Source organism: Mya arenaria, chromosome 3 (assembly GCF_026914265.1).
Source record: "Mya arenaria isolate MELC-2E11 chromosome 3, ASM2691426v1".
Classification (NCBI taxonomy): Eukaryota; Metazoa; Mollusca; class Bivalvia; order Myida; family Myidae; genus Mya; species Mya arenaria.
The window spans coordinates 8,414,527-8,648,304 of record NC_069124.1 but is presented as its reverse complement, the minus strand read 5'-3'; the positions used below and the strand labels follow the sequence as shown (position 1 = coordinate 8,648,304).

The 233,778-nt window shown below is 37.0% G+C and overlaps 6 protein-coding genes across 9 annotated transcripts; 2 read left to right on the top strand and 4 right to left on the bottom strand.

The window, feature by feature from the left end:
• Positions 1-29,031: 29,031 nt before the first annotated feature.
• Positions 29,032-30,882, bottom strand: LOC128228840 (uncharacterized). Its single transcript, XM_052940355.1, has 3 exons — positions 30,280-30,882; positions 29,922-30,052; positions 29,032-29,736 (listed from the first exon to the last, which is right to left on the bottom strand). Exons 1-3 carry the CDS (start codon positions 30,812-30,814, stop codon positions 29,032-29,034), a joined length of 1,371 nt encoding a protein of 456 aa, XP_052796315.1. The 5' UTR covers positions 30,815-30,882.
• Positions 30,883-33,262: 2,380 nt separating this feature from the next.
• On the bottom strand, positions 33,263-102,239 carry LOC128228119 (inverted formin-2-like). 3 transcript variants are annotated; one of them, XM_052939238.1, is made up of 16 exons: positions 83,264-83,528; positions 82,800-82,986; positions 78,433-79,625; positions 63,602-63,717; positions 61,263-61,422; positions 58,695-58,873; positions 51,110-51,189; positions 49,114-49,862; positions 48,324-48,463; positions 42,515-42,679; positions 39,726-39,983; positions 37,521-37,702; positions 36,385-36,505; positions 35,911-36,075; positions 35,443-35,524; positions 33,263-34,904 (listed from the first exon to the last, which is right to left on the bottom strand). In XM_052939238.1, exons 3-16 carry the CDS (start codon positions 79,622-79,624, stop codon positions 34,783-34,785), a joined length of 3,711 nt encoding a protein of 1,236 aa, XP_052795198.1. In that variant the 5' UTR covers position 79,625; positions 82,800-82,986; positions 83,264-83,528; the 3' UTR covers positions 33,263-34,782. The 3 variants fall into 3 exon arrangements, with proteins under 3 accessions (XP_052795198.1, XP_052795199.1, XP_052795195.1); XM_052939239.1 differs by lacking the exons at positions 82,800-82,986; positions 83,264-83,528 and adding an exon at positions 102,092-102,239; XM_052939235.1 differs by having other exon boundaries at positions 82,800-83,528.
• Positions 102,240-103,041: 802 nt separating this feature from the next.
• LOC128228835 (uncharacterized) lies at positions 103,042-104,826 on the top strand. The gene has a single exon (XM_052940345.1). It carries the CDS (start codon positions 103,042-103,044, stop codon positions 104,824-104,826), a length of 1,785 nt encoding a protein of 594 aa, XP_052796305.1.
• Positions 104,827-115,218: 10,392 nt separating this feature from the next.
• LOC128228787 (ectonucleoside triphosphate diphosphohydrolase 3-like) lies at positions 115,219-139,159 on the bottom strand. The gene is made up of 7 exons (XM_052940288.1): positions 138,403-139,159; positions 135,592-135,778; positions 127,606-127,847; positions 126,309-126,449; positions 125,318-125,466; positions 120,298-120,457; positions 115,219-117,700 (listed from the first exon to the last, which is right to left on the bottom strand). Exons 1-7 carry the CDS (start codon positions 138,722-138,724, stop codon positions 117,606-117,608), a joined length of 1,296 nt encoding a protein of 431 aa, XP_052796248.1. The 5' UTR covers positions 138,725-139,159; the 3' UTR covers positions 115,219-117,605.
• A 7,023-nt stretch (positions 139,160-146,182) lies between these two features.
• LOC128228336 (lon protease homolog, mitochondrial-like) lies at positions 146,183-184,138 on the bottom strand. 2 transcript variants are annotated; one of them, XM_052939595.1, is made up of 24 exons: positions 183,785-184,138; positions 179,804-180,021; positions 179,483-179,571; positions 167,415-167,534; positions 166,907-166,980; positions 165,179-165,343; positions 161,389-161,504; positions 160,884-160,945; positions 160,508-160,578; positions 160,243-160,301; positions 159,751-159,834; positions 157,887-158,018; positions 156,965-157,053; positions 156,299-156,437; positions 155,889-156,011; positions 155,495-155,638; positions 155,084-155,206; positions 153,706-153,822; positions 152,799-152,939; positions 152,284-152,449; positions 151,381-151,463; positions 150,785-150,919; positions 149,592-149,756; positions 146,183-147,387 (listed from the first exon to the last, which is right to left on the bottom strand). In XM_052939595.1, exons 1-24 carry the CDS (start codon positions 184,131-184,133, stop codon positions 147,217-147,219), a joined length of 3,135 nt encoding a protein of 1,044 aa, XP_052795555.1. In that variant the 5' UTR covers positions 184,134-184,138; the 3' UTR covers positions 146,183-147,216. The 2 variants fall into 2 exon arrangements, with proteins under 2 accessions (XP_052795555.1, XP_052795556.1); XM_052939596.1 differs by lacking the exon at positions 165,179-165,343.
• A 12,245-nt stretch (positions 184,139-196,383) lies between these two features.
• LOC128227750 (myosin-IIIb-like) lies at positions 196,384-223,664 on the top strand. Its single transcript, XM_052938559.1, has 25 exons — positions 196,384-196,577; positions 198,783-198,848; positions 201,715-201,845; positions 203,551-203,653; positions 204,400-204,502; positions 204,829-204,985; positions 205,299-205,524; positions 205,804-205,912; positions 206,254-206,474; positions 206,983-207,135; positions 207,511-207,739; positions 207,958-208,022; positions 208,260-208,325; positions 208,547-208,666; positions 209,019-209,104; positions 209,288-209,471; positions 209,771-209,939; positions 210,312-210,475; positions 211,368-211,546; positions 211,900-211,989; positions 212,313-212,430; positions 213,069-213,116; positions 216,935-217,012; positions 218,673-218,779; positions 221,841-223,664. Exons 1-25 carry the CDS (start codon positions 196,467-196,469, stop codon positions 221,968-221,970), a joined length of 3,213 nt encoding a protein of 1,070 aa, XP_052794519.1. The 5' UTR covers positions 196,384-196,466; the 3' UTR covers positions 221,971-223,664.
• The last annotated feature ends 10,114 nt before the right edge of the window (positions 223,665-233,778 follow it).

The window sequence follows — 233,778 nt, the reverse complement described above, 5'->3', positions numbered from 1 at the left end:
ACAGCACATTTCTGTGTTCATACAGGGTGTTATGAACTATATGTCAGCGTACTTAATACGACTAGAAGTAACTTAGAAAAAGGTTGCATACAATAAGGCACTTCTGTAATAAAAAAGAAGCTTTATTACGTTTCCATATACCAGTGATATGATAGATTTAAAATATGTGAACATTTATCCTCTTAAATATTGAACGGCTTAAATCTTATGTAGCGATTTTTAAATGTAAGTCTTTAGTTTGCCAATCTTTTGGATACTGTCAATGTCTAACCTCATCTCTAAGTAGTATTTGTATGTGTCTAATTGTTCTGAGAATCCCGAATTTATTCAAAGCAGTCGTCTAAATGTTTGACTCACTCTTTGAGCCGACTCCTTCAGACTTAAACGTGTTATGTTTAATATTTTCCTCATTCGCCTATGGGCAATTCAACAAATTCAGACAAACAAAAGGTCGTTGAGGAAAACATGTAGTTTTTAAAAATACATTGAGAAAAATTTCACATGTATGAACAGGGAAGGCATCGAATGCCCTAAAATGAAAGTCAGGTAATGTAACTGGTTTAAGACTGCCAACGTCTTGGGTATGAAACAACAAAAGCTGAACAGATGATTTTTTGATGGTGTTGACATTCGATGTCCGGTGCCCGTATCAAAGGATAGCAATGGTATACACTATAAAGGAATCTGCATTCATTAGAGATATTTGTAAATTAACACGGAATTATTTCGTCGTAGTTGTATACCTTTGTTTTTGACCTAGTTTTTACCAGTAATATGTTTAACGAATTATTTGAACAATTCCAAGAATGTTTTCTTTGTAAAATGATGTCAACAGAAATTATAATTAAATTATTATTAAGGCATGAATTGTACGTTCGATTATCAAAACATTATTTCGAAACAGTTCTGACTTATATTTCGAAAATATCACTTTAAAACAAAGTTTATATGCTTTAATATACCTAATGCTAAACATTTGCATGGTTGTTTTTGGCATCTTGTACCATGTTCAAGAGCTTTCGTTGTTTTCGTTTTTACATTAACTCAAAGACGGAATGGTAAATAGAAGTATATGCGTAAACTTTCTGCCGTGAGAATAAATAGCAAAGCTATTCACTTAATGCACCGTTCTTTACTGAATGATGTCGTTAACAATTAAAAAGAATCAACTGCGTCACACGCAAACCTCGTGGTTGAAATTAAACATACCCACAAAGGCGCCCGAATATAATCTCAACTCCTAGGATAATGGTTGCCTTAACTATCTACCCAGCAAATGAGTTTCAGCGTTTAAACTGATAACTCTGTTTAGATCAGAATAGGACAGATTAAGTTCAGTTAATATAAATAGAACACATATTATTATTCCTGAGTCGTTATAACTCCTTTGGAATTCATTTTTAAATTTGTTGTTAATAAACTATCACCCAAATAATATGAAGTAAGGCGCGGCCTCTACGGGCTTGAAGTGTTATTGCCGGAAATTTTAGTTAATGACTAAGTTAAACATACCAGCAGTAAAAGGGAAACGTTTTTCGTTAATGACACTTTTTAAATATTATAACAAGCAGTTCTGTTGCTGTTAGCATTTTATTTAGTATATACACAGCCATCTACAATTATACTGTATACATTATATATAATGCATTACTATATGTTTTATATTGAAGTTTGGAGTTGTTCTTCTTATTTAACTTAAAAAAATCTACTATGCATTTGAGATCAAGTTCACAAAATGGCACAATGTTATTTGAAGAATATGTTACAAACAGAAAATAAATATGTCACAAACAGAAAATAAATAAAAATGATCACATACCAATAATGTTGCACTGAAGTATATTACAATCAGGGGTAATAATATAATAATAAATAATTTAACTAGAATTGAATGGGCAAAAATCCATTTAAATATGATGGTAAAAATGGCAAAACATTTGCTCAATTACTACTAATAATAATTAACTCCCTAACCAAAAACAATGAAGAAATTATTGATTGTACATGAACAATTTGTAGCCAAGCAGCTCTGGCAAATTATCTGCAAAACATCTCAGTGAGAATACAGAATATATTCTTATTTGTTTGTTACAAAAACATAACCCCCACAAAAAGTTGCAAAATGTTAATTATAAAAAAATGTGTTGTTTAGATTTTAAGGGCAAATACAAATACTGCTTTCATTACAGAATTATCTAAATGATGCTTTCAATAAACTTAAAATAATTTGTGTTTGAAATGACAAATGAATCTGAGAAACATGATGTCAAATGATCAAAATTATCTAAATTTCAATTAATTGATATTTTAAACTGCTTTGCTTAAATCAGGTATACACAGAGTTCTGTTTTAGACCTTTGACAATTAAATATGCATGTACACATGTATTCTTTACAAATTTAGATCACCAACAGTCACATTTTTGTCTTGCTTTTAGACTTTTAAAGGCCGAATATGTTATGACCTCTCTTAACATTTTTGACATGAAGTATATTCTGAATTAAGCATGGAAATAGTCCAAACCAAATTTCCATATCAAGTTTAAACTATAGGAAAGTTTAAACTTATCAAAGCGTAATTAGTAATTACCCACAGAGTGATCTAAAAAGAAATGATAAATTGCAATTACAATCAACATTCAACAGAGCTGAAAATATATTCTAAATTCATCGCCTCTATAGCATATACAAACAAGAGGGCCATGATGGCCCTAAATCGCTCACCTGAGTAAAAGAGTTAAGCCTTTGTTATCAATATAGCTTGATACTTGTTCTCAAAGAATATTGAAAAACATACTGGTCAAACAATCACTGACAGGACTTACACAGTTTCCTGCACACTGACAGGACTTGGTGATTGACTGCACACTGACAGGATCTTGTTCAGTTGCCTGCACACTGACAGGACTTGATGATTGACTGCACACTGACATCATTTGATTCTCATACCTACACACTGACAGGACTTTGTTCAGTTGAATGCACACTGACCGGACTTGATAATTGACTGCACACTGACAGCAATTGGTACAGATACCTGCACACTGACAGGACTTTTTCAATTGCCTGCACATTGACAGGACTTTGCTCAATTGCCTGCACACGGACAGAACTTTGTGCAATTGTCTGCACACTGACAAAACTATGTTAAATTGCTTGCACACTGAAAGAACTTTCGGTATAGATACATAAACAACAAACAGTGCACCATCCAATAAAATGAACTGCCTTAAGCTCTAAAAATCAAATATCAGAACACATTCAGCACCTTCAACTAATAGTATCGCTTTTTCCATCTAGGACAACATCACATTCCTTCTAATGTTAATAATAATTGTTTTCTTTATAAAAATATAAGTGAATAACACTATCCACACAGACGGTAAGATTGTAGCTTAGAATAATCTACATGAAGGTTACAATAATATACATGAAGTTCAATGGAAAAGTCTGAAGTATTTAAATTATCTGTGAAATTAAATTTCTTCTAAAGTGTATAATAATTATTTGCGGTTTAGGAGAAGAAGATGATTATAACCAATTGTTGACGCCGAACAACGGAAGACGGACGGTCTATGCCGGACATAGACCGATCACAATAGCTCACCTTGAGCACTTTGTATCATATATGTCACAGAATAATTGTTAAGCAAACGGAATGTGTATCCATCTCTCGTGTTTGCAATACTGTTTTCATACACGCTGTGATCCATACACATTATATATAATTCTCATCCATCAATTACATCCATCAATCTATCAAGCATCAACCTTTGGATAAAATATATTTATTTATAAGTGTTTGAAATGGTTTATTAGTCTTTATGCTTTCTTAATAGTATGATATATCACGTTCGTCTCTATTAGCATGTGCATGTGTTGAAACAAAACTTGATGACTAGCAATTATCATGTCTGTATTCATCAAAACTGTACGACTTAGTATGGTTCATTTCAATGGTGTTAATGGCTTTCTAGAGTAAGTATTGCCATACAGTCTAGGACTTTAATGGAATGAAAAAGTAATCTCACTTCCATTCAAAAACTACAATCCGGTAACCGTCTGGTTAGTTTTATTTTGTGAAAAACGCAGAGTGCCGTTCTTATTTTGAAATAAATCTAACGAAACTTTAAAACGAGCTGCCGTAAGACAGCGCGCTCGACTACGCCGCTTTGACTTAGAAGTGAAAACAACAAGAGATGTTTGTCAAACATTATGCCCCCCCGCCCCCCCCCCCCCCCCCCCCTGAGCGCCATGTTGTCAGGATTATATGGACAATTGAATGAATATGCATGGACCGAAATGACAGCTGATTTGTCACTGACATTGGATGCCGTTGAGGCAGTTTTAAGATTATGACAATTCAAAGTTTGAGATGTGTGTTATGACCATGACCTTTGACTCTATGACCTCAAAATCCAAGTCATCAGCTGGTCACCAAAAATCTAAATGTCAAGTTTGAGGGCCACTGGTGCAGGCATTGACAAGTTATCACACAGACAAGCTTTTTTCATTCAAGGTCACTGTAACCTCGCCCTTTGACTCGATGGCCCCTAAAATCATAAGGGGTCGTCTACAGGTCAGACACAACTCCAAGTCAAGTTTGAGGGCAATGGGTGCAGGCATTGTCGAATTATCATTTGAAACATTTTCGCATTCAAGGTCACTGTCAACTTTACCTTTGACCCAATGACTCCTACAATTAATAAAGATCATCTATTGGTCAGGCACAACATCCATGTCAAGTTTAATGATCATAGGTTCAGGCATTGTTGAGATATCACTGCAAGAAGATTTGTTATTTTTTTACATTAAAGGTTACTGTGACCTTGACCTTGGCCCGATGACCCCGAACATCAAGAGGGGTCATCTACTGGTCAGGCCCAACCTTCATGTCAGGTTTATGACCATAGGTCCAGGAATTGTCGAGTTTGCTTTCAAGGTCACTGTGACCTTGACCGTAGACCCCTAAAATCAATAGGGGTCATGTACTGGTCAGGCCCAACCTCCAAGTTAAGTTTGAGGGTCATGGGTGCAGGCATTGTTGAGTTATCACTTGGACATCCTTTAATCGTTCAAAGTCACTGTGACCTTGACCTTTGGCCCAATGACCCCTAACATCAAAAGGGGCCATCTACTGGTCAGGCCCTACCTCCAAGACAAATTTGATGGCCCTTGGTGTAGGCATTGTCGAGTTATCACTCGGACAACATTTTACTATTCAAGGTCACTGTGACCTTGATCTTTGACCCGATGAGCCCCAAAAACAAAAGGAGTCATCTACTGGTCAGGCCTAACCTCCAAGTCAAGTTTGAGGGCCATAGGTGCAGGTATTGTCGAGTTATCACACAGACAACCTTTTACTATTCAAGGTCACTATGACCTTGATCTTTAACCCGATGAGCACCAAAAACAATAGGGGTCATCTACTGGTCAGGCCTAACCTCCAAGTCAAGTTTGAGGGCCATTGGTGCAGGCATTGTCGAGTTATCACACAGACAACCTTTTACTATTCAAGGTCACTGTGACCTTGACCTTTGGTCAATGACCCCTAAAATCAATAGGGATCATCTACTGGCAGGCCCAACCTCCAAGTCAAGTTTGAGGGCCATGGGTGCAGGCATTGTCGAGTTATCACTCGGACAACCTTTTACTATTCAAGGTCACTGTGACATTATGTATAATCAGTACCATTGAAGAAGGTTTAATACAAATGTAGAAAAAAACACAACTTTATTGCAAAATTACAAATTGAATGCAATAGATAAAAGCTAATACATTTCATACACAAACAACACCAACATTAGTCCACACAACTACATGTACATTTTTGAGTTCAATTTTTAAAGTAATCAGTCATTTTCATTTCCCTAACTTCCGTCTATAATCTAAAGTGCAATAACATTGAGCCGACATTATCATGTCACTCTGTGAGTCAAAAACAATAAATTCACAAGTTCATTGAGTCCTCGTTTTCCTGTAATTTTCCACTGTCGTTTAGTGTTTGGATTTAAATTGTTAGCATAAGCAAGAAATTGAGTCCGTTCACAGTTCTTCTTGCACTACGGCCGTTTTCTAAAAATTAAATACACTCAACACGTTATTTCAGTGTCAAACTATTCGTATTTGTTTTATTGTCAGCCATAACCAAAATTAAAAAGAATATCATGAACAATGCTATGTAAAAGAAGTATAAAGCTGTGCACTTTGAGAATTAATACGGAAATGAATACACATCGTAACTCGGTTCACGCCACCAAGCAAACTGTAAATTATTAACTATTGTAACAGGCTTTCTTTTTCGGTATTTGACAATTCACTTCTTAATTATTAAAATATCTTCATTAAGTGTGTCAATTCTGATCGAAACATTCGCCGACGTGATATACACATAATTTCTCGATAAGAAAACACGTATGGTAATCGTGTGATGTTAAAGGCATTTTCATTGGACAACGGAAGTATCTGAGGCTGTTGTTCTTTTCCGTCAACTTCGGAAGTGTCAGTGACAAAGGATTAGTGGCCGCTAATTAGTGTTTTTATGGCTTCACGGGGACAAATATTAGTGGCCGCGGCCGCGTTAGACAGTTGGCCGTACTTTATACGTAAATGCACGTTCTTTATCTAGTAAAAACGTACGGGGGGATTTGGAATGGCCCGATAAGGCAGGTGGTCATTTAAAGCAGGTGACCGTTCAACCAGGTTTGACTGTATATAACTTTATTTATTTAGTAGGTTGTTAGTTCTAAGATATATAGGAACACATATCTGAAGTTTCAGTGCAAAACATGATGCATTCGCTGAAATAATCACTTTAAGGTGTTTACATGCACAATCTTAAGCAAAGTGTGACGCTGACACAGACGTCGACGCTAGGGCTAGTTTCATAGCTCTAATTATTCTTGGAATCGTCAAACTAAAGATAAAACTCTTTAAACATGATAGACTATTTACTCATTTCCATTCTCTGCTTTCTTCAGTTGTTCTCCAGCTTCTTCCTCTCTGTTTCTCTCTCCTCTTGTTCCACTCGTCTTGTCGCATCTGATGGTAAAAACAAGAGCGGGTTTTTACAAGTTAGAACATCAAGTCTGTACACTGTTTCCTTATAAAAAGGGCGTCATCTACATGCACAGCCAACAGTAGTGATGGGTGTTGACCTTGGGTTTGAATCAAGTTTAAGGCCAATATAAATCAATTGTTAAATTTTCATCTTGTTTTTCCCAGCGGTATTGGCGATGTTTTACTTTTATATACTTTTTTATGTATTTTTTAGATGACTGTTTTTTTTTGACTATCTGTTCATGCTCTTTGTTTTTGCACAATGGACCGTAAATGGCGTATAAATGTGTTTCTAGAGAACCACGAGCGCGGATCGTATCTCATTAATTACATCTGAATGTTTTATATCGAAATCGTAGGTATGAAAAAATGCCATTTCCGGACAGTTCAGGACTGATGAAAATCTAGCAATTAATTTATAGTTGTCTTAGTGAGAAGACATCTGTGAGGATTTGTCCATGGTTCAAGCTTTTGATTGTGGTTTTAACAAACTTTATTTCACCTTTTTTCATGCAATACAATTCTTATAAGAATATTTAACATGCGCATATCAAATGCATGAAAAATGTGATTCATTAGCATTTTGATTTAAGTCTTTAATATAGACAGACAAAATTTGTAAAATGCATCTTTTTTCAATTTTTATTTAAAAAAATTAAGATTGAATTAGATTGACAAATCATTTTGAGTGTCAATTTTGAACTAAGATACTGACAGCTAGAACCCTCAAACAAAATATATCGCTCATATATTGTCTTTGAACAGTATAGTTAGTCATGCAATTCAGCAAATTATTATAGCATGATGGTTGATAGATTTTATCACGAAATGTGTCCAATGTATTCCAGGTAAAAATATGCATCAGCTATTGTAGAAGTCCTTTGGGCTGAGTGGTGAAGGCATCCGTTTTCTCTTCTTTCTTGACTGTTCTGGTGTGGGTTTGCTCCCCACCACAGCCATGCTATTTTTTCATACTTAAATTGTTGTTGTTTTCTGCAATTTTGGTAACAAAGAGTCAAATAATGATAAAATAAGTCTTCAGATGCATAAGTTGTTTGTAGAGCATGAGTAAGGTCCCTTTAAGTACTTCATTAACATTTTATAATGAGTTTAAAATATCAAAAGTAACAAAATATAATCAAATGTTTTTAATTAAATCGAAATTTTGGACAAAACTTCAATAAATACAATTTGAAATATTGCTAACATATTGAAGTTTTTTTTTGTTTTATTCTATTTTGCTACCAAAAGGCTGAGCTTAAACCCAGTAATAACTAGCTTTAACTATCAAGCTAATTATTCTGCAGGTTGTCCAGTTTCCCCTCAACTACAGACTTTCGCACAACAACATGCCAAGATAGCCAGTATTTGTTTTTTGGTGCAATTTACTGCCTTCTTAAGGCTGTTTCCCCTTGCGAAAAACTGTCCATTTTCCCAAAATTTTATAATATTTTTCCAATTTGATAAATTTCCTTTACGTAAATGAATAAAAAAGAAATGAATTTCTTGAAATATAAACAAAATCTTGATAATACTTACTCTTTTACAGCATGATGTATGCATAAGTTATATTATGTATATTTGCCATTATATTTGCTATTTTGGCCTGATTTTGTATTTTCCCAAAGGCGACATTTTTTTTCCCAATTTGCAAGGCACAGGCGGTAAAAATAATTCCAAAAAAATCACTGATAGCGATTTTAGCGAAGTTAATAAAACGTCCTTCACAGTTGTTGTAAAATAAATAAGGTTTAAATTATGCATGCTCAGTTTTTAACGTTGTGCTCAAAAAAGTAACTTCACCGAAAACCTTTGTTATTTAAATAATTCTTCAGTGCAGCACTTAATTTCAATAGCTCAGAGACAGGTTACAAACAGTGACAAAAACACCCCAATAAGACTTTATGTACACATGAATGTACCTTGTTGTGTTTTGTCACCTTGGTCTTGTCTGCTGGTCTTAATCCCAGTAGAAGGTTTGTGAAATTCAAGTAGGCCACTGCCCTCATAATTCCATTTTAATTGGCCGTAGCTGTAGCTCTAGTCTGTAATACATTTTAAAACAAATTAATTTAATCCTAAAACAAATATCAATGAAGATGCATTAAACCTAAAGTGAAGTGATGAAGGAGCTTGAGTTAAAAAACACTCATATTTAAAGCTGCACTCTCACAGGTTGACAACGTTTTTTCACTTTTTGAATTGGAATGAGCCAGTTTTTGTACATTTTCTGGAAACCAGTCATACAGAACTGCATACAAAAAATCGGATCAGAGTTTTTAATATTTATGTTCAAAAAATGATATTTTATTGCTGAAAGCGTTACATAATACTCTTTAAGAAAAACAATTTGTTCGACAGTTTGCCAAACAATTCAGATCTGCTCTATTGTGTCTTATGTTATATGACTATATTGAGTGAATTAATATACCAGCTGATTCTGAGACAAAATTTCAAAAAATTGTTAAAACTGTCAATTTGTGAGAGTGCAGCTTTAAAGAACTCCCAGAAGTTATAAGGTCAGCCGTTAACTTCTGATAAGACATTAATTTTATTCAAGTTAATAACTTGCAGAAAACATGAAAAAAAGTTTCAGTTTCCGAAGAACTTAAGAAACCTTTTTCGAGGTCTTATTTAATAAGATAATATCATAAACTGAAGTTCTTCTGAGTATATCTCACGGTACCTCACCGACTCATAACGCCCGTGTACATGTTTCGTAGTGCTAGTATCGTGTTCCCGTCGACGGTCGGTTCTGAAATTGTTTCGTAATGGTTTAACATCAGCAGTTTAAAAAAGAGGCCGTCATGCCACACCCTGTCGAAGGCCTGACGGGCGACAAGGAAACAAAGATAAACGGGGATGAGAACTCTCTGGTTAAATGTAAACAATCTCTTAATGAGAAACTTGTCATAATACATCCTAGCTGCTTTTGAAAAACGCCTTGAAGTCTGTTCAGTTTTACAATAATTGTTTCTTCACACTGCTCCAGTAAAACGCATTCATATATCTTTAGTATACTGGATGACAGAGTTATTGTCCTGTAGTTATTTGGGTCATCTTTTCGTTTATTTCCACCTTGAATGAAATAGGACTGTTTATTTCACGCCAATATGTTCAGATATGTAAATCCTGTCAATTGTTGACTGATAATATGTGTGTTCATCTCCTTCTGTTTTGTCACGAAAAAAAAATATAGTCAATTTTTTTGGGATACGATATACGACCATTGTGGTCTCGAGACTTATAAGGCGATTATGACAATGGCTTGTTCTGACCTATGTGCTCACTTGTTTGCTATCAGTACAGAAAATGAAAACGGCTGCTTAGTTAATTATCCAATTACGATCGATGTACTTAAAATGTTGCGCAACACTTAAATGCACTTGTTTGTTGTTGTTGTTGTTTAAAAATTATGTAAAGCTGTTTGCTATATTCTGGTTTAACATCTTTTACCTGTTTAAAACTCTCGCAGAGCTTAGAATGTTATTTGTGTTGTCAGTGTGTTAACTGTATGATAATATACTGATAGTTTCCTATTTTCGGTTTGTTTAACTTGCTGAATGATATGATATGTATTCATCAATGTGTATTTACTGCCTATAATGTTGTATATAATTGTATACAAGTTCGGCTCTTCAATTTTGGAGGAATAAAATAATCTATCTATCTATCCATCTATTAGTTATAATATTAAAACAAGAACAAAGCCGAGCAAAACTAAAGCTAGTTTTTTTAAAGGAAACTATAGCTGACACAGAAGTGAAGAAAACTCCCAGATGCCACCTGGACACTGTTTCTTTCCTTAAAATGAGGCTTTTAAACTCTGAGGTTATTGTACACTGCAGTTGAACTCTTCCTGTTAAACCAATGTTTGTTGTTTGATTTAAATCAATAGAGTAATCAGAAGTTACACAACTATGAAGTTAGCTGAAATATATTTATTGTTCTTGAACACAGCATTTTCTCACTTTGTGCTTTACCATTGTATGAAGTATAATTAAATTCCATCCAGAAGTTTTTATAATTTTATGCTTCGAGCAAGAAAATGTTACAAAGAACACTATCTATCCTCAGGTCTTACATGTTTCAAATGCCCAAATTGGGATATGTTCTGCATGGTGTTCCAAAAAAGAAAAAAGTGTAAAGAGTCTTGAAATGGAGAAGCCTGTAGCATAGCATAATATCCATGTATAATAAACAAATGTATCAATTGGCAAGCAAGTGTGCAAAGATACATATACCTAATCAAGCTTATTAAGAAATTAAAGCATTATGCAGGAGGTATGTTGGTACAGTGTATGTATTATGTATGAGGTATGTCATAACAGTGTTAGTATTATGAACGAGGTGTGTAGGTATAGTGTAAATATTATATACAAGGTATGTCGGTACAGTGTAAGTATTATGTACGAGGTATGTTGGTACAGTGTAAGTAGTATGTACGAGGTATGTAGGAACAGTGTTAGTATTATGTACGAGGAATGTCTGTACAGTGTAAGTATTATGTACGAGGTTTGTCGGTTAACTTTGGTAACAATTTAGATACTTAAAGCTGCACACTCTCAGTTAGACTGTTTTGACAACTTTGATTTTTTTTATCATTAACATACATTGGGACATATCATTATTTTCTAAGTTAAATATTGTTTAGTTTTGTTCAATACAAAGAAAATGATAGCTTACAATGAGCAGACTCATGTGAGTGGGGCAGGTCATATCATTCATGCATCTCAAGAGGATGACCTGTTTAAATTTGGCAATTAAAGTGTCCGCTATTTGCTAAAAGCTAAAATGACATCCCTCAAATAACATCCAAGACATGTGGTCAAAATTGCACAAACACATAAGCCTTGCACTGATGAATTGTTTTCTTGGCTTTATCAAATTCTAGATTTTATATAGACAGACTTGTTAAAATATTTTAATGCCGAGCACAAGTGTATCAATTTGGTATTTGTTCATGCATTCATGAAAAAAACAGCTTGTGGCATAAATCATTACCTGCATGTTTTGGAGAGTGTTATCTTCAATCACAGGAGGGAGTGATAAGGGCCATGCATGTCAGAAAGCAAAGAAGAATATAAAAATATTGGAAAGTGGGTGCTATTTACTTGGCACTTATCACTATATTCAATTCTAGCTTATCTACATAATCAAAATAAGCGTTACATAATGTTGGAAATCGGGTTCTCTGCATTTGTATTCGAATAGGAAGGCAACGTCACTTTCCTCCTCCATCAGTACCTGGAAATGGTCCTGTCAAAAAGAACAAACATAATTATATATCAAATGGACTGAATAAAGTTGACTTAAACAAGCACATCACACAGGAGCTTGTTAAGTTATAGGCTTTCATTCTTAGTCAGGAATAAACAACCAATGATTTTTGTTACAAAACCAAACTACTTTTATTGTGGTTTTTGCTCTCGACACGTATACAAGACAACTAGATTAAGCCACTCGGGTATATTGTTTTACATTTAGCGAACATTTTCAGTACTTTTTTTCAAATGTAAAGCATGTTGGAAGTGTAAAGATCAAGAAATATCGAAATTTCAAGTTGTAATGAAATATGCTGGCACAGGAAAACAGGCAGTATATTATCAGACAACACATTTTAATACAGGGCTGACATGGCAAAATTTGTACTAAAGTCTTAAATTTTGATGTTAACATATCCCTGTTGATGGGGCATATATTGCCTTAAGATTCAATGTTAATACAAATACAATAAGGGATTTTAATTCAGTTACCCGAAGTCCAATCCAGTCCTAGAGCAGGGGCGGAGACAGGATTTGACATTAGATGGGGTGTTGAGGAACGTTTGTTTAGAATTCCCATATCAATGTTTTTCTTTGACGTCTCAAATCTATACAAACATCAACGAACATGATTTCCATTCTCAGAACATGTTTTGAAGTCTACAGAAACATTAATACCATCGCCATGACAAACATTTCAGCCCATACAAATGCAAATCACATTCAACAGAACATTTTCATAGAATTTACATGTCAAGGTTTTTTTGTACAGTATAGTGACGTCTCAAAGGTATACAAACAACAACAAATGGAATGACAATAATTTCAGTCTATACCATAATGAATTACATTTAAAAGACAATTAATGATTGAAGATGTTTTTCTTTTAAAAATGGCTAAAACACAGCTTTGTCAGAAAGTTAGCCATCAGTGAAAAACTCCACCACTGCTGTAGATGAGGGGATGACCACACAGTAGTAAATCAGCTTGTATGTTCATGGAAAGCAGCAGTCCCTTAGTACTGGATCCCTAGCGAACTCTTCATAAAGAGACTGCAGAGTGGTTTTACCATTTCGCCTGTTCAAATCATCTCACAAAATTTACACATGTAGCCTTCTGATACTACCGAAAAGTACAACCAAGTAAAATCTTTTTCTAATTGGTGCATACTTTCTGTTGTCTGGCACAATACTTTCAGCCTCAAATTATGCAGATGATTTGACAGTGACGGATGGTGATTCTTCTGGTGTACATTTGTCAACAACAATGGAAGATGGACTTTCTTGAACAGGTTCAGATAGACTTACTGGTAAATGATCTTGCTCAACTACAATTGAATCATTGCTCGCAGAGCTAGTTGACGGTCCTACATTAGGACCTTTTTGTTGTGCAATGCACTTCAAGAAAGTTGTAATTTTTGGCAATGACTTGACATCACTTTTGTTGAATCTTTTAATGTAGTATTTGCTATTATGTGACATATTTATGAATATTTACACCTCAACTTTCATTCCTTAAATGAACTGCTTTTCGGCAATTGCGTTCATCAATCGATGAACGCAACATATATTCTGATATGTTCGGATCGTAATTCATTGCATAACAATATACATGAAAGCTATTGATCTTGTTATTGGTTGTATTGTGTCTGCAGGTCCCGTAAAATATAAGGCAACATTTTTAAAAGTGTTAGTTTATTATATTTTAAATATATTGGTACCAGAAGTGTTTAAATTTTACGTTTTAAAGTGATTTCAAGTGGTTGATCTTTTCCCGCGCTATTGTGACGTCATTTGAAAAAAAATGTTTCCGGTTATAGTCGTGTCGTTCTATTTACAGAATGGGTAAGAACGGATTACTGAAATGTTTTCTTAAATGAAATCAAGTATTTTCTTAACAATTCTTGAATTAAATAATGAACTTTTTGTGTAAATATAAGGAATGAATTGCGGGGTTGATGTCATTATCGGGGATATGAACGCAATTGGGTTGGTCAAAGTACGCGTGGAGTCCTTCGGACTCCACACACATTGACCAACCCAGTTGCGTTCATACCCCGATAATGACATGAACCCCGCAATTCATTCCTTAATTAAACTTTTAAGTTTAATGTTACATTTTGCTATAAGGTAATGCTTTCACTTGTTATTTGTTATTGTTTGCCGGCAAGTTGAAGTCGCATCGTCGAAAAACGTAAACAAATTGATCAGTGTCATTAGACGAATACCCTTCGTCTCGGTGATGATGACGAAACGGTGTACTTCCCGGGCCCTATCCCGGATCGAACCGATTCCTGCTATTGTTGCGCGTTCGCATCGTGTTTAAAATGCATTGTTTTACGAAATAAAATAAAAAAGGACCACTTATATTTGTATTTTTATTCATTTATGAGGGGAATTGATTACCTTTTTTGGGGAAAATATGCCTATTTATTGGGAAATTTGGACTATTTTCGGCGAGGGGAAACAGCCGTTATAAGGCGGTAAATTTCACGAAAAAAATCACAGTGTCACAGGACCTCCTTTCGTTTTCATAAGTACATACAATTAAGTTTGCGAGGGGGTTTGTAGTTTATACGCCCGGATTTAATACTTCATTGTGTTCGTGGGTTGTATGCCGTAGTTGTTGGTAGTTGGAGAGGAGTGCGGAAGTCGGAGGAGGTGTGGGGTGGTGGCTTAAACCTGGAAACCCCTTTCATTTTCATAAGTACATGAAATAGCGTATGCGGGATGGTTTGTAGGCCGTGGTTTAATACTGGATTGTGTTTTAGTGGGATGTATTGCTCCCGCTTGATACCAATACATCAGCCTTTGATGCACAACTAGTCCACACTACACAATTTCCCAAGCCCGTGTATAGCACCCAAACTTCTATGTATTGCTCTTAATCTTTATTATCGGCTGCTGTCTTTTCAGATCTCAGATCTGAGTGTCTTGCTGTGCAGTGCAGTGCTCCTGTCCAATACAGTACAAGTTTCGTTAAAGAAATTGAATGAACAAAGCATGTTATCATAGTTCCTTTATTTTGATCACGTTTTCAAACAATAATAAAAATAGTGTTAAGTGCTTAAAGCTGCACTCTCACAGATTTCCCTTTTTCACTACTTTTTTTATTTCTTTTTTATCTGGGAAAGAGCAATTATTTTCTTAAATATATGAAAACCAATAATAAAAGATTGCTGACAAAAGATCAGAGCGCAGATTTACATATTTCTGTTCGAAAATTATTCTTTTATAAAAGACTGCGATCTAATCTTTTGTCAGCAGTCTTATATCACTGGTTTCCATGGATTGTCGCAAAAATTAGCTCGTTCCAAGACAAAAATAAAATAAGTTGTCAAAATGTTCAATCTGTGAGAGTGCAGCTTTAAGGCAAAGAATAAAGACAATGTAGTATATGTACATGTAACTGGCCAGTAAAATGAAATGATTAATGAAAAATACTACGATAACTCACTGTATCATTTAAGATGTTAAACCATTTAAATTAGCCACAAACCTACCCTTTCGACCCCCTGCCCTTTGACACTCACAACCTCACATCATCCCACCCCTCCTTCGACTTCCCCACCCTCACCAACCAACCTCAACCACGACATACAACCCACAAAACAGTATTAAACTCCGGCGTACAATTTTCAGGGTTTTCGGGTTTTCGGTAATTCCACCGACCGATTTAGTCTTATAACATTGCGACATAGAATAAGTGAAGAAAATGATGTTTAACGACATAATTTTAAAGTTTGCCTCACAGTAGCCCGTGCCTGTACAAAATACTACAATACAACCATTCCCTCACAGTAACCCGTGCCTGTACAGTATACTACAATACAACCATTCACTCACAGTAGCCCGTGCCTGTACAGTATACTACAATACAATCATTCCCTCAGAGAAGCCCGTGCCAATACAGTATCCTACAATACAACCATTCTCTAACAGTAGCCCATGCCTGTACAGTATACTACAATACAACCATTCCCTTACAGTAACCCGGGCATGTACAGTATCCTACAATACAACCATTCCCTCACAGTAGCCCCTGCCTGAACAGTATTCTACAATACAACCATTCCCTCACAGTAGCCCGTGCCTGTACAGTATTCTACAATACAACCATTCCCTCACAGTAACCCGTGCCTGTACAGTATACTACAATACAACCATTCCCTCACAGTAGCCCGTGCCTGTACAGTATCCTACAATACAACCATTCACTCACAGTAGCCCGTGCCTGTACAGTATACTACAATACAACCATTCCCTCACAGTGGCCTGTGCCTGTACAGTATACTACAATACAGCCATTCCCTCACAGTAGCCCGTGCCTGTACAGTATACTACAATACAATCATTCACTCACAGTAGACCGTGCCTATACAGTATACTACAATACAATCATTCCCTCACAGTAGCCCGTGCCTGTACAGTATCCTACAACCAACCATTCCCTCATAGTAGCCCGTGCCTGCACAGTTTACTACAATACAACCATTCCCTCACAGTAGCCCTTGCCTGTACAGTATCCTACAATCAACCATTCCCTCACAGTGGCCTGTGCCTGTACAGTACCATACAATACAGCCATTCCCTCACAGTAACCCGTGCCTGTACAGTATCCTACAATACAACCTTTCCCTCACAGTAGCCCGTGCCTGTACAGTATCCTACAATACAACCATTCACTCACAGTAGCCCGAGCCTGTACAGTATACTACAATACAATCATTCCCTCACAGTAGCCCGTGCCTGTACAGTATCCTACAATCAACCATTCCCTCACAGTAGCCCGTGCCTGTACAGTATCCTACAATACAGCCATTCCCTCACAGTAGCCCGTGCCTGTACAGTACCATACAATACAGCCATTCCCTCACAGTAGCCCGTGCCTTTACAGTACCCTACCATACAACCATTCCCTCACAGTAGCCCGTGCCTGTTCAGTATCCTACAATACAACAATTCCCTCACAGCAGCCCCTGCCTGTACAGTATCCTACAATACAATCATTCCCTCACAGTAGCCCGTGCCTGTACAGTATCCTACAATACAACCATTCCCTCACAGTAGCCCGTACCTGTACAGTATACTACAATATAGCCATTCCCTCACAGAAGCCCGTGCCTGTACAGTACCATACAATACAGCCAATCCCTCACAGTAGCCCGTGCCTGTACAGTATCCTACAATGCAACCATTCCCTCACAGTAGCCCGTGTCTGTCAGTAGCCCATGCCTGTACAGTATCCTACACTACAACCATTCCCTCACAGTGACCCGTGCCTGTACAGTAAACTACAATACAACCATTCCCTAACAGTAACCCGTGCCTGTACAGTATACTACAATACAACCATTCACTCACAGTAACCCGTGCCAGTACAGTATACTACACTACAACCATTCCCTCACAGTAGCCCGTGCCTGTACAGTATACTACATTACAACCATTTACTCACAGTAACCCATGCCTGTACAGTATACTACAATACAACCATTCACTCACAGTAACCCGTGCCTGTACAGTATATTACACTACAACCATTCCCTCACAGTAGCCCGTGCCTGTACAGTATCCTACACTACAACCATTCCCTTACAGTAACCCGTGCCTGTACAGTAAACTACAAAACAACCATTCACTCACAATAGCCCGTGCCTGTACAGTAAACAACAATACAACCATTCACTCACAATAGCCCGTGCCTGTACAGTATACTATACTACAACCATTCCCTCACAGTAACCCGTGCCTGTACAGTAAATTACAATACAACCATTCAGTCAAAGTAGCCCGTGCCTGTACAGTATACTACACTACAACCATTCACTCACAGTAGCCCGTGCCTGTACAGTATCCTTCAATACAACCATTCCCTCACAGTAGCCCGTGCCTATACAGTATCCTACACTACAACCATTCCCTCACAGTAGCCCGTGCCTGTACAGTATCCTACAATACAGACATTCCCTCACAGTAGCCCGTGCCTGTACAGTATCCTACAATACAGCCATTCCCTCACAGTAACCCGTGCCTCTACAGTATCCTACAATACAGCCATTCCCTCACAGTAGCCCTTGCCTGTACAGTATCCTACAATACAACCATTCCCTCACAGTAGCCCGTGCCTGTACAGTAAACTACAATACAACCATTCCCTCACAGTAGCCCGTGTCTGTACAGTATCCTACAATACAACCATTCCCTCACAGTAACCCGTGCCCGTACAGTATCCTACACTACAACCATTCCCTCACAGTAACCCGTGCCTGTACAGTATCCTACAATACAACCATTCCCTCACAGTAGCCCGTGTCTGTCAGTAGCCCGTGCCTGTACAGTATACTACAATACAACCATTCCCTCACAGTGGCCCGTGCCTGTACAGTATACTACAATACAACCATTCCCTCACAGTAGCCCGTACCTGTGCAGCATCCTACAATACAACCCCTCCCCCACAGTAGCCCGTGTCTGTACAGTATCCTACAATACAGACATTCCCTCACAGTAGCCCGTGCCTGTACAGTATCCTACAATACAGCCATTCCCTCACAGTAACCCGTGCCTGTACAGTACCAAACAATACAGCCATTCCCTCACAGAAGCCCGTGCCTGTACAGTATCCTACAATACAACCATTCCCTCACAGTAGCCATGCCTGTGCAGTATACTACAATACAACCATTCCCTCACAGTAACACGTGCCTGTATAGTACCATACAATACAGCCATTCCCTCACAGTAGCCCGTACCTGTACAGTATCCTACAATACAACAATTCCCTCACAGTAACCCGTGCCTGTACAGTATCCTACACTACATTTATTCCCTCACAGTAGCCCGTGCCTGTACAGTATACTACAATCAACCATTCCCTCACAGTAGCCCGTGCCTGTACAGTATACTACAATACAACCATTCCCTCACAGTAACCCGTGCCTGTACAGTATACTACAATACAACCATTCCCTCACAGTAGCCCGTACCTGTGCAGCATCCTACAATACAACCACTCCCCCACAGTAGCCCGTGCATGTAAAGTATCCTACAATACAGCCATTCCCTCACAGTAGCCCGTGCCTGTACAGTATCCTACAATACAGCCATTCCCTCACAGTAACCCGTGCCTGTACAGTACCATACAATACAACCATTCTCTCACAGTAGCCCGTGCCTGTACAGTATCCTACAATACAACCATTCCCTCACAGTAGTCATGCCTGTACAGTATACTACAATACAACCATTCCCTCACAGTAACACGTGCCTGTATAGTACCATACAATACAGCCATTCCCTCACAGTAACCCGTGCCTGTACAGTAAACTACAATACAACCATTCACTCACAGTAGCCCGTGTCTGTCAGTAGCCCATGCCTGTACAGTATCCTACACTACAACCATTCCCTCACAGTGACCCGTGCCTGTACAGTAAACTACAATACAACCATTCCCTAACAGTAACCCGTGCCTGTACAGTATACTACAATACAACCATTCACTCACAGTAACCCGTGCCAGTACAGTATACTACACTACAACCATTCCCTCACAGTAGCCCGTGCCTGTACAGTATACTACATTACAACCATTTACTCACAGTAACCCATGCCTGTACAGTATACTACAATACAACCATTCACTCACAGTAACCCGTGCCTGTACAGTATATTACACTACAACCATTCCCTCACAGTAGCCCGTGCCTGTACAGTATCCTACACTACAACCATTCCCTTACAGTAACCCGTGCCTGTACAGTAAACTACAAAACAACCATTCACTCACAATAGCCCGTGCCTGTACAGTAAACAACAATACAACCATTCACTCACAATAGCCCGTGCCTGTACAGTATACTATACTACAACCATTCCCTCACAGTAACCCGTGCCTGTACAGTAAATTACAATACAACCATTCAGTCAAAGTAGCCCGTGCCTGTACAGTATACTACACTACAACCATTCACTCACAGTAGCCCGTGCCTGTACAGTATCCTTCAATACAACCATTCCCTCACAGTAGCCCGTGCCTATACAGTATCCTACACTACAACCATTCCCTCACAGTAGCCCGTGCCTGTACAGTATCCTACAATACAGACATTCCCTCACAGTAACCCGTGCCTGTACAGTATCCTACAATACAGCCATTCCCTCACAGTAACCCGTGCCTGTACAGTATCCTACAATACAGCCATTCCCTCACAGTTGCCCTTCCCTGTACAGTATCCTACAATACAACCATTCCCTCACAGTAGCCCGTGCCTGTACAGTAAACTACAATATTAAAAACAACTTTTCAAGGAGTAATTCCAACGCGTCTTGAGCTGTTTCCATATTTTTCAATGAGACTTCCATGTCTTCTTCGTTTTTTACCTTACGACATACTCACCAACACTTATCTGTGGCTGACATTTCCTCTCAAGCAATGTAGAACGATTTTCATTTAATACTTCATTTGATATTTTTCGGAGATGACCATTAAGGCACTCTTTTCCTTTTGAAAGACATTCCGAATGTAATGAAATGGTAACATCTCCAAATTCTAATGGTACAAACGTATCTTTAGGATACAGTCTGCGTAAAAAGAAGGTAGCTTTTCCATCAAGCTCTGTAGCATATTTAGCTATGTATTTGTACCTCGGGATGTATTCCATGCTCAAAATGAAAGAGTTCAACGCCATATTGAAATATACCGGACAAATGCTTGATGTTTAACTATGTGCCTATAAATCAACTTTGTATCTGATTTCGACAATACACTTGGTATTTATATGGCTGTTTTATCAGTTGAGTAGTAGCCCTCACGTGAATTACAAAAAAACTATTTAGATACCGAAGTATTCAAATGCTACGTCATTCTAGTATAATCACAATTAAAAAAGAAATAACATCAGCTGCTATATTTAATTTTAAGCTTATTGATCCGGAGTCCAAAAAAATAAAATGTTTTTTCATGTCATTTGTTGGGAAGAAATAAGTTTTGTAAACCTCACAGTTGATGCGATCTTTGTAGAACTTGAGGCTTCTCCTCGACTTGATATTGCATTTCTATGGCATTCTCTGTTGATATCCATATACTTTTGTATATACGGAAGAGCAGTGTGCCGCAACTATTTCCTGCGCTATCGTATCGAACTCCTACCCAGAGCTCCCAGAATATGAATCAGATTGCCTGCGGTTGTAGATCAGTAGGGCTCTTTCACAAGAGAGCGGTATCTGTTCAAGAGCACATATCTAAGCCTTTTGTGAGGCTGCATATTCCAGTCCTGACTTCATTAGCCTTGTGTTACTAGTTACCCGTAGTTTCTGGAAACAACTATTCTGATGATGTCCAGTTTCCTATTGCTTTTGGAGGTGACACCGTCAACTTGGAAAATAAGAGGCCATTTGAAATGATATTAAATGTGTTCAGCAGCAGCAAGGAACTGGCCATGTATTTCATAGGAAGTCTGAGGGGGAAACATTAATGACCTTACATTTTCTAGGGTTTTAGCTCAGTAACCAGTCACTTTTCCAGGATCATGATATCGTGGCTGATCCTTTTTTTCTTTTCTGTTGTGTTTTGGGTTCTATATTATGTTGCATTTGTTTCTTGGAAACTATCCGCATGCATAAAAAAATATTTTTAAAACCTGCGTATTGATCTGTAACGGATTGCAGTCATTTCAATAATGATTTTAAGGAAGTTAACTCTCATTGTGATTCCTTCATTCGTGCGTTTGATTACATTAATAAAAGTTACTTTCCGGTGAATAGACATTCCAAATCTTACTCTTTGTACCAAAATGCTCGCCCACGAGGACTCTTTCATAACTTGAGGGATGATTTATCCTTTAAGCCTTTTGTTGAAAGAGTTGCTGGCGCTATTCAAAATTGTTGACTTAAAAGACAATATTCGAGCATATATCAACATTTGTTGAAGGGTTCGAGCCATCAGTATCTCAGTTTGCACAATCGTAATTAATTGCCATACCTTATTTCGTCAAAAAAGATGCATTTTTCCAAACATGGGCGAGTCTCTTTAAATTTTATTTAAATTGTCTGTTTTCGACCTCTGCTACAACTACACCAACATATGTAATATTTGCTTCTTCCGTTTCCTCGATGAGCCAATCCAAGCGTTGTTTTGTTACCACTTCGATCAAATACATATACTGGAGTTTTTCCGTTGTCCTCTTCGGAATCTATCTCGCAAAGTGGGCTTTCACTTTTTAAATAATCTCCAATTTTCACCCTGAAAAATGGGCGTTTTCGTAATCTCCAAATATAACAAAATTGTCGGTCTTATTCTGCAAAACATTTGTCATTTCGCTGTTATTCGCTGCCTTTCGCGTTGCAAACTAGGCATATATACATGTATTTGTAGTTTTCCATCCCTGAATCCACAACCCTTAAAGAAGCACTCCTACTCCCAAATATGATTTACCACAGTTAATACAATTGTTTTAATTTACCAAAAAGGATGAATAAGTGTCAAAAACAATGGTTTTTATGAAGAATACCGAGTTCATTTTGAAGGACAAGTGCAGGAAACACGGTATTTCTACCCGAGACGATAGTAGATCGCACTTATGAACCCACCAATCATTTGATATTTTTTGCGTTTTCAGCTAATAAGTACACGGTTACAATATTTTTATCAGTAATCAATATTTTCCATAAATGCATTATTTGATAATAAGTTATTGGTTTATCACTCAAAGTATGTTTGTTATACATGTGTACGTATTGATTTTGAATAAGAGTGTCACTTAAAAAATTTCGTCTATCTGATGGTTATTGAAACTCATTCTGATGAAATAAAACTAACTTACATAATATATTAAATATATTACAGGTACTATTAGACAACATTTCTATTTTATTATTGTATCAACTATGAGTAGCATAAGTGTTAAAGTAAAGCTTAAATACTTTATCGTTATTCGGGGAGGGCATACTATTGGTTAATAGTGGTTGTCCTTCACACATGGTGTCTAAGAGGTCCTCGCTGTCAGTAGGACGCAGTTTGTTCATTTCTAAACAAACCAATCCTCGAAATGTTATGACGAGAACAATTTTGGAACACCGTATTTTTGTAATAAATATTTAAACTTTATCAACTCATTTCAACACTTCTACTTTTTACATTCATATCTTGGTTTACTACAATACATAGTTCAATACAAATGATGATTATATGTGTATCATTCTAAACGAGTTAACTCGTTTGCTTTTGAAATGATTTGGGATGTAATGGAATGATAACAGTTCCGAAACCTAATGGCACAAACGTATCTTCAAGATACAGATTGAGTAAAAAGAACGGAGCTTTTCCATCCAGCTCTGTAGTATACTTAGTATTGAGCAATGTATTTGTACATCGAGATGTATTCCATGCTCACAAAGAAATCCGGCAATGCCATATTGAAATAGGCAAGTTCTTTATGTATAATTGATTGCCTGCAACAAATACAAGTTTACCATATATGATTTAGGTTTAAATATAGGTTTTATATCGCTATCTATCAGTTAAACAGTAATCATCAATTTCGCATTTCAATTAAGTTATGTCATGCTTTTATCTGAAATTTCTTTTATCCGCAATTTAGATAAACAATGATAACAGCTAATATACTGAACTGCTAATAAGTCCTAGGTCAAAAAATGTTAAACTGTTTAAAACCTTCATAATCTTTCGCGTTTCTTTGAATTGTTGAATAAAAAAAAGGAAATTCGGCGAACTATTTAATCTCATTCCAGTTTCTGACCGTTCTAGGGAAGAAGAGTAGTTTTGAATACCTCACAGTTGATGTGATATTTGTAGAAGCTGGTCCTCATCCAACTGTCGCATTTATTTCTGTAGCCTTCAATGCTGATATTCATAATACCTTTGTATTTACGAAAGGGCATAGTGAGCCGCAACTATTTCCTGCACTGTTGTTTCGGATTCCTACCAGGAGCTCATAGCATATTTATATATAAAATATATAAGACTTATTGTGGTTCTGTATCTGTAGGGCCCTTTCACACAGAGTGCGGAACGGCTCTGTTTCTATCTAAGCCGTTTGTGAGTCTTCATATTCCAGTCCTGACTTCATTAGACTAGTGTTAGTAGCTACTCACTATTTATGGTATCAATTGTTTAGGTTCCTTGTGATGATGTCCAGTTTCATATTGCCCTTGAAGGTGACACCACCAATGAACTTGGACCACTAGAGGCCATTTGAGACGGTTATCCTTATTATTTAATGTGTTCAAAAGCAGCAAGTATCTGGCCATGTATTTTATAGATAGTCTGAAGGGAAAACATGGACGATTTGAACTCAATTGCCTTTATCTTTTTATTTATCAGTTAATCAGTATTTATTATCTTTTACCACAGTTCAAGTGTTTACAAAGAATGCGTACCGCCACTTCATAGCTTTGACATATCAATTTGTTTTTTGTACATTTGATGATCTCAGCTGCTATATTTATGTGTATGCGCAATACTCGGGGATGTTTAAGTGTTGTGTTTTATTTACAACTTGCTTGTGTTTTTTAAAGCTGGTTGAATGAAAGGAGTTTCGTCTTATTCTTTTATCTAATTCCAGTTTCTAGCAGTACTTTTAAATATATCACAGTAGATGCGACCTTTGTAGAACTTGAGGCTACTTTTGCCCTACTTCTGTAACATTTCACTGCTGATATCCATATGACCTTTGTATTTACAGAAGAGCTTATTAAGCATACGAAGTTCTAGATATGTAGTTCCTTGTAACAAAGAGAGTGGCACGCCTCCATGTCTGTACCAGTGAACCATTTAAGTCTTTTTAGAGGCTGCCTTTTCAGTCCCGACCTCACTAAAAGGTCTACTGTAACTAGCTACCTAAACCTTCTAGACTCAATATGTCATGTTCCTTCTGATAAAGCCCAGTTTCCTTATACCTGTGGAGGTGTCAGCTTCAATGAGTTTGGGACACTAGATGATCATTGGAGACACATATATAAGACTTTGAGTAGTAAAAGATTAATAAACAATAACACTTTTATGTTTCTGACTACTTTATATATTTATTGAAAACAAATATGGACTAAATGAACCAATTTGCGATAACGCCATTACACGCATAGACCGATGGACAGTTATTAGGCTCCTATTACGAAACAACCTTATCCGGTGTAACATTAAGTTTTGACCCACTTCAATAATAAATCTTAATGATCAGTATTAAATTTTGATCATTAATCAGGTCTATTTTAAGTTAGTAAAATTTTAAAATAAACGTCACACATCGTAAGTACGTAGTAGAAACACTTCCTAGACCGATATTTAATGACGGATTTTAGATGCATAGAAAACCGTCGACCCTAGTTTACAAAATGCATCTCGGTTTCAGAGACTCCATTGGTTCTTTTTTACGTGCTAGTTAGAGAGCGAGAGTTGAAATCAACGAGATCTAAAATTACAGTTCTACCCCGTATCCATCGACCAAGGATTCTACAACGTAACCAACGACCAAGGATTCTATCGCGTAATCAACGACCAAGGATTCTACCGCGTAACCATCAACCAAGGATTCTACCGCGTAACCATAGACCAAGGATTCTACCGCGTAACCAACGAACAAGGATTCTACCGCATAACCATCTCCCAAGGAATCTATCGCGTAACCATCGACCAAGTATTCTACCCGTAACCAACGACCAAGGATTCTATCGCGTAACCATCGACCAATGATTCTACCGCGTTACCATAGACCAAGGATTCTATCGCGTAACCAACGACCAAGGATTATATCGCATAACCATCTCCCAAGGATTCTATCGCGTAACCATCGACCAAGTATTCTACCGCGTAACCAACGACCAGGGGTTCTACCGCGTAACCAACGACCAAGGATTCTACCGCATAACCATCTCCCAAGGATTCTATCGCGTAACCATCGGCCAAGTATTCTACCGCATAATCAACGACCGAGGATTCTACTGCGTAACAAACGACCAAGGATTCTACCGCATTACCATCTCCCAAGGATTCTATCGCGTAACCATCGACCAAGTATTCTACCGCGTAACCAACGACCAAGGATTCTATCGCGTAACCATTAACCAAGGATTTACCGCGTTACCATAGACCAAGGATTCTACCGCGTAACCAACGACCAAGGATTCTACCGCGTAACCATCGACCAAAGATTTTATCGCGTAACCATCAGCCAAGGATTCTACCGCGTAACCATTGACCAAGGATACTACCGCGTAACCATCGACCAAGGATTCTACCGCGACCAAGGATTCTACCGCGTAACCAACGACCAAGGATTCTACCGCGTAACCAACGACCAAGGATTCTACCGCGTAACCATCGACCAAGGATTCCACCACGTAACCATCAACCAAGGATTCTACCGCGTAACCAACGACCAAGGATTCCACCACGTAACCATCAACCAAGGATTCTACCGCGTAACCATCAACCAAGGATTCCATCACGTAACCATCTCCCAAGGAATCTACCGCGTAACCATCAACCAAGGATTCCACCACGTAACCATCAACCAAGGATTCTACCGCGTAACCAACGACCAAGGATTCCACCGCGTAACCATCTCCCAAGGATTCTACCGCGTAACCATCAACCAAGGATTCCACCGCGTAACCATCGACCAAGGATTCTATCGCGTAATCATTGGCCAAGTATTCTACCGCGTAATCAACGACCGAGGATTCTATCGCGTAATCATCGGCCAAGTATTCTACCGCGTAATCAACGACCGAGGATTCTACCGCATAACCAACGACCAAGGATTCTACCGCGTAACCATCGACCAAGGATTCTACCGCGTAACCAACGACCAAGTATTATACCGCGTAACCAACGACCAAAGATTCTACCACGTAACCAACGATCAAGGATTCTAACGCGTAGCATACGATCAAGGATTCTACCGCACCAAGGATTTGCCCTGAAGGTCAAATTGCATACAATTGGGAAGTGCAAACCCATTGTAACATGCCTTATTACATTTGATTGATACACCACAGTGAATTAATGCATACTTATTAACCATCTCAGACAATTTGCTTTATTCAATATTTAAAGGTTTTGAATTCGAATGGTTTGTGATTTCAAATCCAGGATGAACCTGCTGCATCTACTTGATCTACTCTTTTGTTTTCATCTTTACCGCATTGTTTGTACACTTACAACGGATTTGGTCACATTATGAATACAAATTGTTTACGTTCAACTGTTTTATTGTTCTTATGAGTAACTCCGTTCTACCGTTGTTTAAAGTGGCACTCGTATTTATAACAAGACATTCACATGTACATGTATAACAAACATACATTTTGAGTGATAAACCTCAAACTACTTACTAAATAATATCAATTACTGACTACTAGATTGTAACCGTGTATTTCATTGCTGAAAACGAATAAACGTTAAATGACTGGTGGGTCCTTAAAGGTTACAGTGATTAAACAACGCTTGTTATTAAAGCGACTTTCGCGCAGTTATTAAAGCGACTTTCGCGCAGAAAGGCATTAATTATTTTTGCTTCACTTTTTTATTATTAAGTCGGAAAATAGAAGGGCTTATGCAAATTAAATGATTCAGTGACGCAAAACTAAACAAAACATCTTAGTTTCTGACACAAAAATGTTTATCTTCGGTCTGGCTAGCAACTCAACTCGTCGTCACTTTCTTTATTCGATCAAGTATTTTCCACAAAGTGATTTCTTTTCAATTATATGCTGTCCGCCATGATACCTTTTGTTATTAGATTTTTTTGCTACCTATAAACACATCATTCCAAACACACGCATCTTCAGCTGAATACAACTACTATTTTCAAAAGAGCCCAAATGAGTGTGTGATACACCAACATTGTCGCAGTGTGAGTAAATATGGCCCACCTTTTGGTTCAAATGAGTGTAATAGACTGCATAAATGAAACAGACTGCATGAGTTGTTATGTGCATATATTGGGGATCGAAACCACGACCTCTTGCTCTGCAGGAGGACACCCTATCGCGTCGATATAGAGCTAGCTCTATAACGAGACCGTAGAAGTACCGCTATATACGGATCGAAAACTCGGTTACACGCAGTCTGGCTTATAATTCACCGAATACATAAATATACGAAATCCCGTCGGGAGCTAATTAGAAGTAAGTGGTGTATTGACAAATGGACACACATCTGGTGTATCGTATATTCATTAATCCAGTGGATTAATAAGCCAGACTGCGTGACAGTATTATATAGCAGAGACGAAAGTTCATTTAAGAACTTAAGCCACGATAGCTTGTCTAAATCTTGGTGAACAAGTAATACAAATCTAAACCTTGCAGATCGAGTGCTAGGTACAGAATGTCTATTAGTAACCATAAATTATACATCACACCAAACATACATACATACATAGATGTATATTGACATGGACAAAACATGTGATTATACAAAACATGAAAGTTGGGGTGGAGTTACACTTGTCTTCATAGGTAACGACTAACAAAGCTTGATATCGGCGCCAAGTTTATTGCCCAAATCCTCCAACCCTTTGCAGACGGCAAACGACATGTAAATGCCTTTGTGAGAGGCATCTTTTTCCACTTCTTTGTAGTTCCACATACCTTCAAGCATTGAATAAACAGTGACAAATTTTCTGTTCGGATCGTCGGAACAGAAAATAGCCCCGCTATGACCAGATTCACACAGTCTCTTTCTCACAAGCGCGTTGGTTTCTCTATCCCACTCACAAATGTCTCAATCAACACGTAATGACCATCGATTGAACTAAGGCGATAGTACGGAATTGCGATCTTTCCTCGTCGTGGAGTCGCCTCTCCATTTGCCCAAATGTAGACTTGTAGTTCCTCAAGATTTGCCAGTTGATCATGTTCGTAAAGGCATAGTTGGCTGGGTGAATATAGGCCCTCAGAAGTTTTGAATTTGTTGTTTTCGACCTCAGATACAACTGCTACAGCAGAAATATCATATTTGCTTCTTTCATTTCCTCGATGAACCACTCCAAGCTTTGTTTTGTTACCACTTTGATGAAATATTTGTACTGGAGGTTCTTCGTTGTCTTCATCGGGATCTGCAAAATGTCTCGCAAAGAGAGCACAAAGTTTGCTTTCACTTTGAGGAAGATGACCTTCTATTTGAGCAAAACCACCAAGCGTTCCTGTTTTACCCAAAATGTTCTCAGCTTTATCTCCAACTTGGGATCCCGAAAAAGGGGTGATGTCGTAATCGCCAAAAACAACCACGCTGTTGATTTTTAAATTCTGCAGAACGTTTGTCAGTTCACTTTTTATTCTTTGCCTTTCGCTTGGTATACTAGGTTTATGCACATGTATTTGGAGTTGTCCGTCCCTGAATCCACAGCCCTTGACATTCCCGTCTACGCCGAATACTGCGTCTAAAATCTGAAAAGTAGACTTGTCATGTTACTGGAACGTAGCAATACACAACAACTATAAGGTCATTATAATTTTTCTTGATGTTCATTGTGATTGAAATAATATATTAAGATTCACCTGTCACAAGTGCTCATAGAACATCAATATATCAGTTTAATATCAAATATATTGTAAAAGGAAAGCCGAAATACTTTTTCATCCGTCGATGAGGGACTACTGTTGATTTGTGCTTCGTAGTGGCCAAACCTCCTTAAAAGCGCTTGTCCCTCACGTATTGTGTCCACTAGGCTCTCTCGTTCGAATGCATTCAGTTTATTCATCTCTAAATACAAGAATATGATCAGTAAATAACTAGTATTGAATTTCTTTTTTTTTTCAAAGCTATATATTTTATTTCAGTTGTGTCTCAATTATTTGTTTATAACTCGCTTTTTAGATGGTTAAACTATTCCTTCTTACTTCAACATGTATAACTAAACCTCATTTTTTAAAATGAAGATGATAATTTTATGCAATACTGAAATCTGAACACCATGAGAACTATCTTACCTATCGAATAACTGTTCTTGTCGGCAAGTCCTTGCCCTAGTTGTTTCTCATTAACCGTTTGCTTTATTCTGCTGAATTTGACCACGAATTGCTTTAACACAATTTTTTCAAGGATTGAACCCAATGCCTCTTGAATTTTTTTCTCACTCACTACTCTGACTCTCATGTTGTCTTCATTTTCGGCTTTTACGACATACCCATCATCTCCGGTGTTTTTGTCTTGGGAATACGTAACACTTATTTTCGGCTGAAATTCGTTTGTTTCCTGCGGCGCAGTATCATATTCAGTTAATAGTTCATCCGGTCGTTTTTGAAGAGGGCCAAATAAACTCTCTATTTCCTTCAAAATAAATTTTGGTTGGAACACCATCGTGACATCTCCAAATTCTATTGGCACAGACGTTTCCCCAATATACAGTTTACGCAAAAAGAATGTTGATTTTTCATCAATCCATGTAGCACACTTGGCTATGTGGTTGTACCTTGGAATGTGTTCTTTACCCAAACTGTATTCTAACTCTCTTTCTAACGACATGTTGAATTGTTTTTTGATATACGCATTTGATATTCACTTAAATAGCTGTGTCGGTCGAATTATGTACGAATAAATCGTTTAATAATTATAAAATAAAATATTGAGAACCTGTCAGTATTGGGTGACAAGTAAAGGCTTTGGAACCATATACAATGTACAGCAATTAAGTCAATAAGCAAAGCTTAACCTATCCCGTACGTGACGAACCTTCAGAATATGTTTTTGACAAGTGTGACAAGTGATTTTAACTTTAATATTTGGACTTAATTTCTCTTATCAATCATTTTTCATTTATGCAATTAAAGAAATGGACCGATGTTTGTCACTGGCGCATGATACGGAACATAACCCGCCGTGATTGAGTCAATTGTAAATGTTAATTTAAATTTTGTTATGATTATTAAGAAGTCTATATTATAATCTGGTTTTACCCCGTCGTGGATGTGTTTTTTTTTATCATAACATATATTTTCTTTTGACGACTTCGTAATAGTGTTCATGTTCTTTAAAATCAAGCAAGCGGTTATTTCCCGGACTTTTCTTTCATGCAGCATTAGAAAAATGTTAAATGAACCTTCATGTAAATACGATTTAGTTTAAAAGAGATAATCAGACTTAAATTAAACATTGCTATATACTTTTTTATATTTCACCCCTGAAACAGATATTAAACATTACAGAAAGGAGTATCGTTCGCGACATAAGCTGTTCATGGTGCTTGTTGTATTAAATTTCTTTATCTTGAGCTTCCTGAACCCCGTCTGTCGAAAATATTTTCACTCAATCTAATAAACGACGTAACACCTCGTCATGGTTCGAAATACCTAAAAGAAATTACTCCATTACAAGCACGTTCTAGTATTAATTACGTTGATATATCAGTCTGGTCGATATTTTTAAGATTTACATTTTTACAGAGAGTACTCAATATCAGTTGGATCCAAATGCTTTAAACATAAATCATAGATTTTCCGATAGAAAGCAAAATTTTAGTTCTTAAGTAATGATTAATGGTTATAAGTTTTGCCAACATAAATGAGCACATCGTGACACAATCACTCGTTCCATGTATTTGGTAAATGCATGTGGCAAGTTATTTAAGAATATGTCGACACGTGTGAAAGAGGTCGGGCACGTAACGCGTCAACTTGGAATGTTGAACACATATGGCATGTTGTTTTTTATTAAAATAAGTGTGATGTTGCCCTTAGAGGTAGGGAAACCTGTCTTGCATGCTACACGTCGTCTTGGTATGTTAAACACATGTGGCAAGTTATTGTAAAGTCTGCCCATACAAGAAAAGGTTACAACCCAGATATGACCACCTTTAGTCTGTGTCCTTATATGTAGTTTTTCATAGTAATTGTGATTAGGAACACGGGTCGTGCACGTGACACATCGTTTTGATATGCCTTATTTGCGGCATTCCATAGTGAACACACCCTAAGTGTTACCTTTACCTTAGAGGAAGAGACAAGGGTCTTGCACGCGACAAGTTGTCTTGATATGTCGAACGCATGTTTCAAATTATTTTAAAATCCGTCCACACAAGAGGAAGTTACAGCCCGGACACGACCACCTATACTCTATGTTCTTATATGTAGCATTCTAAAGTAAACAAGAGTGGTTAAGGACAAGAGTCGTTCATGCGAAACGTCGTCTTGATATGTCGAACACATGTTGCAATTTTTTTTTAAATATGTCGATGCAAGAGAAAGTTACAGCCTGGACACGTACACTTAAAACTCTTGGTTCTTATATTCAGAATTACATAGTAATCACTTAGTCAGGCTTTGACCTCAGAGATAAGGACACATGTCGTGCACGCGACACGTCGTCTTGGTATGGCAAACACATGTGACAAGTTATTTTAAAATATGTCGATACAATAGAAAGTTTCAGCCCGGACACGACCACCTACATTCTATGTCCTTATATGCAACATTCAATAGTAGTAAACAACACTAAATATGTCCTTGACCTTAGAGATAGGGACAGGGGCCATGCACGCCGTCCCACGTACACGTCGTCTTGGTATGTAAAAAACATGTGACAAGTAATTTTAAAATCTGTCCATACAATAGATAGTCCGAACACGAGGAAATAAGCCAGATGCCCATCTTTAAAATATTAAAATACTTCCATTTAAATGTACACAATCTACGTTCGGACACTTATCATTAATGGGGGGGGGGGGGGGGGGGATGGGAGATAAATCACAATTTAAGATAAACAAGAATAAATACTTGAGAATTTTCGGGGCACCTGGACAGTTTGAATTTGTTGTGAAAGTCTTAGGAAGTGGTACCGATTTACTACTTCTATAGCTTCATAGTGCCATGTTTTATTGTCACACACTGGTTTTGCAATTCCATGGGACTATATGTCACGAAATTCTTTGGTGAGAGGAACTTGCATTGGTAGGTAGCATGAGCTAAAGACATACCATAAAGCTCGTCATTAATTTATTCAAGCCAAGCGATCCAGACTGATACATGCCAAATGATTAAGTTTTTGTTTATTAAAATATTTAACATAGAAAACACAATCAACAAACAAATTCATGTAAATAGTAATTGTTCATATGATACAACCTTCTTTTAAACATCTTATAAACTTATCTTTATGATAACAATAATGGAAAACACACCAAAACATTGCCAGTTATAAAAGTACATGATACATTCCAAAAAACCCACACAATATATAGTACATGAATGTTACTGGTTGAGAAGCAGTTTCCGACAGTTTTTAAACGTTTTTATTGAATTATTTAAACGTGTTTAAATATTTACTAAAACTGTTCACATTTTATATAACTACAGCTCAAGCTGCTATTGCCGATATATTTCTTACATGTGTGACGTCACATAAAGTGTATCTAATAGGGGCGCAAAGAGGGTACTTACACTGTTCTGATTAGCTTATGATGAGAAGCAGTTTTCGACAATTTGAATGCGGGGCATATTTAAGGTGCCTGTTGTGTGTTTTTATTATCCGTTTATTTAATAAAGTAAATATAAGACTGTAATAAGAGAAATGTTATTTAATTTTTCAGCATTTACGATAAATTTAAACCTTAAAATTTACGACATTCAATTCATACTCGAAAATCAGGCAGAGACTGAATATCAATGATTTTTTTATTCATTTCTGATCGAAACTTGTGTTTGTTTACATTTAAGTGAATGTGGATGCGAAACAAGCATGACACCAGTGTTCACAAATATGTACACAATGATCATCGTTTGTATAAGTTAATTAAGGAAAACCTTGTAGCTATTCATAGATATGCAAATTAGGTTCACACGCATGCGCAATACGCTGCGCGTGCATATCCCCCACGTGCAAGTTTGTGTACAAAATGAAAAATAAACATTAAACATTTCATAATTATAAAAGTTTCTTACGTGTCTCGGTAAGAATTTCAACTTTAGATTGCCTAGTTACCATATAGTTGAATTGCAGTACCTTCTTTATGAAGATCTAAGGAAGGTACGCGAAAAAGCGATTTGTCGGAAACTGCTTTCCGTCGGAAACTGCTTCTCAACCAGTATACACACTGAGTTCACACTGATATGTACACATGTTAGGTGTGAAGTTTACTTGCAACATCTATATTAAGCCAGTTCGAGGGCTAACGTTATAGAAAATGATTAACATACTATTTTGATTCATCACAGAATATACAATCACTTAAAACATACATGTATATCAGTTGTTGTTCCAGTAGCTCAAGATGATATCACAATTAGCAATAATGCAATACGAGCATTGTGCAGATTTCAAGTAGCTTCATATATTGCATTATTAAATGTTTTTTCTCTTCTAAGTCACAGTCAATTGGAGCATTGTTTGATTATATTTCTCTATACAGAGGAAAAACGTTTCAACACGTTCAATTATCTCATAAAAAACATAATATTCAGAACAATATAAACAAAACAAAGTCATGGCAAAAACTTTTTTTAGCATTTTGATTCGTTCACTTTCTTTGGCGACTTTCTCAGGCTGTAACCCTTTTTAATTTCCAACAGCAACTTGTCAATGATACATCCGTCGTCTTCTTGGCTGGGCATTTTTCTAGGTTCTGGAAAGGAATTGATCGGGTAAATAGTACAGAGATCAATTAAATAAAACGAAAAAGGGAGTAGTATTCGTCCAAAATTGTCTTAAAAGTACATGTACTACTAAATTATCGCTTGGATTCATTTAAACATATGACTTTTGTGTTTTTCTCCATGTTTTCCATATGTGTGACTCAATTGTTGCAATGTTTACCACAGTGTTAATTTGCGTCGTCTTATTTGTCATTGGAATTCACACATACATTTTTGTCTGTCTATTTTATACCTTGCAAAAACTCTCCGATTATCTTGCCGTTTTATTTATATATCGCTAAAGAATATGTTTCATAAGCTTTTACAGTTGATGGTGTTTTTATATTCGTATTTTACCTTATATGATACAAGAAAATGTACATATGAACTTTCCACCAAATTCAAACATCTTAACTTTCGTGATACAGATTCATTTTCGTCTTGTGACTTCCAAACACTTAATTTCATTTCTTAATTCCATACCTTTCATACTTAAACTACGGCTTAAACTGCTAAACAATGGCTTACCTTTTGGTTTGTGTTTTATTTCTGCCTGAGCCTTCCGTCTCCTCTCCATCTTTTCTTCCTGTAACCGCTTCTGTTCGTTTTCCTGTAACAAAAACGGTTTTTAAGATCAAGTTTTATCATTGCCCTTTCCTTCGTTTAGCTTATATTAAGGTCCGTCTAAAATGTTAACAAAAGACCCGTGGATGCACAGCTGCCTCGTTGTCTCATCCTTTTAGTCATTTACTGTTTGATGTCAATAAAAGATCGGGAATTACATAATGTACTGTTATCAACTAGCTGCCAAAAAGTAAGAACGTTGTAAACTTTGTCCCGTTAGCAATAACTTATCAATATAATAGAGGATTCGAAAATAATAGTTATAAGTCGAGATGAAAGTGGACGGGCTCTTCCTGCTTATATTTTCAACGTCACTCTGACCGTTTTGACGTTCATTCCACGATCAAGTTTAATGATAAAAGAGGTCCCAACCTTCTGGCATTGGCGGACTTTCTCACAGAACACCGTCATGATGCTGATAAATTCCTCGAGTTTGAAGCTGGATTCACTCTCGCAAAAATGACCTGCTAGGTTTTTGGAAAGCTGTGTTATCTCTGCCAAGCTTTCTTTGATTTCGGCAAGCTCTTTCTTTACGTTCTAAACCAAGAAATTACACTTTGATAACACAGAAATAACAACAAATGCTATATTCAGAAACTTTATTTTCTAACAAATATGATTATATATACTGAAGATTTTATTAGTAATGTTATATTTTCTCCTGCAATTTCATTCATTTCATTCCCATTTCAATTTCATAACTGCAAATGACCCTTTGCGTTTTTGAAACATTTTGTCTAGCTCTATCATATACAATGCAATGGTGTTTTCCACATCAATTGATTTTCTCAGGCAATTAAACCGAGACAAACCTAATTTATTTCCATCTTCTTGAACAATGCCTACCTTGATGAACTCCATGAATTGCTTGTGTATGTCCTCTGATGCATTTCCCATCATTTTGTCAAGTTTTGTTACGTCTGCGGTGATCTCGGCAACCTCTGCCATTAGGTTGTCGAGTGTGTATCTGGGAAAACAAGAAGAAGGTTAATATTAACATCATGAGAAATTAGTATACAATGGAGGATACGCGTGGAATATGGGACAATTTTGCATAAAAATATCCACCTAAATCAATTCGATTGGAAAATAGTTTTAACTTTAATAAAGTCATGTCACCCGGGTGTCAACGACTGTAAAGTTTTTCTCAGCTGAGGATGTGGCTTAGCTCTAGCATTTTAGCAATAGGGCGTGTAATTCATGATCTTATTGACATGTTTAGTATGTATATCAAGTTTCGTGTTAAAATCTTTGACAAAATGCCTTTTTCGAGATTAGGTACCTTACGGAAAATGATGACTTATGATATAAATGAAAGTAGAATTAACAAAATAACATTTACATGATGTACCCCGCTCCATGTACATGTACAATCATTCTTTTGAAATTACCTTTTGTATAAAGCTTAATGGTTCCAGTTATTAAATTGAAACGTTATTTATTCTGTTTTGCTGCTTTGGCAACAAAAGGTTCTTACAAAGAATCATTCCAATTTTGAGTCACACAGTGTTTATTTAACATGACATTTTAGAGGTTGCTTTGAAAAAGTACATAAAAAATATTTGGGCAACGAAACACTAGGTTTGAAAATATACACGTATGGTGAATTATTGGCATGAAATTAAAAATACTTAGTTGTGGTGTTTAAAAGCATGTGTGGGTGGAAGGGTTGGTGTGCGTGTGCGCATGTTTGTGTGCGTGTGTGTGTGTGTGTGTGTGTGTGTGTGCGTGCGTTTGCGCGCGTGCACATGTGCGCTAGTTTGTGTGCACGTGCGCGTGTGTGTGCGTGTGCGTTTTCGCGCGTGCGCATGTGTGTGTGTCAGGAACAGTTAATCAATTGAAAGCTGCAATACAAGGTATTGTAATGTTTCTTGAATTTCAGTAAGCATATGTGACATAGTGGCTTATGGGTTTGAGCACGGACTTAAATTGTTACACAATACATAAACGTTTTATTGGAACTCAAGTATCTAGAGATAAACCTGTTAATGTAACTGAGATCGGGAAACAACTCGTCAACAAAAGCGATGGCGTTGCTGTGTTCCTTCTCCGCCTCGTTCACCAGATAATGGAGCAGCGTGACCCGGGGTTTATTCGCCCGTGTATCCGCTAGTTTGATCAGGGAACTGATCTTGAAGCCCACCGCGTTCCCGCTATACTTCCCCTGAAACATACGGAAAACGGGATGAATTTAGAATCGTGACGTTCCGGGGCGGTATTCATAAAACTTTTTAAGTCATTTCCTAACTTAAGTCACTTTCCTAATTTGATAATCTCTCTAGTCATATAAATTAAAAAATAAAGAATTTCCAAAATAAATTATTTGTATTGACCTTCTTGAAAGAAAACTTAATGTTAAAACAATTATACATTTCTTTTCATTTGACTTTAACCTACCAAGGACCTGTCATAAGAAAGTGACTTAAGTTAGGAATGACTTAACAAGTTGTATGAATACCGCCCAGGTTTATTTTACTGTAACCTAAGATCTGATTTTCTCCCACCTCAGATAAGTAGATCCAATAATTTAACCATGCTAGAAATTCTTATCTTGCCCACGGGCGAAGATAAAATGCCCATATGGAACTCCTTTTTAATGGTCACCACATTGTAATTACCTCCCATGTTGAAGACTGTAGCATCATAGAATCCTTGTCTTGTGGCAATATTTAAAACGCTTATATTATTACTCGCTTTAAATGTCACAATAAAACAGATTTCAGGCACCTTTCAAGAAATAATGCTTCACTCTCCTTAGAATCTGAATCACTGCGCGCATATCCATGACAACCACGAACTATCGCATATCCATACGCAATTATTTTCACTAAGCACAAAAGAGTACCAGCAAAAAATACATTTTTACTTAATTTTGTTTAACTGAGGTGGGAGAAAAGCATCTACCATAGCCGCTCGTGTAAGATAGGTCCATCCCGACCCTTGCGCAGGTTGTTTTGCGGTAAACCTCGTTTGAAAGATTATAAGTATCTTCCATGGCCGAGAGTGTAAGATAGGTTCATTCCGACCCGAGCGTAGAGTGTTTTGCGGAAACGGGCCATGGAAGATACTTATAATCTTTCAAAGCGACGATCATAATTATATGCATTGTTATTCAAATCTGCTAGAAAGTCGTTAACCGTTTAGCTGACAACCAGAACACTTATCATTGATGAACATGGGTACCTTTAATCTAGAGTCAGTTACGCTCACCACTTGGCCATCGCCACTGATTTGACGTCGTAAAAACGTTTCAGGATAAATGATTTTGATTGTTTGTTTGTTTGAAAATAGTTTTTAGAAAACCAAAATGTATGTCTATTCAAAGCTATGACTATTTTAGAACATTCAAACATTGTACCTCCAATGTGTATCTGAGTCCTTTAAGTTTGGGCCAAATCTAATGCAACATTGATATCAATGTGCACATTTCGTTTTGTTTTTGAATTGATATTCTATTCCAGTAAAACCAACCAAATGTTATCAATAAAGCATAAAATAATAGTAAATACAAAGTCAACTTAGATGACATCGAGCGAACGACGTGGAATGTTAAAGGAGTGGCTGGCGATGAATTAGGAGATAAGTGTTTTCAGCAGCCGTCCATTAGGCATGAACAATCGCGGCCTTGAGAGACCGTCGTAAAAAGCAATTACTTTAAAAGCAATTTTGTTCAGTCTCAATTTGCTAGGCAATGAATATGACAATAACGTTTTATGTAAAAAAAACATCCAAAAAACACGGTTATCAGCGTTTCCGAGCATTTCGAGTTTTGCGTGATACAAACTTTATATGGAAATCATCTTAAATATTATCTTAGTATGTGCAAGAACAGACAGAGTGAGTGTTGACGTCTCCAATTGCCTTATCTTTAAATGCCTTATCTTGGTTTGTAATGTGTCTAATAATAGAACAGGTTCATAACCTATCATTTCAAGGAAACGGAACGTTCAAAAAATAAATCGTACAACCTGATACGAGATACCATTGCCAGGTTAGACGTTCCATAAATACTGATTAATTGCGGGGAAGAACCAACCACTCATTTCATTGCGGGAGAGTGATTATCGTTATCTCATGTAGCTCGACAATCCATAGAGACACCTTCACTTATCGTATAAAATGGATAGTTCGCAATGTAAATGTAAAACGTTAATTAAACCTCAATTTATGCATTGAATAGCTATTACCGCATTTATGAAGTTTCCTGTGTGGAGAACAAATCTCAGGAAGACTTTCAATGAGTCGTTTTCCATCAAAGCATCACACGTCTTAATGTACGTCTTTATGAGTGGCTTCACTTTATCCAAAAAAGCTCCGAAATCAAGCCGCAAAACCATAGCATCAATGCGCTGTTTGTAACCATCTAGGTTATGAAGTTCGAGATAAAACTGTTCCGCCCCGCCTAGCATTTCCTTTTCACCGGTGTAGTCTAAAATTGGCTTCATCTGAAACATATTGAAAACAATTCTTTGTATATGAACAGAAAGTGAATTCAAATATAAGGTGTCGAATTCATACAGGTGTTTGCCTCTCACAAAATTAAGCATGGCGTATAAATATTATATTATGTAGCTCATTGGCAATTCACTGTTCACTGCACCAACATTGGTACAAAGACAACACAGATGTATTGTATCACACTGGTCAACCACTGCTTCCTGCACTACAGTTGGTGAGAAGTCAACACAGATGTATTATATCTCACTGGTCAACCACTGCTTCCTGCACTACAGTTTGTGAGAAGTCAACACAGATGTATTGTATCTCACTGGTCAACCACTGCTTCCTGCACTACAGTTGGTGAGAAGTCAACACAAATGTATTGTATCTCACTGGTCAACCACTGCTTCCTGCACTACAGTTGGTGAGAAGTCAACACAGATGTTTTGTATCTCACTGGTCAACAGCTATTTCATGCACTACCGTTGATACACATTTTTAATATGTTATGAAATAATGCACACACGAGCGAATCAACCGCTGTTAGAGCGGTGGTGACCAACGACTGTGTCGCATCAAACCATTTATTTGTGTAAGTACATATTAACAACCTTAAACCATTACTTAATGCATACAATACACTTTTAAAATAAAATCAAAGCGCTTAAAGCGTTGGCAGGCTTTTGGTCTGCTACGATTTGTGCGTATAGTCATGTAATGCCGAATGGAACGGAAGTGTGTTAAGTCTTTTCAGTTTGTCTCAGTAATTTCAGTCCAGAGTCTTGGCCATTTTGCATATGCATATTTTTAAACCACTGAAATAAATCGGTTTATTTGTACACTATAGGCATAGGTTGATGGCATTAATAAGAGACATAAATACATACAGGGAATAAATAGTATGTTATCGACCCAGAAGGATTTTGTGCGAGGATCCTGACATTGTCGAAAGATACCTTAAACATCAACTTAATTAACATTTCCAATGCATTTTGTTGGATACATTTGGTATAGCGGACACACACTGGTAATTTATTCAAATACGACTAAGGCATGTTTTGATCAAGTGTAAAGTAGGTTTTACTAAAATTGCCTGAATTCATTTCAGTACATTTGTTTATTAAACCAACGTTCCAGATAAGGTTTCGTATACAGCTGAATATTGTTCCATACTTTCTTAATTATTTGGGTATTCCACATATTAAATATATGTATTTCAAGTGACTGATACTCCATGGTTTTGATTTTATTGAGTATCAGCATTTGCGAAGGAATTTATAAGCATGCATGAACTATCTTTAGTTTAGGTAAATTTGTTTTACAATTACATGACTATACTCACAAAACTTAGCTCACCGAAAGCCTTTCAGCGCTGTAGGCGCTTTGATTTAAATCCAGACGACATCTCATCATTTTGTGTCAGTATAGATTGGTTTTATATAATTTCTCCTAGGAGTGAAATTTGACCATCATTCCAGTCTGGTATTTCCTCATCATAATTAAATGTAAAGGTTATATTTTGTCTTGTATTTCTTCCAATAATTCAAGAAGCGAGTGAGTTTCGTAACACAGTTATACAAAGGTAAGTATATTCTAATGGTTTGTTTATATTGTAATGTTTCATTCTTTACAATCCTAAAAAAAGTTTAATGTTTAACAAAAAAACCTTGAGGTTAAGTTATCGCCCATTTAACGTTTTTCAATAGTTTTCGTTGTTTCAATATTAACTTAATATGATTTTTGAAATATTACTGAAATCTACTTCAGTTATACGGACGCATTTAAAAAATGTTGCTATGTCTGGCAAGCACTTGACTTAAAATGGATATAATGATAATTTAACCGACCTCTGAACAAGATTTAGATGCACCATCGAACAATTGTTGGCATAAACTGTAAAACATAATCTACATCAACCGGAGAAACGGTATACGTTCATTTTTGGTATGAGTGTCACAATGAAGGCGATTACGAATTCGTCTGAGGCCGTTCATTACACTAGACAATTGAGCTTATGTCGTTAATATTCAGCAGAGTTACAAGAACCTCCACAAACGCTCGTTTCCTTTTATTTTAGGCGTCATTCAGCGTATACTGAAAGGACTTCGTCCGCACAATAGTTTTATTCTATGTGTAATATGTAATACCCATTCGTTGGCGAAGTGACAACGCCGAACTATTGCATGGACATCATACTATGACAGTGTAGGTACAGCGACGGTATTGGACATACTGTTTTTAAGACCTCGTCTCTGGCGATATCGTTGGCGATATTGGTAACGTTAAATCTATTGCTTTAACTCGTATATGCGTGTTGCCAAATCCTGGCATCATCAAATAGAAAACGCATTTAAGAGAATTATTTACATGCCAAATTACTAACCTTGTACAAATCGGACAACATTATACTGAACACCTCGTATCCGTTCTGTCCTCGTCGAACAAGCAAATATACGAGGACCTTGTGTATACTGGTGTCCCATCCCATCGTGTTCTCTTACCCGAACTACTTACACCGTAAATAAAAAAATCTTACGTCTTCAGTATCGGGCAAAATCTTCTGAAGACCTCGTATTCGCTCGTTGCCGATCTTGGTGACGTCCCCCTGGCGGATCATGGCGACGATCTCCTTGTTGCCCTCCTTGAACTGTTTCAGGAAGATGTTTACGCTCATGCTCTTCTTGTTGTCCAGTAACAAAACCTGCTCAGAAGGATGGATTTAATGTATATATATCTTAAACACATCACCTGCATGATAGGAGTATATCAATCATAACTTCGTGTATAACACTGCGAATTAGGAGAATTAATGAACGAACGTACACTACAATATCTATAGATATAAAAACAAGAGGCACATCAGTGCCTGTGCTCCACTGGCCAAAAGGTTCAAGCAAAGACCACCTAACGAACATTTTCGTCAAGTTTCATAGAAATACAATCATCAATTTTTGAGGAGAAGTTATTTAAAAAAAAAAAATACTTTAATAGCTCTGGCTGCCATGTTGTGCAGTGGACCGAAATGATTTGGGCAATTTGAGTAAAGGAGCACCAAACAAACATTTCTGTCAAGTTTTATCGAAAAAAGGTCATCGGTTTCGACGACAAGTCGTATAAAGTTTTTTTTATTTTTTAGCTCTGGCAGCCATGGTGTGCAGTGGACTGGAACCATTTAACAAATTTTGGTTAATGACTACCCAAGTAACATTTCTGTCAAGTTTCATTGCAATACGATCATCGGTTTCTGAGGAGAAGTCGTTTAAAGGTTTTTCTATTTTTACCTCTGGGGGCCATCTTGTGCAGTGGACCGAAACCATTGAAGCAAATTTGATAAAGGACCATCCAAGGAACATTTCTGTTAAGTTTCATTAAAATCTGATCATCGGTTTCTGAGAAGATGTTCTTTAAAGGTTGTTCTATTTTTTTGCCCTGGCAGCCATGTTGTGCAGCGGACCGGAACCATTTGAGCAATTTTGGTTAAGGACCACCCAAGGAACAATTCTGTCAAGTTTCATCAAAATCTGCCTATCCGTTTCAGAGGAGATGTCGTTTAAAGATTTTGCTATTTTTAGCTGTGGCGGCCATATTGTGCAATGGACCAGAACCATTTGAACAATTTTAATAAAGGACCACCCAAGGAACATTACTGTCAAGTTTCATCAAAATCTGCCGAACCGTTTCAGAGGAGATGTCGTTTAAAGATTTTGCTATTTTTAGCTCTGGCGGCCATATTGTGCAATGGACCGGAACCATTTGAGCAATTTTGGTAAAGGACCACCAAAGGAACATTCCTGTGAAGTTTTGTCAAAATCCGCTTATCAGTTTCAGAGGAGATGTCGTTTAAAGTAAAAGTTTACGCACGCACGCACGCACGCACGCACTCACGACGGACAATCTGTGACGACATAAGCTCCATGGCCTTCGGCCAGTGGAGCTAAAAAACAACTACAAAAGCAAGTAGTCAAAAGTTTAACACGAATCCAGTTTAATGGCACAGGATCAACGCCAAAGACATAGAACACAAAAAAAAAACACAGAAACATGGAACAGCAGCACAAAACTCCACAAACAACACACTACATATATAAAAAGTGGGGGTATTTATCAAGGATGGATAGGTACAAAACCTGTAAATATCAGCATATACACATTGGATGTATATGTAAAACAACGTCAATTAGGAAACACTTTTTCTGACATTTTTATAAACACATTTTTTTTTATATTCGACTTAGCATGCCCAATAAAATCGAAATGCTTGTAATCAGTGTCAAAATAATTCAACTGTGACCTTAAACATAAATATCTCTAATGAAAACTGAGTAGAGATGTTTTCAGAGAGAAAATCAAATATAGAATTAATTTGTTTTTTTTTTACAAACTCTATGTGTCGTAATATCACTCCAATATTAAAGGAGCAGGTGTTTTCAAAGAGGCTGAAAGCCATTTTGACGGTATTTCCAAACCAAGATTTATTGTAATCGGGTTGTATCACATTCCCGGGCACATGGAGCATAAAAATTAAAGCAGAACCGCTAAAATGCTGAGTAGTTTCAATTTAAATTTAAATCTATATCGAATGAACCATCACATGCAGTAAGCAGTTCTCTGATAAAACAACTACTTCAATCATGGTTTGTTTGACAAACAAGTAGGACTTCAAAGTAAAGCGATCTATGGTCACCCTCTCAGGGGATAAAGGCAATGGATATCAATATTCGAGTTGAAACTTCGTTTACTTAGTGGCGGCAGAGTAAAAGGCAAGAATCGAGTCGTTATGTCATGGTTGATGTAAATGTTTTAAACAACTATACGTCTGGTATACGTATTAAATTTAGCACTATCAATTCATTTAAAACATGTGAAGAAAAAAACAAACTTTAAATTAACCAAGAAATGTCAACGCTGAAAAAAAAACTCGACAGTTTAGATTACTTGCTATAATCACTGAGCATAAAAGAGAAAGCGACCGACGAGAACATAAAGGATATAAATATACATTGACATTGGACCAGCCAAAAATAAACCCAAAGCAATTTATATTATTAAAAAGAATTCAAAGGATGAGAGTGGTCTAGTGGTGTATGTATTGATTCCCACCATGGGAGAACCCTTGTGGGTTCTCAAAATTTAGTAATGGTTTCTACGAGCAAACGAAATTGAGCGTGATTCTATAAGCTATAAGCTTTCGCCACAATCAGGCCAAAGGAAATACGTAGAAAACTAAACTAAAACAAATAATTCTGAAGAATTTTATCAGGGTATTCGATACACCATATGACAAACAAGAGCTGTCACAGTATGTGACGAATGCCCCCGAATGTGACATTGACCTACGAACAAGGTCAGTACATGAAAAGTTGATCTTGCCTTTACGTGTCAAATACATACGGCAAGTTATTTTAAATTGCCTCTGAACATAAAAAAATACCACCCATACTTGACAACCTACACTGTTATGTCCTTATATTCAGAATTTCCTTGTGAATAAACACTTAGTGTATCTTTCACCTTAGAGGTAGGGACATGGGTCTTGCACACGACACGTCGTCTTCGTATGTGGAACACATGTGGCAAGTGATTTTAAAATCTGTCCATACAAGGGAAAGTAACAGCCCTGACACGACAACCTATACTCTATGTCCTTATATGCAGCAATCCATTGGGAAAAAACACTAAGTGTGACCTTGACCTTTGAGGTAGGGACATGGGTCTTGCACGCGACACGTCGTCTTGGTATGCCGAACACATGTGGCAAGTTATTTTCAAATCAGTCCATACAAGGGAAAGTAACAGTCTGGACACGACAACCTATACTCTATGTCCTTATATGCAGCATTCCATTGTGAATAAACACTACGTGTGACCTTGACCTTTGAGGCAGGGACACGGGTCTTGCACGTGACACGTCGTCTTGGTATGTGGAGCACATGTGGCAAGTTATTTTAAAATCTGTCCATACAAGAGAAAGTTACAGCCCGGACACGACAACCTATACTCTATGTCCTTATATGTAGCACTCCATTGTGAATAACCACTAAGTGTGACCTTGAACTTTGAGGTAGGGACACGGGTCTTGCACGCGACATGTCGTCTTGGTATGTGGAACACATGTGGCAAATTATTTTAAAATCTGTCCATACAAGGGAAAGTTACAGCTCGGACATGACAACCTATACTCTATGTCCTTATATGCAGCACTCCATTGTGAATAAACACTATGTATGACCTTGACCTTTGAGGCAGGGACACGGGACTTGCACGCCACACGACGTCTTTGTATGTGGAACACATGTGGCAAGTTATTTTAAAATCTGTCCATACAACAGAAAGTTACAGCCCGGACACGACAACCTATACTCTATGTCCTTATATGCAGCACTCCATTGTGAATAAACACTATGTGTGACCTTGACCTTTTAGGCAGGGACACGGGACTTGCACGCCACACGTCGTCTTGGTATGTGGAACACATGTGGCAAGTTATTTTAAAATCTGTCCATACAAGAGAAAGTTACAGCCCGGACACGACAACCTATACTCTATGTCCTTATATGCAGCACTCCATTGTGAATAAACACTAAGTGTGACCTTGACCTTTGAGGCAGGGACACGGGTCTTGCACGTGACACGTCGTCTTGGTATGTGGAACACATGTGGCAAGTTATTTTCAAATCAGTCCATACAAGGGAAAGTTACAGCTCGGACATGACAACCTATACTCTATGTCCTTATATGCAGCACTCCATTGTGAATAAACACTATGTGTGACCTTGACCTTTGAGGCAGGGACACGGGACTTGCACGCGACACGTCGTCTTGGTATGGGGAACACATTTGGCAAGTTATTTTAAAATCTGTCCATACAAGAGAAAGTTACAGCCCGGACACGACAACCTATACTCTCTGTCCTTATATGCAGCACTCCATTGTGAATAAACACTAAGTGTGACCTTGACCTTTGAGGTAGGGACACGGGTCTTGCACGCGACACGTCGTATTGGTATGTGGAACACATGTGGCAAGTTATTTTAAAATCTTTCCATACAAGAGAAAGTTACAGCCCGGACACGACAACCTATACTCTATGTCCTTATATGCAGCACTCCATTGTGAATAAACACTAAGTGTGACCTTGACCTTTGAGGTAGGGACACGGGTTTTGCACGCAACACGTCGTCTGGGTATGTGTAACACATTTGACAAGTTATTTTAAAATCTGACCATACAAGGGAAAGTTACAGCCCGGACACGACAACCTATACTCTATGTCCTTATATGCAGCACTCCATTGTGAATAAACACTAAGTGTGACCTTGACCTTTGAGGTAGGGACACGGGTCTTGCAGGCGACACGTCGTCTTGGTATGTGGAACACATGTGGCAAGTTATTTTAAAATCTGTCCCTACAAGAGAAAGTTACAGCCCGGACACGACAACCTATACTCTTATGTCCTTATATGCAGCACTCCATTGTGAATAAACCCTAAATGTGACCTTGACCTTTGAGGTAGGGACACGGGTCTTGCACGCGACACGTCGTCTTGGTATGTGGAACACATGTGGCAAGTAATTTTAAAATCTGTCCATACAAGGGAAAGTTACAGCCCGGACACGACAACCTATACTCTATGTCCTTATATGCAGCACTCCATTGTGAATTAACACTAAGTGTGACCTTGACCTTTGAGGTAGGGACACGGGTCTTGCACGCGACACGTCGTCTTGTCATGTGGTACACATGTGGCAAGTTATTTTAAAATCTGTCCATACAAGATAAAGTTACAGCCCGGACACGACAACCTATACTCTATGTCCTTATATGCAGCACTCCATTGTGAATAAACACTAAGTGTGACCTTGACCTTTGAGGTAGGGACACGAGTCTTGCACGCCACACGTCGTCTTGGTATGTGGAACACATGTGGCAAGTTATTTTAAAATCTGTCCATACAAGGGAAAGTTACAGAGCCGGACGGACTGACGGACGGTGCAATTTTAATATGCCCACCTTCGGGGGCATAAAAAACAACTGCAGACGAGAACATTGAATGCATCATCAGACACTTAGATCTAAAGAAGGTTTGCAGTCTAGAATATCGCATGCCCAAGTATTATTACCGTGAACGAGACATGGTGAAAAGGCCATCAAACTAAAACGAATTCACCAAACGTAAGGAAATGTGTTTAATGTACTGGTATTTGATGAAAGAACAAGCAATACAAAGAAGGAAAATAGTAAGTGGGCCACTATCAAACGGGAGTTGACAAAAACATACATGCCAAACCCTAACTATTAAAGGGAGGGGGGTAGAGAAAACAGTAAATTGTCATAGAAAACTAACCTTTGAGGGCACATGCTGTTTGACGGGTCCTTTAGCCTCGTGCTCGATGGTTTTGAGACAGAAGAGCTGCTCGATTGTGTCGTAGTTGACGGGAATCTGGTCGTCCATAGAGATCACTTCCTTCCACACGTTACCTTCAACTGGAGGGGCGATACAGTAAAAAAGTACATTTACATAACATTGACGGTCCTAGAAGCCATTCACTTTTCTTAATTGTTTGATAACACAACGATTGAAAGACGAAGCTTAAGACAAACGAACAAGAACTACAAAAATATATATCAATATTGGGAATACCGAATTTGACCAGTCAGTGAATCCATAGTGCATGTACCCTCAATTCAGCCGATCGCTATTTGCAATGGATATGAGGTATGTGAAAGTGGATAAGTATATGATAAATGTATACAATACGTTGGTATCACATGAAAGACGGGATCGTCGGACATGTGGTATCATTGTGGTGTGGGGTAAATACAAGTTACAATAACCAAATACAGAAGTTGAGGGTGCTCTTGTTGTGTAGCTCACGTAATAGCTTAATCAATATAAACAAAAACAAAAGTTTCGCGAAAGATACCTCGGCTAGATTGGAATGTTTTAAACTTTGATATTTTAATGTCATATCCTACATGCATCGCATGGCTTTCCTATGGAATATTGTGGGCGCTGTACTCCTGGAGATAAAACGGAGGTTAAAGGACATCATCGTTTGAAATACAACACGAATAGACTTGTATTTCAAGTTTCATTAATTATATGCAGCTATAAATGTAATTAAGCAACAAACCTGTAACGGAATTCGGAGGAATTTTCGACCAGTTGAATGTTTTCATCTTATGTTTTGGTGTAGGCGTGCTTATATGTGGCAAATATTCAGGTTGAGATCTTAATGGAAACGTTGACGCCCTTTGAAGGCCACCTGGTGGGAGCGGTGGAGAAGGAATAGCACCTCCGGTTCCTGGTGGTGGTGGCGGCGGTGGCGGTATACCACTTCCCGGTGGCAGCGGTGGTGGTGGAGGAGGTTGTGGGAACCCCGGGAGTCCTGGGGGAGGCGGAGGTGGAGGTGGAGCAGGGGCGCCTCCCGGAAAAGGCGGCGGCGGTGGTGGTGGTGGGATCCCAGCTCCTGGTGGTGGTGGTGGTGGTGGTGGAGGAGAAGGAACGCCCGCTCCGGGCATAGGAGGTGGGGGTGGCGGAACCGGAACAACTAAAGAAGGCTCAGCAGATGCCGAGTTACTGGCATTCGCAGCTGTTTGAGCTATTTGCTGAGAAAAGTTTTTCGAATTCAGTTCCGATATGGCATTTGCGAAAGAAGATTTTGTGTCAACATTAATCACAGCAGAGGAAGAGCTTTGAATGGGTGCAAGGTTTGTTTGAGCACTGAAGTCCTGACATTGTTTATTGAAGAAGCCGCAATGATCACAGAAGAGCTGCTTTGATGACTTGGCCACCATAAGAGTGGAAGAGGCTTGAGCCTTTGGGAGTGGCATGTAGATTGCCTGGCGGACAGCCGTCTCTGCACAATCCCACCGTACATCTCTGGGATTGAAAAACAACAAAAGTTTAATTGCTTATTGCGTTGATTAATTAAAACATGTTCGATTTTTGTTTTACTGCGCGTAGTTGAAAGGGCGTAATTGTCGATAGTGAGTCGTAAAGGTTTTTCAGTTTATTGCGTGTTTCATATACTTCGAACCAAAGCTTTTAGTGATAATTGTAATAGTTACAAAAAATGCTGAAATTGTCAAACCCCATCTATCTTAATATTGCAAAACTGTTTTGGGTTTAATTATACGGTTTTAATCATCTCCATTTTAAACAGAAATACGAAAAATCTTAAATACCCAAAACAGTCCCTAAACAAGTTCGGATTTGTTAGAAATAGATTAGTTAGATTCATTAACAAGACAATCCGTTTTTATTGCAATAAAATATTTTTTCAAACTTTCTAGAATTTTGCCTACAACAAAAGCCAAAACAAAAATGCCCGATACCCAAAGTGCATGCTTATTTCGAATTTCAATGAAAAATACGCCATAATGAATATTTAGTAAGAGAAAACAACAATAACATAAGGCTTGACTTCAGAATTTAAAATGTTGTAAGAAACCACTAAATAAACATTTGAATCGCTTCCTGTTCAAATTAACTGCGATTTAAGACACAAAACGTCTTCCTAGAACTACTGCAATACTTAATAAATAAAAGGAAGTCTACAAATAGGTTTGTATAATGATTGCGCTCAGGGAAAACAAAGACATATGTAAAATATATATTTAATTTGGCCGAAATAATAGGCTGTTCTATTGGAAATGAAATCAACAAAGATTTTAAGCTTATATAAAAAGCAACCATAAAACAAACGTCCAAACCGGATAAAAACTTAACCGTATTGGCACTAAAAAAATATTTTTCAGTAACGAATCTCATGACAATTATTTAATAAAATGTTTTACTATTTGATATCATAATTGGAAAAAAATACCAAAATGTAAAAAAACAAGAAAAAAACTATGAAAAATAAATTAATTGTAAACTATGTGGTACTTCAGTTAGTTAGTTTCAATGCATTGCACACATGCAAGTTAATGTCAGTTTTTGCCAAAAAAAATTTTTTTCGCTATTTCATCATACGGTGTACAGCCCCTTTAAGAACAAGCAAGAAAGGCGCCAAATGTAGATGGGCGGATACATGAATCTACGGCAATGAGAAGGAATTCCCTCCACTTAAAAGTATTAAATTTCATCAAAATGTGTTGCAATACAGAGTTAAAAAGGGGTCTCACCCATCCCCCGCTTCTGTGTCTATGCGGAGCAAAGTCTGAAGGATGTTGAGAAGTTCGTCTGAATGTGGAGTGTTGTACACCTGAAAAACAACAGTAATGAAGTTGGCGTGCGTTTTTGAGGGGTTTAACGATATGCCATTATCGTTAACTTACAATCAGAACAACGACAACTTTAAGATAATCAATAAGCCATTTCAGAAAAGTATGATAAACTGTCCGGTCGTTTGTAAAAAAAATATCGATCAAGTTTAGCTTTAAAACAAGTGATACTCAAGAAAGACCGCTAGCGGATACAAGCGTTTGTTCATCTCTGTCGAGCAAGTCGAGAGTGCGGTGCTTACTACGTGTATGTGTACATGTTTTAGCCTTATTAAAGATGCACTCCTACTACCAAATAAGATTTACCATAATTCATTATATTGTTTTAATATTTCAAAAACGATAAACAAATGTCGAAAACAATGATTTATATGAAGAATACAGACTTTAATTTGAAAGAAATGAGCATAAAACACGGTGTTTCTACCATATGAGACTAAAGTAGACCACAGTAAATCTTTTAGCATTCACAAATCATTTAATATTTTTGCGCTTTCTGCTAATAAATACACGGTAACAATTTTGTTATCAGTAATTAATATTTTTCATAAATGCATTATTAAGTAAGTAGTTAAAGGTTTATCAGTCAAAATTGATGTTTGTTATACATGAGTATGTATTGATTTTGAATATGAGTGCCACTAACGTAATTGTGAAAAAGTGTTTTCTGAATATATGAAAGTTTTTAGCCATAGCAGACGGGAAGGTTTTGAATAATTCAGCCGGCGACAACGCAAAAGGACTCGAAAGATATGACTATTGTAGGAATGTTTTCTTCGAAAGGCTAGTCGTAACGAGTGCTAAATATGGCAATTTACAAGTAGCGTTGTTCGCACGAGAGGGTTTCGAACAAAAACACATTTGAAGTCCCAAACGTCTCGTAAACCGTTTACCGACGTGATAATTCGGTATTTATTTCGTTATAAGCTACTGCCAGATGCTGTCCTGATAAACTCTTTACTTTGTAATAAATCATGTAAAAACTTTCAGTAATCATTTTTCTGTTTCTTGTACGATCAAGTATGTCTATAAATTGACTATACTTAAAACACAGAGCAGCGAAATCGATCGGTAGTAAGACGTCAGAACTACGGATTCGCTATATGGCAACGTGTCAAGAAGAGATGTATGAGAAGAACGTTTTATGTATCTTAATTGATATATATCAAGCAAAACTACAAAATCTTACCGTCCACAAAGTACCCCAAAACAACGACGTATCAGAAAGGTACATGAAAAGCTACTGGAAATGCATCCTCGGCACCCCAGCGTATCATAACCTATCTGTTATAATACGCTGGGGTGCCGAGGGTGCTGGAAATGTAGGTAAAAGGCAATATGAACGAAGTGTGGCTGTGCAGATGTCTGATAGATGTGGGTAAACATTATTTATTTGATTAAATCATTCATGAACACACTCATACGAGACATTTCTTGAGCATAGGTATAATTGCTTCATAGAAACGTCTTGCTTCATTTTTTAATATGACAAAATAAGTTTATATTGTTGACGTAAAATAACGTGCACGCATATTAGCTACAACCTGGTACACCAAAACAAAAAGATTTCGGGGAAAAAAAACACACCTAGAGACGTTTGCAAGGACGTTTAAGGCATCGGCATGTCAAGTAGCAATGTGAAATGAGAGGTTTCTAGCTAATATTGAGCGTCATCTGTCCTTAAGTGCCCTCGAACAGCGTTTGCGACGTGTAAGGCATCAATAAGGTAGCGAATTTAGGGAGAATGTTGGCAGAATAATGACAGACGTTTCCCGATAATTCTTGGAAAGTTGAGCATTAACGTCAAAGTTCTTATCTCATGTCAAAGATTTAGACATGGATGAGAAACAACTATACCAAATGACACCGATAAAAGTTTCTGCCCTTTTACATCATTTGTTATCTACAAACGCAAAAATGATGAGATGCATACCCCATATGGGGAGGTTCAAGTTAAATAAGCTTTCGTTCGTCAGAAAAAAAAATGAACTTCTCACGTTTGAATGTGAAAGTAGGATTAACGATACATAACACGTATTAACAAGAGAGCAGCAAGATATCTAACAATAGAACGTCCAAGACTACCACAACTTTTCTACTTTTGTATTATCATTAATTTGAAAATTTCTTGAGAAACATCACAAAATGCAAGCAATCATGTCCAATGAACAAAACTGTTTAAAGAATTGTTAAGTTTATGTCATTGCCTGTTTTCCTGTACTAACACATACTATATATATAGATAAACGTTTTCTGTATTGGATACAAATATATTAATATCATTCACGTATCTTTTCACAGCAAGGAAAAAAGTGAAATAAAATCGCGGATTTCTATGCCTACACACTCAAAGTGTTCCGAACAGTGTGCAAAGTGTGAAGTTCCAGAAAAACACATTCGCGTGGAAACTTGGCGCTAATAAACAATAAAAGTTAGGTTTATTTACGGACGCGAACTTTATTACAACTATCTGTATCAAGATTGTTTCTGTATTTTTGTACAGAACAGCTCAAAACTATGTCATTTATTTCGTAGGAATTTTTATTGTACGTAATTTCGAAAAAAGGGAGCAAAATCAAAAGTACATGCTATCATCTTGTTCATTCTTATAAGATGTATCCTTCTTTTATTTACCATTTAAAGTAAAATTCACATCACGTTATATTGACATGACCAAGTTGAATTACAAAATCAAACCCACATCCGTTTTGACACGTGGGTGATAGCTTGGGATATCTGAGGAGAATAAAAAATCCCACACAGACTATCATTTTTCACCAAGGTTTTTATAAATAGATCATTGCAAAACCATTCACGGCTGTATAAGGCAGTACCGATGATTGGTTCCGCCCTTCACGTTTCACATTTAAAGTTAGAGGAGCATGTTTTTGGCATTAAGAACAAAATAATCTTAACTTTTGAGGGTTCATCTTAAATTTTGACGACATGGCTTGTCCCTGTAGTTTACATTGTAGCATTTTCTTTTCATTTAATGAACTTATGAACTATATATTCAGCCCCTCGATAATTTCCAAAAGATTTCGTAAGAAAGACGTACGGTTAGTCTTTATTCGCCCTGTCTTCTCATTCATTAATACGACCTAATGTTTTCGGAATAGTTTAAGAGTTGTGAAACGGAATTTTGATTTTGCGATGGCATGTGTGTTTGAATATTTTTTTAAGACGTTAGTTTAGTCTTCTTTAGTTTGAACATATTTATTTTACAACGATTGTGAAACAAGTTATTACAACATTATATGTATCACTCTCGTTGGCACGGTTTTACGCGAGAGTGTGGTCTTGTGTTGTCAAGACGTTAACGTGTTAGAATATCATTAACATACTTCTTGAACAATTCTTATTGTGAAGCTCGCATCATTACTCCACTCTACAACACATTGGGCAATCAACTAACTATAGACCAACTTCTATTGTGTTTTCAGGAATAACCATTTGGGAATTCTAAAGCAGGACAGAGGAACAAGAGCTGGTCGCCTTAGGACCAAAGTTTGTTACAACAACAGTAGAAGTAAACGTAAGTAGACGTAAACCAGTGAGATTTTAGTTTAAATTTTAACAATTTCACATCCCAGGAAATGTTATTTCCGAAATCGACAAAGTGAAATGGTCACATGTCTGACACTGAATTGTCGTTCTGCAGTAAATTAAGATGTTGGTCAATTATTTTGTGAACAAAAGATGACTTATCAAAAAACTATTTTTTTACAACGATTGTGATACAAGTTATTACAACATTATATTAATCGCTCGAGTTGGCACGATTTTACGCGAGAGTGTGGTCTTGTGTTGCGGTGAAAAATGGAATACCCGGATAAAACCCACTTGTCCGGCTTGGTGACCACAACCAAACTCACGTGCGACCAGGCCGGGAACCGAACCCGGGTCGCCTAGGTGAGAAGCAAATGCGCTAACCGGACAACCTGATAAGTGTTTTCATTGATTTTCAAGAACATCACTTTACATGTAGTTTTGATAAACAGACCTCTTTGTCCTTTTGTTCCCAATTTGTCACAGATTTCTGTCAATATTTTTTGAGGAACGATATCACAATATTAAAATCATGGGATACTTTAACCTACACTTCCATGAAGACAACAAATGCAATAATTGAATTGAACAATTCCTTGTATGCTTTGGGTTTACACCAGCATGTACAGTTCAGTACTTACACAGGTGGTAACATTCTGGATCTGATGCTAACAAAAGTAGTGAACGGTGTTGGAGTGATTACATGTAAACAAGGTCCGTATATTTCAGATAACTGTGCTGTGCAAACTGTTCCAAACATAAGAAAGAAAACATAATTAACCAGTCAGCCTGTGGGTTAAAAAACACCCAAAACATGGAAGTGAGTGCATTGTCTTAAATACAGTGTAAATCAGCGTTGGGAGTGACAGTGTTGACTTTTTCGTTGACCAGTTTGAAACAGCAGTTGAACAAATTTTAAATTCACATGCATCCATTACTGAAAAAACAGCGATTTGTCGTCCTCCAAAACTCTGCTTTACAAAAATGTGCTGCAACTGAAAAGAGCGTCGCGCATTGCTGAACGTGTGATGAAGAAACATAAACAGCCATATCTTTATGCAGTATTCAAATAGCTAAAAAAATTACGAACAATAACTCAAAGTGAGAAAAGATCATCTCTCAGTGAGATAGTTCTAAATGCTAAATGTGATTGCTCTATAAGCTTGTATCTGAGATAACGAGCACAAAGTGTAAATGCAGAGAGTTTTGCTGACCATTTCATGATCAAAATTGGAATTATTCAAGAATCAAAATGCAGTTATGATTAGACAAGTGATCATGTAAGTGAAAAACACATTAATCTGCATATAGACACAATCATTAGTGTGAAATCAGCTTTGTTACGGCTTGTGCATATATAGACACCACCATTCGTGTCAAACGGGTTTGTTGCGGCTTCTGAATGACTTGTTGGATGCTATAGAGAAATAGGAAGTAAAGGCACTCATTGTAATCGATCTTAGCGCCGCCATTGATACTGTGGACCTTGACACTTTGCTAAAGGAGTTAATACGAGCAGTGTGGTGTTTATGGGACAGCACTGGACTTGCTTGACTCTTATTAACGACCTTGTCGTGCTAGTGTAAAATAAAAACTGTTTTTTCATCACTTCAGCTACTTGTGGTGTTCATTCCACAAGGCAGCTGTTTTGGGCTACGGTCCTACCAAACTTATGCTGGGACACTGTTACTACATGTAATACCACCATGTATTTCACTCTATGGCTTTGCACTAAGAGCATGTGAAACGAGAAAGTCGAACAGCCATGTTAAATTACTTCGGAATCAAAGTTTTTGAAAAATGTCTCACTAAAGAAGCTGCAGAAACTCTTATGTTGTCACTAGTAATTTTCTATCTTGACAATTGTAATGTAATTCTCTACGGAATCCCACAGAATGTGATTATCAAAATTCAGCGTGTGTCAAACTAGTTCTTAATCGCAATAAATTTGACAGCTCAGCAAGCTCTGTGTGGAACGCATAGGCTTCCTATAAAAGCCAGAGTTACATTCAAAGTGTTAACCTTTATGTACCACTGCTTAGTCGGTAATTCTTCTGACAACCTTGCAGAGATTTTTACAAAACAGACCCAAATACGGACCTTACGATCGTCCAATCCTGTTAGTGAGTGTTATGTTGTGCCATTTAATCTAGTGACAGAGGTTTTTGTACTGTGGGACCACAACTGTGGAATGAGTTGCCTCTCAGCATCAGGAGCTCAGAAACTGTCGAAACGTTCAAAAAGGAATTGAAAACACATTACTTTCGAGACGTGTATGCAGTATTTTAGAGACTGAAGTCACTGTTGTAGTAACGAGTGTGTATTAAAAGACTGATTTTATTTTTACCTTGTAAATACTATACGCGCATCATTTGTCTTAAAAGCACTGGCGTTTTATTATATTCTTAAGTTATGAATGCAATATTTTATTAAGTTTTAGATGAGTTTTAAATTGATTTCAGGACTTTGTAATGTATTAGTATTATTTCAGATTGCTTCTTACTTTTTAATTAATGACATTTCAGTAATATAATGTAAATTTCTTTTATCAATATGTAGTGTATTTATTTGATTTATCTCTGTGTACAAAGCCATTAAATATGTATTAATGTAAAATTAAGCGTTTTATCTAATTGAAAAAGTTCCTAGTATATACCTGACTGTGATATTATTAACGTTTAAAAGATACCTCAAATATATCAAACCCAAGCCTTAGTAAAAGTGAATCATCGTCAACTAATTAAACTGAATTGATTTATGAAAATATCTATTGATTGACAGTCATCCACAGAACAGTACCCAAATAGAATATGTACATTTCATTTTATCATTTTATCGTTGCCTGGTGATCTTATATCATTATATTATCATTTGAAAGCGTACTGCTTGATTATACTCAACATAAGCGACATAAAGCTGAAAATAAGCGACGGAACATAAGCGACATATGCGACTGAACATAAGCGACATAAGCGATTGAACATAAGCGATTGAACATTAGCGACATAAGCTGAACATAAGCGACTGAACATACAGTACTGTCAAAATTGCAGTTTGAAATTCTACTGACAATGAACAAGAAATACGCTTGCTTATATACAATATTTCAACTCTATTCATATCAGTTTATATTTTTGGTATAAAATTTGAATACTTTTCATATTCACAACTCAATAAAGCCTTTTAAATGATACCAGAATATCATGTGGTCACACGGTATACAAACATCACATGGTCATGTCGTACATGTCAGATAACATAACAGGAATATAAGAATCTATTTCGGTACCATGGCAGCTGTGATATCTATCTTGCTCATTTCTTAGAAATATCTTCATGTGTCATTGGTAAAAACTCATATTTAGTTTGAATGATGTATAGTTAAGCGAAAACAAGCGGCCTTAAATTTATAAGAACATTTTCGCAATTAAGTCGAAATTATTCCATGTAACACAAATAATTTATTTATGCATACCATTACTTCCATTGAACGGTTAATGAAATTGATGAAAGAAATATAAATGTTTATTTGTAAAGAAACGCTTATTGATTGTAATAAAACGCACATAAAAAGCAAAACATTTCTGTCCCGTTTTATACAAATGATATTTAAATTTATTATTCATACTATCGTTAATACAGCCTAGTGATATGTTTCATTTCATTACCGTTTGAACGTTGCAGAAATGCATTGACAGTTTGAAAGTAGTTTATGTTAACTGATCCTTTGCATGTGTTTTGCTTTATTAATCTTGGGTTTTTCGTTGATACTTTGAAAACATATATATATAAAGTACTGACTCTTTCATAGCACATACTACAGTATATTTTTATCCTTGGAAACTGTCTAACCGGTTGAACAATGGTTGAGGTGTTGCTTATTAAACATGTAACCTTTGCATGTGTTGCAACGATACAGTTTTACCACTCAACCTACCTTCTCATAAAGTGCGTTAAAGATGGCGTTATGGTCGTTGACGTCAACGCCTGCGGGGTTAAGGGCATTCAACGCTTCGTCATCTTCCTGTTTCTCGTCATCAAATACGTTACACTGGATCACAAGGTCTTCGTCATCTTCGTTACGTAGCTCGTCGATAATGTCCAGGAGGTTTAGACCTATATAAGAGTTATTAAAAACATGACTATATTGAATACGTATAAAACGTAGGTCAATCATTCGTATCATGTAACAGCATACAAACTGCCATTCATATTGTATGAAGTTGTCACCGATTTCTTTCATTCATTGTTTGAGTTCCATTAATATCAAGGCTAGAAGCGATACATGTAGACGCAGTTACAACTATTAAGTAAGGACAAAGACTATAATGTGTTACTAAATCTGAACAACATAAAGAGACTCAACGTCCTTTGGGGATGAGTTTATACCAACAAAGTCAAAGTATTGATTATCTCACTTATAATGCATGCTATTTAAAGGGACACGATCATGGTTTGTAAATTGCACCTTTTATTACGAAATAAAGTGTTGCAAATCATTAGGAGTATTAAAACTAAGATACTGACACCTGGAAAAAGTATATATCGTCTTTGAAGACCACAATTTTCAACTGCGTTACTAACGGCTTTCAGCAGTTTCAGCGTGATTGGTTGATTGACATTATCACGTTATATTATCAATGTATTGTTGTATGGTCAAACTATTCAACTCTTTTGAATACATCCTTGTGGCCTAGTGGTTAAGGTATCGAAATTTTTATTTTTTCTTTGCTGACATAAGTTTGCAACCCGCTTAAACCAAATTATTTTTTAAACCTTTATTGCATTTTTTTTTGCAATTGCGATATCAAAGAGTAAAATAATGATACAAATATTGTTTTCATATGCTTTACCGGAAAAACCTATTTTGGGTCTCAAACACGAGCGAATCCCTTTATATATATATATATATATATGAGAAGTCAACAGCTGATCCCAGCAACTGGACACCCACCATGTTAGGTTATATCCATACCTCCAGTATTCTTTTTTCTACATTTAGATCGAAATGAAACTACATTGTAAGTAATTTCCATTGCTGCTGACTTTTATTGGTGACTAGAGAATTAATATCTTTCGAAGACCATAAAATAAGTAATCTTATGTTACAATTCCCCCGATACTTTGTTTAGCATTTACAAGTCTAATATAACACCAAGTAATGATGTTTTATAAGGATTAAAAGGTTGCGGAATTTTTCATCCTATACATTAGATAAGTTTATTTTAAGAACATCACAAGAAATCGTTACGATCTAACAGTAAATAACAATTATTAACAGTGTTACTATATATATATATATAGTTTGAACAAGACTTTTTCATTTGAATTGTCATTTGGTGACATTAATCTGTGTAAGTAACGCAGTTATACTTTAATAGACGACCCTTCTGACGCGGTCACCCCATCATTTATTAATAACGATAACTTGATATATATATGCTATCTGTGTCTACTGATTTATGACAACGTGTGTGTCTTTCATTCCTCATATATTTGAAGTTTACCCCCACCACATCCCCCACAACCAGGGGTTAGCTAGCCCTCTATTCATGTGGATTCATAATTGTTCGAGGGGGGTCCGGGGCATGTCCCCTCCTAAAATTTGGAAAACCATGGTGCCTTCTGGGCGTTCTCAGGTGCTTTATTCAGTACTGGAAACTGGACAGTTTTAGGATCATGTAGTAAAGTACGCATACTGCAACTTTGGCTGATTTCTTTTGCCAGAACCATATGGTTTTAGCCGCGTTCTCGCGAATAGGCAGCTGCGCGCCTGCCCCACCCCGTTTCTTTAAAGAAGCAAACGTGAAAAATTTGGCTGCTGGGCTCGTCCGTCTAGTTTCCCTTGTATTTTTGTTTTAAAGTAAGTAACATAATACAAGGTATTATTGCTGTGTCTTGTACTACATACTGCATACTACTGTTCGCAATTAAACAAGCTCGTCAATCTGTTCTGTGACTATTGAAGGATGTGTTCATTATTAATGCCACGGTAAACTATTTTTTTATTACGTAAAACATGGTTTAAGTTAGTAATTTGGCGAAGCGTTAAGTTAGAGTTTTGGAGAAACTGGGGCCGCGGTCTCCTTGTTGAGCGGTTAAGAATACGTTCCCCTATAGTGTACAGATTGCACTAGAATGCAGTTGGTGAAGTAAACAGGATCGTCTCCTAACAACGCTTTAAATTTGCTGCTTCCTATCGAATGAACTTTTCGAAAGGCCAGTCCTCTCCACTAAATATTTAATTACAAACAAACTACATAAGCTCAAGGCGATCAGACTCCTCCTACACGTTTTTACAATTAGCGCACCAGATTCGTCTGAGAAAACGGGGGAATAATTAAACACATAACTTACGAAACTACACTGGTTTAGAGGCAGAGTCTTTGGAGCAATACATTCTTAAATTCCACCATTTCGACCAGTATTCTGTTAATAAAGGCAATCCTGTCGTGTACGAAATCTCAACCATTTTTTCTACGAATACCAGAGGAGAATAACTCACCAATGAACTGATTGCGAAGACGAGTCCTTTCCTCCAGGTCCTCAGTTGCGACCAGAATACAGTTGATGAAGGCAATGAGGGCTGTCTTGTACGGCACGATCTCAGCTGTCCGTATCTCGTGCACGATCACGCTGAACTTGTACCGGTGCTTCTTGGCAACCTGTCAGATTAAAAAGTTGTCAACAGAATGTACAAATATCTTATAAAAAATCGCATCCATTGTTAAGTTTTACATGACTTAGGTAAAACATAACGCTTATAATGAGCCACTTATGATCTCCTGTGTGTCTATACATGCCCTAGTATGGCATCATCGGTCAACGTTTAGTAACGTCAAATTATTCAGGATGTTCCTGATTAGTCTACACAATCAGTTTGAATCACCCATGTAAGACGACGAAATCATAATTTTAAAAACCAAAAAAATATGAAGCGATAGACGAAGAAGAGCACCATAAAATCCCATTAGATGAAGCGTGCACCGATTAAATCATTATTAGGAAGTTATTTTCAACACTAGCAGTAGATTCAAGTCTAAGAAAAACACTATAATGTGTATTTATGCTTTCAAAATAGAAGACAGGCCATTTCTGATTTTAACTAACTGATCAAATAAGAAAATAAAATAATGTATTGATACGTATTGGTTGAATATGCAGCCTTCGTATTTCTTGATCCATTTGGCGCAAAACCACATGACAAAACATATCTACATGACAGCATTCATAGTAATTTTGTACATGAACGCCTTAACGTTGCCTTCTACGCTTAAAATGTGTTGTTTTGTTTCTTTAACTCAAGACAGAGTAGCGAAGTATTTAAAAGGTTCCTCATTATATTCTGTTGCGCTATCATGGGTGCCCCACCCCAGTACATGTTCCATTCACACTACATCTGACGTGTCAACCATTGTTTATGGCCTAGATTGCATACCATCCATATCACACAGGGTTACATCCCATATGTGTTACAACTGCATGAGGCCATATGAAGGTAACATCATTTACATCCGTAAAACACAATTAAGCCCCATAAATGCAGTCTGAGTGGTCGACATCCAGAAACCTGAAAAAACAAACCTCATTAGATGCAGTCTGAGTGGTCGACATCCATTAACCTGCAAAACAAACCTCATTAGATGCAGTCTGAGTGGTCGACATCCATCAACCTGCAAAATAAACCTGATTAGATGCAGTCTGAGTGGTCGAAATCCATCAACCTGCAAAACAAACCTAATTAGACGCAGTCTGAGTGGTCGAAATCAAGCAACCTGCAAAACGAACCTAATTAGACGCAGTCTGAGTAGTCGACATCCATCAACCTGCAAAACAAACCTAATTAGACGCAGTCTGAGTTGTCGACATCCATCAACCTGTAAAACAAACCTAATTAGACGCAGTCTGAGTGGTCGAAATCCAAGAACCTGTCAAAACAAACCTCATTAAATGCAGCTAAGGACAAAATTATTGGATTCAAACAAGGTTTTAATCGTTTTCCTTGATAAGCGTGTATACGCTCGATTGACATTGCATGTATGAACTAAACAGCGGAATTTGAATCTTGTGTACATGCACTACGGCTTAAAAACCATCATCATCATTAACAACAACAACAACAACAAAACACCTACATTTTAATGCAGCAGCGACAAAAATAAGGTCATATTTTACTCTTTTGAAGACATACAAAAATAATAAATACTTGTTCCCAATCGCAGCTTTAAATAATAAGTAATGCTGTATTTTCTTGGGTTCGTTTGCAAGGTTTCCTTCGACTATTCCCAATGAATCTATCTAGTGAGAGTGGTGTTATGTTGATTTGACAGAAAGAAGCCCTCGATAACTTCAGGAAATTAAAAACGCTACCATATCTTGATAAATGGGTCATCTGTTAAAGCCTTAGCTACTGAGACTATAGCTTTTGGCTAAATGACAAAGTAACGACACTCGCGCTTATGGCTCAGACATGATAACCTCTTAATACTGAACGGAGAAATTCTAAAATATGTTGCAGATATTGATTACAGCATCAGTCTCATATGAAGTTGTCTTCTTAGTCATTTTCAACGCAGTTGGCACAACATTTGTCGAAACGTCGTACAAATGTAACAACGACATATGCTTAAATTACATATCGAGATAGCCTGCGTGACATTAGATAACGCAGTGTCGTATGCCAGAAAATATTTGGGAACTAGTGATTATCATGCCCTAAATCTTCCTAGTTCTACGAATATATGCATGTAGCCGTCGGTGTAATAAACATATTTGGTGCCGACAGAAGGTCAATTATACCGGCTAGATTGATCCCATATATGTATTTTATGAAATAGTGCATACCTTAAAACTGTCGAGGGCTGAAAGGGTAAGCTTGTAGCCGTCGGCGGAGTAGACACACAGTGCCGACAGAAGCTCAAACACCTGTTTCTTCACCATCACGTTATTTGTGTCCAGGGCTGTGGGAAGAAGTAAAAGCAATAATTAATTACAACACCTAGAGCTTCGTTAGTTCATCGTTCATAGTTTTAAAAATGTGATAAAATAAAATGAAATACTGACTACTGTGTAGAAAATCATCGAGACAAAAATATGATTTTGGATATATATGCAACATATTATTTCAATTTATTGTAATTATGTGACGTCGTCTGCGAAAATGAGTCCTACTGAGATATGCACGCTTCCAACAGATTTGATTATGTTGAAATAAAGAACTTTTTCGAATTGCTGGCTTATGGGGCACGACAAAACGCAATGAAAAGTTCCAAGAAAGGACTCAATTTCGCCGACGAAATCCAATTATATACTGTAGAATGCGACGTATTAAGTGGATGCACTTATGCCGTCTACAACAACATAATTATAAAAAGAACTTTGTATTATAATGTTTTATATGGCATCAACTTGTTTTAAAGGTACAGGTCGAAGATCAGCCTCACCCGAACGGGACACCGAATTCGGTTCAAAGAAAGGTTGAAAGGTTTAGATTTCCAGGTGAAACTACTTCAGCAAGGTATACGTACAATGTACGAGTTCAGTACACTTAGCGGCTAGCATGTGCATGTTTTAAATGTTCATTGACGTCACACTTGACCTTTAATAAATTCTCATTTTCTCAAAAACGATTCAGATGGAACAAGCCAGTAAGAAAGAGCATGAACACAAATTTAACGGTGAATCAGTCATCTAAGAAAAAAATAAAAATAAAAATGTCGCCTTCGCCACAATTTAAAAATACATTGGATGAAAGTCTAGCAAATTATTCATGTTGGCCTAATCCAAAATTATACCAGCGGAGAGTGACAAGCGAAGAGTGACATTGTGTCCAAAGACGGAGTGAACAGACAAGAAAACTAACAGTTGCCTGAATACTTGTAAGTTTCGTCACCAATTGCGTTACAAGAATTAAATTATTTACCATTTATATAGGTTAGCTTTGATGATATTAAAACAAACTTGGAGTGTTGTAATTTTGCATTCTTCTCGTGTATGCCGGTAACTGTGTGTATGTATTGTGACAGTTTTACTGATAGTAGAGGAGCAAAGTGCTGGCTCAAGTTCGGTTGTTTGGTGGAACGTGAATAATTAATGGAAAGTTTAAACAAAACACTCATTTCGCATTTTCAGTGATTCTCGACATTGTTTTTCCAGCCGATTGGGAATTTTGGCAATGTAAAATTATTCCAAATCATTCTGATTTACGGTTTATGTTAAATCCAATCTAAGTCTAAACAATGAAAAGAAACAACTTGCAAACTACTTTCATATTTAACACCAATCAAAATAAGAAATAGCACAATGTTTATGCTACAGAACATCAGGCTTAAATAAGTTAGTTTCATTTATTACAGGTCCGTTCAATTCATGTTTGTTTGGAGATGTTTTGTTTTTGTTTTGTTATTATCGTGGAGGCATTTAAATTCAATCAGGGTAAAAGCTCGATAATGTTACGAGACGATTTTTCTAGAAATGTTCAGGTTTTGGGTATACCGACATCATCTGCATGACCGGGGCTAAGTGACGTCATAGTAGCCAGGGTTTTGAGGACGTTTAAGAGATGGGCCACGTTTGTTGGATCGGCAATGGTACATAAGTATATTCTTTCTCCATTCCTGATATCACATGAAGAAATTAAAGTCAGTGATTGACTAAATACTCGATTCATTGATTGATTGATTGATTGATTGATTGATTGGTTGGTTGATTGATTGACTGATTGATTGATTGATTGATTGATTGATTGATTAATTGATTGATTGATTGATTGATTGAATAACTGATCAATAAATAAACATATCAAACTATTGCCTTAACAATAATAAAAATAAACATAAATAATTAGCTATAAAGGTCGTTCCAAAAATCAATTAATGATTTAGTAAAATATTTAGCTGTAAATTGGTTGGTTTGATTCTAAGATTGTCTTTGTTTTATCAATTTTCAAAAAAGTACATCTCGCAATAAGGAACATCTTGTTTACAACAAAACTGTCTTGCTCAACATTTCCGCAAAAAAATAGAACGCGGTTTGCAGTGAAGCTGTCAACTGCTGTTTACGTTACCATAGTAACCGCACATAATAGCTGTTATTTGAGTTCATTATTTGTAGGATTATGTCAAAAGAAAGGAACCTAGTGAGATGAGCTCATGAATAAGTCAGGAACAATAACGCATGAGGTTTCCAGATAATAACAACGCTCTTGCCTTGAATTTTAAAGCCACGGTGAAATTGGATTTATGAAAAGCTTAATATGCTGGCTCGTCAATAACTGGGAGAAGAATACGGAGTGCGTCATTTATAAAACAATATGTTTATATATTTGAATATATTTAAAGTTAATACCATATTTCTGAGAGCCGACGTATTTCAGATGAAATCAGTAATCCCGTAATCCCATGTGACTTCTTGATTACTTCACAAAGGATAGTTGGTAGGGTGCTTTATATCATGGAGTGTCTGCACTTATTTCCAGGAATAACAGTTCCAGAAGGGGGCGGTCCAGGGGGGAGGGGCAAGAATTACAGTTGCAGGAAGGGTGGGTCCAGTCCCATGTGACTACTTAATTCATTCACAAAGGATAGTTGGTAGGGTGCTTTATATCATGGAGTGTCTGCACTTTTTTCCAGGAATAACAGTTCCAGGAGGGGGCAGTCCAAGGGGGTGGGGGTGCAAGATACAGTAACAGGAAGGGGTGGGGGTGTCCAAGAATTACAGTTCAGGAAGTCAGGGTGAGGGTCCAAGAATTATAGTTACATGAAGGGTGGTTCCAGTTATATAGTTACAGGAAGGTAGAGGTGGGAGTCCCGGAATGATAGTTACAGGGAGGGATGGTCCAGGAATTACGGTTACGGGAAGGTAGGGGTGAGGGTCCAAGAATTATAGTTACAGGAAGGGTTGGTACAGGAATTACGTTTACAGGAATGGTGGGTCCAGGAATTACCGTTACAGGAAGGCTGGGTCCAGGAATTACGGTTACAGAAGGGGTTTGTCCAGGAATTACGGTTACTGAAAGGGTAAGTCCAGAAATTACTGTTACAGGAAGGGTGAGTCCAGGAATTACGGTTACAGGAAGGGTTGGTTTAGGAATTATGGTTACAGAAATGGTTGGTCCAGGAATTACAGTTACAGGAAGGGTGGGTCCAGGAGTTACAGTTACAGGAAGGGTTGGTCCAAGAATTACAGTACATGAAGGTAGAGGTGGGGGGTCCAAGAATTATAGTTACAGGAAGGGTGGTTCCAGTATTATAGTAACAGGAAGGTAGAGGTGGGGGTCCAGGAATTACAGTTACATGAAGGGTTTTTCTAGTTATATAGCAACAGGAAGGTAGAGGTGGGGTCCAGGAATTACAGTTACAGGAAGGGTGGGTCCAGGAGTTACAGTTACAGGAAGGGTTGGTCCAAGAATTACAGTACATGAAGGTAGAGGTGGGGGGGGGGGGGGTCCAAGAATTATAGTTACAGGAAGGGTGGTTCCAGTATTATAGTAACAGGAAGGTAGAGGTGGGGGTCCAGGAATTACAGTTACATGAAGGGTTTTTCTAGTTATATAGTAACAGGAAGGTAGAGGTTGGGTCCAGGAATTATAGTTACAGGAAGGGTGGTTCCAGTTATAAAGTAACAGGAAGGCAGAGGTGGGTGGGTCCAGGAATTATAGTTACAGGAAGAGTGGTTCAAGGAATTACAGTTCATGAAGGTAGGGGTGAGGGTCCAAGAATTTTAGTTACATGAAGGGTGGCTCATGTTATATAGTAACAGGAAAGTAGAGGTGGGGGATCCAGTAACAGGGAGGGTTTGTCCAGGAATTACGGTTACGGGAAGGATGGGTCCAGGAATTACAGTTACAGGTAGGGTTGGTCCAGGAATTACAGTAACAGGAAGGGGGGTCCAGGAATTACAGTAACAGGAGAGGGGGGCATGAAATTACTGTTACTGGAAGGGTGTCCAGGAATTACAGTAACAGAAATGGGGGTCCAGGAATTACAGTTACAGGAAGTGGGTCAAGGAATTACAGTTACAGGAAGTGGGTCAAGGAATTAAAGTACCAGGAAGGGGGTCAAGGAATAACAGTAACAGGAAGGGTGGGTCCAGGAATTACAGTAACAGGGAGGGGGTCAAGGAAATACAGTAACAAGAAGGGTGGGTCCAGAAATTACAGTTACAGGAATGGGGTCAAGGAATTACAGTAACAGGAAGTGGGTCAAGGAATTACAGTTACAGCAAGAGGGTCCAGGAATTACGGTAACAGGAAGGGTGGGTCCAGGAATTACAGTTAAAGGAAAGGGGAGTCAAGGAAGTACAGTTACATGAAAGGGGAGTCAAGGAATTACAGTTACATGAATGGGGGTCCAAGAATTACAGTTACAGGAAGTGGCGTCCAGGAATTACAGTTTAAGTAAAGGGGGAGTCAAGGAATTACAGTTACAAGAATGGGGGTCCAGGATTTACCGTTACAGGAAGGCTGGGTCCAAGAATTACGGTTACAGAAGGGGTTGGTCCAGGAATTACAGTAACAGGAAGGGGGGTCCAGGAATTACAGTAACAGGAGAGGGGGGCATGAAATTACTGTTACTGGAAGGGTGTCCAGGAATTACAGTAACAGAAATGGGGGTCCAGGAATTACAGTTACAGGAAGTGGGTCAAGGAATTACAGTTACAGGAAGTGGGTCAAGGAATTAAAGTACCAGGAAGGGGGTCAAGGAATTACAGTAACAGGAAGGGTGGGTCCAGGAATTACAGTAACAGGAAGGGTGGGTCCAGGAATTACAGTAACAAGAAGGGTGGGTCCAGGAATTACAGTAACAGGGAGGGGGTCAATGAATTACAGTAACAAGAAGGGTGGGTCCAGAAATTACAGTTACAGGAATGGGGTCAAGGAATTACAGTAACAGGAAGGAGGTCCAGGAATTACAGATACAGGAAGAGGGTCCAGGAATTACGGTAACAGGAAGGGTGGGTCCAGGAATTACAGTTAAAGGAAAGGGGAGTCAAGGAAATACAGTTACATGAAAGGGGAGTCAAGGAATTACAGTTACATGAATGGGGGTCCAGGAATTACAGTTACAGGAAGTGGGGTCCAGGAATTACAGTTTAAGTAAAGGGGGAGTCAAGGAATTACAGTTACAAGAATGGGGGTCCAGAATTACAGTTACAGGAAGTGGGGGTCCAGGAATTACAGTTACATGAAGGGGGGGTCCAGGAATTACAGTTACATGAAGAGGGGTCAAGGAATTACAATTTTATGAAGGGGGGACCAGGAATTACAGTTACAGGAAGGTTGGGTCTAGGAATTAAAGTTAAATGAAGGGGGTTCAGGAATTACACTTACAGGAAGGAGGGTCCAGAACAAAAGGGGAAGGGGCCTGGCATTACAGTTACAAGGGGGATTACAATTACAGTAGGTACTCCAGGAATTTCAGTTACGTGGGGTCCGTGAATAGCAGTTGCGCGGTGGGATACAGAAATAACAGTTACGGAGGGTTTCAGCAATTATGTTACAGAGGGGGGATTTGAGGCGCAACTTCAGATGTTATATATAATTTTATAGTTTCAATGTGGTATCGGGAGTTTGGAGGTACTTCTCCAAGGAGATGTTGGTCTGAAATGGTGCATTCGTATGTATAATACTCATATTTAACTCCGATATTTATATAAAAAGTTCATTTTTGTTGTTGTTGTTGTTGTTTTAGTTGTTGTTGTTTGATAATGTTGTTGAGTCAATAGGTCATTAGGTCAAATTAGAGGAGAAAAAACACACGCTTTAAACACCTACAGGCCAAAGTTTGTGCACAAACCTACTCAATCATAAAGTCACATTTTAAAAAATCAGTGTTTACACTCTAGGCAATCATTTTTTTTGCACAATCCTAAGGTAATTCGATGTAAACAGTTTTAATATTAATCATTACTTAATCAGTTCAACTAATCAAGTAATGCCAGACTCACTCAGTCAAATATGTACCGATAACGGATAAGTAATGAGTTCAGTTTTAGCTTAAGTTGCACTGTGGCAATAGTAGATTGGTAATATGATAATCCTGTCCAAGGACATAATAAAAAAATTCAGAAAAAACGCTGATTATTGTTTACTCTCTAGAGGCAACATTTTATGTACAATCGTCACGAAACTTGGTCACGTCACAGAATATGTTTATATTCAACTTTAAGACACCTTGTACTATGGGTCAAAAAGTAGGTCACTATAACATTGTTAACACTCTACACCAAATTCTTAAAAATGGAACTTGGTAATATATATATATATATATATATATATATATATATATATATATATATATATATATATATATATATATATATATATATATATATATATATTCTATGTCTGGATGTCTGGCTTCCGATGAAGGCAAACTCAAGAGGTAACAGCATAATTCAAATCGTCATAAAACTTGGTAATCTTATTTTTGAAACAAAGACATTATATCGATTTATTTAACTCTGAAATATTAGAAAAATAACACTTAAGATAAGATTACCTCTTCTCTATTAAAAAGTAAACCCGTCGCAGAATGAATATGGGTAAGTGAACTCAAAATCAGGGTTAAAGACTTAAAGACCGGTTGCATTATTTTTATGCTCCAGGGACCAATATCCTAATTAAGATAGGAATCTTCAAAATGGTCAGAATTGGTGGCTAGCACGTTTACTGAAGCAAAAGAATATTCTATTCAACAGCTTTAGGCTCATTGTATGTGTCTAAAATGAGGGATTATGTATCATGTATGGAACATGTTATGGGACAATCAACATAAAAAGAAGATGCTTATAAAGTAATAAGAATAAACGTCTTTATACGTGGTAAACAGACAAAGTGATTGATATGCATTTGGTTATCAGACAAATTATGGATACATAATTGACCTCCAGACTTAGGTGTAATATTTGTTTATGTTAGCGTACCGGTACTCTGTATATTTTTGAGAAACACATTTATAAAAAAGCAAGGAGTAGGGCTACCCATTTGTCTATTTCTTGTCAACTGCGCTGGCAGTGAGTTCAATACACACACCACTTGGTCATAATGTTTATTTAATAGGGCCGCACAATATAGGGGTTTTATGGTCCTCTTGTTTTAATAATGACCGACAAAACTGGTACAAATTGTAAAGTTGCATAATGATTTGGAAGACATGATTGTGGACGTTATTGCGTTGTACAGATCTAGGCCTGGTCATCTCGAATCTGGGGTTACCTTTTATATCCGTATGCAACTGACAAAATTGAGTATAATTCTGATGATAAAACTGATAAAACAATCCGATAATTGCTAACTGATTAAAATGTGTTGGGGTCGATGCATGTGTTAATTGATGATGATGATGATGATGATGATGATGGTGATGATGATGATGATGATGATGATGATGAGGAGGAGGAGGAGGAGGAGGAGGAGGAGGAGGAGGAGGAGGAGGAGTAGGATGAGGATGAGGAGGAGGAGGAGGAGGAGGACGACGACGACGACCACGACCACGTTGATGAAGACAAGCATTTCGGTGATTGTGGAGATGAAGGTGGGGGTGACATTCGTCGTAATGTCATTGGTGACGATGCTAATACTGTTGATAATACATGTACCATAAATAATAGTTCATATATATACTTAACTCACCATTCGCAAACTTTTCCCCAAACTTCCCAGACGAAGTGATTGTCTGCATCCCTATTTGGGAATTCATGACTGTCTTGATACACATAACGCATTCAAGCCTTTGTATGAGGTTGGAAAAGCTTCCAGAGTAACTTCCAAATGATCTCAAACCCTCAAACAGCATCTCAAGGCCTCCTAATTTTAGAAAACCGCTCATCCACCGACGGTCGTCAGATTTCAGTTTCTGTCGGAGTCTGGTAAAGTTAAATACCGTTGGGTCTCGAAGGAGTTGTACAAGGGATTGTGAGAACGCTATGTCACTCACGAGGGCTGCCAACCGCCCCTCGGACCGCTGCCCCCGAAGTTGTTTCTTTGGGTGAACACTTTCACCACTGGTGGTACGTTTTGGTGTCACTTCTTCGATTGGATCTTTCTCTTTGTCTAGATTACCAGTAGTATCCGGATTATCAGTGTAATTTGCTTCATCATCACCAACCGTGTCAAGTGCCTTGTCTACATCTGCACTCTGTTGAGATTCAATAGTTCGCAGTATTTCCTTAACTTTCTCAAAATCAGTCTTTTGAAGTTCAACGTCATTGAATTCACCTCTTACTCCGTCAGAATTACTAGTCACTTTACTTCCGTCACCTTTCTCTGAATCTGTAACCTTGTTAAGAAATACCGTCTCTTTAGTATCTTCATGTTCTACTCCGACCTTTCCCAGATCATGCACACTGGATGGGAGCGGCGAGACCTCTTGAGCTATGGGTGAAATACTTGGAACAAATCCGTTGTTTTCTTTCGGTAGAATTATTGTTAAGTTACTAAGAGCACGTAAATTCCTTTTAGTTGAAGCCATGTTATGTCTACAAGATTCACAATTTCGAGATGTATTTCTAGATCATGAAACACGAAGAAACATCGTCTGTCCTCACCTCTTTACGCTCCTAAATGAAAACATCCCGGAAATTGTCTCTCAATGGGTAAATTTAATGTCCAAGGTAGAACATTTCCGTTCGAAAGATTAGGAAATACTTCCATTTTGTAATTATTTCAAGAATAATTATTTCTGCATGGTTTGCCCTGCGCATTTGTCCGGCTATCTTCTTAAGATTACTAGCTTATCGTTATTTTATCAATAATACTTCAACAACAAAAAAACTAAAATTAGATTTCGCGGATGGAAAACTACAAATAAATTCTCACTAATTTGCTGTGGAAATAGAAAATAGTAAAAATATCAGCTGTTATACTATTTTTCATAACAACGCAAGAAAAGCAAATTTGTATTTTTTAAAGAAAAATAATCGCAGTTAAACAAAACACTGATAACATCGTTGCATGAATGTCACTGCCATAGAAATCAATGTTTTGCCTTAGAAAACAAGCCGTCCTTCCAGCAGACTGCTATGTCGCATTTACGACGCAAGCCAATAGCAACCATGTTCATATCCGCTCTTTACAAGTTCCATCTCATGTGCAAAGTGATAGCGTCCATTGCAATTTAATTATCACTCTTTCAAACTGTTCTGTACGTGTTTGTTACCATTTTAATGCTATAGTTAACGGTCGTATACACAACATCAAGGACTGGATTCTCTAGAATAATTAAGAAGGCAATTTATGCGCACTGAGGGCAACCGTATCAGTAAACTTGCAAACAAAGATTCAAAGTCATTTTGGAAAAATATTAAAAAGCAATATAAACAAAAGGATAGTGACCCAACTGGAGTCACACTAGATAATATGTTTGATCATTTTGATACTTTATATGGGGTACATTGAACCAATAATACTAATTATACGACGCCTACAAATACAACTATTTACGATGATGATTTAGATATTGAGTTTACAGAATCAAAAGTAAAGCACTCTGTCTTTGCACAGAGTAATTCAAAAAGTCCCGGAAGTGATTTACTTATTGCCGAAATATTTAAAAACTCTTTTGACATAATTTCGCTATTTTTAGTAAGTTTCTATAATAAATTATTCAATGATGGTGTATTCCCAGGAAATTGGGCAGAAGGTATTATAATCCCAATATTTAAAGGCGGGGCTCATGAGGCTAAGAATTTTCGAGGTATTACGCTCAATTACATATTATCGAAAATATACTCAAAATTACTTGTAAATCGACTAATAAAATGGTCGGATAAACATAATACACTTAATGACAACCAGTTCGGTTTCCAAAAAAATAAATTGACAATTGACGGCATATTTGTATTACACGCCCTTATCAAAAAATCTCTTGCGAATAAGAATAAATTATATGTTGCATTTTTAGACTGGGAGAAAATGTTTGACCGGATTGATAAGGTGTTATTGTGGAGAAAACTCTTGTCTTCGAATATAAGTACAACATTTGTAAAAAGCCTACAATCTATGTATTCTGTTGTCAAATCATACATAAGATACAGAAATGAAAGGTCTCCTCCAATTAATTCTAACATAGGCGTCAAACAAGGGGACCCGGCTAGTAGCATTTTGTGTCTCTTCTTTCTAAACGATATCTTAGAAAGTATAAATAGCAACTTAAATGGCATATTAGAAATTGATGACCTGAAATATTCATGTTATTATTCGCTGATGACGCGGTAGCTTTTGTAAACGATCCTAAAACCTTACAATCAATGTTAGATGACATCGAAAGATACTGTAACACGTGGGGTTTGCGTCTTAATGTTAATAAAACAAAAGTTATGATTTTTGAAAATGGTCGCCATACGTTATATGACTTTTATTTATATAACTCTAAGATCGATGTTGTCTCTTCATTCAAATATTTGGGTGTACATCTTTTTTAAAAATGGAAAGTGGAATCGCACTCAACAAAGAGTCGCCCAGCATGCATCGTTTTCACTCCATAATTTATTCGTCGTTTACAATAATCTGGACCTTCCAGTTAGTAATAGGGTTGAATTGTTCGACTCGCTTGTTTTACCAACACTAAATTATGGGGCAGAAGTATGGGGCTACCATGAGGGACCGGATGTAGAAATTTTGCACTTGAAATTTGTCGGAAAATATTAGGTGTGAGACGCTCTACCAATCGCGAAGCTCTGTATGATGAACTTGGTCGAATACCAATGTCAATACACAGAAGAACACTACTAATAAAGTACTGGATAAGATTAATTACTTTAAACGAGAACTTCTTAATATATAAAACATATAATATGCTAAAAAACGATACTAGTAATGAACTTAACTATAAGGGATGTAACTGGGCATTCTGAGTTAAACAGATTCTCTATGAACACGGGCTTGGCTATTTCTGGGAGAACCAGTTTAATATTTTTATCGATTTTAGTGTTATAAAACAGCGTATACTAGATAATTATCATCATAGCTGGTTTTCATCTATAAATAACTCAGCACGTCTTGAAACATATTGTCTTTTTAAACATACATTTCGGATAGAAAATTACCTTTATGATGTAAAAGATTCAAAACTTAGAAAAGCAATGTCAAAATTTAGAGTTTCATCACATGATCTACAAATTGAACGTGGTAGATACGTTAATACACCTAGATCTCAAAGATTATGCATCTACTGCAACCAAAGAATGATTGAAAATGAATATCACTTTTTACTAATATGTCCGAAATACGCAGACTTAAGAGCCAAATATATTAAAAGATATTACTACACGTGGCCAAAAAAGCAAAAGTTTATTAATTTGTTATCTAACAATTCAAATAAATCTCTAGTTAATCTATCAAAATTTATACACTATGCAAACATCTTAAGAAACTAATAAGTATGTTGTTGTTTGTATCCATAAACAAATGTTTTGCTCTTCTGTTAAAACAATTTGTGTCTAAATCCATGCCTTGCACATGTATGTATTTTGTATTTGCTATAAACATGTCTGATATGTTTAATGCACTTAAATGTTGAATTGAATTGAATTAAAAACACGCCAAACGTTTTTTAAAACTAGGCAAAAAAATGACGTAGAAAAAAGCCAGAACTACTCTAATTAAGCGCATTTTTTTGCAAAAATATCAACAACAAGAAATAATCGGAAGGTTATCCGATTTTTATTTACACTTAAACTACTATTAATAACATTTATTCCAATAGACACTTCATATCGTTTTCCACTGTAGTCCCTCCAAACAATATTCCGAACTGTTTCTTGGTAATTGGCTCGTCCTATATAACCTGTTTTGGGGCATTTTTTGCCAAATTATATCATGTTAAATAATATTTAACCCAAATTCAAAACGTTCAGCAGTCCCTTAGTGCGGACAAAAACTATGACCTCGAGGAAACAGTGCTTCACCACACCAGCGTGTGTTCTAATTTTTTTTTTTAAAAAGACACATTTTCGGATGCTAAACACACATGCTTTTGCCAAAATTCTGTTCCAAAAGCAGTTTAGTTATTCATTGTTGTTTTATCACATAGTCGGATGGTTTTATAGCGAAAATTGCATAACATCCACGCACTGCGACGTTAAATTCTTGGAGTTTCGCACCTGCTCCAAAAACACTTCATTCAGCTGCTTGAAATTGATTTAATCCGAAACAACACATTAGTGCTGGTCAACCTGGTTAAGGATTTGTGTGCTTTATTATTCGTTTACAAAGTATTTCAATAGTTGATGGTCAGTATACAAAACTCGTAACTAAATTGCCTGTGGTGATGGCAAATTCTTATTAATGGATACTTTGAAGGATCTTTATGCGTAAGTGTGTATCTGAGAAAGGCATAAGGTCTGTTTTCGTGTATGTGCTAATTGCGATAACATTATATGAAAGATGATGTCGCATTATTATTGCAGAATTATAAACATTTACTTATTAACTGTTTGAGGTTGAATTACGCAACAAACAATTACAGTTTACTATGTATCTTATACCCTTAGCTTCGGGTAAAGATACAAGATATTCATTTTAGCTTTAGTTTCGAAGGTCCCCGTTAAGCTTTTTTATGCTGACCTAAAATAAAATATGAAATGTACTCTTTAAAATGAAGTTATGTCAAGTACATTGTATTTCAGAAAAGAAATCAATCAAAGAGATGCTGTGCCTCCAGTTCAAGTTATGTTTTAAAAGAACCTACTCAGCACAACGTCTATTATTAGCGCAGTGTTAAATCGCCCACTTTGTAATTTTATTTCTCTATTGGTATCATTAGATATTATCGCTGTCTACAACAGATGCCCACTCAGAAAAAAGTATGTCTCTTTGTGCGAATCGATGTAGGGACAATTCTGTAATGTTTGACCGTTGACTGTCATTATCAGCGATTAAGAGTAGGCGGCACTTTCCTCTAATGGATGCTAAATTCCCGGCCGCCATACAAGACACATTACAAAACAGTGTCCTTATAATTACAGGAAGACATTATGGCATTGTTACGTCGTGGCCTTGCAATTATTTATTTTCTTCATGTAAACATCATTAGAGACTGCAAGAATGACAAAGTAGGCTGTTATTATCTTAGCTTCATGTAAATAACATAAGGTGACGACAGTCACCGGGAGGTTGCTTTTCTCGTTGTAGAAACATGATGATGTACCCACTTATATGCTAGTGCTGATGGTGTTATTATTGCTACTGATACTGGTGGTGGTTATAAACAGTGTTCAGGACATGATAATTATTTTTGCAATAGGATACTGGCACAATTCCACAATGTTTGACGACCGCATATTACATCAGCTCCGAAACACCACATCGACACGTACAAGTAATAGTTGAAGTTGTAAGCGAATTTCCTCTCAACCGTGTATTTGTAGACGCTATGATACTGGCACAATTCCTGCAACCACCTGTGTACCTGCCTTTTTTCACTTGTACTTTGTACACAGACTTGGATGACGTATTGCACAAAAAGTAGTACACAAGTAAACGTATCCGTGCAAGTAGTTATTTGCAACCTCTCTTTTGTGATTATCATTGAGTACATGTTGATGGCACTTTTCACTTATGGGTGCTTAATATATTTACATGCCAGCATACAACACATACTACAACACAGCTTTGTTGTAACAGGCAGAATGATCACATTGTTTTCTGGTAGTCTTCATAGTGCTATTGTTAATAATAATGCTTCTACTTCTGTTGTTGGTTTTAGTGGAACGATATATGATAGATAGATGATGATGATGATGATGATGATGATGATGATGATGATGATGATGATGATGACGACGACGACGAGGAGGAGGAGGAGGAGGAAAAAGGTAGGACGACGATTGAGGACGGTGGTGGCGGTGGAAGTGTTGGTAAATACAGTTAATAACTATTGTATATTTTTCTCCAACAGTAAGGGACGCAACAAATGACTTAACTTGTTACACGCAAATATTGTAGTTGTTTCCCCTCGTTGAAAAAATACGCCTATTCATTGAAATCTGAGACACAATGGTTGAAAAAATACTACAAGTTTAAACTCGGGCTCAATACTCGGCCTTTGGTTGTATAATTGTTTTACTCTCAGGTATATTTCGTGCCATAAAGAGTAGAAAAAAGGAAAATTCTGACGCATTAGTTCTAGTGATTAAGAGTATATATATTTATATATATAGAACAATTGAATCTAAACTAGGTGACCATATTTAAACACGGACAATTTCGAAGTGAAAAAATGCCAACGGACCACAAGTCGTAGTTTATGAGCCAGTTTTACACTAACAACACTTGCTGCAACTATAGACAAAACAAGAACACCGAATTCGGATGCCAACACTCCTCTGATTTCCCCAGACGATCAAGGAACATAGTTCAACAATTATCAAATCCCTATATCGTCATTAGCAATGTTACATAATTTCAAGCTAATGTCAGTTTTCGAGTAAAGGCCAAGCATTCAAGGGGCTTATCTCACACGACGACACCAAGGCTATGATAATGACTCAATAAAGAATAAGAGCTAAGAAGGGCGTTGTTTTAAATCGGCTACGAAGCAAAACACTCAACAATTATTTCGCCAGAGTGATTGGCCATGCTATACATGGATCTGTTTCGCACGAATATCTTAAAAGGTTTTTAATTTTCGAGCTAATAGGAAATTGCGGGTTCCAAAATGTAGCGTTTCTCTTACCTCGTACAAGCCTAGTCAGAGAGTCACCATGTTCCACCAGGTATGCGAGGCCCATCTTAGAGTTCATAAGCGTCTTTACACAGCTGACGCACTCAAGCAATAACATGGCATCCGCTAGCACCACCACGCGGCGGACCCCTAAAGTTTCCACGAGATCTAGAAGCGTGTCTCCGCCTTCCCTATCCAGGAACTCTCTATTCCAGTCTTTGTCATTCTTTTTTAGACGCGAGTTCAACGACGCTAGGAACTTCAGGGTAGGGTTTGTCTTCATGATGTCTATTACCACTTCAGGTGTGATAGAATCGAAATGCTGGAAAGATATTGCGTCCATGATTCTACTCTGCATCTTCTGCAGTGGATTTCTACTTTTTGTCGATTTTGCTTTCTCAATGTTTGAATCGTCGTCAGGTGTGTCGTTATTTTGAGCGGCAGATGTGTCACCATTTTCATCGGAAGGTGTATCATTGTCATGATCATCCTCACCTCTATCGCTGTCAATATCGGAATTGCAAACACCGGTTTGTTCAAATCCGTCTGATCTGTCAACGACGGTGACCTCAATACCATCAGTACTGTCAGTATTCTTTCGATCTTTTTCAGTTTCATCATTTGCTTTCACCTTGGACTCAGCCTTTTCACGTGACTTCTTCCATGCCTTTCCTTTCTTAATGTCTTCGTTTTCTTTGTCACTGCATGATTCGTATGAAGAAGAATCACTATCTGTCTTGGAATCATCTTTTTTATCATTATTCACACCGCTTTCGTCTTTCTTTGGACTTTTTATTTCTTCTGTTTCATCAACATCTTTATCACCATAGTCTCTATTATCATGCACTTCTGCGTTTACGTTGTCAACATGACTTTTTTCAATGTCATTTGAAACTTTTACACTTCCTTCTTTACCATTTTTCACTTTTTTACTACTTTTTCTCTGCGGCTCTTCCCCAAACTTCACAGGCATATTAAGGACCTCATCACTAAAGGTCCTTTTAGATTCGGCTGCACCCATGTCTTTTGCGTTATCCTCTAGCTGATCTTCCTTGATTTTTTTCTTATCTAACGGCCTAGATTCCTCTTTTATATCATCAGTGTCGGGCGAAGCGACGCAGGAACAGTTTAACCAAGATGATCTCTTCTTATTCTGTCCTCTCTTCTTGTCTTTTGTTGTGATTTTCCGCAAAAGCGACGCCATCCTGAAATAGATTGGTTAAAAAATATACTATACATGTATGAATTAGAGTGATCCTTGTTCGTAAAAAAAGTCCTAAATATTCCTTTTCCGTTCTCATAGTTATCGCATTTTTTTCCGAAACGGATTCATTCATTTTTGTTTCTTATATCTATAATAGCTTGTACAGTGGAAACTGACTAAACCGGATCTCCACAAAACCGGAATCCTCGGGACACCGGACTTTTTTCAGAGTCCCGTTTTTCCGCTTCTATTTTCAATGTAAATAAATCCCTACAAAACCGGTATATATATGTTATGGACATGTTTAAATCCTGGATTTCGTCGTAAAATATCGTGGTTCTATTAGCTTGTGGTGACAAGGGTGGCATAACCTTTTATGGCACGTCAGAAACATGGAACAGCGACAAGAAAAGTGTATACTACCAAGAGTGCTAGTATTGAGGAAGTTCGGTAAAGTATACTATTTTAAAGTCTGGTCCATCTATATTAAACTCTATCTCTAAAATGGACCCAAACAAATGTTTTGATATTAAAAACTCAGGAAAAAAGTCAAAATGAGATAACCAAAAACTCCAACATAAACGCATATAAACACTTTTAATTACAAAACTATCAAAACTAAGGCATGTATAAAACATCTGGCTTTATTTTTCTTCAAGCTATTATTCGCATTGTATTTTAGTGTAAAGAAATGTTTGCCTTTCATTTAGCATGCAGAACATAATTATTGAAATCAGTATAACTATTTGGGGGGAAATCAAATCTTGCATTTTGTGCAAAATTATAAAAAAAGTTTTTAGTCACTAAAATTCACATACCAACATTTTGTGTCAAACATAAACATGTTTGGATGCAATTTTGTAATATTATACCCCATGGAAATGACATCAGGTTTTTTACTTAGCACATTTTCACTGTCAGTGTCACTTGAGGGTGCCGCCAGTGAAGGATTACTCTCACAATGGTACTGACGTATAAAGGCTTCCATAAAAACTGCGCGCTAAAGGGTGCAACCTTGTCTGATTTATATCAGGTAAAAATATAAGGCATTACATTACAATACAAGATTTGTTACAAAATGTGCATCAGTATATAGGATTATATTTTACTTTGAGATCGTTTTTAAGGATAACAAAGCGATAGTTTTCATTGCGTTAACGTTTATTTTTCTTTCCTTATATAGATACCAGTTTTCCTCATTACGATGTTTACTCGATTATAATTCATTTGTTTAAAGAAAGAGCTGGTCAAACAGTATAAAGCACACATCATAAACGAGGTCAGATTTATAACTCGCATTAATGAAAAATAAGCTGACAGGGTCGAGGGTTGTTTTCGAACATCGTGGCTTGTAAATGTTGACAGTAGATCGTCAGACAACAGGACGACTGACGGTCAAGTACAGTTATGGCTATGACATGTTTGATATTATACATTTCTACATGTATGTGCGGGTTAGGTTTTCGCGCCAAACTATCTGACGATCATTTGAGTACTCATAGATATGAATTGTTTATTTCACGATTTCAGGGTAACATAAATTGTCAATATCACAATCAGGCATTAGTAACCCAACGTCACAGGGGCGTAGCTAGGGCCTAATAACTTGTAGGCCCAATGATTCTATGTGAGTTTGGGGACTTTTATATGTACATTTCACGAACTCAATTATACTAGCAATGATTACAATAAAAACAAGCAATACACCCTGCACGTAGTTTAAATAAACACCAAACTTGTTTTCGTTAAAATAAAAAAAAGCTTTTGTATTGTTTAAAGTGTTTGAGTAGCTGTAAGTTTTTGTTGTATTTTTGGGTTATTCAAATTATCATTTTCCAAAAAAAAGTTGTAGGCCCAGGCCTACAAGGCCTAAATGTAGCCACACCATTGTTAACTCTTACGATGAAAAAGAAACTTAAATATCAGAGCTACTAACACAAGAAAATGCATGTTATGATCCTTAAAAATGAATTAGAATTGAGTTTATATTAAATATGAAAGCAACACTGGTCAGATGATGTTGCGTAATAAGCATGTGATGGACTTGACACTTCCTTATATCACTGACGAATTAAAAACCTTAACTTTCAGACAACTCATGTACTTGGGAAAACCATTCCACTTATGATTTCATGAAGTGGTCCAAGTGCCATGTATTGTGTCGTGCTGCCTTTGAGGGCATTTATTACGCGTGTTACAGTCAAGCGTTACATATTCTTTATTTATAACTGTTGTTTTGATGTACTTTGGACTTTATTACGTATCACATACAAAACCGTTCCCATAAAGTTGTCAATTTATATTGTGAGTTCAAACTAACATGCAAAATTACACATGCAGAAACTGACTGAAGTTCTAAAAAAACCATGGTTTGAACTATCATTATAGAACTTCTCAATATGTGGTTCATTCTTCAATAAGAATTTTAACTAACTTATGGTATGTATAGCATACAAACTTGTAACAGCTGCTGACAATGACTGACAATTACAGTAAAATCACTAGGAATACGAATACTTTTGAATATTAATACATCACATATATATTTTGCAATCGATTTTCATTTACTAGTATATACATTAAGCCTGTATACATATTTGATCACGAATTTATTTCATGTTTCACATTTTCAAAAGTTTGTGACAAGAATGATCGTCTTGAATTTAACAAATACTGTTATACTGTTAAGCATGTGGCCAGAAATTTCACAAATATGAACAATTATTTCACATTTCCCTACTTGTGAACAATTATTTCACACACCCTCTATCTAACATGTGAACAGTTCTTTCACATTTATCTCGCGTGTGAACAGTTCTTTCACATTGCTCTCACTTTTGTACAACGTGCCTTGCAAAACATGTGGTCTACCAGATGAACGTTTTAACATCAATTATTTAAGATAGATATCAAAAAGCATATGCTGTGTAGTGTTATCTTTACAGAAACATTCTTATCATAAGAAAATTGATTTTTTATATTAGATCTAAATGGAAAATAATATGATTCAAGACCGAAAAGATTGAAAAGCTGATGAAATGAAACATCTGAATGTTTTTAGTGCGTGTATCGAATAGGCCGATTTAAATGAAGCAACACAATTTTAATAAATGATGTATGTGCATTCACGTAATCAATTAAGTTTACCTGCAGCTATTTTAAACGTAAAGCTTACCTGGCGTAAAGATTTGAGAAAAACACAACACTCCATTTTGGTAACTTTATCCAAATAGTTTATGGTACTTAATTTGTGAAAGTGAATATTTTCAAAATTGTTCTGCCTAGTTTCACAACTATTCCAATCACTGTTTACTGCCGGAGTGCTGATGCAAAAGTGAAATATTTTGTCTTAAGATAGAAATCTAAAGTAAATTGATAAAAAAACGTATTCTGTTCAACATAAACACTGTTAAGAAAATATGACCATGGTTCACATATATAGCGTATGATTGAGGCTAGTTCATGCTTCGCTGATTAAAACAAAACCTAAACAATGTATAAACGTCTCCACGTAATATTTGTGTAGGTTGAATATATTGTAGCTTATACTATTAATCAGAATCCAATATTTTGAAATCGATAGAACACATTAATTGATAGAGCTTGATGGATGAAACGAACGTGTGCAAATGAACGCACTACATGTAAAATGAGTCTACGATGTATTATTTATACATGCACCATTGATATAGTGTTTCCAGTATGGATTATTCGTATTCCGTGCTGATAAATAACTCATGCGCATTTCCCTCACAGAAATATCCTTAACATATATACATGCGCATAAGTATGGTCAAAGAAAAAGCAATATTCTTTCGGTAAAATCACACTTCTCAAAACGATGTAAAAATATAAAATTGTTGTAAAACGTTCGACCATCGAAACAGAAATATTGCATGTTCAGTCTGCGCTTATAGGTTTAATTTACAACAAGGGCATTATGCATGATCGTGAATGCATTCAGGTGATAACGAATGTCGCCGTTTATCTTGTATAATAATGAGTTAACCACAAAACCCACCTAAAAACCTACAGAGCTGATGTTGTTTTCATAACTACAAATATTTCGTTAAAGATACCAGGGCAGAGCAACTGGATCCCGCCGTCTGTCCATTTTCTCAGTCGGCTAAAGAACATATCCCTACATATACTTAAGCTAGAGTTTTTGGGTTAGTGCGTATAGCATGCTAGCTTGTATGTAAACGTTATTAAAGTTATGTCCTAGGTTAAAAATTAAAGACGCCGACAAGAAGGGAACAATACCCCGACGTTTTTACTTTGAAACAACAACAACAAACTACATCATACTACAGCAGCTGTTTTTGGAGCAATTGTTCATGTGTGCGTGCGTGCGTGCGTGCGTGCGTGCGTGGCGTGCGTGCGTGTACGTGTTGTGTACGTGCGTGCGTGTGTGCGTGTGTAGGAGTGTGCGTGTGTGTATGTTTCATTCTGAGGGTTAGAAAGGACAAGATGAATAAGAGTATTATTTCAATGTCAATTGTAAAAAAAAATCTAAATGGGATTGGCTGGAGATCACAGTTTATTTCCAGCTTGTATGATTGTGTATTTTTTTTAGAGAAAATTGAGCCACATGAAAGAGTGGAAATCTTCTATTAGGATAAAAAGGACAGAGGCAATGCCTTCAAACAGGCTCAAGTCCGAGTCTAGAATCAGACTCAGATAGGAACTTTTATCATAATAAAAAAAATATTCTCTTTTTCCATTCGTTTTACAAAAATAAAGGTAGGTATAAATGAAACAAATTGAAATGAATAAATTAATACAATTCATTAGATTTCAACTCAACAGGACACGAAGAAAAGTTATTAAGAAATGAAGATTTGCAGTTTGCGCACTTGATTCTGAACTCTGACTTGAGACTGGTCGTAATCACAGCCCTGTGCACGTGTGCTTTCTTTGCATGCACGTTCGATACTTATTTTAAATGTGAAACTACATCAACATGTTAATCATGTCAATGGAAATTGCAATTATCTTTATGGTTGTTTACAGTGTTTGTTAAGTGTCATTTAACAATGATTAGGACCCTTGTAAAAATCATCTCGTACATATAAAATTATAAAATAAACTCCTTCCATGTTTGCTTGTACGCCATGCAAGCACCAGCGACCGTACATGCATTTAATTAAAGCGAACACTTTTTTTTAAGAAAGATGCTGCAGTCGGTCAGTTTGTTTGAAGATCAGATCGCAATTTTCATATTTACGTTTGAATTTTAATGTTTTATAGCTAAAATCGTTACAACCGCTATAAGACAAATGGGATTTTTGGCACAAAACATCAATGTTTGAACGTAAATATGAAAACGTGCTATCTGATATTTTGTCAGCAGTCTTATATCACTGGCTTCCAGACATTTATGTAAAAATTGGCTCATTCCAAGACATAAAAGAATAATGACAAATCGGTTAATCTGTGAGAGTGCAGCTTTAAAGCCGTTAAAAAAGATTATTTTTTTAAAAAATAATGAAATATCTGATTACGTGGCCAACATTTATGCAAATAGCAAAATATTTAAAATCTGTGAATTTGTTTGTGGGCGTAAATGATAACACATTTTTTTAATGATTATCTCTCAAGGAGTTATAGGTGGGTGTTAAAATGGCACGCATAGAATTTAATCGGGCAATTTTGAGGTTGTCTTTGAAAAGGGCAACTTGTACTTTTAAGTATAGAAACTTATAGTATTAGCAATATTACGTTATAAAAAGTGGTTAGAAGTTAGGGTTAATTTGTTCGAAGTCAGTATTTGAGAAGGAAACATACTTGTTGTAGTGATTGAAGAAATATTAGCAGCAATATGACCAGACCACTGACACTCAATGTGCTATGACCAGACCACTGACACTCAATGTGGTATGACCAGACCACTGACACTCAATGTGCTATGACCAGACCACTGACACTCAATATGGTATAACCAGACCACTGACACTCAATGTGGTATGACCAGACCACTGACACTCAATGTGCTATGACCAGACCACTGACACTCAATGTGCTATGACCAGACCACTGACACTCAATGTGCTATGACCAGACCACTGACACTCAATGTGGTATGACCAGACCACTGACACTCAATGTGCTATAACCAGACCACTGACAGTCAATGTGCTATGACCAGACCACTGACACTCAATGTGCTATGACCAGACCACTGACACTCAGTGCGGTATGACCAGACCACTGATACTCAATGTGGTAAGACCAGACCACTGACACTCAATTTGGTATAGCCAGTCCCTACCACTATATGTGGTATGACCAGACCACTGATACTCAATGTGGTATAACCAGACCACTGACACTCAACGTGCTATAACCAGACCACTGACACTCAATGTGGTATGACCAGACCACTGACACTCAGTGCGGTATGACCAGACCACTGACAATCAATGTGGTATAACCAGACCACTGACACTCAATGTGGTATGACCAGACCACTGACACTCAGTGCGGTATAACCAGACCACTGACACTCAATGCGGTATGACCAGACCACTGACACTCAATGCGGTATGACCAGACCACTGACACTCAGTGCGGTATGACCAGAACACTGACACTCAGTGCGGTATGACCAGACCACTGACACTCAATGTGGTATGACCAGACCACTGACACTCAATGTGGAATGACCAGACCACTGACACTCAGTGCGGTATGACCAGACCACTGACACTCAGTGCGGTATGACCAGACCACTGACAATCAATGTGCTATTACCAGACCACTGACACTCAGTGCGGTATGACCAGACCACTGACACTCAGTGCGGTATGACCAGACCACTGACACTCAATGTGGTATGACCAGACCACTGACACTCAGTGCGGTATGACCAGACCACTGACACTCAATGTAGTATGACCAGACTACTGACACTCAGTGCGGTATGACCAGACCACTGACACTCAGTGCGGTATGACCAGACCACTGACACTCAGTGCGGTATGACCAGACCACTGACACTCAGTGCGGTATGACCAGACCACTGATACTCAATGTGGTATAACCAGTCCACTGACGCTCAATGTGGTATGACCAGACCACTGATACTCAATGTGCTATGACCAGACCACTGACACTCAATGTGGTATGACCAGACCACTGATACTCAATGTGGCATAACCAGTACACTGACAATCAATGTGGTATAACCAGACCCCTGACACTCAATGTGGTATTGACACTCAGTGTGGTATAACCAGACCACTGATACTCAATGTGGCATAACCAGTACACTGACACTCAATGTGGTATAACCACTCAGTGCGGTATGACCAGACCACTGACACTCAATGTGGCATAACCAGACCCCTAACACTCAATGTGGTATTGACACTCAGTGCGGTATGACCAGACCACTAATACTCAATGTGGCATAACCAGTACACTGACACTCAATGTGGTATAACCAGACCACTGACACTCAAAGTGCTATGACCAGACCACTGATACTCAATGTGGCATAACCAGTACACTGACACTCAATGTGGTATAACAAGACCCCTGACACTCAATGTGGTATTGACACTCAGTGTGGTATAACCAGACCACTGATACTCAATGTGGTATAACCAGACCACTGACACGCAGTGCGGTATGACCAGACCACTGACACTCAATGTGGTATGACCAGACCACTGACACTCAGTGCGGTATGACCAGACCACTGACACTCAGTGCGGTATGACCAGACCACTGACACTCAGTGCGGTATGACCAGACCACTGACACTCAATGTGGTATGACCAGACCACTGACACTCAGTGCGGTATGACCAGACCACTGACACTCAGTGCGGTATGACCAGACCACTGACACTCAGTGCGGTATGACCAGACCACTGACACTCAGTGCGGTATGACCAGACCACTGATACTCAATGTGGTATAACCAGTCCACTGACGCTAAATGTGGTATGACCAGACCACTTATACTCAATGTGCTATGACCAGACCACTGACACTCAATGTGGTATGACCAGACCAATGATACTCAATGTGGTATGACTAGACCACTGATACTCAATGTGGCATAACCAGTACACTGACACTCAATGTGGTATAACCAGACCCCTGACACTCAATGTGGTATTGACACTCAGTGTGGTATAACCAGACCACTGATACTCAATGTGGCATAACCAGTACACTGACACTCAATGTGGTATAACCACTCAGTGCGGTATGACCAGACCACTGACACTCAATGTGGCATAACCCGACCCCTGACACTCAATGTGGTATTGACACTCAGTGCGGTATGACCAGACCACTGATATTCAATGTGGCATAACCAGTACACTGACACTCAATGTGGTATAACCAGACCCCTGACACTCAATGTGCTATGACCAGACCACTGATACTCAATGTGGCATAACCAGTACACTGACACTCAATGTGGTATAACCAGACCCCTGACACTCAATGTGGCATTGACACTCAGTGTGGTATAACCAGACCACTGATACTCAATGTGGTATAACCAGACCACTGACACGCAGTGCGGTATGACCAGACCACTGACACTCAATGTGTTATAACCAGACCACTGACACTCAATGTGGTATAACCAGACCACTGACACTCAGTGCGGTATGACCAGACCACTGACACTCAGTGTGGTAAGACCAGACCACTGACACTCAGTGCGGTATAACCAGACCCCTGACACTCAATGTGGTATACCAGACCACTGACACTCAATGTGGTATGACCAGACCACTGACACTCAATGTGGTATAACCAGACCACTGACACTCAGTGCGGTATAACCAGACCACTGACACGCAGTGTGGTAAGACCAGACCACTGACACTCAATGTGGTATAACCAGACCACTGACACTCAATGTGCTATGACCAGACCACTGACACTCAATGTGGTATAACCAGACCACTGACACTCAATGTGGTATAACCAGACCACTGACACGCAGTGCGGTATGAACAGACCACTGACACGCAGTGCGGTATGACCAGACCACTGACACTCAATGTGGTATAACCAGACCACTGACACTCAATGTTCTATGACCAGACCACTGACACTCAATGTGGTATAACCAGACCACTGACACTCAATGTGGTATAACCAGACCACTGACACGCAGTGCGGTATGAACAGACCACTGACACGCAGTGCGGTATGACCAGACCACTGACACTCAATGTGGTATAACCAGACCACTGACACTCAATATGGTATAACCAGACCACTGACACTCAGTGTGGTATAACCAGACCACTGATACTCAATGTGCTATGACCAGACCACTGACTCTCAATGTGGTATAACCAGACCCCTGACACTCAATGTGGTATGACCAGACCACTGACACTCAATATGGTATAACCAGACCCCTGACACTCAATGTGGTATGACCAGACTCCTGACACTCAATGTAGTATAACCAGACCACTGACACTCAATGTGGTATAACCAGACCACTGACACTCAATGTGGTATACCAGACCACTGACACTCAGTGTGGTATAACCAGACCACTGATACTCAATGTGCTATGACCAGACCACTGACTCTCAATGTGGTATAACCAGACCCCTGACACTCAATGTGGTATGACCAGACCACTGACACTCAATGTGGTATAACCAGACCACTGACACTCAATGTGGTATGCCCAGACCCCTGACACTCAGTGTGGTATACCAGACCACTGACACTCAGTGCGGTATGACCAGACCACTGACACTCAATGTGGTATAACCAGACCACTGACACTCAATGTGGTATAACCAGACCACTGACACTCAATGTGGTATAACCAGACCACTGACACTCAGTGCGGTATGACCAGACCACTGACACTCAATGTGGTATAACCAGACCACTGACACTCAGTGCGGTATAACCAGACCCCTGACACTCAATGTGGTATAACCAGACCCCTGACACTCAATGTGGTATTGCCACTCAGTGTGGTATAACCAGACCACTGATACTCAATGTGGCATAACCAGTACACTGACACTCAATGTGGTATAACCACTCAGTGCGGTATGACCAGACCACTGATACTCAATGTGGTATAACCAGACCACTGACACTCAATGTGGTATACCAGACCCCTGACACTCAATGTGGTATAACCAGACCCCTGACACTCAATGTGGTATAACCAGACCACTGACACTCAATGTGGTATAACCAGACCACTGACACTCAATGTGGTATAACCAGACCCCTGACACTCAATGTGGTATAACAAGACCACTGACACTCAGTGCGGTATGACCAGACCACTGACACTCAGTGCTTTATGACCAGACCACTGACACTCAATGTGCTATGACCAGACCCCTGACACTCAATGTGGTATAACCAGACCACTGACACTCAATGTGGTATAACCAGACCCCTGACACTCAATGTGGTATAACCAGACCCCTGACACTCAATGTGGAATATCCAGACCCCTGACACTCAATGTGGTATAACCAGACCCCTGACACTCAATGTGGTATAACCAGACCACTGACACTCAATGTGGTATAACCAGACCACTGACACTCAATGTCGTATAACCAGACCCATGACACTCAATGTGGTATACCAGACCCCTGACACTCAATGTGGTATAACCAGACCCCTGACACTCAATGTGGTATAACCAGACCACTGACACTCAATGTGGTATAACCAGACCACTGACACTCAATGTGGTATGACCAGACCACTGACACTCAATGTGGTATAACCAGACCCCTGACACTCAATGTGGTATAACCACACCCCTGACACTCAATGTGGTATAACCAGACCCCTGACACTCAATGTACCAGACCCATGACACTCAATGTGGTATGACCAGACCCCTGACACTCAATGTGGTATAACCAGACCACTGACACTCAATATGGTATAACCAGACCCCTGACACTCAATGTGGTATAACCAGACCCCTGACACTCAATGTACCAGACCCATGACACTCAATGTGGTATGACCAGACCCCTGACACTCAATGTGGTATAACCAGACCACTGACACTCAATATGGTATAACCAGACCCCTGACACTCAATGTGGTATGACCAGACCCCTGACACTCAATGTGGTATGACCAGACCCTGACACTCAATGTGGTATAACCAGACCCCTGACACTCAATGTGGTATAACCAGACCACTGACACTCAATGTGGTATAACCAGACCCCTGACACTCAATGTGGTATAACCAGACCACTGACACTCAATGTGGTATAACCAGACCCCTGACACTCAATGTGGTATAACCAGACCACTGACACTCAATGTGGTATAACCAGACCACTGACACTCAATGTGGTATAACCAGACCCCTGACACTCAATGTGGTATAACCAGACCACTGACACTCAATGTGGTATCAACAGACCCCTGACACTCAATGTACCAGACCCCTGACACTCAATGTGGTATGACCAGACCCCTGACACTCAATGTGGTATAACCAGACCACTGACACTCAATATGGTATAACCAGACCACTGACACTCAATGTGGTATGACCAGACCACTGACACTCAATGTGGTATGACCAGACCCCTGACACTCAATGTGGTATAACCAGACCCCTGACACTCAATGTAGTATAACCAGACCACTGACACTCAATGTGGTATAACCAGACCCCTGACACTCAATGTGGTATAACCAGACCACTGACACTCAATGTGGTATAACCAGACCCCTGACACTCAATGTGGTATAACCAGACCACTGACACTCAATGTGGTATAACCAGACCACTGACACTCAATTTGGTATAACCAGACCCCTGACACTCAATGTGGCATAACCAGTACACTGACACTCAATGTGGTATAACCAGACCCCTGACACTCAATGTGGCATTGACACTCAGTGTGGTATAACCAGACCACTGATACTCAATGTGGTATAACCAGACCACTGACACGCAGTGCGGTATGACCAGACCACTGACACTCAATGTGTTATAACCAGACCACTGACACTCAATGTGGTATAACCAGACCACTGACACTCAGTGCGGTATGACCAGACCACTGACACTCAGTGTGGTAAGACCAGACCACTGACACTCAGTGCGGTATAACCAGACCCCTGACACTCAATGTGGTATACCAGACCACTGACACTCAATGTGGTATGACCAGACCACTGACACTCAATGTGGTATAACCAGACCACTGACACTCAGTGCGGTATAACCAGACCACTGACACGCAGTGTGGTAAGACCAGACCACTGACACTCAATGTGGTATAACCAGACCACTGACACTCAATGTGCTATGACCAGACCACTGACACTCAATGTGGTATAACCAGACCACTGACACTCAATGTGGTATAACCAGACCACTGACACGCAGTGCGGTATGAACAGACCACTGACACGCAGTGCGGTATGACCAGACCACTGACACTCAATGTGGTATAACCAGACCACTGACACTCAATATGGTATAACCAGACCACTGACACTCAGTGTGGTATAACCAGACCACTGATACTCAATGTGCTATGACCAGACCACTGACTCTCAATGTGGTATAACCAGACCCCTGACACTCAATGTGGTATGACCAGACCACTGACACTCAATATGGTATAACCAGACCCCTGACACTCAATGTGGTATGACCAGACCCCTGACACTCAATGTGGTATAACCAGACCACTGACACTCAATGTGGTATAACCAGACCACTGACACTCAATGTGGTATACCAGACCACTGACACTCAGTGTGGTATAACCAGACCACTGATACTCAATGTGCTATGACCAGACCACTGACTCTCAATGTGGTATAACCAGACCCCTGACACTCAATGTGGTATGACCAGACCACTGACACTCAATGTGGTATAACCAGACCACTGACACTCAATGTGGTATGCCCAGACCCCTGACACTCAGTGTGGTATACCAGACCACTGACACTCAGTGCGGTATGACCAGACCACTGACACTCAATGTGGTATAACCAGACCACTGACACTCAATGTGGTATAACCAGACCACTGACACTCAATGTGGTATACCAGACCACTGACACTCAGTGCGGTATGACCAGACCACTGACACTCAATGTGGTATAACCAGACCACTGACACTCAGTGCGGTATAACCAGACCCCTGACACTCAATGTGGTATAACCAGACCCCTGACACTCAATGTGGTATTGCCACTCAGTGTGGTACAACCAGACCACTGATACTCAATGTGGCATAACCAGTACACTGACACTCAATGTGGTATAACCACTCAGTGCGGTATGACCAGACCACTGATACTCAATGTGGTATAACCAGACCACTGACACTCAATGTGGTATACCAGACCCCTGACACTCAATGTGGTATAACCAGACCCCTGACACTCAATGTGGTATAACCAGACCCCTGACACTCAATGTGGTATAACCAGACCACTGACACTCAATGTGGTATAACCAGACCCCTGACACTCAATGTGGTATAACAAGACCACTGACACTCAGTGCGGTATGACCAGACCACTGACACTCAGTGCTTTATGACCAGACCACTGACACTCAATGTGCTATGACCAGACCCCTGACACTCAATGTGGTATAACCAGACCACTGACACTCAATGTGGTATAACCAGACCCCTGACACTCAATGTGGTATAACCAGACCCCTGACACTCAATGTGGAATATCCAGACCCCTGACACTCAATGTGGTATAACCAGACCCCTGACACTCAATGTGGTATAACCAGACCCCTGACACTCAATGTGGTATAACCAGACCACTGACACTTAATGTGGTATAACCAGACCACTGACACTCAATGTGGTATAACCAGACCCCTGACACTCAATGTGGTATAACAAGACCACTGACACTCAGTGCGGTATGACCAGACCACTGACACTCAGTGCTTTATGACCAGACCACTGACACTCAATGTGCTATGACCAGACCCCTGACACTCAATGTGGTATAACCAGACCACTGACACTCAATGTGGTATAACCAGACCCCTGACACTCAATGTGGTATAACCAGACCACTGACACTCAATGTGGTATAACCAGACCACTGACACTCAATGTGGTATAACCAGACCCCTGACACTCAATGTGGTATAACAAGACCACTGACACTCAGTGCGGTATGACCAGACCACTGACACTCAGTGCTTTATGACCAGACCACTGACACTCAATGTGCTATGACCAGACCCCTGACACTCAATGTGGTATAACCAGACCACTGACACTCAATGTGGTATAACCAGACCCCTGACACTCAATGTGGTATAACCAGACCCCTGACACTCAATGTGGAATATCCAGACCCCTGACACTCAATGTGGTATAACCAGACCCCTGACACTCAATGTGGTATAACCAGACCCCTGACACTCAATGTGGTATGACCAGACCACTGACACTCAATGTGGTATAACCAGACCACTGACACTCAATGTGGTATGCCCAGACCCCTGACACTCAGTGTGGTATACCAGACCACTGACACTCAGTGCGGTATGACCAGACCACTGACACTCAATGTGGTATAACCAGACCACTGACACTCAATGTGGTATAACCAGACCACTGACACTCAATGTGGTATACCAGACCACTGACACTCAGTGCGGTATGACCAGACCACTGACACTCAATGTGGTATAACCAGACCACTGACACTCAGTGCGGTATAACCAGACCCCTGACACTCAATGTGGTATAACCAGACCCCTGACACTCAATGTGGTATTGCCACTCAGTGTGGTATAACCAGACCACTGATACTCAATGTGGCATAACCAGTACACTGACACTCAATGTGGTATAACCACTCAGTGCGGTATGACCAGACCACTGATACTCAATGTGGTATAACCAGACCACTGACACTCAATGTGGTATACCAGACCCCTGACACTCAATGTGGTATAACCAGACCCCTGACACTCAATGTGGTATAACCAGACCACTGACACTCAATGTGGTATAACCAGACCACTGACACTCAATGTGGTATAACCAGACCCCTGACACTCAATGTGGTATAACAAGACCACTGACACTCAGTGCGGTATGACCAGACCACTGACACTCAGTGCTTTATGACCAGACCACTGACACTCAATGTGCTATGACCAGACCCCTGACACTCAATGTGGTATAACCAGACCACTGACACTCAATGTGGTATAACCAGACCCCTGACACTCAATGTGGTATAACCAGACCCCTGACACTCAATGTGGAATATCCAGACCCCTGACACTCAATGTGGTATAACCAGACCCCTGACACTCAATGTGGTAAAACCAGACCCCTGACACTCAATGTGGTATAACCAGACCACTGACACTCAATGTGGTATAACCAGACCACTGACACTCAATGTGGTATAACCAGACCCCTGACACTCAATGTGGTATAACAAGACCACTGACACTCAGTGCGGTATGACCAGACCACTGACACTCAGTGCTTTATGACCAGACCACTGACACTCAATGTGCTATGACCAGACCCCTGACACTCAATGTGGTATAACCAGACCACTGACACTCAATGTGGTATAACCAGACCCCTGACACTCAATGTGGTATAACCAGACCACTGACACTCAATGTGGTATAACCAGACCACTGACACTCAATGTGGTATAACCAGACCCCTGACACTCAATGTGGTATAACAAGACCACTGACACTCAGTGCGGTATGACCAGACCACTGACACTCAGTGCTTTATGACCAGACCACTGACACTCAATGTGCTATGACCAGACCCCTGACACTCAATGTGGTATAACCAGACCACTGACACTCAATGTGGTATAACCAGACCCCTGACACTCAATGTGGTATAACCAGACCCCTGACACTCAATGTGGAATATCCAGACCCCTGACACTCAATGTGGTATAACCAGACCCCTGACACTCAATGTGGTATAACCAGACCACTGACACTCAATGTGGTATAACCAGACCACTGACACTCAATGTCGTATAACCAGACCCATGACACTCAATGTGGTATACCAGACCCCTGACACTCAATGTGGTATAACCAGACCCCTGACACTCAATGTGGTATAACCAGACCACTGACACTCAATGTGGTATAACCAGACCACTGACACTCAATGTGGTATGACCAGACCACTGACACTCAATGTGGTATAACCAGACCCCTGACACTCAATGTGGTATAACCACACCCCTGACACTCAATGTGGTATAACCAGACCCCTGACACTCAATGTACCAGACCCATGACACTCAATGTGGTATGACCAGACCCCTGACACTCAATGTGGTATAACCAGACCACTGACACTCAATATGGTATAACCAGACCCCTGACACTCAATGTGGTATGACCAGACCCCTGACACTCAATGTGGTATGACCAGACCCTGGCACTCAATGTGGTATAACCAGACCCCTGACACTCAATGTGGTATAACCAGACCACTGACACTCAATGTGGTATAACCAGACCCCTGACACTCAATGTGGTATAACCAGACCCCTGACACTCAATGTGGTATAACCAGACCACTGACACTCAATGTGGTATAAACAGACCCCTGACACTCAATGTACCAGACCCCTGACACTCAATGTGGTATGACCAGACCCCTGACACTCAATGTGGTATAACCAGACCACTGACACTCAATGTGGTATAACCAGACCACTGACACTCAATGTGGTATGACCAGACCACTGACACTCAATGTGGTATGACCAGACCCCTGACACTCAATGTGGTATAACCAGACCCCTGACACTCAATGTAGTATAACCAGACCACTGACACTCAATGTGGTATAACCAGACCCCTGACACTCAATGTGGTATAACCAGACCACTGACACTCAATGTGGTATAACCAGACCCCTGACACTCAATGTGGTATAACCAGACCCCTGACACTCAATGTGGTATAACCAGACCACTGACACTCAATTTGGTATAACCAGACCCCTGACACTCAATGTGGTATAACCAGACCCCTGACACTCAATGTACCAGACCCCTGACACTCAATGTGGTATAACCAGACCCCTGACACTCAATGTGGTATAACCAGACCCCTGACACTCAATGTACCAGACCCCTGACACTCAATGTGGTATAACCAGACCCCTGACACTCAATGTGGTATAACCAGACCCCTGACACTCAATATACCAGACCCCTGACACTCAATGTGGTATGACCAGACCCCTGACTCTCAATGTGGTATAACCAGACCCCTGACACTCAATGTGGTATAACCAGACCCCTGACACTCAATGTGGTATAACCAGACCCCTGACACTCAATGTACCAGACCCCTGACACTCAATGTGGTATAACCAGACCCCTGACACTCAATGTACCAGACCCCTGACACTCAATGTGGTATAACCAGACCACTGACACTCAATGTGGTATAACCAGACAACTGACACTCAATGTGGTATAACCAGACCCCTGACACTCAATGTGGTATAACCAGACCCCTGACACTCAATGTACCAGACCCCTGACACTCAATGTGGTATAACCAGACCCCTGACACTCAATGTACCAGACCCCTGACACTCAATGTGGTATAACCAGACCCCTGACACTCAATGTACCAGACCCCTGACACTCAATGTGGTATAACCAGACCCCTGACACTCAATGTGGTATAACCAGACCCCTGACACTCAATGTACCAGACCCCTGACACTCAATGTGGTATGACCAGACCCCTGACTCTCAATGTGGTATAACCAGACCCCTGACACTCAATGTGGTATAACCAGACCCCTGACACTCAATGTGGTATAACCAGACCCCTGACACTCAATGTACCAGACCCCTGACACTCAATGTGGTATAACCAGACCCCTGACACTCAATGTACCAGACCCCTGACACTCAATGTGGTATAACCAGACCCCTGACACTCAATGTACCAGACCCCTGACACTCAATGTGGTATAACCAGACCACTGACACTCAATGTGGTATAACCAGACCCCTGACACTCAATGTGGTATAACCAGACCACTGACACTCAATGTGGTATAACCAGACCCCTGACACTCAATGTGGTATAACCAGACCACTGGCACTCAATGTGGTATAAACAGACCCCTGACACTCAATGTACCAGACCCCTGACACTCAATGTGGTATGACCAGACCCCTGACACTCAATGTGGTATAACCAGACCACTGACACTCAATATGGTATAACCAGACCACTGACACTCAATGTGGTATGACCAGACCACTGACACTCAATGTGGTATGACCAGACCCCTGACACTCAATGTGGTATAACCAGACCCCTGACACTCAATGTAGTATAACCAGACCACTGACACTCAATGTGGTATAACCAGACCCCTGACACTCAATGTGGTATAACCAGACCACTGACACTCAATGTGGTATAACCAGACCCCTGACACTCAATGTGGTATAACCAGACCACTGACACTCAATGTGGTATAACCAGACCACTGACACTCAATTTGGTATAACCAGACCCCTGACACTCAATGTGGTATAACCAGACCCCTGACACTCAATGTACCAGACCCCTGACACTCAATGTGGTATAACCAGACCCCTGACACTCAATGTGGTATAACCAGACCCCTGACACTCAATGTACCAGACCCCTGACACTCAATGTGGTATGACCAGACCCCTGACACTCAATGTGGTATAACCAGACCCCTGACACTCAATGTACCAGACCCCTGACACTCAATGTGGTATGACCAGACCCCTGACTCTCAATGTGGTATAACCAGACCCCTGACACTCAATGTGGTATAACCAGACCCCTGACACTCAATGTGGTATAACCAGACCCCTGACACTCAATGTACCAGACCCCTGACACTCAATGTGGTATAACCAGACCCCTGACACTCAATGTACCAGACCCCTGACACTCAATGTGGTATAACCAGACCACTGACACTCAATGTGGTATAACCAGACAACTGACACTCAATGTGGTATAACCAGACCCCTGACACTCAATGTGGTATAACCAGACCCCTGACACTCAATGTACCAGACCCCTGACACTCAATGTGGTATAACCAGACCCTGACACTCAATGTACCAGACCCCTGACACTCAATGTGGTATAACCAGACCCCTGACACTCAATGTACCAGACCCCTGACACTCAATGTGGTATAACCAGACCCCTGACACTCAATGTGGTATAACCAGACCCCTGACACTCAATGTACCAGACCCCTGACACTCAATGTGGTATGACCAGACCCCTGACTCTCAATGTGGTATAACCAGACCCCTGACACTCAATGTGGTATAACCAGACCCCTGACACTCAATGTGGTATAACCAGACCCCTGACACTCAATGTACCAGACCCCTGACACTCAATGTGGTATAACCAGACCCCTGACACTCAATGTACCAGACCCCTGACACTCAATGTGGTATAACCAGACCCCTGACACTCAATGTATCAGACCCCTGACACTCAATGTGGTATAACCAGACCACTGACACTCAATGTGGTATAACCAGACCCCTGACACTCAATGTGGTATAACCAGACCACTGACACTCAATGTGGTATAACCAGACCCCTGACACTCAATGTGGTATAACCAGACCCCTGACACTCAATGTGGTATAACCAGACCACTGACACTCAATGTGGTATAAACAGACCCCTGACACTCAATGTACCAGACCCCTGACACTCAATGTGGTATGACCAGACCCCTGACACTCAATGTGGTATAACCAGACCACTGACACTCAATATGGTATAACCAGACCATTGACACTCAATGTGGTATGACCAGACCACTGACACTCAATGTGGTATGACCAGACCCCTGACACTCAATGTGGTATAACCAGACCACTGACACTCAATATGGTATAACCAGACCACTGACACTCAATGTGGTATGACCAGACCCCTGACACTCAATGTGGTATAACCAGACCCCTGACACTCAATGTAGTATAACCAGACCACTGACACTCAATGTGGTATAACCAGACCCCTGACACTCAATGTGGTATAACCAGACCACTGACACTCAATGTGGTATAACCAGACCCCTGACACTCAATGTGGTATAACCAGACCACTGACACTCAATGTGGTATAACCAGACCACTGACACTCAATTTGGTATAACCAGACCCCTGACACTCAATGTGGTATAACCAGACCCCTGACACTCAATGTACCAGACCCCTGACACTCAATGTGGTATAACCAGACCCCTGACACTCAATGTACCAGACCCCTGACACTCAATGTGGTATAACCAGACCCCTGACACTCAATGTACCAGACCCCTGACACTCAATGTGGTATAACCAGACCCCTGACACTCAATGTGGTATAACCAGACCCCTGACACTCAATGTACCAGACCCCTGACACTCAATGTGGTATGACCAGACCCCTGACACTCAATGTGGTATAACCAGACCCCTGACACTCAATGTGGTATAACCAGACCCCTGACACTCAATGTGGTATAACCAGACCCCTGACACTCAATGTACCAGACCCCTGACACTCAATGTGGTATAACCAGACCCCTGACACTCAATGTACCAGACCCCTGACACTCAATGTGGTATAACCAGACCACTGACACTCAATGTGGTATAACCAGACAACTGACACTCAATGTGGTATAACCAGACCCCTGACACTCAATGTGGTATAACCAGACCCCTGACACTCAATGTACCAGACCCCTGACACTCAATGTGGTATAACCAGACCCCTGACACTCAATGTACCAGACCCCTGACACTCAATGTGGTATAACCAGACCCCTGACACTCAATGTGGTATAACCAGACCCCTGACACTCAATGTACCAGACCCCTGACACTCAATGTGGTATGACCAGACCCCTGACTCTCAATGTGGTATAACCAGACCCCTGACACTCAATGTGGTATAACCAGACCCCTGACACTCAATGTGGTATAACCAGACCCCTGACACTCAATGTGGTATAACCAGACCCCTGACACTCAATGTGGTATAACCAGACCCCTGACACTCAATGTACCAGACCCCTGACACTCAATGTGGTATAACCAGACCCCTGACACTCAATGTACCAGACCCCTGACACTCAATGTGGTATAACCAGACCTATGGCACTCAAAGTGGTATGAGCAGATCCACTGGAAATCAGCGTGGTTCTAAGAACAACACATTTGGCGCCCTTTACGCCACAAGCTATTTACACAATACACCAAACAGGAAGTATGGCTTTGTGCTTAATCGGGTTGTTCACCGAAATGGCTCCCTCTTTTTTTAAAAGCTCATAAGAAAGGTTGATGCAAACAATGCCTTATCGTGTTTAACTCATACTGATACTTGAGATAACTGTTAAAAATAAAAAAAATACTTATAATTTAGGTACAGATAAAATATATAAGCGATGTTTTGGCGCTTTTTCCAGCAAGGAACATGTAGTCACGTAGCTTTTAATATATAAAAAAAAAACATTTATAAAGGCTTATGATTTTTTATTTGTACCAAAATCATGTGATTTGTTGTCTTTAACACTACAGTAAAATGAGTTAAACATGATAATGCATTAAATCAAATAAAATTTGAGTATAAGTAGACATCGAATTAGGGGAAGTAAGTCGATCATAAAATATTTCACTGTCATTAAATAATTGTCTTCCCGTATTTGTTGGCATGTGTTCAATGTAAATATTTGTGCACTCCTTAAACACTGTAAAAGTTGTGCACTCCTTAAACGCATACATTCGTATTTGAATGAAATGCATCTGGTAATTATTTGACAATTGAATGATTAAGGTTTAAACAAAAATGTCATGGCTTATGAACTTAATGGAATATAATTATTAATTACTCATTAAATGTTAAATCAATACTATTAGGTGTCAAAGAAAATAAGCATTTTTGCTTCCATTTCAGTATCTGTTAAAATTATACGAACTCGTATATTGTGATTGATTTCAGAATATAAGTAATCGACAAAAAATCAAGAGCGTTTAGTATAAACAACTTTTGCGCAAATTCATTTCCTACATGTGCATGGTTGGAACAAAAGTTGTTTACGTCTATTTCATTGTATTTTTATATTTCCAGGGTATATTAAGTTTCAATAGTTGGTTTTAATTTCCCTTTCGATACATTGGGTGATATGCCTTCTATAGAGGTGGGGCGATTGTCTGACACTACATGTCATGTATAGTGTAGTACACATGGGTCAGGCTGTTCACTTCTGATATACATGTATGGATCACCAGTGGTCATCTCATGATCTAATCACTGTCATGTTACGTAAGTAACTGTACCATAGTGCACATCCACTCTAGTAACCAATACAATGAAAACTAATTAAAAAACGTAAATATGAGAAATAATAGAAACATTTACCTGTGAGGTTTATATTTCCTTCCTGTCCTATAAGATTGTCAAATTCGTTTTACACTATGGTGATAGATTGTGGTAAATTATTGAACATTGACGATAGTAAAGTATCGAGTCCATCTAATGTGGTAATGCGCATCACAATATCGCTCTACACCTGTATACAAGGAATATAAGGAGGGGGTGGAGGTAATGAGGGGCTAATGTTCCTTTACAGTCACTGTAACATTACCACCGTGAAATAGTCATTTCAGGAATGTCAATGATATTGTTAGACATCTATTGGGGTGTATTTTTATGATAAACATAAATCAGGTTTACTGGTTTAATATTTCTTCAGGTTGAGTTCGGTATTGGATGTTTACCTCTCGTGATAACGTGGTCATAAAGTGTCGTAATCAACTTTGCAATGGCCTTTTGCTCATTTCCCTCAGGGTATTGATAAGTTTAACCCTACTTAATTAGGTAAAATAATGGGGGGAAATCTTAAAACATAAAAAGGGCGATAACTAGACCAGAGCTGCGCCGAACGCATTTCGTTTCTGCCCCATGTCCAAAAATTGTATAACATAACTTAAACCTATTGTTGTTTTTCGATTTTGACATAAAGAAGAATCACAATTTTATTTTGGGTGTTAAAGGCCCCAAATTATTACTGATATTTCATGCACAAAAATATTTTTATAAAATAATGAACAGAAAAATCACTTCTTCACGGTAAATTAATAAATTATAAAATAATTACATTTATATAAATAAGTTCATTCGATTGAATTGAGCGAAACTAGTCATGAACGATATGTTTCCGATATATTGGGATCTTTTGTTTCATGCGTTCCGCTTTGCCGATAATAAATACATGACAATGCAGATCGATTGACAATTAAGTAACAGAAAAATATAATTGGAGTTTCTAAACGCAAACATTTGTTAACTTTATTTTCATGTTTGCAAACATGTCGCAGGAAAAAACAGAATCACAACTAGATTTTAAATCTCGCACTTGCGATCCGTGCAAATTTGAAAACAATGAAACTAAAGCGGAGGGGTTTTGTCGCACGTGCCGGGAATATCTGTGCAAGAAATGTGAACAATTCCACCGGAAGTTCCAAGCGACGCGGGGTCACAAAATCGTCCATGGCGTCCTCATGCCGAAACCAGTCAAGACGACGATGACGTCATGCGAGTTTCACGAGAACAACGCGGTTCAGTACTTCTGCAAGGAACATCACGACGTCATATGTGCAGACTGCAAGGATTTGAAACACAAGATCTGTCCAAGTGTTGTTTCTCTAGAGTTTTACCAGAGTACCGAAATCGAGGAGCAGAAATTTACCAAAGTTGCGAGAAAACTGAATAAGATAATTGATGACTTTAAAAACGTTCTTGAGTTGAGGAAGCAAGATAAAGATGATATTGACTCACAGAGAGACAAGTGTCAGAAGACAATTTGGGAGCTGCGAGCTGAGTTCAACACTTTACTAGACAGGCTTGAGAAAGATATTCACGAAGAATTGAATGAGTTCCACGCAGCTGAGGTGAACCTGACACAGGAACATCAACTCATTTGCGAGAAATCTGTAGAAATTCTTGAAAAGGTTGTTGATAATGTAACTGAGGTCAGAAAAACAGAAGAGCCATTAGCGGCGTTTGCTACATTCACCAAAGCGACAAAGAAGGCTAAAGAGTATAAACGCGTATTAAAAGATGTAAAAAGAGATGCAAGAACTGTTGAAATAAAATTACAACCGGCGAGGGAACTAATAGAATCCATGAAGCGTCTAATATGCCTCGGAAACTTGCAAACGCTGATTGTTCCAAAAACCTACCATTTGAAGCTCAAGAGGCTTCGCAAACCAAACATGCGAGTCGTTGAAACGCTCGTGCACTCCGTCCGCATGCCTGGCGACGATGAAAAGCACGACTGTGAGGTTACTGGCTCAACTTTCTTACAGGACGGAAGTCTGGTCATATGCGACAAACACAATAACAAGGTCAAGCTACTGGACCGACACCTTGCCTGCAAGTATGATTTGAAGCTGGACGGAGCACCGTGGGACGTTGCAGAGGTCAACGCTAACTGGATTGTCACTACGCTGCCGTTCACGAAGAAACTGGTGTTCCTGAATGCTGACGGAAACGAAGGTCTGAGAAAAGGTCGCACCATACAGACGGAGAGGATGTGCTGGGGAGTAGCCATCTGCGCGGAGGACATCATCATTTCAGTTCACGATAACCCAGGACATGGAAAGATTCATATCCTTGACAAAAGAGGGCATACAAAGAAAATTATCGGAGCAGAAGCAGAGCAGACGACATATCTGTTTGAGTTGCCGTCATATCTCGCTGTAAGCCATGACGGTGAGAGGATTTACGTTGCCGACGGTGATGCTAAACGTACAATCACGTGCATTTTGAAAAAGAACGGAAACATCGTCTATGACTACAACGTGTCGCAGTTCGGATACGCGAAATCAACAAACGTTACTGAGATGCACAACCCATGGTCGTTCAAGATTATTGTCGATGAGGATGATTACGTTTTTGCCAACCTGGGAGACAAAGATATGATCCAGGTGATAACAGACAAAGGCGTCAAGGGAAAGACAATACTGAGGAATACTGAGAAACTGTTCGGCCCTCACACAATGTCTTACAGAGAGATTGACGCCACACTTATCATTGGACTTTGGGATCAGGTTCAGTCATTCAGGTTTAAAGAGATTGAAGTTAAAACATGAGATTGAAGACTGTGTCTTGTACTCATACAGGAATCGTGCTTTTTACTACTTATGACTAGAATTATATGTCCTGCAGTGTCCAAATCGTACAGGATGTGGTAATACAGCCCTTGAATGGTGCCAACAACGGCAATATGGTTTTTAATACAGGCTCCTTAAGATGAATTGTGTTTAAATGGTAAGAGGGATATATAATAATTATATATACATAGCTACATTCGTTTCATAAATTATGTGATATTGAATTCTTTGTTTTGATTAATACAAAGACATTTAGTGTACAATAATAGATGTGACTTTAGTGCTTAGTAAAAGTGTTCAGTTTATGCATACCCTTGTTGTTCTCTAAGCTAATTTTATTGGATGGTAACTCATTCCGTTTACAAGTATACGAGGGTTCATAACTACGCCCGTCTCAAGTCCGAGTCTGGACTCACACTCAGGCCCTTTGTTTACGACCAGTCTCAAGTCCGAGTCTGGACTCAAACTCATGCCCTATGTTTACGACCAGTCTCAAGTCCGAGTCTGGACACAAACTCAGGCCCTTTGTTAACGACCAGTCTCAAGTCCGAGTCTGGACTCAAACTCATGCCCTTTGTTTACGACCAGTCTCAAGTCCGAGTCTGGACTCAAACTCAGGGCCTTTGTTTACGACCAGTCCATAGTCCGAGTCTGGGCTCAAACTCAGGGCATTTGTTTACGATCAGTCCAAAGTCCGAGTCTGGACTCAAACTCAGGGCCTTTGTTAACGACCAGTCCGGAGTCCGAGTCTGGACTCAAACTCAGGGCCCATGATTACGACCAGTCTCAAGCCCGAGTCTAGATTCAGACTCAGAAAAGCATTTTTATTAAATAACAGCAAACATCGTCGTTTAACCATTCTTTTTTTACGATATGCGTGTAAAAAATAGCAAAACATTCAATTAATTATTTGCGTTGAACATGCAATTCAGCTACGTTCTCCACCAAAGATCTGTCCGAAAGAAAGTAAAAATGAAATGAAAATTTGCTGTTCAGTTTTTAACCTTTAATCTGAACTCGACTTGAGACTATTCGAAAACATAACAGAATAAACATTAACAAATCAGTTACCACGTGTTTCTTTGAGTGTTTCGTTTTAACAATTAAAGTAATACACTTTCACATACAGCAACTTTTCAACTGACATTGTTTTGTCAAATATCGAAATGATTAATAGTCATTACTTTGACAGTCAGTTTCCTGATATAGTCCGGTAGGCAAATTGGATCAGTTAATTCTTCTATAGGCGGTAAATGGGTGAAACCTATCAAGAAATGCAAAAACGTTTCTTATACACGGCCATGCTTGGACTGCCGGACTATTAACCCGATGGGAATTTAAGTGAATACTCCAACATAAGAGGTCTATACCTGATCAGAATGACAACCAACTCATTGCTTAGTAGGAATACATCAATCCGTCAGACACCAAGAGACAGTTTTGAAAAAAGGACATTTGGGGAATATATTCCACAACAGCCTTTTTGCTCGCTGCAATATTTTAAAAGATTCTCTTAACCGCGCCTATGTATTTCAACCTAACAGTACCGTAATTTGACGTAAGTATGTATACCCATTTCTAACAACAGTTGTAATATTCGTCAATATAGTTTATATATTATTTGTTACTGGTACGCATTTTTTTTCTTTCAACAACAACAACAGCAAAAACACCACCAACAAATTGTATTACAACGGCAAGTAGTTAGTGAGGGTTATGGAAACGGAGGAAATAAAGTAAATTAGTTGAAATAAAAATAAATTAAATTATGACTTTCCAATGTCAAAATAAGACGATTCATATACATACATTATGCCATAACACATCGATGATTAAGAATGAACAATTATAGATTATTTTGCTACTATCATTACCGTTAACACATGTATGACTAAGACTTTTACAGTAACAAACTGACAAAGGCCAGATTATGCCAAGAAAAGCAATCGTACATACATGTATTTGGTTTCTCCGGGAGAAAGTGCGGGATTTGATTTTAAGTTATTTTCACTTGCCACGTATAAAAGTTTAATTTAATTATGAGTCACCACGGTTCAAAACCGATTGAAACAAGCATGAAAGTGACATTAATTCCTACATATTTTTTGCTAAAGAAACAATATGAAAATATTTCTTGGCCTATAAAAGACTATGTTTTTTTCTGTTTTTACACGTGTGAAATATTTTAGATTTGATATTGTATTTTACCGATGCAATCCTTGGCTAAATGTTCAACTTCACGCAACATAGTAGAACCCTGGTATTGGCATCGACATGTTCATGTTTACACCAACAGTTGTGTTGAGCATGCTCTGCTTCCTCTGGAACGGATACAAGTACGTGTTTCCTAATGCCATCCACCATGATAAACACCCTCAAATTGTCGTCTGTGTGGCCATCTTTGTATGTACGAGCTGACATGCTTTAAGCCAATGGCAGTTTGTTAATAAAATTAAAACAGACACTTATCACCATAAAAATTTAAGTTTTAACGTTTTTCCTTCCGTATGTTCCAATGACATGATGTATTTTTTTTTTCTTTTTAAATAAATGTATCTCAATGTTTTCCTTTACACGAATTTGATTAGAGCTTCAATTAACTTGACAGCTTCATTATGGAAAGTGAATTTAATCTTTTTAAAATGCTATCTTGAATTCCTGATTAGATTTGTGTCAAAGTTTCCAACAGCTTCATTGTCTTGAAGAGGAATTATTTTCTTGAAACTGCACGCTGTGTGTTAGCATCTTTAAAAGACAAATTAGAAATCGTCTATCGATGTTAGTTTGCTGCTTTCCTTTGTATGGTATCCTAGTTTCAAAATCCAAGGCATGTTATATGCTAGTAAAACTGTTATAACTATACATTACGTGCATCACTCAGACTTGAGCGAACTATCAATCTTAAGTAGCATTCTCTTTAGTACTGAGAGGGCATACTGGACCACATCCTGTACTCAGCATTTAGTTATAACTAAAAGCAAATGCACCCAGAATTATGGTTTCTGTCAGTGCGCTTCTCCTAAGTCAGATATATTTGTGTATGAAGTTTGAAGCCAATATCTCAAAAAAAATTCAAGTAATGCTCTGGACAAAAAATAAGTATGAACATTAAGAATGGGCAATAGCTAAAAAATACTGCATCCAGAGGTATGGTTTCTATGTACTGCACTTTTCCTCATTGAGATTTATCTGTGAATGAAGTTTGAAGTCAATACCTCAAAGTTTTACGCCGGACAAAATATAAGTATAAAAATTAATAAAAGGACAATGACTTTAACAATTATTGCAAATACAAAAGTTTTTAACAACAGCATAACTAGTACATATCCAAATAAAAACTCATTTGAATATCTTTAGTATAACAAATCAAACAATACATTTTTATAGGCGTTCGATTTCTGGCATACCAACCAGTCTAAATTCTAAGTGGATTAGAGATAGTCTTAGTGAAGTGAAGCATAAACGTATTGTAGACCTTTTAGCAAAATCTCTTGTCCATGTTCAAAAGTATCATTTAAAATATGAACATATTGTCAAAACAGAACTATTATTTAACGTACCCAACTAATTAATATTGCGTAAAGGTATCCCGCTTGATGTTTTTTTTTTCGACGAAAATGATCAGGATAATATTAATTGACATGACGCGACCTGTCAATCAAACCAACCACCCGATAACCTTTTGACCAGTCAGCGTCCAGATACGACGAGGATTATCAGCCGATGTTGCTATCCGCCATGACCTCCGACAAGCTCCGACAAAGCAGCAATAGTCAATGTTGTTTTGAACGTAAATTTCGCTTCGATTTTTATCGTTTATGAATATATACATCTTTGCTAAATCTTTGGAGTAGTCATCTGCTGTGGTCATAACTTTAATACTGTTAAATATATGATCGTGAAATTTTAACCGGAAGGCGATTCCCATATTTCTGTTAAAGTTATGCCCTTTAATCGACTCTAGGAAGCCATCTATTTAGTCGCTCATGTTTTATGGTTAATTTGTCACTTTAACACTCGATATTTTTGTTTCCATTTTGTTAATATAAAATATATAATAAGAGTTTATAACAATAACAAATCACTTCCCCAAAAGAAAAAAAGCCTCATAAACTATGGCTTGCTCTATTTTAAACTGCCTATATTATTCTGCCTCAAATTTCAAACAAGAAGCCTAGAAAATTGTTAGGCTAAACTGAATAATATATGTGGTTCCAGAGACCCGACCTACCCGGAATTTGTACCGTCGACCCTAATCTTCTTTTTTCTGAATTCTGAAAAAAATGCTTCTAAAAGACAACCCAAGAGCTGGTCGGCCAACAGTCGACAAAGCTGGTCGTGCTGTTACACGTGAAATTTCCGATGACAATCGAAAGTCGGTTGACGAAACAGCAGCACCCATCACGGATTTGACACATGGGACAGTTCATAAATTTCTTAAAAATGAACTCAACATGAATCAAGTATGTGCGCGCTGGGTGCCGAGGTTGCTCAACAGAAAAGGAAATATGTGTAGCATGATGAGACGTGGCTACACTACAACGAGCCCGAGAGAAAAATAGCCTCATTGGTATGCAAAACTTCGCAATCTCCTTCTCCAAAGAAAGCGCGCATGTCTAAGTCACTGAACAAGACGATGTTTATATTCTTCATTTCTTCATAGAGAGCCGCGGAGTTCTACTTCAGTACGCAGTCCCATCTGACCAGACAGTAAACAAGACGTACTACCAGAAGGTAAAATGTTATTTCTTAATACTAAAATGATATTTTGATAAAACATTATTTTTTGTTATAAGTATTTTATGCGATATCATAATAATTTATAAACTGTGATAAAGTGAAAAAGACAAAAATGTTAAATGGATTTTTAATTAAGTTATTGCAGATAATTCGCCGGGACTTGACCGATGCCATACGGAAGAAGCGTCCATATGCCGATTTGGAGAATTTCATTTTTATACCAGGACAACGCGCCAAGTCATCGGGCCGACGACTCTTATGACAATTGACTTCCATGGATATGAGCGTCTGCAGCATCCTCCATACAGTCCAGACCTGGCTCCCATGGATTTCGCGTTGTTCCCAAGGTTAAAGGGTGAGCTTCGGGCCCGGAAGTTCGAATCGCTACAGGAACTAGTGATTGCTGCACGGACGCATATCCGGAGATACGACGCGGTGTGGAATAGGGATGCTATCGATAAGTGGGTCGAGAGACACCAAAAACATGTCCGTGCGAGCGGCGAATATTTTGAAAATGCGTAACGGTAAATGTGACGTCGCGTTAGTTTTGCTCTGCCAAGTGCTCCGTGTTACTCATGGTTATGTGCAATAGGGTGATGCTATTTTAATGTATATTGTTTGTTTCCAGTAAAATTTGCACACCACTTCCAAATACATTTGTCTACCGTACTGTTGTATTATTTTGGTTTTAAGGCAAACAGTTTCGATATCATAACCAAAGTCCGGGAACTTTACGACTGACCCTTATGCATATAACTTTTCGTCTTGTTTCAAAAATATTCGCGCATATAGAGGCGGGCTTATGTCTAACGCGAGATGGACTTATAATGGTCAGGACATTCAAGTGATTAACTATTTTAATTATTTAGTTGTTGTTGACGTGACGTTTGGAATAGGTTTCAATGTTGTAACTTGGAGGGCCACGTGATCAAAATGGACCAGCCAACATTATTATTGTAAAATAAATGAATACTACTATTATTTCTATGCTAAAGCAGTTAAAACATCTTGAAGTTCTAATATGATGTTGGAAATATATCTTTATTTTATTATTAACTGCAAAATATTCAAAATTTACTTCAGATTCTGCTGTAGTACGGGCCCTGATGAACTTCTACATTCCTCCCAATACAGAACAGTTTGTTTATTCAGACCATTGTATTTTTGCTAATTGTTGAGTATGCAATCATGTGAACTTTATTTAAATATCAGAAATACTAAACTGAAAATACGTAGTTCACTATCAATAAATGAAATACGCTTAGGCCTATAGACCCCGAGCTTGGAAGAGGTCCCTCAAAATGACCAGCACCCTAACTATTTTGACGTCAGTTGGTCGAAAGTCAAGGTAGTGGTGACCTTGAGATTAAGATCCGATTTTTCTTTCAATAACTGAAGAATGCTTGTATCCTGGTAACTCAAACTTGGTATGCTGGTTAACTGCATATGCTTCCTTTCCGTCATATTTCATAAACATTCGCGGCGTCTTTGATGCTTTGCACCAAAATTAGTCTTGTATTAAATTATACTGGTAATTTTAATTTGAACCAGGAACATTTGATTGGAAAAGACCGTAAGGCACTGAATGTTTTGTTTTTCAATTGTCACGATTTTGATTTAAAACCCAAGAGTATGTGTCAACCTTTTGTTGGCTCCATCTTAAAATACCCAGCATAGGTCTGGGGATTTACTAATTTTAAGGATAAAGAGAGAATTCATTTAAAGTTTTGTGAAAACATATTGAGAGCTGCTTGTAATGCATGTGTATACGGGGACGTAGGCAGACACCCTCAATATTTGCATAGATACATACATGATTATATTAAAACATGAGTTCAAGATTTTTTCCACTGACAATATTATTATCAAAACCGTATATACATACATGTTACCAAGCTGTGTATTATTGTACTTAAGGTTGTCGCAATTGGGTTTATAATGTTAAAAGGATGTTAGATGAGTTTGGTTTTAGCCGCGTCTTTGGTAATGTTCTCAATATTGATGTACATTCATAGAAGCATTTAGATGTAGATTATTCGATACTTTTAAACAAGATTGGTTCAGAATAGTAGAAAATACATGTAGTAGCGTATTGGATATATATAGAACAGTCAAATTTTGTTTAGAATATGAAACTTACTTGTGTATTTTACCAGGAAGATTAAGATTATACTTGAGTCGATGTAACGTGTATCTGTACATCCACTTCAATTTCAAACTGATAAGTATGCTAGAAATAACATACCTAGATGTCAAAGGTACTGTCAATGCTGTTATTCTTTTGAAATCGACGATGAGTTTAACTTTGCATGTATCTGTTCTTATTTTGATGTTCTTAGAAAGAAACATATAAAGAAATACTAAATTTGTAAAACCGTCAGTGTTTACGTATATCCAGTTATCAAATTCAACTTACAGAATGGAATTTAAAAAAATATGTATCTTTGTTAAATAATCTCTAAAAATAAGATCAAGCTTACTAAATGTCAATACTTTATAACATTTATGAGCCATGTTCACCTTCTTATTGATTGTTAATTTATTTTTTACTTCATGTTCGTAGTTTGTAATTTGTATTTATTATTGTTTATTATTATCACTGCTCATACACGTTGACAAATTGTATTATAAAATATCTTTGTTGTGACGATGTACTATGTGCAAGTCAATAAACTGTCTGCCGGTCTGTCGTAAGATGTCATGTTAATTTAATTGGAATTCAGACCAGACTGTTTTTTTTTAAATTACAGACGAAGAACTGTCAACATTAACCGGGCATGCTGCAACAGTACTCAGTGACGTCACAAACCACGTGGTATGTCCACACTGAGTACTGTAACATTTGATTGACGATGGTGGTGAGTTTTGAACCAATGGATGACGTTTTAAATGAATTAGTGAAACATGAATAGGAAGTAAGCAAACGACAATGGATTCTAATAAAATTGGGAGCGGAAAATTGCTGCGAGAGCTCACAAGTAATTGCGTCAAGAAACTACAAGCTAAGAAAAACACTGGTATATTTCTGGGAATACCCTATGCGAACTTTCTGAGCCAAAGTGAAAACTTAGTGCCGTAAACCTTACCATAAAACAACCTCTTTCATAACCTTAGTCAAGGAAGAAACGTCTGATGTTCCGGAATGGTGAGGGTAGGTGCGAAACAAAAAGTGTTTTTTTTTTCCTAAGAGTAAAACCACCATTTTCAGCCAATGAAATTGCAGTGTTACCAGTTACTTGAATCCATAAACAGATTTATACACATACTTACAATGATTTGCGAATTTTACTTAGTAAGTGATAAGTATATAGCTTGTAGCTTGAACAACATTTCGTTACCTTAGTGCATTAACTCGATAACTGCATATAGAAATAGAAGCAGATATTGAGTTCTTGCACTAAGGTGACGATTTGGTAAACATATTGGTTTAGAAATCTGTCAAAACTACAAGAAAATTAAAGACCCAAAGTTAAACCATGAAGTCATTTTTCTTATTATTGGGTTTTTAAAAGTAATATTTCTTTAACGCCTTAATTTCCCTATTTATTTCCAGTTATATTGAGTTTTTTTACTAGCTTGAAAATTTTTAGAACGTGTATTTTTTATTTAGGGAGTTATAAGCTTTAATTTTCCTCGGAGGATTAGTTTCATGCCAAGGTTTCTCAATATCAATTAACTTGGTGATATTAATGTTATCGTTCAACTTATTACCATAATTAAGTAACATACACGTAATTAACGTGTCTGGAAGCAGAATTATTTTCTTAAAATTGCACGCCGTTTGCTATCATCTTTCAGAAACAAATTAAAACATCGTTTAAGTCTGGAGGTTAGACTCTTAATTTAATTTTACCATCTTTCGTTTACACATTAACTTTAATTATACAAGGCCCATGAATCTTAATTCATTCTGGAGGGATCGACAGTTATGCTTAATTGACTACAGTGACTACAGTGGTGGGAGAACAAAAACTGGAACATAATGCAACAGTCAACTGTAACCATGGCCCCCAGGTCCGGGAAATAGCGGGGACTTTGACTTTCGGTCCAGCCAAGCCCGGGTAAAATCCACGCCCTGCGGGGACGAACTGCTGGTAAAATCCCCACCAAATGCCCCCGCACCCCAGGGACCATAGTTAAGGCCCAATCACCGCTATTTTTGGCGCGAAGACAAAACCACCCGGCACTGCGCGGCCACCCGGAAGGTAAAACACGGCCCATTTCCCGCATATTTTGGTGCATAAGAACAATCGGCTGCATAATCCTTTTGCTAAATGTTTTCTGTCATAAAAAAGTTAGGCATGTTTGACCGTGATCTATTGTATGATTTAATGGTAGAGTTGCACATCTAACATCAAATCGAGACTGCTGACATTGGCAGTGTTGCACATTTACTATTGCTATCAATAAACAGCCTCACTAAAACCGCGGACACGTGAGCAATCCGGTAATGCCGAAACACGCACCTTGCCCGACTTTTTAACCGCCCTGCATATGGTTTGCCATTCCAAAGCAATTCACAAATGGTGTAAGAGTTGTCTTACCTAGGGTAGAAAGACATTTCCAGGAACAATAAAATACTGGGACGTATGTCAATTATGCTAGAACTATCTCAGAGAGTACTTTTTACTGCCTATGTAAAGTTATTTATGAAATTTTATGCAAACATAAAATTATTTATGGAATTGTTCAACCATTAATTTAGTGGTATTTAACCATGTCAGCACCCTGCATAAATTATTGCCTCAGCCAATCACCTTTGGGTGGCGGCGGAGGATTCTCCTTGTGGCGGTTTTTCCACCCAGATATGTATTTCGGGAAATGTTATTATACACATGCTATTGACACTTATGTTTTATTTTACGATATTTCGTAAAAACACTTTTATGGCATTAATAAATGCCCTATTTTCATTCAAAGCTTGTGTTACGTTTTCCTTTCATCCATACGAGTTCGACCCGGCCTGTGACTTAGTACCTTGACGTTGAGCAATACATAAATGAAATTTTATGCAAACATAAAATTATTTATGGAATTGTTCAACCATTAATTTAGTGGTATTTAACCATGTCAGCACCCTGCATAAATTATTGCCTCAGCCAATCACCTTTGAGTTTTATCTCATGTGGCTCTGAACAGCCAATCACGATACGTTGTAGCCATTACTGATATATTTTTAGCGTGGGCGAAAGCCTCGGCATTTTATTTTAGTTTTCATGTAATACACCACCACCATCCCCAGCACGTTCTGTTTAAATATCTGTCAGTTTACAAGGTCGAGAAATGTGCTTATCTAACTGTGCTTCATGTCACATTTAATTGTGAACACATCGTTTAACCCCATGTTTTTCTTCATATTTTCTTACCATATGTATTGTTAGTTTCTTGTTTCCCTTCACCAGTTTTGTCAGGCACATGCTATTGACACTTATGTTTTATTTTACGATATTTCGTAAAAACACTTTTATGGCATTAATAAATGCAGTTCGACCCGGCCTGTGACTTAGTACCTTGACGTTGAGCAATACATAAATTATGATAAATATCGAATTATCTGAATATAACGAAGATGCTGCATCAGTATATTCACTGCACAACAATATGAAAACCTGAAATAAACGAGTCAAGAAATAAAGTGTCGGATTGTATTTATTTTCAGAATATGTTCAGTAAAATAAAAATGTAGATTTAGATCACCGAAAGCTGTAGATGATAAGACATACACTTGGTTATTAAACAATTATGTTTTATTCAACATAATTCGTACACATATACTTGTCGTCGTTATTGCATGGTCAGTGACGGTTCCTTTAATTCTATCGACCTACGAACATGTACGTTCTTGTTACATTTAGATACTAGAACACAACCTGTTTAGAAAGAATCCCAGGTTATTGATAGGCATGGACAGTGTCAATTCAAAATTCTCCTCAGATTACTTCTCTGTATCTTTGCCTTACGAATTGGAATAGTCACTTCTGTCGACACCGCATTGAAAATTAATCTCGGGCAACATTTCAGTGGAAGAAGAAAAGAACAACAACAAACTGAATGAACAATGCATTTTTGAACTCAAATTTAAACAAAAAAATAAACAAACTTGTGGAATGTTTGCATATGTATGCAAATCAGTCCCGGTCACGCCTCGGGGGCACAACATTGCGACCGTGATGCGACCTCTTGCTGGCAATTTTTATATAGGACATATTAGCGAGCGCTGAGAGCGGTGCAACCACTTTTGCCCATAGTCAGAATCAGGGTTAGATCGCCGATTATACAGCGTTGTCAGTGACTGTTCGGCAATGTATCGACAACTGTTCACCGCAGACACGGCAAAAGGCTCGGAACTCGGTAACTTCTAAGGCGACTATAAAGTAAGTGTATTTGCGTATCGGTCCGGTACTGGGAACAACGTTTATTCTTACAAACGGCTACGATGTTTAACATTCACATGTAAATAAGGAGAATTGTTACAACTTGTTCATGGTAATAAGCAATAAGAAAACATAATCAATGGTGAAACGGTCATCTTAGAAGAATAAAAAAATGTCGACCCCCGCCCCCGTTAAAAAAATTGTTGAAAATCTAGCAATTATTTTCTTATTGGCCTCAGCAAATCTTATGTGACTAGTAGCGACTGAAAGAGGATTGATTGCTGATTAGTTGTCGATCGATCACCGACTAAGACATAATGTTTATTAAAAGAAGTATTTCCGAATCAAGTTATTTATTTGAGAGTTGTCAACATGTTAATAGCAGAACATTTCTGAATTTAAAAACAGTTCGGTTAAATGGTGATATATTGCAAACTCAACGGCGAACGATCGGCACACGCTTGGAAACCACTGCGGTAACAGGTCGCAGATGAAGCGCCCTAGCACTTGTCAATCTCAGCCACAAGGTTGCAAAAGATTCAGCACTCTTGTCTTGACGAAACCGATAGTCTGACAGTTGAAACCAATCTGCGGTTAAATTCAAACAGTCTAGACCCGTAGGAGACCAAAATCTCTCAGCGACCAAATCAGTCGTCTGGCTGAAACCGATTTGGTTTTGCTACCGCGCTGAAACCTTGTGGCGACCATGATGAAACCTATCTATGAACTCTGAAACCTTATTGTGGTTGTCCATTTATACCGGCACGAAGAGATTGCATCGCGGTCGCAATGTTGATATGACTTAACAATGATCTCTCAGGTTTGCGGGGGGAAATTGTTATTAGCCTGATATTTTTATCCATACAATGGCAAAAACCGGGAGGGTAGTTAGCCGGGCGGGCGTATGTCGCCAACACTTTTGCGTTAAAGTTTTTATTGCATGTCATAAATTCAATATGCGTAATGCAGTTGTTATGAAAGTTAGTCAGAATACTTACAAGTATGCATGTTGACTTGAATAAATATTAATATGAGCACGTACAATCTTAGAAAAAGAATCCCCGTCACAGTGCAAAAGTTATTTTCCAACTGTTATGGCATTTAATCAGTATACTTATCTGCATTTTGTCTTGATAAGTTATGAATATAGGTCACTTCTTGTCATCAACTAGGTCATAAGGTCAAATCTTGGATGAAATCCCCGTTATAAATTCAGTTGCTCTTATCCAATTGTTATGAATGAAATTTGGTCAGAGAACTTGGCTGCATGTTGTCTCGACCAATTTACGAATATGGGTCACCTCGAGTCTATAAACAGTTGAACATAAATTCCAAAGCACAATTTCATTTTTTTTCTTTTATAAATTTGACCTATTTATCCTATGTTCATGACTTTTGGTCAGAATATATGAAACCATCCGTATGTTTTACCTATTGTTCTGCACCAAACAATAGAATACATGGTAGTAAAAAGCAATTTTAATTACTGCCCACTTATTATACATCCCATTGAAAAAGCGCCATCGTCGAGCTATATATACGGCGTAAAAAATAACAATTATATGGATAATTTTAACGTAAATAAACAAAATAATGAAATTCACAATTCTGTGCGATAAAAGTTCAATGTGTGTGCAATTTAAGTTAGAGTCCTGTAGACTCGTGTCCCATGATGGATTCCGTGAGCTCCATATACCGGCTCCGTTCCTCTTCGTACAGCATACCTCCCAGGCTCCAGGCTGAAATAGGAGAATTACATCGACAGATAAAGTTTGAATGCATTATACTCCGATGTACCATTGAGAATACAACCAACTCGATCGCAACCAATACAGTTATTTTTTTTAAAATTTAAATAAATTGCTAATATTTAAAATGCATTTCATTTTATTTTTTTAACCAGACACTTCGCCAAAAAATAATAGTTTGTGATTTTTCTTCTTCACTTTTTCAATGACAAATGCAATTTACCAACATTCATTGAAAGTTCAACTTACAGTTACTATACACTTGAAGATGAGTATTAGTATTCGGCCATATGTCTCCTTAAATTTATCAGCAAAATAATAAGTTCCCTATCATCAGCACTGGATTCCTAGCCATCTGTGAAAGCCAATCCTCCATAATTTACCATTTTGAGTTCGATGTGCAAGTTCTTTCTACCCCATACAGAGAAACAATAACAAAAGACCGTAAGTCAGGTCAATATGGACTCCATACAAACTGCTTTCTTGACTGTCATCTGCATGTGACACCTGGTCCTAGGTGAGAGTTTCAACTCAATCCATTAAGGTTGTAAGATGGGTTTCGGGGTGGACGAACAAATGGATAGACAAGAATAACTTTGTTTGCTACCTACACAATTTCAGGGGGGGGGGGGGGCGACAAAAAGTTAGTTCGTCAAATTTAGTGTAACGTGTTTTTTAGATACATAAAACATATTTTTAGGAATATCTGTTTTGTATGAGAAATACCCATTTCAGTAAGCTATTAACAACGTACCATATCCCAATGGACTGGGGGCATTGACGCACCGAACACCAACACTGGTGTAGGACAAATGATAACATATCACCAAAAAACAAATGAGATTAGCCCAGTGGAGAACTAAAGTTGGATTGCGAAATTGCCATAGTATTTTATCACCACAAGTGTGCATAAATTGGAGACCGGCATTATCGCATATTTATTGTCTTTGCGATTAAAGTTTGTTTTTGATCTTAGAAATGCTTCAAGCCCTCCAAAGAAGGCACAACTGAGAAAAGGTATATACACAAGAAAGACATGTGAGCAATCTCTATCCTGCTACGTAAAATTCTAATAATCATGTGTTTGTATTTCACTGTTTTATTATTTCTCTTAAGGAAAGAAGTGCGTGATTGATGTCAGTATCGGAGTCTTCACGTGTATACTTTAACCAGCCCAACTGCGTTCATATCCTCGAAAATGACATTGATCACGCAACTCATTACTTATATTTACACCAATAGATTATTATTTTTATCGTTTCATAGTTGATATGTTAAAACTCATTTTAACGTAAAATCGAAACGCCTATGACATCAATACATTTAACCAATCATAAAATGACTCTTTTAAACAATTTTCAATCTATATTAATACGCAATGATTCACGATCCGACCATATCTGAAGATGTTGCGTTTATTCGAATTATTCGCAATCTTCGAAAGGCTTATCATTTAAGAAATTTAAGTTTATGTGTAAATATTGTAATGGATACGACGGCACATTTAAAATAATTTGTAAAAATGAAATTATACATTTCGATTAAAATGCCGAATTAATGAAATATATGTATTTCCAAATACAAGACCAGATGAATGAAATCATTCAATCAGTTCAGAAGAATGGTTCTCCAGGGGCCCTACATGCATCACACTGTGAAAGTTGCATTCCAGGATTGATTATAGACTGTTCAATGAATGAAGTGATACGTTAAACCTTGCAGATGCACACAACCACTGCCTTAAAGTGACAATTCAAAATCAACACAAACACATGTATAAGAAACATCAATTTTGACTGATAAACCTTTAACTACTTACTTAATAATGCATTTATGGAAAATATGTTCGACTCATAACAAGATTGTAACCATGTATTTTATAACTGAAAGCGCAGAAAAATTAAATGACTGGTGAATACTAAAAGATTTACTGTTGTCTACTCTAGTCTGATAAGATAGAAATTCCGTGTTTTATGTTCATTTTTTTTTCAAATCAATTTCGGTATTCTTCATAAGAACCATTGTTTTCGACATCAAATCAACCATTTTGGAATATTAAAACAATAACATTAATTGTGGTAAATCTTATTTGGGAGTAAGAGTGCATCTTTAAGCGCCGTGGAGGTTTCCAGGTGATCCCGAAAGACCTATAAATAAATACGTGGCAAATGTTGATATCGCCAGCGGTCTTTATCTATGACAGTTGGGTGTGATCGTGTGTATGAAAGATTACCAATGGGGCTCTGCTTATCTATGTACGACTTGTTGCTATCGCCACAGGTCAACATCTGTTGTGTGTCTCCGAGTGTAATCTGGTATAGCAAAGAGGCAAGACCTGCTGTGTACGTACCATTGTGTCTGATCCAGTATGTCAAAGTCAAGGTGCATACAAATAGAACAATGCTTACCAATGGACGAACTCATGGTATCCCGACGGGCAATACCTACTTTATGTCACTGGGAGTGATCAGGAATTGTCAAGTATATACATTTTTCGACAATATTTGTCAATAGGCAGTTTATTGATAGCGCCAGTGGACAAGATTGATTCTGGTAGGGTATGGCGTGTATAAGTGCACATTGCTTACCAACAGACGACTTGTTGATATCGCCAGCGGCCATGACCTGCTGTGTGTCGAGCTGGAACCCGAGAGCGGAGAAGAGGAGGGGAATATAGAGGCCGTCCTGGCAGTTACGGGAGGCGTACTTTGGCGACATGTTCAATACTGACACGGCGTCATCGTAACTCTGAAATAAAGACGCGATTGTTTGGTATATTACATGTTGTGAACACCGGCTACCACAGATTCTGCAATGCGTGTCTGTAACTGTAACATGAAAACATATTTTTTTTCTGTTGAGAAATGATGGGGAAAATTGTGATTGTGCAAGTACGAAAACCGGCCTAAGGTTCCATATGTGACTTTGCAAATGCGATAGCCCCAACATTGTGTACAGATACAATGTGTTTTTCCTATTTATGCACCATTAATAAGGTCACAGTTTCGCTGTTCACCTGAAATTGGTACGACAGTTTTAGGAATAAATCTTGTAGAATAACATACAGAACAGTCTAAAACTGATACAAATGTTCGGTTACACTATATTGATACAAATGTTCGGTTACACTATACTGATACAAATGTTCGGTTACACTATACTGATACAAATGTTCGGTTACACTATATTGATACAAATGTTCGGTTACACTATATTGATACAAATGTTCGGTTACACTATATTGAGGAATCCGACGCTCGATAATAATAGCTCCATTAGCAATAATGAAAGGATGATGCCTTATGAATGACCCTATATAACTTTGCTGTCATTTAAAATATATTTTGTAATGTGTGAAGACCAACTTACTTGATTGATATCTCATTTTTGGTAAAAAAAAAATGCATGGTTTTTTCAGCACATGAAATCTTTCCAAAAATATGGGGTCACAGGCCATCAAAAGTTCACATTATTTTGTACCGGATATCTTAAGTACAATATTAATTAATGCTGTCTACAAAACTGACAAAATGAGTAAACAGTTATTCCATCCATGTTAATGATCGTACATATGAAATATCAAGAATACAAATTAAACATCCAATCTACTTACTGGATCTAAGGACTGGTTGAAATAAACTGTGTTAGATATTCATATAGAAACCATTTCCATCGGATTTACAATAATATCCAATTGCGCTAAGTGATTACAGATGATATCAAAACGAATTTATTAATTCGGAAACAAATACATTGCTATCACTACCACAACAAGTAGTCCTAGAAATTACATTCAGAAAATACATTCTCGCTTATTTTTCCTCCATATGTTTCTATCAATTCATTTATTATCAAAGGTAAAGAACTATTATACCACATTTTGGAAAGCAGGTGAATCTGTAAATCTCACAGTCATTGGTTACAAAAATGGTTATTATAAGGAAGACATTGTTCCAAAAAGTTGTTTATGGTCTTCAAAATGTTTGATAAAGTCGATGAAAGAAAATACGTAACGAAGACATAGACTCTTTTGTATCTAGAGATAGTTTTCGATATTAGATCCAAACTCTGGTAACTCGCAAGTTATAGAAGCCGGATGAGGACGACAAGGACAACACAGCATAACGGGTTAGGAGTCTTGGATTATATGAGCGCAATAGAACGCCGTTTTGCGTAAACACAACCCTCAAGCAACCATCTTGGTACCGATATAATATCTCAATCTGAAGATAATATAAGTTTGTTACGGCAAAACTCGACAGAGTTGGGAGAATTCACGAATAAACATACAAATTGCTTAAAAAGTTTGAAGGATTTTATTATTTACCTTGAAATATTCTAAAAAAATCGTTTCCGTTTGAACTTTCGGATTGTGAACGCATTCATGGCTTTAATCACATTTGCCTAAACACAATTCTGTTAAAATCTCAAAAGATGAGATATTCCCTTAAGTTTTCATTACAACCAGCAATGCGAAACAGTGATACAAAGATATTAATCTTTATCTCCACAATTCATTAAAAATGATTGAATTGTGATATTTTTGTTACAAGTGTTTATTCGAGATCAAAGAATGTTTTTTACAGTTATGTCTTTCTTCACCATCTCTCCTATGATTTTAACCGAATTAAACTAATATCGGTCTGGAGCGACAGGAATATGTTGGATATTACAATAATTTATTATTAAAGCCTTATGGGGTTTTCAGTAATAATTACCATCATGCGGTCACAGACTCACACACTATGAATATAAATATACCATTATGTAAAACAAAATATTAGAGTCCGACCAAGATGATGTGGTGTTTACAAACTCTAATAGCAGTAGATTAGGTGAATCCTAGGATTAAAACTTTGCAAAAGGTACTAACTTAATGTCACACCGACACCTGTGCAAAAAGAAACAAACATATAAGAACAATTTACAGCTAAATAGATGAAAATCATAAATTTGGATAAACGTGAGCGTGCATATTTCAGCAACCAGAATAAATGCGTAATCGTTAATGTAAGTAATATATAACTATACAATATTGATTATACATCTTTCAATTGTATCTATAGACTGGGAATATGTGATTCAAATGGTAGTCTAATATGCACATCATTTGTCAGCACTGCAGAGGATGATGTACTCGATTTGATCACAAGCGTATAAAAATTTAAAAATAAACACCCTGTCAGTAACTTCCACTAAAAAAACTTGAAAAAAAATCTTATCAGGTGATAAATTACGTCATCAATTCTACATCGGAAGGCAGCATTTTGCTTTAAATGACAGTGCTCCGTCAGGCGGCCTTTTGTGAAAAGGTTTGTCGAAGTTTTTTAATAAGAAACTAAACTCTCAATCAAATTCTGGTAAAAGGCCGAAGGCGGGTTTCTGTAAGCGGCGTAGACTACGCTATGTTTCATTGATGATGGTAAAGAAATATAAAGTAATCTTTGTTTAAAGTCTTCATTCGAATATGTCTTATCCGTACAAAACACCACACCCAACACAATACGCGATAAAGTGTAAAATTTGAAAATGGAAAGTTATTCAGTTAAAATTATATTTCTAAAAGGATAAAACAATTTAAGAGGAGTCATAAGATACAAAGGCACCAACACAACGGATTGGTTTAGTGTTTCATTAAATCAACAACACTACAAGCGGGTGTCTGACTGTCTGCTACTGTTGATGCTTTCAGCTGATTAAGGGTAAACTGCCAAGAGCTTTGCTCCTTGACAAACGAGGACGCGTCTTCAATGGTATCATTTGTAATAAATATCACGTGAGTATGTTCAGCGACTTTTAGATGTGACCAAAGTTGAAGTATTGCTGTTAGTGTTGTGTGTGTGTGGGGGGGGGGGGGGAGAGGGTGTGTATGGGGGGAGGGTGTTTGTGTGTGTGTGGGGGGGGGGTTCGCTTAACGACGACGTGGACGAAGGACGAAGACGTACCGAAAGCTTCCGCATTACTTCAACATAAAACTGATTAAAACTGATTATACCAATGCATGTAAATTGTTTGAATGACAAAATTTACCAAACCTGTTTAAAGAAATCATTATTTTAAATGCATAACTGTGTCACATGAAATATAAAAATATTTTCATTCATGCGAGTTAATACCAAAAACGTGTGTCAACGCTTGTATAACATTTTAGTGTGGATTTTGACTCAAGTATTTCGTGTTATTGGACCAGGACTCCCCAATGTCATTTTATCTCGCGATATCAGCATGCTCGCATGTTCAGTATACACGGGATGATTTGCTGCGACATAAGAGAACAATGCACGCTGAAGGAATAAATTCAGACACATCGAGCAAAGAAGAGGATTAATTATGAACACCTCAAAAAAGGAAATGATCGAAGACGGCAAAGAAGACGACACGGAGAGCTCCTCCGAGGCTCGAGGGAGCTCTCTAAAGATTAAACCTTAAAAAAAACTTTAAAAAAAGCCATTCTGAATGCAGAGTCAAAGTGCAAAACTATTGGCGATCCATGGTATCGCGGAGGAGGATGATAGGAAACGTGCTTTCAACCACATGAATAATAAATATCGGGCACCAATGGCGACCGACACTATGCTATGGATCAAAGTTCTTCAAGCGAATCCCATTTATAAGTCAATTAAAACATCATCAGACATACATTCTCCCGAAGACTACGGCAGAGAAGAGGACTGGAAATACGCAATTAAAAGATAAAGTACCTGTTTGATTTTTTAGAGATACGAACCCCCTGCGATTACCAGTTCGTTGCCATACAGACAGCGAGGAGGCTGTGGAGGCGAATGGTAAGATAAACGGAACAACCCGGACGGCCCGGTGCTACAGGTCGAACATTAAGAAATCAAACATGAATGAATAACAAATGCGCCCAAAATAAGCGCTATTTGGCGTCGATATTTAAACATTTCACAAAAGTGTTTTAAGCTACCATTTCGCTAGAAATATTGTTCGTCTTGTGATATATTTGGAACAATAGATAAATATAGATTGAACATAATTGTTCTAGTCTTTCCTCCGATTTAAAGGGCATGATTCCAAATTACATCTCTCTAGAATGATTGCCACCAATTCCATCAAGTATGTGAGTCCTCCCGGAAGTGTCTCAAGACCATTCTTAACCTTGTCAAATTGAACCGGGACCATCAAAAATACTTCCTACATCATTAGCATCGATTCCCGAAAGTCTGCGAGTGCTACTGAAAGTATTGCAGACCGTCCTAAAATTTCAAAATTGAACCGGGGCCATAAAGAACGTTTCAAATCTTGATCACCGATTCTTCGAAGTCTGCGGGTCTTCCAAGAAGTAACACAGTCCGTTCTTAACGACGAAAATGTAATCGGGGGCATTACAATTTACGTTTAACGTCATAGGCACCGTTTCTTGAAGGCAGGATATTTTTTCTAAAATTGTCGCAGACCTTTCAAAGAGATGTAAAAATGAGTCGGAAGCATTGTAAATACACCGGTTTTACACCGATGCCATCTGACTCTGAAAGTCTGCGATTGCCAACTTCTTCGATTTAACTCAGATAAGATTTTTTTAATATAAGACGGACATAACATGGGCATAATTTAAGACGGGCCATCTATTGGTCGGCACACATTTACCTGCTGACAGTAGACGCGAGCTAAAGTCTGCATCTTAGCGAGGTCCAGAGTGCCCGGTCCATCAAGTATTTTCAAGTCCTTTGCCAGATAGTAGATGAGTCCAAATGTGAAGAATGTCCGCGCCTTTACTGGTGGCTGGTATACCTGGCCTGTAAAACACAAGGTATACTGAAGTAAATGTAAGTTTGGTTGTGTACGTATGGTTTTAGTATTTATTAAGCTACTGGGCACCATAAACGTCCTAGACCGAATTTTTAATACATGTACAGAATTTAGTATAATTTACGAAGTATAAGCACTGCACTTAAGCACATTTAAAGAAACAAAAGCTTCGTTTAGGAAAGTTATTCATTGATAATATACATACAGGATCTGACACAAGCGTCATACAAAATATCCACTCGCTTAACAAATTCAGTAGATGTATAAGTAAGGGTGCTACCTGTTTTACAAGTGAAGCTGATCAGCCCAAAACCACAAAGTAATGCCCGGAAGAATTTAAACTAACAAATGATCCATTTTTTAAAAGAAAAGATATGAAATCAACTCCAATAAGAATCACAAAATAACTTAATTTGAGTAAATTTGCGTTATTTTAAATCATGACGCTATGTCTATGACATCACCAGTGAACGAATTGATGAAATTCTGAACGTCTCAAATAATGATTTCAAGAATAGCACGAATGTTGCCAATTAAGCCACTAGTTTTACCAAACATAACTTTTTTTTAAAATATGCGGTGCAATTTATTTCCTGACTACTAGAAATGACCAATGTTAGTTTACACTTGTTTTTTTACAATTTGTTTTATACAAAGTACATATAAAAACTGACTTTGCTGAGCAATTAATATATCAAGTACGCTGTGGGCAAGTTGTGATGGAAGCAGGGTGTCACGTATGACAAAGTCAATCTCATGTCATGGACAGTATAACATTTATATACATGTAGTTCTATAAATAGTTCATGAAACCATCGTTAATACGCACCTATAGAACACGGTTTGGGTGAACACATGTCGGGTTCTGCTGTAGCCAGGAAGTGGTTAAGCAGCGACTCGCACAGGGAGGCATTCCCGCCGCCAACGAGACCTATCGCTTTCCCGAGTACCGTGTTATTAGCTGAATCACCTGGGTAATAATACATGTACAAATAGTAGAATTTTAATAATAAATCAAACAATGCCATGCTGTAAGATTGCAAATGGAGTTTATTTCTACGTATTGCCAAAAAGATAAAAAAAAAAAAAAAAAAAAAAAAAGTACCCAGTGCATAGAGCTGGTCACTAAATTATAGCCAACCCCTGTCCACAGTGCTCTTCAATGAATTATAGCCACCCCGTGCACAGTTCTGTGCAATGAATTATAGCAAACCCCTTGCACAGTGCTGTTCAGTGAATCATATGTTCAAATATCCTAGTGGGTATAGGTTTATCAGTTACTGGTATACAAAAACTAGATAATTGTATTAAAAACATCAACTGGCATTACTGATTCTCACCTCGACAGGCGCTTATCGGTTACAGTTTGAGGCAGTTCGTGGCCACTCAAAACATATTTTGCAATCGCCAGTGAACAGGGGCAGTAAAACAGAGGGATCTTAGTATTTATATTACTATTTTCAATCAATTTCCCTTGAAAAGATCAATCATTAAGACATTTTTAGTATTATTCCGAAAAAAAACACAAAGAAAATCTAAGAAAAATAAAATCACGATTGTCGCGCCTACAGCCTTCCAACGCATTCAGCGTTTTGATTTAAACACGCGGAGCTTGACAACTTACAAAGAAACGTTCTATTGTAATACATGTAGATGGGGATTTATATTGACAGAGTAATTCTTAAGTTTAGATGACGCTTATGTACCAGTCAATTGGAACCACGCCCCCCCCCCAGGTCTGAGGAATAGCGGGGACCTTGACTTTCGGCCCAGCCAAGCCCGGGCAAAATATTCGCCCTGCGGGGACGAACTGCTGGTTAAAACCCCGCCAAATGCCCCCGCACCCAAGGTACCCTAGGTAAGGCCAATTCTCCGCTATTTTTGGCGTTAACACAAAACCACCACATTCACCCGGCATTGCGGGGCCACCTGGAAGGTAAAAACACGGCCCATTTCTCCGGCTATCCCCCGGACCTGGGGGCCGGGGTTACAATTGACTGGTGCATTACTATAGCCAACACTAAGCTAAAACTTAACTAAGGTTATGCAATAGTTTAAGTTTACAACCTCACCAAAATATAATTACCGATTATTTATATTATCTATGTCTTAAACTATAACTGTACCTTTAAGCATACAGGGGTTGACGATTACATTGGCGTATGGATTTTCTCGAACAAGATACTCTACGATCCTCTCTGCAATCAAAGACGCCCCATATGACAGGTGGCTGTGACAGTAGACCCCGTACTCCCTTCCTGCGATCGTGGCCGGCATCTTTCCAGCATATATCGGGTCGTCAGGGATAAACGCGATCTGAGCTGAACCACCTCCTAGTTCAATAAGGCCGTAGGAGTCGGTGAAATGTCTGTAAAGAGTATATGAGAGTAAAGGCCGGACTGTTTAAAGGAACATTTGATTTTTTAATAAATATACAAATAATTTCCACTTCTATTTCTGCAGAGCATCATTGAGTTTCCAACAGAATCAAAATTAATCAGTCTGTGTCTGTCCCTCAACTTCAGGGAATATGGTCACCGCCTGAATTTTATATTTATACATATTATTATATGCTGCCAACTTATCAAACCGTCAGTATAATGGTCTATTGTCACTGAAAAGAGGTAGATGTTCGGCGAGGTTATTTGTGTCAGTTTTTACTAATGTAATAATAACCATAATTCATTTCATGTTCGAAAATAGTTCGAGAACATATTTTTTCACGGGATAGTGTAGTCCCTAGAGGTATGTGTGTGCATTTTTGTTCAGAGCGTTTCGTGATATATTTATGTTCAGGGATGTGATGAAGTTCTTACACAAGACCACACTTCCAACGAGAGTGTTTAATATAAGTTGCAATAGCTTGTTTCACAATCGTTGTAAAATTAAATAGGTTTAAACCTAACGAAGTTCATTTTAGCGAGAGCGGACATCTGGCATCCTACAGGTTACCATGGTAACCAAGACAACAGCCAAGGAGGTCACCGTTTTCTTAGCCCATGCCTAGCCTTACTTTATTTATAAGAACCACGTAACACAAACATGTGTTGACTTGTTTGAAGTATGTTATGTACAGATATCAAGCGTTCTTACATTCTGCTAATGAAGGTCAACAAACGACAAGGTTATTTTAAGGTCGAAATGTGAAAAAAGCTAAAAATCAGTTATTTACCTCTTATACCGATTTTTCTGAAAGAACTCTAATTGTAATATTATTAAACAACGATAGTTTGTAAAAGTTATTTGGCATTTAAATGTTTAAATCTATATACATCGATGTTTCAAATCCTTATGAATTAATGACCTGTGCCTGTGGCCATGTATCATGTATGAAGCATTTAACTTTTGAACTAATTACCATTCAGGTCACTCGCTCATGTTTTTGTAAACTGTTCTTTTTAAGACGAAATAAAGTGTGGTAAATCATAAGGAGTGTAAAGACAACGATACCAAAACCTGGAAGCCTTCAGCCTTCAATAGTGTTTATATTTGCTGAAATATCGTCTTTGAAGACCACAATGAAAACAAAGTTAACCACCTTACTTGGCCTTACTTTTCCTCATCCATTGCTTAACAAACTACATGTTTACTATTTGTGTGAGTTCCATGTTAGCCGGAAGTTAGTTACTGTACAAAAGTCAAAAGAACAACGTCAATCCAGTGCTTTACCGAACTAGTCTGTAATTAGGTTTTATGTATAAGTGTTTAGCAAGCCATAAAGTATTTCTACCTTAGCTTACTGAGTGTTTCTAAGTGCCCAGCCAATACCATACTACAGGTCCACAACAACACTCTTCCTGATTGCAATTAAGCCAATTTCATACCTTCCTTATTACAGAGTGGTTTTCAACAGCATAGTTCTCCCGATTGTGGTTTCTTTCAAGCCAACTCATAATTAAAAACCCAGACAGGTTCTACCAAGGTCAACCTAGTGCTAATTCAATCTCATTTTGTCTACAACCTACCCTAATTAGCCAAGCAGTCATCAACGGCTGGCTCTGTTCAAGTCTACCTTGAATTCAATAAACATTTTGCTACTTCGTTTGGTGTCAAACATACCATTAAAGAGAGTCTATGAAGTCGATACAGTGTTAAATAAACCACATTTGGCTATATTGGAGCCGATTTAGTGCCAAAAATATTCTCAATAGGTTATATCCAAGTCCATAAATCCCATTGTAGTTCCAATAAAACATATCTAGTGTTCATTAACGCTTCACCATATACCAAAACAAAAATGTGCAGCTTTGATCAAAAAGACTACAATTTTTTTGCATTTTTAAAGCCCAATAAGAACCAGACAAGTTTATGAGTAGATCTAGTAAAGCCTTCGTATTGCCAAAAACACCACATGTTGACAAACATAAAGCCCTTTCAGAGCCAAACAAACACATATACAGCTCTTATTTAGACTAGGAAGTGTATCACGACAACATGTTGGCAACCATAAAGCCAATTGAAAACCGACATTCACATGTGCACATCGAATTAAGACTACTCAAAAGGTTCTATCTTCTTCTTTAATTAATGTTACTTAGAACCTTTTCGCATTCACCCCTCGATTTGCAACTCCAATTTAGACAGCTTATCAGCAAAAATGACCACATATTGGGACCATAGAGCTCATTTGGAGTCAAACAAACCCATACAAAACTATAACATAGACTACTTAGTGCCGAATAGACTTGCAGTTAGAAGTAAATTTAGAGCCAACCACAGATATGTACAAATCAAATTTACACTACTCAGTGCCAAACATACCATATGTTGAAAACTCAGTGCCAAACATACCATATGTTGACAACTCAGTGCCAAACATACCATATGTTCGAAACTCAGTGCCAAACATACCATATGTTGAAAACTCAGTGCCAAACATACCATATGTTGACAACTCAGTGCCAAACATACCATATGTTGGAAACTCAGTGCCAAACATACCATATGTTGAAAACTCAGTGCCAAACATACCATATGTTGACAACTCAGTGCCAAACATACCATATGTTGACAACTCAGTGCCAAACATACCATATGTTGAAAACTCAGTGCCAAACATACCATATGTTGAAAACTCAGTGCCAAACATACCATATGTTGACAACTCAGTGCCAAACATACCATATGTTGACAACTCAGTGCCAAACATACCATATGTTGACAAATAATATGTTGTCGCGTTTTCATCATAGTACTGTTGTGTTTTATCATCGTACTATGCCTTCCGGGGCGCATGCACAGAGAAGAATTTGCCCTCCATGTGACAAAATTTCGAATGCAGTGGTGCCTTTCAACGCATTTTTACGATCTGCCATACACTCATAATAACGACCAACTTAATGACAATTACAAAGGCGTGTTCACATTCACAGGAGATGGCCCTAACGGCATTCCGTAGAAGATCGTATTGTCTATCTTTGATAAATCGAATAACTATAAACTAGGATATTGTTAGAAAACGCGTTGAAGAAAGAAGTACACTCAACGACAAATGAAAGAAATCTTTTTTTTAAATTTCCGATTTTGAGAGTTATCGATCCGTGTTTAAGCCAATTTATTTCATGCTTACCTGTGGTTTATTGAAATATAACAGTGGATTATATCGCCATTAATTCAGAGGTTTTTGTTAAATGATGAGCATGAAATAACAAAAAATAATGTCTGTTTCAATGTAAAATTGCATATATCACTGCGTGAACACCAAAAGTAAATATTTCACACGAGGCAAAGTCACACGTGGAATATTACTTTTTAATATTCACTCAGGAAAAATGTACGGCACAAACAACTATCATCTATATAATGCCCATTATAAGTAATAAAACCACCACATTTAAACGTTTCAGTTACATCTTACGCTGAGGACCATTTGCAAAACGTAATACAGGCGTGAGAAATTTAGCAAAAACTTATTGCATAACGTATGTTTCCGGTGTTGAACATAATATAGCACTCAGTATGCTTGTTTACGAGGTCAGCAACTTCACACGCGTTTATAAAAAAGCACGAACGCTTTAAGAGGCACTTGACTCAATTTTAGAGTAAACATACTGGTTACTAACTTACTAGCAACATAAAACGTAGTGTTTCAACATTGTTGTTATCAGCAAAGAAATCAGGTTACAAAATGCCCTCGCAAAACACGGAGTGGAGTAAAAGTTATTGCATCCACTTCTCGAGTAATTGAAATAATGTATGTACAACGATGGTGATGCGCGAATTGTCTATACCTTCAATAAGGAGGGTGGGTAACGTGATACTTTTGACCAGCCGTTATTGTCTAGCTTACCGTGCAATAAATACAGTGCGTTCATTAAAATTTCGTTGTCATTTTTATTCACGCTCCTTATTGAACGGTAAAACTGATTACCGCTTACTGCATCAACCAAAACAAAGAAAACGTCCAAACATATGGTATAATTACTGTTATGTTCTGTTAATTAGATTACATGAATGATCTATTTCGATTTTCGTTAATCATTATACAACCTTTCATGCAAGTGTTTGCAGTCTGAGAACGTACAATGCATACGCTTATTGTGATAATAAGCTGAATGTTTAATTCATCTATTAACAAGTTGTATTGTGTCTACAAACATCCCTCTCTCGACGTTGTAGTCTGATGCGTTTTTACCCAAAACTCCAATAACACACAGATAAATGAGACTATAAAACAAAATAGAACATTTATATTTGGCAATAAATTACATCTTCCATCTCATGTTTTAATTTAATGGGTATTTTGTTATTGGGTCGGTTTTTTGCCAACTTTTCTCCCTGTTTTGCACTGTTCCGCATTTTACAATCGACGATAAACCAAATCGTCGGGAAAATTATGCCAACTTGACATTCGATGTATATGAAATTTTAATAGTAACTTTCTAGTTGGTCAGTTTTAGAATAGTGAGAAACTTAACGTTGAGATATATTTATATTTAAAAGTCATCTCAAACGTAATACCGAAAGTGGCATGCAGTATCTTCAGCAAACGAAATAATTTTCAATTTTAATGGTATTTTCACTAAATTTAGCGAATTGCATTCCAAATCGTACGAAAATTGATAGAAATTTCAACGTAATAGAACGCGTTTTTTCTTGGGAGTGTTTTCATGCAAGCTAACGCCCTTGTGCGGACCGCTAAATAACTTCCGACTTAATGGAAATGCGGCGGTTGTGTTCGTCAGAGACGGTTCAAATGAATAATACATATATGTGATACCATTGGCGGAGAGATCAATGTAAACATGAATTCATAAACAAAAATAATATCTCTATCGGGACAAAACAAAACGTTATGACTAAACACTGGAGCAGTTTGCGTCAAATAACTTTACGTTAAATAACCCCTTTCAAGTTAAAATAGGAAAACAACAACAAAAAACAACAACGTAGATTGTTAATATTTGTGAATGTCAATGAAACTTCCCACACGTTATCGGCATTTATCTTCAATTATTCTAAAGTAGGGCATTTCTTTACAACGCGAATCAGTATACCATTTCTCTTATATTTTAATTATCACCATAACACGTCGGCACGTTGCTCCAGTTTAAACAAAGTATAATTGATATTATAGTTTTCTACAAAAGAGACGTGCTGATTTGCCAACAGTGCAAAACATAAAACTTGCATCACTTAGGAAATTTTGTTACATATATGAATATTTTATAAAACAAAACAAATCCAAAATGCCAAAATAAAATACGTGGTCCTGCGAACGTATTACGTTTTGGGACTGGTAGGTGTATTAAACGAGCAAAAAAGACTGCGAAGCAATGAACTATAATGTAAATTATGCAATGCACAGGTTATTGGGGGTGAATTTCATTTTGCTTTACGGCCAAGATTTTTTTTTTATTTCAGTAACATCTCCAAAAAGGGTAGGTAGGCATAATTTTATTTCTTTTTTTAAGAGAACCGGCATTCTGTACCGAACCGAGATTAGGGTATGTCACTATTGTAGAAACTTTTAAGTATAAAGTGGTCAAATTTTAAAACGTTCAATAAAAAATGCACATTGTTCAGGAAATTACGAAAGAAAATAAACTACGGCAAAAAGAGTGTATGGTTGGGAAGAAAACATAAGGTTGGTCGGGTTAGTGAAAACTAACATGTATTACGCCAAGGATGTAGTTGTTTCATTAAGCATAAAACATGCCAGGCGTAATAACAAAACCAACTGTTGTAGAATAAAATAAGATTTCTTATCGTCATACAGAAAATAAATAGAAGAAACCTGTTCATCACTGACTATGTTTTAGTTCTGATAGTAAAACTATTGTTATAGCTATTAACCACCTGTATATAATTATATATCGAATAAACGATATATACAACTTTTGCTTATGTTTATTTATATTCAAAATATTGCCATAACATAAACATTATTCATATTCCATAAATATACTAAGTCTTGAACTACTTATATTGACTTCCTTGCTACGAGGATCATATGTATGGAATATATGTGTATGACGAAATGCTTAGATTGATAGGTTTTTGCCAGTGTTTACGCGTTTATGTAGGGAAATCGACACATGTCAGAAACAATAAATAAAAAAGAGCGGCCTTATATTTAATAAGCTGATGTTGCACTCTCACAGATTGACCGTTTGAACAACTTTTTTGTCTTTGAATGAGCTAAACCAGTGATACAAGATTGCTGACAAAAGATGAGATCACATTTTTATATATTTTAAATATATAAATACGTTCGAGAAAAAAATAACGCTTTAAGAGAAAATGGAATTTTCGGCAGTTTCCCGAATGCGATTGAGATCTGCTGTATTGTTAGTTATCGTATATGGATAAATTGAAGGCATTGATACCAAAATCAGCTGATTCTGAAACAAAAACTAAAATGTCAAAACTGTCAATCTGTGAGAGTGCAGCTTTAATATCGACTTCCCCACTTTATACGTTCTGATGGATGGACTGCCTGGTTCCTATTGGAATGATTTTAGCACTCAGATGTTCACGAAAATGTTTGCCATAGCTTAAAAAGAATATTACTAATTAGTAGCAAGCATGAACTATAGGACTAACTATACGGCACCCATGGCACCCATATATGTGTTAGAATAGAATCAGTATCATTTCCTTTCCATTTATCACAATTAACACACATTATACAGAGATGAGGGAGGTGAGAATGAAGTTTCTCACACCATGGATCAAGATAAATAATGTCAGCGAGTGAATGGCCAACATTAGCAATGCTTTTAGCTGTAATGCTTGAAAAGGTATTAAATTGTATGTCTATTAAGGAGTTCATTTCCAGGTCAAAGAACGTGCCTATTTCTGCTTACTTCACAATGAATAAAGTGACACCCTAGCGAATATTTTACAGATAATTCTGGATTTTAAGATTTCACTTCAAGCCATCACTATTATATAAACCATTTATAGGCCCGTGAAGACATCTATTTCTTAAAGAACTCTCATCTGTTCGTTAACCACGTTAACCCATGAAATCAGAAATGTTTCAATGATGTACTCTGGTAACTTCTAGAATTGCGAATTATCTTTAAAGAGGACAATTATATTCTCTAGACTTTATTATCAAGATATCACAAATTAGATATAAGTGGCATTCTAGTGAAAGATACTCATGCACCGTTTCATTTGCACCATAGACGACCGTGAAAAACACACTCGATAACGTAAAGACGCAAAAGTGCATCATTGACAGCTACAACATGTATATACTATTTACACACACGCACACCTGCACGCAAACACAAAAATACATGGTGTGCACAAATTATTCGTTTTAACAAGGAAATTATTGTCGTAAAGTCAGCAAAGAGGCTATTCCTGCCAAATGTGCTCGAGGCACGCTCATACAGCATTTGGAACATCTCGGCCAATTTCCATCGAAAACAACCTCGGATGTACATGAACGGTTTACAATGCCAGAGATCTTAGATATATAAAATACACATTAAAACACTACAATTAATTACTACTATTGTTTAAAATATTACGAACTACGTCTACTGTTGTATCGGCATACGTCCGAGGTTGTTTTCGGTGGAAAATGGCCGAGGAGTTCCGAATGAGACATACAGATTCAGACTAACGCACTACTCCACATACACATTTATTGTTACCTGTTTCCCACAAAGAAGCCAGTCAGATAGTTGACGGTCAGCCAGGCAAACAACGCCTCTTCCTCCCCTGACAGGATGTGCGCGTTCTCTGGTAGGAAGCGGAAAGGGTTCACTTCCGGGTTCCCTAGCGTTGCTTGCACGTCATCCATGATAGCGCCCGTCTCGTCCTCGTGCAGTAGACGTAAACCTTTGAAGTTAAATTACGTGAATAGCAATTGATGGTCCGTAATATTTTCAAATATGTCATGAACGTATGAAAGTGCATTTATAAATGCTGTGTTTTCTACTTAATTTATCGAAACATTGACTAACTAATTTCTCCTTCGTATTCACTCTTATTAGTGTGGTCGAATTTCCAAATGCTTTTTCGACTTAGTATCTCGACAATTCGCCCATCTTAAGCGAACTTATTAACTGGAAATGTAAACTTCGACTTTTCTTTTTCGTGGATGGGGGAGAGGTGTCTACTAGTGGTATCGGGCATGGCGTTATAATTTGTTTACCTGTCTGCTGAAACAATCTTACGTATTGAGAGCTCCGCCCTTCTTAAAGGCCTAGTTTAAGGAATGTTTGGCATGATAATCCCCTGTTGTGCATCTCCTGCTAATTGCACTGGTGTCACAGTAGGGGCCAATTTCCTGTGTATTCGTTTATTGGCTAGGGTCCATTTTTATAATAAAACATCCTAAACTGCACAACAGGATACTCAGATTGGAGATCTGATAAGACAATTAGGCAATAAGATTAAGATCAATTAACAGAGGTTGTGTACAAATACACGTTGTTGTTGTTTTTTGTGTTTTTTTGTATGTTTCTTTTTGCTTTTTTGTTGTTCTTGTTTGTTTATTTGTTGTTGTTTTTTTTGTTGTTTTTTTTGTGTGTGTTTTTTTTTTTTTTTTTTTTTTTTTTTTTTTGTTTTTTTTTTGGTGGGGGGGGGGGGCACTTATAGAAGGCTTAAACTAGGCCGCAGGGGATAATCATGCTAACCATTCCTTAAACTAGGCTTTTAATCATTAAGAAATTACGTTTTATGTTCTAACTAGTACTAAAACAAATAAACAAATGGAATTAAATATTTTGAACCTTGAATTCTTTTTCTTGGAAAATAAAATGGCAAACTTTTTATGTCTTGCCAAGATTTCATTACGTTTACGAAACACCAACTGTTCCTGTTGTAAGAGGCGATAAAACAAGCTTTTCGATAAATTCCGCTAGTGTCATTAACTTCATGTACAGAAAGCAAAACCTCAGTTCATAAGACTATTTAGCATTCTAAGAAAACAGGGAAAAACAGAAACTATGGTAACGTCTAGGTTGTCACGTAAATGAGTAGTCCTTAAAGAACTGTGTCAAAACATGACTTGGAAACCGCGACAATGTCACATTTGACGTCTCTGGGATGGAAGCATGCAGTAGTTGGAGGGGGCGTGGGGGATGAAATTGATTATTTCACAGAAGGGTCAGGAGAGAAAAATGATAATATAAACGGTCGGAAATGATATCAAACAGGAACCAGCTCCGATGATTCTGTACACTTATTAAAACAATAAGTAAGTGTTATCTTTTATTCTAAAATATCGTCCGAAAAAATCTGATTTAGTATTTTATATTTAAGAATGATAAAAACTGAAAAAAATAACCAAGTACAAACCTTCAAAACTACTTGTTTCCATTGAAATAGGCCCTACACTACGACGCAAGAAAATGTAAAAATAGGCCCCACAATAGGCCCCAACATATAACACAAGTAAATGTAGAAATAGGCCCCACAATACAACACAAGAAAATGTAGAAATAGGCTCCACAATACAACACAAGAAAATGTTGAAATAGGCCCCACAATACAACACAAGAAAATGTAAAAATAGACCCCACAATACGACACAAGAAAATGTAAAAATAGACGTCACAAAACGACACAAGAAAATGTAGAAATAGAACCCACAATACGACCCTAGAAAATGCAGAAATAGGCCCCACAATAGGCCCCCAATACAACAAAAGTAAATGTAGAAATAGGCCCCACAATAGGCTCCCAATACAACACAAGTAAATGTAGAAATAGGCCCCACAATAGGCCCCCAATACAACACAAGTAAATGTAGAAATAGGCCCCACAATAGGCACCCAATACAACACAAGTAAATGTAGAAATAGGCCCCACAATAGGCACCCAATACAACACAAGTAAATGTAGAAATAGGCCCCACAATAGGCCCCCAATACAACACAAGTAAATGTAGAAATAGGCCCCACAATACAAGTAGAAATAGGCCCCACAATACAACACGGAAAAATGTAGAAATAGGCCCCACAATATAACGCAAGTAAATGTAGAAATAGGCCCCCAATACAACACAAGAAAAAGTAGAAATAGGCCCCACATTACAGCACAGAATAATGTAGAAATAGGCCCCACAATACGACACAAGAAAATGTAAAAATAGGCCCCACAATACAACACAAGTAAATGTAAAAATAGACCCCACAATACAACACAAAAAATGTAGGCCAATAATACACCCCAAAAGTACAACATAACCTTTGTATTGACAAACTCGTGACTAAGAAAAGGTCCGAAGACAAAATAGTTTCCCTAAACGCCTATGAATATTTTGGCTAGTCCGAATCGGGCTGTTTAGGTTAATTGGGAATTAGTTTTATAACTAAGAGTGTCGACGCAACAAAGGCCAAGAAAACAAAGAGCAACAAAAAGTATAATTGCTCACTCTAGGGTTACATAAAACAATAAATAGAGATAATTTGCTGCCAGGCCAATGTTAAGATGACCCCGTCTTATATTTAACGTACCTGCAGTTGCCATTACATAGATAGAAGTGGTAGGCCAAAACTCTTTCGGAACTTCCTCTTTTAAAGCGTCCATAATGTTTTGCATATACGCCAATATTTCCGCGTCTTGACCACCAAGACTGCCTATTCCTGGTGACACCTTAAAGTAAAACTCCTCCGCAAACTTCGGCGCCTCGAGGAAAGTGTCCGTCCACGAGTATATCCGGATCTTGGTACTGCTACTTCCGGCGTCTAAGATAATCCCGTATTCATTTGGCCCGGTAATGGGCAACGAGGAAGCACTCACTAACAGTGATATGGTGATTCCGAGCAAGGCAAGCATGTTGTTAATGTATTATTCAAATTTAAAAGAAAGAAAACTCTGCAGACAAAATTTGTGTTAAAATGTCATGAAAATAATTAAAAGTCACACTATACTTTTACTAGAAATAGGATATTTCCACGAGGCAAAAATTGTGATTTTTTATTTTTTATTGTTTCAGTTTACATGTCAATATTTCTATTTTTTCCTCTGCCTTTATATATGTATATTTTGTTTAAGCAACTTGGAGTAAAGCAAACTATTGCTTAATGTGCAGCGTATATTTCTTAACTCCAATTTCCTTCACTTAATCAAAACTTTCTTCTTAAAAGAACTCAAGTAATGAAGAAAAAACTATTTTTATCAATAAGCATGTCCGTAAGACTTGTGAAACCTTGTTTTCCTTAAAGATAACAACACCATTCCATACAAGCCGCTCCGTCCTTATAAGTGATCGTTTCCTGTGACGCGATGCCACAAGAACGCTTTCCTCTCAATGCTTTGAGTTCTGCGGTAGCAACAAATGTGAAAAGTCGCCGAATGTACCAACGAATGTAGAGTGCTTTTCCGTTAACATTTCGAAAAATCGCAATGGCGTGATGCTATGAAATCCCCTTTTTTTAAAAAGAATACGAACAGGAGGTGTTTTCATATATCCTATAGCGATATTCACGACAGAACGAAACTGCAAACAATTGCAAAATTAACGAATATTCAGAATAGAACATTAATTTATTTCAGATAAAACATTCAACATACAATTAAATATACAAGAAAATATATCAAAATGACCCTTGATCATTGACAAGTAATATTATGTTTTCATTATGCATGGCGAGTGGCGAGTCAATTCATGAAGCGAAAGAAATGTTATATTTAGTATTTAAGAACACAATGTGGTATACTGTAATGGATACTTTAATTTGAAAATGCCATAAATAGTAATATGCTTAAGCTACAAAGTCAGCTGTTTTCTTATTTCTAACGCTCTATATACAAACTCCGCGAGGTTTTAAACTTCACATTTATTAAAGGGACTAGACACCAGATGATCCTAAAATCGGCAAATATATGATCTCGTAAAACAAGCCTAGAACTTTAAGTAAGTTAGTCGTATGACGCCGATAATGCATATGTTTCGTCGCTGTCTCAGCTAAGTTTAATCTTTTGGAAATAGCGCATGTTGTTTTCCCAGTTTATAGTATGTACATTTATCATGAGGAATTCACGTGAATAGTACATTTACACATACCGACGCTATTTTTGAATTTACTTGTGTTTACGTAGTAGACACAGATAATTTCGAATTTGAAAATACGCAGAAACTGCGAAAGATACAATTGACATAAGCGTTGTGATACATCAGATTTTTTTCAATGCGTTGTACACAATGATATAAGTTCTATGTAAGTGCATGGGCTTTTCATGTATTTTTCTTGCATTTGTATCATCTGGTGTCTCGTCCCTTTAATATATACTGACATGAAAAGCTCAATGGTCTTAAACATGCTTGAATTTCTACAATAATATCTAGGCAAATATCTTTGTCTAATTTCAAAATAAAAGTTACATTCAAAAAAAGGAAGTGACACCCACCTTCTTCAATGTTACATGATGGACAATTCATATCAACAATAGCTATATTATTCAATAAAACAGTTTCAGTTTTAATTCCATGTGATGACAGACTCCATTTGCTGAGAGCATTCCTAAACCTCTCAATAACAACACATTTTAAATAAAATTGGGAATGAAATTGAAAACATTTCTATAAAACAAAGCCCTAGAAGAATCGTTGAGTCTCCCATGAATATTTTAGACAAAGTTATCTCTTAGTCTTGGTTTAAGAGGAGCAAACATAAAAAATAGGGTTATCTCCAACACTGTGTAATTACATTCATTATATGAAAACGCCAGATTGACGTTTTTGTGTAGAAATTTATTTGAATGTTTAAATTTCTTCAGAATAAATCATAATGTTTAAAACATTCTTTTATAGCGCATTATTCGGTCTCTGCCGTACACAAAAGTGATTAAACTTCAAAGAATAGAACCAACAATAATTGGCATTTCATGATTGAAAATAACAGTGCATGGTTGATTATTTGTTGTTGTTGTTGTTGTTGTTGTCATCAACTAATGCTCATTAAATGCTCAATAATTTTTCTTCACCTTAACATTTTTGTTTGCATGTATGTGATGAGAAACCGTAACCGGTCTGAGAAAGTAGCCGAAGGAAGGCGCTGCATATCTTCGACTTGTTGCACATTAATTAATGTCACTTCGCGTTGTTTTTACTCTCTTCACACATTGATTGTTATATATGATGTATTCCGTTAAACAATGGTTTCGTTTTTTGAGCGTAAAATATTTTGGTTAATACTACAACAGTAAGAGACTCCTGTTTCGGTCACGAGGTAAATATCAATTGCGAGGTCGTCAAAATGCATGGCCGAAACGGATGCCTCTATTTGTATCATCTAACCATTGGAAAGTTCATGAAATCTTAACCGTGGACTTACTGCTGAAGGTGTTCATAGTCAGATCCCAATCTTGGTTCTTGATCTAAAAAGGAACGACCCTTATTTTGTATTTTTCCGCCGCTATGACACAAAACCACGTTCTGACATATTGTCGTACACATACGGAATCAAGTTCAATGAATTTAAAACGACATACGAAACAGTAACACTCCTGTAACAAATGGCATATTACCGACTTAATATAATAATTTATACACTAAGCTGTGGTAAAAGGGTATGGACTACTGAAATGTAACATGTTCTTACTTGGCAAAAAACATTACGTAGGCTTGTTACTTATCTGCAAAGACCCGCTTTTTACTACATATTCACTAGAGTAGTGAGCTGCAACATTTAATGGCAGTGTTACATGCGATGAGACGAGAGTGAACGAATTTTTAAGAGGTGATGCATGATCAACGTTTCCAATTTATCAAAAAATAAACATTTTATTTCATCAAGCCATTTCTTGCCTGTGGCTTCTTATCCCTAAAGGGTACGAGGTGTTCTATCATATTAATAATTGGCAATAATGTATCATACATACTATATAGAGAGTTTATTGTATGTAAATGTCTTGCTAAGTATTGTGAAAATGATTTAAAGTCTTCGCAAATGGGATCGCCATATAATACTTTACTTAACCTAATGGTTTCAAAAACTGGCGATAAACAATAACTATAAATAGTGTTTACAGAGTCTAGTATCATAAAATACCATCTGAATGTATTTTGGCTGATACAAACATCAACGCATGCAATTGTAGCGATAATGTATTGCATTTGAGGCACATTTAAGATACACCATACGTCACTGTCGGGCGTTTTCAAATGAAGACATGAGCTCCATGTGCGGGTGCCAACGCTCGTAGTTTTTTCAAAGGACAAATCTTGAACACTGTAAGTAGAAGCCAGAGTTAGTGTTCTAACTGTCATATGTTGAACACTTTTTCTAATAATGGTCAAAGGTGTTTTTGAAGACTCGGTCGGCGACGATGACGCCGACACTGTGCTATGAATATACAAATGTACCTCGATTGTTTCTTCGAGCTAAAAGTGGACACCGTTTCCGCAGAATACTCGAAAAATGAGGGGCATAAAATATGTTATCACCTGTCGATCTAAATTAGTTTTTTTTGTTCAGTCAAAAGACGAAGTAATAACATGATAAGAGTATATTTCTGGTAGTTGGTATGCATGATATGTGAATATAAAGACATATGTGACAAACACAAGGAATTCAATTGTTGGCGTTGTAAGACATCATCTTCATTTGTATATCTGGTCGTGTGAACAATGAGATGGCGCGTGGTCAAGGGTTCACAATCATTCCATACCTTGCCTTTTTCACATGTCAAATTACTTAAGACAGATACTCAACGGAATTGAGTGGTAATGGTGGTGTACACTTAAAATCGATGGTAAGTTGGAGTAAATTAATATCTTCTGTCACTTGATTAATTCCGGCCACTGTATTTTAGATAAAAGCGACAGGATGGCATTTTCCTCTGGTGTCTGGTTTTCAGTATAGAACAAATTACTTCAATGGAGATGACAAATTTTAGTCCACGTAAGTAAATTTAAATAAAACATCAAAATGTTAACAATAAAAGCAACAGTTACGCTTAAAGAAGTTAAGCATACTTTTTATATTTTTATAATTGACAATTGCCAAAAAAATCGTTCATTCAATTTTGTATGTCTGCTAAAATAAATAAATCTGTAACTGTAAGTGATACTTTATATACTACAAATTTAGTACATACATGTTTGCATATTTATTTCCTCTTGTCTGTCAATTAGTCTGTCTACGCAAAGAAGTCAAACTTTTTTATGTTGCATAAGGGTTCTGCAATATTTTTAACTTCAAAACGTACTTTCACATGAACATGATTTATTTTCCTAATTTGAATGCTTTGCGGGGAAGATGACTATTTAACAGTCATTTAAATTATGATTACAGAATATGCTGCTTAAATCTGTGATACTTGCCTTTAACATTGTTTCCAGGAGTGAAACCCCCTTTTATGCATGGGTAGCTTATTTGTGATTAAGATGAAAATGCCCAAAGCAGATAACACGTGACAAAACCTTTGCATAGAGAAAACAAAATATATATTAATGAATCTATGATTTATCAATGTCAGTTGCGACACACGTTCGGGAACATGGTTATCTACATTATGTGCGGTAGTACTTAGTTCTTAGTGCGTCTGTTATTTCCATTACATTGCCGTCAGTTTTTGCTTGATATAATGTACATTTGTATTGCTCTAAGACATCCATATTGGGTTGTCATGACCATCAATGCGACCCAGTGTGACCTTGAACCTTGAACACAACATGTGTACAGACACATTTCATAGTGGACTACACGTATGAGAAGTAATATTGAAGTCCCATCAATATAGCAATTAGCCTCCATTAAGAACTATATGTAACTAACCTGTGTGGACAAATGTTATTTGCGAGAGGCCCGCCAAGGGTGCTTGAAATCGCTTTTACAAAGTGTGACAATGACCTTTTACGGGGAGGACAAGTTGCATGCACAAGTCGCCGTCTTTGGTGCTCTGTGGTACTAAAGGCATGTGCCCCGTTTCAATCAGACATTTAGTCGTCAACATTCAGCTTCTCGAGAGTGCTGGGGACGACTGTGCAGTTACAGGCAGCATCCATTCAATAAATGTCCTTACGATGTGTTTTTTATTGAAACTCATTTGACGTCAAGAATGACGTCAAGAACGGTGTTACGCCTGGAAATGTACGATATTAAGCCTTTCGATATTAATTGAAATGGGGCCCTATTGTATAGCTTAAAAAGAAACTTAACATTTGATGCGTAAATGGTATGGATTGAAATAGTTCATGCCTCATTATAAGGATTCAAACATGCCCAACTTAACAATTGCTCACCCCCAGTAACAAATCGTGCTAAGTAGACACATTCATCAATCGTTTCAGCTTGACTGGATTGTTTTCCTATTTGTGTGGCTCAACTTAATTGCACTGTCGTTAGTTTAACGCCTTTTGGAAATTCATCGATTTCATTTAATCCCATGAAATTCCAAGCACTAGTTCTTGGACACGTGCATGTACTGGCCTGATATGGTTAAAGTATATAGGTCATAGGGCGCGTTTAAAGTAAGGGAGACAAGCCACACGGACATATACTGCGAAATGGCTGATTTAGGTCCGTTAGAATAGAAATCCTATTAATCTAGAGTGTCGTGGTGGAGCGTCAAAGCTGATCTATTATTGTTAATAATGTGAAATGCCATTTTAGACGTGGTAGAAGAGAAATTCTATTACTCTATGGAAGAGTTATACAGGCCCAAACAAGAATGCCATGGTGCGAGCATCAATGCTGGACTGTTGTTGTTTTCATCATTCAAGGAGCATAACTCGATCAATCATCATACAAGCCACAGTTACAGGCCTTGCAATAAATGAGTGGAACATGTGTACCAAGCTTTATTTGATTTTTTTTTAAAAGACGAGCTAAAAATAAAATCTTAACGGACAATGGGCACCTTTTCAGAACTGTGTTAAAGCTATCAACGTTATTTACGACACCGTTGTTATCTTTTAAACGTGGACTATTTGATGATGTGCTCACATATTCAATTAAAACAGGAACAGCTGAAACAGTAGTCTATGATCTTGCTAGAAATACTGCCGTTGATAAGTGTATCCCATTAAGCCAGAGCAATAAAAATTTATTAATTAACAACGATGACATAAACAAATTGTTAACCGAACAACTGGCTAATAATGTCAGAAATGACATTTCACGAGTTTTGCTTATTTATGACTTCTTAAGTGAATGGTCAAAAACACACGAATTTAATAGAAAACACCGTGAATCAAGTGTTTTTATTAAATACTGCTTGACACAAAATTCCGAAAATGAACACATACAAAAACAAGAGATGTTTGTCAAACAGTATGCCCCTCCCATCTTAGCGCCATGTTTTCAGGATTTTTTGGACAATTGAATGAATATGCACGATCGGAAATGCCAACTGATATGTAATTTCATATTGAATGCCAATGAGGCAGTTATAGGATTATGACCAAAGTCCATTCAAAGTTTTAGGAAAATAGGTTGACGATGACTTATATTTGCAGATAAACATCCTCCCGGCAGCAAGGTTTAGGTACATATCACATAAATTTGATTATTTTTATTTGTTTTATAAAAATATATTTGTAATATTTATTTGACAATATAATTATGTTATTAATAATTACTCCATCTAAAAAAATGTATTGAACTTGAAGGATGACCAATACTGGTTAGTTGAGGGTAAATTATTTATACATTGAAACTAGAAATTTGCATTCAGTATCACGGTGACCGTGAACCTGATCACCTCAAAATCAAGGTGTCATCTACTTGTCATGTCCGACCTCCCCGTCAAGTTTGAGGAATCAGACAAGCTTTCAACATTCTTGGTCATTGTGACCTTGACCTTTCGGACCTGACGTCCCATAAATCAAAAGGGGTCATCTACTGGTTATACATAACCACCATATCAACTAAATTTAGTAACATGAATGTAAACTTTGTTGTGAATTTGCGCATAACATGATGTAAACCATCAGAAACTAGGAAATACACGACTTCCACACTTTCATCTCTAACAGTCATTACGACAATCTCATATCGATGGCCTCACTTCCAAATGTCGAAGCTACGAAATTCCATGTTTTAAGTTGCAAAGTTTTAAGTATTTAATCTTGGTAATTTGATCACACATTTTCGCATTATTCTATTTACTCGGCATTTTGCAGTTAGATGCGACTCACCTTTATGATTTTAGTGATGTAACAAATCAGAACAGAAAAAATGCAGCTTCAGCATTTTGAAGTGAGGCCATCAATATACTCTCTATCATGGAAGTTCAAATTAAGAATGATATCTACCAAGTTGATTAACAAAAGAGATAAAAAACAGCTGACAGTGTGAAGTATGTTCACTTTATTCCTTTAACAGAATAGGTATCTTCAACAAAGTACATGTATTGTTATTAATAATGTGTTATATTTCTGTGACTATTTATCCAACATATAAATTACCTCTAATAAATTTATAATATCGTAAAGGGGTAATCCATTTAAACATACACCCCACCCCAGAAAGGCATGTTCAAATTGGACTGGGACAGTCTTATGAAGTCTTACTTATCAGAAGCAAAAAACCAACAGCCACCTGGTCCTATAGAATGTCTTTATTTTGCCTTCCTCGAATGGCATGAATGTTTAAATGGAAAAGCCCTAATAACATAAGTGAACTAGGGCATCGCCAAAATGGGACTTATGTTTTTATTAAGTCTCCCTGGGGTGATGAGTAATGCAAATATCTGTTCTGTTCTGTTTTGTCTCCTGCCATATGTGCACCATGTTTCTTGATCTGAATACCTTGAATGGTTTCTGACTCTGGGCAGGCTATGAGCTGAACATGATTGCACCACTTGGCCTGGTGACCCTAAGACCAGGACGATACCTAGACATTCGAGATGTGAACTAGATATTAATACAATGGTTGTACTACCATTTCAAAATGCAAAAATTGCAATAATTCTAAAATTATGCATAACAGAGCTTACAATGATATATACAGGTACATGTTCATGTATTTTTCACAACATCTATTTATTGAACGCCATTAAGAGAAAAGTAAAATGTATCCAAGATATCGAAAAAGACAAGTGTGATGAAAATCTCATGGTCCAAGCACTGCTTACTACCATTAGCATATAAATTATCAGATACACATGTAACTGTAAAGTACAATACACATTAAGTTTTTTTGCAACAATTCACGGTTTAATTTAAATCCACATAAATAAGCATCTTTTGATAAAGAAAATCACTTTGGACCAACACTTTTGTTCAGTCTTTATGTACATGTGTTTTCCCACATAAATTTCTCTTTTATATCAATCAAATTCTAGCAATGCAAAGCTGACAATTCCTAATATATCCCCCCTCAGCTAGGTATAGGCTTCGGCTGAACATCTGGGAACATCACAGGGAAAACATCAGAGTAATTGCTGGCAAAGTGGACCTCTATGTCCTTCACTATAAAGTCAGGCAAGTCAGCAAAGTCCTTTCTATTGTCTTCAGGTAATATAACACACTCCATCCCCGATCTCCTCGCCTACAAAGAAAAGCATATAACATGATATAGTTGACAATGGTAAGGCCATTCCAAATTGATTCTATGGTAACAGGGCCGTCACTAGGCTGAAATTTTTGGGAGAATTGACATCTCCCTACAGTCAAATTAGGTAGAAGTGGGGAGACTTTTTGGAGAAGTGATACTTATCATAACACCTGATACAAATACTATGTCATACCACACATCTCAGTTTATATTCACATTCAAATTGATTGCTTTTACTATATGAAATGTTCATAAATGAATGTATCATTTTTGACTCAGTAAAATAGAATTTGTCTTAGTTACATCACTTTTATCAGTTAACCATCAGGTTTGAATTTCAAAACCTAACAACCCGGCAGAAAAAAACAGACAAAAACAGCCTTATTCTCCTAAAAATAAATGCCTATGATACAGGTATGCTGTTAAAAAATTTGTACATACTGAGAGCTGATCACCTAGCAACCTGATGATGCTAAACATAGAATTAAGTTGGCATGACCTTGGGCAGATACCAGAGGTTCAAAATCACAAAGAACATACTACTGTAGCTTAGCACAATGCACAAATACTACTACTAGTAGTAACAAGTATGTAATAGTTAGAAGACATCTAGTAAATTCTAAATGAAGACAATTGGACCAAGTGAGCAAAACGAACAAACACTCCTTATTTATTAAGAAATTATGTCAGGTCATCAAACTGATGTATAGAATATAACCCCATTGGCTGATACATTGACAACGCAAAATCTGATGCATGGAGTGTGTATCGGATAAGTGGCAGAAGGCGGACCTTTCAACACTTGCGGAAGGTGAAATTCTTAATGAATAAGTCTAGTCTTTCATTTTTGCTTATCTGCAATTTCATCGGCTTAAAAATGTAGGTTGTATTCTAAATGTGGTTTCTCTTACTATAATATCTACCACACTCTTTATTAAAAAAACAAATCACTCATCTCATTAAAATACTGCTTTTTCCTCACTTTTAATAATATACACACACATAAATAAGAACATGTCAAGTATTAAAAATACTCATTCAGCAAAAGCTGATTGAAATATTTCTCCAAGGTAGCTTTAATGACTTTTTGTGGCACATAATCATAAATACTCATTAGTTTCAACAAACATGATAGACTTGCCTTAAAACTTACAAAAACAACACAATCATTTTGGCAGAAATAGACAATTATGAAATATTTTCTGACAATTTGTATTTTAATTATTATCATCTTGTAAAATATTGCCCAATTTAAATAAATGCTTTACCTTTATAACAACTTCTTAATAACAGTGCAATTTAAACTAAATGTCTTTTTTCACAATAAATTCCTTTAGTCTGGTATGATATAAGTAATTCTAAAGAGGAGAAATATTTACTGCAACTGGGTTTGATTTTACGAGGGTTTATCTTCACAAAGCATTGTGATCCCATCATTTCAGGAATTTTCAACTTTGCTGATTATCAAAACCTACTTTGTAAACAGTGGCCATAAAATCCTGAAACAAATTAGTATTTTCAAAGCACACAAATCATTAAAGGAGCTTGAAAATGCAGGGCAAGCTTCAAGACTTTCAAGCAACATCTTTGGAATTGTTGCAAAACATTTAACGACTTTATTGTTATCTCCATACTGAAAATTAATTGAATCTTGAAGAAATTACAGTCTTTTTTCGAAACCATTAATCATCATACTATAAGAATACACACAAAATAGCATCCAAATAGTAAACTAATTTGATCAGTGGAGCTGGTAAATGCTTGTCATGCTGCTTTCAATGATAATATTTGATGAAATATGGTAGAAGATTGAAATTAATTCTGAGCAATCAAAAATAGCATTGTTTTCACAATTGGTAGAGCCCCTATTTCTATAATTCTCCGTTATTATGAGTGCAAAAAGCAAACAAACTTAAAGATGTTTATTCAATAAATTTTCTATTTCTTTTGCAATAAATTTTAAGGAAAATGTCAATTAAGTTTGCGTTTATTGGAAATTCAGTTGAAAACTTTGCCAATGTCATTTTACGGATGATTCTGTTATTAAGCAACATGGAACCAATGTTCGTATGATCTGAATAATTTATTAATTCACTGTAGTGAAAATAACATGATATTTCATCAAAAAAATTATCATACATTCAGGCAGTGATGGTTTTAAAAACTAAATATCAGAGGAGCAGACTATAACTACATACAGCTATAACTTTTTCCTTCACGCCGCCAATAGGGAGAACTTTGCCTGTCAGCGAGATTTCTCCAGTCATTGCAACGTTCTGTCGGCAGGGCTTATCCATCCCTAGGGACAACAAGGCCGTTACTATGGCACATCCTGCGCTTGGGCCATCTTTTGGCGTCGCTCCCTGTTCAAGGAAATAAAAGATGGATGTACTATACCATAATCATCACCATCATCATCATCATCATCATCATCATCATCATCATCATCATCATCATCATCATCATCATCACTATCATCATCATCACCACCATCATCATCATCATCATCATCATCATCATCATCATCATCATCATCATCATCATCATCATCATCATCATCATCATCATCATCATCACCATGTATATAACAATATTATATGTACCGGTATTTAGGATCACAATATACTTGGGTCATGTTTTGTTGTGTGTGTTTGCTGTTTGTTTTCCATTATTAGGGAGGGTTGTCATATTTTGCTTAAGAAATCATTTTTGCCTGTAATTTCAATCCATGACTTACTTAATTATAATCTTTCTAGATATTTCTCTACAAAGCAATAACAATGAAGCCCCAAAACAACAGAGTATCAATTATACGGCAATTTATTTCAAAATCAACTTCTTACATTTATACTGCTTCCAAACTATTTCATCGTTGTTAACTACCTCACAAAATTTCTGTTTTCAATTGATGAAGTTTGTACATCCACATCAAATTAATGTTTCTAAGAAGGATTTCTTTAAAATAAATTATTGTGATATTTGAATTTCCTCCAAACCCCCCCCCCCCTCCATCCTGAAATAGAAAACATGTCAAAAAATGCTTTCTTGTAAGCTTTCTCATGAAAAGCAATGCAAAAAGATGCTACATTACGTCTGAATTAACTAGTGAAACAGGTATTTGAAATGTACAATTCATGGGCATCTCCTATGACTTACAATTAGAATGTTGAATAATGTTGTTACTGTAAATGGTTATCATTATAAATATTAATCAAATAGGATTTAAAGGATATCACCTTCACCTGCTTCTCTTTATATGAAATGAAAAAAACTTGTAGTTTTAATCTTATTGCAAGCAATTTTCAAATGTGCATGGCAAAAAATCCATCAAACAAAACGTTTAATTTGTGTAACCATAACAACTTTTATACATCTTTGAAACCGCACATACCTCTGGTAAATGCAGGTGAATGCTTGCCTTTTCCAAGAACTTATTATCAGGATCGATGTGTCTCAGAAATATTTTAGAGAATGTGTACGCGAGCTGGGTGCTCTCTTTAATAACATCACCAAGGTTACCAGTCACCTGAAAGCACGATTAGAAATCATAAATACAATTAATGTACATAATTTAAGGGGAAAATGCTATACAAATCAAAACAGTTATAGAGGATTGAAAACAATGTTGTTGTTTTTGAAAGTTTATGAAAGAGAACATCTCAAAAAGAATAAAGTCAGTTTGATGTATTCTTGTAGTTAAAATATTTGCCAGTTTTCTTTCCAATATTTGTCCATGTTTTACTACAAATTTTTTTATATCTAGATAAAAAGTGAAATTGATTACAGACATATTAAGTTTGAATTATCATGTTTTTGCTGTATCACAGATTTTTTTGCCCATAAATCAGAACTTATTTTCACTTCTTTCTCCTATTTATACAAAACCCCTTGTAATGTGATACATTTTAGCTTATGACTGGTAGTCTAGTCAATCTACGGAAAAACCCTGGGAAAAATTAGGATTATGGAAAATATGGGTTTACATACCTGCAGGTCCCCTTTCTCCTTGTTTTCTGGGTCGAAGTCCAGAGCCTTCTTTAGTACTGTCTCAATGTACAGAGTTGAGCCACCTTCAGGGAGAAATTGTTACACTTAAGCCTGAACAACAAAGCTAAACATTATGTTTTATTATTGCTAAAGCTTAGGCAATCCTTTTACTGAAGTGCCATCAACTTCAACGGATTATGCAATAACTAAGTAATATGCTTACATTCAGAAATAACAGGTGTTATTATTTATTCTAAAACCCCTCTGTGTATGACAAAGTTACAACCAGGTCACGGACAACAATACTCTATGCGCATTTATGCAGCATTTTATAATGATAAACCTATAAGTGTGACCTTGACCTTTGAGGTAGGGCCTTGGGTCTTGCATGTGACATGTCGTCTTTATGTACCAAACACATGATCCAATTTATTTTAGAATTCCTCTGTGCATGACAAAATTACATCTGGGACAAAACAAACTATACTGTATATGCATATAAGCAGCATTTCATAATGATAAACTTGTGACCTTGACCTTTGTGGCAAAAATGTTGGTCCTGCACATGACACATTGTCTTTATGTATAAAACATATGTGCTAAGTAATTTTAAAATTTCTCCCTGCATGACAATGTTACAGTATGGACACAAAAAACGGACTTAGGGTGCAATTTTAATATGCCATCCCTCAGGGGTATAAAAAATAATCTTTAAAGTCATAATGCTATGAGGGGCAATGTGTGGATTTTTCTTATAACTTCAACATACCAAATGACTCTACTTAGAGCATTCCCATCATATAGTTCACCTTTGTGAGCTCTTGGAAGTCCAGTGTTTTCAAACTGCATGTATGAAATACACAAGGCAATGGATTACTACTGTGACTGTGTGAGTGTACCCACCATAAGCTGTCCAGGCCAGCCCCGTAACAACGCCCGGCGGGTTGACGTCATACATCCTCTCCTTGGTGAACTTGGGTATTCCAACATACTCCTGAATGTTGCTAGAGTCCACAGTCAGCTGTTCTGTGCCCTCTGACACAATCTTGAAGGCTGCCTTCCGCAGAATCTGGGGAATTTGTAAGCAGATGCATACTTAATCCATATTCAATTTTTAACATAATTCTGAAAGGCCTGAATTAAAAACCACTCAATATTCAGCTATTCTCAAACAAATGATCACAGGTTTTTTATCATCTCAGAAGGTTACTAAGTCTTTGACTTATGTTCAATGTAGAAACAAAGAGTGTTTGAAGATTAAGGCTTGTCTTAATTACAGATTTTGTTTCTTTTCAAAAGATCATAACCTTTCTTATCTCATCAGAATGTATGATATTTCAAAAATACTTAAATCTCTAACCTTTTCTTATCACTGCATTATGTATGATATTTCAAAGAACTTTATACAATATACAAACCTTTTCAACATGCTTCTGGAGGTTTCTGACCCCACTCTCCCTACAGTAGGCCTTGATGAGCTCGTACATGGCGTCCTTAGAAACAGTCAATTGCTCTTCCTTCACGCCCGAATGCTCACGAGCTTGTGGTAACAGGTACTTCTGAAATACACAAAGGGCACAATCAGATAAATTGCCATAGATTGCCAAAGGTTCTCATTTGCTTTTTTATTTCATATGGCAATCAAAAGGAGGAAATATTTTTTAACAGTTAAGCCAATGAGGAGCTACTGTTAGGGACTACTTTTACATCTGCACCATTAATTTGCCCACCCAGTATAATCCTTGTTTTAAGTAGCAGTTCTATAGTGATTTTTATCATAATAAACTGGTCTAAACAATATGTTTAATTCAACATAAAATACAAAGAAATTAAATATTGTCCTGTCAATAATGAACCTTTGTTAAGATTTAAGTCATTACAAATTTGTTGGTGCGAGATTATTATTGGTATAGCCCACTACTTCGCACATGAATTTGTTCCAAAAAAGCATACATTATAAATCTTTTCATATGGATTTTAGATCAGGAGTCTAATGACATTCACCCAGGGAATTTTATTTCAAAATATTCTTCAATCATTTTAGGAAAATCTCCATTTACAGGCGAAAAGAGGTCCAAAGCCATAATTGGTCTGTGGTTCTTGTATAGAGTGTAATTTTAGCAAAGACAATACCAATCATTTATGAAGCTGTAAAACTTATAGCAGGAGTCCTGTGACCGACTCTACCTAAATGGATTGTCACACAGCTGTTTTTTCTCACAAAATGGACACCAGTACCTGCTTTCTTTGCAAATAACTATCAGCTTTCATCACAAATAAAGCTAAAAGAAATTACTACCATACAAACATGATAGACATTCGCACCTCAGCAATAGCGAGTTTCTCCTCGGCCACATATCCTGATACATCAATCAGCTCCATGCGGTCCTTCAGGGGCTCGGGAATATAGTCCACAACATTGGCTGTGCAGATAAACAACACCTGGGTGGGGAAATGAAATTATGTTTATTTGATATTGTTTACAAAAATGTTCAGGAAAACAAGATCAACATTTCAGACTCTGTCACAACAACTCAAACTAAGTTGGCTAGAAATTAAATTCATCATAACAACTCAAACTGAGTTGGCTAGAAATTAAATTCATCATAACAACTCAAACTGAGTTGGCTAGAAATTAAATTCATCATAACAACTCAAACTGAGTTGGCTAGAAATTAAATTCATCATAACAACTCAAACTGAGTTGGCTAGAAATTAAATTCATCATAACAACTCAAACTGAGTTGGCTAGAAATTAAATTCATCATAACAACTCAAACTGAGTTGGCTAGAAATTAAATTCATCATAACAACTCAAACTGAGTTGGCTAGAAATTAAATTCATCATAACAACTCAAACTGAGTTGGCTAGAAATTAAATTCATCATAACAACTCAAACTGAGTTGGCTAGAAATTAAATTCATCATAACAACTCAAACTGAGTTGGCTAGAAATTAAATTCATCATAACAACTCAAACTGAGTTGGCTAGAAATTAAATTCATCATAACAACTCAAACTGAGTTGGCTAGAAATTAAATTCATCATAACAACTCAAACTAAGCTGGCTAGAAATTAAATTCATCATAACAACTCAAACTAAGCTGGCTAGAAATTAAATTCATCATAACAACTCAAACTAAGCTGGCTAGAAATTAAATTCATCATAACAACTCAAACTAAGTTGGCTAGAAATTAAATTCATCATAACAACTCAAACTAAGCTGGCTAGAAATTAAATTCATCATAACAACTCAAACTAAGCTGGCTAGAAATTAAATTCATCATAACAACTCAAACTAAGCTGGCTAGAAATTAAATTCATCATAACAACTCAAACTAAGCTGGCTAGAAATTAAATTCACCATAACAACTCAAACTAAGCTGGCTAGAAATTAAATTCACCATAACAACTCAAACTAAGCTGGCTAGAAATTAAATTCACCATAACAACTCAAACTAAATTGGCTAGAAATTAAATTCATCATAACAACTCAAACTAAGTTGGCTAGAAATTAACCAAGTATTGAAATTCATTTTTGCTTTAAGTTTCTATGGAAACTAAGTTGATCTGAATAAAACGGGGAAAAAACACACAATAAAGTTGTCAAGGATATAACAAAATACTCCTCTAAATCATAGATAATTTACAACACCTGTACAGATATAGAGCACATAAATAAGGTAGAAACATACCCCATACCTTAGACAAGTCAATATTAACATCAAGGTAGTGGTCGAGGAAGTTGGCGTTCTGTTCAGGATCCAGTAACTCTAGCAATGCAGAGGCTGGATCGCCTTGGTGTCCGCGACTCATCTTGTCAACCTGCAAGTAAAACATTGAGGTGGAAGACTTTAGAATATTGGCAACTATGTACATTACAATATCAATACATGTTATGCAGGAAGGTGTCTGAACTTAATTATGAAATTCTAACATTTCAATTATAACCCTGATTGTCTTGTCAAGCTGTAAACCACACTCATCTGTTCCTTTTTAGTAAATCAGAAAAATCAGATAACACTATATATATCTTGAATGTTTTGAGAGTTATTGGCAATACTTATGTTTTTTTAACCACAGACTTTTTTCCTACCATTATTGCGAGCATACCTCATCAATAAGAACCAGGGGGTTTTCAGTCTTGGTTTTCTTGAGGCACTGTATCATCTTTCCTGGCATGGCCCCCACATATGTCCGTCTGTGGCCCTTTATCTCTGCCACATCAGACATGCCCCCAACACTGAACCGAAAATACTGAAACAAATGTGTTCAAGTCAAGTGGCGTTTGAATTGTACATAATGGGTTGCCACAATGTTTTATGCAGAGAGCATACGTTAATAAGTGAAAACGCATGTCACAAATCTGAGGCAAAACATGTTTCCTTATGTTGCAAGCAATTTTGTTATCTATCAAATAGAGAATGTTGATTTATTAGACTATTGCAGAGGTATTCCAATCATTGAGTTCCCAAGCTATAACAATTATACTTAAAGACCTCAGTACCTGTCTATTAAGTGCCCGGGCTATGGACCTAGCTATGCTGGTCTTGCCGACGCCAGGAGGACCGTGGAAACACAGAATCTTGCCTTGGGTAGAGCCCTTCAGCTGACTGACTGCAATAAACTCCTGTAAGTGAAGAAAATGAATAATGTAGAAGTTCACATCTCTACAGCAGTTTCTATGAAAGCAGTTTCTTTACAAGCATTAAAGATGCTCATTTATAGTTGACAAGCATTAGCTGACTTTTCCCACAATCTGAACTTTAATTCTGTCATAAGAGATAAATTACTAAAAATTTTATGCTTAACAGGAATCGGTCCAGACAATTACACTTGCAAATAAAACAAGACCACTACAAAAACTTGACTTTCAGAGAATAAGAAGACAGTGAAAGGTCTAATATATCAACTTACCAGGATCCTTTTTTTCACTTCGTCCATGCCATAATGGTCCTCCTCAAGTATCTCCTTAGCTTTGTCCAATGCCAGAGTTTCCTCACTGTATTTGCCCCATGGTAAGCTCGTTAGCCAGTCTAGGTAGTTGCGGGTTACACTGAAATGTGATACACCCGTTGTCATCAACCGAGGACAAAACAATGAAACAAGTGTTGTCAGATATTATGATATAGGGCCACCTAGTCAAGGCTGTTGAAAGTCACAATGACATGGGATACAACTTTGGACATTAAACCTGTACAAGCTTGACTGTTACCAGCCTTGGTAGTTTCATGTTACACTGTAAAATACACATGTGGTCTTTTACTGTGAACAACCATGTTAATGCTCTGTCCTGTGCCAGATTTTCTTCAAACTGTATTCGCCCCAAAGCAGGTTGGTCTGCCAGTCTACGCAGCTATGTAACTCATTACAATGTGATATGCCAGTTGACATTAAACCATTGAGAAAACTATTAGCAAATACTGCTACTCATTATTTAGGAAGAATCCTCTTCAGTTCACGATTCTCCTTGCTGTGCTCTTCCCCCATCCCACCCCTTGCATATTCACTTATGTGGTTTTTTTTCATTATAATTGTGTAAGTACTGCTAAATCTTGAATAAGACGAGACATTCCACCTCACCTGAATTCAGATGAATGGTTGTCCAATGTGGCCAACTTGTTCAGTTCCTCGTCTATCACTGTCTGAACATGCTCAGGAACCACCAATTCCTAACAAAATATTATTTCATATTTGTTTGAATAACATAAATAAATAAGTTTTTATTGTGACAAGAACTTGAAATCATAAAAAGCATTTGAAAGAAAGTAGTAATTGTCATTCTATTATTTTAGAACAATTATGAATTTAATCTTTAGAAAGAAGCATACTGTAACAAGAGCGGTCATAGACAGCTATATCCCCCGCCTCATGGGGGCATTTTTTGTAACAAAAGCCAATCAATGGTAAGGGTAGTTTCTCAGGAACATAAGAAATGCGTAAAATTAAGAAAGGGCAATAACTCTTAAAAATGGTCAGATCAGGAAAGCCGGACAATATGCGCTGCTTCACTTTATGATCATCAATCTGTGAAAGTTTGGTAGAAATCGCATGAAAAACTTAAGAGGAGTTGCAAGGAAACCAATTTTAAATGTAAAAAAAACAAAGGGCAATAACTCTTTCAAAAATGGTTGAATCGTAAAAGCCAGCTATTATGCGCTGCGTCACTATATAGTCATCAATCTGTGAAAGTTTGGTAGAAATCGCATGCAAAACCTAAGAGGAGTTGCGAAGAAACCAAGTTTGGTAGAAATCGCATGAGAAATGTAAAGAGGAGATGCAAAGAAATGAATGTCGGACGGACGCACGCACACGCACGCACGCACACACGCACGGAATCACGCCTACCATTACTATATCCACTGGCCTTTTCAAGGCGGGGGATAATAAAAGTGTGCAAAAAATTTCTGTTTTAATAAGTCAATTATTGTCATCTATTCGACATAACATTTCTTCTTTGGAAGACTAACTTCTATAAATCAAAGATATTAAACAAAAAGCCCACCTTGAGACGTGCCCTGAACTTTTCCTCTATAGCATCTTTGTCATCCTTCTCAATGCCTAGCTCCTTCTTGATAATCTTGAGCTGCTCCCTCAGGATGTACTCCCTGTGCTGCTTCTTAACCTTGTCCTCTACCTACAGGTCAAAGGTCATATGGTAGATTCATAACACATTTTGCATGACTGCTTTTCAATACTTTTACCATGTAGTTTCATGTGCATATATACCAAGGATGGCAACGAGTAGTACAATTAATACTCGAGTACTCGGACGATCATTCGATCGAGTACTCGGAAAAATTGAATATGTGTTCGCAAAGACAAGATTGTGTATAAATGTATCGTTAATGACGTCTATTGTACGTATTTTTACTATTTTAACAAAAAATGATATAAAAAGAAAACAAATGTTGTTTCAGGCGTTTAATTTGTCTTATTCGTTTCATTTTATACAAGTATGCACTGCAGAAATGAACGAAAATTTATAGCATACATTAAAATAATGAACTAAATTCAATACGAATTATTATTTTTTCTTTAAATGATAGTTTTTCGTACTGTGTAAATGTTGTTTACCTCATTAATATTCATAATTCTTGATTTAAAATATCAACTAATCAATTGTGATAATCATTTCAAAAATAGTTAAAATACGCCCATTAAGTAATCAATTCTCGTAAACAGTCAATATTCTTTTGCTCGTTAGCGTCCATTGTTTGGTGGAAGATGTCTAATTGGTATACAATAGAATTGTGTAGGTGAAAGTACCGCTATCAAAACTTCGCTAATTAGTTTAAACATATTTATTATGCAGAAAAACAACAATACAGCATTTGTTACAAACATATAAAATAAAGGATTGGAACGGTAGAATAACCTAATAAAGTTCCTTTCCTTGAATGGTTATTTGCAATAGTATTAAATACAGGTTTTACTAAATAAAGGATATATGATAACTCTCAGAGTAGTAAGATGATTTTAGATAGAACGGTGGTAAAATTTCAAATTTAAAGGAATTTAATATCAGATAATGAAAACAAAAAATGCAAAAGAAGATAATGATAAGCTATGTTGAGATAAGAGAAGGAAAGAAGGAAGGCAGAGTAAAAGTCATAGGATGGATTTCAACTGGAGTCGATTAATCAAATCTTTTTGTTAAGTGAATATATTGGTGGACTGCGTCAAACAGTTTGAAATTCTGTTCTTCAGTCAGAGTGTCAGCACCATACAATAGTGAACGAAGAGTTACTTCAGTCAGAGTGTCAGCACCATACAATAGTGAACGAAGAGTTACTTCAGTCAGTGCTTCCACTGAGTCGATCGCTAATTGACATCAGTGCTAATTTGAAATAAGGGTCCTTTGTTGACAGTTTGCAACTATCACAACAACTGTCAACTAATTGATTGAGGTCAATTGTGTACACAGCGGGGATTAGAGGGACCGTAAATTGTCCTCTTGGCAACTAACCAGATCTGATATTTTGTCTGTAAATCGTGTATTTGGTGATTTTTATAGATTTTTAAAAAAAAAATCCGAGTACTCGAGTATTGATTTGGTACTCGAGTACTCGGACGTTCGATCGAGTACTCGTTGCCATCCCTAATATATACAGTACATATTAGGGTTCTGTAGTTTCATAGTCTATACATGTGATTGTATAACAATTTGTTTTATGAAAATCTGCTATGTCCCTTTGGGATAAAAGCTAATATTACTACATGAAAGTAATATGTGAAACTAATCCTATAACATATCTTTTGTCTGCTGAATCAGAATAGTGTAACTTGATAATCAAATTCAACCGAACACAGATGACCCTAATTTTAAGTATAACACACTTGCCATCTGATATTTAACAGCTCCCTACCTCTTTGCCAATTTTCTTCTGCAGTTTACTCAACTCAAATTCCTTTTTCAGCAAAGAAAGCACCAGTTCAAGTCTTTCTGGAATCTGGAATGACCATAGAACAACATCATGACTAAAGAAATATAAATGAGTAACATATAGAAACAATACAAAACACTTCTTAACAATCGCTTGTCTTCATGACCAGCTAGGAAACCATGGATACTAAAGATATCACACTATGAGATAAAAACAAACCACCAAAAGCAGATTTTGTTAATATTACATCTAACTATCTTAAATGGTTTCCAGAATTTCAAGACAGAACATCAAAATGTTTTTAAAACTCTAAAGCTGCCATTGAAGACATCAACTGACAATAACTGATTTTTCTCCTAAAAAGCAAACAAGCTTTCGAAATTTGAAGCATGAAAAAACAGAGAGCAGAATGTAAAGGCTTTAAGGGCTAACAACAAAACAAGGCATGCATGCTGGGAAGGCTGTAATTCTTACATTAGTTTCTTCAATGACTTGCTGTAGATAAGAAGGGTCCGCCGAAGTGAGCGCAGCACCTGAAATTGGAAACAAGGACTCATATTTGGCTCCGGCAATAAACAAATTGTTAGTTCAAACATATAACAATCTTACCCTTATATTAACTTGAAAGTAATTAATACAAATTGTTAACAAAAAACACAACTAAATTGCAAATACTAGTCTTTATTGCAGATTTGGTACGTTGGTAATTCTTAAGATGTATTTCATATGAATATCTTACCTAGATCACAGATATAGACTGGGTTGTCCAGCACTCTCTGTCCTGTCTGCATAATCTGGTGGAGGTTTTCCCTGGAAATTTTACAACATTGCAAAATATTACATCTACAGACTCTTAATAAATTAAACTGACATACATTAAGTTGTTTATTCTACACTCTTTTTTCAGGTCTTGTGAAGCATCATTTTTTACAAAGAAGAAATATGCAGCTAAAATAGGACATAACAATAGTCAAATATTTTAATGATTTAACGCCACGATATCCTTTACGGTGTACACAACCTGTATGATGGATTCAAAGCCACGATATCTCTAATGATAAAAAATACCTAAATAATTGATTCAAAGCCATGGTATTTATAATGGTCTACATTACCTGTATAATGGATTCAAGGCCATGATATCCCTAATGGTCTTCACTACTTCTGCTGTTAAGGCCTAAAAATGCAATGTGATGATAGTGAAGGATTTTCAGCAAAAATTGGGAAGAGGATCTGTATTTTAATTCTGAGAAATTATAAAGCCTAAATGCTTCAAAGTGTTAAAGTTTAACATATAAACACTTCAGACTTATTTATTCCAAATAATGGAAACTGACAAACAATAAGAAACAAACACTTTAACATGAGCACAATCAATGATTCCATTATTTTTTATAATTTATTTATTTTTGGAGGGGGGGTTGCGGGCTCTGCAAAAGAAGGTGAAAGACCCCTTTTAGTTTTTTAAATTCATACTCCTATACCTACTATAACTGAGAAACAAATTAATGCAACATTATCCTAATTGCATGCCAGTTGCCATAATATTACATAAAAATGTCGTCTTATGCTCTAGTTCCGAAAGAAAACCCACTGGTCTGCCTTAGACAATGCACACACCTTCAGTTTCATGTCTGAATCAAAAGGTTCGTCCTTTATGTTTTCTGTCTCGACCATGATGACATCTGACATAACCTCTGTCTTCAACATCTGTTCACGTGGAGTCACATCTGCCTCTGAAAATGGGTCATAATTGTAGATGTTGTTTTATGACAATAACGTCTCAGAAAATAATTGTTTAGGTTTTCCTAATATAATGTCTCTCAGTAAGTGTTTAAATGAACATTAATCAGGGGTGAGAATTGCTGGATGCAAAATTCCTTGAACTTAATGCCAAAGTCAATGGTCCCATTTTAGCTCTTGGGTTTAAAGAATTTTTAAGAGCTTTAGATTGCATTTGAACATTTATGTACTATTTGTTAAGAGTAAAATGAAATCGGATTTTTTCCTCTTCTTTATCTTGGAGACAAAATAAATCATGCAAGTCCCCAAAAAATAAAATAAAAAAGATTCTCAGCCCTGATTAATGTTTCAGCATAGTCATTGAGTCTCATAATGTCTTTTTGGGTCATACTAGTAGTTATCATATCTATTACTTTTTTACAATAATAATAATACTGTTACATTACCAAAATGTCTCCAAAACTATTGAACAATAGGCATCTTTGCAGATCTATAGCATCTCAGAAAATATTAAACAGATAAAGTAATTTTGCAGTATTGTCTTGTCTAAGAAATAATCAAATAGTTCAAGATCTTTTGTGTTCCATCCTACTATGTCTAAGAGAAAACATGGTACTAAATCAACAAGCTGATTTTTAAGATGCAAATGTATCATATATAAATGTTTAATTTTTAACAATCTCCACATATCATGTGGCAGTGGGTTATACAGATAAGAGGAAAGCTGTAATTTCTGACAATAGAAAGACTACATGTACCATTGATTTTCTCTTCACTCCCAACATATTGTGATAATTTATATACAAGAAACAAATCTAAGAAGCCAATAAGTGTTAGTAATAGAAAACATCCACATTCCAATAGTGGTCTGAATGAGCACGACCCAACAGACCCTGCACTGGCACAGCGGTCTGAATGAGCATGACCCAACAGACCCTGCACTGGCACAGCGGTCTGAATGAGCATGACCCAACAGACCCTGCACTGGCACAGCGGTCTGAATGAGCATGACCCAACAGACCCTGCACTGGCACAGCGGTCTGAATGAGCACGACCCAACAGACCCTGCACTGGCACAGTGGTCTGAATGAGCACGAGCCCGCAGACCCTGCACTGGCACAGCGGTCTGAATGAGCATGACCCAACAGACCCTGCACTGGCACAGCGGTCTGAATGAGCATGACCCAACAGACCCTGCACTGGCACAGCGGTCTGAATGAGCATGACCCAACAGACCCTGCACTGGCACAGCGGTCTGAATGAGCATGACCCAACAGACCCTGCACTGGCACAGTGGCCTGAATGAGCATGACCCAACAGACCCTGCACTGGCACAGCGGTCTGAATGAGCATGACCCAACAGACCCTGCACTGGCACAGTGGCCTGAATGAGCACGACCCAACAGACCCTGCACTGGCACAGCGGTCTGAATGAGCATGACCCAACAGACCCTGCACTGGCACAGTGGCCTGAATGAGCACGACCCAACAGACCCTGCACTGGCACAGTGGCCTGAATGAGCACGACCCAACAGACCTTGCACTGGCACAGTGGTCTGAATGAGAACGAGCCCACAGACCCTGCAATGGCACAGTGGTATGAATGAGCATGAGCCCACAGACCCTGCACTGGCACAGTAGTCTGAATGAGCAAGAGTCCACAGACCCTGCACTGGCACAGTGATCTGAATGAGCACGAGCCCGCAGACCTTGCACTGGCACAGTGGTTTGATTGAGTAAGAGCCCACAGACCCTGCATTGGCACAGTGGTCTGAATGAGCACAAGCCCTTAGACCCTGTACTGGCACAGTGGCCTAAATGAGCATGAGCCTACAGACCCTGCACCAGCACGAGCCAATAGACCATGCACTTGCACAGCGGTCTGAATGAGCATGAGCCCACAGACCCTGCACTTGCACAGCGGTCTGAATGAGCACGAGCCCACAGACCCTGCACTGGCACAGCGGCCTGAATGAGCACGAGCCCACAGACCCTGCACTGGCACAGCGGCCTAAATGAGCAGGAGCCCTCAGACGGCCTGAATGAGCAGGAACTCACAGACCCTGCACTAGCACAGTGGCCTGAATGAGCACAAGCCCACAGACCATGCATTGGCACAGCGGTCTGAATGAGCATGACCCAACAGACCCTGCACTGGCACAGAGGCCTAAATGAGCAGGAGCCCTCAGACCCTGCACTGGCACAGTGGCCTGAATGAGCACGAGACCACAGACCCTGCACCGGCACACTGGCCTGAATGAGCACGAGCCCACAGACCCTGCACTGGCACAGTGGCCTGAATGAGCAGGAGCCCTCAGACCCTGCACTGGCACAGTGGCCTGAATGAGCACGACCCAACAGACCATGTACTGGCACAGTGGTCAGAGTTAGCACGAGCCCACAGACCCTGCACTGGCACAGTGGCCTGAATGAGCATGAGCCCACAGACCCTGCACTGGCAGTGGTCTGAATGAGCACGAGCCCACAGACCCTGCACTGGCACAGTGGTCTGAATGAGCACGAGCCCGCAGACTCTGCACTGGCACAGTGGTCTGGATGAGCACGAGCCCGCAGACCCTGCACTGGCAGTGGTCTGAATGAGAACGAGCCCACAGACCCTGCACTGGCACAGTGGTCAGAGTTAGCACGAGCCCACAGACCCTGCACTGGCACAGTGGTCTGGATGAGCACGAGCCCGCAGACCCTGCACTGGCAGTGGTCTGAATGAGAATGAGCCCACATATACTGCACTGGCACAGTGGTATGAATGAGCATGAGCCCACAGACCCTGCACTGGCACAGTAGTTTGAATGAGCAAGAGTCCACAGACCCTGCACTGGCACAGTGATCTGAATGAGCACGAGCCTGCAGACCTTGCACTGGCACAGTGGTTTGATTGAGCACGAGCCCACAGACCCTGCACTGGCAGTGGTCTGAATGAGCATGAGCCCACAGACCCTGCACTGGCACAGTGGTCTGAATGAGCACGAGCCCACAGACCCTGCACTGGCACAGTGATCTGAATGAGCACGAGCCCGCAGACCCTGCACTGGCACAGAGGTTTGATTGAGCACGAGCCCACAGACCCTGCACTGGCACAGTTGTCTGAATGAGCAAGAGTCCACAGACCCTGCACTGGCACAGTGGTCTGAATGAGCACGAGCCCGCAGACCCTGCACTGGCACAGTGGTCTGAATGAGCACGAGCCCGCAGACCCTGCACTGGCACAGTGGTCTGAATGAGCACAAGCCCACAGACCCTGCACTGGCACAGCACGAGCCCAAAGATCGTGCATTGCCACTGTGGTCTGAATGAGCACCGGCCCACAGACTGTGCACTGGCAGTGTGGTCGGAATGAGCACGAGCCCACAGACCCTGCTTTGGCACATTTTAACAAATTCTGCCAAATGATCCAGTATTTGAGCAAGCATAGAAAATATTGTACCCGTGCAGGGCATGCTGACGCAGGTGTGTTTTGATCACTGATTGCTCAAAATCTGGTTATAAGATTTAAAAAACTTATTCTTATAAAAATAATTCTTATTTTTATGATTGTCACAAGTCTTCCTTTATAAATAATAGCTTAAAGCAAGCCCTTTAATAATTCAATTGCCAGACAATTTGCCATGCTTCTGTGTTCTATTAAGCTCATCAAATAAGTATTAACCTTGATCTGCATCATTTTCTTGAACCTCGTCAAGTTTGCCATTAGTGGCACCATTTTCTTGAACCTCATCAAGTGTGCCATTAGTGGCACCATTCTGTTTTTCTAATCTTCTTTGTCTCCGAGAGCGGCGCTGATTTTTCTGGTCCTTTTGAGCAATTTGTTCACCTTAAAATCACCAAATACATTACAGTGATCAATAGGAGGAAGTTTATGTACATGCTATTGAATGCAACTGAAATACTACAAATGAAACTGAACAGCACACACCTATGCCATGCAGATACTGGGATATGCATTGTATATCCAGGGAAAGTAATTTGGTGGATTATAAGAGAGTTTGCATTGAATATCATTATTTGATTAGAAATTGTCATAAATTGTGCTTTCACATATTAAAACTTGTTTATGTTTACTATTACAGTATAATTAACATTTTGTAAAAGAAAGCAAATTCCTTCTCCCTGAAATATACATTGTCACCTGTTAGACTATATCTACAGGCAGCCAGGGCCTTTTTACCCTTCTTTGTCTTAGTGGATACCCGCCTACTTTCAAAAGGGCCAGAGCCTGTTTTTTCCAAAAATAGCCTCAGAAATTCCCCATTTTCCAAAAACTATATATGTAAAAAAAATAATCTTCAAATTTGTATAAAATGAGAATTTTACGACTCATTAAATGATGTTTCTGACTGTTATATTTACTGTAGATATTTTACCCCATTTTTAAACCTTAATTGTCCAAATTGTTTGAAAAATTACTCTGAAATTTGCTCCCCAAACTTAAAGCTTTTTTTCCCTCGAAAAGGGCTAGGGTGTCTGCCCAATGTCTTGTAAAAGGCCCTGGCAGAAGTCATCAAAATTAGCACAAACCCGCAAGCCTTCCACTAGTTAAATGCTTTCCAGGTTTGCTCAAATTTGAAATTATATACAGCAGGGCTTGTTAAAAATTATGATGCCAAGCAATAATGTAAAAATACAGGCTTGTTTATCCAAAAGTCTAATTTTGATGACTAAGGCAGTTTATCAGGTGTATGTTAAACCAAGCAATACATAGTATTACAATACATAAATACAGGCTAGTTGCGAATGATATAGGGTAGTGTAAAACCCATGGACAAAAATCATGAAAACAATACAATGAACATAGACCTAATGTAAGGATATCAAATATTTACACTAGTGTTTTTTTAATATCTATTTTTTACGCCTCCAAAAACCAGCACCATTGTTTATCGGTGGTGCAAAGAAAATGAGCTGTTTGACACTTCTGTAGTGCAGCTGTGCCATTGGTTTATATAAAAACAAGTGAGTATGACTTATATCTCATCTGATAATTTTATTAAATGGTCATTTTTCAAAAATCAGAGAATGTGGCATATACTACAGGTTGGCTATGATTCCATTTCATTATTGTGCAAACTGTGGTACAAGGAGCTTTTCTCCCTATATGGACTTGTGCATACTTTGAGATCTGCCAGCATTTCAACTACACTTTCAGTGCATAGATATACAGTAAGAACTTTCTAGCGCACACAAACGGCTCATTTCTTTGCACCAACGAAAAATGGCGGAGCTGGCATTTAGTAGGCATTTTTTTTTATATTGGTGCATATGCTTTAGTCTTGAATGCTTTACAAAAACATGGATTATAGGCTACCAGTCCATAGATTTCACATAGAAACTAAAACACAAGTAGCTGCAAGATCTAACAGCTTTATAGAACACCTACCTAGTTGCTGTGCCACAGCCGCCATGTCGCTCTGTAACTGGATTTCCTCAGGTAACTGTCGCAGTATCGAAATCCTGTAAGTAAAGAAACCTAAATGTACAGTAGAATAAACTAGTAAAAAGGTCTGTCTCTTTAACAATGTTGACAACACTTTCTAAGTTACATATGATACAATTACAATTGATATATTGCATTCATTTACAAGCCTCATCTTGAAGCGGGCTTGCAGGCTTGAGTATATTACTTTTATCTGGGGCTCTGGATCACAGGTAAAAATTAGCCCACATGCATTTCCCTCATGTTTTCTGAGCTTGTTCAAAATCCGAATTTTACATATGAACACAATAGCAGGGCTCATTTCAATTCCTCAATTGAACAGTACCAGTTATGATATAAATTAAGCTTGAAACCACTTCGTCTCGTGGAAACTAAAGATTAAATTTGCTGACCAGGATCAACCACGTCTGAGGTGTTTATACAAACTAGAATTGCAAGCCCAAAGGTGTACCTTCTGTGTCCCATGACCATCATCTGCAGCCTGTTGTCCAGCTCCCTCATCTCAACGATCTGAACAAACATCCCCACCTTGTAGATGTCCGACAGATCCTTCACCACATCCTTGTCATTGCTGTAACAAATTCTAGAAGTTGGAATATGATCACCTGTAATTGTTGTCAGAACTTTTTTTTATCCCAAAACACTTCAAGTTTTAAAATTGCAAGAAAAAAAAAGTTGTTAGACTTGATTTAAAGCTGCACTCTCACAGATTTTCCGTTTTTACAACTTTTTTTACTTGGAATGAGGATTTTTTTTCGTAAATATCTGCAAACCAGTGATAAAAAAATTGCGGACAAAAGATCAGATCGCAGATTTTTATATTTCTGTTCCAAAATTAATGTTTTATGGCTAAAACCGCTACTAACAGTTTAAGAACAAGAGCTGTCACAAAGACAGCGCGCTCGACTATTCTGCTTTTCAGTGTAAGGATTGAAGAGTTTTGGTGAAACATGCATGAATCAATGTTAGATTAGATTTCAATGCAATACATGATGTGCTGAGATATTAACATAAATGTGGTCAATCGGAACTCCTCGGCTAGTATCAAGATATGGCCTCGGATATAATACGGGTCGTAAGAAAATAGTCCATCATGGCCGACCAAGAAGATGTTCAAACAACCAAGAGATATGTTAGTCCAAAGACAGAATAAGGAGCGAACTTTTACCACTTATTTGTGTGTAAGTGTTATTTTTATACTTATTGTATTTTAATAAAATATAAAAATAGTTTTAAAAGAGCCCTAATGAGAAACTAATTGGAAATGTCATTAATTCTTAGTGGTGGGGGTAAAGTCTTCTTTCATTTGACAGATTCTAATTTAGTAAATAACAATTTTGAAGCTCCAGTGATCAGTGGCAAAAATTAAGAAAACAAATACTCTATTTGTTTTTTTTTTAATAACAAATAAGTCCGAATCTGACTTTACTTAGATCGATAATGGGTTAGACTTTCTTTCTCAGTGTATTTATCTCATACATTTCATATCATTAACTTTAATTTTTTATAATTAAAATTTACATTCTTTTAACAAAGGATGTATGGTTTATATGTCCGTGAGTGTTGGTAGCGAACAACTTAATGTAATGGCACAATTGAATACCTCGGCCCTGTTCACTAATATAGTTCTCTAAATAAATTAGATCTTCATTCTATTGGTTTAACAAAATGAGTTTGAACGCATAAACCAGCACACATTTCTTTCAAGACTAAATTCTTTGATATCCACCAGTGGTGGTGATGCAGAAACATTGAAAAATGCTGACATTTTTACTGTGCCAATGAAATGCAGACATTTAAATTTTAATCTTATTGTCATTTTCAGAGAAGAGTATGGTACCAGGGGTGCATCTGACTCTGATTCCCGGCTTGTTCTAATGAAAAAAGGCAGATGAGGTAATGGTTGTGCTATTTTCGAAATTCGGACAATAATTTAACAGTCAAGTATCCTATTGGTTTAAGCCCAAAAGTACCTGCATGTTTGTACAATTAACCAACAAGGATTGACAGTATTAAAATATCAACATTGTAGATGAATTTAAACATGATAACAATTTCATTTCATATTTTTTAATTAACCAGTAGTCCAGAGCTAAAAGCTGCTCTCTCACAGATTGACAGTTCTTCTAGGTCATTCTTCAAAAGCCCAAAGGAGTAATTAAATTAAATTTACACATATAATTAATTATATGGCTTAAAGCAATAGCAAAAAAATATTTTCCAAACAATTGAAATCTGTTCTATTATGTGTGACCTTATATGACTAGTTGGAGGAATTTTTACCAAATTTTCAAACTTGTATATGAAAGACTGTGATCTGATATTATGTCAGCAGTCTAATATCACTGGTTTCCATACATTTGCACAATAATTGCCAATTGGCTCGTTTAAAGACAAAAATAAAAAAGGTGTCAGAACAGTAAAACTGTGAGGATGCAGCTTTAAATTGGTGTTGCACTTAATGTTTTGTGAATACTTTTCTGTTGTTGTACAGGCTTTTAAAATAATTGATCTGAAAATATAATTCCTATTATTGTTGTATTTTCTGTTTTCTATTTCAGGCACTGGAATCCGAATGTAATCAAAAATGCCATTGTATGAGGATTGACCTGCAATGCATGGCAATCATCTTAACACAACTGCAACGCCTTCCTTGGAAAAATGAGTGCAAGATGGAAACAAAGCCTTCAGTGGAACATCTTGTCATCTCAAATATTTGATGACTTACATACTGATGTGAAGTTGAAGATAAAAGTCATCTGTTGGTCCGTGATTATTAAATAAATCCGAACATATATTTTAAAAGGGTAAAATGGAAAAGGATTTAAATACGCTTTAAGTGGTTTTCCTATATTATGGAGGGAAGATAACTACAAAAACAAACAGATGGCATCAGCAGACCAAATAAAGGAGAACTATTTTGTTCAGTTCAATTTTTAAGACTTCAGAAAATCTGTTAATAGGGCACATCCTTGCAAATGCCATATTGTAAACTGGGCTCTTTAAAATGTGAAAAGGTGAAAGTGGTCTAGAGGATAAGCCCCAAATTCAAGGTTGTGAGTTCAAGACCTCCAAGATACTTTTTCTTGACCTCAGGAAAAGGATGTCCATACTTGTTTCTTCTTAGGCAACAGACTTAAGAGTGATTTTGTAAGCTTCCAGCTTGCATAGCAATCTGATAAGGCATAAAATAAAATACTAGCTGACTTGCAAACAGTTTTTCCATTTGTATTGATTTATTTTTCAGTCTGTTGGAATGTTTATTAGAAGTGACGCGCATTGCTTACTGCAACCAATATTTATTTTCTTTATTAAGTTGAATTTAACGAACACATAACATGACTTGTGATTTTACAGATGCATGTTTATTTCCTTGATTGTATGAGTTTATTTTCTCAAATGATGTAATAAAAGTTATTCTGAATGACTGTCCTTTTTTGTTTGAAGAAAATGTGTTGAGGTTTTGGCATAGCATAGTGTCATCATTATCATCATCATTGTTGTGTACAAATAAAACATTAAAAACAATGTATTAAAAACCAAACTGTCAAGCCAAGTACTCAAAGATGCACAAGGATATTGCTAAAGAGACCGTTAATACAATTAGACAAATAAAATGTAAAGAAAGATCTATAATTCTGACACATGGTAATGCTTTAAATAGTCCTCTCATTGTGTGTTTATGGTTAAAGTGGAGACATACAGTATATTTTGTAATGAAGACTTAAATTTGTATGGCAACTTAAAGCCATATATGGGGATTAAGCGCCAGAAATATTGTGAAGTCTCCCAAAACACTCAATGCACTTAAAAGGGCTTGGCACAGAAATGAAAGTAAAAATGGGAGCAAAAAAATTATCATTAGTTTTACATTGGATTGCATACACATGGCTCTGTTATTACTTGACTAATATTAAAAATAAAATTAAGAGACATGTTGATCCAAAATGTAACAAGTTTTAGGGCCATGGGTTCAGGCAGTGTCAAGTTATCACACAGACAAGCTTTTTTCTTTCAAGGTCACTGTGACCTTGACCTTTGATCTGATGACTCCTAAAATCAATAGGGGTCATATACTGGTCAGGCCCAGCCTCCATGTCGAGTTTGAGGGTCATGGGTGCAGTGTTGTAGTTATCACTCGGACAACCTTTTATCATTAAAGGTCACTGTGACCTTGACCTTTGACCTGATGAGCCCTAAAATCACTGGGGGGCATCTACTGGTCAACCCCAACCTCCAAGTCAAGTTTGAGGGCCATGGGTGCAGGCATTGTCGAGTTATCACTCAGACACCCTTTAACCAATCAAGGTCACTGTGACTTTGACTTTTGGCCCGATGACCCCCCAAAACAATAGGGATCATCTACTGGTCAGGCCCAACTTCCATATCAAGTTTGATGACCATAGGACTAGGCATTGTTGAGTTATCACTCGGACAAGCTTTAAAATTATTTTATCATTAAAGGTCACTGTGACCTTGACCTTTGACCCGATGAGCCCTAAAACCAATTAGGGTCATCTACTGGTCAGGCCCAACCTTCATGTCAAGTTTGATGACCATACCTCCAGAAATTGTTGAGTTATCACTCAGACAAGCTTTGGTCTACCAACGGACGGAAGGACTGATCGACCGACCGACTGACATGTGCAAAGCAATATACCCCTCTTCTTCGAGGGGGGCATAAAAATGAACACACTCCCAGATAAAAGGAACAAAGTAAGGCTGTTTTCCAAAAAGCCCAAAAAGATAAAAAAATCCCAAAACATTTTGTCTTTCCCAATTGTGTGGCCGTAGGTGAGAAATAATCAATGATGGACATGAAATTTGTACTCTTGGACTGGAGATGAACCATCATGAGGGTCATATACTGGTCGTGACAACCCTGCATGCCAAGTGTGAAGTTCCTGGGTCCAAGTATAAAGTTCCTGGGTCCAAACCTTCTTTAGTTATGAGCAGAAATGATGTGTGACGTACAGACTGGTGACCAACACATTGTTCCAGGGCCCAAGACAGTGTTCTTTTATAGTTATTGAGTGGAAACCCTTTTTTCACCTCAAGATCACTGTGAACTTGACTTTTGACCTACTGGCATCAAAATCAATAGGGGTCATCTTCTGCCATGACCAACTGGAATACCAAGTATGAAGCTCCCAGATAAACTGAGTGGAATATGTTTATTCCTTAGGTCAACACAACCGTGACCTTTGACCTACTGATCCCAAAATCAATAGGATTGATCTACTTCATGACTAACTAGAATACCAAGTTCCTGGGTGCAAGGGTTCAGTTACTGTAGTTATTGATGGGCAACATTTTTCAGCTTACATCACCGCAAACATCAAGTTAATCAGCAGACTATAGATTGATTTCATATTCACTTGGTAGAAATGGTTGGAGGTATCATTCATCATAGCATGATCTTTGAATACTCCAAGTTGAACTGTAGTAAAATAGGACTAAATTATAGGTAATATGGTCATCATCTATGAGCTAGATGATATCTGCTAAAAGACTTACGGAACTATCAGAAGCTTGAGTGCCATACTTGTGCAACATATTCCAGTCATGTCTAACTACAGGGTATGTTCCAAATTTTAGCAAACTACAAACCTCTCCATAGTTTCAAAATAGGTGATCGATTTAAAGCAAGTAATTAAGCCCAAGTGTCCCTAACCAGTATTTGCTGTAAGAACACATAGTAGTCAGTAACAGAATTTAAACAGCATCTAGATAAACATAACATCCTAATTAGTATCCAACAGAATTGCGCCTGTGAAATTCAACTAATAACTATGGTTGATAAACTAGCTAAATCCATGGACCACAGGATGCAGCATGACATGGCAATACTTGACATTTATAAGTAAGGTGTTTGACACTGCCCCTGAATCTGGACCACGATGGTATAAGAATTTTTGGAATCAATAAAAGCCTTTGTATCAGACAGAACTATAAAAGCATGTCATAGTGGAGGAAGCTGTACCCAACCCAGCACCTATTGGCAGCAGAGTTCCACAGAGAAGTGTTCTCGAACCAACATTGTTTCTGATTTTAATAAACAACTACCCTGTCCAAATTCACTAAAGAACTCTTTTTGCTGATGATTGCATTGTGTATTGTGAGATAAACTCTGAAAAAGAATGCCAGAAACTATGGGAAGATCTAGGGGCATAAAAGAGAAAAGAAGTTAAGTATATGTTTCCGCCCAGAAAAGTGCATCATCGTCTAGAGCATCATCAGTATAGAACAAACTCCAAGCAACAGTAGCCAAAGCCCTTGAATTAGAATTCTTTAAGCTGGAGGTCTCAACCTTGTATTTTTAAGACCTGAATCAGCTGCAAGTAATCACTAAGGCCAGTTTACAGTCATTTCATACCCTCATGTTTTATGGACAGCGTGTACCTTTCAGAATTCATTCATAACCAATATTTAAAAAAAAAAAAAACAGGTACATGTAACACAGAAAAAAACATAAGAGTTGATGTCTTTTAGGGCAAAATATTGCAATATTTTGCCAACTCTTTCTTTTTTTGTGGGTCGGGGTGGGGTGGTGTGTGTTGGGGGGGGGGGGGTCAATATTTTATCAGCCCTGCTGACATTTATCATATAAATGATAAACACTTTCTTATTTGTGTGTAACAATTAGATGGTAAATTATTTTGTACACTGTTGCTGGTTCAATGTGGTACTAGAACTAGTATCATTTTTGTGTAAAAAAAAAGGTTATAAAAAGTTATAATGACATAACATATGTTTATTAAGCAGTAAACGGCATATGCACATTTATAACAATATGGAACAGAGAACACAAATTATTTACAGAGAGGTCAAACATTTATTAAAATAGATGTCATGTGACAAAAAAGACATGGTAACAATTTACAAATTCCAATACATAAAGATTTACATTCAGAAAACTTATCAATTTATTAAGTGTTATTGCTATTAAGCGTTTGTTCTTAGGCAAAATGAGAAATAGATAAATTTCGCTAAGTTGTTGATAAAGCGGACAGATTTTGAGGACATAAAGATTGTCAAGTATATTTAGATTCGGTCATTAGTTATCATAAGGTTTGAGATATTGCTGTCGTTGGTCTTTGTATTTAGGACATACGAGTAAGACGTGATATTCACTTTCTACGACATTCATGTTACTGTGTAAGCATTTATGTTCCGATCTTATTATGTTTATATACCTTCCAGTTTCAATGGCTAGGTCGTATAACGAAAGTCTAAATTTTGCTATAGGTATTCTACATTTATTTTCATTAACACAGTAAAGATATTTTTCAATATTATATTCTACTCTAGATGTTAATGTTTGCATACCAAGTTTGCTTATATATATTGACGATGGTTGCTTACTTAATTCAAAGCTAATATCAGCTGTGTATTAATTTTGACAGATTTTTGACATTTCTATTCGATTTAATATTGTTTTTATTTAAGAAGCCCAATTTTTGCCTCCATAGGTGATATTGCTGTCAGCGTCAGTCTTGATAATACCAGAATGTTCTTAATAGAGCCAAACCATGTTAATTGTAGCAATTATTTATTCATTATTTAATTGAAAGAATTTCACAGGTCTTAAGTGATAGTTGTCAAGTCACAGTAGTAGTAGCATTTAATGGCAATTAAAGTGTTGCTAATAAGTACATTAACTATTTCAATAATGACAACCGTGAATTACAAAATGGCATTATGGTGCATTAATTATTTAATTGAAAAGATTTCACTCTTGAGTAATAGTTGTCAAACCACAGAAGTTATAGCAATCAATGAGCTACTTTGACTTAATAATTTAAGAATGTGTATCATATAGTAAGACATAAATGTGACTGATTTGCCTGATGATTTTAAACATTCTATATATGTTCATTGCTTGTTACATGATTTTGTATATTTTCTTAAACTAAATGAAATTGATAACTAAAAATAAAATAAATTCAAGTATTTTGTTAAAACTATTACTTTTATATAAGTGGTCCCAACTGAACAAATACCACAATTTAACAGGAATGCTCAAAGAACTTAATTTTACAGGACTGGATTACTATGAATCTAACAGACCTATCAAATGAAAATGAAATGACCAGGGCCAGTATACATAATACAAAGTCATTTTCCCAAGTGAAGTATCTCACTGATCATATGATATAATAATTTACACAATGATAAATGATATAATACTTACACAACATTGAATGTATCGTAAATACATACTTTTATTTCAAAACACTTGGACTTTGAACAATTTAAGAAATTGTTTAGAAATTACTTAAAATGTTTTATGAATAATTGCAGAGAAGGCAATTTTAAACTCAGCTTCCCAATATCTTCTCTCAGATGCTTTCTTTCATTTATCAATTCCAAGCTGTTCTGTCTTTTACTATCATTTTTAGTTAATTCTTAGTCTCACTGATGAAACGTCGGGTTATAGCAAGATTGATAATACAGCTCACTACCACCAAGGACTTTATTAGCCACAATAAGGCGCATTAAGGGTATTTTTTTATCATTTAGACAAATCAAATCAAATTTTATTTTCATTTAATATGACATAACACAGAAAAAAAAAGCTATGAATAGCTCTATTGACCGACTACATTATTCATGATATTGTAACAAGCATAATTTTTTATATATAATATAGAAATGAGTATAACAGCATATGTAAACACATTTAAGTACTATTTTTACATGAATAAAATAATGATTCAGCATGAATAAGTTATGCATTATGTTCCCCGTACAGTCGCCAAAGACTCTGGAGCAGTTTATATGCCCTACTGGTTGACGGTACATTTTCGAACAGGGCACAAATCCCGAACACCAGCTAAAACACGCATGATTGATTATTCCATCATCTAGATGAATACAAAGGCTTGCCTTGGAAACACTTGCGAAGTTTCATCTTGTTTTGTGGAGTATTTTTCTAAAAAAATGCTTTTCAATGTTTATACGCTTAAAGATCAAAATGTAGCACACTGGGGAATGACGTCAGAGGGCGCACGCGCATCTCTAGGTTTTGCAGTTATGTTGACCTACATTTAAGATACTTATAAATAGAAATCACTCTTTACATTTGAATTGCATGTTTTGAAAAACATCGGAAACAATAAATAACTTTGCAGCTAAAAACAATAAAAAATATGGACAATCAGAAAACCTTTTTTCAGCTTACAGTCACACTGACCTTGACCTTTGACCCACTGACCTCAAAATCAATAGGGTTCATCTGCTGGTCATGACCAATAAGCCTACCTAGTATGAGGTCCCTGGGTCAAAGCGTTCTCAAGTTATTGATCGGAAACCGTTTTTCATGTTAAGGTCACACTGACCTTGACCTTTGACCCACTGACCTCAAAATCAATAGGGTTCATCTGCTGGTCATGACCAATACACCTACCAAGTATGAGGTCCCTGGGTCAAAGCGTTCTCAAGTTATTGATCGGAAACCGTTTTTCATGTAAAGGTCACACTGACCTTGACCTTTGACCCACTGACCTCAAAATCAATAGGGTTCATCTGCTGGTCATGACCAATAAGCCTACCTAGTATGAGGTCCCTGGGTCAAAGCGTTCTCAAGTTATTGATCGGAAACCGTTTTTCATGTTAAGGTCACACTGACCTTGACCTTTGACCCACTGACCTCAAAATCAATAGGGTTCATCTGCTGGTCATGACCAATAAGCCTACCTAGTATGAGGTCCCTGGGTCAAAGCGTTCTCAAGTTATTGATCGGAAACCGTTTTTCATGTTAAGGTCACACTGACCTTGACCTTTGACCCACTGACCTCAAAATCAATAGGGTTCATCTGCTGGTCATGACCAATACACCTACCAAGTATGAGGTCCCTGGGTCAAAGCGTTCTCAAGTTATTGATCGGAAACCGTTTTTCATGTAAAGGTCACACTGACCTTGACCTTTGACCCACTGACCTCAAAATCAATAGGGTTCATCTGCTGGTGATGACCAATACACATACCAAGTATGAGGTCCCTCGGTCAAAGCGTTCTCAAGTTATTGATCGGAAACCATTTGGTATTCCGACCGACCGACAGACAGACCGACCGACCGACCGACCGACCGACCGACCGACATGTGCAAAACAATATACCCCACTTTTTTCAAAAGGGGGCATAATTATTCTTGTTTGCATTTTATGGAGTTGGACATAAAACAGTCATTTGGTGAAGAGTGATATAAAGGCTTTAATTATTCAAAATAGATTAAGTATTATTAAAAAAAAGTCTGGTATACATTGCTGAAAAGCTTAGTAACCTGGCTAAATATTTGTTTAAGGCTTTTATTTACAAAAAAATAAATCAGTTGAGTATCTTATCAGTTACTCTTTTGAAAATGACAATTTACTCAAAGATATTAAGACTAATAATTATAGATTTAGACAAGTATAATGTGTAAGGAAACTTCTAATGAGTGGGTTTTATCCACAGCCTAGGAAGTAAAGTGAAGCATGATCTGCCTTGAACAAATACAATTTTAAGATAAGATCTGTCAACTTAGTGCACCAGTCAATTGTACCCCCCCCCCCCCCCAGGTCCGGGGGAATACTGGGGTTAACCAGGGGAAATGGGCCGTGTTTTTACCTATCAGGTGGCCCTGCAGTGCTGGTTGAATGCGGTGGTTTTATCTTCGCTTAAAATATAGAGGGGAATGGACCTTACCTAGAGTCCCTGGGGTGTGGGGGCATTTGGCAGGGATTTTGCCATTGGATCGTCTGTGCAGGGTGGGGATTTTAGCCGGGGTTGGCTGTACTGAAAGTCAAAGTCCCCACTATTCCCCAGACCTGGGGAGGCCGTGGTTACAATTGTCTGGTGCATATCCACATGAACGTTGTATTGGTACTCTAACAATTGAGCTTATTGCGTGGATAGTCACCGCCCCACCTCAACCCCACAGAACTGTTTACACAAAAAAAATCTGCAGCCCAAACCCAATAATGCTGAAGTAAAGGCATGCATAGATTTCAGCTGGTAAAGCTGACTGGGTGCCAAGCTCACACCCATCCTACCACAATCCACACAATGTCTGCACAATGCAATCAATGATATTACAGAATAGTAATGTTGTTTAATGGCAAGGCATGGTGTGAAAAATAATACGGCAAAGTATGACTTAAAACTTACATTTCATAGGGTATTCCTATAACTGTTGAGAAAATGTTGACATTTAGTCCATGCATGCATTTAATCCGATGTAATGATTCATGCATGCCATGAACCGTATGATCATTTCAATGACTGTCAAGTACATTTTCTGTGTGCTCAAGATTTTTCTAGAGGAAATAGAGTGCTTCAACTATAAGAAAACATCTTAATATTCATAAAACGAACATTTTTTGAGGTTACAATAAATATTTTCTCTTAAACAAGCAAATTTAATTTAACACAATCCATTTCCTTGTTGTTACAATGGGCCTTCTTTACGCGGATTGAAAACGGTGTTAATCGCCGGCAGCCGCATCACACTTTCGTATATCCTTACTACTATTTACGAGGTCTATCTCGAAGCTTGTCGGAGATGGCCGAGTTGTTACGATTGAAATGTGGTTACATGGAAAGTTTTAACCAGATTTTTTAAGTCTAATAATAAAGGGCCATTATTTGCAAAATACAGTTATCTAACTGGGTTATTCCATTACGTTGGGTGGTTGAATACCATTGTATAAAGTCTCAATGCAATACATCAAGTAGTTGCTGAGATATTATCCTATGTGTGTTAACATGTGTTATCTTACTTGATTAAAGAAAAAGGTTAAATGGTTGGGAGCCTGTGTGTAAAGTTTCAATGCCATACATGATATATTCGCTGAGGTATTGACTTAAAAGTGGTTACATGCAAAACCTTAACCAGAATTTCTATGTTGAATAAAAAAGGGGCCATTATTTGAATTTAATGCAATCTCGAGTTATCTAACTTAGTTAATTAAGTAGGTTGGCTGGTTGAGTACCATTGTATTAAGTCTCAAGTAGTTGCTGAGATATTAACATATATGTGCTAACACGAAAAATCTTAACCACAATATCTAAGTCGAATAATAAAGGCCTATTATTTGCATTAAATGCAACTAAGAGTTATCTAACTTGGTTAATAAAATAGGCGACGCTGACGCCGACGCTTGGGTGAGTAGTATAGTTCTCCATATTCTTCTAATAGTTGAGCTAAAAATGCATAAAACATCAATTTTCGAACTTAAAATATAGAAATCTGCAAACTAATGTTTTGTCAGTAGTCTTATATGACTGGTTTACATGCATTTACACATAAATTGGCTATTTCCAAGACAAAAAATAAAAAGTTGTCAAAACGTTCAGTCTGTGAGAGTGCAGCTTTAAAAGAAATACGCGTCTGTTTTCACCTGAAGTACATAGTTGCACACTAATAATATTTCTTTTCAAAACAGTTTACTATTTACAAGCTAGAAAAGTTTCACTTATGTAAATCTATTGAAGCAGATAACAAAATGATTATCAATGACATAAAATGCATCAAACCTGTCATCTGTCTTCAGAAAGATGCCAGCATATGGTAGGTTCAGCTTCACTTTTCTCTTTATCAACTCACACAGCTTTTTATCATTCACCTATAAACAAAACTCATTTCTGTTTGCATTTCACATTGTAAGTACCAGCATGCTATTTTTCCAATTATCAGATTAATTAACTTCATAATTAAAGACAAAATACAAGTAACATATTAAAGCATTATCTAGTATGTAAACCATTTTTTATCCATTGAACAATCATTGAAATACCATGAAATTCTTGTGTGTTTTTGTGTACTGAGGTAACATACATGCTTTCTGTCAACCTTACCTCAATCATTTTGATAAATCTTGGGAACACTGGATTTCTGTTGATGGCGATCACAGGGATGTTAGGGAAGTAGTCAGGGATTGTTGTGGTGGTCAGGGCAGCCATGTTGTAGTTCATCACCGGCTGTTCACTTGCTTCCTCTTCTGCAACATTCTCACTATCATCTGCTGAGCTCTCTGGCTTGTCTTCTCCATCACCATCAGAGCCTTGGTCACCAGCTATTAATGGATGACAAGATTTGAGGACAACTGCACTTATAGTTTACAAATTTGCATCAGTGATATGATTTTTTTGTATTTAAAAGATGTTCTTCTCAATAACTAAAATGGACTTACCATCACCTTCAATTTGCTTAATGCAAGACTTAATGGACATGATATTTTTATGTTACAGATATTGAGTTACAGTCAAACCTGTATTAAGTGGCCACCCTTGGGAAATGATCAAAGTGGCTGCTTAAGACAGGTGGCCACTTAATCCAGGTTTGACATTTCTGCCACTTTAGCTTTATTCAGAGATGGAGTATGTATCTTAACCACCACCTCACACCACAATCAATAACATCTGTATCAATATTATTGAAGAAGATTGAATACAAATACATTTGTATAGATAAAATAACTTTATTTCAAATTAATAAATAATATACATTAGATAAATGTTAATACAAGGCATAAACAAAACACACTACATATCAGTCTACACATTTACACAACTACATGTACATTCACAATTTTAGTTCACTTTTTAAAGTAGTCCGTACATTAAATAAATGTTGATGCATAGCATAACATAAACAAAACACACCACAAATCAGTCTACACATTTACAAAACTGCATGTGCATACACATTTCCTGTAATTTTCCTCTGTCTTTTTGCATTTGGATTTCCATTGCTTTCATATTCCTCCACAATTTCATGCTTACGCGATAGTAAGAAATTGATTTGAGTCCGTCCACAGTTAAATTCATTGGCAACACTTCTTGCACTACGGCCGTTTTCTAATAACTTTATACACTCGACACGTTCTTTTAGAGTCAAACACTTTCGATTAGTCTTTTTTTCGACAATAATAAAACTTTAAAAAAAAATATCAAGAACAATGCATTGTAAATTTTTGTTCGTAGAAATAAAAATCCGTGCACTTTGAAAAATATATAAAAAATCGTAACTCGTTTCACGCCGCTGTGAATTCATAATAACCAGTGTTTTTGTCGGTATTTAATAATTTACCTCTGAATTATTTAATTATCGTATTAATTGTGTCATTAATTGTGTCAATTCTGATCATAACATTCGCCGACGTGTAATAAACATGATTTCTCGATGAGAAAACACGCATGACAATCGTGACAAACCAATTTTCATTGGATGACGGAGATACCCGAGGCCGTCGTTCTTTTCCGTAAACTACTGTATGCAATTAAAGCTGTGTATTGGAAAAATTTATAAGCGAAAGTGTCAGTGACAAGGGATTAGTGGCCGCTAATTAGTGAATATATGGCTTCGTGGGGACAAAAATTAGTGGCCGTGGCCGCCTTAGACAGTTGGCCGCTTAATGCACGTACATTATATAGTAAAAACGTACGGGGGGAATTTGGAGCGGCCCGTTAAGGCAGGTGGCCATTTAAAGCAGGTGACCGTTCAACCAGGTTTGACTGTAATACTTTATGTACTTAACAATAACTGTAAAAGAAGTTAGACCAATGGAGTCACAAAAAAGGTCTGAATGGGCTTAATATTTCAAATGTGCCAATTATAATATAAAATTAAACATCTGTTCATACAGATACAAATACGAATTTAAACAAGGGCACATTGTTACTACATTGTACAATAAATTTATGACCACTTTTGGGAAAATACTTTATGTTTAAGATTTTTTTACCAAATTGAAGATGGCCGCTTAACTGGCATATAATATAAAAAAAATTATATTTTCAACTTTTACACAGTGATTTCCATTGACATATACAAGGGGTGATCCAGAATTATGTGGACTTCTTACATATTTTCTATATTTATCATCTAAATCATTTAAAAATTCATGAATATCTTATTCAAAGTGTTCTGCATAGAAGATATGAATTTTAGGTCTGTAAAATTAATGAGTTTTGAAAAATTACGGGTTTTAAAATTACAGCAACGCATGGTCGGCGCACCGTCTAAAATCTACGTTTACAAATTTTTATGTATCTTTCATGACTCACTTTTCTTCCACGTTTATCAAAGTATTTCAGCCAAATTACGTCACATATTACGCCGACGTCATACTATTATTCTGTTAAAATTTCTGATGTCATTTCCCTTTTTAAGTCGTTATTTTCTGAGTTGATTACACATACAGTCTGGGATACAACATGGCATCATCAAACTTTGTAGAAGCGGGAGCGGTGATAAAGTTTTGCGTTGGATTAGGGCAAAAACCGACACAGACTATGAAAATGATAGCCGAGGCCAAATTGAAGCAACCTGTGTGCCGTTCATTAGTATTCAACTGGCATCAACGTCTTAGAGAAGGGCGAGATTCCATAGAGGACGATAAGGGACGAGGTCAGGAGAAGACGAAGGGCAGGTCGTTACTGAAATTGGTGAAGAACATCATCGAAGGAGCGTCGTCGGGGCGGGGTACGGAAGTGTGCAAAGGATATTAATGGATGATTTAGGCAAGCGTTAGGTTTGTGCGAGATGGGTCCCTCTCTTGTTGGACTTGGAGACCGTCGCGCATCTGCAATAATCGCCAGATCTTGTGCCAATGGATTGCGCCGGTATTCCCAGAAATCAAGAGTCAGCTTTTCATTCCATCAACTACAAGTTAATGTGCATAATGCGATATCCACGTTTTGTCAAGAGTGGTACCCGAATGTTAATACACAGTGGATTACGCGCCATGAAAAGAGTGTCAGCATTGGTGGGAAATACTTCGAAAAATGTGACGCTTTATGAGCCAACGTCCCAAACGTCATCGGACTGCGCTGGTCAGGTTTAACCATATGTCATTAATGCATTGTAATTCAGCAAATGAAATATGTATTGTTCTGAAAATTTCAGGAATTATACCAGATATGTTGTATTGTATGTGAATTTTCTATATTCTATGTGCAACGATATTAAAAAAGTCCACGTAATTCTGGATCAACCCTCGTATATTTATTTTAATGGAAAGAGGAAGTAACTTAGTAAGCGTTGTGTGGTGTTTTTAATTCACTGAGTTCCGCTTTTAGTATCAAGCGTATTGTGTTTGTAAAACACATGTATGTTTGCAATTCTAAGTACCAGTAAACTTTTAACAATAGCCAGTATACAAAGGTCAAAGGTCTAACGTCTAAACGGGAAAGTGCAAAAAACGGGGGTGTTTTAAAAATATTGAAATTGTTTTAAGTAAAGTATTTTATGGTTGAAATTGATCATAAAGAGTTATATTCATATTTTACCATGTAAGTGAAATGTTATTTTGCACTGAACAAGCATGTAATGCATTAAAACAAGTTGTTTACCTTTCCAATAGAACGAAAGTTGACTGACACAGACAACAATTATGCGAAGGGGAACAACTTGATACAATGGTAATAACTCGGCCTCCTCTGACAAAGCTTCGAGATAGACCTAGTTATACAATCGTAACAACTCGGCCATGGCCGAAATGTTCCGAGCGATTTAAAACTGTGCCCTGAAGCCTTGCAGGTGCCCTTCATGTATATATTGTTATGTTTTGACAGAATGTAATGAAGAAAAGCTGTCAAACTCATTATTATAAGTTGGATATTTAATTTTTGTGTACGGAACTAATATAAAATAACTGGTAATATTTCTTGTTTTTATGATATTTTAAAGACGCTATATGCTTTAACCCAGAATCCTGATCAGAACAACTACCCACTTTTGATACTAAACAATTTGTACATGAATGATTTGCCATATCAAAAATCTAAAAAAAAATCTGTCAACGTACAATTATTTGGACTAGTGGTCGGGCTTACCTGATGAAGCACTTGAACTGTAAAAAGCCACACCCCCATTATTGAACCACCCAGTTCGTCTTCTGGTAAATATCGTTCCTTCATTTGCGCTTTCTTTTATCTTGCTTGTGCCGATTAAAGAGCAAGTTGAGAGAGTTCTAGAACTGTTATGAAACTGACGCAATGTCATCAAGTTCGTTTCTGATTTTTGCCATTTTTCTGCAATTGGCAGACTTGTCGCCCTAGTACATGAAATACAGCGCAACTGAAATTTGTTTCTTATTGATGCTGAATTACTTAAATTTGAATTCAAGAAAAGAGTAGATGACAAAAGTCTCATTTTTTGCTTGCAAACTTGACATGCCCTCATGTAGGTCGCCATCTTGATCTAAATTATAAAACGCTTTCAACTGTGATAGGTTACATCACACCATTTTTTTCACATGTCGTTAGTTGGCATATTTTTTTCTATGCAAAAGCTTGAACATTTCATTTTAAATTCATACACTAACTGATATAACTAAATTCACAAGTTAATAGGTCAGTTATTAGTCTTTTCAAATTCAGAATTAGATACAATGTACATGCACAGTACAAAAAGAGTGGAGATACCAAATGGTGAAATACCCCCAGGTCAAATACGGCATTCGCCGCTGCAGTGTGTTCCTTACAGTATTTCAAACTATTGAGGTGATAAAGGGTAATAAATCATAAACTACCAAACAACAGCAGCAGCAACCAGGGGTGTAGGTTGGCCTCAAAAAACTTGTAGGCCCGATGGTTCTATGTGAGTTTGAGGACTATTATATGTGCATGGAACGGGTCACGGACATTACGGACCATGGTGATTATGGACCAGATTTGGGGACATAAAGGACCATATTATGGTATTTGGGGACATAAAGGACCATATTAAGGTATTTGGGGACATAACGGACCATATTAAGGTATTTGGGGACATAAAGGACCATATTAAGGTATTTGGGGACATAACGGACCATATTAAGGTATTTGGGGACATAACGGACCATATTAAGGTATTTGGGGACATAAAGGACCATATTAAGGTATTTGGGGACATAAAGGACCATATTAAGGTATTTGGGGACATAACGGACCATATTAAGGTATTTGGGGACATAAAGGACCATATTAAGGTATTTGGGGACATAACGGACCATATTAAGGTATTTGGGGACATAACGGACCATATTAAGGTATTTGGGGACATAACGGACCATATTAAGGTATTTGGGGACATAAAGGACCATATTAAGGTATTTAGGCAATGCCTTTACAATAAAATCAAATGTTTTCGGAAGTGTCGTTGGCTCTTTTTTTATATACAGCTCCATGATGTAAGTCTCTCTCATAGTATGCGTTATATCGATTCGCTCTTCGTTGAAAGCTGCGCTGTAAGACAATTAGCATGTTAATGATCTTTTGTGTTTGTTCTGTCATTATGGGGTTTCCTCGGAAAACTGACCAATCATGTGTTCCCTTCCGGTCCTTGTCAACCAAATCAAGCAAGGTGTTTTTGACGGGGAAATCAGTGACAGCCAGTGTTCTCTCCGGTATCACAGACCAAACAGGCAAACACCTCATCCCCAAAGACGCCGGCATATGATTGGAACCGCCTGCTTGAGAGCGTTGTGTCAGGTCCTTCCCTGGAGACTCTCGTTATCTCCTGGTAGAGTTGCATGCCACCTAGTTCAGCAGAGACAAAAATAGTTTTATAATTTTGATTCAGATTACACGATCTTTTTAACAAAACATAGATTTCATGATTTGTAAATGTATGCTTCCATGCAGTGGGGGGGGGGGGGGGGGGTCTCCCATCGGTAGATAAACAGTTGTCAAGTGTACCGACAATCTAACACCATGGTTGCCAGGCGCGTAGCTGCCTATACGCGAGTACGGAGCTGAATCCACATGATTCTGGGGGAATAATCAGCCAAAGTTACGGTAAGCGTACTTGACTAAACGATCCTAAAACCGTGAGTGTCCATTTTCCAGTACTAAATAAAGCACCTTAGAACGCCCAGAATGCACCAGATTGCACCAGGGTTTTCAAAGTTTTCAGAGAGGGCATACCCCAGACCCCCCTCCCCCCAGCACAAATATAAATCCACATGAATAGAGGGCTAGCTACGCCCCCGCCTACGATTTTGTTAGTGAAATGTATGCCACAAGCTTTATTCAATGCTTTTCTAAGCCTAGATCCTTATCTCTGCAGATCTCTGCTGATACTCTATGGACATAATTGTACAGTTTCATTTGTATACGAATTTTCAGAAATTAACGCGAATCATCGCTTACGGTCGCGTAGAATTTTGAAATGAAACTACACGTTCATACACGACATAACAGATAATTTATTAAAAGGGGGCAATAAAAAACAATGCTAGTTGGAAGACTTGATCAGGTTTTCACATCAAATCCAAAAATATTCGCAGTCAGGCATAAACTTATAATAACTGTTATATATCGACGCTGTATAGAAAAAACAACGTCTTAAGGACATTATTATCCAGTTAACTGAAAGTCTTTATCCAGTATCCGAGGATTGCTCCTTAATCAACTTGTAAGGTTAATAAAGTGTATTGTCATTACGTTCACGAACACACGGCGAAAGATATTTTTAAAAATGAAAATGAATATTTTGGCAATTGCAATTTGTACAGTGCAATTAAGACAGTGTAAAAATGACACTTTTTGTAAGGCCTAAAAAATCAATTGTGTGGTTCGGGTAACATGGCCCCTAAGAAAAGGTAGGGTAGGTAGGGATTTTTTTTTTTTTTTTTTTTTTAGTTTGGTACAGGTTCGTTTGCTTTGTTTTTGTCATTTTTCAACAGAATTTCAGTTATATAAGGACATTGCTGAGCATCGCTGCAGTTAAGTGGTGTGTCATTGCCAGTTTTGTTGTCATTCGTCACACACCTTCCGAAAGCAAAACATATTGATAATTAAATGTGACAATACTGACCTGCTTCAGCATCTCAAAAACATTTCTCTGCCATTCTCCAAGAAGTAAAGTTGTCAGGCACCAGCCTATGTCAAAACTCTTAGTATTTAATATTTCCTTTCTATACTAGTAGTATGTTTGCCCTGCTGCTATTTTATTTAAACTATTTTTTATGATTGCATCTGACAACATGACAAGTGAAAAGGGTTATGCCTTGTCCTGAAGTGGTGGGTGGGGTATATTGAATTTAGACGGCATTCAATCTTATGTTTGGGAAAACTTATACTATTATCCAGAGACATTTTGTTCCATTGTATATACCTTACCCGAAAAGAGCGGAAAGTCGGAGAATTTCCCGATAAATTGTACGACAGGAATATCGTACAGCTGTTCTCCATACAAACGGGTCCATGGCCCCTTGTCGGATGTTGACATGTCAATCTCAGATACAGATCCCGGCTCGAACAAAAACATTATCTCTACATCTTCGAAACTCATCTTGGGTTAATGAGCTTAAAATCCCGACGTTCTGGAGTGTATTTTTTCGCAAGTCGCACCCAAAAAACAGTAGGGTCGGCGATATTTTCCAGGTAGGGTCGGGTGACCCGAACCACACAATTTATTTTTTAGGCCTAAACAAAATAATTGTATTGGTTGAAATTCATCCGGTATACTGCGTGGCAAGGACTGTTGTCCGTTTTGTATATTTATGTAGAGTGTTCTTACATAAGACAGTTAAACACTATAATCAAGGGAAGTAATAAAACAATGTTTAGCGTCTTTTGTAATCTGTTTATGGGACAGAAAAATAATTTCATGTACAAGATAGATACATGAACTGCTTACGTTAATATATGTTTGGGACTAAAGAATTAGTTTTCATTTTGAGTTTTATATCAGAGTACACATTTCCACAGCGTAATATTTTCCCACTGCTGTACTGCCATACTGCTAGACTGCTAGCTTCACATCCATAAAAAAAAAACAAACGCATAGTAATTACTATTAAAAATATTATAATCGTGTATTTAATAGCTGAAACCGCAAATTATTAAATGATTGGCGAGTGCTAAAATATTTAATGCGATCTACTGTTGTCTCATAAGGTAGTAATACCGCCTTTTCTGCACATTTCATTTAATTTAAACTCAGTATCCTTCATAACCTGAAGGATTCGTCTGTGATTTTCGATCGATCGGGAAATATTTGTTTATTTTATGACCGATCGGGAAAAAAAACATTCTGTTCATATATCTTAGTAAAATTGGCCTTTGGCTGGTTCGGGTGATGTCGTTTTCCAAGTAAATGCATTTGCATTAAATACATTTGAGAACGCTATGTAATATAGCGTAATCTGCGATATTTCACCGTGGAAATGGTTTGCCAATGACAACAGAACACGTCTGGGTTGGATCTTGTAACTCCGTGTTGGAAAGGGTTGCCTAGAAATAAAATTCCCGGAAATTCTCCGAGCCATAAAAAGGCGTCATGGCATGTGCAGCAGATCCAAACCTTAAATCCGTTAATTCTACTTTAAAATTCATCTGTAATAAACGAATTGTTTTACTACAAGAAATGCCGGTAATGGCAGTTGTACATACCATAAAAAGAATCCCAACACGAATTAGTTATACTGTTTAATAATGTTTTTATTGACTATTACAAAAACTGGTCTACATAAGCTGCTGATAAGCATCGATTTGAAGTTCTGGCTTCGGTAGCTGCGACCGTATCTCTGTGGGACACATTAAGGAGTTTGCAGGAGTTGAAATCGACCGTTTTAGTTTCAAGTAGTCAAATATTTTTTTTTCAGAATCATGTGGTCTCAGCCGTGTACTCGCGTATAGGCAGAACATATGTAGAGCATTTTTAAATACATTTTTTCAGTTTCGGGTTTAAGGGAGGGGCGTATGTCAAAAGGTTATACCATTAAGTAACACGCCCTTTAACGTCAATTCTTTGATATTTATGCAAAAAGCTACAGAAACAAGCTCAGTAGCAAAAAGTGGCACTGGGCAAACGCCAAAGACATAGAACTCAAAATCACAAACAAGAAACATAGAAGAACAGTACAAAACTCCACAAACAGCACAGTGCATACATACTATATATATAAAAAATAGGTATGTTTATCAAGAATTTGAGTCGCATCTGATACGTACCTTGCATGCTACTATAGGGGTCAGTTTTGGGATCTAAGTTTGATGTAGCCAATCGGTAATGGTTGAATGAAAAACATATTCAATTAATATTTCAAGCAAGTATGACCATGCGATTGATTAAATTTGATATGGAACATAACCCCTTAATCAACTTTCAACGAGGGTCATTTGTCACACAATGAAGTGTAATTAGTTAACGTTTGAGTGGGTGGAAGTGGGTTGGTTTTGAACGTTAAAAATTGAACCATCATCCGTTTAACAGATAATATTCAACGGGGTCAAAAATGAATGTTACACCGGCGATAACATGTGTATGATAATTCTGTTTTTATGTTTGCATACACGTGTGTACGTTTGCGTGTTTGAGCTATAACAGCCCTTAACCAAATGAAATCATAGAAACTATTGAATGTGTTAATTTATAATCAGTCCAAATCTGATTGAATAATGTATACTATTCGGACTTTAACAAAAAAAGAATGTTGAAGTATTATTTGAACATATTTAATAAACAATATTATTTTTTGCTATAAAATATAAATAATTACGAATTATACGAAACTAAACTCCTTAAGTTTCTAGTCCGGCCATCTTATTAAGATAAACAAACGTTTTAATACAATAAGTATTGAATAAGAAAAAACATATAGGGGGTAGATTAATTGATATTGCGCCAAAAACGCAGTCGGTATGGTCCAATTTTCTTGATATCAGGCGATTTGTAATGGAAATTCGAATAAATATATTAGACAAAAATCCAAAATTAAATGAATAGTTTTTATCAAAAAAAAATAGAGAAAGGCGCACTTTTTCAGCAAATACGACGCCGTTTTCCCCGCGGAAATTGACGTTATAGGCGCTTTAAAAATAAAATACGTGAACAAGAGAAAGAAAACTATATGGCCTTGAATGTTGTCACAAGACGCACTTGATGGAGAAATTTCATAACGGTAAACGAAGAATTGTGAAAATATCAGCTATTAGGCTACTGGAACGCAAAAAGACTCGTAGTTTGAAAATTATTTTAAATATTGAAAATGTAAAAAAGTCCCTTAATGGGCATAAACTGTTTTATTTGTATACCAATTTTCAGACATTAAGTTAAAAATTCGCACAGGATCGCGTTCCACCTTAAGACGATCTTTTTGTACAGCACGACGACAGTGTGATGCATGTGGTTCATCTTTAAAGCTGCTTTGTTAAGTTTTTATGTTTTACGACCACTATCGTTCTTTAAATTTGGTGATTTTCAATCGCATTACCAAAGCTTACTATAGCTTGACCTTTGACTAAACTACATATAACGTTTTATTGATATTTAACTTGAGGTTTCCGACCCATTATTTTTTGGTATCATTTGAAAAGGATTTATGTAAATACTGCATTTCATATTCAATATAAATTACCGACTACATCAACCTTGTCAGTAGTAGATAAAATCTTTTTTTTTACATACAAGCAATACTCTTTTGACTTAGTATAAGGAAATTTAGAGGAAAATGTTTTCATTCAACTTTTATTTTGGTCAAATAAAACATTTCCGTTGTTGTTTGCCTAAAATAAATGCAAAGAAAACTACGGTGAAATAGAGGTGACATGTGTGCAATGACTCGTTCCGACGAGTTACTTACTCTTTCCCGCGACTTAATATCTCGTTGTCACGACTTAACTATATCGTGGCCACGACTTTATCAACCAATCAGAAAATAGGCGAAACATCATATCTTTTCTTGATTCCTGTTTGCTGATGTTGTCATTCAAGGTTTGAAGAAAAGTTTTCAAAAACAGAACAGGTAATTCGCTCATAACAGTAAATGATAAGTCTACTTGCCACATGCGCTATAACAATATCATGTTCGTCTTAAAGCATCGTGAAAATAATTTACAATGTTTAGTATTGTCTTTTCATGTAACAATTCACATTCGCATATACATGTTCTCTGATATGTTAACTGTTAAATACCATTCCGTCGATACATAATTGGTAAAGTTCAGAATCATAGCAAATGGCTGAGCGATATTCAACTTCATCACAAAATGCTTCTATGTATTCCGTTGTCACTGAACAACTAGGGCGGGGTCTGTTTTGGCTACATGGTCACTCATTGAATAAATTTAATAGAGGACTTGCCGTGCGTAAACTTGTTGGTATAATCACTGTTCAGTAAGCTCTAATCCTTTTTTCCTATTTGTATTTGTATGCATGCTTCAATGTGTGTTCATTTTAACATATGTACTTCCAGGTCACAAGCTCATTAATTGTTACTGTTATTTGATATGTTATGTATGGTTGTTATTCATTTCGGAAAATATCTCATTGAGCTAATGTTTCCTGTTAACACATACCCGACTTTAAATAAATATTCTTGTATCTTGGATCACTAGCCAATGTTTCTGCCCTTGAGTTCGTTTTAATGAAAAGTAAACGGACGGACGGACGGACGGACGGGGGCATGCATGCGCATATGACGGACAAATCAGTGGCGGATCCAGGTTTCTCAGTTAGGGGGGGGGGGGGGGGCGTAACTTCTGAAATTGACTTCTGTTGGCCGCTAAGGCCCCCATGTGTTTTCATGGTAATTCAGGGGGTCGGAGGCCTTCGCGACGGCCTCAAGCTCTTAAAATATTGCATGTGTTTACTATGGAACGCCGGGGCTCAATGCTTCTTGCGAAATGCGTTATGCAAATGCTATAAATAGAACAATAGTTTCACTTTCGACCAATCGAATGGCCGGGTACGGAATTACGGAAGCTCGTGCTATGTGAAATCTAAATATAGTAACACCTCCTGAATAACGGATTTCCTTCGCATCTCGCATTTCGCATGAAGCATTTTAAAAGCACTGCTCCCGGCAGTGAAGGGGATGTAAGACATAGGCTACTGATACTGCTACAGAAATATTATTATACGGTGGAAGAAACGATACTCTTTCTAACCTAACGCGTTTACAGCAATATACAGAGTTGCACATCTTGCTATTCGCAATCTAACTGACTTTCTGGCATATTTTCTCTAGGACACCTCTTTACTTTACCGTTTCTGAATATTATATTGTATTGGTGTGTTTATATATGTTATTCTAATGAATAGACACAACAAACGTATTATTTTTCACCTCCATTACATGCAGATAAAAGTATTTTTTCAAATTAATGTGTTCCTTTTTTCATTTCATACAAAATGATTCTGCTCAATTTATGCTAACAACGGTAAAAAATATTGAATCGAAGCTTTTCGCATTTCGCAAAAAGAATTTCGCATTAAGCAATTCGCAAAAAGCATTTCGCATAAAGCATTAAGCGTTTTGCAAAAAACATTAAGCATTTACTGCCATTCATTTCTAGTTTATTGTTTTAAGTCGCTTTATACTGACTTCTGCGAATATATTCAGAGAAGGTGAAATATTAACTCCTTTTCGGCTGATGATATAATTAATATGGAAACAGCTTGGATCCAAATGTGCTTATATCCAGATGCTCTACTAGTCACTGGCTTTCACCCAGTATATCATACTGCTATGGGAAAACTCGTTAAAGGCTGTGACACACGTTCAAAGTTGACCATACTCACCGCGCATTTTGGCTCCTGGGGCCCTTTTCGCCCCGTACTGCTGGACTCGTATATCATCTGATTCCTAATGTGCTTATATCCAGATGCTCTACTAGTCACTGGCTTTCACCCAGTATATCATACTGCTATGGGAAAACTCGTTAAAGGCTGTGACACACGTTCAAAGTTGACCATACTCACCGCGCATTTTGGCTCCTGGGGCCCTTTTCGCCCCGTACTGCTGGACTCGTATATCATCTGATTCCTAATGTGCTTATATCCAGATGCTCAACTAGTCACTGGCTTTCACCCAGTATATCATACTGCTATGGGAAAACTCGTTAAAGGCTGTGACACACGTTCAAAGTTGACCATACTCACCGCGCATTTTGGCTCCTGGGGCCCTTTTCGCCCCGTACTGCTGGACTCGTATATCATCTGATTCCTAATGTGCTTATATCCAGATGCTCTACTAGTCACTGGCTTTCACCCAGTATATCATACTGCTATGGGAAAACTCGTTAAAGGCTGTGACACACGTTCAAAGTTGACCATACTCACCGCGCATTTTGGCTCCTGGGGCCCTTTTCGCCCCGTACTGCTGGACTCGTATATCATCTGATTCCTAATGTGCTTATATCCAGATGCTCTACTAGTCACTGGCTTTCACCAAGTATATCATACTGCTATGGGAAAACTCGTTAAAGGCTGTGACACACGTTCAAAGTTGACCATACTCACCGCGCATTTTGGCTCCTGGGGCCCTTTTCGCCCTGTACTGCTGGACTCGTATATCATCTGATTCCTAATGTGCTTATATCCAGATGCTCTACTAGTCACTGGCTTTCACCCAGTATATCATACTGCTATGGGAAAACTCGTTAAAGGCTGTGACACACGTTCAAAGTTGACCATACTCACCGCGCATTTTGGCTCCTGGGGCCCTTTTCGCCCCGTACTGCTGGACTCGTATATCATCTTCAGTTGAATTTTGAATTTACTAGCCGTTTTTAAAGTCAATGAATTATATACAAATTTTCAATATCTTAACTAACTAATAGGGAGTTTAATGAAAACGTTTATTATAGCCTTTCTTTTAATTTAACAAGTAGAGAAACGTGGAACAAATCAAATTGGTACATCGTGTGTTGAGATTCTAGAATGTAAAATATTTGCGTCTTTCTGTGCAAGGTTCGCTCGGCTGTGACATGTTATATACCTGAAAAGTACTCAAAAGTACTTATTTTCAAGTATTACAAAAAAAACAGCGTATAAACGAGAATGGTTGTTGCATTTAAATATTAGAACATAAGAAACATTTTAGAGATTCAAATACAACTACATAACAAAATGGCCATCGTATTATCAAGTGATGATATGTGAAACTGTATGTAATAACCATCTATAACAAGCACTGCAGTCCGTGGTTGACTTCCATTCACAGTAATTTTTCTGTAATCATATCAACATGAAGTTGTCATATCTGTTGTCGTCATTTCAACAATTTAAAAAAGAGATATAATCATCAACTATGAAATCCTTTTTCAGACTAACTTTATCTATTATTATGTTACTTCATTTTCTGTATTTTCATTTTAACGTTTACGTGTTAAAATATTTGTCACTATCTGCTTTAATCATTACAATTCACAACTTAGAGCTTAGATGTAGTATTAATCATCAGTAAAAAGCACTGCCAAAAGCTGATTTATTTTATATAATGTTCACCCAAGTATATAATAATAAGAAAAAACTTGTGAAAGAAAATAAGCCTAGAACGTTTTCATATTCATTAAATTGATCTTGAACTGCATAACGAATTTGTACGATTTGCAATGTCATTTAATAGCAAGGGAAGTAATAAAAGAATAAATATTGTTTATATTTATTTATATAAAACTGGCATTCTTTCCAAAACAGTATAAATTAGTTTACATGTAATATACTTTAAAAAACTATTTCCATTATTGTTTTAATTTCATGATTCTGAGTATATGTTTCCGCATAGTAGTGTATTTACACTGCTGCACTGCCAGACTGCTAGACTGCAAGCTTCACATCCATTAACATCCGTGGGTTCACCCAGGAAAACGTAGTTAATTGAGTCTAAAGTGGCCCATTCTGAAGTATGAGCACTATGCATATTTAAAGATTTACTCTTGCTCCCAAATAAGATTAACCACAATTTATAATATTGTTTTAATACTGCAAAAAGGATGAATAAATGTCGAAACCAATGGTCCTTTAGAAGGATGCCGAATTTAATTTGAAAGAAATGAGCATAAAACACGGTATTTCTACCTTATGAGAATATATAGTAGGTCACAGTAAAATCTGTTAGCATTCACCAATCATTTAATATTTTACTTAAATGCATTATTTAGCAAGTAGTTAAAGGTTTATCAGTCAAAATCGATGTTTGTAATACATGTGTACATATTATGATTTTGAATAAGAGTGTCGCTTTAATATACTAAATTGTCATTCAAGGTCATAAATATGAACATTTCCATTGTACCAAACATTCCTTTAATTGGCTACGCCTCAGCATGCTTAGTATGAACTCCCTTGAAACCTTTCATGCGGTTTCGTTTATTGTTACGAGTTTTCAAAACAAAAATGTAAAATCGCATTTAAATCAATTCACGAAGTAAGCATAATTCTTCACTTCATTCAAGGAAGATTTTATCCACAAACTAATTGACTGGTGCATTATAACTACTATTTTGTGGTTGATTATAAACATGATTCACAGTAGTAAGTTATAATCAGACTTAAAGCTGCACTCTCACAGATTGAACATTTTAACATGTTTTTTGTGTTTTTTTTCTTGGAACGAGCCAATTTTTGCCAATATCCATTTAAACCAGTTATATAAGACTGCTGACAAAAAAATCAGATCGTAGATTTTTATATATTAAAGTTAAAAAAAATGATGTTTCATGCATTTTTCTTAAAACGTTTGTAAACGGTTTAAGCCATAAAACATTAATTTTCGAACAGAAATATGAAAATCTGAATTTTTGTCAGCAATCTTTTATCATTGGTTTGCAGATATTTACGCAAATAGTTGCTCTTTTCAAGACAATTTTTTTTTTTAAAAATGTTAAAATGGTCAATCTGTGAGAGTGCGGCTTTAAACATCAAATCTGGATATTTAAAAATCAAAATGAAGCCTTATTTACATACATGTACTAAATAGGTTAGCTTATTGTTTCAATTTATTTTCTGCATTATGTAAACTGTGATTAACATGTCATATAACATGACCCATGATTGGAAATAAAATTTATCTTATCTTATCTTATCTCCCAAGGTTCGTATCTGCATACATTTGCCGTTTCACAGAAGCTTCGTGAAATCTACATTACAGTGAATTAAAAAATAAGTGCAATTTAATTACAAGGATTTTATTGTGTCTTTTTATATCAGGTAATAAATACCAGGTTCAATCATAGACAATATAGTTTTCTAACGAAATGGTATGTGCCTAATTATAAATGATGCCGTTGAATGGAACCAGGCAATGAAATGACGTGTAACTCTGATGCGTAAAACAAGCGTCTATGGACTCAAGGTTGCACGAGACCTCGCGCGTAGTGTCAACTTTTCAGATTTGTAAATAAACGTCCATACCGCACGATACCAGCTAATTTCCTTTCTGACTTTAATTGTTTACTTTCAAATGTAGGTATTTCCATATATGGTAAGATGTTAATACAGTTAAATTTATAAGGAACAATAAGTCTCTAGGTGCTTGTTTTGGAGCTGCGTTATCCGTCCGAATAAATCGGGTGACAAATGCCGTCAAATGTCACGACAATTGGTGTTTTCTACACCCGTATATCTATTAATAGTATCACTGTGTGTTAGTAAACCATCTGTGACGTAGATGCGATCAGTCATAGTGTCGGCATCTATTTTTATTTCATTGAAAATCAATCGAGTGAGAAATAGTAAACCGATATATAACATTCACTGTATAGCTGTAGCATCATTACCCTAGTATAGACACATTCAGACAAAATGGATAGACCACCTGTTGGAAAAGTGGAAGATTTAGCCACTCTTGCTAAGTTGGACGAAAAAGTGCTTTTGGCGGAGTTGAAAACGAGATATTACAATAACGATATTTATGTAAGTATAATTGCGTGCTTCTTCCTTGTCGGTATTTATCAACTGTTATGATTTGGAATGGTATATCTGTAAGACAGATAATTAACTTTGTTCAGCCAGGGCTGATATTGAACTATACTTCTTAAATCTGTTTTTCTCTATTTTATCTATAATTTCTCTGATATTAAAGTCATACATTTATTATAAAATATATAGATGTTAATTATATTATTTTTGAATTAAGAATAAAAGATTCAACAAGATGTCTTCATGAACGGTTGAAAGTACTTAACATATGATCTTTTAATTAACGACCTTATTACCCACATGTATATATACACATAAAATTTACAAAGTCACATTTTTTAAATTTGTATTTGCTTAAAGGCTTAATGGTACATTAATCTACATATTTACATAACATATTGTCATAATCAAAAACCTTCTCCCATTACCCATTCAAATATTAGATTATAGATATAAAACATGCTCAAGTTTGCATAGATATAAAAATCAATATACATGTACAGTGTTCATCATGTATTTTTGACTAAATTATAATAAAAAAAGAAAATATAAACAAAAATATTCATTAAGTTTAATCATATTTTATTCAACATAAGTATCATACATTGCAAAGTTGTATGTAATACTTTAATACACATGATATATACAAGCAGATTAAAGTGTAAGAAGAGCTTATTATGTTTATAAATGGTTTACTGAACACGCTAGGTATAATATTAACATCACTGTATAATAGGCTTACTATTTGTTGGTCTAGAAGAACGATCATAAGAGGTAAACATATTTTTTGTCCAATGAGTATACTTCAAATTTGCAAAATAACCATCTTTTTCAGTAAATCAGCTATCATTCGTTATTGATTTTAATCAGGTGAACTGGTAGATATCAATAGTGGCTGGCCCACTTAGTAGGTAGTTTACACTTAATTAATTGTATTTGCATACCACTGAAAAGGTAAAGGTTGTTATACAAACTTACACAAAATAAACAATTTATGCGACTGTGTCCCATGAAACCGTTTATGTTTGTTAGTACATTAAAATGTACTTACAACCTGAAACCATTACTTAAATATTTATTTTGTTGAGAGCCATATTACCATGTCAAGAATGCCATATTATAACAACTTTACCAATAAATTTAAGATAATGTAGATATTCTTCAAAAAATGTAGTTTTGGGGAAAACAAGTCTGAATAAACCTTTAGCCTTGATTGTAACTATAGCCTCATTATAAATGGCCAGCAATGTGAACTATGTATATACCTAATGTTATTGATAGTGCTGTCATTTTGGCAACCTTATATCAATCAGAAGAAGAAAAAAAAGAATATGATGCTCTATGCAATTGAACAAAGGAGGGTGTATGTATTATGTGAACATTGTGAATAATTAAGTAATAGGAGCATTTTCAGTATAAAGATTCATTTTCAGTCTTATGGTACATGTAGTTGGCTTGTCATAAGTTTAATATGATATATGGAGCAGAAAACATTCTTCGTTTAGAGATTGAAATGTCTTTGTATACTTACATAATGAACCGGACATCAAAATAAGACATTTAGATGAACAAGTCTGAATTCTTACATTACTGCATGCTTACAGGAACCAAATGCCCTTGTGCGTTTTAGTATTTTCATGTCATAGGTGTATTTAAATAACGCTATTGCAAATTTTATGTTTTTAGAGCTTAAGATTCAAAATTATGTCTCAATGAATATCTTCCTGATGCTGTTTTGTGTTTGTTAATAAGAGTAGGTAAATCAATTTTAACATGTTTGAAAAAGAATATCGCATATAAAAAATCTATGAAGCAGTTCAATTAATACTATTGTACACTGTTCTTCTCCCTGCAGACTATATTATATGGTTCACACGTATTAGAAAAAGTTACTATGAATGAAAAACAGAAATTGGGAACAAATCACATTTTCCTCTGTCAAGAAGAATCATTGTTGTGTGAATCATTCTAGAATAATTTTAATTATAAGTTATAGCGTGTAGCATTTCAGTTGAGATTTTGACAACAAAAATTCCTGTCCCAAATATTGTAAAATGAGGTTATGATTTATTCCAGCACATAATATTCCTTATGATTCTGATGTAAAATAGTGTCATATATACTGGAAAAAATAAAACATTTATAAAACAAGAGCGGTCATAAGATATTATATATAATACTGTTTTTGTTTTATTTCAGACTTATGTAGGGGATATCCTGATAGCTGTGAACCCATTCAGAGACATTGGGATTTACGATGACCAGGTTTGATTTCCTTTTTTTGCACTTTACGGATACATGTATTAAATATGTTAGGAAGATGGATTTGAAAAACACACATTCTTCAAGCATTTTAGTGAAATTTAAACTTAATGAAAACTTCCTGATTTTTTGCTATTTATAGGTTATTAAAATACCCTTTACTTTTCATCATATTGACTCATATATGCAGTAATTGACCATTTTCTCACTGATATTTATATTTTTGGTGTACTGTACAAACATCAGTTAGATTTCTTTTAATTCTAGTAAGAAAAAAGGCAGTTCGTTACTTTTTACTTGAAATGTTTCAATAAGAATTGCTTTATGAAAACAGCCCCAAGATGCTGTCATTTCACTTTTATGTCATTTAACATTGTTGGCACAATGTTTTATGATAACAATTTATGGTGAGTTTCAATATGAAACCTTATAGGCTGATGTATCTAACATCCTTGAAAATGAATTCGTTTAGGTTTGAATAAAATTCTTTAATATGATAAGGCTACAATTGATGAACAGTTTGTTTGGCCATACCAATGCCTCATATTTTGAGACGCAGGTAGGTAGATAGTTTTTTTCTTTCTTTCCAACCCCTTTCTTTGGTAAAGAAAAACGAAGTAATAATACGATCAGGTGAGATTAACCTTAAAAACTATCTTATCTCCGGTATTTTTGTGCGGTTGACAAGTAAAGCCAGACTTAGTATTTATTTATAGTGGCCTAAATAGGGTAACTCCATTTTTAGCTTGACTATTCGAAGAATAGGTGGGCTATACTACTCGCCTCGGCTTCGGCGTCCGGTTAAAGTTTTAGGGCAAGTTGGGATTTTCACTTATAAGTCCAATACCCTACATTCAATTGACTTAATACTTCACACAGTTGTTCAGGGCCATCACATGATGAGGTTAGATAACTCCATATTATTCTTTACACAGATTATGGCCCCTGATTGACTATGGAACTTGGGTTAAAGTTTTAGGGCAAGTTGGAATATTTATTAATAACTTCTATATCCTTTGTTCAATTGACTTAATACTTCACACAGTTGTTCAGGACCATCCCACAATGATGTTACATAACTCCATATTATCCTAAATACAAGTTATGGCCCCTGATTGACTTAGGTTAAAGTTTTAGGGCAGGTTAAAGTTTTAGGGCAAGTTGGGATTTTCACTTAAAACTCCAATACCATTCATTCAATTGACTTAATACTTCACACAGATGTTCAGAGCCATCACATAATGAGGTAAGATAACTCCATATTATCTTTTATACAAATTATGGCCCCTGATTGACTATGGAACTTAGGTTAAAGTTTTAGGGCAGGTTGGGATATTGTTTAATAACTTCTATACCCTTTATTCAATTGACTTAATACTTCACACAATTGTTTAGGACCATCACCCAATGAGGTTACATAACTCCATATCCTAAATACAAGTTATGGCCCCTGATTGACTTAGGTTAAAGTTTTAGGCAAGTAAAAGTAAAGGGCAAGTTGGGATTTTAATAAAAAAAACTTCTATACCGTTCATTAAATGCACTTTATAAAATTCAAAATTATTTACGACCATCTTACAAGAAACATAACTCCGTTTTAAGCCTAAATACAAGTTATGGCCCTTTTTTTTTTTTTTAATTTCCTTTGAAAGGCATATTTGTATATTCTTAACCACATTTTCATAATGGGAAATCAAGTTATTTGAATGACTTGCATCATTGTTTGGCCGGGCTGGTGGGAGGGCAGCATCAAAGTCACCTTATGTATCAAATAGTTTTAGTTAGGTTTGACATAAAGAGACCAAACTTGGTATTATTACATCGTTATTGTATTCTAAGTCAAAGCGGCATAGTCGAGCACGCTGTCTTACAACGGCTCTTGTACATCTTATTTTACATGTAATGCATTTGATTTTGTGATATTCAATAGCGCCCACTTTAAAATAAGACTTCCTTGTTCTATAATTGACGAGTCACGAGCTTGAACTAGGTTTCTTTGCTAAAGCAATCTTAAAAGCAGATATAATCAATATTTTAAAAGTTCAGACATCTTAAACTGATTTTTTATTACCATGCAGTTGTCTTAATTTCTTTTCAAATTAAAGGTATTTAAAAAAATTGAATAAAATATCCAGTCATTTGAATTGCAGTTTCAGTTTCATGAAGATAACTAAATGACAAACACTGAACTTGAAAACAAAGTATTCTCCTTTATTGTTTTCATTACAACTTAAATTATAATGCCTTAAATTGCTTTTTGTCTGAATAAGTTTTTTTTTATCAGTTGCTGTGGCAACTAAGTAAAATAAAATTCAAACTCAAGCATGAGAGTGGTCGAGATGTATATTGGTTTCTGCCTCTCACCCAAGAGGCTGGGGGTTAGACCTCCAGCAGGGTGAGAATGGTCCAGAAGTATATAGGTTTCTGCCGCCCACCCAAGAGGCTTGAGGTTAGAACCCCATCTCAGGTATGTTTTCGGGGCTTCTCAAAAAGAACACCAGAGGCAGTATTCAATATTATTCTTATTCTTATTCTTAGATATACCCGAGTGAATCCATTCAGTATATCAGCCAGTTATTTTTCCAGCCCAAACAAAACACTATAAGATTCTACTCTTAAATATAAGTTTGATATGAGTTGGTTATTCAATAAGGCCAGTTCATGTTTTTACCTTGAAAACAGACTTAAATGGGATTTATTTCCGCTTGAAGATACCAATGAAGCTAAATTATATTTATGAGTAAATAACTCAATCCTCTTATTGCATTTTGTGAGATCTGAGGCTTTAATGAAAATGTGAAAAAAGATTACCCGAATCAGTTTAAAAAAAAAATCTTTCAAAATCCCCTCTTTGATCTTTGATTTGCAGACATCGCTGAAGTACAACCTCTCAAAGAAGAGCGAGAATCCCCCGCACATATTTGCGATTGCGGACTCAGCGTTCCAGTGCATGGTGGGATATGGCGGGCGAATACCGACCAACCAGTGCCTCCTTATCAGGTAATGATTGCCGTGAATCATTTAATAGCTCTAACTTTGTTTGAAATGTTTGTGGTGTGTCCAATAAATGAACTTTAAAAATCCCTATATTATATAAAAGGTGCATGCATTTATTTGCAAAATAATTTATAAGGTTGACCTTCTCAATTTATGCTCTTAGGAAATTGAAGATGTTTATATTTGATTAAAGAATTGACATTGGTAGAAAAATACGGGCATTATTCAAGTTTATCGCAAAATATGTTATTGTTAACCATGGACTGCAGAATGATACTGCCAATACTGGTAATTATGATTTCACAGTATTGAAATAGTGACTTTCAGAACCTCAATTCAACTCCATTCAAACAATAAAATTCCTCAATATGTCAGGTTGAGAGCTATCAAGTGACATGTTTTTAATCTCTTTTTTTCCTTGCTTAAGTAAACAAAGTTTTGTTTGGGGTTTACTAGTAAGAATGGTAACAGATTTATTAAGACGTTTACAAGTTTGGTTATCTAGTCGCCAAGGAAGTGATAGATCTTCTGCACAAAAAATATTGCAATATTCATGCCCTTGTTAAAACCCTAGTGTCATTGACAAGGAAGATGTGCTTGCATAAACAGCTGTATAGAACATAAGAACTGATTTACATAATGTATGCCATGTAACATGCCCCGAACACACGGTCTGGAATTTATACATTACTGCATAATACATGATGGATAAAGTTGAAACTAAAAATGTTATTTTTATGACAATATATATGTCAAATTAAGGAAATGAAAAATCATTGAATTGATTCAGTTTTTTAGCATATATGTATGTGCTATACTTGCCATATTCACCATTTGGTCAAGTGAAAGGTTGGAGGGGGAGGGTGGTGGTGGTGACCGGGATGGGGTTCAGCATGGTGACAGTAATCCTTATGTATCATGGATCAATCAGTATTTTCACCAATTTAACACTTTACCAGAGATTGTACATACTTTACATAATTGTACAGACAGTGGTCATAATAACTGTATACTTTTATATTTCTTCTTGCAACCCCATACATGAAAAACTAAGAGTAAAAGTTTTTGTGAAAATTACACTGATTTATTTTTCTAAAAAGTTTGGCTCCCTTGGTGTGCTTAAAACCAGTTGTTTCCCTGGATGGACTTAATATTGCAGTATCATGAACTATTTTGATATCTGATTTACGGTATGTGAAAATGAATGAGTTTGCTAATAATTTATGTATGCAAGAGTTATATCTGTGATTTTTTTGTTTGTACTATACAAAGTACAATAATTGCATTTACTTAGGTTTAAAGGTGTACCCTTACTCCCAAATAAGATTTACCACAATTATATATCAATTGTTGAAATATACCAAAAAACAAATTAAAGATTGAATGAATGTCGAAAACAATGGTTCTAATGAAGGATACCCTGTTTAATCAGAAAGAAAGGTGCAGAAAACTAGGTATTTCTACCTTATGAGTCGATAGTAGGTCACAGTAAATCTTTAGCACTCACCAATTATTTAATATTTTTGTGTCTTCAGCTATTAAATACATGGTTACAATCTTGTTATCAGTAATTAATAATTTCCATAAATGCATTATTCAGTAAGTAGTTTAAGGTTTATCACTAAAAATTATGTTTGTTATACATGTGTATGTATTGATTTTAAATATATCAGAGTATCACTTTAGCAACAACAATATTTGTTTGCAGTGGGGAGAGTGGCGCTGGGAAGACAGAGAGCACAAAACTCATCATCAAACAGCTGATAGAACTTTGCAATGGCAACACACAGCTGGAACAACAGATCCTTCAGGTAGTTATCCTGTTAAAGTAACAACAGTGTGGTCTGTATATCCATATTTGCCACAAAAGCGTTGCTACAGGAAAGCCTGAGATATTGTTTTTTGTTACAATTGAAGGCTTTGTTATGGAGTACAATGGTTATTATATCAGTAGCACATTCTTAAAACAGCTAGAAGCTGACAAGTCAAGGTCATGAGAGTTTTTCATAGTCAAAACATTAGTACTGATTTAGAGGCCAACAATTTTGGACAATAGGTGCCTTAGCCAACCATGGGCAAACAAAACAAGAACCTCGGATAAAAGTGTTCCTGTCAAAATCCACCAATGCCTGTAGATCATCATCATTCTAAGAAATTGAACCAATGTTAGTACTTAGTAGATCATCATAATTTTAAGGAAATCAACCAATGTCTATGGATCATCATTCTTAGGAAATCAACCAATGTTTGTGTGGATCATCTTCATTCTTAGGAAATAAACAAATGTTTGTGGATCATCATCATTCTTAGGAAATCAACCAATGTCTATAGATCATCATTCTTAGAAACTGAGCCAATGTTTGTAGATCATCTTCATTCTTAGAAAATGAACCAATGTTTGTGGATCATCTTCATTCTTAGAAAATCAACGAATGTCAATAGTTCATCATAATTCTATGAAAATAACCAATGTTTGTGGATCAACATCACTCTGATAGCTAAATGTTTATGGCATGGTTATTGAGTGTTCATTAACTAACCTACATTACTTGTGCAGGTTAACCCGCTGTTGGAGGCCTTTGGCAATGCTCAGACCAAGATGAATGACAACTCCAGTAGATTCGGCAAATACATTCAGCTCTCCTTCCACAATGGACAAGGTCAGAGAAAGTCTAAATATACAACTAACTATGTTTAATGGTCACATACCGGAGCTGTTATTATAAGGATGAGTAATCTGACGGCGTCCACCATATTAACATTTAAATGCTTTATTGTTTGCTCTCAGCTGACCAACATTTCTTTTCAACTTGGTAAAACTGAATATTGACATAGTATCTCAGTTACAATTGATAACCAGCCAAATTCCACTGTTCATTCTGAATTATACAAATTTAAACAAATTCATAAATAAGTAATCTCTGCTCATAAATTAACCCCCATTGTCCCTCTCGCCCAAATCCTGTTACTGAACATTGTTTTTCAGTTCTTGGAGCCAAGATCTCAGAGTACCTGCTGGAAAAATCAAGACTGACATTCCAAAGCTCTGGCGAGGAAAGTTTCCACATCTTTTACTACATGATGGCTGGCCTCCCAAAGTCTAAACAAGAACAGTTCTGTCTTCAAGCAGCAGACAAATACAGGTACATGTGGTTTACAGACATACAGAATTCCATGAGGGTGGGAGGTGGGGAGGACCATTGGCAATTATCCCCTTTGGATTCAAAATTTTGTTTAAGTCACCTTTGGGGATGTCACATGGGTCAAGCCATAATGCAGCCATTATGGGGCATGGGAAGACCTTTATAAACTCAACAACAACAAGGCGGGGAATACAACTTGATTTAGGGATGAAAAGGCAAAAAGGAGATTATGTGACAGATAGCTACATTAAAGAATTGTGTTGGTAAAATTTTTGAAAACAATCTTTTGAAAATTAAAAATCAATGTTTCCAGATACCTTGCCAATGGTATAGCTGGAATATCCAATGATCGCCAGATGTCAAAAAAGCATTACGAAGAGCTCCTCAATGCCCTGGACCTTGTGGGCTTCACTGATGAGGAACAGTATGACATGTTTACCGTGGTTACAAGTGTCCTTCACCTTGGCAACACGATGTTCGAGGAGGATGATAGTGATCATTCTGAGATACAGGATATGGCACCTGTGTCAGTTGTGGCTGTAAGTTTAGAGGAGAAATCATCCCTATTTTAGATGGTTACATGTGTGCATATGGAGAGACAAAATGTTTAAATGTTATAGTACCTATAATTTTCCAAGGTTAAGGAAAGGAAGGTAAAGTCTTCAATATTGTTATTCTCTTGTAAACAGATGAAAAAATATTGTTATTTCCTGATGTTAGATGTTTTTTTGTAACTACTTAAAATTAATGCAAATATAGATATTTTACAATCCATCAGATTAGTTTATTAAAATGATTATGACGACTTTAAATTTCAGAAACTCTTGAATGTAGATGAACAAGACATGGCTGGCTGTATGACATCCATTGTGACAATCACACGTGGAGAGCACGTCAAGAGACACTACTCTAAGGCCCAGGCTGAAGGTATGGCATTCATTTTAGAAAAGAATCGTCTAGTGTGTAGTATATTGCCAAATGGTTGCTTCATGGTCAGCATATTAATCAAGGCGCTTTTCACAGGTTTTGACTTTAGTAACCTGTATGCAATATTTCTCTCAATGATAAATGCATGAAGATTCTTAATAAAAAAAACGTGTAATTTTCCTTGAACTTAAAACTCATGTAGATGAGTTATTGCACTGAATTTGAAACTACATGTAGCTGCATTCACAAACATACACTAGTCTTGATCATTGTTATAGATGTCAAACTATATCGCTTTTGTCTAAGAACAATAAGAAATTTAAATTATGGATTTCTTTCAGAGGCGAGAGATGCTATAGCTAAGATCTTGTATGGTCGACTGTTTGGCTGGATTGTTAACAAGATAAACCAGCTGTTAGCTCCTGACCACGAAGTACCACAAAACGAGTCACGAGAGATTGGCATTCTTGACATTTTTGGCTTCGAACATTTTGAGAAGAACAGTTTTGAGCAGGCCTGTATCAACCTGGCCAATGAACAGCTGCAGTTCTTCTTTAACCAGGTGATACTTATGATGGTTTTACACATACTAGCTTTTTGATGCTTCATTTTATATTTTATATTTGCAAACTTTAAACTTAAACACTCTGTTTTCAGGAATAATCAGCAAATATCAGGGATACTAGTTAAAAATTCTAAAATTGTTATGGTTATGTAGCCTCACCAAACATAGAATATAAAAAAAGTGTAAATGATGAGGTGTGAGAGTGGTCTAGTAGTATAGGTGTCTGCCTCTCACCCAAGAGGTTGTGGGTTCGATCTCCACAAGGGGTACTTTCTCATGGCCTCTCAAAAAGGACACAGTACTGGTTTCTGCCCAGGAAACGGACTTGAGAGTGATTCTATAAGCTCAGCTTTCGGCACAATTGAGCTAAAATAAATAAGTAAATACTAAACATAAAATATCATATGAATTCAATTTAATATTTCCTGGCATGTTAAACTAACATAAAATCAATAAATAATTAAAAACAATAAGGCCAGATTTATAATGAACCCCCATGTTACAGCATGTGTTCAAACAAGAACAAGAGGAGTATGTGAAAGAGGGGATTGACTGGCAGGAGATCAAGTTTGTGGATAACCAACCTCTCCTGGACCTGTTCCTGGCAAGGCCTGTGGGCATGTTATCCATACTTGATGAAGAGAGCAAATTCCCCAGGGTTGGTACATGTATTTTCATAGAATTTTAGATGTTTAAATTTCTCCGGGAAATTTAATGAAGAAATAAATAAAGATTTTATTCATTTTTTGGTAAAACGTGTGATGTTAAATTATTAGGGCAAAACAATGTTAAGTAATATAACACTAGTGTTGAATAAAAATGTGTAATGGTTGTATTACATTCCAAACAAGCAACATCATGATAAAACTACGTAGAGAACTATTGTATCGTTTTGCCAACATAATACAAAGATATCAATATCGCCCAACAATTTTTGTGATGAAATGAAAAACATTGATATAGATAACCTTGTTCTATGACAAATTATATTTTCCAATTTCCCATTAACATAATATAAAATATCCCCCCATAGGCTACAGACCTGACCCTGGTTGGCAAGTTCAACAAGAATTTCACATCGTCCAGTTACTACAAGCCAATCAAGAGCACGCAGGAGAGCAAATTCTCCATCTGTCACTACGCCGGTGAGGTGACATACGATGCTAGAGGGTGGCTTGAGAAGAATCGTGACACCCTACCACCCGGTGTGATGGAGATGCTACAGGGGAGTCAGAACGCTCTTGTCAGGTCCATATTTAAAGGTATGGATTATTGATCGCATTTGTAGTCCACACTTCTCAACTAATAACCTGTGAAATACTTAAGTTTCTTGAATTTTGCTGAAATTGAAAACATTGTGAAGGTTTTGAATGCAGGCTGAAAACAACAACACCAACATGTGTTCCTGTCCTGGTGATATTTGCACTCGTAGCATGGTGACTGTTGAAAGTATGTTGACGTATCAATGTTTTTTTTACAGCACAAGTGACCAGAACAGGAACCTTAGCTTTCCAGGGAAGAAAATCAACAAGAAAGACCAGAAAGGTGAGTTTCCTTATTATCATTAGCATAAATAGCACTGATTTGTCAGTCATCTCAAGGTTGAAAAAGTTTCCTTTATATAATGGCTAGTGACTGACATATTCATTTTAGCTCACATAAGGTCTGTGGCTGCTTTAATATCAAAAAAGTTAGTTGTGAAAACATCATTTGAAAAAATGGAACTTATCATAGGTTGGTCTCATTCATAAAATCTGTGACCAATGATGGATGTTTTTTCAGGGAGGGCACAGGCCAAGTTTGGATGCTGCCAGAAAGAGGAAACAAACAGTTGGTGCCCAATTCAAGGTCAGTGTGTCAATATAACTTAACAATTTGACTAAGGATAATTCTTTGTTCTTCAGATTTTGAGACTTGGGGATGAAGAATGCAGGAGTTTTACCAGTCTTTATCAAACATTATGAACTTAAATAGTTTTTTCATAGTGAGTTATGATAGATGCATTTAAAAGAAATTTAAGTCTTTTCATAGGAACCCCATCTAATATTATTGTTTCAAACATTTCCCAGAATTCCCTGCAAGTTTTAATGGAGCGAATGACGTCATCCACACCCATCTTTATCCGATGTCTCAAGCCAAACCATGTGAAGGCTCCCGGCAACTTTAATGAAAAATACATCAACCAACAGGTATTAGTATTAGTATTTACTTGTTAAACCAGAAAACTACATAACTGTTGAAAGAGTCTTAATACTGGCAATGTTTTTGTATCATACATTACAGCTTGTGTAAGTATAGTAGTTTTCATGAGAGATGAAGATGATGGTTTGATTAAAAAATATTTTTTGGAATTTTTCGGTGAGAAATTCCAGATGAAGCAAATTAAGTACTATTGCTTCTTCACAAAATATTGATGTTTGATTGAGAATTATTTTGATAAAAAAAAATGAAACACCTTTAATTAATATCTTAAAACGTTTGCTTTCACAATTACCTTGAGTGATCACTTTCCAATTATGATTTCTTGTTGTGTTTTCCCAGCTACTGTACACTGGAATGTTGGAGACAACAAAAATAAGGAGGGAAGGGTTTGCTGTGAGGCCATCATTTGAGGACTTTGTAAACAAGTGAGTTTATTTCCTTTTTCCTAAAGCCTTGGATTATAAACAATATTGAGAAGAAGCTTTAGAATCATAGCATTTAAATTATGACAGGTAAATTGCTTCAAATGTCTGGGAAACAATGAAACATCTTTTAATCTTTTTACATTACACATTTTTAAAACTATTCCTATTACATTTGTATTATAGATATAAAGTGATCCTGTGTAAGCCCCTGCTAACTGGAAGCAGAGACAACTGTTCCAAGATCCTGCGGGCCACGAGTATCAAGGGTTGGCAGGTTGGCAAAACCAAGGTCTTCCTCAAGTATTTCCATGTGGACCAGCTTACAGAAGTGCTCGAGCAGATGGGCAAATCTGCCATCACTCTGCAGGTGGGTAATTTTAGCTCACCCTATTTTAGGGTAATGTTATTTTATGAGCTTTTCGAAAAAGAAGTTGAGGTACTGTCATGATCAGCATCATAGTCCAGCAATTTGTTGATCACTAAAAATAGTTTTAAGATATTTTTATGTAACTTACAGTTCTTACAAAAAAACATCATAGCAGGGCTTTCCTTTAAAGGTGTTGAGTTGTATGGGTCATTGATAACCTAAGATTGGCATCGGCTTGCCTCTTTATTAATGATATATTTCATCAGTGAATGTGCAATCATATTAATATATTCTTTTAGAGAATTGTGCGAGGGTTCCTAGCCAGACGTCATTTTGCTAGGAAACTTGAAGTTGCTAGGCAACAGGCAGAGAAGATTGCGGCTCTGCTCTCTCAGATTGAGGGGCTCTCCATGAAGATGTTAAACCAACAAGAAGGAGTTAAACAACAGGATAAGGACATCCCGCAAGGTTGGTTCATAATTTTTATTGATAGCAATTCTACAAATTTCAATTGCCACATTCAAAAAGATAATTGCTTGATAGCTGCTTGAGAAATATACATTTCAATTGCATGAATAATGATATATGTGGCATAATCACTCTAAAACAAAACAATAGCCATTACCTTCTATATAACAAATGTCAACAAGACCATTTCAAAACCCCTAATTATGAAATCATTTCTTGTTAATACAAGCCAGACATGAGATAGGTTAAGATATGACCAAAAAGAAAGTCTTTGACTTAATCATTCAACCATCTTAACAAAAATGCAGTGTTATGTTGGAAATATTGGATTGATTTTGATTAGTACTCATATTAATGTTGATGTTTTTTCAGCTTTTTTTGGTCGGCCAGGCAGTGTTATAGAGCCCAACTACCCGCCCCCAGTGCCTGATTTCCCGTATAAAGACCTTTCCCATGTGGGTGGGGCAAGCATTGCCTCCTCACATCGGTACTTGGAGCCCCAACCTTCCAAAAAATTTGCTGACTTTGGAACACAGGTATGGAGAGAGGAAAATGTTTAAGAGATTTGAATAACGTTATTATTGCAATAAGTAGGTCTATTTTCCTGTCCATTTTTAGCTCCTTTGTTTTTGGAATAAAGTGTGGTATTGTGAAAGCCTTGGTGTCATTGTCATTATCGTGGCTCATAACTCAAAATCGGTTCAATTATGCAAAACCTTTACCTTGGCCATAACTCAAAATCGCTTCAATTGTGCAAAACCTTTACCTTGGCCATAACTCAAAATTGGTTCAATTGTGCAAAACCTTTACCTTGGCCATAACTCAAAATCGGTTCAATTGTGCAAAACCTTTACCTTGGCCATAACTCAAAATCGCTTCAATTGTGCAAAACCTTTACCTTGGCCATAACTCAAAATCGGTTCAATTGTGCAAAACCTTTACCTTGGCCATAACTCAAAATCGGTTCAAGATATTCAATTGAAACTAGGTGCACATGTTGCCACTAAAAGATTGTACATGTTTAGCAAGGTCCATTACTCTGGCTTCAATTATTGTTGAGTTATGCCCTTGTTCAAATGAAAGAAGTGAAGACAGAAGGTATTGTTATAGCTGCTGATGTGAGCATCAGTGTTTACAGGTTCCATGAAAAACTGTTTTTTATTGGTCCTTGAAACTCGTTCCAGACAATCACATGGATCTGAGAACATGTACTAACCTTGATAATATTCGTATGTACAGCAAAACTCATAACTCTGGCTTACATTATAGATGAATCATGTATTCTGTTTTTGTGAGAATATTATCTTTGTCAACTTGCCTCCTCTGGGCAGAGACATTGACATATCAGGAGATGAATTTGTCCCAGCTACAAAAAAACAAGCATCCAGACTGCTTTTTCTGTAAATTCAAACGTTATTTTAAATCTAGGCAAGCGACAGTGACAGCGAGGTATCAGACGACGAGTTTGTCCCCCAGAACTCCAAGGCCCATCCTGGAAACAAAGAGGCCTCGAAAAACTGGTTTCAGGAAACCCAGGCCACCCAGATTTACGACCCAATGGCTTCTAACTTCATTGCTGAGTGGTTCCACGGTGTCATATCGAGGAGGTGGGTTCAATTGTCTTAGTTAGCATGACAATAGTGGGGTATTAGTGTCTCAATCACTCAAGTTATTAAGGACATTGAAGTACTTTAAAATGTTACGATGCCATAGAGTCAATGTATGCTAATATTTGAATATTTTCAGTTATGTAACTTCACAGCTATTTTCTCACTGGATATTCCTTCTGACCATGAAACCATTTTAGGGTATACTGTCACATGTTTTATGATATATGGTAGGTACCCATTCTGTGTAGAACAATGATGTAGGCAGCCCCATAACAACAGTGTGTGGGTCATCCTCGTTGGTTGAATATGTATGGCAATTATATTAACATATGTTGCTGTGTTGATTCCAGGCAGTCAGAGAACTTGTTAAAAACCAAAGCAACTGGAACATTCCTGATCAGAGTTAGCGAGAGCAGATTTGGATACACATTGTCATTCAAGTGAGTAAAGACCCTTAAAGTTGAAAAAAGAAATGATGATATTAAAGTTCAAATGCTTTAAGTATTTGATTAATTCAATGCGTATATTTGTATACCACCAAAATTACAAGTCATACGGTAAAACAATACCAATGTTTTTGTAACCTATTAAAAAAAATTATGAAAAATTACACAGATGTATATTGTTACTGGAATAGAATTAGTTAGTTACAAAAGTTGATGTCACTGAAGCTTGTCAGAGGGTGAATGGTCAATCTTTTGTATAATTGAGTCAATCAAAGCATGCATGTTCTTTTAAAAAACAGCAATGTTAATTTCTTCAGGGGAGAGAATCGAGTTCATCACTACATGATTGACCAGCTGCGCAACAAAAAGTTTATAGTTGTTGGGGAACCAAAGGTCCATAAAACACTGAAGGACATCATTGAATACCACCAAAATGTGAGTTGGGATTTATTTCTTAATGTTATTGCCAAGGTACATATTCTAATTATTTCATCATTGAATACCCCCTTAAATTGCGAAGGCTGAGAGATGGGATGTCAATTTTTTTTGTTGTGGAAAAATATACTGCACATGGTTTTTTATGATCAGACATTCTCTCATGGAGCTCATCTTCATTGTGAAACACTGCTAGGAAATTTTCTAAATGATGAATAATTAATTCATTGGTGTAGATTGCAGAACTCTTTAGAGTCTGGATCAATAGAATTTCATTGGTGTGTTCTTTTTCATATTAAGTGGCAAAACCCCTGTATGATGTCATGCAAATCTGGTTGAAAAGTAATAACTTGTAACATGTGATTTCATTGGATGAAAAGTTTTCTCCCCTGCCTCATTTATATTGATGACACCAAGAATGTTTCATTCAAATTTAACAGGGTTGCAGAATGATGATGGTGACTGACTTATTCAAACTAGTATGTTTGTAATTTTCATTGGTAAAACAGTGTTAGTTTTAAAATGAACTTCTTGTAAGGTTTCTTTGGTTTTTGTTTAACTTTCAGGTGTCAGATGATATTCAGAAAAGGTCTACATGTTTTTATAATTATATTTAAATTTGTACTGTTTGTTTTCAGAATCGTATCTCCAACTGGAAAGGCTTCTTGACTGATCCTTGTGGCCAGGTAAGGTTAAATTGGAAATCACTCAGTACTAGAATATACAAATGAATGAATACATCTAAGTAATCATTAATTTAACATTCTTAGTCAGTTATTAAAAAATACATGAACATCTTTAGTCAGTTTTTAAACTGTGTCACAAAATGTGTCTATATCCCATTATATAAAGACCAATTGTTTGTTTCAGGGTAAGATATATTTTGTTCAGTGAGCACCAAAAGTTATATTTACAAGTAAAATATTGACTTTTCGTGTTCATGAGGTGAAATATCTTTCTTACACTGAAACAAGCAATTTTTCAGTTTATTTCATGTTTGTAGTTCATTAAAAATATATTTAGTAGACATTTATTTGGAAAAACATGTGGAATTTTAGCTAAATGAGATCATACCAGGTATGATTTCATTGGTTTTCTTTCCAGCACGTTGAGAGATAACATTCATTTCTTAAAGTGGAATGAGCTAAAATATCTGAAGCAGTGAAATTATGTGTGAGTTAATCCACTGTTATTTTTTAAATAAACCAGCAACCAAGCATAAAGTAATACTTCATGATAAAGAATTGAATATTAAAACTCTGTTCATTCAACTTTTCATATCATGTTAATGATCAAGTTCAAATGATTTTTCTTTTAGCTGTCAAATGTAAGTCCTGTGTTTAGTGTTTAAAAGCTAGTTGCTCGATCCTACAAATCAATACATGTTTTGTTGAATGTATAAAACTTCATTCCATATCCATATAAAGTGTGTTTGTGTGGAGGGGGGGCCTAGGATATTCGCTCCATCTGCCCCTGGGAGATGTACTATATATTCCTATATATTAAACTTGTGTGATTGGGGAAAATGTAGACTACATTGTTTTGTACAACATTTAGAGTGTACAATTTATTATTTATGTTCAATAATCTATAAAATGCTTTTAAATTGAAAAGAAATGCTAGTTTAGAAAAAAAGCTTTTAAAAGTAAAGTACAACAAACAAAAATAAATATCCGCATCAAGGCAATTAATAATTATGGATGAAAATCCCCCTACTTTGGGCAAAATCCCATGGTATAGTTGAGGGTGAAATCCCATGGTATTCTGAAAATTTCTCCTAGTTAAGGTATTCTGACAGGGATGATAAAATTCCGGATTAATCCGGAATTCCGGATTTAAGGCCTCACGGATCGATTTTGAGATTAATGTAAATCCGTTGAGTTTTTTCTAGGGGGGAGGGAAACAGGGAGCGATTCGAGCTCAGTTCGAACAATATGGGTACGGAAGGTGTGTTTTCCGGAAGTGTAAATCCGGAAATTAACGAACCTAATTACATCTTGGCAATCGAGCTATATGATTGGTTAAGATAGCATCAGGTGATTACGGAAATTACCGATGGGACTAGAAGACAGTATCCGGATGGTCGTATCCGGATATGACAGACGACGAAGACGAATAAACGGGTATTGGAAAATTGAAAAAAAGAAGACCACCACCAACTTCTAAAAACATCGATTCGTCGATTTTAAGGGTATATTTGCCATTTATTTTTAAGAAAAAAACCCGAAACGTTTCTTTTTGAGTTAATTGAAATTGATCAAACTGAGAATGAATTTTGCGCATGTAGCATTATTTCGGACATCCCGATTCGGATTGTGTCATAATAATTTATTTTTATTTTACAAATTTTATTTGGCCGATTGAAGTTTATGCTGTAAACCGTTTTTTTTTATTATTCTCATAATGTTTGAAGCATTGTTGACCGTAATGGGAGGTTCAAATGAAAATTGGTTTGGTTCAAATTAAAAAAAAAAAATGAATAAATATTTTGTAGTAGTAATATTTATTACGTAGAGGCAGTCATTTTAATATCTATTTGAGACAGTTCAACAAAATTTCTTGAGGACCCAGTTTGAGTGAGATTTAAATCCTTTTATTGTAATTTGTATTTCCAGGTATGTTTACAAAAGTCAGGGATGAACAGACACCTCAGCCAGTGCATCCAGTTGTTCCTGTCAATGACTGACAATTCATTCCAGGGCCATGATACTTGGATTTATGGCTGAACATGCTCCCTGGCACCACAGTATTGTGTCTTATTTAAGACACTTGCCAAAGATACAAAAGCTCTCAGCGAATTAAAAAGGTGTACAGCATCATACAAGATGACTTACGGAGTGGCTAGCCATTTCATAACATGTGGAGGAGTAAATGGATCTCGGTTTTGTTTCAACTAAGACAAGTCAACAAACACAAACACTGAGAAAACTGTTGCAGCTATTTTTCTGGCATAGAATAAGAAATAGTGTTGAGACATTTGGCCTCCTTAAAAATCACAACTTGAACTGCTGTGGGACAATCTAGTTTGTGTGCTATTGGACTCATGTAACACCATGAGGGGAAAAAATCTGGCTTGGGGGCCAGAATACGTCAATGTCCACCATGTGCACAACGGCTACGCTGCCAAAGCATTTAAGTCCCGTTTGGATATTACTTGGAATAATATATATCATAATTCATAACATTATATTCTCATCAAATGTACAGAAAATGGAATAAATACTCTTATGATACATAAAAATTGAATAAATAACACTTCAATAAACATTTGCAAGCATGATAATTGATATGTTGTTCATTATTATAAATCAAACATCCCGCAGTGTAGACTGTTCATACACAGGCATTTGATCATAGCCAGTTGAGTTTTATGGGAAGTGGACAACTGAACAAAAATGTCAGGTACACGTCTAATGCCTGTGACTTCAGGTAAAAAAGAGTAAATTTAACTTTGTTTAAAGACAACTGTGTTAAACTTCACTGCTAAGATTCCTGATAATGGTTCTGATTGTAGATGTCTCCTGTTGAACATAATTTTATCTACCAAACCGAAAGATGTACTCTTTGAACACTATTCTAAGGCAAAAAAGGGTATTAGAATCCCTGAAATACGGAAAGCTTCGGGGGGCTTTGCCCCCCATGTCCCCCCACCAGGGCTTTGCCCTGGACCCATCGGGGGCCTTGAGCGGCCCCCTGAACCCCACGCAGACATTTTCAGGATTGGCAACTTGGCTCTGTTATCATCCCTGTATTCTGAGTAAAATCCCCCGAGTTAAGGGCAAAATACCATTGTATTCAGAACAAAATATGATAGGTGTTCTGAGCAAAATCCCCCTAGTTTTGATGTATTCTGAGCTAAAAATTGAGGTATTTTGAGTGAATTGCCCCTAGCTGATGGCAAAATCCCCTTGTATTCTGAGCAAAATCCTCTGAGAAGCTTCCCAGGACTGTGTCATTATGCTCATATTGAACCTGCTTCATGTTGCGCTTTCTGAACCCATCAATATTAAACATTGTATGTGCATTCCCATATATAACTGTGTGTCATCATTGCTATGACATTAATTTTCAAATCAAAAATGCTAGTTTAATATATTATGTTTCAATACCTAGGTACTTTTAAAGGCAAATCACATCTAACTTTGGCCAGTAAATTAGTTAAGAAGATCTTTGTTGTGTACTTTTTGACAGCCAATGACTCTTTATTGTTTGCTTCCATCATACATTTTGGCTGTAACATGCATGTATTATTTGAATGTGTTCATGTTAATGTTAGGATTTTAAACTTTACACTTTCTTGTTAATTGAACATTTTTCCTTTTTAAATTGTCACTTGAGTGCTTGTATACACTTATATTAAAGAGATGCATCATTATTTAAAAAAAGAAGAAGATACCTCTTCATTTAAGTATACAACTTGCCACTGTTCAAATAATGTTTCTATGAAAGTTTAGAACTTAAGTGAAAACCAGTGTCTTTAACAATGTTTCCATGGCAATTTCAGGAGTCAGGGGAGTGTGACTATGGTGATCTTGTGAATGAGAACTTTTACTTCACCCTGCAAGCTGAAATACAGAGACAGGTACTAATAACAATCATTACATTTTTATATACTAAACAAAAAGTAACTTAAACGGCAAAATATAAAATTATACAGCATTGTAGAGGTTTTCAGTTTTTATAACTGTTACAGGCTGCTGCTGTTGTTGGCATGTTACCAATGACAAAACATATACTCCCATATCTCTGGCATGTTACCAATGACAAAACATATACTCCCATATCTCTGACACCTTACCTATGACAATACATATACTCCCATATCTCTGGCACGTTACCTATGACAATACATGTACTCCCATATCTCTGGCACGTTACCAATGACAATACATATACTCCTATATCTCTGGCACGTTACCTATGACAATACATATACTCCCATATCTCTGGCACGTTACCTATGACAATACATATACTCCCATATCTCTGGCACGTTACCAATGACAAAACATATACTCCCATATCTCTGGCACGTTACCTATGACAATACATATACTCCCATATCTCTGGCATGTTACCTATGACAATACATATACTCCCATATCTCTGGCACGTTACCAATGACAATACATATACTCCCATATCTCTGGCATGTTACTCTGGCACGTTACCAATGACAATACATATACTCCCATATCTCTGGCACGTTACCAATGACAATACATGTACTCCCATATCTCTGGCACGTTACCAGTGACAATACATATACTCCCATATCTCTGGCACGTTACCAGTGACAATACATGTACTCCCATATCTCTGGCACGTTACCAATGACAATACATATACTCCCATATCTCTGGCATGTTACCTATGACAATACATATACTCCCATATCTCTGGCACGTTACCTATGACAATACATATACTCCCATATCTCTGGCACGTTACCTATGACAATACATATACTCCCATATCTCTGGCACGTTACCTATGACAATACATATACTCCCATATCTCTGGCACGTTACCTATGACAATACATATACTCCCATATCTCTGGCACGTTACCTATGACAATACATATACTCCCATATCTCTGGCACGTTACCTATGACAATACATATACTCCCATATCTCTGGCACGTTACCAATGACAATACATATACTCCCATATCTCTGGCACGTTACCTATGACAATACATATACTCCCATATCTGTGGCACTTTACCTATGACAATACATATACTCCCATATCTGTGGCACGTTACCTATGACAATACATATACTCCCATATCTCTGGCACGTTACCAATGACAAAACATATACTCCCATATCTCTGGCACGTTACTAATGACAATACATATACTCCCATATCTCTGGCACGTTACCAATGACAAAACATACTCCCATATCTCTGGCACGTTCTGGCATGTTACCAAATACTATACATACAGTCCCATATCTTGCTGAAATAATTAAGTTTTGTCCCTTGACCTGCAAGGCAAGGTGGAGAAGTGTTTGCAGTGTTTTTATTACTTTTAGTTGTATCTTCCTGTTACCAGCATATGTAACTGTTTTTCACAGCCTTTATAAAAAATGTGTATGTAAAAAATTGAATGACTTGAAAGTAAACAGTTTATACACATCTAATTATTCAACTCTATAGTATTCTTTACTTCAGTGTTTTTGCATAAAATCAAAATTTGAATGATAATTTCAAATAATTTTTTCATGTTTAGAAAACTGGCAAGCCCCGGAACATCAGAGAGAGCAATTATCGGGCCCCTCCCCCACCCCCTTCTGAGCTTGTGAACCAGGGACCTCCTGTACCCAATAGAAATTACAGGTAAAACTTTTTCCTTGTGTTTTTGTCTGGTCTATTTTTAGACCTCAATTGAAAGAATCTTCCATCATTTCCAACACTTTCTTTTTTACTGTTCTAATCCATCTATGTTTTTTATAACTCCTAAATATTTCTTAGTAAAATGGTTGTTTTGTCTCATGAAAATGGGTATTTGAAATAGTTAATATTAACAACATCTGATATCTAGAAGTGAATACCAAGTATTGTGCTGTCATTATTGTATTGTCCTTAGTCTAATACGAAAGTTTTTCTTCATTTAGTACAATTTATTGTAAGTATTGCACCCTTTGTAAGATTCACTGTTCTGTAGACTTATAGACAAATTTAAATATATGTTTTTACTTACTCCATATTTTTGTGTGTACTGCATTGTTATTAACCAGGTTTTCACATAGTGAAACCTGGTTATTAGAATGGCGAACGTCGTTGTTCGGGCGCGCGGGCTTTCGGGCGGGCGGCGTCAAACATACCTATGAAACTGAATAACTTTAGTAAGGATTGACATATCTTGACCAAACTTGGTCTATAGAAAGAATTTATGGGTACCTTTCATTGGATTGCATTTTTGGTCCCTAGGGTCAAGGTCAAGGTCACTGTAACTAAAAATAGAAAAATGGTTGAAACTGAATAACTTTGGTAAGGGTTGACATATCTTGACTAAACTTGCTCAATAGGAAGAGTTTATGGAGACCTTTCATGGAATTGCGTTTGGGGTCCCTAGGGTCAAGGTCAAGGTCACTGTTACTAAAAATAGAAAAACAGTTGAAACTGAATAACTTTAGTTAGGGTTGACGTATTTTGACCAAACTTGGTCAATAGGAAGATTTTATGGATACCTTTCATAGGATTGTGTTTGGGTCCCTTGGGTCAAGGTCAAGGTCACTGTTACTAAAAATAGAAAAACGGTTGAAACTGAATAACTTTAGTTAGGGATGACATATCTTGACTAAACTTGGTTTATAGGAAGAGCTTACAGAGACCTTTCATGGGATTGCGTTTGAGGTCCCTAGGTTCAAGGTCAAGGTGACTGTTACTAAAAATAGAAAAAAAGTTGAAACTGAATAACTTTAGTAAGGGTTGACATATCTTGACCAAACTAGGTCTATAGAAAGAGTTTTTGGGTACCTTTCATGGGATTGCGTTTGGGGTTCCTAGGTTCAAGGTCAAGGTCATTGTTACTAAAAATAGAAAAACAGTTGAAACTAACATACTTTAGTTAGGGATGACATATCTTGACTAAACTTGGTGTACAGGAAGATTTTATAGATACATTTCATGGGATTGGGTTTGGGGTCCCTAGGGTCAAGGTCAAGGTTACTGTTACTAAAAATAGAAAAACAGTTGAAACTGAATAACTTTAGTAAGGGTTGACATATCTTGACCAAACTTGGTCTATAGGAAGAGTTTATGGATACCTTTCATGGGATTGCATTTGGAGTCCCTAGGGTCAAAGTCTATGTTACTAAAAATAGAAAAATGGTTCAAACTGAATATCTTTAGTTAGGGTTGACATATCTTGACCAAACGTGGGTCTATAGTAAGAGTTTATGGATACTTTCATGAGATTGTGTTTTGGGGTCCCTAGATTCAAGGTCAAGGTCACTGTATCTAAAAATAGAAAAACAGTTGAAACTGAATAATTTAAGTCGGGGTCTACATATCTTGACCAAACCAGGTATAAAGGAAGAGTTTATGGATGCCTTTCATGAGATTGCGTTTGGGGTCCCTAGATTCAAGGTCAAGGTCACTGTTACTAGAAATAGAAAAACAGTTAAAAATGAATAACTTAAGTTAGGGTTGACATATCCTGACACAACTTGGTATAAAGGAAGAGTTTATGGATACCTTTCAATGGATTGCATTTGGGGTCCCCAGGGTCAAGGTCACTGTTACTAAAAATAGAAAAACAGACACAGGCTGAAGTTCTTCTGTCAATCATTAAAAACCTGGTTTCGTCGCATTGCGGTCTTTCTTGTTGTTGTTTTATTGTTCTGTAAACATACAATAAGGAACTATTATCTTGGAATAATCGTTTACTAGTATACAATACTGATTATAAATGTACTTATGGAATGTCTTAACAACAACATGTATAGTCTTTGTATAATATCTATCAGATGTACTAAATGAATCATTTTTTTAATATCAATGTAAGCTTGATTGTGAAATTTTTAATTCTTGCATTTAATTGACTGTTAAACAGACTCATAGTAGTATTTTTTACCAATATTCTATGCAGAGATCTCCGTTGACAAGCACAAAAGATCTCTGCCACCACATCAGCAAAATAGTTAGATTTCAGTACACCTTGTACACCCATTTGTGCAAAATATTGTTAAATTTCTTTTAAATAAGTTCTTTTCAAAGTTAAAATTATATATTTATTTCAAATGAAAGAACAAAAGAACTTTTTCAACAACGTCAAATGATTTTTATTAACATTACGTAATATGCATGAAGGAAGTGATTACTGTTCAGCAAAGGGAAGTAACTGTTGTGTGGAGTTTGGAATTGTCCCTGTAGTTTCCACTACACTATTATCAGCTCCAAACTCCTGTTGTCCTTTAGTGTTACGGTTCATTCCAACACAAATGGAATAGCTGGTCAGATTTACATTTAATCATTTACAACAACAAATCAGATTACAACCACTAAATAACCATTAAGTCATTATGTGGGCTTATAAAGTAAGTTTTTTAGAAGCTTGAGCTGGTATAAAGGCAATCGAGAGGCATTTCTTGCTGAACACTCAAAGAAAGTTAGCATTTATCTTTGGTCTACGATAAGTTGGCACCATTTGCCAACTTAATTAGTTGAAAAAACACAAAATAAACACTATTACTTACTGTTCTTACTACTCTTTTTTCCTTGAAACATGTTGATTTTAAATTTGCTTAGTGTTGTAATAAAGCACAAAGGTTGTCCCTGATGTGCTGGTTCTATTTCTCTGATTTATCTACAATTTTTCTTCACAATGTTTCAGATGTGCTACAATGTTTTAGCCAATGTATCCACTTCAGTTTTTAAATTTCTTTCTTTTCAGTGTAGCTTTTTCTGGCCGCTCTCAGCAACAATCAAAGCGACCATTGCCAAAACGACCTGACGAAGCATACAACCGTCTCCTTAGCAACCAAGAGAAAACCCATGCTTTTGGCCAAAGAGATAAAAAATAGACATTGTGGTAAAAATTAAATACAATCTGTTGATCAGTTTGATTCACCGGGAAATGTGTAAATATATTGCCAATATATTTTGTGAAATATTGATAACAGTGTCTACTTAGCCACCAGGAAACATACCACAAACACATGCTTATATATGTAAATGTTTTTTTCATTTATAATATATTTTTTTATGTAATTTTATTTTGAAAATGAGTGTTATTTGTTACTGTTATGTATTATGGTTGATTTTCTTGAAAAGTCTGAAGTGAAACAGGTTTAAGCCAAATTACCTGCGTAAACTTGATTTTATAAAGCAAAAAGTAGATTATTCTGATTGTCCATGAAATTATTTCCTTTAAAAGGCTCAAAACTCTTTAAAATATGATATTTTACAAGTTAAACTAAAACGAGAATAGTGTGCATATAGCATGATCCTGTAATACTTGATTGATAAAAAAATTGGGGTATGATTTAAATATAAATGGATTTCTTCTCCTTGAAATAACCAGAAATTGTTCAGAACTTCAGATATACATAGAAGATTTCTATATTAATGGAATGCTTCACCTTTAAACTACCAGAAATGGTTATAAGTTACAAGTATGATATAAATAAAAAAGGGAAGACTTCTCCTTGAAATAACCAGGAATGGCTGCATGCTTACCATGGTAACATCCATGTCATTGTGTCATTGTCAACATCCATGGAGGTGAGAACATTTATTTTATATCAACTCGGACATCGATTACATTTTTGTGTGAAAAATATTTGGTATATTGATATAGAAAGAAATCCTTTGATATAAAACCAAACTATCATCATGCAGGATTTGTAAGCAAAAGACAAATGTTAGGAGAGCTAGGGTACAGGGACTATATAAACATTGAAATTATATGGACATTAAATATTTAAATACTGATAATTTGTGATAATGTTAATCCATGTTATTTGTGATAAATAAAATACTGTGCATAATAATTGTCATGTTTAAATCTAAGGAGATTATCATGTTGGAAAATCCATTTTATCCATGTGTTCATTTAAATTGTAATTCCCATGTTTGTGAATGTTTAAACCAATACTCAGATTTTGAAAACACTTCTCCATTACTGTAAATTCCAAATGATTGTATATTTCGGTCGGACACAGTTTCAGTATTGTCTTGGTTGTAAATACTCTTCATTATGTTCTTTACATGTTTGCCTTCCTTTTGTAACTTTACATAATAGCATTACTAAGTTCAAGTAGTTTTTTTCAGAATTAATTCATGTGCTTATTTAATTGTGCCATATATTATGGATGCATTTTTTCTGATTTGCTGTTTTTATTTGAAAGTCTATATTTCAAGAAAATAAACAATAAATCAATATTTTTTTATCAAAATTATTATAAAAGTGTAATTGAAATGTTTGTCCATGTTTATATTTTTTCAAATCAGCACTGCATTTAACAATCAATCTATATATTGTTTAAGATGTATGTACATGTAGCTTTATGATACTTAATCAGTTGTCTTTGTATTGGACATCTTTTTAACACCAAAATAGCTGGTGCATAACTACCGTATAATTGTTTTACTAACAAATGCCAAAATATATATTTTTGTTACTGATTGGTTGTGACTATATTTTTATGAATACATTCCATAAACATTTCATATCAATTTTATATACATTGTTTTAAATAAAAACATACTAAGTGTTGTTGTTTCTTTGTTTTATATTAATGTCTGATTGAGAAGACAATGTTTTTACCTTGTCTGTCATCCACAAGTCCAACCGTTCGCCATTTAGTCTGTATGCCACTCTTCGTGTCTGCTCAATAACTTAATAACGTTAAGACCAAGGAACTGCCTGCTATGTATGCAAGTTAGTCATGACTAGTACATGACCCCTATTGATTTTGAGTTAATTAGGTCAAAGGTCAAGGTTGCAGTGACCTTCAGGCGAAAACATGTTGGTGGTGACATAAAGCTGAAAAATGGTTTCTGCTCAATAACTAAATAACACTTTCACCCAGGAACTTCATACTTGATATGCCAGTTGGTCATGTCTAGTAAATGACCCATATTGATTTTGGTATGAAAAGGTCAAAGGTCATTGTCATGGTGACCTAGAGGTAAAAAAACAGTTACTTTATACTAGGCATGACAGTTGAGACGACCCCTATTTATAATGGGATCAGATGGTCAAAGGTCAAGGTCGCTGTAACAATGCGGTGAAAAAACGGTTTCCTATGAATAATTAAGAATGCTAACACAGTGGAACTTCATGCTTGGTATGCCAGTTGGTCATGACTAGTAGATGACCCTTATTGACTTTAAGGCCAGTAGGTCAAAGGTCAATGTGAACTTGAGGTAAAATAATGGTTTCCACAGAATAACTAAAGAACACTTTGGCCCAGAAACTTCATACTTGGTTGGCTAGTTGGTCTTTATAGTAGATGAGCCCTATGTATTTGAGGTCAGTAGGTCAAGGTCACAGTGACTATCTGTTGGTCACCAGTCTAATTAGAGAACATTTGAACCTTGGAATTTCATACTTGGGCACAGGAACATCATACGTGGTATGCAGGTTGGTCTTGGCCAGTAAAAGACTCATGTTTGTTCATCTCCAGTCCAAAAGATCAAATGTTACGTCTATCATTGATTATTTCTCACCTACGACCACACAATGGGGGAGACAAACGCATTTCAAAAGTTAAGAACATAAAAAATATAATGCCTAAACAGAATGGAGCTTATGCAGAACTATGGCACACACTTATGCAGAACAATGGCACTAATGGATCCAGCATGTAGGTTATTCAGTATTATGTCACTAGCAAACCCAGCCTTTACATGTAGTATATGCAGACGAGGCACTACGAGCTCAAGCAGGTATACTATGCAAACTATGGCACTAGCGGATACAATCTATGGGGCAAGCGGATCCAGCACGTAGCGTCTCATCACTATGTGTCCAACATGTAGCTCATGCAGAACTATGGCACTAGCGGGTCCAACATGTAGCTAATGCAGATCTGTGGCACTAGCGGGTCCAGCATGTAGCTTCTGCAGAACTTTGGCACAAGCGGGTCCAGGATGTAGCTTCTGTAGAACTTTGGCACTAGCGGGTCCAGCATGTAGCTTCTGCAGAACTTTGGCACTAGCGGGACCAGGATGTAGCTTCTGCAGAACTTTGGCACTAGCGGGTCCAACATGTAGCTTCTGTAGAACTTTGGCACTAGCGGGTCCAACATGTAGCTTCTGTAGAACTTTGGCACTAGCGGGACCAGGATGTAGCTTCTGTAGAACTTTGGCACTAGCGGGTCCAGCATGTAGCTTCTGCAGAACTTTGGCACAAGCGGGTCCAGGATGTAGCTTCTGTAGAACTTTGGCACTAGCGGGTCCAACATGTAGCTTCTGCAGAACTTTGGCACTAGCGGGTCCAACATGTAGCTTATGCAGAACTATGACTGGCACAAGCGGGTCCAGCATGTAGCTTCTGCAGAACTTTGGCTCTAGGGGTCCAGCATGTAGCTTATGCACAACTGTGGCACTAGTTTGTCCAGCATGAAGCTTATGCACAATTATGGCACTAGTGGGTCCAGCATGTAGCTTATGCAGAAATTTGGCACAAGTGTGCCATGCATGTAGCTTGAACAGTTATATGGCACTAGCAGGCCAAGCATGTATAGCTTATGCACAACTATTACACTAGCGGGTCGTGCATGTAGCTTATACACACCAGTATGTTTCTTATACCATACTTTAGCACAACCGGGTCCAGTATGTAGCTTATGCAAAACTATGGCACAAGCGGGTCAAGTATGCAGCTTATGTAGAACTATGCCACTAGCCGTTCCAACATGTAGCTTATGCACAACTATGGCACTAGCGGGTCCAGCAGGCTTGCCATGTCTTTGTTAATGTCAGTGATGTTTTCTAGGTTCATAAAACTTTGTTACGTCAAGTGATAGACGAGCATGCACCAATCAAAGACAAAACGCATACACGTCGGTATACATCTCACATGAACTCACAATATAGGAAAGGATTTATAAAAGAAGACAAGCCAGAAAACAAAACGTTAACAACAGAAGTAATGATAACTATACCACACTAAAATACTAAAACGGTTGAAAGACAATCAATTACTTTCAAGAGAGGTGTGGAGGTGGACCTAAATCATTTTCTTACCTATGACTAAAACTTTCTTATCGCAAAGGAGCACTAACAAGTAAGATAATCCGATCATATACTCAGGACAACATGAAACAAACTCATCACAGACCAAACACAAGTGGCCAACAATCTGAACTCATTTTATACAGTAATGTCGAGGTTAACAAAAAGCAACCAAGTTTACAAGTCATTGAAATAATTACCAAAACATTTCCAAATTTGAGTTTCAGCATGTCAACGACAACACTGTCAAACGATTATCCACAATCTGAACCCCAAAAAGGCTACTGGGGCCGCCCGAATATCATCAAAAGTTATTATAGAAGAGAATGAATCGCTAGCTTCACCCTTTCGCAACATGGCAAACGCATTGATAAAACTTGGCCAATTACCCGTAAACCTCAAACTTGCACAAGTGACATCATTATACAAGAAAGATGACCCTTTTACTGAAAAAGAATTATAAAAAGAATTATAGACCAGTCAGCATACTACCCATCCTATCAAAAGTATTTGAACAAGCCATTCATAATCACTTTGACAACATTTTCATCCTGTACCTTGCTGCTTTTATGTCAAACTTTGGATGCCACTCTACACTTCTAAGAGGTAGTGTGGAGGACTGTAAGTTAGTTCTTGATAAAAACCATTATGTAGAGGCCATACTAATAGACTTTTCGAAGGCTTAAGTAGTGATACTTTTTGCGTGTGATTTTTGATAGTGATTGACGTGTTCGCTTTGTCTCTTATCTTTATTTGTGTAGTTTTTAGCATGCTGTACCCTATGTATATCTACATTCAGATTTAATTTTAAACGTGCATTTTTCGTTTCATTTATCACATCATCCTCAGATATGTCTGCAATACCATGTACTTTTCGCTGCTTTTTGTATATTATTTGGCAATCTGCTTTTGTATCAATACTTTTTTGTAGTTAAATCAAACTCTTTTTCCAATAAAAAATAAGACATAAGCACATCGTCTGAATACCCTTGTAATCATAGTTGTAATAAACAAATCTTCCAGTGAACAGTGATAATTTTAATTTTCTCGTATGTTTATAATGTTCTATCTATTTCGAATGGATGAATGTATATATATATGATCATTTAATACGATAATATTTTATGTCTTAACATTTTACCATTTTGTAATAGGAGACAAGTGTGTATGCCACTTGTACGGCAATGCACGAAGTTTTAAGATTCGTATGAGTAGATTTAGGAAGACGATCGTGTTAAAACATTTAAACAGTGACAATAGGCGAAAATAGCATAGTTGAAAGCTGAAGTAGAATTCTATAAAAATTTAAACACTTCAAATTTTAAGAGTAACATAGACTACACACATTACGTTAATAGTATCAACCTAGAACACACGTTATATTATAATGTTGCAAATAAATGTGAAGGAGAAATAATATATTCAGAAGCAATAACAACTCTCAATGAGATGAAATCTTACAAAAACCCAGGCCTTTATTGCCTTACTGTTGAGTTTTATAAAGTTTTCTGACCAACAATTGGACACTTAGTAGTTTCAACTCTAAATGAAGGGTACCGTAAAGGTGGATTATCTCTTACACGAAAACAGAGTGTTATTTCACTGCTTTACAAGAAAGGAGTCCCAGAAACTCTTGAGAATTGGCGACCTATCTCTCTCCTTAATATTGGCTATAAATAAGCAGCATTTTTTTTTTGCAAAACGGCTTTAATTAATTTTACCAAGCATAATAAGCCTAGATCAACAACGTTACATAAAAATAGAAAAATATGCTTTATTATTAATTATACAGATTTGTGTGGAATATATGGCGCTGTTCTATTTTTAGATTTTAAAATAGCTTTTGACACGGTCGAGTGGCCCTTTATGATGGACATTTTAGCAAAATTTGGGTTTAAAGATTCCTTTTTGAAGTGGATAAAAATCTTATACACGAATATAACTTCAAAACCAGCAAATATTGGGTGGATATCAGAATCGTTCCCGTTATATCGGGTTATCCGACAGGGTTGTCCCATGTCTGCTCTCCTGTTTATTATCATAGCTGAAGTACTATCAACTAAATTAAGAACGTCTATCGTATATGAAGGTATAAAAGAAACAAAAAACACCTAAAAGTCACTCAGCTAGCAGATGACTCTACATTATTTCTAAAAAATCAAACTGAAATTCCAGTTGTTCTTGATATCACTGATAATTTTGGATAACATTCGGGATTAAAACTTAATAGAGCAAAAACACACGGTCTTTGGATTGGGAAGTTAAAAAGAAGAGAATACACATTGATATACAATATTAATTTCACATCGAATAACGTTAAAGCACTTGGGGTGTAGTTTAGTTAATAATAAAGATGAATGTGTGAACTTAAGCTGGAAAAATAAAACTGAAAAATATAAACAATTAATAAATGCGTGGAAAAAATTAAAACTTAAATATTTTGGCAAAATAACAGTCATCAAATCCTTACTATTTCCTAAACTAATATACCTAGCTCAAAATATTATTATACCTGTAGAAGTGATTAAAACAATAAACTCTATGATTTTCGAATTTCTTTGGAATGGTAAGAGAGATAAGGTAAAGAGATCAACAATGATTGGAAACAATCTTGAAGGTGGATTGTAGATGCCAAAGTTTGACTATTATTCAAAAGCTATAAAAATAAAGTGGATCAACCATTAGAATAGTAACATCGATGCGAATTGGAAGATAATACCATCGGCACTTTTTAATCAATTTGGAAATAATTTCCTAATGTTTCATATGATTGTCGACTCAATGAAATCACTGATGAGATACACACATAAATTATCAAAATTTTACAAAGACTTATTTTCGATTTGGATTCAATTTAAACAGCTTCCTGTTAACCAGACTGACGTAAATTAGACACGATGATATAAAAAAGCAAATAATATGGGGTAATAAATTTATCAAATGCAACAAAAACATTCTTATCTTTAAAAACTGGATCGATTCTAATTTAGTTTTCGTTAACGACATCCTTTCTAACTCAGGAAAAATAGACACAAATATCATCTTAATAAGTTAAAAAATAAACATAACTGGATTGCAGAAATACATATTCTAAGAAAAGCATTCCCAAACACGCTTACAACTGACGCTTCCATGAATACAAAAGTAAATACAAAAATATTACAATCATGCAAAAACATACCTCTTAATGATATGACAAATAAAGACATTTACCAGATCTACATAAAACACAATTTTGAAAAGCCCTTTATGCACACTTGTGGAATCAGCGGATACATGAGAACATGAATTGGAAATCTTGGTATTATATAACACATAAATAAGTCGTTGACAACAAAGTAAAACAATTTAAAATAAAATAACTTCATAATCTCGTTCCGACCAACCTAAATTTGTTTACTTGGAAGATAAAAGATTCCCCTCTGTATATCAGTTGTAATGGAGTAGAAGATTACGAACATTTTTTCATACATTGTCCCTACCTGTCTGTTTTTTGGAACTCTATTAATGACGTGTTCAAAAATTATGGTTTTAACAGAACTTTTAAACACATTTAATATATTGTCAAGGGATATAAAAAAAGACCAAAAAAAGGTATAATACTGTAATTAATGTCTTAAATTATTTGTACTACGATCTAATTGTTCTACAAAGTCATTATTCAAACAAAAATGTGTCATCTCGTTTTTTGAATGATTATGTGAAATGTACCAAAGATACTATTCATATGTAATTTCTAGATACGACAAGTAAACTAAGTACGTATATACATACTTTTTTTGACTATGTCAATTCCAAAAAGAAAAAAACTACAACATTTAAATGGGGGAGAAACGACGACATTAATTTAATTTATTTCGAAATTTAGCGACATCTCTTCGACGTCGACACGACAAGAAACGAGTTATGAACTCGTCGTAACTTGTAGTAAAAAAGGTAACATGATATAAACAAGTGCAAAATTCATGCCTATCGGGAAACATCATTTTTATAAATGCCTCGATGTATCTACCGTCCATCACAGAGCGTACAATCCCATATATTAGGTAACTATGCAGCACAATGCAACATTATTCACATAACACGATCCAATCCATACATATTCTTCTCTTACCAAGATCTTGTGGCTACCGATTACATAAACCATAACAATATATAATCTAATAATATATAATAATAATTGTTTTTGTTATCAGTCGCGTTGTTTATTTAAAGACACTTTTCGCAGAAATTTACTGGTTCCCACGTTGTTATTAGCCAACCTGCTAATTCATATTTCTAAGATGGTATCTTCCTTTAATTATCGCATGGTTGAGTTTTCCTATATATTCCGTGTTTTTAGAGAAATCGCAAACTTGAATTGGGAGATAAGGAGGCAACACAAACACACAACGGAACGTCTGAAGCCATGGATGTCAACCGAGTTGTCCTGGACCGCCAAGGAAACGTTGGTTACCAAGTTAGCTCGTTGCTTAAACCACGGGCGCTCGTCAGAGCAGGCACAGAAGTCCGTCGTGTGCATGTACCAAACTTTAGGACCGGAAAAGCACTGCAACGCGCGGCGTCTTTAGATGAGCGCCAAACACCAGCATTGTCTGTCTCTGATCTACTGGTATGGTCATCCCGTTTACAGATAAACAGTGATACGCTTTTCCCGCGGATAGATACAGAGAAGTACCAGACCAACGCGCCCGTCACAATGTACTTAGCAGATATCACGGACACCGACGAGGATATAGCCACCTACTTCCAGGCGGAATCAGAGCGTTCCGGTCCCTTAAAGGGTGGCCACATTCGGATGACACCTACCACCCCAAGGCATGGAAGTATTCAATACAGCATAGAGGCTGATGAGACGAGGGACAGTCTCACCGCCTTGAAACCTCTTGCTGTTCAAGGCCGCATGCGCAAACTGTCCATGCCAGTGTCCATTCGCAGCAGTTCCGTTGCTCTCGACAGGGAATCCCATTTCAGCATAACCCCAAGTATATGGTTTGGATGTCACGTGACTTACATGGTAATTGACAAAAGCCTGATGGTGCAGATGGAGCGACGCGGAAATCTCCTGTCAGAGATAGGCCGGAAACCACTACGCCTTGTCGCCAAACTGAGACTCATGCCAGGACATATTCAGAAACAAAAGGTAAAGATCGCGACAGAGAATGATAGCCCCCTCGAAAGGCCGCGGGCTTTCTTTCGGGGCTTAAGTATTGCCGATCTTTCATCGATGTGTATTGGCGTGCAGGTGTTCAGGCGCATGGGGATGTTCCGGAAATCGCGACTTGTGCACGAGTGGTCCATACGTCTATCCGACTTCAACTTTAAAGACCAACAAACGGCGTGGAAACATATTCAATGGAGGGCTTAGTTACACCTCGTGTCAGAGTTGAGTCCGCCGTTGATTGGAGTATGTACAAATGTTATATACCCAAGGTATATATATATACGTATATGTATGTATGTATTGATTCCTCCATTTTTTCTTGGTATGCTATGTCATGAATGTTGTACCTTAAAACGTTTTGAATAAAGACCAATTTGATAATCGTTGTTTGTTATTATGTTACGTTTAAACAGGGACAGTCCCAATAGCAAGTACGCACCAACAATGTATAATACCTTGCAAACATCCAAGTCATTTTTTAAAATATAAGATTTGCAGTAGAACGAAATCTGAGTAATGTTCCAATGTAACTTAAAAACCAAAAAAAAAAAAAAACTATGATCGTGTATGGCACCACGGACCTATAAACTTTGTAGGTCCGTGATGGGACCGAGCTGTTAAATTGTAACGTGTGTTTTGAAACGCCCTTTACTTGTATAAAACTAAGCTGCTTCAACAAAATCTGGGGAAATTCAATAAAAAGTAACTGAAAAAGAAATGATATTTGCTTAATGATATTCTGCAAGCTCTTTTGTGAACAAACTGATCATTATACATATGAAGAAGTAAATCAGATATGCAGGAAAATCTCAAGTGTTTGGGTGCTTTATCTTGTAAAGACTTTAACTTTGCTTCATGTATAAAATGAAGTAGATATATTATAGTATACCTCAACGATATTATTTCATCGCCCGGCGTGTAAAGCATGGCCCATAATCGAACTTAACCTATCGTTCAGAGACAAGTATTCTGCCAAGCACCACGAAAGTGCGGTACAAAATGTGGCCTTAAAAGTGTTAACATAACTGCTTTTCGTACATTTAGAAATGTGGCCTATTTCTGTTACCATATGAAACTTCGCATAAACAAAATGGTATCTTGAAAAGTTAGAAAGGCATGGCTTGTTGGCCAATACAGCCCAATTTTGAAAACAAGGATTCTCCTACCAACCCCCCAACCCCCCCAAAAAAAAAAAAAAAATATAGATCAATTAACATTCTTAATTGCTTAGACAAATTATTCACCCCTCAAGATTTTCTCTATGATGATAATTTGGTAAAAGAGAACCAAGCCGGATTCCGCGCAATTTATTTAATCTGTGACCATATTCTTACATTGCATTTCCCAGAAAATAAACTGTTCTGCTCATTTATTGATTTTTCGGCCGCATTTGACTCTGTCTGGCGAGCTGGTTTGTGGCATATACTATATATACATGTATATACAATTCAGCTAATTTAATCTGGTTTAGAGTGTAAAAGTCTTACAGTCATAAAAAAACATGTTCAATAATACCAATGGGTAACTGTCTACCATGTTTCTGTTGAGTCCGTTAGGGAAAAAAAATCTTTCTCCGATTTTATTTTTTATTTACCTTAACGATTAAGAAGAATCTCTTAAAATAACATGTTCAAATGTTTCTATAGAAGTAGATGCAAATGAGTCAATGCAATGGTGTACCTTCAATTACTAATCATCCTGTACGGTGACGACACTGTACTCTTTGCAGTCAATGAACGTGAATTTCAACAAAGACTAAATTGTTTCAAGATTACTGTATACAATGGAAATTTAATGTTAACCCTTTAAAGACTTAAATAATTGTTTTTGGTGCCAGAAATCTAAAGAAATTTAACTTAGCATTGGCAACCAAGTAATATAGATAATTAAGGAAAATAATTATTACCTAGGTGTCTATTTCTCGTCCACTGGTAGGTTTTTATACTGCCGTAAATATTTAATAAGCCAGTCTAACTAAGCAATGTAAGCCCTATATCATAGAATTAATAACCTAGACTTTCCTTTGGACATACAACTGAAGCTTTTTGGTGCTACTATTGTTCCAATTCTAACGTACGGATGTAAAGTCTGGGGCTTCGAGAACCTTGATCTGTTGGAACAACTTCATTATAATTTTTGTGCCGGATTACATATATTAGAAAGAGTACTCCATGTTACATGCTCTACTCGGACCTGGTAGATGCCCTCTAAATATTATAGTTAAACCCAGAATTATTAGTAACTGGAGTAAACTCGTTTCATCAAGTCACTACTTGATTTATCGGGTTATTCATACGTTTTTCTTAATCTTGGTTAAATTATTATTATTCATGAGAGGAAAATTTTATTTCTTTTGAAATGATTATTCCGAGATATGAGTAGTTTTAATGTAGTGGATTTTAAGCTTGAACTAAGAAAGTAACAATTCTCGGCGTTGACGAAAGGTTACTTGTCGTAGAAGTCCGTATTTTTCGGCTTGACTGAC

Bases quoted from the DNA above. Each gene is read 5' to 3' on its own strand.
- LOC128228336 (XM_052939595.1), bottom strand. From the start codon at position 184,133: ATGAGGGCATGTCAAGTTTGCAAGCAAAAAATGAGACTTTTGTCATCT. The intron at 179,572-179,803 runs GTAAGGTTGACA...TTTTGTTTATAG, and splicing joins GATTTATCAAAATGATTGAG to GTGAATGATAAAAAGCTGTG. The intron at 166,981-167,414 runs GTACACCTTTGG...CTTTACTTACAG, and splicing joins ATGGTCATGGGACACAGAAG to GATTTCGATACTGCGACAGT.
- LOC128228840 (XM_052940355.1), bottom strand. From the start codon at position 30,814: ATGTCGTTAGAAAGAGAGTTAGAATACAGTTTGGGTAAAGAACACATT. The intron at 30,053-30,279 runs GTAAGATAGTTC...TCTTGTATTTAG, and splicing joins CAAGAACAGTTATTCGATAG to AGATGAATAAACTGAATGCA. The intron at 29,737-29,921 runs GTATTTCGGCTT...TCTACTTTTCAG, and splicing joins CCTCATCGACGGATGAAAAA to ATTTTAGACGCAGTATTCGG.
- LOC128228119 (XM_052939239.1), bottom strand. From the start codon at position 79,624: ATGGCGTCGCTTTTGCGGAAAATCACAACAAAAGACAAGAAGAGAGGA. The intron at 37,703-39,725 runs GTAATAGCTATT...CGTATGTTTCAG, and splicing joins CAGGAAACTTCATAAATGCG to GGGAAGTATAGCGGGAACGC. The intron at 36,506-37,520 runs GTTTATCTCTAG...TTGTTTTCCCAG, and splicing joins GATCTCAGTTACATTAACAG to ATACACACTCGACAACCTAA.
- LOC128228835 (XM_052940345.1), top strand. From the start codon at position 103,042: ATGTCGCAGGAAAAAACAGAATCACAACTAGATTTTAAATCTCGCACT.
- LOC128227750 (XM_052938559.1), top strand. From the start codon at position 196,467: ATGGATAGACCACCTGTTGGAAAAGTGGAAGATTTAGCCACTCTTGCT. The intron at 198,849-201,714 runs GTTTGATTTCCT...TTTGATTTGCAG, and splicing joins TTGGGATTTACGATGACCAG to ACATCGCTGAAGTACAACCT. The intron at 209,472-209,770 runs GTGGGTAATTTT...ATATTCTTTTAG, and splicing joins AATCTGCCATCACTCTGCAG to AGAATTGTGCGAGGGTTCCT.
- LOC128228787 (XM_052940288.1), bottom strand. From the start codon at position 138,724: ATGCTTGCCTTGCTCGGAATCACCATATCACTGTTAGTGAGTGCTTCC. The intron at 126,450-127,605 runs GTACAGTTATAG...ATTATTACCCAG, and splicing joins CAACCCCTGTATGCTTAAAG to GTGATTCAGCTAATAACACG. The intron at 125,467-126,308 runs GTGCGTATTAAC...TGTGTTTTACAG, and splicing joins ACCCAAACCGTGTTCTATAG to GCCAGGTATACCAGCCACCA.